The 212,500-nt window shown below is 44.5% G+C and overlaps 9 protein-coding genes across 22 annotated transcripts in view; 4 read left to right on the top strand and 5 right to left on the bottom strand.

Moving 5' to 3' along the window:
* Positions 1–13,702: 13,702 nt before the first annotated feature.
* On the top strand, positions 13,703–17,675 carry fzd7a (frizzled class receptor 7a). Its single transcript, XM_027011861.2, has one exon. The coding sequence runs from the start codon at positions 15,196–15,198 to the stop codon at positions 16,873–16,875; it is 1,680 nt and encodes a 559-aa protein (XP_026867662.2). The 5' UTR covers positions 13,703–15,195; the 3' UTR covers positions 16,876–17,675.
* A 1,990-nt stretch (positions 17,676–19,665) lies between these two features.
* LOC113578550 lies at positions 19,666–38,918 on the top strand. The gene is made up of 24 exons (XM_027011878.2): positions 19,666–19,742; positions 19,956–20,155; positions 21,560–21,832; positions 23,950–24,085; positions 24,283–24,462; positions 24,982–25,148; positions 25,707–25,899; positions 26,162–26,289; positions 26,437–26,608; positions 26,907–27,083; positions 28,503–28,646; positions 29,056–29,187; positions 29,508–29,588; positions 33,573–33,685; positions 33,903–33,986; positions 34,077–34,143; positions 34,338–34,536; positions 35,411–35,639; positions 35,739–35,853; positions 35,931–36,337; positions 36,777–36,982; positions 37,099–37,271; positions 37,448–37,667; positions 37,917–38,918. Exons 2-24 carry the CDS (start codon positions 20,051–20,053, stop codon positions 38,095–38,097), a joined length of 3,882 nt encoding a protein of 1,293 aa, XP_026867679.2. The 5' UTR covers positions 19,666–19,742; positions 19,956–20,050; the 3' UTR covers positions 38,098–38,918.
* Positions 35,646–46,495, bottom strand: carf (calcium responsive transcription factor). 4 transcript variants are annotated; one of them, XM_027011873.2, is made up of 17 exons: positions 45,481–46,495; positions 44,619–44,749; positions 44,269–44,406; positions 43,805–43,916; positions 43,421–43,550; positions 43,145–43,247; positions 42,752–42,941; positions 42,288–42,408; positions 42,028–42,171; positions 41,661–41,939; positions 41,314–41,470; positions 41,152–41,221; positions 40,666–40,778; positions 39,904–40,081; positions 39,114–39,721; positions 38,974–39,034; positions 35,646–35,732 (listed from the first exon to the last, which is right to left on the bottom strand). In XM_027011873.2, the coding sequence occupies exons 2-15, from the start codon at positions 44,736–44,738 to the stop codon at positions 39,627–39,629; spliced, it is 1,950 nt and encodes a 649-aa protein (XP_026867674.2). In that variant the 5' UTR covers positions 44,739–44,749; positions 45,481–46,495; the 3' UTR covers positions 35,646–35,732; positions 38,974–39,034; positions 39,114–39,626. The 4 variants fall into 4 exon arrangements, with proteins under 4 accessions (XP_026867674.2, XP_026867676.2, XP_035379530.1 ...); XM_027011875.2 differs by having other exon boundaries at positions 43,166–43,247; positions 45,481–46,494; XM_035523637.1 differs by lacking the exon at positions 45,481–46,495 and adding an exon at positions 44,855–45,470.
* Positions 46,496–49,885: 3,390 nt separating this feature from the next.
* On the bottom strand, positions 49,886–73,674 carry fam117bb (family with sequence similarity 117 member Bb). Of its 2 annotated transcripts, none has more exons than XM_035523489.1 (8): positions 72,236–73,674; positions 67,814–67,983; positions 58,960–59,052; positions 57,512–57,625; positions 51,862–52,005; positions 51,531–51,744; positions 51,301–51,424; positions 49,886–51,103 (listed from the first exon to the last, which is right to left on the bottom strand). In XM_035523489.1, exons 1-8 carry the CDS (start codon positions 73,032–73,034, stop codon positions 50,821–50,823), a joined length of 1,941 nt encoding a protein of 646 aa, XP_035379382.1. In that variant the 5' UTR covers positions 73,035–73,674; the 3' UTR covers positions 49,886–50,820. The 2 variants fall into 2 exon arrangements, with proteins under 2 accessions (XP_035379382.1, XP_035379383.1); XM_035523490.1 differs by having other exon boundaries at positions 51,531–51,738.
* Positions 73,675–73,813: 139 nt separating this feature from the next.
* Positions 73,814–123,133, bottom strand: bmpr2b (bone morphogenetic protein receptor, type II b (serine/threonine kinase)). Of its 2 annotated transcripts, none has more exons than XM_035519829.1 (13): positions 121,813–123,133; positions 100,190–100,372; positions 99,449–99,619; positions 87,554–87,661; positions 87,311–87,402; positions 86,959–87,189; positions 84,144–84,258; positions 82,425–82,585; positions 82,050–82,197; positions 81,375–81,511; positions 80,914–81,086; positions 79,451–80,736; positions 73,814–78,088 (listed from the first exon to the last, which is right to left on the bottom strand). In XM_035519829.1, the coding sequence occupies exons 1-13, from the start codon at positions 122,021–122,023 to the stop codon at positions 77,814–77,816; spliced, it is 3,291 nt and encodes a 1,096-aa protein (XP_035375722.1). In that variant the 5' UTR covers positions 122,024–123,133; the 3' UTR covers positions 73,814–77,813. The 2 variants fall into 2 exon arrangements, with proteins under 2 accessions (XP_035375722.1, XP_035375717.1); XM_035519824.1 differs by having other exon boundaries at positions 87,554–87,664; positions 121,813–123,132.
* Positions 123,134–124,175: 1,042 nt separating this feature from the next.
* Positions 124,176–127,295, bottom strand: gpr39 (G protein-coupled receptor 39). The gene is made up of 3 exons (XM_035523590.1): positions 127,128–127,295; positions 126,108–127,008; positions 124,176–125,074 (listed from the first exon to the last, which is right to left on the bottom strand). Exons 2-3 carry the CDS (start codon positions 126,883–126,885, stop codon positions 124,617–124,619), a joined length of 1,236 nt encoding a protein of 411 aa, XP_035379483.1. The 5' UTR covers positions 126,886–127,008; positions 127,128–127,295; the 3' UTR covers positions 124,176–124,616.
* Positions 127,296–131,149: 3,854 nt separating this feature from the next.
* LOC113578560 (solute carrier family 35 member F5) lies at positions 131,150–142,247 on the bottom strand. Of its 8 annotated transcripts, XM_027011890.2 has the most exons (16): positions 142,003–142,247; positions 141,106–141,203; positions 140,861–140,966; positions 140,392–140,541; positions 139,369–139,431; positions 137,802–137,874; positions 137,142–137,317; positions 136,972–137,053; positions 136,570–136,657; positions 136,339–136,403; positions 135,787–135,891; positions 135,434–135,593; positions 135,097–135,187; positions 134,623–134,777; positions 133,002–133,098; positions 132,127–132,214 (listed from the first exon to the last, which is right to left on the bottom strand). In XM_027011890.2, exons 2-15 carry the CDS (start codon positions 141,117–141,119, stop codon positions 133,017–133,019), a joined length of 1,410 nt encoding a protein of 469 aa, XP_026867691.2. In that variant the 5' UTR covers positions 141,120–141,203; positions 142,003–142,247; the 3' UTR covers positions 132,127–132,214; positions 133,002–133,016. The 8 variants fall into 8 exon arrangements, 7 of the variants coding, with proteins under 7 accessions (XP_026867687.2, XP_026867690.2, XP_026867689.2 ...); XM_027011886.2 differs by lacking the exon at positions 135,097–135,187 and having other exon boundaries at positions 131,150–132,214; XM_027011889.2 differs by lacking the exon at positions 135,097–135,187 and having other exon boundaries at positions 131,150–132,214; positions 137,142–137,218.
* A 691-nt stretch (positions 142,248–142,938) lies between these two features.
* On the top strand, positions 142,939–151,427 carry actr3 (actin related protein 3). Its single transcript, XM_027011885.2, has 12 exons — positions 142,939–142,982; positions 146,687–146,742; positions 147,020–147,144; positions 147,315–147,425; positions 147,620–147,715; positions 147,847–147,954; positions 148,377–148,520; positions 149,114–149,287; positions 149,435–149,527; positions 150,001–150,126; positions 150,214–150,297; positions 150,424–151,427. Exons 1-12 carry the CDS (start codon positions 142,939–142,941, stop codon positions 150,517–150,519), a joined length of 1,257 nt encoding a protein of 418 aa, XP_026867686.1. The 3' UTR covers positions 150,520–151,427.
* A 9,837-nt stretch (positions 151,428–161,264) lies between these two features.
* LOC113578553 (inactive dipeptidyl peptidase 10) overlaps positions 161,265–212,500 on the top strand; it is a 64,330-nt gene continuing 13,094 nt past the window's right edge. Inside the window, exons 1-8 of one of the 2 annotated variants that reach the window (XM_035522483.1) lie at positions 161,265–161,885; positions 198,011–198,125; positions 198,943–199,038; positions 205,385–205,479; positions 205,731–205,805; positions 210,928–210,980; positions 211,127–211,208; positions 211,917–212,037. In XM_035522483.1, coding sequence (XP_035378376.1) covers positions 161,829–161,885; positions 198,011–198,125; positions 198,943–199,038; positions 205,385–205,479; positions 205,731–205,805; positions 210,928–210,980; positions 211,127–211,208; positions 211,917–212,037 — 694 coding nt within the window. In that variant the 5' untranslated portion in view covers positions 161,265–161,828. Of the gene's footprint in view, positions 161,886–183,721; positions 184,082–198,010; positions 198,126–198,942; positions 199,039–205,384; positions 205,480–205,730; positions 205,806–210,927; positions 210,981–211,126; positions 211,209–211,916; positions 212,038–212,500 lie in introns of those variants that run through there. The other variant, XM_035522484.1, reaches the window with a different exon arrangement.

Raw genomic sequence — 212,500 nt, 5'->3', positions numbered from 1 at the left:
TTTCTACAATATAGTGGAAATAAAACTCAGGTGTTTGATAAAAACCTTCAGTGCGGTCTAAAGTTTGCAACAACCCATCCTCATCCAGGAACTGTCATCAGACATAAGAACAGACATCAATCTTAAGAACAAACAGATGCTCTGGACTTCCTGCGTTCAAACTCCCTTTTCGTTCTTTTCATTTTTCCCTTACTACCTTTATCTTTCTCTCTCTCTTTCTCTCTCTCTCTGTCTCTCTCTCTCTCTCTCTCTCTCTCTCGCTCTCTATGTGCAGGAGGAGAACTATTGTTCTCCTAGTGTTGCCCGGGGGCCTGCCACATGGCTTGTCATGCTAATGGCTTTGAATGATGTGGTAATGGGATGTAAATACCACTATACTCTTTAACATACCACCAACAGCACACACATTCAAAACTTTGCTCCCTCTCCTGCTTTCTTCCTTAATTTTCCTCTTTCTCTCTTCCTCTCCCTATAGGCGAGGCTAAAGAGAAAAGAATTAAGGGAACTTTCCATAGTACATACAGGTCACTGAGCATAGTGGAGGTTGGGGAGACAGGACAATGAATTCTGGGAAACGAAGAGCACTATTCTCTGGTTCTCTGGTCTGGGAACACTGAATGTAATGGAGGGTGAAGGTTTTAGTTGGTTTCACCACAGACAGCAGCCATTTCAGACACCGTTACACAGCTCGTAAAGCCATTACACAACGCTGTCTCCTCTGTCATTAAGAGATTAGAGACTGAGACATACGCCTGCCAGCCTTTTATCATAATATAGAAAAAAACAAAAGATACTGAGAACACAAAATTAGGCAGCAGGTAAATTAGTGGAGTCCTATGTGCTGAATGTCCCATATATCCCATCACCCCATGTTTCCTTTCACCTGTCTTGTTCTAGACTCTTCTGTCAATTCGAAAAAACTTTCAAGATATCCCAAAAAAAATCACAACTCATACAAATGTGTGGCACCTCTTTTCAAATGCCCAGAGTTCGCGCACGAGCCAGCCAGCCTTCTTCCTGCACGCACTCCTCTACACCTCACGGCCGGCAAAGCTCCCGTGACGGCTCACACGCAGGGGACGGCGTGGTGTGACCCCCCCCGCCCCCACCGACTGTGGTGTGTCCCTCCCGACGGGTGCCACCGAACCAGCCATTCCTGCGGCCAGCTGAAGCAGGACGTGATGGAGGAGGGAGACGTAAGATGGAGTGATAGGTAGCAGGAACAGAGATATGGACGCATGGCAGATGAAAGGAAGGGGCAGAGGGCCGCGCTCCCGCCAGAGACGTCCTGGACGAGGAGGGCCTTTATCTGTCCCCTCTTCCTTAATTCCCTTTATCTCTTCCTCTCTGATCACCCCCCCCCCCGCTCCTCCAAGACACACACCCCCTCACCACCACCACCCCCTTCTCCCAGAGAGGAAGCTCAACTTAGGGAGACTTCATCGCATCCCCTTTGTAGTGTCTCAAATGGTGAACGGAGATGTATATGGAAGAGGGGAAAATGGCTCCTCCTGGCTGATTGACATGCAGTGATTCCATCTCAGAAACAAACAAGCTCTGTCCCTCCATCCTTACAGCTTTCAGGCAGTTGCATCAGGCTTCAAGGTTAAAGGAAAATTCCAAGGTTTTTCTAAAATAAAAAAAAAACAAAACAACCCCCGTTTTCCCTGCACACTTCACATTGTTATAAAGGATATTGGTACCTTTTTTTTGGGGGGGGGGGGGGGGGGGGGAGATATTGTCAGGTAAAATCATATTGGTGAGCACCCTTGGTGAGTACGATACGTGCTCTTTGATTTAAAATATCTTTTACAACCGCAAGCCTAAAACAGCTCAATGCCATTGTGTCCTCGTCATTTGAATTATAAAGGAGCAATTTTAGCATGAAATTGTTATCTACCTATATTATCTTGATCATTACCATTGTATCATAATAGCTACTGTTACCAGGCTCCTATGATTGGGAGGGAGATGACATCATTTCCATTTCATTTAATGGCCAATGGGAGCCTACCGGAAGTAATTTTATTGCTTTACAATTTTACTTATGTATACGTATATATTTAAAAAGACAAAGAAAAAAAAAACACACACACTGTGGACTTTCACTGAAACATCCAACAAAGCTGATGTTAGCAAAAACATGCTGATTAGTACTTTTATCATTTACGAACTATTATAAAAATTCTGCTCAATTCCTCATAAATGTCTGATGCTTTTACTCTGATTTGTAAAACACATGAAATAAGTAAAAAAAAAAAAAAAGTTTAACCATGACCTCTGGATTTCACTTAATAACAGAGATGCTTATGATGTTAGCACTGATCACTTTACCAGCTGAAAAAGTCCATGATTAGGCTCTCCTGATCCACCTGAACAGCATTCAGCAGATGGTCACATACTACGCGAGAGAAAGACAAGACTGGAGATTAAAGTTTCAACTCAAATGACCGTTACATTAAACAGCTTCATTAGATGACTTTAAAACTCAATTTAGATACAGATCTGCACACAAAAGGGAAGGAATTTGACATTAGTGGCATGCCGCAGCTGGTCATGTGACCCTGACTCTAACTATGCGGGATCTCATGCCCTTGTTTCCTTCCTCTCTCTCTCCCTCTCTCTCTTCCTCTCTCTCTTCTGCTCTCTTCCTCTCTCTCTCTCTCTCCCTTTTCCCTCCGTTTGGTTCAATATCATCTCTCATACAGCCGAGCCCTCAACTCTTGTGTCTTGGATGATAATGTATTCCAGCCACAAAGCCAGCCTAACAATGCTCGGCATAGAAGGGCTCTCTCTGCCTTCCCGAGGAGGACCCGGTTTCGAACCCTGTGTTTCCAGTTCCCCCCTTCTTTAAATGACAAAGTAAATCCTCCGGGCAGCTCCCTCTGAGAGCCCTACCCCTAACCCCGGAGCCCCAAGGCAGGGCAACAAAAGGGCCCATTTGCACGGTGGGAGAGCATAATGCAGTTATTAGTGTGAGGAGCTCCAGAGGGTCAGAGGGGGAGAGCCACCCTCCTGCCCCAGGACAATGCAGGCCAGTGGGCTGAGCCAGGGGGGCTGAGGGTGCTGGCTGGCCCTCCTTTCTTCAACCACTTTCTTTCATGAAAGAGTCACTTGATTCACAGCTTTATAATGAAACGTCTCTGTTTTTCAGGAAAAAACAAAAAAACAAAAATCACAGATAAATCCAGCCATTACCTGAGGTGATTCTTCTATCAAAATAAACGTGTTTTTTTGAAAAACGGTTGTAGTCTAGCAACATGATATGTACATCACTGGCTCTCTAATCGTTCGAAGCAGTCCTGTTAGGTTCCCACAGGCAACTTGGCGGAAGTTGCTGAATCATGGTTTGAAGGGGTTCCTTTAATTAAGAACCGCCACAAAATGAAAGCTTGCCTTTGAGCCTGTTGCTAGCTTGTGGCCCGTCGAGTGAAACCGTGGCTTCAGCGTGCTGTGGCCACATCAGAGCGGCCGGAGCTGAGCAGGACTCATCAGACTCCTGGCCGCATGTGCCGCTGAGGTTTCAGTGACAGGGGCCTTCTGACCCAGTCGAGGCTTCCATCCACTGCCGAGTGCCCAGTCCCCTGTTATTAACCCTCTCCTCATCTTTCTCCTCATCCCTCTCCCCATTCCCAGCTCATCCTCATGGACTGCCTGGCTTTGATCCCAAATCTCCTCGCTCCGATTTTAGTTTGCCATTCTCTTAAGGTTAAAGCAGCCCACACGGGGAGAGATAAAGGCTGAATCCTGCTCGTCCAACACCTCATCAGTCTGACTGCGGCTCAGGTGACCGGGGGGTTGGGAAGGGAGGCAGCACAGAGCATTCATCATTTAGCTGGTTTCCACGTGCATATACAAGCTCGCACATATTCACACGTGCACGCGCACACACGTGCACGCTTGTGCGTGCATGGTGAAATTTAAGTGTTTAGCAACAAATACAAATATAATTTTTAGATTAATATATACATCTGCAGACCAAGATAATAATACACTCAATAACAGTATTGATACAATAGCATTAGGTAGACATCTTGTGTCTTCATATATATTAAATATTGTTAAGTGTAGTGTGTCACACAGTATATGATGTGATCCAGTTAAAATATTGTGTTTTATGGTCAATAATGCATTACATTTTTGTCTTGTACAGGTAGCGTAATGTAGGCCAAATACCACCAAAATGATTAGAGAAACAAGTCAACAACTGACCATGTAAAAACAGCAAATACTATAAACACGCTGCATGTATGACTGACCCTTTCTGCTCTTATCTTTGTCCAATCAGCAGAGAGGACACCGAGCCTGATAGGCTGGGTTCTGATAAAAGGGAGACCTGAGTCCTTGATGAGGATCACACATGCCAGACAGGCTGATCATCTGCCGTGTTGCGGAGCTCCAGTGGGGCAGGAGAAGGCTGGAGGAAGAGAGAACTGGCCAGCGTCTGCTAGCAGCTTTACAACATCCATCCTCCTATCGATCCTGGAATGCTTGGAATGTGCTTGGCTGACTCTCTAGGCTGACTGCTATCAGGACAGGAGTTCAGGATTCTGTCAGTTTATTGATAAACCAGACCAGTCCACATCTACACCACTCCCGAAGCTATCTCTCCTTCTCACTCTCTGGCTCTCCCCCTCGCTTTCTTCCTCTCCCTCTCTCTCTCTCTCTCTCTCTCTCTCTCTCTCTCTCTCTCTCTCTCGCTCGCTCATACGCTCTCTGTGCTTTCATCTCAGGTGTGCTCTTTCAGCACGCAAGCTGTCAGAAGTGTCCTGCCAGGCCCAAGACTTCTGGAATTGCCACAGCAACAGAAGGCAAAGCATTGGGAGGAAGTGCGGGGCGGGACTGTAAAGAAGGTGTTATGATAGCAATCCTTTAACACTCTGCTAACGTAGTGCTAACATCAAAGCATGTGACACGACACCAAAGAGCAAGAGATGGAGTCTTCAGAACACATAATGGTTGAATGCCATTTAAACAATCCAGTGATAATGAATAATCTGAATATGATTAAATTGGTGTCTGTGCCCGTCTGGGTAGTTTATTTAGGAATAATGTGTGTGTATTTTTTTTGGACCAATCTCTTTGGAAGTAGAAACAGGAGTGTTCAAAGCTGGAGACAGTCTGGAAGAGAAATAAGAGATTAGTGCAAAATTAGCATTAAGTAGGGATAGTGGCAGAGGAAAAATCATTCCATTTCTTCTAAAACTTTGACGGTCGTCATGGAAACTGGAGACCCGTGGTGCCAGGATGCATGTCTGAGATCAGACTGTGTCAGCAGACCAGAGGAGCCAGAGTCAACTTGCACGCACACACACACGCACAAACACACACACACACACACACACACACACACACACACACACACACACGCACAGACACACACACACATTCTCAGACTCACACACAAACACACACAGATAGGCCTCAGGGATCACAGTGGTGAGTATGATGAGAAAAAGAGATTCTACGTGCAGGCCAAAACACACACAAGTGCATATGGATGCACATCAACTATCTCTCTCTGCCTCTAACTCAGACACACACACACACATACACAGCGCAGGCCAGAGCATCAGTTGTGGAAAGATGGTAAAGAAAGGACAGAACTGAGCTTTTGGTCTGGTCCCATGGGCAATAAGAAGAAAACAGTAACAAATTCATTCATATGGTGCTATTCATGCAGGTCTTAAAGTAAATAACATTTACATATGAACTTTCGTGACAAAAAATGCAACTTGGATTTAAATCCAAAAGAAGAGGCTTACAAATGAGAAATCTATACACAAACTAACATAACCACAGGAATCAATAAATGCAACCAGGAATATATGTTTCTAAAGTGTCTGAAAAATCATTAAGAATGAGCCATTCATCCTACATACGCTTATCTACACATAGCTACATTCGTCCAAATTCCTAAATAACAAATATTTATAAATGTTTACATGCTCCACATTTGGGGCCTGACAGCATGTCACCCCAGAATTAACCTTAATAGCAGGGAGAGGCGCTGGTGTGTGAGCTGAGACACAGGAAGGGAGGCGGAAAGAGAGAGGGGAACACGTAAAATAAGATAACGAAGAAGAATTTGGACATCTTTCTCTGAATGTAGATATCATGTTTCCAGCTTTTTATCTCCCAGGGAGGGCAGAGAGTTCGCTCATCTCTCCGGGCTTTGACCTTGGCTGAAATAGATCGTCACCTCATCCCGTCATCCTTATGTCCACAAGCCCACCGTTTTTCGGAGATCACCATTCACTCGCTGATTTCAAGTGGCAGGAGGACGCTTGCTAGTGTGTGTTTGGGTGTGAGTGAGGAGATGAGTAGAGTAAACCTGGATTATGACGGGCGGCAAGGGGAGACTCTCTCTCTCTCTCTCTCTTTCTCACACAAACACAAACACACACACACACACACACACACACAGAGAGAGAGAGAGAGCAGGCACATGGCTCTCATAGGCTGAGCAGTGGTCTGACTCCTCAGGGACTGATTAACAGGTATGTCTCCCTCCTCCTCAAAGACAGCAACCACATGCACACATGCACATGCACACACTCACTCACAGTCACACTCACCCACAGTCACACACACACACATCACATGCAGGACACATAAAAAGTCCTCCTTGCAGGCTTAAGCAGTGTTAAACAGTTCCCATGTGGCGAGAGCCGAACACGTCGGTGCTGGCGTACGCCCTGTACTCCCTCCCTCGACACGGAGGCTTGCTTCCCTTTCATCCTCCCCCCTCACCACGTTCGCTTTTTTGTCTAGATGCACTGATATCTTGAACCCGGTGCCCCAAACCTCCCAAGCCCACAACGTGAGCGGGATTGATCCAGCCCTACCCTCCTCTTCCGGCTGATGGAAACGGCCCCGCTGCTTTTTCCAGTAAAGCATACATGCTGGTCCTAAAGCATGGCTCCTCTAAACGCTAGTCTTTCCTCTTAAAAGACAACGGTCTGAGACAGCATAGCAGCAGCGAGAGAGCCTGAGCAGCCCCTGCAGTCGTCCTGCTGTTCACACCCATTGATTTTCTGTCAGGCTAAAAGCCAGACCTGCCAATCGGGAACCGAGTGAGAGTTCTCCATCCAGTCAGGCCCAGTGAGATGCGCCATTAGAACAGCCAGATCAATAGCTCAAACATCTCTGGAGCGCAACCCAAGTCAGAGAAAGTGGATGTCTTTTTTTGTGTAAGGGTCCATTATCACCTTGCAGTGAACCTCACCTCCTTAGAAACTAGGAGTGAGATACTGCAGAAGCTCCAGGCTGCCCCTTCACAGCCATGTAGGAATAAATATTGTCACCGCTGGTTCTGTGCAGCTGTTTTCCCAAGACCCTTGATTCAACCCCGACTGTCCAGCTGTCAGACTGGATGAAATGAAATTCTCCCTCATTTTTCTATAGTGCAGGGGGTTCGCTGTGTTGTTCTACGTCCCACAGCACTTGTGAAGGACATTTGGCTAAGGTACTGGATCAGATGGAAGAAATTAATAAATACAACAACAAAAACAAAACAAGCTTTGCTCTGAAATGATTTCTGAGAGGTCTTCACACTAAAGAATCAACAAACACAGGCACAAACAAATGTGCACGGATGCACACGCACACCATCTTGCACACAGACACTTTTGAAAAAAAGTGCCATAAACAGAAGAAGTTTCTCTCTTCCTAGAAGGTAGCATATGCATGTGTGTGTGTGTGTGTGTGTGTGTGTGTGTGTGTGAGTGTATTTCCTACCATCCCAAGGTCACAATGTTTATTAATTCTACACCAAAATGCCACTCTCAGTGCACAGCTCCTGAAGGTGCCACGGATCTGCTTTTTTCTGCCGAGTAATAAACACGAGATGGCCGCCCCACCCTGGTTAGTTTATACAGGTCTGTTAAACATTCCCTGCCTCTTGCCCTCTGCATCAGCACCCCGTCCGTCTCCAGGACCTGGACAGAACAGCCAGAACAGCCTCCTCGCTCTTTCGCAGGCCGACTGTAAACGCAAGGTATTTGTGCTGCATAAATCATTCTTTCATCGCCCGCATACGCCCACCCCCCGCCCCCCAGCTGCGATGGGTTTTTCCAGGTTCGGGAAGGTAACGTACCGCTGGCCTGCACTGTAGCGGCTCTGTAAACCGTTGACGGATCCGAGCCAGCTGGCCCCGAGAACAGCCCTCTCCCCAGCATCGCAGCCCGGCTCGGGGGTGCAGGACGCAGGCCGGAGGCCTCGGGACCGCCCCCCGCCACCTCCACGGCCGCACGCAGCAGCGAGCGGGAGAAGCACAAACAGCCGCCTTATTCATCCGTGCCCTCTTTTTCACTGGTTTAGTCAGCAGAAATGCTGAGGACATTAGTGCAGGCCCAATCACAGTGCGTAAGTCATAAAGCAAAACGTAAAAAAAAAAAAATTAAATAAAAGGAAATTAAATATTTTTGCCGGGAAAATAGGAGTCATAAAGCTTTTTCATTACATAATTGGTATTTTCCTGGATTGGTAAAAGCTTTTTTTTCAATTAAACTGGAACATCTTGTGTAACTGCACATCAATGTGTCTGTCTGTGTGTGTGTTTGAGAGAGAGAGAGTGTGTGTGTGAAGAGGAAGGCATGCACACGGCTCCTTTAAATCCAGCCTTTGATGATCCCACGTTTCTCTAAACTGTTTCACCTAAAGCATACGTTGGCAGGCGGCTATGTTTAGGTTAGCTGTATGGCGTGTTTATACTGCTAGGGCTCCTTCCACTGTGGAAAAAGGTGTCGGCTGAATTAGGGGATTATCAGAATGATGCATGCTCTCCAACAGCTGGCCACTTGAGTTTGACAAATGGCACATGAACGTCTTCCATCAGGGGAAGGTTTTAGAGGCAGAACCGGAGCTCTGTGTGGTGTCAGACATGCAAGCGAGCACTGGAGGAAGAGGAGGAAATTGTGAATAAAATTCTTACACCCTGCTGAATTATAACAAGGAAAAAAAAAAACCTTGGCTCCATGCACAGTTGCTCCCCCAGCTAGTCTGTGCGAGGGTGTGCTGCGCCGTACAGTCTGACACACTGCTTGTTATTTCTAGCAGCTGCAGTAGGTTGATTTCAGGTGGGTTGTGTGTGCTGGATGATCAGGGAGCTGGAGGGAAGCTCCAGGCCCTGCTGTCAGCTCTACATACACACACAACGCCCTGCAAACGTTGGGAAATCAACATTTGCTGGTATAACCCTGCTTTCATGCGTCTTTGCATGCTCTCCACCAGTCTTTCACACTGCTTGTTAACTAAGGTTTGATACAGGCGATCACCTAATGAATACCTCTGATTTGTCCTGTGCAAACGTATACTTGTAATGGACGTGGATAAAATAATCTCGAACAATAGCAATCCATTACTTTAAATACAAACAAACAAACAAAAACAACAACTCTGCACTTGTAACAATCAAATGTTTTCACTTGAAAAAGTGGGCATGTCCAGAAGAAAACAACAAGTAGATAAATGAAAATGTGCCCATTAATGACAGGAGCTCTACTTAGCAGGTTTCCATTAGGTAATAGTACTGTAAAGATTTTGTGCAATACTCAGCAGAAGTAATGACAAGTGATCAGATTAAAAAGCAGAGACTGCATAACCATTTAGACTGGATTCAGATTTCAATTTGATAATTGAGAGTCTGTAATGGAACATATTAGTAGTGGAGTCCAGGAATGTCAAAGCACTGCAAGTAGCACTCCACATAAGAGTATAGTTTGACACAATAATGGTCCAGGGTGTCATGTAGGGTCATTCTTCTTGATCTCTGTCAACCCCGTCTCTATTACGCCATATCCCATTACCAGAAGTGAATGAGTTTCCAGTCCGTTATGATTCTCGCTAATGCGTCCCCTGCGGTCTGTCCTCGAGCACTTCCATGGAGCCTTGAGAATCCCGCGTTTCCCATCGCTCACCCCTCTCGGTTAGCATCATTCATTCCCTGCAGTGCCTACCCCCATTGCACTGTCGCTCGGGCTGACACCCCCACCTAACTCATGAGATCCCGCCCCGCTGCCTGCTGGGACGCAGGCAGAGATATACAGCTAGGGGTACATGGACAAGGCTCCATGGAGAGGCTTCTGTGGACAGCAACATTGGTGTGGTTATGTTTAGGGATCACCATGGGCTGTGAAATTCACACACCTGTAAGAGGTTTACAGGAGCACAGCTGTTTTCTGCCGGTCTAGACAGACAGATACATATATGCTAGCCAAGAAGCAAACACACACTCACCCTCACCCACGAACACCCGACTTCATCAATCACTCAAAAGCACGCTCATGCCCCCGCGCTCCCTCACGCAAAACGCTCGCCCTCAACGGGAAGCAGATAAGAGCCAACTATGTCTTGCCAACACAAACGTGTGGGGGGGACGGGTCCATGTGCCAGCACCACCCAGGCGGCTGCAAGCCTGCTGGGAAGCACAGCAGGCTGGTCTCTGCCCCCCCCCCCCACCCCCCGGGGAAGGTGCAGGCCTCTTAGAGAGCCCGCGCTAAAACTTCGCATGCCAGCACCGCAGCTCACTGACTGCAGCGACGCACACTCGGCCCGCGGCGCCGTCACTCGAAGCGCCTGCGGCCTGTGCTTGAAACATTTTTTGCGCAATCCATCCGTGTGCACTGCGTTATGGGTCAATGTTTCCCGCAGACCTACACCCCCGCGGCAGACTGGGAGTAACCGAGCAGCCAGCCAAGGCTAAACAGGCTCTCGACCCGCAAATTTACGGAGGTACTATTGGACTATGGGTTATTGGAGTTAAACGACTTCTTTAGGGTCTTACTACAAAGGTGGGGGGGGGGGGGGGAGGGTGAAAGAAACACAAAGAGACACAAAAAGACACAAAGTGCCTTCTGTTTTCATTCATGGGTGAACTGTATAATAATTTAATTGAATAAAAATTCAACAGGAGAGTGAAGAAAAGGATGACCCGACAGAGGGCATATGAGAGAAACATTATCGTGCAATGACAAATGTTACTGAGCCATTACTGGTGCATATCTACATTCCCTGGTAAAAGCTGTTGGGACAGCTTCAATGTCAAAAAAGCGCACAGAGATATGGATCTGCTTTAAAAAAAAACAAAAGGAGAGGAATGTGTGCAGTAAAACCGTATCTGGAAAAGTGAATGCTCAGTAGTATAATGCCATTTCCTCATGTCCAGAATACACCAAACAACCCAAGGGGACTGTTGGCTATAAGGGGGCTCTGTGGGAGATGTTGATGGGTCAGACATCAATTATTCTGTGGGGTGGATTCTTGAAATGAAATAAATGAAATAAAAGCATGATCTGTCAATTTTGTGAATATTAATCCTTCTGTCATATCTTAAAACATGCACCAAAAGGGAAGGAAGAAAACCTAAAATGTCCCAAAGTTATCTGCAAGTTTTTCTATAGGACATTTAAGCCTTGAACATTCTTAGTTGAGTCTCCCGAAAGATAACCATCAATGTCTAATACATAAAGAGACTGCATTCTTATAGTCTGTAATCTTAAACCCTATCTTATTCCACTCGTCAGACGTGGGTGATATCCCTGGGAGTCACAGGATTAATGGTAGGCACATCAGAGCTGCTCACTGGGGAAATCAGAAAAGGCTTACCACAGCAACATCCAATGCCCCCTTCTATAAAGAGGACTAGCAGTGAAAACAATACATAACTTCAATTATTGTACTGACCCTAAACCGGTTTGAGGGATATGGTCTCATTACATTACTAGACATTATGAGTCCCTAGTGTGCTATAAGTTCATTCACATCCTGCTTTCTTTCAGGCATTACGAATGTGAAAATGAGTGAGATATTCAAAGCTAATCCAATCTTAACCATTAAAACATTTTGTCCTATAACCTCAACTAAATATGCTATCTTTGCCAGGATGTAGCACAGCTGTGCCATGTCAGGACTGCTTGCCATATCCACTGAACTCATATGTTCTTCATTCATCTATCGCTGCATTAGTGAAAACAGTGACATGCACAGTTCTAATTAGGATTTTTGGGACAGGGACAGTAAATATTGACATTACTCATTCCAGTTTACACCACTTCTGGGTTTTTCCAGTAGGTAATTAATAGTCACAATCAATTATGCCAAAAAGAAAAAAAAAGTGTCTGATTGAACTACTGAGCGAGTGACTTATGTGTGACATACAGCAACCAGTGTCTCTGAACATCCATGACCAAACAGTTTCTTTAACCAGTTTATCTTTATATTTATTTGACCACACGCCAAACTTTCTCTCCTTTATTTTTTCCTCCATTCCTTTTCTTTTCATCTCTTCCTTTAGCAGTGGACTGGTGAAGACATAAGTTGAAGGCAAGAGTGAACGCGAATAGGGTCCAGTGGGAGACTGCACATATTAATGAACTCGAGCACAACTCATCTGCTCCACTGCTGTGAATCGCCCGACTCTCAGCCACAGTGCATGAGGGTATTCACTTCATCTCTTCATTTAATGTATCTAAAAGTCTTTAAATGGAACTCCTACCGTGGTGCATCTCAACATTAAACACATGACATCACTTTAAATAACCTAAGCATTGCTCATGTACGGCATTAAAAAAAAAACTCTGCAGGTTTGTTGGCATCATTATCATGGACAGAAACAACACTTCTGTGCAATCTGCTCTTATATAAAGGCTTCCAATCCAGACTGAACAAGTGATTTAAAAACACATGCAATTCGATCTGTTTATCTACAAAAAATCAGGAAAAAATAATTCATAAAAGAGCCTGCCATTTACATGGCACTTTTCTCCAAAGCAACTTACAATTATAACTGAGTACACTGACCTATTAAGGGTTAAGGGCCTTGCTCAGGGGCCCAACAGTAGCAGGGCTTGAACCAGCAACCTCCCAATTACAAGTCAGGTACCTTACTTACTGAGCTAGAATAGAGCATGTCTGATATGTAATCTGCTGGAGAAAATATTCACAGTAAACAAAAGTCTCTGATGAGGAGACCGTGAGTGTGGGTGAGGCAGCCATCAAATGTGGGGCAGCAGATCCATGGCAAGAGGGTGAAGAAGAGGATGATGAGGAGGGCGATGAAGAGAGTGATGAGGAGGGTGATGAGGAGAGTGATGAGGAGGGTGATGAAGAGAGTGATGAGGAGGGTGATGAGGAGAGTGATGAGGTGGGTGATGAAGAGGGTGATGAAGAGGGTGATGAGGAGAGTGATGAGGTGGGTGATGAAGAGGGTGATGATGAGGAGGGTGATGAGGAGAGTGATGAGGAGATCATACGGCGCTGTCCCTGGGTGAGGCAGCAGCGCCCTCTTGTCTGTGATTGATGTTGAAGTCCAGAGCAGCTTATCTCTCTCAGCCCTCACATTTACATACTGAGGGGCACTAAGCTCGCCTCTCCACCTCAGATCTATTTTTAAAACTCGCTTCAGAGAAGAGTGGGGGATTTTTTATTCATGATCAGGAGAAACGTATTCAGTAAAAAAGCCAATCATTTGGGCATATCCGGTATCCACACACTTATTAATTGATCCTTTGATAATTGTAAAAAGTTGTAATTTATATATATTAGAAATATATTTCATCAGATAACAGTAACTGTATTTTATTTAAATCATTTGCGCTCAGACGAAAAGGTGAGTTGCTTAACCACACATCTGCATATGAGGGAAAGTTTAATAATAACTCCAAAGATTTGTTTTTAAGAATCAGTTTTTATTAGTTTTTAAGAATCAGTTGGAGTCCACTGTCTTGCTTACAACCTATTTGACAACAACTTATTTCTTATTCAAATAATAAGAAAGCAAGAATTTACTTCTTGACTGGTCATACAAATTGAGAATGGAGAGGTGCATAGTGAGTGTGAGCTGTGTGAATGGGTGTGGCTTTACACTCCAACACTGAAACTTCCTCTGACATTCAGGTAAGAGCTCCTGGGGACAATTTGTCACGCCACTGCTGGATAACATTGGATTCATGCTTGAAACTAAATAAATAATAAAAAGATAATACTAGGACAAGAAAGGTAATGTCAGATGTAAATGTCCTAAGGCAGGAACACGTGTGAATTGGAAATTGATTTTTTTTTTTTTCAAAAAGGAAAGTCTGCATAGTATTATGAAGTGCCTAATTTATTGTACACCTGCATCTTTTCGGCTTGTGAAAATGCTCTACCGCAACGTGAATTGTATTATTACTGTCTTATCCAGACATAATTAATGTCGATTAGCTTAATAATTAATAGTCTAATTTGTAGGGTTTTTTGTGACCATCCACCGAATGCTCCACAAGGTAAAATAGCAATCCACGTTCGAGTTCATGTCCATAAAAGCCAAAGCATTTGCTTCGCATGTAAATCCGTTTTGAACCGACTACAAGGTTATGGGTACACCCAGGACACAAGCTACAACGTTTCACTCCAGAAAATGCAGAGGGGAAACTTTCTGATAGTTGAGACCCTCTGCAATTACTTTCTTCGGCCAATCAGGAGCAAGAAGCAAAGGAAAACAAAGTATGTGATTGGACTAAAAGTCTCGGTTTCAAGGCGCCCCATAAGAGGGGCAGTGAGTCTGAATGAGGGGTACCTGGAAACCGCCGGCGCACATTACAGTCTGTACGCTGAGCTCGTGCGCAAAAGCTTCCAGGGAGAGGTACGCGTGCGCGACCCCGAACAGACGCGCGGTAGAGAGACGCTGCTGCACGGAGAAAGACCCGCGTCCTGCAAAAGCGTGTGTCTCCTGCTCCGAAATCGACGGAGAAGCCCTGGAGGAGAAGTATGTGTCTGGCGCCCAGAAACATGCAGGGGTCTTTGTGAACGCTGTGACCAATGGAAAAGTTAACCTCGAGAAGAGCTTAGTGGACTTACACTCTTAAATGCAGTTTTCTGGATTCCACGAAAACGCAACTTTCTGACCACGATAAGCAGTTTGCACACAGGGACTGTAACGTCCTGCCCGAGAGATTGGGCTCCGTGTTTGTTCCGACTGAGAAGGGATTCGTCCTAACTTCTGCTGAACATGCTTGCTTGGACGCCACGAGTAACTTGGTGTTGAGAAGACGACGCAGGCGAAGACTTAGGACTTGGAAGGCATTTTCTTTACCTGCAATCGTGAGAAGTCGTTTTCTCGCTAATATTTTTGCGCTGTCGAATCGCAGTACCACAGTGAGGGCGAAGTGAAAACAATTTGATCGATCCGTTATTTTTCCTTTGATTTATTTTAGAATGATGGCTTGTGCCAAAATACCGGTCTTTGCGGGGACTGTTGGATATTTCTTTCTGACTTTGTGTCTGTGTTTCCAGCCAAGTAGCGCTCAATATCACGGAGAGAAGGGGATCTCCATTCCCGAGCACGGCTTCTGCCAGCCTATTTCTATACCGCTTTGCACGGACATCGCATACAACCAGACTATCATGCCGAACCTTTTGGGTCACACCAACCAGGAGGATGCCGGGTTGGAAGTGCACCAGTTTTATCCCCTGGTGAAGGTGCAGTGCTCGATGGACTTGAAGTTTTTCCTGTGCTCGATGTACGCGCCGGTGTGCACGGTTCTGGAGCAAGCCATCCCCCCGTGCCGCTCCTTGTGCGAGCGCGCGAGGCAAGGCTGCGAAGCGCTCATGAACAAGTTCGGTTTCCAGTGGCCCGAGAGACTGCGCTGCGAGAACTTCCCCGTCCATGGCGCCGGTGAGATATGCGTTGGTCAGAACACGTCGGAGACCGGAGGCCCCACGTCTGACCCGACGCCTTACGTGCCCGAACTGATCACACTGCCGCCCAACATAGGCAAACCCAGTCAGCAATTCACGTGCCCGTTGCAACTGAAAGTCCCCAGTTATCTGAACTACTACTTCATGGGGGAAAAAGACTGCGGCGCTCCATGCGAACCCACCAAGCCCAACGGCTTGATGTATTTCCGAGAAGAGGAGGTAAAGTTTGGTCGGCTTTGGGTGGGCATTTGGTCGATTTTGTGTTGCGTGAGCACTTTGTTCACTGTACTTACATACTTGGTGGACATGAGACGGTTCCGGTACCCAGAGAGACCCATCATCTTTCTCTCTGGCTGCTACTTCATGGTGGCTGTTGCCTATGCAGCAGGTTTCTTCCTGGAAGACAAAGTCGTTTGCATCGACAAATTCAACGATGACGGCTACAAGACTGTAGCACAGGGAACGAAGAAAGAAGGGTGCACCATTCTTTTCATGATCCTTTATTTCTTCGGTATGGCGAGCTCCATTTGGTGGGTCATTCTCTCCCTTACGTGGTTCCTCTCTGCGGGAATGAAGTGGGGGCACGAGGCCATTGAGGCCAACTCTCAGTACTTCCACCTCGCCGCCTGGGCCGTCCCCGCGGTCAAGACCATCACGATCCTGGCCATGGGGCAGGTGGACGGCGACCTCCTCACCGGGGTGTGCTACGTCGGCATTTACAATGTGGACTCGCTGCGCGGGTTTGTCTTGGCGCCCCTTTTCGTCTACCTCTTCATCGGCACCTCCTTTCTCCTGGCGGGGTTTGTGTCCCTGTTCCGGATCAGGACCATCATGAAGCACGACGGCACGAAGACGGAGAAGCTGGAGAAGCTGATGGTGCGCATCGGGGTGTTCAGCGTACTTTACACCGTCCCTGCAACTATAGTAATCGCCTGCTATTTCTACGAGCAGGCATTCCGCGAGCACTGGGAGAAAACCTGGCACATGCAGACCTGTAAGCGCTTTGCTGTACCCTGTCCTGTCAATAATTTTGCTCCCATGTCCCCAGACTTCACTGTTTTTATGATTAAGTATCTGATGACCATGATTGTGGGCATAACATCTGGGTTTTGGATATGGTCTGGCAAAACACTGCAGTCTTGGCGCAGGTTTTATAAAAGACTCAGTAATAGTAACCAGGGTGAGACAACAGTATGAAACGAGAGAACCTGTGAGTCACACACACATACACACACACACGCGTTGAGATTTTAAGGTTTGAGAGGCCTGGATGACCCTTTTTTCCTGAGACATTTTCTCCATAACAGAGCGCAAGCATAGAACTGAACTCAAGATCAAGCCAAACTAATATGCTTAAGCTATGTGAACAGTCATTTGCTTTGTACATTTTTTTTTGGGGGGGGGGGGTGAAAATAGAATTGTGTGGACACTTATGTGCGCCAAGATGCTCCCAAAATTACAGACAGCTGTTTGACCATGCCGTCTCCCCCCCCGTCTGTGAGAAAGATATTTGACTATATCTCTATGTAACAGTATAATTTACACATGTGATCTCTTCAGATTAAGACATATAGGCCTACATTTTGAAACAGTGCTCTATTTGGCACAACATGCCTAATTCTCATTACTGTGGAATCCTGATTCTATAATTGAAAGTTGAACATGTTTTGCCTTACAAATGTATCCTCTCTAGTTTTATATGGACTTGTATCACTTTCACAGCCTCTCGCTGACAATCATGCATAGTTCTGTGGCACAAATGGACTGACAAATGCGCATTGGGGTTGTGGGCTATATGCATGTGTACAGCTGTGAAATTATGCAAGCTCCTTTTTAAACTACGTAACATGTAAATAATCACCTTTTCCTAAAGAGTATATGTATTTATGAAGATAATCTTGCAATCTTGCTGTTTTTTACTTGATTTTTAAAACAAAATTGGTAAGAGGTCATTTGTATATGTACAGTTTCACTGAATAAAATGATTAGATTTTTAACTATCTGCTTCATAAATATTGATTTCTCCAGTGCTACTGATTTATATTTTCTAGAATTATAAATGTATTTAATAATTAATTACTATTTATCCTAAAAGGCTATGGCAAAATTTTCTTGTGCATGTTGATTTAAATCTTAATATTGTAAAAGGCATCCAAAGGCTGTTTCCAATACCTCATTACTGATGCGGGATGTCAAATGTATTGACAACCAATATTGTGACAAAGGGTCTAAAATTTGCCAACATTTAAAACTTAACTAAAATAAAAAATCATACATCATGAGATATCGTAATGAGTCCTCACAAAGTATCTTTGCAATAAGTGGGGATTGGTCTTAAACGTCATAAAACTAGAGTATTATGAAGTAGAACTGTAATTTCCTCATTAGAAATGCATACTTTTCTTCATCAGTGCCGTACTTTGGAGAAAGGCACTCACAGGCTGTTATTTCGACGAGAGGAACTATCGATAAACCGATAATTTGGCGCCACCTATAGGTAGACAGTTCTTGATGTTAAAGGAAGCTTCTTTTGTTGTTAACCAAAGCCTCCGGTTAAATCATTGCCACCTTACTGAAATGGTATGCTTTTTGTGAATTACTCACAACTGCCATTGTGCCTGCAATAGGCTTCATTCTGTAATGAATTTGGCAAGAAACTAGAGGTCAATAAAGAATTCATGTGAAGTCCTAACCATTCTCCCAAATACATTTCCTCTACCCAACCTTCATCCGGTTACACATAAAAGAAACTAGTGTGGTCACTGTATGTACCAATTTGTTACAATTTTACAACACCCTTATTTATGCCAGAACAATCATTTCTGTCATTTCTGCGTGGTCAGCAGGAAGTGCCTCCACAGTAAAGGTGCGGTCAAACTGAGGTGACCATTTGCTAACCCCAAACATCTCGGCCACGTCCCTTTGTCACCTCAGCAGGAATTTTCGTATAGCTACGTGTGTGATGCCATGCAACTCTGCAATGATTCACTGTGGTTATACAAGCTAGAGAAGTGTGCGGCGATGACAGCAGTGTGGTGGCCCACAGGCATCTATAGCAGGGAGGAGAGATCCTCTTTCTGCGGCCAACTGTGAGAAGCTTGTTCACTTCACCAGCATCTTGTGACAAACAATGCAGTAATAAGCTTTGACGGTGTTGTGAAATAATCACTTGCTATTTAATCGTCCCCTGTGGTTTCATTTGAAAAAGGTCAGCTCAGGGCCTTTAGTAAATAAATGGGTGAGAAAGGTGAGTAACATGTATTGCCTCCACATTGTCCATACTAGACGAGTCATAACTCGTATTTATGTTCTGTTTCTCTGCAAACTGTGTACTATACTACAATTTTGAATATCTTTACATCTCTTACTACAGTGCAGTTACTCACCTAGAAATGTCTTTGGATATATATATATATATATATATATATATATATATATATATATATATATATATATATATATATATATAAAAGTTTTATTAGAAACATCTATAAATAACAATAGACAACAAGAGATCACCATATAAGAATTAAAGTCTTTTTAAAATGGCCCATAAGACCACTTAAATTACACTGAGGGAAGGGCAGACTGAGGAGGAAGAAAGTGATCCCAAAAAAGTGACAAAACTACAACCAAAAACCTTAATTAGAGGTTGTGTCATCCTGCCCGCCATCTGACAGGAAGTGAAGGAGAGCTGTGGGTAACCCAGCCAATAACACTGAAACCCATTACGGACTGCTCTCTCGAGTTAGTGCGACTTCTCCCTCCTTTTGTGTACCTTTTTAGGATTGGTAGCCAGATTAGCCTGGGAATGGTAGGATTGGTAACTAAGGTAGCCAGAGTAGACCAGGAGGGTTGCATCCAAGGCAACACGAAAACAGTCCTGCTCTGAGGAACTGTGGAGAGCCTAGCAACAGTGAGGCTCGCAAACACAGTAATTCGCAGCGGGGTCGGACATGTCTGCACCGAAGTATGAAAGCGACGATTCTCACTCAGTGCTTGTTAACTGTTCTAAAACGCTGAAGAGACGGTGGCAGGAGTAGAGGGCAGCAAAATAAACTCAGGTAAGAACAAAACAGTGAGAAGGAGAAAAAGCGTTTTGGCTCCATTTCAAAAACGTGTTTGGAAATAAATATTCTCATTAGAAATTTCTTAATCTGTTTCTTATTCGGAGGTTTCTTTTCCATGAACACAAAACGTGGGCCTGGCCTTTGCCATTACTGCTGTCTCCCAGTCGGTGCCAATAATCTACTGAAAAAATCAATAACTATCTACAGGAAATACCGTTACAAAAGTCTTCATTGCCAGTTCATGTATCATTTTGGAGGAACTCTGAATTTAGTCAGCCGAAAGGAGCTCCATCACTACCAACATGAAGGAGTTGGTGCTGTCACTCCTGAGTCGAGGATATAGCCAAGTGGTCCCGACTGATGGCAGTGGTCAACACAGAAGACTGGAAGTCCGTTTCGAACCTGAGGTGGTTAATGTATTGTGTGCAGTGATAAAACAATACCATTTGTCAAAGTGCCTCAATCTGAATTGAATCCCTGTTGACACACTGAGTGCATTCTAGAAATAACTGGAGAGTGATAGAATTGGTATTGTATTCCAGTATATTCAATTTGTACTGAAACAATGACTATAAGATCAAAGGGCACAATGTTTGTTAAGTGTATTTATATTTAAAGAAATCACAGTCCTTTTATTTATAATCATCCCCATTTCAATATGTACGAGACAATATGTAACACTTAGCTACTCAGTTGTGTCTTGGCCTACTGTTTGCCACAGCGTTGATAGCGTATTCACAAGAGAGGTAATTAAAGATCTAAAGTTGAGTCTGGATGTAACACATACATCTTCAGTCTGTTGCTGTTGTTTCTCCAAGTGAATTACAAAGAAACATCGGTAAAGCAGATGTGAAGATTTAAAATAAGAAGAGATGAAGCCAAAAAAGGGGACGTTAAAGTGAACTGTTGTATACCCTCCGTAAGCAAGAGCCGACAGGCGAGGTTAGCAAATAACCTGGCAGACCACCGAATACCACAGTACTGATTGACCAAAGAATGTTTCTAGACATGAAGGAAAACAAGAACACAAACCAGGATGTAGGCATAGATGCGTCAAAGATTACCATAAAGAGAAAAATATACCGGCAGGGCCTCGGAGGGTTTACCACAACATCATAACCACTGGCAAGCCTCAAGAAGAAAACAGCTAGGTTACACTTGGCTAAAGAAGGTCTGGAATCTTTAAACAGATAAGACAGAGAGCAGTCTCTGCCAGAGAGAGGTGGCGTGCTTTCGACTGACCTACTCCTTCATTCAACCCCACATCCCCACATACACTTCACTTAGGACAGAGAGAACCGAAATCGCAAAACCCCCAAAACAAGCAGGAACTGGAAGTCGCTGTGTTATAGTGCTTGCAGAGCTCCAACCAGCAAGACACCTGTCAGCTTAGGGTTGTCTGTCTGTCACAACCTTCAGGCACTTACAGTTACTGACTGCAAGGGATTTACAACCAAGCACTAATAACAAAAAAATTCTAAGGGTGTTAAATCATCCAGTTACATATGAACCTCTGAAATGTGGGGACTTGGTATAAAAGTGCTGTGATTCCTATGTGGTTTATCCAGTATCATTGGAAATTTACACCGTGCAGTTTAACCTTATAGTCACTGTGTCATTTCAAATCAATGATTAAGAGCCAAACAACAATCAATTGCTTCAATTACTTACCCTGCAAGTACACTGCAAGTACTGCATATTTCAGATAAGGGATTAACAATTTCAGATTAAGACACTATTTCACAAATTTGACCCTCTCCTTGCTGGAACCAGTGGATGTTTTCCTCCTCACATAATCTTATCTCCACCAGGACTACTTTAACTGGAGATCCCAGCCTCCTCTGTTACACTTAAGCAGCAGTGATCGGCTGCTTAGTGTAGCGGAGCCCACACCCCCTAAAACCTACAGCACGAGGAGAGGCCCACTTATTCTCTACTCCGAGGACCTCGCCCTGACATGCTGCCAACAGGTCAACATCAACAGGAAGGGGAGGGCTTTAAGAGCCTCAAGAGAGGAAGCAGAGATTCGGCTACACACTCTTCAAGATCTGACCGCAGCCGTTTTGGCGTATGGTAAAAAACAGGTAGAGTTTAAGCCACCAATGTATAGGATAAACCATAAAGCAAAAAGCACTGAAATGGTGAGTACAGTATAGTGAAGGTAGCAGAGTAGCTTTGTGGATTTCACCTAATGTGAAAAGAAAAGATGGTGATATAGAACGCTTGTGAAAATGAGTTTCTCTCTCAGAACTTTTAATGGCCCATATAAAAATTCTTTGCCTGAACTTTCAGTGGGGGGGGGGGGGGGTATACAAAACATCAAAACCCAGATTAGTAAAAAAAAAAAAAAGAAAAAAGGAAAGAGGAAGGCTGACACTTGCACGATGCTTAGTCCAATGTTAAAAACAGGTCCCTCTCTGTCAGATTTCTCCAGTTAAGAGGTCCAGGTCTGCCACAAGCGAGCCTTTGTGCAGGCCCAGCGGAGGTGGGCTCCCTGCGGCTGGCTGAAGGAGAAGTGTGGCGTAAACTAAAGAGAGAGGGCAAGCGGCTGGAAACCTCCCAGCCGGGCTGAAACGTAGGCTCAGGTCAGGAGGAGGACCTTCATGGCAGTACCGGTTTGCCGGGTCAGGTAGCGGAGCTCTATTCTAGTCCCAAGAGTTAACCCCGTCCTTAAGGCAGAGTGACGGTGTACTGTATATTAACGTTCTGTCTGATTCCATAATCTCACAGTAGGATAGTGCAGGGAGCTGCAGCAGCACCTGTACTGCACTGATAAGCTTGCAGGCCACAGGCTCTCTGCATACTCTCCGCTCAAGGTGTCTCCAATTTCCTCACATTCCCAGCCAATCAAAGTGCCAGTTTAAGTGCATTATCCCAAATCGCCTGAGGTGGACATGAGCTGAACATCTTAATGAAGTTGTCCTAAGGGCTTTTATATATATGCAGAGAGTCCAAAGTCTGTCTGCTCACTTTCCTGTTTGAACATATGGTGCAGGCTGTTGGCAGTTGCCTAATTATATGCAGATTAATGGTTCTCTCCTTGAATGTGTAGAGGCAGAATTAGACAAGTGCATCACAGAGTCAAGCAAAATGCACACACATGCAAATTTAACAGCGTCCTTCTATGCAACATCCTTTTGCCACACAGACAGGATGAAGATCAATTTATGATCAGAACAGTAAAATTCATTCTGAGCATGTTTCAACATGTAGTCTCATACTGTTTTTTGGTTTTTTTTAATCTAAAGATAATAATTGTCAGACAAACTGCGAAACTGGCCTCAGATTAGTAGTGCAGGGAAACTGCTAGAAGCACCTAAAACAGCTGCGGTGGGTGATCCAAACAGACTTCCAGGCCATAATGGGGAATGGTGCAGGTGGCGATAGGCTGAATGTGGTAATCAGAGTGTTTAGGGAAAGGGATCCGCCCCAGACAGGAGGCGGGGCCCTCAGTGTGGGTGGCCTGTGCGCATGGCTTCCCCATCTGTCACAATCACACTACAGCTGAATGTAAACAGAACAGGTGTGTCCCGGGCAGACGGGATATCGGGACGGCCGGATTCGCACTGCTTATCGCTGTGTATTGGAGCTCACGTCAAGCATGGTCATTCTTCCACCGGCAGATGATGAGACGCAGACAAAGGAAGGAATAATCACTACATCATCAGAGATAATCTAGACCAAACTCTGCGTGCAAGTAAAACAAAACTAAACAGGAATGTTATATAAACAGAGGACAGCCTCTGTGGGTCAGTGCCAGTCCTCCCTCTGCTTTTTGTCTCTGTGGGTTTCTTAAGGTAAAAGCTTTCAGAACACCGAGGCCTCCGCCTGCCGAACCCTTTAACACGATAGCACCTGGTTCCACTTTAATGCTGTAAATTTTCAACTCTGGGGATCAAAACCTTTTAGGACCCTTCATTTCAAAATATTTCAGGGGAGTGAATCCAAAGAGCTCCATTACGCACCAGGGCAGCGGCTTCCACTTGCTGCATTTTCTCCACATACACGGATAACAAAAACGGTGGAGCATTCGGGGGGAAAACATACCATATCTACAAAGACAGATCAGACAGACTGTAAATAATAGAAAAGAATATTTCCTTGCGTCAGAAGAAGCGAGATGTTTTGGGAAACATGTTCAGTTGCAGGATTCAAGTGAACATCAAAGCGTAAAAGTTTTCATTTGGCTTTCTCTTGTCAGTCCGAGGCCAAGAGGAGATGCAATTCCAATCTCGCTCAACCCCTCTTGCCAGCTGGTAAATGTGCCACTCATCCTTCGCAGTCATACCGGAGGCCCGGAGAGGAGCGTGGTCATGTGACTCAGCTTACAGGTGAAGGTCAGTCCAACCTGGCAAACAGATGCCGACCTAGTTATTTGTAGAGTGCCAGATGCGGCCATTAATGTTTTAAGCAGATGCTGCATTCAGGCTGAATACCGAACGAACGTTGATATCGTAATTTACAGTGTCTCTCATACTAGTTCTAGTCGTTTTATTCTACAGGCTTTATGTGGAATCCCCCTTTTTTTTTGCAGGTAGGGAGGAATGCACTTCCTTCCGAGGTCAGGTAGACGCTGCGTGCCCCAAAGGAGGACAGGTGAGATACCAGCCACGCTTCTTCTGTTCGCCATGGCGGCCTCCCCTGGGGCCTCTCCCGCCCATCACCCCAGGCCTGGCAGCCAGATGGCGCAGACACAGGCCTCGCCAGGCACTAGGTACGTTGTGTTTACCAACCCGGGGTGCACAAACAGCCCCATGGCTCAGATAAAGACAGACCGGTCATAAAGACGGACTTTGTTTAGGTGAGATTCGCCGGACCGCAATACCAGCAAACACGACGAGCAAGCCGGTTCATCAGGAATTATTTGGTTCAGTCCATCATTTTATTACAGTGGCTCCCATTCAGTCGGGAGATAATTACATCTTCAGGATACGTATACCAAACGCTTGCCTATGAATGCCGGCCATTCATGGCCAGAGGAAAAGGAGCGTGGCCAGATTGCTGCTTTCTCCGTGGCCTCTGAGCTACAGGAGCATGCCTGAGGAAAAGCAAAAACTCACAGGTCTGCACGTTACTAGCTTCACAAGGGAGAATGTTTGCCAATCAACTCGAGTTTGTTTCAAATCTGCGCGATAAAGATTTGAGCATGGTTTTTCGTTCCACCTCTGCCTTGTGTTTTCTCCAGCAAAGAGACGGCATTTTCCACTGAATTTGTCTTTAATATCCTTTGCAGGTGAGACTGTGACTTTTATGCCAAGTGAACCAGAGGAGCATTCGATAACCGGAGACACAGGGACCTTCAAAACCACAGTGGAGCTTCGCCGTGTTCAGATGAATGCAATCCCCGAATCGGAGTCTGGCGCTGAGGAAGAGTGGGCGGGACAACCTGAGGGGCACATGGTCCGTGTCGTAGCTCTGCATCCTTAACCAGTGGCTAGAGAACCATCCATTTCCTTTACTGAATTTAGATTAATTTAAGACAAAGGATAAAAATGGCAAATAGAAGTAATTTGGTGTCAATGCATCCAATAGAAATGACCTAACTGAAACGGATACCACCTTTAACCTTTTTTGCATCTGGTTCTGTATGGCATTCCTTGACCATTATTCCGCTTCCCTTTATTTGATATCATCAGCTGAAGTACCTGGAAAGGTCAATCTATAACTTACCACCCGACCTTAAGCCACATTCGGTTCCACCTCACACTATTGTTCAGGAAGGCGCCTGGCCTCTGAACGTAGAAATAAACAGAATGAATAGAAATGGCATCGCCTCTGTTTGGCAGAGCACCGGTTTGAGGCTGATCATTCGTAACTTTTTCAAACAGTATCACACAGTGTCACTGGCCGCTGTCAATTTTTTTTTCTTTCTTTGTACACAATTTGACTTTGACTTCAAAGGCCCTAACCTTTTCCTCAATAGCTTTTATCTCCCTCGCTTTGGCACACACTCACCAGGTCGCCGAGCGTTTGGCTGCCTATCCAAAGGACATAAATGCTCAGCGGAAAGACAGCGCAGCAGAGCCAGGTGGCGAGGGGAAGGGCCGCTCTCCAAGTCCCGCCTATGCGGCCCTCCGTTTTGGAAGCAGTCACCTTTTAGGACTTAGTAATGACCAGCGACACACGGAGGAGGAATACCTGCAAGGCCCTGGTCAGCACCACCTCCCCCATCATCATAAACAACAACAGTCTCCATCTAAAATTCACTTTTTCGCCGACATCCCTGAAAATGATGGTTTTATGATTTGTGATTTTATGCTGCATAAAAGACTCTACCATCTGACATATAAAGAGCAGCAAATTCTTTTTCGGATTTACAGTTAATTACATGCTGCACTTCATGCAGCTCCACTATCAGTCACATCATGTAGCCAGTGAATAAATGACTAATTTTTGTTCTGCTCCTGCTTTAGTAAAGCAGTGCGATACAAACACGCACACCCGGAGAGGGAACGTGTGTCCAGATTCCAGCTACGGCCTCTTCCATCTACCTCCCATTAGCCAAGAGCTTCCAGCAGGCTCCAGCAGCAAGGACCGTGGAGTAAGTCGTGTGAGGCTGCTATTCCTGTTTGGCACAGTGAACAGACTGAGCAGATATTTCTCGTCTTTTCCTGCAATCTGTCTTAGTGTTCGTACTTTCTGGCTGTTAAACAGAGTTTCATGACTATTGGATCTTCATGTTTGTAAGGTCTGGATGCTTAAGGCTGGGGGCGCAGCCGAGGAAAGCCATGAGGATCCGGTGCCGCAGTTGCCAGATATACATTTCCCTGATGTCAGCACAGAGGCCCCAGGTCCCAAGCCCTCAGAGAGGACTGTACTCAGGAAAGTCCTTGTACTGCTTCCTTCTCTAACAGAACTAGGTGAGACCCATGTGCCATATAGTACACTACACTTTAGTCTCCATTGCTCCCAAAAACAAAACAGTGTTGGCGTCCAGTCCCAGTCCTGAGACGCCACACATTTGTGTTTGCTCTCTTAGTGCACACACGACTCCACTGATCTGTGAATTTCCAAGTGACTTTGTGAAACTGAATCCAGAATATAACAGGAAAAGAAAATAAAAAATTTGTGCAAAAGGGGGCTGAGACAGGGAGCCATTTCTCCACAGCAAGCTGCGGGACACTGCTTTAAGAGTTGTCTCTTCTGCCTTTGTCACAGATGAGCCTCGTGGTCTTCCTGAGGACAAGTCAACGAGAGACGATGTCCTATGTAGTGATGTGGAGCAGAGAGCAGATCAAATCAGACGGGGACAGGGCGTATCCCTTGAACATGACTGTAGGTTTAAAGCAAGTGATCAAGACCCCCTCATTTGCTTTGAACCTGAGGAAGACAAAGGTACTAAGAATAATTCACACACACAATCCTTCTAATTATACACCTGTCTGTATTCTAGGTCTTATGATATTATCTAGTAGGCCACAAAAGCTAGAATAAAGAAAAACATCAGTTGCTATTTTTTATTCTTCACCATTTTAATAACTTTTATTTTTAGTTATGCCGTACAGCTCAGTGGGGGAACATGATATGTTTGAACTGTTTAAAAAAATCATAGACACAGTATTGTGTTTCTATGTGATGACAGGATTGCAAACTGGTCAACCAAAACATAAATGAGAATGCTGCCAAGAAAAGAGATTTAGACTCGCTCTGCCAGCGTGAGGGGGAGGTTAATACATCTCCAAACATCACTCCAGGATTTTACATAATACCACAGGATGCTTTGAGGTGTATTCAGTTGGCTAAGCCTCAAAAATCACAATCACAGTGGAAACCCGTTGAGGAAGGGCGAATGCCTTTACTGGCTGATTGTGTCCAAATTAGCGCCATCTCTGAAAAGGGATGAAAAGATAGGCAAAGGCAAATAAATCATACCCTTTTTCACAAGCTATTTAACATCGGGTCTTGCATCTCCTCATTCTTCATCCAGATGTGGTGACAACCCCTCCTCTCCTTATTAGCCCACGTAGGACATCAGTGCACCGAATCAAAACAAGCATAACGCTGCAGGCCCGAAGTGGCCGCCTGCGTCGAGATGCAGCGTTACAACAGCGGCAGTGAAAGGAGAGCGTGGCCTCCCTCCAAGGAGCCATCACAGCCTCCGCAAGCATGGCTCGCACGGGCCACGCTGTGCCTAAATAGAGGCCCGGCGACGGGTGAGCGGCAGGGCGAGCTGACGGAAGGGGGTGGGGGGAAGATCTCTGGGGCTGATATGATAAATCACAGCACACCAGTTGAAGGTTAGCCATCCCTCGTTAAGTCCTGATGGTAGACCACCAAGGCCAAAACACTCCACACAAGTGTAGAGAGTGTTACACTGGCACAGAGACCAAAGGAGGAAGGAAAAACAGACGGGGCAGCCATGGGATATTCACTGGGGTTACATTCTGAATGACATGTAGCAAGGTCTAAGCTGGTGTTCAAACCTGTGTTCCTTTAGTACTCACCCCGACTCCTCAGAGTTTATGGAACATCTGTGTCATTTTGCATCCCCAAAAAAGCAAAGAGGAGGAAGAGCTGAAGACAACCAAGCTGGAAACATTTTGGGGAGAGGGAGTATTTTACCAAAAACTGCATGAAATTACTGCAGAGGTGGGATTCGCGTAATTCCACTGTGAAAGTATATTTGATTAGAAAACATTTTAATCACTATAGAACTCCAGACTTAAAAAAAGAGAAGGAGACCATGGTAAATCATGGTAACGCAGTGAATTATTCTGGAGCTGAATGAGTGTTATTCCTTTACTTCCGTTTCAGAGCATCAGACCGCTCCAGGTCTGCTGCCTCCCATCGCAGGGCTCAGGGGTCCGGGAAAGCAGAGTTCTATGGCTCTCTACAGACAAGACCAGACAGAGCCTCAGTCTGGCATCACCCGAGGCAGCCTCCCTCTGGAGCTGAGAGGTGATACACGTGACATTCTTCTAAACCTGATCAAGCCAGATCTCTGCCTTCTGCCTCTGGCAGAAGGGGTCTGAGCAAGCTCGTTCCCCATATTGCCCTGTGCTCGTTGGTGACTCACCGTTTGCACCATAGACTGGATGAACAGCTTGTAATATAGCAGTGCTTGCACCTCTGATCAGTCAAAAGATGAATTTACAAAGAAAACTAAGCAGCCAAGAGATGCAAACTTCATTAGAACATCAGTGCACACTCCACCCAGTCTACTTAATATGAAGCAATTTAACATCAACAGCTGATTCCATGCATTACAGCACAGGCAACGGGGAGAGCCACAGAAATGAACGGAATCATTTCCTCAATGTTATCTCATTCTCGATTCTGATGCTCACTCCTTTGCATGTGTTTTCAGAGTGTCAGGAGGGCAGGGCACTGGGCACCTTAATAATGGGTCCTGCTGGGGAAATCATACGCTTGTCTCTCTGGGATCCCCTAACTGACACAGAGGACCACCCGGCTCCGGATGACGGCGCTAGAGAAGATGGTAATCAAGTCTCTACCGGGCTTTTCGCCACGTGTTCAGATACCAAGGAAACGTCACCACTGCTGCTTACACTGTGCAGAATTAAAAGAAGGTAGAAACATGAAACAGAAAATGATTACAGAAAGTAGTTTGTTTAAAAGTATGTTACAGAAAGTTCGGTCACAGTCACTCGGTGCAACGTTTAGGTCAAGTACAGTCAATGTGAGGGTGAAGAGGTCATCTAGACAAAAGGATGAAACAGTATAGCCAGACAGGAAAGGAAAAAAAAAACAAAAAAAAACGCGAAGTAACTTGCGTAACACATGTGTCGCTATCTGAAGTTCTCAGGATTATGAGAACTTCTGAAGGAGTTCTGGAGCAGCCTTGGACTATATTCCTGGAGGAGAAGATCCCACCCACAGGTTAGTATCTGCCCAAACAGGACAACACAATCACGTATTAGTGCTAATTTCAATGGACATGTTGAATATGCTGGAATAGGATAGTACACCTTGGATACAATGATACATCTAGCTGTAGTCTCTGTAGTCAGAACTGAAGTCTGCCTTCAGCCGCATTCTGTGCGAACAAATTGCAGGCAAGCTGTTTGTTTTTACTGCCATCTCACAGTATTGCCACAGAATGGATTTTTACAGGCTTCACACTTTTAGGCAGCCACTGCTCCACACACTATTCTGGTACACTCCATCCCACATAAATACATACAGGTAAAACTATTAGAATGCTATGCACACACACACACACACACACACACACGGTCCCCCTCCCCCTCAACCACTCCACATCTGGTAGTGTTTTGCAGCAGTGAGGTATCCCGGCCGGAGAAACCCGATCCCCCCCCAGGCCAGGGCCTAATCCCAGCCTCGGAGTCTGTGTGACTGACAGAGGCTGTGTTTTCTCAAGCCGACCTCTGGAGCTGCTCTGTTTCCTTTATCCTGTCACTGGTCAGAAACCCAAACCCCCACTCGACCTACTCTCCCAAACCCCCACCCAACCCCCTCTCCCCTGTCTGCTCTATCTACCCATGCTGTATCCTTCAACACCCCCCACAGCACCACCACCACCAACCACCCCCCCAGAGCTGGGCCTCCTTAGAAACCTACATGTTCTAAATAAAGATTCTTTTAGCAAATGTCGAACATTGGTTGTACACTGCACCGCAAAGCGTCACAACATAAGAACTTATGTGGAAGACATTTGCTGAAACACTGCTTAAGAAGACCATGTGGCGTGGGCTAGCCTGAAGATACTGAATAACCCCCCAATGTCAAATGCATTCTAGATTTAATGAGTAGGAATTAAAATTGGAATAAAAGCTCCAGAGAAGTTTGTTCATACCAAGTAGATATTTGCCATAAAACTAGTTTCATAATTCAACAGTTCAAACACAAGTGAACGTTCAAATGTTCTGAATTTTACCCCGAGTTCTAAAACCAAAATATGCGGTCTAATTTGATTCGAATGAATAAAAACTATAATACAAGCAACAGTGAAGCTGCTACATATCAAGCTCTTCTTTGCCATAAAACTGGTTTCACAATTGAACCAGTTCAAACACTAATTTATCATTTCACAAAGACAATTATAAATGCTACCCAGAACTCTGAAGCCAACTCTCCTTGGGATTACCAGGAGATGCCTTTGGCTGTCTGCACATTTCGACAATGTGCTAACAAGTTCATAACCAAAAATAGCCAGTGGTGCAGCAGAGTCAAGGCATTGCGATGTGGGGTATATGACGTGTAGGGTGGCATACATTATAGATAGCTTGCTCGGAAAGTTGAGTTGGAAAGAGTAAGCACCAGAAGAAAGCAGTCATGTTCTCTAGTCTGGCTTGTTTATTTGAAGTTGAGATAAGCATGGACTGCAGATCTAAGACACGATCATCCAGGATGCAAAAAGCTTTATGAATGGATGGAAATGAATTACTGAGATGTGTCCGTTCACAAGTGTTCCACTGATTTAAAGATTGATTGATGTTAAATCATTAATTGATTCAGGTTAATTTAGAAACTATTTTACTAGGTAACTGGTGTTTTTAAGTATTGAACAGTTGGGTCACCTAGCATGCCAAAAGCATCTACTGGCCTCTAGTGGACATGAGTTATTGAGCCCTCAAACTGTAATAGGCAATTCAGAAAAAAAATATCTTTAGAGTAAGACTGAGCAATTAAACAGAAGTATAATAGTCAGAAATGCCCCGGTTTAAAATTTGACATCAAACATACTAGTACACGATTTTTCCATGGTTTTTTCCAAGAGGCTTGCATGACTATGAACAATAGCCTACTTAAAAGAATGCCTATGGCGTGATGAAGTGCATTCACTGAGTTTTTTTAAGTTTTTTTTTTTTTTTAGTTTCCCATATTACAGTTCTTAACTGGCTTGGGGGGTTTAAATCACTCCATAAGGACAATGGTAAACGGACTAACATTTACACAAGCTAACGGTACTCCTTTCTTGAGGTTGATTGAGGAGAAAAGGTGTGAAATAAAAGTGCCACTTTGCATTAGCGCGATATGTGTTGGCCTAGATTCCATTTCCCGTGGCTGGATAGAAAGGGGTCCAGCAGGGGTGGAGGGGTTTGTAGTGAGAAAGGTGGGGGGGATGAAAGAGAGAGAGAGAGAGAGAGAGAGAGAGAGAGAGAGAGAGAGAGAGAAAGAGAGAAAGAGATAGAAAGAGAAACATCAAGTGAAAGTGTGAGATCAAGAAAGAAAAAGGCAAATCAAGCCAAAGTGAGAGACCAGGAAAAAAAGAGTATGAGTGAGCAAAACAAGATAGGAGAGAGCAAGAACAAGAGAGAGTGAAACAGAATGAGACAGTAGAGAGAAAAAAAGTGAGAGTGAGTGAAACCGAATGAAATAGTAGAGAGAGAAAAAGTGGAAGAGAAAGGCATTTTTCCTGCTATGACATGGGATTTGAGTCATGCTGGATGAATAATGGGAGACGATGAGTGTGTGAGTGTGTGGGATCAGAGGGGCTGAGGAGATGAGTGGAGCATGGAGAGAAACAGCCGACGCTTCACTCACTGCAAACGCGTTTCCCCGAAAATGTGGAACAAAGTGCAGCATGGCTCTCTGGAGGATGGGGTCACTGCTCCTCTCAGCAGAGCCTGAACAGGCCTGCTCGCCCCCCACCCCCTTCAGTCTATCTGCTTAACACACCCTTTTCCCCTCCTCCCTGACTTCAAAGTGGTCCTGGAACCCATTAAAACAGACAGACTCGTTGAAAAATAAACGGTGCGGCGGTGCGGGGCGAGCTGGCCCCTGTGCGTCTGTTTGTGTCTGAATGTGCAGGCTGCAGGCTGCTGGGTCTCTGCTGGGTCTGATCTACTACCCACAGGCGTAAAGCAAATACCACAGGCCCTATAGGCAAACACCGAGCATGCTCACTTTGTCTCTCAGGGCCCGAGGCACAGAGTAAATAAAACAAACATCTGACATTTTAACGTGTGTGTGCGTGCATGCGCGCGCACGGGCGAGGCCGTGCGTGGATAAATACACTTAAAAAAAAGGAGTCAGTCCTGGTGTTAACTGTGCTGTATGTCAGGTTTACTACTATCTGTGTCACTGATGAGGCTGAATTTAGTGGAGGCTTAAAGTGTTATGGGAATAAACAGTTTAAAGACAGTACAGCTGCTGTTACAAAGATTCTCCTTTGTAGACCTTGCAGTTCCCCCTAGTGGACTAAAATTACACTGCTAAAAGGATGCAACCAAGTTTAGTGTGAAATATGCATAGATGAGATTACTGTTTGATAGCATTCCTTGGATGGCATTCCAGCTCTGTCCTCTGAATATGGCAGTAAAGTGCTAAAAATATTCTATCCGAATCATCATCAATCAAACGCGCTGCTCAATGTGTAACAGGTGTAAACTGATGATTTCGAAGCCCATGAGGAACATCTCTTGCATGAGACTGGCTTCTTCAGCAGTACTGTAAGAATTGTGTTCTGTAGTATGTGACATCACAGGTCACGTGGGAGACATGAAAAGCCATATTTATGTTTTTAGGTTAGAAACTAGTGTTTTCAGGGGAGCAATATGGCTTTCTCTTTGAACCATGTAAACTGGGATCAGAAAGGCACTGCAACAGGGGGATAAAAAGGTATTTTGTTCAAATTAACTTCCAAAAGGATATGGAAAATGTTACCAGCTCACTCTGTGATACATGCTTTATGAAAAAATACAAAGACAACTTCTGTATATTTCATGCCTTTTATAATATAGGCTAAATTATGAACTCCTACTTGGTGCAGACGACTGGTGGCACCTAATGCACGATCACTGACCTGCCTGCTAAAACCCACTTCTCCGAACTAAACAACCGAGAGCAATCAATCAATCAATCAATCAATCAATCCTGTCTGCTTTCCTCTTCTTCCAGGAGCAGCGAGTGCCAGTGAAGCAGAGGCTGGACCAGGTCACCAGAGACGAGCTGCTCCTATGAAAGGCCTGAATGAGGATCTTCGTCATGATTGCACGCAACACGCTCAAACGGTGACGTCCTAGGAGGAGGACTGAGACATAAAGACAGATGGAGTGTAGTCCCCAAGCCCATGCAGGGTTCCTCACCAACAGAATCAGCTGCACTGGTACCAGGCAGCTCTATGAAACGGATTGGGAAGAAATATGTGCTGACCAAACTAAGAATAACGGGTTGTGGTTTGGTGAACGCATTATGATGATCACGCTGTATGTCTGTGTGGTTTCCAAGGCTAGAGCTCCTCCCGACTACACCGAAGCATCGGAGAAGGCGAAAACCTCGGACACCGACGGGAATGGAGTCACAGAGGCGCCAGTGAGTCTGTGTGTCCCATCTCACTTAAATGTTCTCAGCACCTGGTCTGGTCTAATATGGTTTTATCTGATCCATCTCTTAATTTCCAAGGCCTGTGCACCAGAGATAGGCTCAGGGAGGGTGAAACGTTCTCCAGAACGCCAGCCCTACAGCAAAGGTAAATGGCGCCCGGTTCTGTATTCGCCTAGTAATACTGGCTATCGATATCGATATACAATCCCTACCCATTAACATTACATATGGTTTTATTTTCTGGGACCTGATCCGAGGTCAGCAGAGAAGCCTTATACATTTGGCCATAGTTTCTAGAATACTCACATATGACAAAAAGGTCTGCGGTTCTTTCCTCAGGGGCCAATACCAAGACACAGAGCAGAGGAAGGACACAGGGTCTACACCCGGAGGGTGGAGGGATACCAGGGTCACCACAGTCCAAATCGACGTCTGCTAGCAGCCTTCAAAGAACAGCTCTTCCCAAGCCCACAGCTGCAGAGGAACTTTCTCATAAAGTAAAGGCCAAACCCCAGATGGAGTCATTCAAACCTTCTGTGTAAGTAAAGCTGTTGCGCATTTTATACTGTTCCATAATGCGCTTAACAATATTGTTTATCTTGTTGTGTCCGTTTTGACTCACATAAAATGTGGTAAATCATATTTAGTACAATAACAACAGAACTTTTTATAAGATTGGTGAAACAATGGTGGTTTTTCTATTGGAATAATTAATACTTTTTTTTCAGAAAAAAATTATTTGTGGGGAATAAATAAATAAATAAATAAATAAATCTATTTTGCAGACCATTTCAAAGACATAAATACAAGCACAGCCTGAATGCACATATTTTAGACATACTGGTTAAACAATATTACAGCAAGAAGACCTTGAAACAGTTTAAAATAACCCAACTTTATCCCAGTCTGGACCAGTATATCCATCCCAGCTTTAGCTTGTCCCCTCTGTATTCTCTCCACATTTCTTTCTCTTCCTTTTCATTCACGTTCTACTTTACACCACTGTGTTATCAGCCCCCACCCCATGCCTTTGTTATGGGCACACACACTGGGTCGTGACATATGGTCAAAGGTCAGGCTAAGGTCAAGCAACCTGGCTCTGCCAGGTTTCACTCATTAATATCCTGTCTAATTACTGCTTGCATTCCTTTCTCGCCCATCCCCTCCTGCTCAGTCTCTATCCCTCTTTGACTGCGTCTCGGGTTTCGGACACGGTCTCTCTCGTTGCCGGGGAACGAAGGAGCCCAGATTAGACCGCCTCTCCCCGTCAGAGTGCTTTATCAGTAAATCTCTCCCACCACCAACCTCCCTCCCTCGCCCTTGCTGCACCATATTTCACTTTAAACTTTCATCGCTGTCCACCATATGACTGCAGCTAAGTATTTTATGGCTCTCCCTTCTGATTCCCACAGTCCCGGTCTAGGAAACATTCGGGCCATGAAAGCAGGTGGAGGAAAGGAAGACATCCAAAAGAGGAAAAGGAAGACAAAGAGAGACCAAGCAACCGGTCAGCATGATCAGCACCCGGGAAGATTTACAGAGGACAAGCATTCGGAGGAGAAGACTCCGCAGATGAACGCAGACACAGAGTCACTTGATTCTGATGTCACTGCAGACCCAATTCCTGATAGTCTGATGAGAGTGAGTTGCGCTTTCAATTACTGAATCGGCAGTGATTAATCACCTCTGCGTTCTCAGTCCTGGTTTCCTCGTTCCTTTTGTTATTGTGGGTGTCTGCAGGAGAGAAAGAAAACAAAGGTGGAGGATGAGAAACCAAAGAGAGAGCCCTCAAAGTTACAGACCAAAGCAAAAACAGTGAAAAAGAAAGTCAAAGGTCAAGCAGCATTTGTTGTGGGTAAGTTCTGCTATTGGTTTACATGACATCATCAACGCCCAGAGCGTTGGGTCGTTCTTAATTCTCTTGTGTTTTAGGTAAACCGAGGGCATCACAGGAAGTACAGCAGACCAAAAAGGAAGCAGGCAGTCCAGAGAGAGCCGTGAAAACAGCCTCCGACACGGAAGTAAAAGAGCCAGAGGAAAACCTGGCCGATGACCGCGACCACTGCTGTGGGGATTCCGGGCGAGGTCCGGACGATGAGCAGCTCTCTGCTTGCCGAGGGGACCGCCTGACTACAGGCTCCTCCAGGTCACTCAGCTCTGCTGACTGGCAGTTCTCTGCAGGGACAGAGAGCTCTCAGAGGACCAGTACAGCAGCAGAGGCCGGGCCCTGTAGCCCGGCTCCGCCCTCACTCAGTCAGCCCACACCCCGCCGGTCGGCTATGGTGCTCCGAGTGCACCATCCTGTATCGAAGCCTTCCGAGTCTCTATCAAGTTCTGATGTGAGTCTTTTTTTTAAAAAAGGTTTTAGGTGTTGTGATGCGCTGTAATGTTTCGCAGTCCTGAAAGCAGCAGTCCTGAAAGAGAGTGGTACCTATCTGACAAAGCATGTCGCCACTCGATCAGTCACCGGTTATTGTCGTTTCTTCAAAGCATCTGTGAGGGTCAGGGTGTTCATTACTGACACACGCAAGAGTGAAGAGAAACAGCACTGTGCAAGGCATTCACAGCCTGTTCACTGCCTTTAGCCTGAGTGGTGCTAATCTTTGGTCCTTAAAACAAAAACCCAGACTCCGATTTTGTAATATCTGGTAATAACCAGTTGACCAACTAGATATATCAAATGTTCAATTTACTACTGGTTATTACAAAATGCAGGAGTGGATTTGATTCGGGGGCAGAGCTTAGTATCTCTGATTTAAACTGATTACATCTCCTCAGGCTAAAGGCAACGATGAGGCCATGAACGTGAGGGAGAGCAAGACTGCAGTGGTGACTCAGAAGGCAGAACAGCGCCGCCTAGAGGTGGAGAGAAAAAGGAAGGAGAAAGAAGAGGAGAGGAGAAGGCAGGAAGAGCGGGAGGAGAGAGAGGAGAGAATGCAGCTGGAGCTAGAGGAGGAGCAGAGACAGAGAGCAGAGCAGGCCAGGTATGTCACTCATGAGCCATTCGAAAAGATTCCCATCAAAAAGGCAATACCAAACCATGAGTTGGTTGATGATAACACTAATTAACCACATCCCAATTCAATGGTTGATTTTAAAGGTTGAGAAAGCTCAGAGAAGTAGAGGAGAGACAGAGAGAGGAGGAGAGAGCGAGAGAACGCCTGAGAAGGGAGAAGGCCGTGCTGGAGCGAGAGAGGAGGCGGCAGGAGGAAAAGAGGAGGCTTCTGGAGCGTCTGCAGAGGGAGAGGCAGGAAGAGGAGCAGCGAAGGGCAGGTACACAGCGTTTCTGAAACACCCACGATCATCCACTACTGCCTACCTGCATATACGCCATCCAACGCAGACACCGCCTCCATATTAGACACCTCTTCACACAAGCATGAATATCCTGTCAGCATGACACCTAGATTAGAGTGTTATGGCTAACTGAGGGTCTATGGGGTGTGTAGCCCAGATAAAGCGTCAGCTGCAAGAGGAGGAGACACGCAGGCAGGAGGAGTGGAATAGACTGCAGGAAATGGAGGAGAGCGAGAGACTAGAGTACTTGCGCAGACGGTGGGAAGAAGAGGAGTTGAGGAGGAAGGCCAAGGAGGAGAGGCAGCAAGCAGAGGACGAGGTGGCCAGGCGGGAGGAAGAGGAGGCTAGAGCACTGGCTGAACTGCTCAACAGGTATTCTCACTTCTCCTCTAAACTCCAGTCTAGTGCCGGGGCCAGTTCTCTCTTTGCAGTCTTAGTCTGAAGACACAACCCTGTCACTACAGTTCTTTAACGCGCTTCCGTTTCAAGCGATGGCCTACAGTGACAGGGCAGATGAGTCATTAGTTACTCTACGGCCGAGGAGAGGACTTCAGACATGGTTCGTTGGAACCAGCGCCAAAAGGGAGACCCCAATTAATATGCTACACTATTCCCTTTCAGGGAGAGGTCTGCTCTGGAACAGCAACTCAGGTTCCACAGGGGGCTATTCCTAGAGGCCGGGGGTCTGGAGCAAACACAGGGTGTCTCTCGCCCATGGGTTTTCTCCTACTTCACCATACTGAAGCTGTTGGACTTTGCGGAAGGGTACGACAGCACACAGAACACACAGTCCGGGTGTTAAGAGACTGCATAGTTCAGATTCTTCTGTTTTCAGGCTGTGGACCCAGTCTCTCTAGTGCCGGACAGTTTGGGTTGACTCGAGTTGCAAAAAAGTTGATTGTTATACTAACAATATAGCAGATTAGAATAAAACTACAATGAGAAAATGCCATAAAAAATTGTCTAGATTTTTCAAACCTTTTTACAAATGTACCAATATTTCTCCATTTCCTACATAATACTTAATGTTTGGGAAAATATGAAAGCACTTAAAACAAAGAACACAAATGGTACAAAGTACTGAACATAAAAAGAAAAGAAAATACACAAATTACACAAGCTTCCAGTAACACGGGGAAATGAGGCTAGGGTTTCTTCAGAAAACCACTCGATTACATAACCGTGCAGGGCAATGAAGAATTCTTCTTAGAGAACTTCTGTACTCTACAAGTCCACACACATTTCTATGTACAAACAACAAATCAAAGGACATGGAGAGTCTACAGATAAGATGGAGTGATGGAGCTGAATGAGGGTAGGCCTCATCAGTGGTTCAGTGTAATGACAGAGGGCATGTTGATGACAGAATGATGACAGAGTAGGTTGTGGCTAGAAAAAAAAAAAAATCTGAACAATCTCACCAAATAAAGAAAACAATTCACATTATGACTTTTTTGTCTTATGTCTATGAGAACACTTTGCATGCATTTAAGGCCTTGGGTCTCCACAAACCCACCAGACCCTATGCCAACTGAAATCGAACATCAGCAATGTGTGGTAAGTGGTAAATCCATCTAATCTGAGCAAATGGTAAAATGTTATTAGGTTATTGAAATTATTCCACTGTTGAGTAACTGTCAAACCGTTAGCTTCCATACACACTAACAAGATGTCTTACCTATTCTGCAGCTGATAATAAATGTCATCTCCACTGAAATCTCAGGGACTTGGCATTCACCCTGGTAAAAGAGAGAGAGACCATGTAATAAGCAAGGATAAGTCACATGCTGAAGTAGATTTAAAAGGAGAATGTCTTACCTTTCTGTCTGGAAGAATTGGTTTATCCCTTTGGAACCGTGTTCTCGTCTTCATCTTAAAAATTTCAGCCCTTCAATGAAGTGAAAATGTGCAGACTAATAGTAAACTGAAGACAGACTTCAACTGACGTAGACATTAGACCTAGCATATTGACTTAGTAATCAACTACAGGCTCGAGACACTTGACGCGATCACTTCGGATCGTGTGCTGAATCGGAAAAGCGCTACCATTGTAAGTAAATCTGCACAGTCATTTCAGATAGAGATCAAGAAGGAAAGGATGAAGGATGTGCGTCATATGTGCCTCATTCATCCATTTCAGCATTTAATGCACAACTGCTTCTTCCACCACATTACTCAATAAATTAATAAAGCATTCAAATGTAACAGGAAAATAAAAACATACAGAAATATTGCATAGAGTGCCATGTTCAGTCAGTAACACACTCAGTGATTCAGTCCTCAGTGTCATTGTAAAGAACAGCGGGCCCTGGCCCGTGACTCGGGGCCACGCTAGCCTTGGTCTCTGAGTGGCTCTGGTGAAATGTCCATGGGCTTCGTCTCGCTGCTCTCTCTCATCAGAACTTCCTCTGCCGAGGCTCTCAGCGCTGAGGAAGAAGAGAGCAGTTCTGTTTTGACAAGAGTCAAACCTGCCATGAAATCAAAACTATCACTTCATTACTGTTGATACATTATGGATAGCCACAAAACCTCCCCTGAGTCTTAACTATGACTGGGCCTCTAAAGAAGGAAAGGATGAAGGACGTGCTTTGCTTGCTTTGTGTCTCACCTATGCCTGATGGGTCCACAATCTGCACTGGAATTGCCTGTCCGTCTTCCAGTAGGATCTGTGTCACACCAGCCTCGGTGGTCCCAGGCTCCATGGTGGAGATGCTCACCAGTTGTCCTATCCCAACCAGGGCAGGGGGCTCAGGCAGGGACACAGCCTCCCCTACTGTGGGGGTAGACTGCAGGAAAGACGCAGGACTCAGAAATACAGCCTGAGAATATAAGGGATTGGAGGGATCCAAGGGCTCTGTTGCTGAAATAGGCTGTGGTGCAAGAGAGCCCTCTGCTGGACATGTGGCACACTGCAGCTGGATACCCTGCCATACAAGAATAAACTCAAGTTTATCTAAAATAATATTATTGAACATTTCTGAATAGGACTGATAGTGCAAATACCTTGGTGTTTTTAATTCTAACGTTCAACACGTTTTAGGTAATTGCGTCAATGAAGTCCAAACAGAGAATGCATGTTCCAGGTAACTATGTCAAGGAAGTCCAGACATATTGAATTCCTCTCTGAAAAGAACCTTCATAAAATGATTGAATGGCTTCTAAAAATTCCATATTTTGTCTTTAACCTTAATCTATTCCAATAAACTAGTACACAGTGTTGGCAACAAATACCTATAGGATTACCCAAACTCCTGCACCAAAGATGAATAGTGCAGTTTTGTAACTCTATCCTGTACATGGGTGACCTCTATTGCGCGCGCGCGTGCGTGTGTGTGTGTAATTCTGAGTAGAGGTGTCAGGATGATCTTACCTGCAAATGTGCAAATATCTTGGGCTGAAGGGACGTGAGAGAGCTGAAGAAGTGAACAGCTTCAGGAGAGAGAGTGTGGCTTCCTTCTAAGAGCCCTTCCTTCTGAGAGCTCACTAAGAAGAGAAGCCTGATATTATGATGGAGACTAGAAGAGGAGGTTTTTCTAATACTGCGCAACAGAAAAACAATATTTATCTTAGTGTGTGAAAATGTCCTATATATAGGCAATATATATAAAATATTTCTCTAGCCACAAATTATTTAGCCTACTTCTACACATTTCAAAGAACAAAACTGTCTGATTGCACTGACAGACAATTCTGTTTCCACCAAGTAATGAAATTAAATAAGTAAAATGATCTGCCCCACAAAAGCTATCTTCGCTTGGTAAGACACTTATAATTTGTAAATAAATCTTTAGGAAAAGGTTGAATGATAAAATATTTAAATATATTAGTTATGTTAACAATCCAACAGACATACTACCATTAATAGAAGCTGGCGTGAGTGTCAGGGTCACAGTCTCTGTAAGGAGGTGCTCACTCTCTGTCTTCCACTGTAAGTGTTGAACAGAGACATCAAAATCAGTCCAAAACCTTCAGAGCCATTTCTAGACTAGAGAGGCATGTTGGGGCTTCATGTCTGCACCTCAGCGTCCGGAGAGGCAGGCACACCATCTGTCAGCTGCAGGGACTTCTGGGCCTCGTGGATATGATTCTTGATGTCATTGACAGTGGGGAAGTAGCACAAATTGTGTCTCTCTGGTACCACATTCGACTTGAACATCTCACGCTCCACAAACCTCCTGATGCAATGCAAGTAAGAGTTTATTGTTGGTGGCTATAAATCAGGAGGTGTCAGAACATCTCCCCACCTGTAAGTTTCCCTCCAAATTCAGTGTGTGACACCAGTCCATTAAACACTGAGTAGCCTGTAGTCCTGACCACTTAAAACTAGGTACTGAAAGCAGCCAAAAGGAATGACACGCTGCATACCTCAGCTGCTTGCGGACAGCATAGACCTGGCTGCACCCTTGTGCAACCAGCACACGGATCTTCTCTGCCACTAGAGGGTGCAGGCGAGATGGAACAGGACCACCACCCTGTGCCTCTCCATCTTCCTCCTCTTCCGCACCCTCACTTCCAATCATCTCCTGTTCTTCCTCCTCAGTCTCCTCCTTCATAAGATCAGGCTGCTCAGGGAGTGGGGGTAGGATAATTGTGTCTACATCATGGTACAGGTGGGCTTTTTGGGTAGGGAGCTGAATGTAATACCTGTGGTAAAAGAATAAAACATTTGATTGTGCTAAGGACAGTGAATCCCAAGTTAGGTAACGGGCGTAGATCTCAGATATCAGTATACCGTATGACACCTCCAGTGTTCCACAGTTTCTTCTTTAGGTTGAAGAAGGCTTTCTCCTGCTCTTGCCGTACAACCTTCTTGTCCACTTTGGGGTCAACTGGAACCTTGTACTCAGGGAATTTCCGTACTTTCTTAATATAGATTCTGAAGGAGGAAATGTTTAGTACTAAAGGTTTAGTCCTGTCATTTTTAAGCCAACATTTATTTTCAAGAGCAAAACAGCAACATATCTTCAGTCTGACCGAGCTAATTTAAAATACCTGGCAGGACAGGTCGCTTTGTAATCAATATTTGTACAGGTTTCTTGTAAGTTGCCTTTCTTGGGCTGGAGCCCTTTTCTCCGTGGTCCAAACTGACACTCCATCACAATGGCTCTACTTCCTAAAAATCAAAAGTGAGTTGCTTAAGAAAACACACACAGTAATTACACAATTCCATGATTACACAGTGAGCACACAAAAGCAGGGGCTCCCAACTCTGTTCCTGGAGATTTACTTTTCCTGCAAAGTTCAGCTCTAACCCAAATCCAGTTGATCAATGCCTTCAGTAGCACCTGAATATTAGAACCATGGAGGGGGACTAAACCCTGCAGGGCAATAGATATCCAAGACCGCGACTGGACCAAAGCATGGCATAATACATTTACTGGCAGAATGTTCGGTGACTGAGCGATGGAGCAGTCACCCAAATGTGACAAGGGGCTGGTGACAAGCAGCTCACCCACCGGCGTTAACGAAGGGGATGCCATCGTAGGGCACATACTGAGACTTCCACATGAGACGAGTGGCAGGCTTGGCAGGTGAGGGCGACTGACGAGTGCCAAACACAGAGTGAGTCTGCTGCTTGTGCAGGAGCAGCACCGCCTCCAGCTCCGTCTCTGTGTTACAGTAACCTCGGTACGAGTCGCCAAGTTTCTGTTCAAGTTTCACAAGGTCCACAAGTTAGTTTTGAAATGAAGAATTAAGCAAGATGTGGACATGGTAAGCACTCAGGAGTTACTGCTGTAACAACTTCACATCCTGACTTATATCACACTGCTTCTGACTCCTCACGTTTGTACTTTGTGTAAAAAAAAAAAAAAGGTTTTTGAAAATATTTTTGTGCATGTAGATTTAACCTTTTGTTCTGCTGTACAGACCTCACAGCTGCGAAGTCTGTTTGCCCAGTTCGGTGCAGCTGCAGTCAGAGGCTTTGGTGACGGCACATATTCTTCTGGAGAACTAATAGGAAAGATGAAAGATGCGTGCATAACCTAAGTCTCTTATCATAAAACTAATATTACAAATTAGAGGAAAGAAGGGAAACGTTTTAATGTTAGTAGGCAGAAACGTGGTACGACTCCTAAAGTAAACCTAAAAGCAGGAACAATACATGATATGAACACCAAGCCCACCTTTTTGCATGAACCTTAGCATCTGTGAAGCCAGGAGCTGCTTCTGTGCATAAAGCGTTTGTTCCACTGTCAAGGGCTGTTTCAGCAGGGGTTAGCGGGTCCTCTTGATTAGGTTTCCCTATGCAAGTGGCTGTAAAGGTGTGGAAGGATAGTGCAACAATGTGTAAAAATAGTTCCAACTTCTGGTACTGAAACTGAAGAGAGAATCCTAACTGTCCATGCACTTTTTTTCTGAAGAACTAAGTGCAATATGTGACAGCTAAACTATCCAGAGGGCACACAAGCAAATGTAAGGCTACAGTAAACCGTTCAATGAACAGTTCAGTAATCAGTTCTATACTGTATACTATGCTGAAAACTGTATACTATGCTGAAATTAGATACCAGTTGGGTCTGCAGCATCTAGCAGTTGATCATTATGCAGCAACACTTGCGTTCCTCCAAGTGAGTTGGACCGAATAACATACAGCTCTCCATTCTCACACTGGCCAATGACCTGAGGAGAAAATCTGTGTATAAGAACATGCCATGCAGTTCATACACAAAACTTTGCATCAAATCATCTGTATAAAAGTAGTCTTGTAAATAACATTGGAACAGAAATATGAAGAGGAAAAATCCAATCTGACATAACTGTGTTTAAACAGACCTAACAAACTTCATTTCTTATGTTGATAGATACACTACAACCTAAAGAATGATATATTGCAATTCTGCACACTAGTAGCGCTCTATAACCATTGGCAAACTATCATTAAATTAGTGATTTTTTTTACATGATACTTTTCCACATATTTTTGGGAAGATACATTTTACTTCATCTTGAGTTTTTATTGGATGATTCTCACCATGTCTTCGCACCGAAGAGGTTGTCCATTAGGATCAAAAATGACAACACTCTGTGTGCGCAGTGAACCTGTGGATGAATTCTGAACAGATGCAGGATTCTCTTCTGTAAGGTGTGTATCTATGTTTGTAGCCAGCTCCTATAACAGAGCACAATGTGTGGGGGGAATGTAACAAACTGGTACATGGCTATTTCGGTAAAGATACAATTACCCAAACATCATTTGGTCCAGGTTAAATGATAGCCTTTAGTCTGAAAAGCTTCACTATTTCACCTAAAGCACTATGCAAGTGTTTCAGAGTTCTTTAAATCTAATATCATAATGGTACTGCACTGACTGACTAGCCTCACCAATTCCGTCCCACTCTCAGAGGGTTTTGTGCCTTTGTCCAAACTGCTATTTTCAGCTGCTCTGAAGTCAGGCTGTTGAAGTTCATATGCTTTTGTCAAATCTCTCTCTTGCTCCTCCATGTCTTACGTGCCTAGAAAACATAAACAACAATCTAAATCCGGTAATTGTTATTACGTTAGTGTATGAAAGACGTTTTATACGTGGGACAAAATAAAGAGTAGGATATGGGCGTAACTATAATTCTTCCCTGTTTGGACAGAGAGGGATGGTTTGATGAAAGGTCTGTAGTTTATTTACCTACCAGGGGTACCAACCACAGGCAGCAAAGCGGTCTATCCAGCAAACGGTTATAGCGAATACATGTAATGGCTAATATGTTACGTTGTTTTAACATTTCAGCTAGCCAATATACAGCAATGTCTAACAGACGCGTCATATTGGCAGCTATGTGTTTGGCAACTACTGCATGGATAGAATACCGTCATACTTGGACAGTTAACTACTCATCTCGGTTATCGTTAACTAGTCAAATGTCATTGTTGCTGTTAGCTGGTTGTCAATTGATGAACTTCGCCAGCTAACTAGCTTAGCAAGCTATCGATTTTGTGGCCATTTCGCTACCAAATGCATGGAGGCGCACCGCTACCTGATGTTACAATGTACACAAAACAGCTCCAACGTTAGCTAGTCAGCAACTTTATTAATAAAAGAAGCCAGCAAGAAACAAATTGACAGTAAGCCCTCGAGCTTTCTCAGTCTTATCGCCATGTCGCTGTCCATAATGCTAACTCGCTGCTACGAGTTTAAAACATACTTCAAACGCGAGCACGAGCGAGCGCGAGTAACAAACGAACCCCCGACCGTTAAACCGAAGCTCAGCTCCAGAGCGAGGCTGCGGGACGCGTGGACCTCAAACTCAGAACGAGTCTCCTCAACCTCGTCTTCGTCCAGTTCCCTCCAACAAGTAGTAAGGAAACGCGGAATCGGCGGTGGGGTAGAGGAGCTTTTTGACCCTTTGAGGCTGCCGTGGTTTGTCTTGTGTTTGCAACTTCCTGAAGCTCGTAATTGTTGAAATTAATACGTTTTAAGGATTCATTCCCCATAGAGCTTCGCTCTGTATGGTCTCTGTGTATATAAAACAGAATGCAGAAGTTTAAATAACTAAGTGTACCTTAATTTAAGCAGCATTTCGAGCTCCCTTTTCTACTAGAAATTAAGCAAACCGCTCGGGCGTAGGAATGTTATCTGCCAACATGGTTTTGGGCCCAAAGGATTAACCTTGCCAAGCGAGCAGTAGATATGTGGTAAAAGTCTGTCTGTGTCAACAAGTCCATTGTAGCAGCGAGAAAAGATTGTTATAATCGCTGGACTTGCAAAAGGAGAGGAAACAGCATGTGATTCCAGGCTGGTAGTTCCTCCACAGGAGGAACATTTAGAGAAACGAGTGCTCTGGAAGTCTAGCAGGCTCACATAAGCTCGTCCAAACCTCTATGCAAAATAACATTGGGGCACTGGGGCATCTATGAAGATGGAATGAGTGTGTTGGACTTGTGAACTTTGTCTACAATGACCCACGGTAGCCCACAAAACACAAAATGTACCTGGGCTTCAAATCAGTGGTGTAGACAGGAATTAATTTCAGTGGGGGATGAACAAATATGCTAAAAAAAAACTGAAAAAAGCCCAGTGCTTGACAGAATCTATCCCAATGAATATCCATGTAGTATATTTTATAAGCATGTGAATGTTCTGCCTTTGAAGACCTAGGACAGGCATAGTAACTGCACTGTTAATTTTTATTAACTGAGTTTTATTAATGTCTTTCCTGAATGATGTACAAAAAATGAGAGGCTTCTTCATCCGTTCGGTCCAGCCCCTTGCTGTGCTGAGTACATGTCGGGTCTAATTATGTGACCTGGCTTTAAACGGGCTCGCATCCTCCCCCTCCCACTACATTTCATATAGGCAGACCAAACAGGCCAAGTCTGGGATGAATGCACGAATGGGGTCTGGTCAACGTGCCCTGTGAGTTCAGTCCATCTGTTCAGTCCCCTCGTGCCAAGAGATCCATTTTAAGCTAAAGTTTACGTTATCCGATTATAAATGCTTGTAATGTACTGAGCGGCAGAAGAGCGAGTCGAATGTCTGCCTGCCAACTCTGCTGACCTCTCTGCTGCCGTCGTAGTCCTGGCCCTGTAGTAGGGCTGTGTAATGTAACGGCCCGTCCTGTACAGGGCTGCAGCAGGCGAGGCCACGAGGCGAGGGAGTCCGCGAGCAAAAAAACCCTGTTTGGACAAGGCTTCTGCACTGTCCCCCGTGTGAACATTTTCATTCCTATGTTCACAAAAGCCTTCACAAAAGGCTGCCGGGTGGGGTGGGGTTGGGGGGGGGGGGGTCGTCGTTTCGGCTATAGTGCACATTGACTAGAAAGCTTGCGTGACTGATTTTAAGCACCTTTTGCCCATACGGGTTTAACAACATCACGCATGCACTCAAGCCCGTTCGGCAACAGCGCCAGCGACCTCACTTCTCATATGAACGCTGTACCGCTGTAGATGGCGTTCAAGCAACGCAAGCAAATCAGATTAATCATGCTTAAATCTTAGCTGAGTCAGCAGCTGTCCTGGCAAGACATTATAGTGTCCGCGACTCGTTTTACTGCTGGGCTTGAACCTATGAAATAGAAAAATGGTGTGAAATTTGCTTATGTTCTTTATTGATTTATAAGTTGTCCCAGGGGCACAAATGTGTTTAGCAGTAGTTAGACGCCTATTATTACCACTAAAGTAGAAAAAATATTTTTTGCTACACTAATATTTAGTATATACGTACATAATTTTTTCATTGTTAATTTATTTTTACAATTAGTACATATTTTATTGCTTCTAGTTGTTACGTTATCTTAATTTTTTTTCAATAAGATCAATATTAACTTGTTCTAATTTTTTATGTTTTCTGACCTGTCTTTCCTCTGCACAAATTCTTTAAACTACATTTAAATGTATGAAGTTACAGGTTTTTTATGTTTAAATAAACATATCAGTATTTCCCAAGAGTTTTATGCAGATTCCTATTTACACAGCAGGAATGCTCACTTGGAGGCGCGCCGCCAAGAACGAGGAGAACCTTTAAGCTGATATAAATAGGCTTCACCTTAAAACTGGCATTCATTGTGTACATTCCAAACAGGACTGTGCCTTGTCATGTGGAGACCTGTTCTGCAAGTTCTTCCACTAGGTGGCACATATGAGCCCTTCTTGGAGGCACGCTGGAAGTTTTATGTTTATGAATATGAGCCCCAGAGTACCAAGAGAAAAATGTTTTCTTTGCTTCGATTTCTGCTCTCAGCAGGGGAAGAACTACATCTCTTATGATGCTTTGGGTTAAAAGGTTGTGTTCAACATTCTTAGATTTTCTTTGGACTTTCATATTAGCACTTCTGACACTAGCTGTTTCATATACCATAAAAGCCTCCATTAGTTCGAAAAACATTGGAGTCAGATCCTCCCAAATGGACCCAAAATAACCAGTCTGATTTGGAGCACCTGCGACTTTTATTTTTTCAGTTACATACAGCCATAGAAACGCTGAAGAGTACATAAACTCGTGTGGGGGAAAAAATAAAAGGAAAGCAATGACAGAGTAAAAGATCAAAGGCCTAACAGTGTTTAAGATGGGTCTTAACATATCTAAATGTTCAATGCAAGGGTGACTCTACAAATCGTGTCTCAACGGCGCTTTGACCCTGGCGTCGTGAACCGGACTGCTGTGTCCACTACTCCCGAATGTCCACTGGCATTTAAATGTGGCCCGGCCACGCATGATAGCCATGCTGCTCGTCTCACACTAACACTCAGTCTCATCCTTACAAACTAGGTAGCGCACTAATTAGAAAGATAAAATTAAGGCCACCGCCCTTATCAAAATGTATTAAATTTGCCCCTACACTGAAAAAAAAGTACACTCTACTTAAATATAGATACATGTACTAAAAGAAACGACACTATCTGTTTTCAGAAGAGAGCAATGGTAAGTTCCTTTTGTAACAGTCGTGGAGAGCTTAATGTTCGTTCATTCCTGAGTACAAACCCACAACGGTAATTTTTAACAGCGTGAGAACGTGGATTTGTTGTTTAAGAGCTTCTTTTCCGTTAGGAATGGTAGTAAAACAGACTCCACAGGGCATAACGGATCTGCAACACTGGGAAAAAGTGCACATTATTATTTACTTAAAGCAGAAAATAATGCCTTAATAGCAACAATATTAGCAGGAAGCCAGCAGACGCTTTCCAGTAAAAGCCCACAATGAGCGAGGGGTAGCAGCTGGGTGTGGCTCAACCCCGGCCTGGACACAGGTGCTCCCTTGCTTTGGTCTTTACGTGACTTCTGAACTCAGGTTTGAACCTGAATAGTATTCAAATGATCATGAATTTGAGGGAACTGAAGAAGATTCAGCTGGTTTCTGTTTTGCATAATGTCTCAATCTGTTTTTGTTTTTCACTGTCCTCCCGGCGTCCGAGTCTCACTGACTGAGTGTACGCTACGGCAGCCATTTTCTCTGGACAGACCCCTGGATAGGGTCTTCACAATGGCCTCTCATTATTGTCTTTAGGTCAACAGGATTATTACAAGAAAAGAAGGGAAAGAAAAATAATCACCACATATAATACAAAAATAAACTAGAGTGTATAAGAGAACAATAATCTAAAACTTCAACCACTTGACGAGGAACGTTTATTATTCCTGTCAGCTTTTGATGCTGAGGAAGAGATTGGGAATGAACACAATTCTCCACCCTACCATCTCTATTTAGTTGCATCATATGATAAATAAAACATTTTCAAAATAAAAAAAACCCCTTATAACTGAATTTCTTCCAAGGCTTGCTCCATGACCGATGTTTGTCTCGATGACAATAGCGTACTCTAAAATGGTAGTTTTAGTTTTATTTATCCATGTAAATAGAATTTTTAAATGTAAATGCTGGTTTCCCAAAGACAATTTAGGATCAGTGTCTGACCAAATTATTATTCTGCACTGAAAATTCTTTTCTCTCCAGGATAAATCTTAATTATATTAAGTACAGTAGAGTTTAAAATTAACTCATGCTTCATTAATCATTTGCTGGCTGACATTTCAGAATTGTGTTTTCTCTTTCAGTGTCACAGTGTCCTCCATTCAAACAACCCCAGCCAGTAAAAGCACACACACACACACACACACACACACACACACACACACACACACACACACACACACACACACACACACACACACACATATACACACACACATATACACACACTTTCTTTCACTCACTCTTTGTTCCCTGATGTGTTTGAAGTTCAGAATTTTGACCGTAATGCATTCGAAATGCATTTTACGGCCACGCAAAAACAAAAGCACCTCGTTCATGGAGCACTCGCCTGGCAGTCAACTCCTCAGTGTGGAATTGGAGAGCATCACATATTAAGTAAAGAACACATGCTCTCTCTCGCTCTCTCTCTCGGGGGTGGGGGGGTGGGGGGTTGGGTACAGTCTGTCGGCAGTGGACCAGGGCTTGTTCCTCACACGGAAGGAAGGATGCCATGAGCCCAGTCGCTAAGACAGAAACTTTCATCCAATCAGCTTCTGCACACCAGGTTTCATGGCCTTGTCAGAAAATCCCGAAATATTCAGATTACTTCATTTATATTCAACGATTCACTGTTTGAACTTTGAAGAAAAATCCAGTTCTCCAAGATACACTGCAAGCTATTAGAACACAGTAGAGCCAATCACAGTCCCTTACAAGCCTGACTCTCAAGAATGTACAAAGCTAAGCATGAGCACATGTTTTGTGTGCGTGTGGATGTGTGTCCATGCTCAGCAGTGGCATGCCAGAGATTCATCCACGAATCTCCACTCGCGCTAATTTCTATCAAAAGGTAGAGAAACAGTAAAAATATATCTATGCTTATCACAAACCCTCAGAAGAGATGGCCTCCTGGCACTGGTACAAACCTAAAAAGCTGCATAGCAATTAACGTTTTCTTAATCTCATCAAATACAAGATGCCATTACCAAAATAAAACCCTACATGTTCTTCTGTGTGGGTGTGTGTGTGCCTGACTAATTCCCATGTTCGACATACAACTTGTGCTGTGCTTATTTCGCACGCCGTGACTACGGTTGCCGGGAGACTCGTTCACGTCCGCCATTCTAGCTTTCCGGGTTCTCGAGGTGCGGGGGCAGGCACGTGGAGGAAGGCTGTAAGGAGAGTGTGCAGGTCCCACGCGACACCCTCTGCTCGGGCTCCGCGGCAACGGGAAGCAGTCCGTGCTGGGCTACCCCACCGCCCGGGCTCTTCAGGCTGAGCTCAGGGCTGTGGAGCAGGGGCCGGAGGATGCTGACCAGACAGAAGGCGGAGCCGCTCTTGGGGATAAAGTTGACCTTATTCCTGTCTGGGCACAGGAACTGTGGGACCTCGTGCGGCAGCCTGGCCCTGAGAGGCACACGGGGTGAGGACAGAGTGAGAGGCAGCCGAAAGCACAGAGTCAGCGCTGGAGCCGACGGCGTGATCACGTCAAGGCCCAAGACTGAAACAACCAAAACAACTGTGGGACAGAGAGAGAGAGAGAGAGAGAGAGAGAGAGTGAGAGCGCAGATAAAGGAGTTATCAGGAGAGGCCGCGGTACTGACTGTGTTTCCTCGGTGAAGACCTTGACTCGCTCGCAGCCCTCCGGTGGCTCTCGCTTGAACATGTAGCTGTTGTTGGGCTTGGGGGAGGAGGCATACTTAGGGACAGGAGAGGCAGCAGCTGGATCTGTCAGCAGAGCGTAGCTTATTGTCAGCTTCCATGCCAAAAGAGTGCCTAGTGCAGAAACCAGACTGTGCGTGAGTGAGCACACCAGCGGGTGCCTGCGCCGTACCTCTGTCACGCCCGTCGCAGAGTGGGTCCTCACTGGAGGAGGGGCTCTCGCTGCAGGGGTCGGCGGGGACGCTCAGGAAAGCGGGCGAGACGGAGTGTGAGCGGCTGTGGGCGGGCGTGGCGCCCGAGGGCGTCTGCGTGTCGACGCTGCGGGAGCTGGCGCTGCGCGGGCAGAGCGGCAGGGGCGCACGGTGACCGTCGGGGGCATCCTGAGGCTGCACAGACAGGGCAAAATAGCCGCGATGCGGCAGTTAGCCACTAGGGGCAGCGCTATGCAGAACAGCATGAGGCGTGCCGGAAGCATCAGCAGCGTCAGGAACGCCGGGACTCACGGTGAACTGCTCGTCTTTCTCGGCCGAGTCGCGGATGATGATGCGCTCGATCTCCTGGTTGAGGCCCTCCACACTGCTGCGGAAGCGCGAGACGCAGGACTTGGATACAGGGATGGGGACCAACATGCTCTTCGGAATTGGGGCCTGCGGACACAGAGCAGAGCCATGGAGCTTCGGAGAGGGCACAGGAGCCGCACGCTAAAAGGCATCGCGCTTCTCCGACTGGGAACTGTGTGTGTGTAGCCTGGTTGATAATCTCTAAGAAACGACATCCTCTATTAGCAGCATGAGGAGGTAATGCGAACGCTTTGGGAGCATGGAGGCACACAGCAGAGGCAGACAGCACTACAGTATAGCAAGCAGACGGGCGTATGCTAGCACTAACATATGCCTCAGCCCACCACCTCGCTCATACACACATGCGCGCGGCAGGGCTAGTGGTGTTGTCTCCGCAGATCTGCGCGTTATGCAACACAGTCTCCCCGGTAGATTAGGATCCGCAGAGCCACAGGTCGAGCGATCGTACCGAGGCACGCATAAAAGACGACGGCACAGAAAACGCGCGCGCGCACAAGCACCGCACAATCCAGCACCTCGACTTCCGCGACGGGAGCCCAGGTGGGGTGAAGAGTGCGGGACAGAGAGAGCAGCTTCACCTTTCCTGAGAGCCCACTGCCCGTCATGCTGTGAGCAGGACCCGGTTTGCCTCCTCTTCCTCTGCCTGTCCTTCCTCTGCTCTGCCCCGACGCACCGTCTGTCTTCCTCATGCTCTTATCACCCCTCCCTCTCCCCTCCTTCCTTCTACCTCTCTCTCTCTCTCTCTCTCCTCTCTCTCTCTCTCCCTGGTCCCACATTCCACACCCTTTCACTTTTAAGCCCCCCCGCCCTAAAATCACCCACCTTTCTCCCTGTTCTCCCTTCCCCCACTACCATGTCTCTGGCTGACAGGAGTAGGGAACAATGTGAGGAGGAGGAGGATGTAGTGCAGCGGTGTGGGCCAGGCCGTGATGGTCTCTTTAAGGACCAGCTCAGCCAGGGCCTGGTCACCCTCATTAACATCTCTATACAGCTGGCCCTCGTTAAGCCCCTCACACCGGACCCTGCACAACACAGCACAGCACAGCATGCTGCACCTCTCTGGGTCCTCTGAGTTAGCAAGGCATGCATGCGCGCACGCACAAGTAGACTGCCAGTCAGCATATATCATTAGAATATCATCATAATGACCTGTTGTAAATTTGATGAAAAAAAGACAAAACAGACAAACTGAGGTAACCTGAAAATAATAAGCTGATTATGTGATGTCTACTCCCTAGCAACTGGTCACCAGGAGACAAATATCTGTTCACACATCAGATTTCCATTGGTGTGCTGGGCCACAGGCCCTAGCGTTGCCCTGCCCGACAAGGGTCATGACAAAACGACGTTCACACACCATCAACGGCACCATTGGGGGGGCCGACTGCGTGCGCCCCGGAGCCAGCAGGGTCACACCGGCCCTGGAAAAGTGCGGGGGGGGGGGGGGGGGGGACAGGCCGCGGTGCCGTCCCGGACAGTGCCAGCCCGTTCCGTCGAGGTGCCCTCCCGAAGCATGTTGGGGAGGAGCCCTCTTTCCTGCCTCGGGTTCGTATCCTGAGGGGGGGGTCAGAAGGCGGAACTGGGGATAATAGGCCTTTTCTTGCTCGTGCAAATGGCTGTTCCGCATCTGTGCCCACCGGTGTGCTGAGGCTGGGAGGGCGAAGGAGGGGGAGGAGCCGACTTCTGAAACGAGGGCGGGGCTTCATCTCTCCTGCTCCGAGTTGACCCGACACGTCTCCTTGGCTGCTGTTGCGTGGAGACCGCAGGAAGAGGGAACTTCAAAGTAACTGTAACTGCCCTAACTGCATGCGAGTTAGCAGACACAGGAAGCAGCATGAATGGTTCCGCACTCATGCCAGCCTGTAGATGACTCTTACTGGCACCGAGCAAGTGGCCTTGCATTCTGGGATTTGTCCTGGTTACTACCCGTTTTTTTCAAAGCGGAGGTCAGACAGAAGAATCCCTTTGACTCGTCCTCCGGCCTCTGATAGAGGGGGCACATTCCCACCCACCCTCACACCTACCACCGTGGCATTTAGAGAGGCAAACATTCACGAGGGCAGGACTGTTGACCAGTGCTGAACCAAACATCTGCAGACAGCCTCGAAAATACAAAGGCACGGCACGACACCACACATGCACACAGACACACACACACACTTCCTCCCTCATTCTCTAGAGACTAGGAACGCATTTAGAAAACGGACTGCTAACCCATCCCTGCTTTCTCAGTAACTCTTTAGCATAGGTTAAACTAAATACAAGTCCGATTTCTCTCGTGGTCTGCCAGCTGAGCAAAATGTGGAAACAAATCACCATCCATCAAAACACACGAAAAACACATGTGAAACCACGCGCTGACCACGGAGAGGGGTACTAGTGGAGTGGAATTCATTCCATGCTATGAAATCTGATCAGACCAGAGCGGAACGTTTCATCACTTCCCCTGAGCAAGCCAAGAGCAGCATGACCACAGCCCGATGCCTTCTCATTTCATACACTAGTGGGCGCTGTTGAGACTGTTGCATCCATACAGGAAATAACTTGAGTTACTCTGAGATACACTTTACACACACACACACACAGTTTTACATGTCAGTGATGTCTAAGATTGGGCTACAATGGTCAATCATTGATTTTTTGACACAGCAGCTGACGAAGCAACACAAGGCTTGCAGGAGAGTAAAAGCATGAGAAACACGGCACCAGGGTGCTGTGTGTGTGGGTGTTTGCGCGTGTGTGTACACGCCTTGGACCTGTTCACAAACACAATACGTCTCTGGGCCTCAAACAATAAAAAGAATGTTCGTGGACTTTTAACAACCCTGAAATGAATACTGCGTACAAACACACACACATATTTTGCTTTGCTTGCTGTGCTGGGCTGCCATTTGTCCCGGAGGTGAGATGTGGAGGCCCCTCCCACAGGGCTGGAAGCCACTCCGGGAGCCCCAACCTCTAGCTCCCAACAGTTGAGGGCAAGCAGCACTTCCATTACAGGCATTCACACTCCCACCCCCCACATCAGTCTGAGGCTGCTGGATCAGTACTAAAGCACTCGGACCGTGTGACGTCCTGTCTGCCTCTCCTCCTACACACTCCTTTCGGGCCACTGAAAACATGCCGACTTGTATGAATGCCACTTTTTTTTTGCCAGCCCATGGCAGATATGGCGCAAGCACCACCTCCTACACCCAACCCAGTCCCGCACACACGCACATCCACGCACAACCTCGCACATCCCTGGGGGTCACACTGTGCTTTCTTACAGGCTGTTCGCCTACATGAGGGTGTGTGACAACATCTCCAGAAAGAAACGTATTAGGGATAGAGAATGAAGGAGGGGAGAGAGAAAGGATTGGTTAAACTATGGCAGGTGTAGCAGTCAGTCTGTGCCACCAGCTAAGTAGAACACAGAGAGCCCACACAGACAATTAAAACAGGCCCAACTACTTAGGTGTTGCCAAAGTGAGCCAGTAAAAACACTCCACATCCCCTCGCTTTTTAAACCGACTGCCTAAGCACGCACGCACAGGCACAAATGCATGCACGTACGCACGCAAACACACACCCACCCACACACCCTCTGAGAGCTCAGCCATAACCCAGAACTGCGACCCCTGCGCTCCTGGACTGGAAACAAACGCAGGCTATGTCCAGGGCTGGTCTGGCTCACAGGTCCAGGCATACAGGCATACCTGCTGTTTGCTTTCCCTCTTCGTCTCCAACACCTGCTTCCTATTAGTCCTAATATGAAGCAGAGAAAAGCCTTAAATAGGAACACCACCCCCCCAAAACAAATAAACTCCCCCAGACAAAAAAGTCCATGCAGGAAAACTCCCACCACTCCAGCTATGAGAGGAACTAGAGGAATCTGGAGGCTGAGTGCAATGACAAACAAAAATGATTCACTATACAATCGATGAACTGCAAATCTGCAGTTGAAGGTAATAATTAAAATGAGTGTGTGTGCGCGTGCGCGCATGTGCATGCGAGCATGTGTGCACATGCATGCGAACGTATGTGTGCACGTGTGTGTGCACACGTGTGTGTGTGTGTGTGTGTGTGTGTGTATATGTGTGTGCGTGTGTGTGTGTACTCCATGGTTCCGTCAGCCATGGTTCTTTGAACTGCACACCACTTTCCCCATATGCTTTCTCACACTCAGGCAGCACTGAGGTGAACTCTGACCCACACACGGCAGTGAGCACTGAGCAGTGAGCTTTTGTCCAACAGCCCTGTTTTTCCAGCCCTCAGGCCAGAGGAACTCACCCACTACACAGCCAGGACTGGCCTAGGGACCGTGTCCGCTTCCCACGAGGGACATCCCCGAGCGGGAGGTCAGAGGGACCCACTCCGGCTATGGCCAAAACGCTCCGGCAGGGCTGGCTCAGGGTGGCAGGGCAACAGACGGCACTTGAGCGTGCCACAGGCGGGCGGATAAAACAGGGCGTCACCCAGCGAGGCCCTCCCTCGCCCGCGGCCACAGCGAGGGGTGGCCGGACGGAGTGTGGCCTTTCACTGATGGCCTGGCAGCCCCTTACAGTATAGAGCAGGCGTGCTGCAGGGGGCTCGACACATACAGGATTAATTCATGAGCAAATACAAAACAGACACGGGGGAGGAAAGAGAGAGAGAGAGAGAGAGAGAGAGAGGGGAGAGGGAGAGAGACTCAAATGCGGTCACAGTAATTTATTCACTAATTCGCTCCTCATGAAGAGAAGCCATTCACACTCAAAGAGCCTTCATGCCTGCACCTGGCCTTGCCGATTAAGCCTCAACACACACTCACACACACACACACACACATACACGCTTTCAGACCAAACCTCACACACTGTCACACACTCACATTCACCCTCACCAATACTGTCTCTTTGTCATTGTATTTCTGTGTGTGTGTGTGTGTGTGTGTGTGTGTGTGTGTGTGTGTGTGTGAAGCCTATTACAACAAGCTGTGGAGTAATTAACGTGGCCATTATGCATTCTGGCAGCTCATTAAAGATACAGCTTTTCAACAATCCTGCCAGGTAAGGAGCCCCAACCTTATCTAAGCTCCAGTTTTATCAACAGTGTCACTGTATCCCATGGTGCATCATCCATCAAGGCCTCCCAGAGTCACGCTGGGGTCTAGTTGTGCTTATGAGGTACTTTCAGAAACTTTCATAACACTGGAGTGATTTATGATGCATCTGCTAAATACGTGGAGGCTTGCAGTCGCTTTGCCTCCGTGTTATAAGCAGCACTCGAGGGGCAGGCTGGGTAGGAAGCAACACGAGACAGAGAGAGACAGACAGACAGAAAGAAACACCAAAAAAAGGAAGAAGAAGCCAAAAAAGAAAGAAGGAAAAAGAAAATGGAAAAGACAGAAGAGAAAGGGAAGAACAAAAAAGAAAAAACAGACTGCAAAAGACACCCACACAGAAACAACGGTGCTTCCTGCGTCACCGTAGCAACTGCCAACACAGCAAAGCTGTACTACTCACCCCTCCCAACTCTAGGAGTCCACAAGGTGCGCGCGCGTCAGTGTGAAGGAGACAGAGAGAGAGAGAGAGAGAGCAAGAAAGATCACCTGTGATTGGTTGATGGCGGCATGGTTCCCGTTGAAGGGGGATTTGCGTTCCTTGTCGCGATGGTGCCGACTGATGTGTTTACTGCGCTGGAGCTGCTGCCTCAGCTTAGCGATCTGAGAGAGAGAGAGAGAGAGAGAGAGAGAGACAGACACAGAGATTATTTGCATGCTCCCCATTGGCCTCTTTATGAAACTGGCTTTAGTACCCAGCGGTGTTTGGCATCACTCAGACATGTACATGTTGGTTAAGGCGGAGGCAGAGGTGGAGTGAATGGCCCCCAGTGTGGGTTCACTGCAGGAACAGCTGTGCACAGGCCCACGAGCAGAAAGACAGAGGACACAGAGAGGAGAACGAGACCCCACACAGTCTGTCAGTACTCCTCGCCACACACAGCCACACTGGGCTTCCCACACACACACACGCACGCACGCACACGCTCAGTAGCCAGGGACAGGGCATGGTGGGATCGGATGTCGAGGCAAAACGAAGCCTCATTTAATCAATAAATGAGTAATGGCCACGACTGGGGGAGCTAATGGCACGTTAGCATAATCTCTCTCAGTCCAGCACAAAGACGTGCAGCCTGTCCTGAACCGCCAACTCCCACAGACACACCGCCAGACCAGCAGGCCTTAATGGGGCTGTGTGTGTGTGTGTGTGTGTGTGTTTGGAGCAGTGAAGGATGGGCCAACTCTGGGTCAGCAACGGAGCTCAGAGAGACATGCAGTGTAGTTTGCCTTCCATCTGATTTTGCTAGAGTGTGTGTGTATGTGTGTGTGTGTGTGTGTGTGTGTGTGTGTGTGTGTGTGTGTGTGTGTGTGTCAGCACATCTGACCTAGTGACTGGAACGAAAAATAACTCTTTAATTATTAGAACGGACACACACAGGATACACAAAAACCAGTCTAATGATTATATGCTAAGGAAGCAAAGTTAGACAGAGATGATGATGATGATGATGATGATGATGACAACGACGACAAAGAAGAACAAGGCCATAATAATAAAGAAATTTAACTAGTGTGAAATTACACAGGAATGCAGATAATCAGCACTGAGATAAAGAGGAAGGAGGTTATCTGGGTGGAGAGAGAGAGAGAGAGAGAGAGAGAGAGAGAGAGATTGGCTGAATAGAGAGCTAGTTCATAAATCTGTTAGAGCATGTAAGAAGGGAAGAGCACACATACGCAAGTACAGACATACACACAGACACAGACTGTCACATGATCAGACACAGGAAGCCGAGGGTTATAATATAAGCTGGTGGCGGTTTACTGAAGAGTCCCAGTATTCTAACGCCTGGGCTCCATTCATCACGTGTGCAGTGTATGTAGCTGCAGAAGGCTGGGGGAGAATACCCCCAAAAAACACCATCAACCCGAACCCCAGCACTAAGCACCAGTCCCAGCTCAGCGAGGAGAACAGAAGAGTAGAACACAGTCGTCACCTCTTTAAGCTGATCAGTGCTGCCCCACGATGCCGAGCGCTGGTGAGAGCTCCGCCTGTTCTCCTCACATTCATCCACCCAGGCACTGGGGGTCTGTGAGAGAGAGCGAGAGGGGGGGGGGGGGGGGATTATTGCACATGGAACTGAAATTCAAGTTTCAATATAGCAAACACTGACTTTCTCCAAGTTTGGCAGGGTTTGGTATGATCCAGGATCTCTCAGCATGTATATAGGTCCTGGCAGTGATACGTGACCTACTTTACTAAAACTGCACACAACTTGTACCACTTAAATCAACACAAACAGACTCTCGGGAAGCGCTCTCCCATTCACACATGCACGTGCACACACACACACACACACACACTTCCCTATTCACACTCTTCAGTTTCATGTCTGAAGTCTTTCTTAAAGCGCTCGGGCCTGCTGGTAGCCCCACGCCTTGCCGTAGCTTTAACACCATATCAATGGGCTGTCCAGCTCGTCCTGGGCTCTCAGTCACAGGGGAGCAACACAAAGAGACGCTCTCGCCAGGAGGCTCCTAGAAGCCAGAGACCCCCACCACCCACACGCGGCTACCACCGAAAAACTGAAGGCCTTTTGGGGGATGGGGTGCTCAATCTCTCTCTCTCACACTCACACACACACACACACACACACACACACACATGCCCTGTGACCCCTGAGCCAATCTGCAATTTGGCTCACTTGATTGTTGGCTGCACACAGAGAATTTAACATTGTCTACAGGCTGCTGTCTCTACACTACATCATCATCATCTCCCTGTGATACTGTGTACAGAGCAACAGCACAAAGAGACTCTGGGACCTGTGAGCAATAGCACACATACACACACACACTCACATAGACACACACCAGCTTGTCACTTAGTATATCGTTTACAGTCTGGGAGCTGAACGGTACTGAACTGTAGGAGGGAGGCGTGACTTTTTCACCTCAAACAATAAAAAACACAGGAACATAGAAAACAAGTCTGAGCTTGCAGAACTAAGGCCACAAACACACACACACACACGATCCCAGTATATCAGCTAAAAGCACACACAATCCCAATATATCAGCTAAACACACACAAAATCGAAACCCAATACATCAGCTAAACACGCCACATACTCCCACGTCACACTATGAAACCACATTCCTGCAGAACATAATAATGTGTAGAAGAGGCACACAAACAGCTGCAATTCAGCACTGAGAAGGAGGGGCAGCCAGAGAGAAATGTGTCTGAGACAGAGAAATGTGTGCGTCTGTTTCCAAGCACCTCGGGAGAAGGCCCGAGAAGAAAACAAACCACTTTTACAGCATTCCAGCAGCCAGTCCCGGCTAGGTTTATGGGAACCACTCAGGTATACTTAACACAGAGAAGTATGCAATCACAAACAATGATTCATGAACACACACACACACACACACACACACACACCTGCACGCACACACACGCATGCACAGAGTTGTAGCAGGGAACAACTCATACTGTAACACTAAACCACGCATGCCTGGCTGAAGTAAGGAATTTATATTTATGTAAAACCCAACATCCTTCATGAATAACACCCGTGCATCACTGCACAATAATGGCAGCCAAACAGCCTTTTCGTCCTATAAAGGCATAATTACTGTTACTCCCTCTCACCCAGCTTCCCACACACCCACAAACACACAAACTTTGGAAAATACCTTTGTTCTGCTCTCACCCCTCCCCAAACTTACAGTAGTGAGCTTGGCACGGCCCCCGAGAGCAGTGGTTAACAGTAGCTTACCTGAGCTGTAGTGCCCCCCTGGATCCCCCCCACGGCCCCCCATGAACCCGGTGCACCCTGCAGTGTGCTGTGAAAAGCGCCAAGCCAGACATGCCCATGCAGAGGACACCACGGGACACTCGAGCCGACATTCCTCTCATATCTGCTCCGAAACTATGAAGCGAATCAGGAGATGCGCAGAGGCTGGCGAGAACGCCGGCCAGCTGTTGCTCCCTGCAAAAGCGCGCTAACCTGCGGACACCCACCCAGTCTCTCCGCGCCACTCTGCCTATTCGGGTGCCGCCTGCGTCACTCGAACCTCCTAAAGCGATCGGTGCAGGTGCCGAGCACATCAAGCTCCCCGGGCGAGGGGACGAGCTACTGCAAGTGAGGCAAGAACTCAGAAGGTCCTCTCTCTGCTTCCGTCTCACCCTCTCATAACGAGACGTAAACGTTAGTACCCATGCATAACTCGATTTCTCACTCTGTCTCTCTCTCTCTCACCCCTGCACGTCCACCAACACGGAGGTGCAAACAAGTGCCTGCAAAAACAGTGTGAGAGCAATAGCTGCAACCACACAGGAAGCTGCACGGGCCATCCCGGGCCAAACACACCCTGGACTCTTCTCCAAGCCCTGCACGCCCAGAGGGAGGCACTGCCACCAATATACCGTCCCACCCATTTTTGCCCAGCGGGTATGTGATGAATTAACAGCGTTTTTGATGATCTGCGCGAGAGAACTGTGTGTTAACGCCGAACCCCACGTGATCCGCGTCACATTTTCCCCCTCGGCCCGGATCTTACACGCATCGTCTGCCACACAAGCCTAACCGATTGCCCAACTCATCCATCAGCACGTGTTGCCACGCTGTCCCTTGGCCTCAGCCGTTACAGGTCCGGACGAGCCCCATCCCTCAACGATGAGGTCCGGCGAAAGTGTGTGTCGTGGCCATCAGACCCACTGACGACTTACCATCTTCCAAAGTGACACGAGTCAGCCCTTTATGTATAATAAGGCATAATAACGTCTCTTGAACAATCAAATCGTCCTTGCGGGCTTGATTTTTGGCAGGGCTGTCCTAAGGAAACAGCACGTTCGCTCATAGGGCCCTTCCCGAGACCCTGATGAACGCAAACTGATTCATTTGACTTTAAACGTACTCGAGAGTATACTCCAAGTACTCAAATAAACGTTACTACAGGACAATTAGCTACCTTTAGTAGATATCCGTCCCCTGAAGTGGGAAAAGTTTTCTTGGGATTTTTTAAAAGGCCAATCGAAATGTAATGAACTATAATGGAAAAATACGATATTACAGCAAGATGGAAAAGTTAGCTGTGCAAGAAGCCCTAGAAACGCGTTGGCCTGCGCGTTGGCCTGCGCGGCAGGCTTTTCACTCACGGTGGGTGTGCCTTTTTGTAATGCGTTTTGCTGCGTTTCTCATCCCAGATCAGATCTCGGCTCATGTTGCGTTGGTGTGGCTGTTCCTAAATTACTAATGTGTGTTGATTCTTCTCTCACAGCTGCGGTTGTGAGACGGGATTGTTTTACCCCCCCACAGTGCCAGAATTAAGAACGACACGTAGAGAGCCGCAGTGCGATCGCTGCACGTTTCCTGTTGTGGCGTTAGGATGCCCCATCGCCTCTCTGCTTGCGTTTCCAGTCCCGCCTACCTTCAGACACATTTCGGGCCCAGTGACCTTGTGCACCCACTCCACCCACCCCAGCTAGCTTCTCCGTCTCCTCTTTTCCCCTCGGCCTGCTTCTGTTTTTTCCACACCCCTCTCTTCACCGCACCATCATCGTCTTGTTCCCCGCAGACTTCCTGCAAGAGCTATTTCGCCTTCTTCCTGTGCACGCGCACGCTCGTGTGTGTGTGTCTGTGTGTGTGTAGTTCTCTTTGTGGGGACCGAGTGTTTGTACTGTGACAGGAAAACAGAGAAAAAAAATAGTTGGTAGATATATTTTACAGTTTCTATGAGGAACAATACGAGTGAAAAAATACCCTTGAAAACCCCATAAAGCCTAAAATATTTCCTTATGGTTACTGAGGTTAAGGTTAGTGTCTTGTCTAACAGTGTTTAGCTACAATAACACACTGTTCAATAGAAAAGCCCAGTAATGTTTGTAATATAAGTGTGGGGGGGAGGGTTGTGACCCAGAGCAATCTATTGCACATGTTGGCTCCGTTCCAGCCCAAAGAAAGCAGAGCCTGCACTCACTTCCCCTACTCGGCGGCATGAGACAAATCCATGATGTGGAGCTAAACAAACTTCAGTATCAGGCTGCATCCGTTTTGAGGGTCAGGTCGCTACCCAGTTTAAAAAGGCACTTTTTAAGACTTATGGATAAACAGGCCCAGAATTAGCCGACGGCGCAGGTGAAGGGGCCTCGCTGTGCTGAGCTGGGATGGGGCCCCTTCTAGCACAGTTCTTCTCACAGTGACTAAGCCATAACCGCCGGAGTCCAGATCCATTCCACCCTCTCACTTCGCTTTTCATCCAGTGAGGGTTCGAATGCAGCCCGTGACATGCCTGTCTGCCCACACAGCGGACTGCCGATGATAAATAATGAACGTCCTTTCTCTTTCGCAGTGACTCCTGCTGTGGCGATCGCATGTGCGCGAGTTTGTGTCGGCTCCTCTTTCAGTGGCCTTACTCCACGCCGGCGAGGGCCCATGACTGGCCCCGTTGTGTGCGGCGCAGCGCAGGCCCGGGTGCGTTCCCGGCCTGTTCGCAGGGCTCTCCCCGCCTGGGCCCCGTGCCAGGGATCGCTTCCTCCTTCCCACCAGTTTAAGATTTCCAGCGCGGCCGCCTGGCCCCGTGCACAAGCGCCGCTCTGTTCGCCAGCTGTGGGGGCATGAGCAGAAGTGCTCGCCGCGCAGGGCGGGGGCCCAGGGTGGAGGTGTGGGGTAGCGGGGTAGTGGGCGGTTAGGAGCATCTGGCTGCTGGGCCTGCCAGGACCACAACTGACGAGGGACCGGGTTACAGAGTTACATATAGGTCCTGCGTGCACACACATACCCACATACCCACTCACACACACACACACACACACACACACACATACACACACACACACACACACACACCGAAATCACTGTCACTTGTTTTTTGCAGCTGTGCCATGCTTTGCAGTAAAGGGCTCCATCACTGCTTTATGCCCTCAATGGTGCACCCAGTGCCAAGCTACTGACCAAATTTCAGCCACTGAGAGAGCATGTGCACTCATCCGTGACCTGAAATGATTTAAAACGGCCGATGGCTTTATAGCAGATCATATTTCTGCACCCTGCAGAAGTGTGTGCGCGTACGAGCGCGCGCTTGCGTACGAGTCGGGTGGAGTTACAGTTGGGTTGTGCTCAGCAGATTAATGGGGAGACAAAGGGCTCTTTATGTGCAGGGGTGCTGGGTTTAGGCTTTGAAGCCCGGGTCACGGGGAGAGGCCTAGGCCCTGTGACGGCCCACCTGTCTACGTCTGGATATTTAGAGGAAAGTCAGGAACATTTAGCAGATAATATTAAAAGAACAAGCCATGGGAGAATTAAGTGAAAGAAAGAGAGGGATAAAGAGGGGAAAAAAAAGAGAGAGAGAGAGAGACTGAAAGTCAACACTCTTGTGACCATATTGCAAAAGAAGAAACAACAAAACTCAGCAACCTGAGTGTGGGGCACACACAAATGAAGATAGGAAAGTCCTTCATTCCAGTATGAAAATATAACTATTTGCATTTCCTGGTCATTTGATGCTCTATACATTGACCCATGAGAACAGAAGGGTGGCCAAGCGGTTATGAAAACACAAAGGGACATCTGCAAGACTGCTTTGGCGAACTCCCAACGTACATGTCTGTAACCTCGCATGACATGCAAAATGCTCCAGTTCAGCGTGAGGGAGCCATGATTAAACAGTCCCGAGCAAAGGCTCCACACCACCTAGCCTGATCATGGGCTGAGCTAAAAGCTGAGGTAAGAAGGTTGCACCGTAGAGTGGTCCGTCTGGCCTGCAGTTCCGTCTCTAGTGCCAGCACGGATCACAGTCCGCATAGCACACCCGAACGAACAGGGTCCCCATAACACACCCGAGTGACGGCACCGTCCCTCTTAACAGAGCGTATGTGCGCGCAAAGGGGCTGAATTCGCCGCAGGCTCTTTGGAACGTACCGGCAGCAGAAAACAGCTGCGATTTACAGACCACAGGGCGGGGGTGGGGGGATTAACATGACAAAACATTCTTTCTTGTTAAAGAGCCACATAACTGGAAGCGAGACAGACAGGTACAGGGAGCAGACACCATGCAGATAGACTAGTCAAAGGGCATTCTGTTTATCCCCTTCAGGTATCTGGTAACTTTGTCGTTGATCAGTAGCGGACAATAAGAGGAAAGATGATCCGGGTTTTCTGTGTGCTAAGGAGCAGAAGATCCCAGTCCGCTGAGCACATATCTGACCTCACATGGTCATGTACTAGCATGAGGTCAGACTAGCTGACAAGCTTCTGAATGGGGCTTTAACTTGCGGGAGCGTCGCAGCCCCGTCAGCCAAACTGGTCAGAATCTGGTCTGAAATGAGCAGCTCACCCCAAACATGCGCGACTTTCCCCTGTAGGTCACCAGGTCACAGCGATTAGGGCTTTATTCTCATAATCTTTCTTTGTCTGTTAGTAGTGTTCAGACAGACACACAGAAACGCACATACGCGTGTGCACACACATGCACACACATGGTCGGTGTACTACTCTGACAATGTCTTTTGTGACATGTGAAGATTTTATCAATGAAAACACCTCCTGCCCCTTAAAAAACCTGGTTCGAGAGATGTGGGCTCTTCCCCAAGGGGAAAAACTGATGTAATTTCAGCGCATTCATTTCTCCTAAATGAGTAAGTTTTCAACTTCGTTTTCCAAAGCCTTTTCTTAACAGTTGTCAGCGCACAAGTCTGATCAGGTTTCCGTATTAGTGTAATTATGGTTCTCCGTGGCAAAGGGACTCATGCAAAGCTCATCTCAACTTCCCTGTTGCTACACTTTCTCAGGGCGCTAGACAAAAAGCGTGAAACGTACCCATCAACTCAGGATACAGTAACCGAGTCATCTGCTACACGGTCCTAATCAAACGCCTTGCAGAGTGCCATGACACACATCCTGAAATGAGCAACGTGTGTGTGGCCGGCTACATTCCCTTCATATAAATCAACTGGCACTGGACATATTGATAGCGGCTGCCTGCATATTTCTCTCCCCGGTGCAGGAGGCAGGGAGTGTGGAAATGGCTCCGGTGTTGTTGTTTGGTCACTAGGTGTGAGGCCAGCTCCATGGCAACAGGCACTGCCATACCGATTCCAAGATCTGGCCATTTTGCCATGATGGAGCAGTGAACGAGAGAGGATTCCTTCCAAATTCCACCCCACCCCTTCCCTCTCCATAGCCTGCCCAGTTCCTGTGTTCTTCTGCGAGACAGGCTGCAGACAGAGTGCTGGGTGGAGGTCTGGAATCGCCAGAGGAAGCAGCGCTCACACGCGCAAATACTTTGGACAACACAGGAGGACACCAGCCCATAAACAGCACTGCTTGCAAAAAAATGTGCTACAATTTGTGGTTAAAGTGATCAGGGAGATTAAAAACACGACTTTCACTTCCTGTTCAATCCCCGTGCGCAACAGATGTTACGACAGCCACATGCTTCATAAGGAAGAGAATGGGTGTGCATCTGAGCTTTAAGCAGAGCTAACCTACGCTGATGGAAGCCGCACTGCAAACACGGGTGCGGCATGGTAGTGAGCTGATAGAAACAGATGAGGCCTCGGGAAAGAATGAAGCCGTGATGGCAGCCAGCTTCTGCCTTCACCAGAAATATGCTTTAGTTTCCCCTCATCTTTCAGTAAACCAGGGAGAGGCTTCCTCTCTTCTCTGAACACACACACACACAGACATACGCACACACACACACCCACACACACACACACACACACACACATTCTACATATATCTGTCAAACTGGTCAATACTCTGTCACATACTCTACATGATTTATAAAATATTACATTCAAAAATGGTAAAACTATATTTCTGAAGATATTAAAGCTAAAAGCTTCATGAAATAAACCTACAAAACATAGGTTACATAATGTAGCTTTTCTTGACGCAAGCTTATCTCATGTAAAAACGTGTGAGGTTACATCACTGCCATAATCAGAGTAATACAGCAGTATGAGCATGAGCGCACACACACACACACACACACACACACACACACACACACACACACACACACACACACACACACACACACACACACACACACACACACACACACACACACACACACAACCTGTGTAGGAAAACCAAATTAAAAGACCATGATAATCGTTGGTTAGAACAGCACACGATTACACCAACCACAACTGTAAGCAGTTTGACCTTTGGGTTGAGAATTATGGAGAATCAGCTTGAGTACTGGACTAGTGTGAGGAGGCTGGGGTCAAACCCCATCTCTACTAGCCATTGGGGGAGACTCCCAACACTACATTTGCATTCTTCTGCAACATCAATGAAATTATAAGTCTGCCTAATGTGGAATGAAATGAAACTTGCCAAATGTATGTGAGAATGTGTGTGCAAAGGTGAGAACAAGCTACTAGTTTCACAAGCAGGCAGGTTTTAGACACAGTGTTTGAACAGTGAGGCCTGTGAGCAGTGGAGCTGTGATGTCAGACTGTTGTATAATGTACAGTATGCTAAGCAACAATACCCTGTACATGATACAACCTTGCACGTTATATTCTGCTGTTTTGTATAGTGGACAACTGAGAGGCCAGAGTGGACTTACTTTTGAGCTAATGCAAATTAAGTGGCGAATTCAAGTGGTTTTAAAGGTTTGTCAGAGGAATCCTGGGCAGGTTGATATGAGGCAGAGAGCGAGAGAGAGAGAGCGAGAGCGAGAGAGAGAGAGAGAGAGAGAGAGAGAGAGAGCGAGAGCGAGAAGAGAGAGAGAGAGCGAGAGAGAGAGAGAGAGAGAGAGAGAGAGAGAGAGAGAGAGAGCGAGAGGAGAGAGAGAGAGCGAGAGAGAGAGAGAAATGGCTGTAGGGCTCACCTGTGTGCCTTTATCCCTCATGCAGGGTGCACAGGGGGCGTGGGGTGTGTCGCGGGGCCAGTGGCCTGACAAGTAGGGTCCAGTGAGGGCGTCCAGAGAGGATGTGCGGCGGATGCTCCCGCTGCTGCTAGTGCCAGACGGCGGGCCTGCCAGTGGAAGTCTGGGCCTCTCTGTATAGAGGCCGGCAGGAGAGGAGGGACAGGACGGAGCCATCCAGCAGAGACAGAAGGGGTGGGAGTCAGTTTGGGGGTGGCAGGGGGAGTAACATGGGAGACACAGAGAGCAGATGGAAGGGGGCAGGTGGGGGTGGGGGGGGAGAAAATCAGATATTTAGGAGCTTTACATGAGATATGGTGCGAGTTTGTTAGTCGATCAGTATTGTTTGCTTACTGACCGTGTGCTGCAAGAAAAGTGAATGTGCAAGTGTGAGTGTGTGTGTGGGCTTTTCAGCAGAAGTGGTGTGGAGTGTGAATATCTGGCACTCATGGCTGGTGATAAGCGGTAAACACTGGGCGGACTGAGACGGCCTCAGCCTAGCGCCCAACCGCCCTGTTAAATGAAGACAAAGCTGATTAACTGTTGCCTCGCTGAGGCAGGCCGACTCCCGAGGACGAGGCCCTCACGTCCTGACCTACATTCACGGCGACTCCACAAGTGATCCCCCCCCCTTCTCCTCCTCTCTCTCTCTCCCCCCCCTCCCTCCCTCGCTCATTCTTTCCGCCACACAATCGGCAGGCTCCCTCTCTCTCAGGCGGACACAATCTCCCTCTATCCCTCCGTCTCTCGTTCCTTTTTCTCGGCCCATTCTTTCATGGAAATCTGCTCCATTGAGAGCGGTGGAGAAAGGCTAGGCATACAGTAGGACCGGGGCGCAGCACCTGCCGGCTTTGTGGCATACTGAAGGAGCCCGTGGCGGAGCTGACGCAGGAAGCACAGCATATGGCCCTTTCAGAGGAGCTCTGGAACACAACGCTGCCACACTCTCTCCTCACAAAGTCTTCACGGCCACACTTTTACAAACCACACACACACACACACACACAGAAGGACTGACATAATGTATGCTCCTGGGTCTTATCCTCCTCCGATTTTCTCTGCCACTCCCAGAAAAACAAAATCACAGGGGAATCATTAAACTTGTTTGCCTCCATGACTCTAATGGGAACTTACATACACATACATACAGAAGCTAGCTCTCTCTCTCTCTCTCCTTACAGTTACAACACAGAGCTGAACAATATTTGTGTCTGTTCCACAAGAACTCTTATACTTTGCTTTAAGGTGATATCAGACACCCGGTTCCTACCCAACAAAAGCAGAACTAAAATTCTGTGCTACATTTCAAAATGGAGCACGGACTGGCTGGGTGGAGGGGGTTAGAATAGCAGAAATGTTCTTAAGAGGAGGAACCTGTCAGGAGCTCAGAGGAAGTCATGCTCTGTAACAGCTGTGTGTCATTGTGTGAGAAGCTACCATCTCATGCTGCAGGCTCTGCTCTCAGAGTCTGGTTTTGTCAGAGTGCTCACACTGGAAGTTAAGCATGCCTGCAAGGCCTTCTCTGTGTTGCAATAGTCAATTTGCCCACTATACGGCAGACAGGTGTGATAATGTTTCGGTAGGTGCGTGCGCGCATGGTGTCTGCTAGAATTTCCATGGGAGGAGAGTAGCTAGCATAAACTCTCACCTCTGAACACTTCACATCGCTGTCCACAATAACGTGCCCCCCCTCCCCCGTGCGCTTCATCAGTCAGCGATTCCACACGCTTACGCTCACACACATGCAGAAGCAGGCGGGCTGAGTGGCAGAGTGGTTGTGGCAAGGCCAAGTCTGGTGTTCGTTCTGTGAGACACGAGCTCATGTGAGAGATGCAGAGATGCATTATGGAGCTTTAGCACCTCGGAGTGCACCTCCCACTCCGAACCCACTCACGCAGCGTCCATCATCCCCTCCTCCCAGTCAACTCTGGTCACTCTCTCCCAATTAAGGACAAACCAAACATTTATACAACATTCCCACGGACGCCATGCCTTGTTCTGCAGAACGGATACTGAATGCATACTGAACTGAGCAAACACTCGCCTGACTAATACTACAAAAATGAGGGAAGTACTCTTCAGTGCAGCAGTTCCAACACTCACAGATTATTTTAATAAATATAGGCAGAAGCTAATTTAGAAAGAGAAGTTAGTCAGAACAACTTTAATACACACAAATCCTGCACATGAGTAACTCTAGAACACGGGAGAAAATCTCTCTGGTCTCGTGTTGCTTCTCGATAGATGCTGTAGATGCTTCTAGATCAACATATTACCTCGATATTACCCTTTCATCACAGTGCAGGCATTAATCCACCTCACTACTGTGTGAAGAATGCAGTGTTTGTTTGGGCTGCGGAGGACAATTAACCAGCAAAGCTCTGTCAGCACACTCTGTTCCCCAGAGATCAAACAGCCCGGAGGCCCAAGGAGAAGGCGAGAGAGGAGACGGAAGAGGGTGCAGTGGTGGTTCCACTCCCAGCCGGGCTCGCTCGTGAAGGATCGAGCGTGATCTAGTCGTGACCTGCCCTCACCCAGCGGACCGCCCCCTCGCCCTCCCCACAGCAGCAGTAGAACGAGGCCTCGCACGGCCCGAGTGGCTCCGCCGAAGCATCGTACGGAAGGCGGTTTGGAGGGAGGGCCGATACGACTTGTTGAACGCTTAGCAAACGTCCTCGTGGAGTTGCTGCAGTTTTAGGTAACTTTGCCGGATTCGTTCGGGGAACACGGAGGATTTGTGCATGGGAACTCTTAATCAGGCCTGTCCTCCAGGCCTGTCCTTGCTCTGGTCTGGCTCACATCTTTAACCCTTCGTCCTTCGGTTGCTTGTCCTCTGCCCTGACATTCTAACGCTTATAGAGGGGCCTGGGCAAGCCTGTTGGTCTGGAAAATGTCTAGAATTTTAAACATCTAGAATTTCCAGGGAGAAGAGTAATTCAGATGAGAACAATGGAAAAGGTGAGACCGGGGTGGGGGGGGGGGGGGGGCTCAGAAGAACACAGGAGCCAGCAGAGCATTGCCATGGGTGGAGGCACTACACCCTAATGCTGCAATGGAGTGTCATCACCTGCTTCTGCTGAGACTAGCCACTACACTGAAAAACAGAGAGGGAGAGAGATATTCCTCGCCTGGTTGTGGCCCTGGGGAGTTGGGAGTCAGCCATGCTTCTGCAGCTATAACAACCTCATGATCAGTTGTGTCTGCTTACAGTTCAGGGCCCAGTTACCCAAATCTCCAAACGCTGGCATTAAAATAACCTCAGCTTGTTTACAGACCAGCTCGCAGACATCGGCTCCTCCGTGCTCTTATTTTCTTAGACTGTTGGAATAATGCTTCACTGGCAGACCAACATCCCATAATATATGATTCTCTCACAGAGAAGATATAAAGATATTTCTAAAGGATGTGGTCATTTTGGGGGAAGGATCACAGGAAGTCAGCCTCCATGGCTTGGCCTGGAAGCAAACATTACACACCTAATGAACTTTTAGCCCCGGTCACACGAGGAAACCTACACATGGTTACTGCTGAGACAGAACTTCTTTCTCTACACCACACGACCAGAACAGTCATGATACGTGAGGGCCAAAGAGGGCATCCTGCTCTCTCTCCATGCAGCCAGCTGCCAAAGCTCATGGCTCTCCACCGACTGCCCACCGCGGCGTTTTATGAATGCGCTGTCTGGCTGAGAAAGCTCCACGTAAACGTCAAGTATTTGCAGAGAAAACACGGTGGCGTAGAGGGCAACATTAGCAGACTCCTGCATTCGCCGCCTGAATTCAGGAGCTTGCACGTCCCCATCCCCCCAAGCCCCCCACAGTGCCTGAGAGCAGACGGGGTGTGTGTGTGTGTGTGTGGGGGGGGGGGGGTCAGGCCTAATCGCTTTGTGCTCCAAGCAGCCCCGTTGAAGAGAATATGAGTTATAAAGGTGACACAGGGCACAGTGGCAGGGGGGGGTTAATCCTCGGAGCTTTAGGGGGTTTGGGCCGCATCTCCAGAGATGAGGATGACAATGACACTGTGCGTTAAACGGACGTCCTGATGGTAATATCAGCGCCTTTGCATTTAGTTCTTTTGCGTGACAATAAAGGGCAAGAGCGCAAACCTCTTGCTATACAGAGAAGCCATTACTGAATGTTCATAGGTAATGTACCAAACTCAAAGTGACCACAGTAAGCATCAAAACTAGGGGGACTAGACTCTTTACATCAGTTAGCAAATCAGTCACCCCCATTATACCTCTAAAACCAACCCCTAGTAGTGATTTATTATTATTATTATTATTATTATTATTATTATTATTATTATTATTATTATTAACAACAACAACAACAACAAATTATTGAAACTCGTTTTTATGAAACATCTTATAGGCAGACAGGTTACCTTTGCAAAGAGGCGGGCTGGGGCTTATTCTCTCGGGGGACAGTCTGTCATTTTCCGGGGACCACCGCTGCGGAGGTGGCAGGGCTTTACTCTTGTGGACAAAAGACGACAAGGAGGAACAGCAGGACGACGGGGAGGCCGAAAATGCCGGTGCGTGCAGGCTGGGTGTCAGCCCGGAGTTGTCCGTACACCAGGTTAACTGCTGGGAAGGAGACGCAGGCACGCCGAGAGCACAGTTAAGGCTGGGGTGCACGCTGGGGTAAACCGATGTGACAGTTACCTGTGCGCATGATGGTTGGGGAGACTGTGCTTGTGCAGTTCGGATCTGCGCAGCGCTCGAATTTGAAGCGGACACGCAGGGACCAAGAGTAGGGCTTCGCAGCGTGGATGAAGATGAGGAGGAGGAAGAGGAGGAAGAGGAGGACGCTGCCACGGCGCCGAGGAGCACTGCGCACGTAGGAGACACGGAAGGGCTCAACACCGCCGAGATGTTCGCGGCGCAGGAGCTGCGCGCAGCTGACGAGCGCGTCCCGGGTGCGTCGCATCCGCTATTGTGGAATTTGCCGTTACCGGGGACGTGCGTGGGGCTGTTTCCTCCGCCAGCGGCGGAGAGGACTGTCCTCGCCTGTAGGGGGGGCTGTGTCTGTGCTTTGAGCTGGAACGGCACGGTGGCTTTCATTGGCAGGAGGCGACTTAGTGCGTTGACTCCAGCAGCGATACCCGAGGCTCCAGGCGAACTTCCACCACCAGCTCCACAGCTCGACGTCGGAGACCCGTTTTTGCGAATTCTTTGGGACATGGTTTTCGCTGTCAAAGCACACTATCAAACTGAATTAAAAAAGAAAGCGTATAAACATACGTTAAGGTATATTTCAGGAGGTAAACGCTCTCCGATCCTCGCTGGTCACTCCATGGAGCGGATCCCCTCGCCACCGACCCCTGCGCGACTTTAGCTAAACTAGAAAAAAGTCGGAGCCACTCACCGTCCACTCGGCTAACACCCCACCCCCTGCCTCTGATTGGCCAATCTCTCACCGTCTGCGAGCCAAGGCAACTTCTCATTGGCCGGGAAGTGCATCCTTTTCATTCCTTAAAGTTGCACAGACCCGTGGTGTCTTTTACATAAACAGAATATAAATATGATTTTGCGTGGCAGAGCACATGTTTCACTCTCCGTATATACCTACAAGTGTAGTGTACGCTGAAGATTTGAAACAAGAACAAATGATATACAACAGGAACAAAACTCACTGACGCGTCATTTTATTGGAAATCAAATTATAATCTGAATTTGTATCATTTTAAGATCGTTTTTAGTATGATTTTACCTAATCTTGTTTATTTTACTCGTCGATCACCAATTTAGCCATTACGGGGCAACTGTCTTTGTTGTGATTAACACGTGTTTTTAGCATTGATACTGTGGCTTCAACACCCTCATGTGGTCAATCAATAAATTGAGAATTAACCCACTTCACAGGAAATTCGGTCTGTACTGAATAACATTACCGAGTAATTATGCATTCTGGTTTTTCAATCGTCTCAAACACTGCAATTACAAGAAGGAACCAAGATAGATGATTTCATTAATATAATCTTTAATCAACTTGAGTAATGCAGGGTTGTACAGCAAGCTTCATTTCTAAGTGGTATTTAAACATATATCTTTCTGAGTAGACTAAATTGAGTAGTTAGCATTTGTTCTTTTATCATAGCGCTTACTTTACAAGCTGTAATAGAAAACATTTCAGTGGCTTTTTTGAGCAACAATCTATGCAAGGTCTGAATGGACTCTTCAGCATCAGTGTGAATTCAGTGTGGCCTGAAAAGAAAACAAATAGCAGCCCATCTTCATGAACAAATACGCTTCATTCGCTTTCATTCTCTCCCTCTGTTGCTCTCTCTCTCACTCTCTCTCTCTCAACACACACACACACACACACACACACACACACACACACACACACACACACACACACACACACACACACACACACAAACAGCTTGCCCTGTTAAATTCAACTTTGGCATTTGTGTTTGGATTTGAAGAGGGCTGCAGAGACTGTGGAATCTACTTGTTTCATTTGCTTTCAGTTGATCTGGCAATTCTGGGACTGAAAATGCATATTTTTGAAATGCATAATTAGATTTATATTACTAAATTGCATATCAAGATTCATATTTATATGACTCAGTATAATTAAAAAAAGACTACATGGGTTCGTTACAGAACTAGCAACGTGGACTACTTTCACATCAATCTTTATAACTGATTATAGAGGTCAAGCTGTGACAGCCTCGTAACTGAGAGCTGCCTTTTTAATCTAGAGTACAGCAGAGTTTGAGAGCTGTCATAATAGGACTCTGAGCATTAAACGTATATAAGGACGTTGTTAAAGACACAGACCTTAGCCTAGCTGTGGACTCAATAACTCTGTTAAGGGTGATTCTCCACTGAAAGTACCCCAAAGCAATACATTTGATCTGTATCCAGAAAAAACTGCTCAAGAGGGTTTGAGCCTAATCAGCATTGTAGAGGGTTAACTGGAAATGTTAAGTGTTCAGCAGTATGTTGTAAGAGAGGTGGATTCTGGTGTAAACATTGACATGATTTAATATTGGAGGCCAGAAGGTCAGTTCACTCAAAAAAACAAAACAAAACAAAAAACAAAAAAACAAACAAACAGACAAAACAAAACACCCCCCCCCAAAAAACCCCAACCAAAAACAAAAACAAAAAAACAAACAAACAAAAAAACAAAACAATTCCACATTCCTTTACTATTCAGCCAAAAAATCTTTTCCCCAAAATCATCAAATCAGTCAACTCCAAAACACTGGAAGCTACATCACTGGGAGTTAGTAACTTGTCTTTTTTAGGGGTAATATTTAAGTTGCTTCAAAGGTTTTGCTTCTGTGTGGCTCCAGAGATGAACAGAGTGTACATAATGTACGTAACTCAGATCTGCCTGGCATGTCTAGATATAGATATCACAGTGTTCGAGCATTGTTCTTGGTCCCACAGCAACAGTTGAGCCTTCTGTATATGTGCACAGTCGCACTCTATACAGATAGATTTATACTGCATTGTTGAGCCTATATTACATACATACAAGAGTAAGATTTCAGCATCAACAATTTGGATAGGAGGAAATAACAGGATTCTTTTCTTGAAATCAGTAAGCTAAAAATTCAGAATTTTTCTCCATAATTTCCAGAGCATAGAGCATGACTACTACTCTTAATAGTCAAAAGTGGCATTTGACAAGTGACTTCATTTTTTTCTAACAACATAACTGAAACTCACAAAGCATACAGTGTGCTTGATGGATGTATTTTAAGTAAGTAAGTCTCTATTAGGGAAAGCTTCGCCCTGCAGTACCGCATCTTGCAGGGATTCCATCATGGAGCATCAGTATATAGTTATTTGAATGGCTCTGGTCAGGAGTTTACAGTGATGGAAGCTTCAGCTAAATGCATTCATCCCTGAATGCAGTCATTGTATAATGGAAGGAAATTCAGCTGGCAGGCGCTTCATCGGCCCTCTAACTACACAGTCCATTCAGAATGTAGAGGTTATTTAAAAAATGAGAAACAGTGACTGTGAATAAGCCCGACTCTAGTGGCATTAAGAGGTTTTGTTTCGTTTATAGGCATGATATAGCAGCATTTGTTCAAACTGCTCTTAGACATGAATGACACTGAAGGCCAGACGCACCATAGTGAGTGAAGAAAACCCGCTGATGAATGAGTGCATCCCTTTAACTGCTAATAAACTTAAAAGGGACAGGAGGGTGACCGTATTACATAGTTATAAACATATTACTGATTGATTTCATTATAATAATAATAAAAACAGCTTCAGAAATTATTCAGCGAAACACACTCTGCCAGAAACATAATCTGGCTCTTGGCACTATGTAAAAAAGAGGGAGATTAAAAAAAGAAAATAAAAAAAGAAATATTTAAATTTAGCAGTCCAGGTGTAACAGGTAAGAGAGAATGCAGGTGCATAGACCCATAATATTAAGAGTGCTGATCTGGAGCCGGGTTCCCTTTGTCATTATGATTGTGCTCATAAGTAAATCTAAAGAACTCTCTGACCCTAAAACAGCACCGTTACTTTGATGTCTGATGCATTCAACTAAAATCACAAATTATCATTTTACATTACTTTTTTGTTATAATTTTCATAAAACAGAGGCCGAAAGAGAACAGGAGTAGCTGGAGTATTATATATAAATTACATTAGAAGTTCATATGTGGGGTTCACGGTGCTGTTTTTGACGATGGAATGCAGACAGCAACACTTGACCTAAGCCACTTAGACGTCCACTCTCACATATCTATGCTCAGTGAAGCAGAGAGCCTTCTGCACAAGTGTAAAGTTGCACTCTCACTTACCCTTCTGCAGATACACACAGAGCATTGCATTAGACAGTTACTGTGGACACGCGCTCACTCCCCACAGACACATGCAGATCAACACTGCGTACGTAACACAATAGTCCCCCTGCCGAGAGTGGAGGGAACGAGTCGGCTGTGTTCTAGTGTCTGTGAAGAGAGACTGTTATTCCAGAGATCAGTCTGAGGTGGAACTCGATTCAGACCGTTACAGAACTAAGTCTCCTCTGTCCTTAAAGCTTGCAGGCTGTGACCCATCCTTTGTTCATGTGCCTCTCCAGCACTCGAAAGTAAAAATAAAAAACAAACAAACAAACCAAAACAGCTCAAAATGATTTTTCCTTCTCAGGTCTTTGAAAAGGTACAGGATTGTCCTCCATGACAATACCAGTGGGGTGGGGCTGTGGACACATGGTTGCTGGTAAGTGCACCATTTAGTGTACAATATTATATTTTAAAAAAGCTGCAAAAATATAGAACATAAAAAATGTCTTAAGCACCTCAAAGCTAAAGCCTATTGCACATGTCAAAATGTAATACAAAAAAGGGGGATACACAGTTGTATTACATACAACAGAAACATAACATATGAATGTACTATGCATAAACATGGATAACAGATGCGATTGCAGTCAAATGTGTCTTAGAGACCACTGCTTTTCTCACTGGACTTTTTTATATGGACTAGATTTCATTCATGTCCATAAGAGCAGTCTAGCATGATTGTTAAATCAACACATTGTCATTTTCTTTTTCTTTTTTTCGATTTTAAGACCAGCCATAAACATGGTCAAAGAAAACAAACTAACTGTGTGACTAAAATTACTAAAAAAGTGCAAGAGATAAAAGAAAATAATGATCAGACAACCATACATACAATCATACTTTGATTTAAAATGGAACAACAAAAATGATGGAAGCATTGTAAGCCAATGTTGCTGCATAGCTGGGTTCCGTTTAAAGCAATTTCTTCAAAGAAAGTCAGAAGTTCAAGAAATATCATGACGTTAAGTGCTTGTAAATTACGTCTCGAAAACCTTTTTTTTTCCCCCCCTCTCAACTTTCTCTCGCTTGATTTCGGATGGGATCCTAGGAAACGATAACATGCTGGCAAACCCTCCAGTATCGACGAGCTGATCGTGGCCCTTTGTCAGCAGAGTTCAAAGGTCAAAGTTTACAGGCAGGCCATGCCAGGTGGGCCAGAGGAAAGAGTGGCGGTGGCAGTCCCCCCTCCGACGAGGAACACGGCAGTGCTGGACTTGGAGCGGGTGGCACCCGAGGGCCCATGCCCTCCTCCACCTGACCCGTTGTTGTTGACCTCTCCGTGCAGTGTTTCTGTGGAGATGACCCATGTAGAGGGGCGCCACTGCTTCAACGAGTAAGGTGTCTTTACGCGTCTCTTTATCTTCTCACCTGATGCGGCTTTGCCCTCCTGACATGAGCCTTCACCTGCCAGGGAAAGACATGAAAGGTTAAAGCCAGGAGCACAGAGCTGCTGCTCATCACCTGTTATCTATTAAGATTCTAATATATGCTGACCCCTGGTGGCTGAGGAACATAACTGCATATTATTCAACCGTGATTGAGCAAAAACGTAACTACCGTAATTGGAAAAACTTACATGAAGTCTAAAATAACACAGCTTTTGTCATATAATATTTCAGCAGCGCAAGATTTCCGTGTGACCTTGCACTGGCCTGGACCAATATTCCTACTGCTCTGGTCCTTAGCACAGGCCTGGGTGCGCCCTGTAAATCCTGCCATCCAGTATGACAGTTATTTCCTGTTAGGATTTTGTTCAGTAGCCACTCCCTCACATCTCCCTACCCACATCGCTCTTCATCGCTGTCTCCAACCGAGGCACAACCGTCTCCGGATCCTTATCGGCCTGGAGGAATTTCCTTCCCTGTCCATATCCAAACACTCGGAATGAACGAGAGAAAGAACAGAGGGCTAGACCCCCACCGCCAAGGCCTCCTGCCCACATCCCCTAATCTCCATGTCTCTCCTTACATAACATGGCAGCATGAAGTGGCAGCATGGAGAAGGAGGAGTCTCGGGGCATACGTGCTCAGGCGGGGGTCCACCTGCACCCGGACAGGCTGCTCTGCTGCTGTCCGTGAGGGACGAGCCCTCCACCCTGCGCCAGGGCATTGGCATCGCCAGGGTGACCGAGACTGCAACCGCAGAGCTAAAAGCCCGTGCGAGGTCCGGATTTGGCGGAACGCTGGGGAATGCGCATACTTGCTAGGGGTGAGAGACAGGGAGGCGAGAAGCCTGAGGGGGGAGAAGAAAGCGTTGTAGAGTGTGAAAAGTGGGAGGGGGGAGGAAAGTGCAAAGGAAAAGAGAGCGAGAGGGAAATACGTCTACTGCATGCTTCCTAAGAAATGACTCTCCAGTATGTGGCCCACTGGTCTGAGCATTCTGGGATTTGGAGGATGTGCTAGTTTTAAGTACATTTCTTTCACTGGTTCACAAAAGTGTTATGTTCTATTTTACTTTGTACTATGCTAACAATAAAGAATTTGCATACATTTTTAGAGTCAATTTATTTCACACACTTAGAATATGGGGAAGTGCTAATAATTTCTATTATTTAATGAACTGTACAATGAACCCAAACCTGCTGTGTGATCAGTGCTGGTCTGATGAACATCTGTACATGGATGATGTACTGGCTGGATTAAAAGGCGTGTGCCTTGCTGTGTTTATTACCATGTCAGCGTGTGCACGGCAACGGAGAAGCTGAGGAGGTGAGACGGATCCAAAACAAGGGAAGACACAGAGACGTGCTGAGCAGATGAGTCTTACCTGACAGAGCCGAGTCCTGCGAGGTGCTCGACAGGTCCAGTGAGTTGGGCCGCTCCGGTCTCTTGGACCTAGGCTGTCTCAGGGGAGCATCCCCATTCACAGGCGGCGCTGTGGGCTGGGCAGGAGGCTCTGCTGGGGGTGGCTCGGTCACAGCGGGCGGAGAGGCAGGTGGGGCTGGGATGCCGGCGCGGACGTTGCTGTTGTTGTTGTTAGTGTTGGTGCGGCCAGCGTGGTCGCGGGCGGCGGGCTGCTCCCGCCGCAGCAGGGGCTCGTGTTCGTCCGGGCTGGAGTTGATGTTGATGCGGCTGTCCTCGCCGCTCAGCTGGCTCTGGAGCAGCGGCGCCCCGCCCTCGCCCTGCGGCCCAGCCGGGTTCGTGTTCCCGAACGGCCCCGAGGAGCCGGAGCCGTTCACCATTACCGCGGCTGCCCCGCTCCGCACGACCGGCCCGTTTGTGAGCGTGACCAGGTGGGGCTCCCCGGCCACCACTGTGTTCATCTTGGCGACGCCCGTCTCCACCTGCTTCAGGTTAGACTTGTGCTTGCCGAACTTCAGCCGGGAGGAGGGGGGCTCTTTGCTGGGGTTTTTGGTGTTTAGGGGAAGGCTGGTCGGTCTCTTGGGCAGATTCTGCTGCTTGGGGAGGGGGAACATGGCCGGTGGGGTGTCACTCATCCCCCCACTGCCCTGCCCGAACTCTGCCTGAGGTCCTGGCCCCGCCCCTCCGGTCACCTCTGCTGCCAGCTTTATGAAGGGGTAGAGCAGACTGGAGCTGCCTGAGCTCAGTGGGTCTGGGGCACTGAATTGCTTCTGCGAGTGCTCCATCAGGTTCTCGTCCGAGCTCTCCTTCAGATTCTTGTCCACCTCCTTGGGGTCCAGCTTCGTGGTCTCCAGGTCCTCCTCAGTGAGCTGCAGACAGACTGGGACGCCACCCCCACCTGTGGCCTCCTCAGAGTGGCCCGACTCGGAGATGGTGGTCATGACTGTGCTGGGGGTGAGTCCTGCGGTGGTGGCGGCAGTCGAGAGACTCGCTCCACTGGTCTCAGGGCTGGGGAGGCGGGCCTGGGCCTGTTGCCTCTCATAGTTGATGGAGTTCCTGTTCTTCTCTCCAGCGCCCCCTGTGGCCGTGCCCACCCCACTCCCGGCCATGCCGCTCACCGAGGACGTGCCTGACGTGGACATGTCTCCAGGAAGGTTCTTAACCATGCCCTCGTGGTCCTCAATGTAAGAGGAGGAGGAGTAGTCTGGGTAAGGCCCCATCTTTGGAACCCTGCGACTGTGGGTGAGGTTCCTACCATGGGACAAGAAGAAATCCGGTTAACACCGATGAGAAGTAACATACAGGCACATACAGGAGTTAATACACCTGCCATATTCAGACCTAGATGTTTTAGCAACCGACTGGTTTAAACACTGTGCGGACTAAACCACTGTGCGTGGAGGAGGGGAGACGCTGATGCTCGCGGACCTCTCATTCTGAAGGGCTGTGCTCATGGGGTTGACCGTGGGGCTGACAGGCTTGCTCCTGTCCCAGATGAGGAGCAGCTCGGCCATGCGCTCCTCCGCACACTGCGCCGTCAGACGTGCCTCGGCGTCCTGGTCCCAACAGTCCTCCATCGTCTCCTTCAGAGAGCGCACCGCCTGGCAAAAACATAGAAGGTGGGTGGGTGGGGGTGTTATTGGGGGGGTGGAGGAGATGGGCGCGGGACAGGAGTGTTATAGAACTATGTCTACGAACTATCAGATATTATTATTATAGATTACATCATTATAGATATGATATTAGATATTACCAGATACAAAATCCACATATGCAGCAATAACATTAACTCCATAGAGCAAGAGTTAAGACTGCGTTTGGGGGTTCTAATGACAAACGTCTGTGACACAGCGGTGTGCCGGGGGTGTGGTTAGCACGGCAAGCCTCACCAGGCTGTTCTCCTTCCAGGCTTCGGGGAACTTGGGTCTCTGCTTCTCCCGGGACACCAGCACCTGCATATCCTCGAAGGACGGGTGGTTCCCAACCTCCGCCTGGAACGCCATCTGGTAGTCAGGAACCGTCTCGCCTGCAAGCACATATGCGCATCGTTACGGCGCTCTGAGCAGGACACCGGCCTCCCCTGGTCTTCTGGTAGTGGAACGGTCCAACAGACGGCGTGCTCCGCAGTAGCATACAGCTGCATGTGTGAAGTGGTGCAGAGAGGGACCAACCCCTGTGCATTTCCCTCATTTCGTATTTGCTCTGCACTCGCGATGCAGCTCAGGGGAGAAAAGGATTAAGGAGCCGATGAGTGAGTGGCTGGATAGCTCAAGGAACGCATCCCACCGCAGAGCAACAGAAAATGAAAATTCTAAACTCCTGACATACAGAGAGTTACTGGGGTGATGCCTTAGTCACTAAGTAATAGCAAAATAGCAGTAAAAGACTAATAGTAAAAATAGTAAAACCCTTAAGGGAAGGAAGAGAAGAGCTCCGAAACTGGGTCATCTGATGCGCCACAGCTGTTCTGCTTAGCCAGCAGAACTCTGGGGCCATGGATGCATATGTGTAAAACCTGGAGTCCTACTTACATTCCTTCATTCATTTACAGTACTAGTTCTCACCTGGGAAGAGGTCTGTGCAGCGCATGAAGGTCTCCCAGTAGATCAGGCCAATGGCATACATGTCCACCTGCTTCAGGGCAGACTCGCAGTCGCGCAGGTTCACCGCACCCTCCAGCACCTCCGGGGCCATGTAGCGGATGGTGCCCACCTGCGCAGGACCAAAGCACAGGGGTGAGGGGGTGGGGTCCCAAGGTTGAGATGTTCGGACCCCACGCCTCGCCTTCTGAGCCAGGACTGAGAATCCCGCCTGATTTGTAAAACTGTGGCGCGTTGAGTTTGGCTTTGAGGCCCCAGAACGTTACAATCACTAGGGGTAACAACAGAGTTTGGTACATGATACCGCACAGTGAGCAACAGGGGTTTAGAGTGGAATACCTCACTGATGGCCGCATTCTCCTCCTCTCCGGGCCGGACAAGGCGGTTCCCCGTCAGTTTCATGGACAAGCCGAAATCGCTGATCACGCACGTGCCGTCGTTCTTAACCAGAACGTTTCTGCTGTTTAGGTCCCGGTGTGACACTGCTGCCTTATAAGAATCTGATACAAGAAAGGGAAGGTTTTTATTAGTCTGATTTTGTAAGATATTGGACCAAAGCATTACGCCTCTATACAGAGATGCATGCTTTCAACACAAAAGCCTGTGCATATCCAGTCAGGAGACGTTTCCCCAAAGGCAGCACCTATATGTGAAGTATAGCGCATATAACAAATGTAGGCTGTAAGACAGTAATGTGTGACAGTAGCTCTACACAGACAATAGAAAAATCACAGCAGGAGATGCTTTAAAGATGCTTTTATCTCTGAGGGGACAGATAAAGGGGACAGGCATTACTGAGCAAACCAGAGCTGCTGAGAATAGTGCGAAACACAATCACCCTCCAGTGCTGCAAAACGACTGCCTGGAATTTTTCAGACGTTTGTTCTGCATAACACTGCAATGTACTGAACAAACCACATCAGCCGCAGGAGTTGCACGTTACACAGGCAGCCACCAGGTGGCAGTGCAGCAGAGTCGTGACGTCAGCACAGAGGCTGTGGGACGACTGCTCACTCTGCCACCCCTCCCGATCTCCAGGCTGTGGTGAGGCCAGGGCTGTGAGGGAGAGAAGTGGGGCAGAGCAGCAGCAAAGTGCTCCTCCGGCTGCAGCCCTCTGGCTCTGTGCCGGTGCCCGAGAAACGAGGGAAAAAAAACCCACCCAAATTAGCTGCGTTTCGTCTGCTCCCACCGCCTGCCCTGGAGACACGAGGAGACAGAGGAGGGGCTCGGTTAGCCCCGAGCCTTCGTCTCATGCTTCTCAAAGACACAACAGACGTTGCCGTCTCCAGACGCTCTGCTCTGCTCCCTCTGCCTGCCACTTTGCGACTCTCATCTCCAGCAGCGAAATTCAATATGTTTTGCCTTCACGCTTTCCGCACGGCTCCTGCCTGGATCGAACTTTCCCGTTTGTCCTGAGGCTCGGCTAAATGTGGCACGCCATGTTCAGTTAAGGGGACCGTCGGAGCCAGACGTGTGTACTAGTGCGAGCCCCGCTGGGCGGCCACGTTGGTCGGCGAGTGGCCCATGGGCTGATTCCTGCTGCTTTTTTTAAACCTGGTGTGACCAGGACCGCATAGCAGCTGGACCACAGACACGGCGTCCTCTGTATTTACACACTGCAGTTGTTCCAGAGAGAGCCAGCTACAGACGGGGGGGGGGTACAGAGTGCTGCAGAGTCCTGGTGGAAACAAATCTAGTCCAGAGAAGAACGTTCTCAGCATGAAAGCGTAGTATGAATGTGCACTACAGATTAAAATAATTTGTTACCAAATGATAAGATTGATTTTATAGACCAATGTATCAATATTAATGCCATTAACTGGTGGAAAACACCTACAAATCCTACAAAAAAGTAATATAGATGTACAGCATACACAGTAATTCCATAAGTCGTGTCTCCAGGTAGATAGTCCTTTGTATCTCTAAATGTTGCAAAATGAAACGTCAGTGTGTGTCGCATGTTTCTCGGCAGTGCTATGCCCCAGTGGGGTGTATGGCTGAGCATGTGCAAGTGTAGGTCGGTCTCCGTACACAAGAAGGTATGAAGGTGACCCTCACCTCCTCTCAGGAGCTCCGTGTGCAGGTAGGCCAGTCCTCTAGTGACAGAGTGAGCAAGACGGCAACAGCTGACCCAGTCTAGAGCATGCAGACTCAGGTACCGGCACAGGGAGCCCTAAACACACACACACACACACAAATGTTAGGCTGAGAGAGAACAATGCACTACACTGTTCTACAACATGAAAGTGGTGACTCTTAAAGGGGAAGAGATGATAAATATTAAGCATGGATAATAATGTAAATTTAGACAAACAATGACTGGCTCCAGAATTACGGCACTAAACGATATTGTCGTGTTCCAAGCATGACCCTTTCCTTGTAGCCGCTACATAGTCTAAACTGATTTGAAGCATCTCGGTCGTAGAGCGATTAAAAGATAGTGATCTTAATTCTGGAAAAAAAAAAACAACGCTGTGGAAAATTGTTTGGATTCATGTATAGTTCCCCAGAAGTTACCAATTTAAAAGTTTTTTAACAACACAGACTGGTTTGTGAAAATAATTATCTTCAGCTATACGTGCTAATGAGCATTTATTCTATACTAACAACTATCCTACTGTAAATTAAATTCAGTGGCTAATGGAGTGAGGGTTTTTATCATTTATTTTTGTTTTATTCAACACTGTAAACATCTAAATAGGTTCTCCATATTCAATTGGTTGGAAATCAAAATATTGCACTATTCTTCCATTTTAAAATATATATTTTTGTTGTTAATTAGTAATGTCTTTGTGTGGACTATATTTAAATACAGACTTTTCTATTTTTAACCTGTTTATCTAAGCATATATAAGCATCCTTGTACAAAATAAATAGTTAAATAAAGGAGAAACCATGTGACAGAAAGCAAGTATCATAGCAAGTCATATAAAAAAAATAATATATAAATAATATATATAAAAATAATTTGCTATATGTATTATTATTCCGTGTCCATTTCTAGTAGAATAATCAGTATGGTCATACCTGTGAGGGTATTCACACAAATGCATATATGGACATACTGCTTGTAAAGTGATCCTGGGTACTTGACACTCTTCTGAACTGAGGCTGGTGCAGAGGAATTGCAGTTCAGTTCAGAGCTGAATGAGCTCTATGCTAAAAACCTCTCTTCCACACACACTCCCGGGCCCTCGTCACCCCATCACCAATTCTGCCAAACACACAACTTCCTCTTTTACGCTACAGTCTGGAGACTAAACAGCAGAACTGACATAGCCGTGACGATTTGTCAGACTAATTCTCAACTGATCACAATACAAGAGCACTACAGATGCCACAAGAACTGGTAAAGTATGTAGTTACATTTCGGGACTGGCTTGTCTGTTGTCGTTCTTACTCTAAATATAGATGCAGATATGGAAACAAAAATTTGTTGTACTATTAAGTATTATATTTCATACTATTCTTGTAGTGTTAAAAAGCCACATGCAACACTATGTATCTTCTGAGCTTTAATGTGATGCACTACAGGCCCTGACAGATTTGTGATGGCAGAGACAAAGAACCGCATGGGGCTCTGGCGCAGAACGTGGTTATTCACCTGTAAACGTGCTCCCAAGTCCCAAAGTCCCAGGCATGCTCAAAACTGCCTGTTGCCATAGTGACTGGCATGACGACAGTTCCCAACAGCCTACTCTAAAGTACCAGAATGGTGTATCAGAAAAAGAGAGCACACCAAACCATGAGGCACCTGAACCCCACATGGAAAGAGCTCAAAGCAAGTAGGAGTCTGGAACTTTCTCAGTTGGCCTAAGGGCAGCCGTTATTGTCTCTAAGAGGAAATGCAAACATTTGCCTCAACTCTCACCCCTCCCCCGACTCCCTGGGCTGAAAGCGGCTAATGTATTTCCACACAGGGTAAGTAATTAGCGGTGTAGCAGAACAAGAACAAACGAAGCTGTGTGCAAGCAGGGTAAAGCCTGTCTGTTTGCAGACACAACAGTTCCTTCCTTCGTGTCACACGTCACACTCGTGTGTACAGGCTAGACAGGTGTGCCTGCTGTAACACGCTACGCTAAAAGTATGTGGCATGCTTCCGGAGCCGAGGAGGCGGGCGACAGACGGGCGTTACTGTCTGCGCACGGGATCACTTTTCTAATGTGCCATGACACTGAGACTATGGAGATGGGTGGTTACTCTGACAAACACACAAACTGACCAGACAGGCAGCTCAGGGGGAAAAAATTTTCAGACAGACGGTTAGGTATACTGGAAAAAAGCTATAAAGAGACAGAGATACAGAAAAAAAAAGAGGGAGAGAGAGAGAGACAGAGAGAGAGAGAGAAAGAGAATGAGTGAGAGAGAGAGAGAGAGAGAGAGAGAAAGAGATAAATGCAGATATTCAAATGTAGTTGACCTTTGTTATCTTAGCAACAGAGCGAGAAGGAAAAGGAAAGAAGAGAAATGAGAAAAGGTGAGGGAGAGAGAGAGAGAGAGAGAGAGAGAGAGAGAGAGAGAGAGAGAGAGAGAATGAGCACAACAGACTGATATCCAACCCACCCTTCTCCTACTGCCTGCTGCAAAACCATCTGAATCATCGATAAAAATATCTGGCCAGATAGCTCGGTACCGTCAGGCCATCTGATTCCTCTGCCTCCTTCCACAAAAATAGTATGAGAGGCCGATAGAAAGGAAAGAGGAGAGATAAGGGCAGTTGAAGGTAAGCTGGGAAACTCTACACTGCTCAGAGTGGTGCAGGCACATTTGGGTTCTGGGTGGAAGTCGACCTTAACGCTGACCTGAGACCAGTTAGTACAGCGGCTGTGTTCGGGATCGGGCTGTTCGGGATCAGGTCCTGCGGGACACTCACGTGTGGGTAGTACTCCATCACCAGCAGGTACTCCATGCGCCCGTCCGGAGTCAGCCGTTCGTCGCCCACGATGAAGCGCGCTATGTTGTCGTGCTCCAGCAGGGGGATTCGGTAAATGGCTCGTTCGTTGACGAAGTTCTGCCGGTTTGTGTAGCTGAAGACCTTCACTGCCACCGGACGCTCGTCCAGGGAGCCCTTGTACACTGAACCGTAGCGCCCTCGACCAATCAGCTGTGGGATGAGGACGAGCAAACAGGGAGTCAGGTGCTGCAAACGCTACATTTCCTGTGTGATGCATCAGGAGGCCGTGAGCGGCGGACATCTGCGGGGTCGGCCACTGGAGGGAGCGCACCTCGAGCAGCTTCAGGCTGTCCAAATCCAGAGAGGGCTCGGACACTGCCGCCTCCATCATGTCCATATTGTGCAGGCCCTGCTTGCGGTCTCCTGCAATGCCACACACACACCCACACACACATATTCCACATCTATCTGTCCAGCTGGTCAATACTCCGTCACATTCTCCACACATTTTACAAATCTCAGTGATCCCAGTATCGATACCATCAGTCCCCACCTCAGAGATTATCTAGCTCACCTGTCAGCATGCGGTAGCCGAAGAAGAGCGCCACGAAGAGCACGGCTACTATGGAGACGGACGCCAAGGTGATGAAGATGGCCTCCTGCCAGGAGAGAGTCTGCGGGTCTACTGAGTGGACAGAGAGAGAGAGGCGGAGAAAGGTCAATGTCTGCGTCCATCTACACTCACACGCACACCTACTGAAGCGCTGGAGGAAAGGAGTCGCTCACATTGTTTATAGCAGGTCGTTTACTGGCTGTTTCTTTCTTTTTAGCTTTTAAGGTGCCATCATAAGCCTGTGCATTCTAATTAATGATGATAATTTCTCCACAGCTTAAAGCATTAAAGCATCGGCCACTCTCACTGTTTAGTTTTTCAGGCTTGGCATGAAGGGGGCGCCGATAATCTCAAAGTGTGTCGACAAGAAAACAATGGACAAACATAAGACCCTTCTCTTGCCGCTTACTGGAAATCAGAGTCGTGGAGCAGAGCGGGAGCAGCTGAAGCGACGGGGGCCGAGCGTTTGCTGGGAGTCGTGCGGACACGAGTTGAGGTTCACGGGGCACGTGCGGCCATCCGAGACGCTCGTGTGACTCCAGACCTGAGCTTGCAGAGCAGCCAAACCACACGATGCTCACGCCTAAGCTTCCCAATGCAGACACGATGGGCTTTCAGACACAGCTTCTGCATGCTAGCATGCAGCAGGACACATTCAGGAGGAAAATCCTGGCGCTCCCGCCCCCCCACACGTTTGTCCAAGTGTAGTTGTTTTTTGTGCACTCTCTCTCTCCCTCACACACACACACACACACATTTAAAAAAACAGAACAAAATGAAAACAAACCCCCACATCCCGCGCACAGACGTGCACGTACTGTTTACATGTGCTGGAGCCGGCGGTGTTTGGCCTGGAGGCTTAATGTCTACGTCCCGTGCCTCCTGCTTACGCATTCACTCCACTCTCACTTCCTCCACCCCTCCCTTCATCACTCCATCCATTATGTGCTTCTCCTCCCTGCTTACTTAAACTCACTCAATCAGGCCTTCCTGTCCCCCTCATTGCACTGCCTGTTTCCATCACTGTCCTGGAGTCCTGCTCTCTCTTCTTTTCTCTCTCTCTCTCTCTCTCTCTCTCCCTCTCTCTCTCTCTCCCACAGTGCTGTGATGCAGCGTGAGAGAGGTAGGCCGTGGTCTGGTGCAGAAGGGGTTGCTGGGATAGATTTGCTCCACAGGTTGGTTCTCTTGTGCAGCCCTTTCTAGAGTTCCAGCGTCTCATCTGACGGTTCCTGTCGGTCTTCATTCACTCCATCTTCCCATCAACCATCAGTTTTCATCTTCCTTAGATGCATTTACTGAGATCCTCATCAGATGTCTTTTTTTTTTGTTGTTTCTTCTGCCCTGTTTACTAGTAGGGTATAAAAATTCTGGGTCGACCAACAACTGATCAATACTTCAGTGTCTGCACCTGACAGTGGTGACACTGTAGATTTATTGTACGCCCAGCTCTTCCCTCAGTTTTACCATGCATTTCCTTGTTCTGAACAAGCACCAATTAATGCTTCACATCAGGTCTGAACATCGATCCAATCCTAATATCGAACCGATGCTAACACTTCAGGGATGACCGCTGATTGCAAGCTATCGGCATTCCCCCTACACTGACACACTTTTCTTCATCCCCCCATTCTTACCCTCCTCCTCGTTTTCTGGTTTTCTGTGTATTCTGCTTTCCTCTGCTCCTCTGGCAGTGGCTACAGGGGGACAGCCAGCAGTCACAGTCTCCCTGGGTTACCAGCGCTGTACACTGCTACATCACACTCCCACTCAGCCCGCATAGCAACAGAGGGCGGCAGCCGCTGGGGCCGTCGGTCCCACCCCTTCCACCTCCCGCCAGGAGCAAGTGCTCGGGGGGGCTTTCAGCGCAAACCCCTCACTTATGTGGACCACCATTCCGTAAGCCCGTCAGCATGGCCTGGCCTGTGGTCTGAGGGGAAGCCACAGATAGGCAGATAAGCATCAGCATTTTTCCCCAGAAAAGAACTTGAGCAGTGAGCCAGACGCCCCATCACGCGCGAAAGTGCTGCTTTTTATCACTCGGGTTTTTCATTAAATACAACCATACTCGAGCAGCAGGCAAGGATCTTAGGCGAGGCACGGTGTCTCACCAACACGCTGGGGGCGAGGCAAGGCAGAGAGCTCTGGTCCTTGCACAGACACCAGAATGTCCCCAACAGGCACGAGTCAGCTGGATGCGGAGCCTTTGCTGCCACAGGTATTGAGGTATTGCATTACCTCCATAACTCACAGCGCTGCTCACCTACAGAAGAGCCCAGTCGATGGGAATTTCTTGGCCTACATTCCCCTCCTTTGATGAGGCGGGGGAGGGACAGGGGACTAGTTAACTGCTTGTACTCTCTCAAAAGGCACAAAAACACATCTGCTATTGGAGCTGAACTGTGGCCGATCTTAAGCGTTCTCTCTTCTCTCTTAATGTGGCGTGCATGTAGCTCTCTAACACGTCGTTTAAAACATAATTAGAGAAACACTTTTGAATTCCATCTGCCACTACTCATTTAGCAAAAAATGTTTTCAGTTTCTTCAAGATAATTGTGTGGTTATTAATCAGAAGCTACCTCTCTCTCTCTTTCTCTCTCTCTCTCTCTCTGTGTGTGTGTGTGTGTGTGTGTGTGTGTGTGTGTGTGTGTGTGTGTGTGTGAACATAAAGTCTAAGAGACTAAGCTAATGAATAAATCAGCACTGCAGCACACTCATGTAATAAAGTGATAACATGGCAGGCAGGCAGGCAGAAGCAGCACAACCACCATGATAGTCTTTGACCCAGATAACAGTGCCATCTCACACACTCTCGCGCTCTCACACATGCATACACACGCACACATGCACACACACAATGTTGGTCTACTCAGTGACAGACACAACAGAACATACAAAAGGATCCACTCAAGGTGTGTGTGAGAGTCTGTGTGTGATAGAGCAAGAACAGCAAAGGGGGACTATCAGCAGCTGCACACCATGTGCAGAACAGAGGAGCAGAGCAAACACTTCTCAGAGCACTAGGAAGCCACAGAGGGTGCTGGAGGCGGGGAAGGCAAATAAGTACAATTTATGGCATACAAACCCAAACATTACATACCTCTGATGCCAAGGAGGGCTGGGCAATATATTGTTAGTTCGTTATTATCACAATACTGGCAAACCACAACAAGAATATCGCACAACGCACTCTGCTAAGAGCCTTCTGACCATAGTCAGCCATTCCAATTAAGTGTTCTGTGGGTGTTTTGAGGAATCATGACATTTCACACGATCAGCAGGCCGATGTTTAACCGTGTCACCTCAAAGCTTTACCATTTTGTTTTAACATATGGTAAAACTCATCACAACCTCAATATGTAGAGACATAATAGCCATATAATCTTTGTGGTCCACATCACGCAGTCCTAAAGCCTAGTCACATTTGGCCATGTGCTGTCTGCACCCTCCACTCCGACCGATTCACCCACACACAGATGACAGTTAAGCGAAGCCGCACTCAGTAATGACTCTCACAAACCTAATATTCACCAACAGAGCCAGTACAACAAGCAGCAGCACTTCCTACCACTAACATGGTTTGGCAAACAAGATTGGCCTAATTGCTTTGCAGGAACAACATGCTTGTTTGCCTCACAGCTCAACACACAGATGAGAAATTGGGTTATTACCGGTGTATTAATAACTAATAAGGCCCTTTTATTCGATTATCAGCCCAGAACCGAGGGACTAACCTCCCCATCTATAATACAGAAGCTCAAACCAAGCTGGATAACCTTTATCAAACCTCCTGAGGAACAGGGGGGAGGGGTGCGGGGGCGTGGCTGTGAACACCAGACCGCCCAATTACAGTTCACATGAGGCTTCCTGCACGGGCTGCTGCGCTCGCCAAAGCCCCTCAAGTGACTTGATGAATGGCAGCTGTGGCAAGGCTATCTGGTCTAGTACTGCTGGTGTGGCTGGAGGCCTCCTCCACAGGTCGCTGACACACCCTCTCTTCCTGCCGCTGCGTTTATGACCGTCACTGCTGGTTATGAAGCTCAGGCCCATGAGAGGCAGATCCCTATCAGAGCCTATCAGAAAGCTTCCAGTAACAGATTGTGAAGCTCGAGGAATTTCTTCTTGGATAACACCCTCCCCCCGCCCACACACACAGTTCCAGGAATAACCACATCATGAACGCTTATTTAAAACTTTTTCCTATTCATCCTGATGAATTCAGAATTCCGGTTTGGCTGTCTGGGCCCTAATTGAATTTTATCACTGCGAGACATCACAGTTATAGTGGTGAATGCGAGTGCTTTAGCCTTCAGCCAATGCTACTGTGCTGGCTTGTACACCATCTGCACTTCTGTACAGGCAGAGCTGGTCCCAGAAAAAGCTCCCCTGACATGAAACTCATAAGAAAGTTGAGACCCACATCATGAATCAGATTAAAAGGCTGGCAGCTCATGGAATAACACAGACAGAATCCAAGAAACAAAGTGTAGGGTGAGAGAGGGAGAGAAAGCTTAAGAGAGAGAGATAGAGAAAGAAATACAGGGAGAACTATAAAGACAGAAAAGAGACAGAGATAAAGAAAAAGGATGAGAGCAAAAGCCCATTACAAACATGAAAAACATGGTGAAGACAGCGAGTGAAGATGAGAGACTGAAGTAGAGGAACCTGTGAGGTTGAAGTGTGTGTGTGTGTGTGTAAAGGGCGTTAACATTTCAATTTCGCAGCCCTGTGTTGTCCATACAGTGATGTGACTCGGTAACCGGGTTGATGACAAACGCAGGACACAGAGCAGACTGGCCTATCAGGGTGAGCAGCTCCAAACACCCTGCACCTGAACACACTCAGCCCTCACCCCCCCGGCCCAACCAGAAAGGCCTCCCCTGAATAAATCTGACTGTAGCTGAGCGTCTAGACGTCTACAGGCGGCCAGGCTGGATATGTGAGTTCGGGTTTCACCTAGCATGACGGGTGCCCGTGACTGTGACCCCAAAGCACTTGACCCTGCTGAGCCCTGATGAGTGCTGACACAGCCATGAATCAGAGTCACGCCTGGCCCTATTCTGCCCAGCGCCACGGCAACTGCACCATCAATCACGCAAACCACCACGTTCCAGGCTCAACCTGAGTGTGTGGCGGAGAGAATGAGAGAATAACGAACCCCTACCCAGGAGGCCACCCGCAATACACCTTTTATGAATCCTATTATCCACATTTTACAAAAGGCTGAAAACGAGCATTCGACATGCGAGAACCAGTCGGAGGTGCGGATGGAGGCGGGGTCTCGCAGACTCCACCAGAAGTAAAGGCTGAGGTTTTGGTTGCGAGCTGTTCTCTGCTCGGCACCTGCCTGTCACGCCTCGCCTCTGCCATGTCTGCAGGCTGCCCACGTATCTACCGCGCGGCTGACTTCAAATGGCACCGTTGGTCACACGCGGAATCCCGTGAGCCGTTACCCCACACTAGTCCCTTATAACACACCTTGCAGGAATCCCAGCGTGCTTTAATTACCTCCTCTTCACATGTGAGGAAAGAGGGGGCCTCTATTCAGCCCTAAAGGCTTTAATTGGGAAATCAATGGAGGGAAGGAGGGAGGAGGACCATAAATTAGCAGGCCTCGGCGAAAAATGGCCGTCTATTTATGGCCTCGGGAGAAAGGAGGTGAAAGAGAGAGAGAGAGTGTAGAAGAATGGTGAAGAGAGAGACAAAAAAGAGGAGGTGAGGAACGAAGAGGAGAGAAAGAGGGAGAGAGGACAAGAGGAAAGGGAGAAGAAAGGAGAGAAGAAGCAAAGGCAGCAGAAAAGAAGCAGAGCAGAGGTGAGGTGAGGAGAGAAGGGGGTGAAGCAAGGGACAGATTGGTGAAGACGCGGTGTCAGCGGGGGAGCTCATTTTTCAGCTCCTTCTCTGCAATTAAATCAGCTGCCAAGGTTAATCTATGCCTGATCGATCGGTTCACTGTGGCCTTCACGCCTGCTTTCCCACTCACGCCCACAGCCTTACCGGCACCACATGCTCCCCATCTAATGCAACAAAATGGAACTGGCTGATTCTGTTTCACTAGAGGGGCAGACTATTTTATTTCCTGTGTAGGTCAGAAGACATTATGTGGTACACAACATTACTAACGAGGGATCGGCTAAACAAACACACTTTCCTTCAGTTTCATATTATACACACACACACGCACACACACACACACACACACTGTTATACGGGGTGGTAGCTTTGGGAGAATACAGCCCATTAATCATCAGTACCAACACTGCAGACATAATCTCACCCCTCCACCCAACCCCGTCTGACTCTGTGCACTGATGACCAAACACACAGGAAACGCACTAACCATAGCAACACATAGAATTTGTCCTTTAGCTTTGAGCTCGGACTAGCAGCCCCTCTGGGTTAAACCTAACCTTTAACCTTTAACCTCACGGTCCCCACTGCTGAGATGAACTATGACATGAGAGACTCCAGGAGCAGTAAGGAATGAAGCACACAGCCATAGCCAGGGCCATCCCAGCAGGGGCACACGGGATGGACTGAGTGTTGACGGAAGCCGCGACGGCTGCTTGCAACTGATGTGATGTGCATTTCACGCACGATGTGCTTCTACTGCCGTGATGTATATGAATCACACTGCATGTGGTCATGGTTTCCTGCCACTGTGTGTGTTTTCACTTGGCCAGTGCATCACCCTTGTATCCCTGAGGACAACATCCTTTCAAAATGTTTCCTTTGTGCCTCATAAGTGAGAGAAAAAAAACCAAAACAACTTTCTAAACAGGTCGTGGAGCAGCGTGCTCCACGGCTGCCCTCCTAGCCGGGCTTTAGGGAGTTTTACTTAACCCCCAACCCTGTTCTAGGGGGAGCTTGTGCTGAGGCTGCTGCGTGCACGTGTAGTGGTGAGCACTGCCGTTTTGGCCGAGCCGTTCGGGGGCAGGAGGACGGCGGCGACGACAACGACGTGCCCAGAACAAACAATCGAGCGGCAGAGCTGCTCTCAGCCTCAAAGTGTGTGGAGCGGCAGAGTACGCAGAGCATAGCCAAGCCCAGCTTCCATAAATACACTCCACCCACTACCATCACGCACACATGTAGAAACTCTATGAATCCAGCAAATAAAAGAATTAAACAATAACAATAAAAAAGGCACACCTCTAATCTCTCTGCTCCCCTACCCCACATATCACCTTTGATCTCTGGGTCATAAAAAGCTCTGCAGCACCATGGAGCTTACAAGGCCAGCTTGTGCTTGGAGAGCTCATCAGGTATTGTGGCCTTACACTGGGGAGACAGACCACCACTCTGATTAATCTGTTGTCCCCTATCCCAGTTCACCCTCCTCACGGTCCTAAGCGTAGGCACTGGGCCAAAATAGAGACTACAATTCCCCTGTGACACACACACACGCGCACACACACACACACACACACACACACACACACACACACACACACACAGAGACACATACACACCTCATCAAAATTAATCTTAGTGTTGTGTACTTGATTGCTTCCCCAGAAAGACTTGAAAGATTTATTTTACTATATTTTCATTAGGCATGTGTCACGCTTGTTTCACTTCAGTAAATGGCTTTTTTTTTCATTATTAATCCATAAATCAACACTCGGATCAACACCTTTCACCAGCCAAACAGATGGGGGTGGGGGGGGTTGTGGTTAGGGGGTGTGAAGAAAAGCAAAAGGATCAAAAGATTTCAACTGCTGGGTGAACCAAAGCAGGCTGTGAACGAATAACTCACAACGACAGAATCTGACAGCCATTGATTTTTTTTTTTTATTTCTTCCATTTTTCACTGCATTGTTCGGCTGCGTTTGTGCTGTGACTCAATCCTATTCCTACTCCAGGGCCACTTCTATAGAGGCACTCTGAAAGCCAAAAGGACAAAAAGAGAAAAGAGAGAAAGAGAGAGAGAGAGATGATAAATATGATGGCCGTTGGAAGGAGCGCAGCGAGCAATGGCAGATGAGGGTCATGGCCTGGGGCAAGGCTTGCTCACAGCTCCAGGCAGGAGAATGAGTGAGAGCTGGATGGGTGGAGCTGCACGGTACCGCAACGCATTGAACAGTTCTCTCTACACACAGGCCTCTCAGCCTGGACTGTGGAGCTGAAGTACACCCCAGGCACCACTTGGTATGGGGCAGGGCTTTTCCTGCTGGACTTCCCATTGCAAAACCATGGGCATTAATACAGAATTGCTCCCCTCCTTTACAGCTATAGCAGTCTCCACTCTTCTGGGAAGGCTTTCCACAAGATTTTGGGTGATTCTGCAAGAAGGCTTGGCTCAAAAATGGACCTTCCGATTCATAACAAAAGTGTTCAGTGGGGTTAAGGTCAGAGCTCTGCATGCAGCACTGTAGGTCGTCCACACCAATCTCAACAAACTCTGCCTTTATGGACTTCACCTGGTGCACAGGTAACCAGCCATGTTGGAACCTGAAAGAGCCTTCCCCAAACTGTGGCTATAAAGTCAGACAAACACAAATGTCCGGAATATCTTTGTATGCTGTAATATTACCTTTCACTTGAACTGTGGGGCCCATACCCTGAAAAACAGACTCATCTCTCCTCCACCAAACTTTACTGTTGGCACCGTGCATTCAAATAGGTAGGGCTGTCCTGGCAGGCTCTCATCCATCAGACTGCCAGATAGTGAAGCATGAGTCATCACCCCAGGGAACACAATTCCACAGCACCGGTCTCCAGTGGCGACATGCTTCACACTATTCCAGCTGACACTTGGCACTGCAAATAGTGATCCTGCTTGCTTCACTTCACGAAGCTCCTGATGCACCGTTCTTGCGCTGATGTTGCTTCCAGAGGCAGTTTGGTACTATGTAGTGCATGATGCAACCCCGCCTCGTGTCTGAGCTGGCGCTGCACTTGGATGTTTCCATATCTTAATAATGACTTGTGGCAAAGGTGGCATCCTATGACAAAGCCAAGTTTAAAATCACTCAGCTCTTGAGTACGACCCATTCTGATGCCAGTGCTTGTCTATGGTGCCTGCATACACAGATATGTAAAAACCTCTTTCTGGAGAGCTTACATCCTTAAGAGTTAAGTTCAGACTTACACTTACATTCTTAGCTCTATGATGCAGGGTTCTTGATGCAAAGAACATGCATGCTGGATTGGTGAGCACTGTCTGGGGGATACCGCTGAGGACGGGTAAAACAGCTCAGTTCTGCACTGTCTGACATACCGATTCTGAGTGAGGAGCTTCCGGGAGCACCCAGCTCTGCTAAAGGTTTAATGACTGTAGAATTGGGTGCCTCCAAAAGTCGAGGCTGTAGCGACGATTGGCCAGTTTAGTAAGATCTTCCTCAGTAATAAGTATTATACAAACCAAGATGTTAAATAAGGCAAATTAGCATTGAAAAGCCCTCCATCCAGCCACCTACCTAAACACACATGCACACACGCATATGCACACACACTAGGCAGGTATGTGTGAAGAAAATGGGGACTTGCTATAGAGTTGCTGACTTGTTTCATTAAAATATGAATAGCTGGTTATAAACTCTACATATAATACAATTAATAACCTGCTATTTTTATGCAGTGTTACAATTTGGCAATATACATTTACATTACATTAAGAAAGGTATATATGATTTTAGTGTAAATTCACAGTAAGTTATTTTTAAGCAGAATCTCTGCCAACATTGTACACGCGCAACATTGTACATGGGGACTGTGGGTGACGACTGACGGCTAGGAAGGACACGCCGTTTGTGCCCTCAAAAATCCTAGAAGAAAGTAGGCTACATTTCCAGGCCATGTTCAACAGAACTTTGCAAATGGAACAGCATTTGCTGAGATGGTGGGGAGCAGCGCTGGACTCTGGCCAGCAGTGTTTGCGCTCTATTAAGGGTGCATGGAGGCCAGAGATGATAAAAACGTGCTGGCAATGCAGTGCCTGGGTGACCTTAAAGGGAAACTTGTAAACCCTGAAAAATCCCACAGTAGACCAATACAGTCACTTAATTCAGACAGATTTTTGACACATCTAGATTGTATCCAGATTGATTTTTGATAGTCTGGAGAGAGAGAAAAAAAAAAAAAACATCCCACATGAAATCCAATTTTTGCAAATTGGCTCCAAACCACATTTGGAGGTGGCTGCAAATCTGATTCTAATTGGATTTTTACAGATGTGTCTCAGTATGGACTTCAGACATGTAAATTGGACTTCAAAGTGTCTTCTGAGTCACTCGCAATGCAAAAATGACGACAAATGTCAAATCCAGTGTGACAGAAGTGCTGGGATTCAAGAAAAGTGCCAAGATTAATGCCAAAGAATTTGTAAGCACTACGGAAGACAACAACAGATGCAGAAATAACTTGTCTGCTTGCACTTTGTGGGGAGGCATCTGTGTTTGAAACGCCAGCACAGCTACGTAGTTACTGACGCCTACGTTGTTACCACAGCAACCCATACAGCTAGGTCGGTGTTGTCTGGACACACAAATCCCATCTTATCACTAGCAAATAACAGTGCGGACAGCCTTCTGAAAAGATCTGATTTGAGAAGCAAATTCGATTTAGCAGCAGTCTAAACATAGCTTGAGACATGTTCAGTGCTGGAATTTGAACAAGCCACGGTGAAACACACCTCTCCTTTCTTTCGATAAAAAAAAACAAGGGTGAGCCTCTAGTGCGCAAATGACAAAAGCAAAGTTGCCTTCTGCACAATGGGCAAACAGAAGCTGAAATTACCTATGAAGCGTCACTTCAAGCTGCACTAAAGTCGACACTGCTATTAATGTTATCAGGACATACATGGAACAGCTAACTGGAGCAGTCTCCTTCAGTGCATGATCACGAGAAGGAACAAGTCAAGGGGGTCCAGACAATCATTTTCATCAGGCTCTCTTCAAATCCCCAGCTCTCTCCCCCAACGACGGGAAAAAAACATCAGTTCCATTAGTGGGGCAAACCCAGACCTCTCATGCAGTTAGTCCTGCTACACCTACTTTCATCTGTAATAATACTAACAATGGGAGCATCCACAAAAACAGGACTGGAACCGACATGCATATTCCAGAGAAACAGGGCATTTCAGACATAGGTTCTTCTTCAGCCGTGTAAGCAGAGTGCCTCTGTATTTCTGTGGGAGATGTATACTGTTATTATTTGTATTACTCTGGAGACAAGAGAAAGCTTGTTGAACACGTCCGGACCATCAGAATGAAAGATGTAATTTCCAGTGCCAAGGCATTTTAATGCTAATGGCCAACGAATTAATGACATGCATTTGTTTGCAGTGCCAGTTGTTGCTATAGCAGCAATAAAGTTAGGAAATACAAAGAAAAAACCCAGATCTGTAGGAAAAATGAATGCTATAATTTAAATATCTATTTTTTTCTGATATAACCTGATTTGACCTCCTAGATACACTGTCTCCTAGATACCTGTCTGGGCAGCATGTTTTATAAGAGAGTTTTAATTTAAAATTAGTCAGTCCTTCATCTGGCGAGGGGTCTAAATGATCAGTATACTTATAAACACCTCCGGTAATTAGAAAGGCATTTGAATCTTAAAAAAACAGCAGTGTGCTTTCAGAGAGGAAAAGGAATCACTGGTGAATAGTGACACAGAGAGTCAGAGGACAGCACGCTTACAAGAGCCCATCCAATGTATATGGGAGCCAGTCAGAGATCGATGCATAGCGTGATTTCACAGTCAGAAATATGAAGAATCACAAACTGGGGCAGGTTAGCGATTAGAGACCGATCGGGAGAGAACTGGCGAGACAGAATTTGCGGCCAGGCCCAACCCGACCAGTGGCTTGCGTGGAAGCTAGGGTGGCCATAGGAGCTGCGAGCAGGGACTCACGGATGGTGGCACTGGTGGGACTGGGCACCCAGTTCTCTGTGAAGTTGACGTTGCACATGTTGGTGCTGCAGCAACAGAAGCGGTAGGTGCCATTCTGGATGTGTGACTGAGCGGTGGTCTCGCAACGGTCATCAGGGCACTCCTGCTGGTCACTAGTGTAAGTCCAGCAGCCTGTGGTCAAAATGTTGAAGGATGGTTAGTGACCCTGTGTGTTTGTGTGTTTGCACACATGACTATAATACAAGGGTTATCAGCAAATAAGACTGTCTGGCAGTAAGTGAATGCTTTTGTGCATGCCTGTGTGCATGTACACATGTGCATGAAGTTATGTACGTCGTTATGTCTTTCAAGGGTGATCACTGTCAGTTCTTTAATAAAAAATCAGACTGGACTGTCTGCATATGTGTGTGTGTATATATATATATGTATATATGTATGTAAGCACACATGAATAACATACAAAGATGATCATTGTCACATCTTGAATAAAATCAGTCTGTGCATGTGCATGTCTATGTATGTATGTATGTATGTATGTATGCACAGAGGCCTACAACACAAGGGTGATCATTGTCACGTCATGAATAAAATCAGACTGTCTGGACATGCATGTGAGTCTATGAATGTATGTATGTATGTATGCACAGAAACTCATAATACAAGGGTAATTTTTGTCGGTTCTTGAATGAAAGCAGACTTGACTGTGTGTGCATGTGCGCATGTAGTGTGTGTGTGTGTAACCTTGTTTGACGAGGCGAATGTCCCCGTCGTGGGTTTTCTCCCAGAGGCCATAGCAGCGGCTGCTCTTACTGCATAGGATGGTGTTGTTCTCCCGTGTCACCCGCCGATCACCTGCCACGCTATGATCGTCCGTCTGCTGGTCCTGGTCAGTGAACGCACACTCTATCTCCTCACCCTGAGCAGCTAAAGAGCAGGAGAGGAACACAGAGGAAAAATATGCTAAGGCAAAAAACATCCTGAGGCAGAAAAAAATCTGATAACAAGCTTCATAAATACCAAACTGCTCAAAATAATTGAATACAGCCCATTTTTCCTGTAATGAGAGGCTGGTTAGGCGCAGCTAAGCAACAGCAGTTCATTATGTCAAGGATAATCCCAGTAAAACAGCAGAGCGGTGGAAGCCAGTCCAGATCAACAGTATTAAATCTTAATTAATCAGATGCAAAAATTGGGGCTCAGCTTGTAGGTGGTCTGAACGCTCTCACTGGGAGCCAAACAAGAGAACACCTGGGTCCTGCTCTGCACCTGCTAGTCCCCAATACACACACACACACACACACACACACACACACACACACACACACACACACACACACACACATTCTCTCTCTCACCCGCACCAAATGCACTATTGCCACAAAACCCTTGTACAATGCTTCCTGCACCACGGAGTAGGGAGGGGGCAGTTGAAAGGCAATTGCACTCCTTCCTTAAGTCATGTGTGTCGCGCACAACATCACTGCACGGACGTGCAGGCCTGCACAACTCCTATCCCTCATGGTTACAGCTCATCACCGCATGGAACCTTCTACAGCCTCATTCTGTTAGCGGAGGAATAAAGCGGGGCTTCTGGACACATCCACATAATTTAAAAGCCAGCGAGACGTGCTGAGCGATGTAGATGCAGTGAAAAGGTCCTGTCCTCATTTCCATAAGCAGAGGCAGGCAGCAGCAGGACGCCTGTCTCTGCTGATAGCCATCTCTGCTGCAGGTGGACTACACAAACCCCGACTGTACCCAGCAAATTAATCCTATCTCTCCCTCTCTTGCTCCCTCGCTCCCTCCCTGTCATGCAAATACCCAGATCAGGTCTTTGCGTTACAGAGGGAAAATCAGCCTGGCAGTCGTTTGTCAACCCAGGAGCAGTCATGGAGCTGTGCTATTGTATCACCAACATTCAGCAGTAGAGGTGTGTATGTGTGTGGGTGTGTGTGTATGTTGGTGGGGTGTGGGGACACCATCTGAAGGAGAGACAAGAGGAGACTCGATGCTGAGGAGTGAGAGGGTACGAGAGAGAGAGTGAGAGCGTGTGCGTGAGAGAGAGAGAGAGAGAGAGAGAGAGAGAGAGAGCGCGCGAGAGCTGCTGCATGGCCTCGAGGGAAGGCTTTGTCATTCCCCTCGACAGGAGAGATGCCTGAAACGGCTGCACCAGCTCCTCCTTAGCAGTCAGACTACATCTGCAACAACCCCTTCACACACACCCTGACCCCCCCAAAGTCTCACATGTTCTTTCACACTTGCACAGAAACACACACAGTTATGAGCAAATGAATGTGCCTTTTTGCACGGTGATGGCAGACCGATTCCACAGGGCTCCTCATTACACACACTAAGGAGAAGACGGAGTTGGCTTTGCTGCTGCTTTACTTGCGACTGGTGGGTTTTCGGAACACCTGTTAAATCAACAAGTAGCCTTAAAATAAATAAATAAATAAATTGTGTGTATATATATATATATAAAAAAAAAACAAACATTAAATTTTTTCCTGTAACTTTTTGAATATATTCATGACATTATTCTTGTGGACATCACACAGTATGTATTTACTAATTTGTGTTACTTTTAGTGTTATAGCTTGTAAAGCTTGTCTTACTTTTCCATTAAGCACGTTCTGTTGTCAAGACTTCAGCAACTATCCCTAACCACCCCCCAGGCCCCCAAAAAATCTAAAAAATGTGCTTCGGCTAATCCTTGCGTGTGCGTGCGTGCGCGCGTGTGAGTGTTGCCGGGAGCCGTGGGCCGTGGCTTTGTTATGGAAGCAGGGAGGGAGGCCATTAGGCGCGACAGTTTCCTGTAATTTGGGTGAAAAGGCGTCTGCCTGTTCCAGAGCTGCAGGGTGGGGCGAGGCAAGGCGCGGCAGTTGAAGCGCACACACACCGCTGCCCAGGACGACGATACGAGGCGGCCCGGAACATGGCAAACAGCGCAAGGCCGTCCCAACTGCAGGAAAGCAGGCTCCAAGCATCCGAGAGAGAGAGAGAGAGAGAGAGAGAGAGAGAGAGAGAGAGAGAGTGGGAGAGAGAGAGAGCAAGAGACAGGGAGGAGGGGGGAGGAAGAAAGACAGAGAGAGAACTCCACATGCAAAACACATAAGCTACCTAAAGCTCTGCTTGAACAGTTGTTTCTATAAATCAGTCCCACAAACCACATTTGGCCTCTGCAAAATGCAATTCTGAGAATTTGCTATTCCTAGTTCCAAAAGAGTAAACAGTAAGTAATATTTCAATAACGTCAAACACACACAAAAAGAGGCAAATAGCCCATTCCCACCTCTCCATGCTCCCACGCCAACAGACTGAGGCAGAAGGGAAGCTAATGAGCTGAGGCCTGGTGTGGTGGTGGGGGGAGGGGGGCTCACTTCGTTCGGGGGTGGTGGAGTTCGGCTGTACCAGCCCAGCGCTGCCCCGCTACTGTTTACGTTCCTGCTCAAGGCTGTGGCCCAGCCCCCGCTCAGAGGCACGGCAGCCTTTACAGAGATAACGCTCAACTCTACCTTACTGAGGAGCTACAGGCCAGCCCCTCCTCTGCCTCCTGCACCCTCTCCTCCACCTCCCCCAAACACCACGTGTGAGGCTGCCCACACCGTGCGTACACGCTCGGCCACAGAAAGCGGTGAGTCATTTTCAATAGCTTTTGAAGAAAAAGGGAGGGAAAACACACACACACACACACACACACACACACACACACACACATCTGTGCTTTTTTGCAAAGAATGAAAGGAAATAAAAGAGCGCTTTAACCTAAGCCGGGTACAAATCGTGATTAATTTATTGTGCGTCTGCCCGGGCCAGAAGCTGAGGCAGGGCCTGCCAAAGGGCCCGAGGGCCCATGGCTCGTCACTTTAGGAGGGCTGGTCTTGGGTACTGGCGCGGTCCCCAACTCTCCGGGCCGCAGGGCTGCCAGGCTGGCTCTCAGATGGCCGAAGCCAGGAGGGAGCACCGTTACGTGGGGACAGGGCTGCGAGACCTCTGGCCCCCGCCCCCCATCCTCCAGGCCTGGAGCAAGGGGGTAGGAGTGGGGGGGAACGTCGCCCCGCTCCTCGGCCATCTGCTACAGCAGCGGCACCAGAGACCATCCCAGCAGTCAGGCGCAGTGCTGGGTGAAGCCAACTGCTGGTTTGGAAACGGTTCTGCGTGCAATGGTTAAAGCTTAGGACTCACACGGGAGAAGCTGGGGCAGGTGCCCTTTCACCTCACTCAGCTCGGCTTTGATTCCGCCAATTCAGCCAATGCGCTGACACGCGGCTCAAAGCCTCGTTAACAGTTGCCGACACGTTTTTAAGCAGATTTTCTAGGCAATTAAATCAACTCTCGAATTGAATTTGCCTCCTGAACTGACCCTGAACAGATGGAACTGACTCCGCCTGGTCCATAGATAATAGAGAAAAAGGTCCCAGGCTCGTGCAGGAGGCGCTTTTGGAAGCCATCCTCTCAGTGCACTCTGGCCTAACTGCAGTGGTCATGGGGGTTGTTTAGCGGCAGTGCGCACGGCTTATCCCACAGAGACCTGGAGCTGCCACTTCGCACAGATCCCGTCTACACTGGGAGCCAACAGGCAGCTCAGGTCACTGGCAACAGCCAGTTCTCCCACAAGCAAACGCTGATGAAGGGCAATGGAGCTGAAATTGCACGTCTTCGTTCAAAGCCGCCACTTCCCTCTGCGCTTCATGTTTGCTGCGTTCATACAGCATAGCCTACACATGTCCCCTTATTCAAGTCTATGGGAAAGCGTGTAAAATAATGCAAATGTACAGCCTTTGGCAGATATTCCTATCCAGCACAACTTACATATTTATCAGCATGACAGTAGTGTGTGTTCCCCTGGGAATCCAACCCATGACCTTAGTGTTACTAGTACCATACTCTACCTGTGAGAGAAGAAGACAGGAATTATATGGAATTAATCTTTTGTCCTTTTTATGTCTTAGACTCTATGGTTTTCCTGGGGGAAAGCCATTTCTGGGGGGGAAATTAATTAATTAATTAAATCGTGCTTAATTAACACTAGTCCAAGCACATCTATCAACCTTTCAAACTTTTCATATAGAAGAGACCAGTGTATTTATCATACTTCATTAAGGGCCTGGGAAGATGTGTACGTCAGACTAAAATGGGCTTGGGTATTGCTGCTTAGGTGAACCAGAAAAACAGAAATCAACCCCAAATATTGGTCTGCTCATATTTGTTAAGCCATTGAACCCAACTCTGCAAGGCCAGCATGAGCTTCCACAGGCATTCGTGTAGCATTTATATCCCGGGCAGAGGGGAGGCCGTCTGTGTGGCAGCAGGAGTTGAGCATCTGGGCCCACGCATGCCTGCCTCCCAGGACGCAGCAGGAGGGTGCTGGCCACTGCACTCTGGGTTCTGTAGGTCCCACAAGGTCTGCTGTGCTGGCTACTGTGTGTGTGTGTGTTTGTGTGAGCGTTCATTCTTCCCCAGAAAGTTGCCTTCCCAGAACGAACCTTAACCCCTTTGCTCAGGTGAAGGCCAAAACTGAACAACAGTTCACAGAGATTTTCCGTCACTGGGCAGCCTGCGTAACACAGATAAACCTCCAGGTTAGGCTGCCGTTTGAAGAGCCAGGCTCACTGAAGAACATGGGGATGTTTATGAAGGGCTTCCTGACTCACTCATTAATCATCCTGAAATGTCACAGAATCCTACAAGCCCATTTGCCAAATGAGTGGCAAGAGAGAGAGAGAGAAGAGAGAAGGCCAAATCAAACCCAGCTTGGCAACGTATCTTATGTAAAAGACAGTTTAAAACGCACTGCAAAGCAGAATTGGCCTTTCGTCAGGTCAGCATTCTTGGTTGATTAAGATGTTAACGCCATTTATTTATAAATTTACTTTTTTTTTTTTCTTTTTTTTTTATAAAACAAGTGAACTACATTAATGTCTGGTTCTACAGGCCAAGGTTAAGCACCACTCCATCTTCATACACTGGCTAAGCTGACTGAATAGAAAAAATAAAACGTACTGTAATATGTCAACAATGAGCATGACACATCAGAAAATAAACCGCTTAAATAACCTTTTACTTTAGTTGCAGTGCATTTTTAAAAACGCGAGTGTGGAATGTGTGTGTCCTGGCCAACTGTAGGTAGCCATGCTTTGTTTTCCTCCTAATTAACAGAGGGCCTGAACTGTACCACAAGACCACATTTTTAATCATTCCTGTTACACTATACCTAAGGGAAAGTCTGTAATGCACAGGCTTGCTGTGCAAAACCCCATGTAACCAGAATAACACAACTGGAGGTTAACAAGAATCCAGCGGACACTCTCGCGACTAATTTATGTCACCCAGTTTCAAAGCAGTCACACTGAACACTAATGGCCCACGTCATGGAGGGCTAGGGGAACAGGAACATGACGGAGACTCATATGTCTCCGGCTCTAACCGCATGGGGCACAGCGAGACAGATCGCTCTGCGGCTTTCCCGGGCGTTTCAAAGAATCGCTCCCGAGCTGCCGAGGTGGGAGAAGGATGGGTAGCAGTGAAGTGTCTGGTGTTTCCCGGCGTGCTATGGCTGTGAATTAAGTGCAGAGCCCAGACAGGACTGCACTGGACTCAGCGCTCATTTCAAAGAATGGCACAGTGCGTAAGGAGCAGAGCGAGCTGCAAAACTGCACACAGCTGACTCAAGACATGCCCTCTCAGCAGAGCTCCATATAGACTTGCCCTAAAACATGAGATGCAGTACATTCCTATGCCCTCATCCAGAGAGCCTTACAGCACTGGGAAGGTATATACATGTTTACCGGAACGTGCGCTTGCTGGAAATCAAACCCACAGCACTTTGCTCTACTCACAGTAGTGCCTTCAGACTTTACCGAGAAAAATCAATGCACTCTGGCCTTGACAACCACAAAATAGAATACAGCTGAGGATATAGTAGATATTCTAAAGCCAACGGACTTCAGGCAAAAGAAGGTAGTATGTTGTGATTATATGTTCCATATGTATGCCAACTGGAAACAGCATTACCAAATGAAGACTCTTTCACTACCAGAGCTACTCCTTGAAAAGAACAGTGGAGAAGACTGATCAGACAGAGCTACTCCCTGAAAAGAACAGTGGAGAAGACTGATCAGACAGAGCTACTCCCTGAAATATGTCCTCAGTGCAATATTTGCATCCAAGCTGCTCTCATCGATCCTCATGTGGAACAGCTGCCATTACTCACTGATGAAATGTGATATGACACATACATAAGGGTGGTGGCCAGAGCTGATCGTGTAGAGCCCAGACGACAATAAGCCTCGTCACAGATGTCCTTTAGCAAAAAAACAAACAAAAAACAACAACCCCCAAACTAAAACAACAACAACAACAACAAATAACAACCAGGATGTGGCAATGGAACTGCAATATGTTAAAAATCCATGTAGATTTATTTTTTAAAAAGTGATAAAAGAAAAGGATCAGTATTGATGAAATTAAGAACAGTAAAAAGGAAAAAAATTAAGCGAGGCACTCCAAACTCCAAAAAAAAAAAAAAAAGAAAAAAAAGAAAACCCCAAGATTACATTCATTCCAGCGAGTCCGCCCTTTGTAAAGGGGGCATATTGCTAACAGGTCCAGTGGCCTTCACCCCAGAGAGGAAGTCAGGAGATCAGTCCAGAGCTCTATGCTCACCGTGAAAAGAGCAGTGCAGAATTAGCTGCTAAAGTAAAGCCTTGGTCTGGAATGAGTATGACGAAGTAGGCTGAATACATTTAGTTACCATAAGCTTTTTGTTATCAATTGCTTATAGTACAGAGCTGATAATAGAAATATCAGCCTATGTTATTTTATAGCAAACCATTCAGACTGGTAGAGGAGACTGGTAGACTGGTACAACTAAAGGTGTTGATATAGCTGTTTATAACGCAATACTGTCTAGTACTGATAATGCTGATATTACTTTATAGCCTACAACTTATTTTGACAGAATCATTTTTGTTATAATCACATAAGTTATTCCACAGCAGAAACTATTCTTTGTTAACAGTAGACATAGCCTTCCTGTAAAAAAAAAAAAAATCGAAGAATGTTAGCGTTAAGAAGCACATCACCATTGTCATGGCAGTTAGTACCCATGGTGTTAAGTTTTATGCTATAGCTGGAAAACTTACAAAAGAACACACACACTGACTGCAATATTCACCCTGTGATCTCCACAACTAACATAATGACACCCTCTCGTCCACTCCTCCTCCCTAAATGCCAGACTGCTAGTGTACGTATACGTGTGTGTGTGTTTGTGCGTGTGTGTAGCTGGAACTGGAGTTGGAAGAGGCCTTTGGGGGGGGGTAGACAGCTCCGCCTGTCTGGACTCCTCCCTCTGATCTGACGCTTATCTCCCCTCCAGCCCTGAGGGCTACTAAAGCTGTTTTGGCCTGTAGACTTCTAGAAGCTCTGTCTTGCTCTTTCTGTCACCGTCTGTCTGTCTATCCCTCTCTAAGAGAAAGCTACAGGAGCTGTGGGGCTCTGGACGAGTGTTTGAGTTCAGTGGGAGAAAGAACAAACGGAACAGAAGGTATTTACAGGACATTAAGGGGACGAGAGCACTCCCACTAGCCACAAAATACGAACCGAGACCCTGGAAATGTCACGGGGCTGAGAAGCAGTTCCAAATGTATTAACTGCTCTCATACAGAAGGGAGGCAGTAAAGACTGGAGCATTAATATGTCATGAATCGACAAAAAAAATGGTCTTACTTTGTATAGCTACATAAATTCAAAATCAGATTAACTGAACTGACAATTGACATTAACTGAATTGACAGATCCTGTTTAAGAACAGTGCATCCCAAACAGACCAGACTGGGCCTATGCTATGTATGCTAGACAGTGTAACAACGGAATGTGAACTGAATCTAATGCTTTCGAACACGTCATCACAGCTACTCTCTCTTTTTTAAGCAGAGAATGCTATTATTGCCATTCTTGCTGCTACGCACAGCAGGGAGGAGGGAATGAAAGCCTGTGTCTAGAGTGCTTAACTATCCCATCATTCATTATGTCACCTAGGCAACAGACATCACCAGCTTATTCTCTAGCTCTAGGTGGAAATGGACGTTTGTCACAGCCCTGCACTAGTGAGTACGGTGTGAGCTTCCGTGCACGCGCTCGTCCACTCATGAAAATGGAAGAAATAAAAAACTCTACATTGGACACCTGAAGGCCAGGGAAGGAAGCCAGGGTGAACATGACAGCAAGCAGCCAGAGGAGAGCACGAGACAGAGCAGAATTAGGTACATTAATCGTCACTATACATCCTGCTCAGAACACTCTTCCTGTTCTTCCTGACGGGCCTTATACATATACTCAGCTTCCCACCCAATTCTAGTCTCAGACACGGCCTCTATTCACTGAAAAACAAGACATTTAATTGGCGCCAAAACCATAAGGTATTGACTCAAGCCGGCTTTTGAAGTTTTACACCTCCCCACACCACCCACCCCAACCCCACCCTCTCCAGGACTGGCACTGAGCCAGCGCACGGTTGCCGAGGGACGATGAATCAGAGAGGCAGACGGGATTAGAGCCGTCTGTCGGCAGCGCGTCTGTGACATCAGTGAGAGTATCACGAAATGCTTCCTCCGTCAATCTACCTGTTGGCTCACCCCAGGCAGCTGCGGCAGGTGTGGACTTGCCCCGCTCTGCTGCTGCCTGCCTCTGTCTCCGCTGACCACACACTTCTCAGCCAGCGGGAGCTTCTGCTAGGCTTACGTTTACATGATGTGGCTGATGCCTACAAACGCCAGCACTGTGGGGAACCACCACATCCTCAACGAGACTGCGATGTCAAATGCAAATCAATGTATGTCTGCGAGTAATCCACATTCAGTGGATGTAATGACAATAAACAACTATGGTGTTGTAACAGGCCAACCCTCAGCATATACAGGCTAAACTGGACAAGGAGCTGTTAATAAGGAGAATGCACCAGCATCATATCAGGTAGGAGGAGGATTATTGCTTTTGCTAAGAGATGATGTGCTTTCTCAAAATTGTGAGGGAAAAAGTATCGTGGGCCATAAAAAAAAGTAGTAACTTAATTGAGTTGCTAGCTGCCTCTTATGGGCAGTCTTCTTATTAAAAACGGTGATTTACCAAAGTGAACATGCTTGAGCATGCTAATTTCACAATATCCACTTCAGCCTAATTTCCTGCCCCTAAGTAAATTACTATGCTGCAGAAATGCGTCTGGCTCTGTAATAAGGCACAGCAGAATCTCTGGCCTATTTGCATGGTGACGGACAGCTGTCAATCAGTTGCCGATTCCCCATGCCATGCTGAGCAGCCTGGGCTGGGCTCTGGAGCTCGGCAGGAGGCTATCAGGTGTGCCAGAGGAAAACATGGTCTGCATGACCACGACCCAGAAAGACACAGAGGGCAGCACCTGCTCTCTCAGTCAGCCGTACTGCTCCATCTGGAGATAGCCTGCTATCCCTCCATCTCTCCATACGTTCATCCATCTGTCTGTCCTGCTCTGCTAAGAAGCCGGACCATGTACCTGACTTAATTTACCTTGGTGCGACTGAGGGCTTTTAGATTAGCAATTCATGCCTGCATCTTTTGAATTTATTCAACTGTGAAAACCAAGCATTCTTCTAAAAAGCACTTGTTTATGAACGACAAAATTTGAAACTTTGCCAAAAACTCTTGTTTGCCACATGAGAGCTCTCTGCGCCAGAGAATTCAATAAAAACCTCATGATAATTCCAAGGTTGACTACACAGATTTTCTACAAGTGGATCATGTGATTGTTTTTTTTAAAAACAGCAATTCCACATACCATAATAATACAATAAAACAGTAATACCAGAGGAATAAAGCAACAATATCAGAGCAGAAAAGATAATGACAACCTCATCAGTGCACACTACGTATTTTGTTAAATGCTGAACATATTCCTCTGCATGGTCTTCATTAATCTGCTCATTTCATTTCTTCAATAAGCTTTATGTGAAATAGGTAAAAAGGGTGAAATGATCAGCAGTCTTGGTTAACTCCCAACACATACCATTCCCTGTACAAAAAAGAAGCCAGTTTTCATATGCAATTCATCTTCCCTAAGGCTTTGAGTACAGCTTCAGTTGATTTTGTGAAATAGTTAATTTACCAATCCATTCATGCTCATTCCTACTAATGTTTCAGCAGGTTATATGAAGCCTGGTAGTTATTGGATACTACACATAGGAAGCTACACACAGGAATGGAAACTGAAATTCTCTATGACACTGACCGGGGCAGGTGCACTGTAGAAACAGAAGACTCTTTTAAAAGCGAGTGGTAAATGTTGCAGGCTGAGGGACAGGCTCTGAGTCCACAAATCTTCACTGATTTCACAGCTTCCTGCTACTCAGGGACATCCGTTTAGTCGGTTAGGTTACAGGGAACTTTAAGGACTAAAGCAAGGAGAAAAACTAAAGGCTTGACTAGCAACGCGTGGCTGCAGATCAATTTAATATTCCTATATGCACATCCATTTTTGTCCTGGTGTTAAAAACAGTCAGTTGTTTATGGATGTACCCAGGTTATCTGTGCTGCTGGACAGCTTTGAGATTAGCCAGAACCAATACAGCCCCCAGCTGGCCTAGAACTTCCTGAATTTCATTGATGGCTCTGTGTCTCAAGGCCACTCTGAAAAGCACATTAAAACAGCAGTCAGCAGAGCTCCCACTGACCACTCACAAAACTCACAGACACACAAAGCATAAAAAAAAAAAGACTCCATCAGAAAAATGCAATGGACACATGTTCAGTGTTTACGCACCACAGCTCAAGGTGCCCGTTTCTGTTCAACACAGCAATCTGGCTTCCTTTCCTTTCCCCCATTCTTCATTCTCTCTCTCTCTCTCTCTCTCTCTCTCTCTCTCTCTCTCCTCATAAAGCAATGCTCAGCTATGGAAAGTCACGAGCATGAATGCAAACCATCTCAAAGTCCTTCACTTTCCAACCGCAGCTACACACTGTACCCTTACCAAAAGCATATGTGTGTGAGACAGATAGCAGGAATAAAATACCTGTATTAATAACAGCAGAAGTGACCTGGGATCATATTATCCCCCCCCACCCATGATGAGCTTTGGCACAGACGTTCCTGGTCTGCCCACTGGAGCACTTGAGAGGTGGAGAACAGACAGGGAGATCTTAGACAGCGGCAAGAGCAGAGGAGCTCACTACCTTTGTAAAAGGAGCTTCAGCTTGATGGTAGCATATGCGGGCTTGCAAAACACAGCCACGATGAAACACGTAATTATGTTACAATGGAAGCACACACATCTCAGGCCGATGTGATTTACACCAGTGTGACGACGACTCTGTCGAGGAGCCTTTCATCCTGTATTGCTGCTAGAATGAAGAGCCTCTGTATTCCTCGCTGAACTGAGGGCAAGAAAATTACACATGCACCCAGGGTGACCATCCCATTAAATGTCTAAAAGCTTCATTTTTAGGCAGCTTTAGGGTTACTTAAAGTAAAGCGAATGTCGCCTCTACTTAATAGATTCAGTTTATCTATTGTTCCTGTTATTATTTGATTCAGAAAAAGACAAGATTGATGAAAAGCAGAACCAGGCCTGTATGGCACCATCCCCTGAAGGAAGCAACTTGCATCCAAACAACTTGTAACTTTCATGTTACCGTAGTTACAGAGTGCCACAGTTACAGATGTTACAGTTTCTGCTGAAGACCATGGTCTGCTGCTACAGCCCAGTTATATTCTAGACTTCAAGGTGCTTTGAGGTCTATTGTCCATTTCCCAGAGCTATAAATGACCATTGGCTTTGAGTTAACATAAAGAAAAGGCCTCTTTCCCCATAGCAGCCAAAAGACTCAGTGAAAGGCAGGGGAGTGGGTGGGCAGAGGGGAGGGAGGACTCGGTGGGCTGAGCTGCGCTGGGTTGGGCCCAGCACAGAGAGGCCACCCTCTGGCTTATGGACCAAAACATGAGTTTACAGCAAGGGGCTGCTCTTCTCTCTGTGATTTACGATGCATAATCTGATTACGTGCCAGACATTCAGCACAATGGTAACTATGTCGCCTCACAACACGCACGGGCACGTACATGCAGCCTCACAACACGTGCCACACACACAGACACACAACATGTGTACATACACAATCACAGTATCCCTACATAAACACAGCCTCACAACATGCACAGGCACACACAGCACCTCACAAGAAGCAGGTACATACACACACACACAGCCTCACAATACAAATGATTGTACTTGATAAAACTTTCACATCAAATGTATAAGGAGATTAGAAGAAAAATGTATCAGAAAAAACAAAGGGTTTCCACACAGAATTTGATTTCCTTTATGGAATTAAAGGTCTGCACAGCGACACTCCCTGAAGAGGATTTACATCTACACAACCTTAAATCCCAAATGTGAACAACAGAGAAGAGAAAACATTTTTCTGCTTATTTCCTCCCACCCTGTGAAACTCCACCTCCTTGCTTCATCCTGCTCCACCCCTCTCCTTCCAGCTCCAAGTTCCCAAGGAAGGCTGCATGAACTTGCTGGCAGGGCTCCAGATTTCAGTAACACACTAATGAGTATTTGGAGACTCCCATCAGTACTGTAGTAGCCATTTGGGATGTGAAAAAGGACAGAAAGGACAGAGAAAATCAAAACAAAACAAAAACAAAACAAAAACAATTGGCTGGGTTGCCTGCTTAGCAGACAGGAACTCTCTTACTGTCACCCAGTTCACTAAAGGCTGTAAATAACGCACACGGCGCTCACAAAGATATGCAAACAAACTGCACGAACAGAACAAAGGCATGGAGATGGGCAAACAGACTCCAGACAGCACACAGAGACATGCTCTCTCATGACCATACCACGCACATGCATACACACTCGCCTGAGTCACCAAAGCACTTTACGGTGATGACGGCCCATTTATTAAGTGAGCCAGGGAGAGTGATCAAAACAGACAGAAATACACAAAGAAGGAGGACAAACAGCCAGTCACGCTGAGCTGGCATGAGGGACCCTTTCTTTTTCTTTATCTCACTCTTTTTGATTGCGTCATCGTCGACTCCTCACTTGACTTTCTGGTCCACGAGTGCTGAAAACTGCAGAAATGTGTTCAATCAAAATGACGATTTTACTAAGCTAAATCTAGACCATTGCTTTGAGATAACACTATTCTAAGGCTAATGAAAAAATGCCATGATGCAAAAAACAAGAAAGAACCTACATATACAGAAATCTGTATATTGCGGGGAATTCCCAAGCACATCAATAAGGGGGTTTAATCAGACTAAGGCATTATCCATGCAGCACATAGTTTGTTTTATACTTCTAAGAAGCAGGTCTGTCATTAAACGAGGGCAATGTCAAATCTCTCAAGATGGAATGAAACTATACTTCATAAATTTGGATGCCTTGTAGGTTAGAGATCTACGAAGATAATAAGTAGTGCTGATGGGAGACGATTTATGGAAACATGCTCAAGCTATAGGGCAAACTGGTCATTCATGGTAAATATTTCCATCAAACCCTCAGTCAAATGCCAACCTTTCACTTGCTGTTTCTCACCTCATCGAGAAATCCATTGCTAAACCTTAATACAGCGTCACAAAGATGGCAAAAAAAGGTTTAAGTAGGAATATTCGTACAGACCCTGCCCAGAGGGCATATGGGAAATTGGAGCAGCAGCCTGTAGGAGTATGAGCTGGGCGGGGGAGGTGGGGAGAGCAGAAGGTAGGAGGGGGCGTGGCTTAGCATGCCTCAGACGGCGGGCCGTTCTGCATGAGGGGGCTGTGTGCCGGAGCCTGTCAGATCGGCCCTGCATAGAGGAGGAGGGAGCCGACCAGATCCAGGGCTCGCTGCTACTGCCCAGCAACAAAGCCAGTGCCGACACCGAGACTCTGTACCATCCTTTCCACGGAACAAAGAACAAGAAAGGCTTTTTTTGGGGTTTCTTGCACGAGAGAATAATGTGAACTAACAGCTTCATAGAATGAAGGTGTTAAGACCAGCCAAGCAATGTTCTCCTCTGTGAGGAAGGCAAAAAAGAACCCCTCTATAAAATCATGTTTCCAAGCACCTGAGTTGCATGTTAATACCAGTAAATGTTGTCCAAGAGCCAATTAATGTGATTACCCAACATTTATAACGTCATGGCTCTAAGCACGCAAATGTTAGTGTCTTTTTAAACTGAGTAATGACCCCTTTGCCTTACTCAAATCCCAGCGTGACCTGTTACAAAAGAAACTCCATAAAGCTCCAAGACTGGTGGGTGTGTGAAACCACTAGGCAGGCATTGCAGGAAAAAACATTTGTCCTGAAGACATCCTACTCTTTGCTTATCCCACTACCGGATCAGTGAAGAACACTGGCTGAAATTAACTGTGCGCATCAGAGCTTGGCTGGGCCAGATGGCGTCTCTGCCTCCGTCTCCATCCATCAGAGCTAGTTACAGCGCTCAGATTAGCCATCCCCAGACCTGTTTACCTACTAGCAGCTAGAGGGAAAGTCTACAATTATCCACACAAAGGGTCAAGGGATTTGTAAATGTGTATTAGCATGTTAAAAACTCTTGGAACGTGTCGTAACAGGTTTCCCAAGCCAATGTGTAAACATTTCAGTGTGCAAAAGGGTTCTGTATGGAGAAGGGAAAGACAACACTAATACCATCAACCTCTCTCTATCTTGTGGAAACCAACCCCACCCATTTTCAGCTACCAAGTTGTCACTATGGGAACCTGCTCAGAGAAGCTTCCATTACATAAAATACTACGACTGGCAGGATTGGAAAGGCTGTAACTAGGCGACTGGTTTTCCTTCCAACAGATTCTGGGAGAGAGACTAATCAAGAGGGTACTCGTGCCTGACCTCCAGCTAATTATCACACTGAAGAGCCTTGATATACGAGGACTCCCACATGTCATGAGATACATGGCTGACAAGATGGAAATGCACAGGAGATAAGCGACAACATTAATGTTGCAAGTATATGGGAAAACAGGTCAAATTTAAAATAGGAAGATTATTAGATAAGGAAAAAACAAACACAGCATTCAAAAAATATTTAGAGCATTACTATAACATATGCTACATGCAAACAGTTCCTCTTACTCAATATAGGCTACATCCTGTTTTGCATGTACAATAAGTACACAAAATAGATTTTCTACACACAAAACAGATTTTCCAAACAATGGGAGCTCAGCATACCCAACAACCAATCTTGTTAGGTTTAATGTGACATTCTTGGTAAGCAAATAATTTTGTTAGTGAGTTTTTACAAAATTATATGCAATACTTGACTAAAAACAACAATCTCTTTTACAAGAGTGTCTGAATGACTGCTCTATTCACACCAGATAAACGAAATGCCATACATTTATGAACAGAACGAACACTGAAAATGTCAAAATCTATCAGCAGCTCTGTAACTGAGGGACGTTAAATTTGTAAATGATGCAAATTAACCATTTATGGCACACTGTCCTCACAAAACAGCAATTTGGTAAAAGAGTACTATATTGTTCTTGAATAAACAACACACCAATTATGAATGTTGTTGTGGATACATTTTTCACCTTGCTAATGGTGAAAATCACTGCAGTCCTAATGGCATCTTTAACATTCAGCCAAAAAAGATGATTGAGTGACGGGCTTATTCTCAATTTAAATTACAACACATTTTAACACAGGCCTCTGTTTAGAGGTCAGAGTGTACCTAGTGGTAAACTGAGTTAATGATAAGTTAATGATGACATTAACCGTGTCAAAAGTAATAGCTTTCCCTGAAACTAGGTGAGTACCAAAAACCTTACTGAATGACTACACAAACAGCTGGCTCATTACCTATTTTTTGAAGTGCTAAATCTGGGGTTATTTTTACCTGTGTAATATATTCCCCCCATGCACTATAGTACAAACACCCTTCAAGACAAATCTTGTTTCTAAGAGAAACACAGTCCAAAGAAAAGAAAGTTATATATAGTACTTTCCGTGCACTAAAACATGATCGTGCCACACGATGTAGAGACTACAAGTTGCCCTGTTCGTCAGTCGTTCCACTGGCACGGGGCCGTTCGGTGGGTGTGTGACTGTAGCTGTGACACGAAAACGGAGCTTTAAAAGCCTCAGTGCTGTGCCTCTGACCACAGAGAGCGGTGCCAAGGTTTTGAAACACTCCTTTACAACAACCCCCTGCCACCCCCCAGCTGCCCCAGCCCCGCCCCCAGCCCAGCTCCCCGCTCGGCACTTGCCTCTCGCCACCCAGACATGTAGGCGCAGCTGGCAAAAGAATGGCTCCCCCCCACCCGTGAGCTGTGCAGCTATGGGAGCCTATGCCAAGCTTTCCTAATGCAGCTCCAGTTCAGACTATGCGCCCAGCTCTTCTGTGAGGCGAAAGGTAGCCAAATCTCTATCTCTTGTCTACAGGAGGGCTATTTTGAAATGTCAACTTCCCCAATGGTATCTCTGCGTCGGGCAGGCTTGAGTGTCTTCTTCCGCAGATTAGGAAACCAACTAATCAAAATAATGTCAAAGGCGCTGCGTTAAGGCGGGTTTTTTTTTCTTCTCTGCTCTGTGGAAAAAAAGGAAACATAGTGTAGCGTGTAGCCTTGAGCGGAGCAGAGCCAGTTTATCAAATATTTCAAATGTCAGCCTATGCAACATGAAATCCCATCACTTCTCGACACCGACGAAGAGTCTTTAATGCAACTCAAGAGATCAACCTGGCATCTGTTTTTTCTCCCTGTGACAGTGAGCGTAAAGTGATCCAAGCCTCTGAAACACAGCACAAAAGCAGCCGGGGTGGGGGGCAGCTGGGGAGGAGAGGAGGAACGGAGTCTCTGTGGCTGACAGCCAAAACCAGAGAGACACCATTTCATGGTGGGCAGCGTGTGTGCGTTTACAGAAGTGTGTGTGTGTGTGTGTGTGTGTGTGTGTGTGTGTGTGTGTGTGTGTGTGTGTGTGTGTGTGTGTTTATAGGACTTACTCTGTAGAAGCAATACCGCTTGTGTTAGTTGATTTATATGCAAGTGGAGGTTTATAAAAAAATGTTTATAAAGTAATGGGGAATGCAGAAAAAAAGAGAAAAACAGAAAAGCAAAACAAAAAGAGAAAAAAAGAGGGAGGGGGAGAGAGAGCAAGAGAGAGAGGGTAGATAACCCTTCAAAGCAGTGCGCAGGACTTCAAGAGGGCCATGTTACATTCCCCCAGTGAAATGATTTTTCAATTAGTGTGTGAAATGTGTTTGCAACGGGGGATGACGGGTGCCTATCACTCAAAGAATAAGAAAAAAAACCAAGAATCTTATATTTAATCTGTTGAGCTGATGCCAAAGTGGTGCATGTGCGTGTATGCATGTTGGGGGAGTCGGCGTCACCGCAAGGGAATGTCTCTCCCCTCCCCCTCCAAAGACACAATCCCTCCCCTCGCCAGCCCATGGAGCCACGGAGAGACACATTGTTTAGTCTAAATCCTGCTGCCACAGAGCACCACACTGTACACTGCAGACACCCCCCCACAAACACACACACACTGCTGATTATAGTACCTATTGAGCTCTAACTCACCACTGCTCCTCAGAAATGAGCTGCTCAGCAGACATGAAATAACATGATCTTGTGCAATCCCAATTTTAGAATGTCTCACAAATCTTCCAATGTGTATATATTTGTGGATGCACGTACTTGACAGCGACACCATGCACATCTCACAGCAGTGTCACAGCAGCTCAGACACCAAGCTGACACTGTAGGCCAACAGACAATACCATCCAGGAACAGTGGTGCACATACGATACACTTACTTCACTCGTCCCCGCACTCCACACACACAAACACACACACACTTTCAAACGAAAAGGACCACACAGTTCAGTGAACCAACAACCCACACATACTTCTCTACAATCAGAGTAAAATATAACACAGCATAACTTGACATAGTAACATTGTGCAGCCAATACTCACCTCCTACTTCCTGGCATACCCCACAGAGGGGCGAATTCCTTCAGGCTGCCTGAGGACTCCCTCTCTCTCTCCCTCCCTCTCTCTCCCTCTCTCTCCCTCTCTCTCACACACACACACGCCGGATGGGAGAACAGAGATGACAACACACAAAGTAGCTCTGGGACTAGATCTTCAGTCGATATTGCGTTTTTTTGAGAGAAAAAATAAATAAATCAAAGGGAGATTTTACTTTAAGACTAATATGAATTCACATTAATATTCTGCTGAGTTCATTTTCTTTCTGTCATCAAACACATTTGAGAGACAGTACAACTCAAAGGGAAATAATAATAAGAATTTCTCCCAGATGAAATATGTAGCGCATTATGGTAATTACAGAGCAGGACAGGAATCCAAGGCAAAAGCTCCACCCACATGATTTGCATTTAACTCTATGTCCTCATAGTGGCATGGAAACAGGACGGGCCTGTGTTAGGCTACAGCAAAGTAGCAAAGAATTTAGGTTTTTAAAGACAATTAAACACCTTGACAAAGAACTGTGTTTTCCCATTGTTTATAAGTATACACAACACCTTGCTCCTCTGCAGTTTCTTACATGGCTTATACACTGTATAATAGGGTGAGCCATTTGCCTAAGCTTTTATATAACCTGATAATTCTCTGTTTCAAAAAAAACTAAATTAACAGTATAGTCACAGGTGCCTGTAGATGGTCTACCAAAACAAAAACCACCAAAAACAACCTTACTTTCCATCTTGCTGTTAAACCATGCTTTTATGGACTTTGTGCAGAAGTTTACAAAAGGTTGCAGTTAGCCCAAACACTTCCAAAAACCAAACATGACATTAATGCTTACTGTTATTAAAAACATGTTCTGAATACATAGACTCCCTGAAGGTATGTCCCACCTTTGTAGGAGAAAAAAAAAACATTTTCAGGGGTTACCCCATTAAAATGAGCTTGAGAGAATAGTTTCTTATTTATCAGAGGCTATCCGAGGGACCGTGATTATGTTCAATAAGGTATGGGTCAAAATGTAGCAATTCTGTCCACTTTGTAATACTTACCAATATCATTAGTATAAAGTATTATTCGTAATACTGCATATTAGGTATAATAGGTACTCTAGACCAATATGGATGAAGTTGTATGAGGTCGCTCTCCTAAGGCTTCTCTCAGTGCAAGCCAGTATGGTACTAAATGATGGTGGTCAGCGGGTAGCAGGTACAGAACCAGGCTATGACATATCCTGATTATTTGTACTGCACGGTACATGTACCCATGTCCAGATGTATTCAAATCCAAGAGGTTGTCCCTCGCCAAGAGCAAACTGTGTACATGTGAACTCTGACCCGACTGGCACACCGTAACATGGAAGCCAATGTAATTCACAAGAGCATTCATTCCCCGTATACAAATACCCAAACACTTATCACCCACATAGATTTTTGGATTTTCCTATGGTACATGCCTCCCCAAATGGAAAAAACACACAAGAATAATGTTTTAATGGCATTCCCAGGGCTGTCTTTTCTGCCCACTGCAGACAGCACTTAACACTGCTGGGCACAGTACACTGCAACAGGGGACATGGCTTCATGCTTCAACTGACAGTGAGGGACAGGGTAATCACGCGTGGGCTTCTCTCTCTCTCTCTCTCTAATTCTCAAAAAGGTGAGGGTTTGCTCATACCCTCACCCTCTTTTACATACACAACTTTCTACTTGATCTTTATCTGTGCCATGCATGACAGCCTGACCCTCTCATGCTCTCCTCTCTACACTGGGCTCTGTCTAACTCTCAGTCACTCTGTTCATTTATCTCAGTCTCCTACTGACACAGACACAGGTCTCAGTTTTGGAATGAATAATCACAGCAGAGGCAAATCAGTACTGGGCTTCCTAATGGACCGTCAACCAGCAGCAGGGGGAGGCATCTGGCTGAGCCACCAGTGCTCCACACAACTGGAAGCATTCTAAACCAAGAGCTGGTTTATCAGCAAACAGTGCTGGTCTGTCAGCACAAGGAGGTCAGGTTTCTGACCGTATGACGGTTCATTTCCTAAAAGAGCTGAGAGACAACAGAAACCCTCATTCTCTGGATTGCATGTCGAGCATATTCTAAAACAAAACCTTTATAAAAGAGTGGATATTACAGTATGTGATTTGGGCTACTGTTTGACAATAAAGAGACATCATTTTCTCGCTACATTTCTTGCTACAACATTTCTCGACTGATTTCTTTAACATGTGCAAATTCCTTGTTTGAATTCCTTGAGGACTGTTCTCTTTCTAACAGCCCTACTTACAGTTGCCCTTCATCTGAAGGAACCGAGTCAATCTAACTCTATCAACATGTCCTTTCTCTATAGTCTTCCAGTGCCACTGTACCAGCGGAGAGAGGGGCAGTTATCTTATCAAAGCCAAGGCTGAACTCTAACTGCTTTGCAGAGACTGTGACTGAAGGCTCAAGCAAGAGTGTATGAGGATGCTGTTCATTCGTGCCCTTCTGTTCTTGATGCCTGGCAAATTAAACACTGGGATGTGATAGGACTCTCAGCTAGCTTATCTGACTACATATTTGTTATTACACGTGAGAAGACATAGCTGTATCACATAGCAGACCAGTTCAGTACCAGTTCACCTTTTCAATCCCTCTTTTTACCGGTTCACCTTTTCATCTCTCTCAGTCATATTTTACCCAGGGCGACTGGTAAAGACTGGTAAACAAGGTAATGGCTTTTTTAAATTAGCAGCTAAAGGTGTAACTTCATGCAGTGACTGACTCTAAGCATAAATATAGGCCTCTGACAGTAACTTGATTAATTACAATGATGTTTCGGTTATTAAGCTACAATCACTCAGTTGATGACAGTGGGCTTTTCTTGTGTTTGGCCAAGATAACCCCCACAGAACTGAGACAATAGTTAAAAACACAAATCATTCTATGCCTGAATAAAGCGTTACAGTCCATTGGACCCCACTGGTGGTGGGGTCCCAACTCTCATTCCTCAAACTTGTATCTACACACCTTCCATACTAGTTTCAGCGTAGTTACTGAATAATCCATAGTAGTTACAGAACAGTTTATTTTGAGATAAATAACTTAACTATAAACCCTACATAAAATACAAAATACTACAAATATATTCTATAAACCCTTTAAAATATGTACTGAAATTCAGTTTACAAAACTAGAAAATTATAGAACTAGAATTATTAACGCAGTAGTTAACATGAGAAAGGCAATGGGGAGCGAACTGACGTTACAATAAGCTTGTCTCTTATTTTTATTATAAGCAGGACGTGTCAAGAAACGCATTTCGTCCCGTATAGTCAGTACGAGACATATCAAATTTACACGATGCCGTACGCATGAAAACACTTACCAGCAACCGGGCTGAGAAGCAGCTGGGCGAACAGCCCTAACGCCAGGACCGACACACGGCCCGAGACGGCCATACCCTTAACGTTTATCGCCCAAAGTAGAACCGGGCCACTTGCTCCAAGTTTCGTAGATGTGCGTTTTCCTCTTCTCTCCAGCCAAGTGTCCGCGTTCATTCGCCCGATCGGAACAGTCCAATGGCAGGATTTTTGCATACGATCGTGAACAGAGAGTACATGATTTCCAGCTTTTACAAACAGCTTTGCTCCATGTTGACTTTGATTCTCCGAAGTGCAGCGCAACTTAGCTTCGGGCAACCGATCAAGCAGCTAGCTCACTGGCTAGCACTACGATTCCGCACTGACGCCGTATTATTAGAGACTTCACCACCGAGTCTACCTTGCATTTCATCCGGATTTATTTCGTCAACCTACACAGCTAACTCTCGAAACGTTAAATCTCGCCGTCCTGACATCGCTTGGTCACAAAAACATGGCACTGAAACAGTCTGTCTCTAAGTGAGCTACTGAATCTAGCAGGCTGACTAAGCTTTGTTGGCTAATTTTAGCTATAAGCGATTCCCTCGATGTGGGTCAGTTCTGTGGTGACCGTCGTGACAGTCCATTTCGCTTGGTTAGCTAAGCTAGCTACGATAGCTAGCTATCTCTGGGAGCTATTAACCGCTCAAACATTTGGCAGCTTACCTAGCTCTTTATTACTAACGGTCGAGTAGTTTATGGAAAACTAAACGATATATAAAAACGCGACGAGTTTACCTGACCAAAAAATCCAACAACAACGTCGACCCTTCGGGCAAAATCTTTCTAAACAAGAGCGACATGAAAGATCGGTCTGAATCGCTCGGGTTTGACTCTAAGCCAAAAATGGCCCTTTAAGAGCCAGATACGATTCTTAAATACTGTCACTGTCAGTAAAAAACTGGACACTGTTTATATTTACGGCTCGAATCACTTATCTACCCAACTATATATCGCGCGTTTCCAGGTATGAGTTTTTTCACCCTCGTATCCAGCCGTACTCGTACGGCCGTTCCGTAACTTCACCTCTTCACACGAACGCTGAAGGACAGGCAGTCTTCACCCCCGTCTCTGCTCAGCCTCCTGAAGGGCAGTCTTTACCCCCGTCTCTGCTCAGCCTCCTGAAGGGCAGTCTTCAACCCCGCGTCCCTGCTCAGCCTCCTGAAGGGCAGTCTTTACCCCCGTCTCTGCTCAGCCTCCTGAAGGGCAGTCTTCAACCCCGCGTCTCTGCTCAGCTTCCTGAAGGGCAGTCTTCACCCAGCCTCCTGAAGGGCAGTCCTTACACCCGTCTCTGCTCAGCCTCCTGAAGGGCAGTCCTTACACCCGTCTCTGCTCAGCCTCCTGAAGGGCAGTCCTTACCTCCGTCTCTGCTCAGCCTCCTGAATCCCCAGCAATCTAGTTACAGTGAATTCTTCTCTGAACACATTCTCCTTTAGAAAGGTGCATGAATGAAGCAAAGGCAGATAAACAAAACTGACGTCCGACCCAGGCTGCTACTATTTACAAGTTTGACATCCACACAATCTCGGTAATTCACTAGTCATTCCAATTTGACAAACTTTAAAGTTGCTTGATGAAAGATTGTTCTTTACGATAATTTCCATTTTTAACCATAATTAAATAGTTATGTAGATTCCTTCAAAGAAGAAATTACAATGAGAATTACAATGGGCTTGAAAATATAGCTACATTATTCTGCAACTAATTTGCCAGCATTAGTGAATGTAACTAGGAGTATGCAGTGGACAAAAGCTTGTACAAATTTATTTTAGTGGACATAGCGCCCTCTGTTGTCCCATACTCACTAAACTGCGGCTACATCCATAATCTTTCTATAATGAATCTCAACAGTAATTCAGGTCAGTGGTCTACTGGTTGGCTAGATAAAAGGAGAAATTGTGATAAGGAATGGATAAATGACTTAGTGCCTGTGTTACGAAGGCTGAAGGCAGTTCAAACCCAGGCCTGACAGGAGGTAAGCATAAACTCTGACCACAGGACCGTTTACATAGCAGCCAGAGCATCCATTTAACCTTCCTAAATGACAGTCTCCATCAACCTCCCATTCAGAGTTACGGTCTCCATCATTTACATTTACGGCATTTCGCTGACGCTTTTATCCAAAGCAATCCAAAGCAATTATGAGTGAGTACAAGTTGAGCAATTGAGGGTTAAGGGCATTGCTCAGGGGCCCAACAGTGGCACCCTGGCAGTGGTGGGGCTTGAACCAGCAACCTTCCAATTATAAGTCAAGTACTTTAACCACTGAGCTACCACAAAGAGTGCCCAAGAGTATTGATGCAGTCATGAAGTACCGGGAAGAAACCAATCCAGATTAGGTCTTTAATGTTTTTTCAGCAGTGACGGTGCACGCACCGAACCATGCAGTAGGGATGTTATCAAAGCTCTATTGATGAGACTGTCTGCTGCTGAGACAGGCATGAGATCAGGCAACCAAGGCAAGTAACAAAACAGCTATGGCAGCCTTTCAAAAATGCCAAATTACAGCTATAATTGGGAGAAAGCCAAGAGTGAGGAAAGTGTTAAAAAACCATGATGCCAGGAAGAGGAATGATGACATTAGCAAGGTACTCAGACTACATGTCTTATATCTGTCAAAGCTGACAGTCTCTCATGCAAGCAAACAACAGGTTATGAAATAGTAGTATTTACAGGATTGGAGTTGTACAAGAAAGGAATGAGGGCTGCATGTCTTATAGTGCTTTAAAAATTGGAGAGGCAGTTTGGGTAGGAGGAGCCCCAGCCTGATCTACTGGCACTCTGATGTTTCCGTCTCCGAGGTGACAGATGGAGGCGGAGTTAAGACCTGGACCACGGGGCCACCCCCTGCACTCTGGCTCACAGAATGGGCTGTCCGGACGGAGGGCAGTGCGCTTCGGCGCAAGGACATGCGCAACAGGGGGCGCCGGAGGTGGCTGGAGGCGAGCGAGGCATTGTGCTCATCCAGCCTGCGTTTGTTGACGTGCTGGACGGCGAGGCGGCAGCGCAGGGTCTGTAGGAAGGCGGCACGGAACTGCCGCGAGGAGAGGTTGTACAGCAGCGGGTTGAGCACCGAGCTCAGGTAGAAGAAGGTGTCAGCCACAGACTGCAGCACGGCATACACTGTCAGGTAGTCCCTCGTCCACATCGACTTGGGAACAGCTGCTGTCATCAGACGGCGTGCCTGGTTGGGCATCCAGCACACAAACAGCATGCAGACGATCAACACTGGGCAGGCAGACACACACACAACGCAAACACACACACAGATATTCCTGAGAACATATAAACATGCATATGTAGGCAAGCAGAGGCTGATGTGGTTGGGTTGGGTGCACAGTTTCTTGAATTGTTGCTTTTCAATCTTAAAAAAACTATTTACAACTCCCTTAAACACTGGGGTATGGCCAAGGTTGCTTTTATCTCTGTGAGAAAGGAGGGAACCACTGGATTTGAATTTTGGCATTGCTGAGAGAGTTACAGCTCCATAACCCAGAATTAAAACTGATATTATCCTGCCATACTTAGTCTTGATTTGCAGCACGTTTTAAATTGATTAATGTGGTGTTTGGGGTTGCATGCTAATAATATGATGTTTTGGGGGTCACTTAGGTTCATCTGAAAAAGTCTCCAGATCATTGCACTACAGTGATCTGGGAACTTGTGTGCAAATTTCTCTGATCAGAGGTGACATATCTCAAGTACATCTGTTTAGGTGCTTTGCTTAATTTAATTACTACATAGTGCCAAATGGTTATCCCCAAATTCTACTCATCTGATTTATTGCTTGAATTAGTACTAGGATTCTAATTCTAATTTCTTAAAACGTTAAAATTCGCATAAACCACTTTTTTTTTAAATGACTGAAAACAATCCCTTCTTCACTATTGTGATTAACATGTAATGAACAAAAGATGAACAAATGAACAAAAATGAACAAAGATGCCCTTATGTTAATGGTTCTGTGGGTGCACCTCTGTGTACACAATGCATTCCTCACTCTATCTCTGCTTGGGCCCTTGAGATAGTGAGAGGAAGCATATTTAAAGACATAGAACATTTTAAATGATGCAAGTTGGAAATACCTAACACAGCCTGTCTTCTTCTGTTCTTAAAAATGGTGACGATATGAGCTAATGCTCCATGGCATTTCACATACTATAATGGACATATTGGAAAAATTAAATGTCTTAAAATGTCTTAAACTCCATCTTCTATCAGTACAGATACTAGCCTTCACACATTACAACACTGTCATTACCTAGGAAAAGGATGGTCTGTTTGCGGGATGCTTTGAGCCTTGCACTTTCGTGCTTGGGTACTCGTACTTCCCCTCCACCTGCCGAAGTGTCTGCTGTCACCATGGGAGCCCTCAGCACAGCGACCATGCTCCTGCACATGAAGGCCACGCCTCCCAGGATGAGCAGGTAGAGGAGAAAGGCCCCGAAGACGCTGGAGCGGTACATCCTCCAGTGGTCCATCAGGTTAGTGCAAAACGTCAGATTCTGTGCTGGAGCCCCTCCAGGCTCCACAACGTGACCCTCCGTCCCTGTGGTGACCAGCAGCGGCACAGCAACGAGCACCGACGTGAGCCACGCAGCCAGGATGAGGTGGGCAGTCCGGGTGTGTGCCAGCGACTTGTAGCGAAACGGGTGGCAGATGGCCATGTAGCGCTCGAAGCTCAGTGTGGCCACGTTCAGGATGGTCGCGTAGCTGCACGCCTCAAACAGGAAATTGTAGATCTTGCAGGACACGTTCCCAGAGGCGGAGGTGAAAGGGAACCAGATAGCACTGTAGAGCTCTACGGGCATGCCAATCAACAGGACCAGCAAATCAGAGCAGGCGAGGCTCACCATATGATCTGTAACGTTCTTCTGTAGGTAGCCATTTCTCTGGAGCACTTGAGCCACATGAATGGTGATGCTGTTTCCCACGATGCCCAGTACGAGGATGAGGCTATAGAGCACTGTGAGGAAGACCTTCACCTCAAAGTGTGTCTCCAGCTTTCGCCAGTCCTTCTCTCCCTCCAGCTCACCCATACTCTCACACTCAGCCTCTCCACTGCGATCCACCCTGTCGACTTCGGTCCACGTAGCCTTATCTTTCCAGGAATGCTCCGATATCAGCACTATTAATCATCAAACAGCTCTAGGGAGCCACAGCTGATTTAAAAAAAAAAAAAAAAAGACCCATTTCAGGCCATTTCAGGTTTATCTGTGTTTGAATGTGGGGTGCATGTGTCAAATTTTCCCCTGGTAAACACAGAGTACTGGAAACTGACCTGAAGAGTCCAGATCTTCCCACTTGGCTACTCCAACTTATGCTGCCGAAAGTGGCAGTGTTTCAGCCTCTAGCTGGATGCTAAATCTTCTGCCTGGACATTCGTACGTAGTTTTACTGCAGATTTTGGATTTGGTTCGGCGCCTCTCTTTCTCTCTCTGAGAGTGCACAAGTTAATGATTACAGCTGGACTTGTGGGGCGAGGTTGGCTGTACATGTATATGTATGTGGCAATCAGTGTGAGCTGATAGGACTAGCTTGCATTTACAATCACAGCACCTCTGTTGGAGGCGGAGCCGTGAGTCACATGCCTTCTTTCTAACGCAGAGATGTGTCACCCTTGTGTCCACGTAGACAAATGTGTGAATTTATGAAATTCTGTTATAATACCGTAACATTTTCTACAGAATTCAGTAGAATGGGATACTGAATTTTCATGTAGCCTTTTTAGATAAACTGAAATCTCAAATGATGAAGCTCTCATTAGTCATTAAGTTGTCCAAATATGTCTAAAGGGTATAAATGATTCAGTCTCAGCAGAACCACCCACCTTCTGGGGAAACTACCTGTGTTCAGCTATGCACTGACTCAGACCAACAGTAAACAGGATAAGAGAAATGATCTGAACATAACCAGTTTGAAGGAAATGTTCAACCAGATGGAAACGACGACTCACTCTGTTGTCTATATTCCTCTGTGGTTCCTTTTTATACTGATCATTTCTGAAGTATGAGGAGGGTGAAAATAGGTTAGCAAAGCATAGTGTGATTCACTTCCAGTGTTAGATTTATGTCCTGAAAGACTCCTGACTCAAGAGTTTCTGATATTAAAGCTTTAAAACCCGTATAAATCAAGTGCACGATGACATCTTTTACGAACACACCACGGAAATCGTAGCACGCAGCATCCTGGCCACCGCAATCTGTAGCCCAAGTAGAAACATACTGTATATCTAGAAATAAAAAATGACATTTGGTATTTCTGATTCAAAACCATGTTGTTATTTTTAACCCTTGGCAGCGTTGTGTGAAGTGCACAAAGCCTTCACACAAAATAAAAGTCAGAGTTAATGTGAATGGATTCACGATAAAGAGAGACTGGGCTTCATCTAAAGGTCACTGGAGCAGAATGTCAGCTCAGACGAACACTATACCAAGAAACCGTAGAGAAAAAGTGGGGAAAAGCACGTCAATGAGTGCGATCTGGCCACAATGCAAGGACCGAACTCTCTTCCCATCGTGCCCATTCAGATCTGGGGAGCTAGAGACCATGTCGTGTTGTTCACTGGTTGCACATATGCGCTCATCCAGGAGAGCTTGCGGAGACAGACCTCCAGGGAGTATGAAAGCCCACAGCAATGTGGAAACTGGGCCTTCATCATGGCAGATGGACAAGACAGCAAGGCTGAAGGGGAACTTCTGCTTGTTCTCGAGCTTCACGAGGTGTCCTACAAAACCGATGTGCTGAAGGATGACAACTTCTGCATGTCAGTTCTACTAAGTGTGGACTTTTTACTCCTCAGCAAAATGTCCCTTCAGCCATACTTGGGTTACTACATGATGCCTAATGGGAAGACACACCAGTTCCTTACAAAGCCAAGAACTGCACTGAACTGGGTTAACATGAAGGGAAGGATTTATTTTTATGTGGTCATGGTAAAGAAGAAACTTCAGGAGAATAATCACCTCATAGGATAATAATCATAGCAGAATCACCTCACAACCAGCCTTATGGTTCCGTCCATTTTTCTGTGATACATGAATGTTACATGAAGCTTACCCTATGCCCTTAGCACATGAGGCCCTGGAATCCGTGAAGGGTTCTGTCTATTTAAGCACAATGGATCTACGGAAGGGCTACTGGCAGGCGGACGAAGACAGCCATGGACGAAGACAGCAAGCTGAAAACGGCTGTCATCACTCTGTTGGGGTTATACTATTTCAAGGTTATGCCCTTTGCTCTCAGAAATGCCAGCACCACCCTTCTAGCAGTTGATGGAACAGGTGTTGGGAGAGCCGAAGGGGATAGTGTTCTTGTTTATTTTACAGACCCCGGAACAGCATCTCCAATATTTGGAAGCAGTCTTTAGCAGGTTACATCAAGCCCAGTTGACTCTCAACATAAGGAAATGCCATCTGTTTCAAATGCAGCATACCTTCCAAGGTGTGGAAGTAGACCCCGACAAGGTTGCGGCCATCTGCAAATACCAGACTCCACTACATCCGAAGAACCTACAGAGCTTCTTGGGTTTAGTGAGGTGATATCATGAGTTCATCCACAAGCTGGCTGTCCTGTCCTCTCCACTGAACCATCTAAAAAAGAAAGGAGTACACTGGGAATGGTCTGAGGAGTGTCAAAACACCTTCATGAAACTGAAGGAGGCTCTTCAAATGTCCTCGGTGCTGACGTAACCAAGGCAAAACGAAACATTCCATGTCCAGACTGATGCTAGCAATGTAGGGGTGGGTTCCGCCCTTACTCAGCAAATCGAAGGTGCAGAGAAAGTGGTAGCTCCTGCCTCCCGGGCATTGCATGGACCTGATCTGGGATATTCTACCACAGAGAAAGAATGTCTAGTTGCGGTGTGGGCCTTAAACAATATTTACATATGTTTACATTAATGTGAGCTTGTCACAACATTAAAATATATGCACTACACTTGACTTAACTGTAACTCATGTATAACCTAAAGGATGAATGCAGTGTTTCCTTTGGTTGGTGGATAAATTTGCATGCGAGAGCCAGTGAAATCTATGTGAAATGGTTTTCTTCCCAAACAATTGCACTTGACATGATTATCAAAATTAAGAAAATCTTTAGCGACCAAACTGGAAGCCTGAAGGTTAACATGGAATTCCTGTTGATTGCATACTTATTTGAGGGGTAATATTGGATGCTTTGCAATAAAAGACTAGCTGGACTTGGAGGGAAAGATTGTGTACAGATGTATGTGGTACTCGGTGTGAGCTGATTGGACTAGCTAGCATTCACAGTCACAGCACTTGCTTTTAGGTTCATCACCATGAACTTTAAGCATATGTAAATTAATCAAATTTCAAAAGCCACATCAACTGAGCAGAGCAGCGTGCCATCCGCAGTCCTGTAATAAACAACAACTCAATGAGTAAACGGCTTGTAAAGCCTTCTACATTATGTCTGTTATTTTAAGAACCCCGTGTTGAACACTGACACACACAATCAATGTCAAGGGCTGTAAAAACAGAGATAAGCTTCTGTGCAATATGTACTGGTGGCATTCAGGATCCAAATGGATGAGACCCAGCCCATGTCTGACAGGATCTTTGTGGACAAAGGGGCAGAGCTATCTGTTAGGGGCAGTTTGTCTTCATGGTAGGACAAGTCAAGGGCTGCATGACATTCTCCCTCTGTGTCAGTGGAAGTGTTCACTGTTTCTGTTTTTTTTACCCACAAAAGCACCTGGTCAAAAGAATCAGGACTAATTCATTCTATTGACAAGGCACATATTCTGGGTATATATAGAGGTCTAGTGCAAAAGATGTTCACTAAAGTGGCAGGAAGGTTTAGTGAAGGATTCTACTGGAAGGTTCTTGTATGCCCCTCATATAAAAGTACTCAGGCTGTGCATTAGAGAGAACAGAGGTTCTCCAGCCAGGGTAAACAGGAATGACTTTGTTCTGTGCTCATCTGCCCAGAACAGTTCCTGAAAGTTGCTGAACTTTTTAATTTCCATGAGGTTAACCTCAGTTATTGTTAATATAGAGGTTCACATCCTTCTTGTTTGTATTAAGCCATTTGTTCAATAATGGTACTGTAAAAGGTCCTATGGGTTAAACAAGATGGACTCTGTTACATCACATTTTAGTAGGTGTGAAAATGCACAGAAACCTCTCTAATCAATATTGTTTGGTTCAATATATACTGTAATTTTAAAGTATCATGGCCAAAGTGTAATTGTTGTTACTTTTAGCTGATCTACTACTAAGAAAATAACAATCATTAAAAAACAACAACAACAACCAAAAAAAATGTGCTTAGACACACTTGAAACTGCAAATTAAAGTGCTTTTATTAGGCACATTGTTTCTTAAAAACTGACTTTCTCTCAGTTTTGTGACTCATTATGCTTAGGAATCATGATGGCCCCACCAACCTGATTTATGTGCAATCCATACACAAATCAAAGTATCTGTGAAGGGTTCACCATTTTCCCAGAAACTATCCAAAGACAGAAAATGATGAACAGAACAGGATTTACGTGCTGGAGAAGAAAAAAAAAAAGAGGTGATGAGGGGACACACGAGGACACTGCAAAGAACGAGTAGTGTTTACAGGGATTTGCACAGTTTTTGCTAACACAGCTCAGCACACTTAATACACAGCGCAGCTTACTGTGACATGCTTGTTTCACTGGACAACTATTAGTTTCACATTTTTCTCGTGTTTTGGTTAAATAACACTTTGATTTCCTTTAACAATCACTTGAATCATAAACATGTGTCGTCATCCCAGGGTGCATCACACAGGCTTTATCAACGTTCTGAGATCTACACCCAGTTACAATAGAATGATTATAAGGATTACAGGCTATTTGCAATGGATTGCAGAAATGGTGATTTGAAGATGAAGAAAAAAAAATAAAAAATACATACGTGTATCTGTCAACAATCTGCTTAACAAAAGCACACCCTGACCTCTAATCTCCGTACAGCCCCAAGGATCTTAATAATGAACTGACAGTCGGTACTGTCTTTCAGTCTTGTAGTGACAGACTGAAGTGCACAGATGGCATGTCTGTTCAAACGCTCCCGATGCTAGCCCCCTCACACTGGCACACCTTAACGCCCCCTTTTAAAGGCACACTCGGTGTGCTAGAGGTGGACTGGACTGTCACTCTGTCACTCTGGGAGGGCGCCGCTGGAGGATGCTGGTTGCTAGGCCCCGTTTTCTTGCCCTGAGAGATGTGCAGGTTCGCTCGGCGGTCGGGAAGGGCGGCACAGGATGGTCGGCGTACGTGAAGGAGAGGACGAGGAAGTGAGGCGATTGCTCTGGACCCAGTGGCTGTTGGCAGTGATGGGTTGCTTTCGCTTTGTGTGTCGCTGCTTTTTCCTACGCGTGTGAAGATGAGTTTGTGCAGATTTTACAGAGCATGCGCCACAGTCATGGAGAAACAACAACGGTGTAGTTTGGAAATTCAGGTTGCTAGTTTTGCACTTACTCAGAATACTAGACTTTGTGTGTGTGTGTGTGTGTGTGTGTGTGTGTGTGTGTGGCTGGGAGCTTGGGTGGTCATTCAAGCTGAGGCATGTTCTTTATAACTTTTCTGACAGTTCAGCACACACGCACGCACACACACACGATAAAAGGTCTATGAGCCTGCTAAGGAAAAGAGGAACTGTGTATTTATAGGCCTGTTCAACTTGATTCATGTTCAAAGTCAACACTCGGTCAATTCACTAAGGTAAACGTATGGAAACAGACCTGCTGTATTGCCAAGATCAGATGACCTGCTCTGTAATTAAACACGGCCAAACGAAACATCATCCAAACCACCAACATCTGTGTCCAAAGACAGACTTCCCATTGCTGTTTCTTATGTCTGACTTAGGACACAGAGCAGATGTCAAAGGAAAACAAAAATCTCTCCAAACCAAAGGCTGACTCTGCTAGTAGTGCTTCACAGGCTCAGACGCTCAGCTGCACACTTTCCACAAACTTACATTTTAGCTGTCTTAGCTAAAATGATATAAAACATTTTTTAAAATATGTTTAGTTCGCATTACCTCTAATTTTGACTTGGTCTTTTGGAATCTAGGGAAAATACACCCAAAAAAGGCAAAACACACAATTCACTGGTTGGGCTAATCAGTACAAAGTGAAAATGTTTAGAGGTTACCTCTTGACATGTTGGTCAGGAACAAAAGCCTTTTTTGTCAGGGGCGGAGCTCTGCATGGAGATAAGACTTTCACACTGCTCGCTGTCCTCGGTGAGTCTACAAAAAAACCCCACCCACACACAAAGCATTACATATGTCTGAACTTTATTAAACACTCGACATATACCTCTGAATGCACCAAATACTCCAAGGTCCGGCATAGTGCTCTAGATAGCATTAGGATACACTAAGAGTTTAATAAATCTTCGTGATATTGCAGGCTCATATTACAGAGTTTCATTCAAAAGATTACAAAGGGTGTTCCAACTAAAAACACTGCATTTTATGAAATAATTAATAATTCAATAAAATGTATTTATTTCTTTAACAAATATTAACAAATCAAAGATTATATAAAATGTTTACTATTAAAACAATCCTGAGAGTAAGATTGATCAGACCTTTCCTGCTTCACTAATGTTTTTCACTGATATAGTTTAACACCGCACAGGTGTGCGCACCGTCCAGTCTTAGCCCACTCTGTGCTTCTCTCACTGCTTTATACAACAAAATGTTCATCTAGCAGGACTTGCACACGCAAGTTTTTCTGACCTTAAATTCTTCTCAGCACAGATAAGTAAAGAGAAATAGAGTAGGTAGGCATTTTAGAATAATCGAGTAAAATAGAGTAGGTAGGCATTTTAGAATAATCAGAGAGCTCCGATCAGCACGCTTAATCTTTTGGGCCTTCCTTACCTAGCCAAATCTAATTTCATTTCATTTAAAATATAGAAAAATGACATACCCGTCTGTCTGACTTAAAAGTTTTAACATTGTCAAAAGCATTTTATTGAAGTTAACCACATTTTCTTCATGCCACACCATCATATAAATGCTAAGATCTTATGACATCCACAAAGGAAATGTGTCAGATGTGATCGCAGAACCAAGAGCCCAGCAACACAGGCAATGAATCACTACTCGCCATCTCCACAGTATTAGTGGATGGGAGGAGTGTGCTGCTCCATGACAACATTTATTGTTTAATACAATGTGTGAGATTACACTCCTCCCAGCTTCTCTGAGCTTTGAAGGCGCTCGCGTTGCACTCCTATGTCCCAGCCTCAGGCGATATTTTAACTCTTAATAGGTAGGTGTCACAATCAGTGTCGCAGTACACGTTATAATATATGACCATGCAGCCTTTTAACATGAGAAGATCATCCTTCATGCCAAACAACATGATAGGCATCACACACACGCACAACTTGTGTCTGAAACGAGGCATCAGACAGATGCTGCTGGATACAGCATTTACAGAGTCGCCGTATTTCACAACAGGCACGATTTAAACAATCTGAAGTTTGGGCCTGTTGAAAAACTTTAAATGGCAACTGTACAAAACCTTCAGCACTTGTCAACAAAATCTAAACTAAACCTGGCTCGATGTAATGAACACCACAAGATCAACCAATGTAGCTTACATTTAAGGAAAGTATGCATGCTATCCTCTGAGGACGGGAGTGTTCTTAGAGGACATATGGGATACACTGAAATCAAATACAGCTCAAGTATACTTTAAATCACTTACTGAGAATCTGAGCGTCAGCTGGAGTTGTGGTTGCTGTGGGAGGCAGTCACCTGTGAGTCCTGTGCTTGCGGCAGAAGAAGGAGAAGACTCTGCGCAGGGCCACCATGGCGGGGTCCCAGTTATTGTAGTGGCACAGGAGGGCCGCCAGGAAGAAGGAGAGGAAGACAGGAACCGCTCCCGCAAAAAACAACCAGGAGAAACTGGCCTGGGTGCACGCACACGTACGCACACATATACACACGTACGCACACACATACACAGATATATACACATACACACCCCAGTTGGACAGTGGCTTTTTTTGGGACTCCAGTACATTATATTTTAAATTAAACAATGACTATGATGTTACAGAGCAAAATCTCATAAATCAAGAGTATTTATATTTATAGTAAGTGAACTATAAAATAACTACATAAATGGAATAATTTAAAGCGTTTTACTCAGCATGCACAGCACACACACACACATATATATGCCTGCCTACACTTTAGATATCACTTGTGCATACACAACAACCCCACCTTCTTCATGCATATATCAGTTATGATGGAGAGTGGGATCGTCAGACTTAGAGCCAATGTGCCCATCAGAGATGAAGTGAGAAAACAGCCCCTGTTAAAACACGCACACTTGCTCATTATAAGTCTAAACCTAACTGGAAGCAAAAGCCTAACCATATGTTCACTAGGGCAATGGTGCTGTATTTCCCTACACACAAAGTTAAAACTATCACACCTTACACACAACTAATAAACACACATATTTAATGTATTCACCTCAACATGCACTGCTAAAGCAAATGCTAATCTGCTTACTTCTACTACACACACACACACACACACACACACACACACGTACCACAGCCAGAGAAACTCAGACAGCACAGTTCCGATGAGGCCATTGATGACAATGTAGCTGATCACCAGCCAGCTGGGCATCTCAAACGCCTCCAGCCCAGAGTAGTGCAGCAACACGAAGCCAGGCCACAGCAACAGCAGGTTAAACAATCCCACAAAGCCTACGCGTGCGCGCACACACACACACACACACACACACACACACACACACACACACACACACACACACACACACACACACACACACACACACACACACACACACACACACACACACACACACACACACAGAGTCAGTATGAATACTTAAAACAGAGAGTCCAGGGTCTGTGTATGCTTACAGAGTCTACTCACCGAAGAACATGGGGATATCAAGCCTCTCCTCTCGATCGACTTTCCTCTTCAGCATAACGATGTAGACGGCATAGAGTAAAGCCCCCAGCAGGGACCACAGAGAGCCTGAAGAAAGTCCAACTCACACCTCTCTTACACCTCATAAGGGGTAGCCGTACACACCAATGCAAGATGCTTGCATCCTTCACTTAAACAAACTTCAGGGTCATTTTAGCACTGAATGACAATTTTGACTTTAAACAAAGTTATCCTACCACTACATTTAATAAGACACATTATACAAGTAGAAAAACCTAAAATAACCAAAAGAATAAATGTTGGGTAATTGTATTGAACATTTTTTTACATATATAAACAAAATAATTACATATTTTATATATGCATAAATTCTGTATATTTTACTCATTAAAGGGACAGAAAATGCCCTCAGATATTGAAATGACCCTAAAATGTTCTTAAACATTTGCTATAAAACATTAACTTTCAAACACCACATTTATTCCTTCACCAAGTTTTTTATAAACAAATAATTGAAGCTGTTTGCATGGTTACCAATAGTGCCTTTTCCACCAGGGCTGTCCATCCCAGAGATACTGACCACTGCTACTCCCACGATACTATCAATTTTAAAAGAAGAAGAGAAATGACTCTGCCCTTAAGAATATAACTATACCTACTCCAAGCAGTTGATATATTGACTAAGAACAGATTTTATCCAGTAATCCTCTCATTTCATATGCATGTACATAAATAAGGATATGGGAAAATTAACGCTGACTTCACCTGAGTATAACAGCAAGCAGTTTGGAAAGTGTGAAGCGATCACTGCTGTTACTGGGAAAGATGGCAGCCAAGATCAAAGTGAAGAGACCTGAAACCAGCATCCCGACGCCCCCCCCAAACAAAGACGTTTTGGAAGCTCAGCTGTAGCACTTGTTATTTTAACAGTGGGTGAAAGGCTTGATGGAGGTCTGTGGGAAATACATTAGCTCTCCAGTGAACAATGCAGAACAATGTAGTGAACTGTTGAAAAGCCTCTGGGCAAAATGACAGAATGTCTCAAACGTGTGTAAAAATAGGTGCCGTTTGAACCGCAGCCACTAGGTCTCTCCCAACATGCTTAGATTGCTCATCATATCATTGAAATTAAATTAAATAGAACACTTGGATTTTAACAGGATTTACCTGAGGTGGAGGACAGTATGTTTACGATGGCCACCTGTGTGTCTGTCAGAGCCTCCTGGTAGGCTAGATTAGCCAGGAACCACTGAGAGAGAGCACACAGATTTAACATGTGCACTCAGAGAGTGTGTGTGTGTTTACATTTGTGCATCTTTGTGTTTTCTAACTCTCACCACAAAGCAAAAGAAGAAGCTGATTTTGGCCACCGAGCTGACACCAAGCTTTCCCATGATCCTGAGTGAGGTGGTAGCTGGAGACATGCGAGACAATTTGGCCTCTAGAGCCTGGGAGTGAGGTAGCTCACGAACCTCCATTACATTACTGAACCTGACACGGTGCTTTCTCACAGCTATGTAGAGACAGACACACACAAAAAAAACCCCCCACCCAAATAGGGAAATGTAGAACAAGAGAGTAAGACAGAGATAATAGTGCCGGAGGACCCAATACAGTGGCAGCTCAGTGGTTAAGGTGCTTGACTTGTAATTGGAAGGTTGCTGGTTCAAGCCCCACCACTGTCAAGTTGCCACTGTTGGGCCTCTGTAACAGGCAGAGTGTGCCTGTAATTGAGCAAACCCTCAATTGCTCAAGTTGTAGTCAGTCATAATTATAAGTTGCTTTGGATAAAAGCGTCAACTAAATGCCATAAAAATGTAATACCACTCACTCTTATTTCAGAAAACATGAATATAAAGCATGAGTATAGGACATTTACACAGTGCAAATGTTTTCATTTTAATATAAACTACTAATGTAGTGAAAACAGCAAAAAAAGAGACTTCACTGTATGTACAATACGACACATATATAAAGTTTTTTGCAGAAACACTTACGAGTCTTAGATTCTCTAGCAGCACTGCTCTCAGGAACATCCTGAAACTTCACCGGTACATACAAAGGCTCACTCTACAGGACACAGACACATTGCCATTAGACATGGGCACACACACACACACACACACACACACACACACACACACACACACACACACACACACACACACACACACACACACACACACACACACACACACACACACACACACACACACACACACACACACACACACACCACAAATGTGAACAAATGAACACACAGTACACCCCCCCCACACACACACACACACTCAGATACACACTACAACACATCCACACACAAATGTGCACATGCTGGCAAGAAGTCAATCTGCACAAGTATCTTTGGGGAGTCTTCCGCTCACCAAACAATCATTTTTAGTAAAATTGTCTTCTTTGCTTCCTTTCCTTTTGAATGCAACACTAATCAGGGTTTATGATCCAATGTAATTCTGAATGTAAAATGAAAATTGATGCCAGTCTAAATGCCTAAGAATGACAGAAACCTGTGATTGGATACCAAGCACCATACTTTGTTGTTTTGGTAATACTTTGATTCCACTACCTGTTTTCATTTTAAAAATGCATATAGATACATATCTGTATTTCTTCCTTTATTCCTTTTTTGTGTGTGATGGTGTGTGTGTGCGTAATTATTTGAGGACACTTGCTGTTAATTTAGATTTGTAAAAGGTGAATCTGGGGACCTTTTCTTGCCCTTGTGGCTGGATGGGCGCAGTAGTTCCAGAGCTCAGTGGACAGTGTATGAACCCAAAGGGCCTGAGGACATATTACACTTCCTTTTAAATTAACTGATTTACTGATTTGTGCATAATCTAGGGCTCTAGTTTCTTGCACATCTAATACATATAGGTTTACAATAAAGTCTATTATTGTCTATGTAAATGCTGCTTTTTCAGAAGCAATTATGACGGGCTAGGACACACATGATCTCACGTTTCGATATTTATGGTGAGCATATTTAACAGGCTTAAGCCACATCAATAATCATTGTCACAACCACAAATCAACAAATGTTTCCATCCCATATATTCAGAGTCAAATCCTGAAAGAGAGGCTGTTTGAGAACCACTGAACTGCTTTTTTGATATCGGAACCTCCTCGAAGAGGCTCAACAAGATGCTTTATATGTTGAGTTCCAACAGAGAAAGATATTAGTTCTGTAGAGTCCCAACAGTCCTGCATTATCTCTGAACAGCTATCTTCCCAAAAGATTTACTGTTCGTACAGTATTGTTTCATTTCAGAAATGATAAGTAAAATATTCTTCCCTTGGGCTTTATATCGAATAGGGCCTAGTTTGGTCAACTCTGAGAACTGTGACCGTACGCATTCACAATGGAATCGGAGATAAGGACATGTTTCATTTCCCCTTGGTTGCATCATAAATCAGAACCATTGCTATTGAACACACACCTACACTACTGTGATCATACATAACACACTGTACATAGTAAACGGCATGTTCACGTCACAAAATGAACATTTATGTATGTGTGCATGTGTTCTGAGGGCACATACTTACAAGGGAGATATTAAAGCTGCTTTCAGCATTGCTGGCAGTCACATTTGAATCAAAATTAGAAGTCTGCAAAATTATATCATGCTTCGTCAATACAATACGAGCACTCAGACATTAATACAACATCCTGACAATGCCATAACAAGACCAGCTGCCAGTTATAACCACACAGAGAAGGATGGACATGCAGTTATACAAGAAACAACTCATGAGTAATATCTACACTGATAATAGCAGGTGAATAGCTGTATAGCCTACACACCTTCATATAGCTATATCAGTTTTTTAAAAATGTGTTCCAGGAGTCATATAAGGTTATTTATACACTGTATATGCTGTAGTATTGCAACTTAACACCACTAGATGGCACTATACACAGGGTGACTGGTCAAATGACAGGGGGGTGGGGCGGGGGTGGGTGTTAGGATCTGGTGGCTAGAGCATCCAGATCTTAGTGCCTCTTTAAAAGCTAAAGACTGGTGAACAGAGCTACGTTTTGGAATTACACACTCTGGATTATAATGTGACAATTTTTTTGTTAGGAAATAATAATACATTGGGACTTATACTACAATGTATGTGGTAATCATTTGCATGTATATAATGGTTATAAATTTTCACACATGCTAGAAAAATAAATATAAACCACTTCCCACAACTTGCATGACCTGCATGAGCCTGAAAGACATTTCAATCCACCTGTATATGTTACTACAACACATTGGCTTGTTAGCAGAGATAACCACTTCAGCAAGAGATGCTGTGCAGTGCCAAACATAAAAACCCCATAAACATCAGTAGCTCATTAATGACTCATTACTGATTTTTTGTTATCCACTCTATAAGGATTTTTTGTTGTGAACAGTCTGTTTATGCTCAGCTATTTCTGACCTTATGCTGTGCTGAACCTGCATGAAATAGGAGGGTAATAGATGGTATGAAAAAGCATGCATGTTACTGCCAGACTACCTCTGAGTGGCACCACTATATAAAGTGCAGTATGAGCACAATCATGGCTGAACTCACGAGGATGCTGTGCTGCTGGTGGTGATTGGCCGAACACTGCTTTCTCCATGGTTTCCAAAACAGGAAGCCAAACAGATACAACATGAACATGGAGGTCTTCACAAATGTGCTGAAGAAGGGCTTACTGTACTGCTGCTGCACAAAGACATACTGACACACACACACACACACACACACACACCTCTCAGTAGAGCATATTTCCTACAGTGCATTCATGCACAAAACAAATGTGAACAAAATTAAACTTTTATAAATACCTACAGCTCCAAACCTACATAAATGTCATTCACTTATACCATTTGTAATGCAGCACTGTAATGCACAAGTTTTGGATCAATCCATATCACACTGTGAGTGTGTGTATGTGTTTGTAAATCTGTACTGTAATCTGACTGTGTGTGCGTGTGAGAGAGAGAAGGGGAAGAGACTGAAATAATATTATAAGTTTTGATGTGTGTGTAGATCTTACTGCAGTAAGCTCAGAGGAAGCAACCCAGATTATGTCGACAAACAGCAGGATGACAATACCCAGCACCAGTCTCCTCTTCTGGGTACCACACACCCCCCAACTCATCCTACACACACACACACACACACACACACACACACACACACATATACACACAATGCATTACTTGCATTTGGATTAGCTGTGTGCGTGTGTACAAGTGATTTTGATGATGATCAAGAGGGAATTCAAATGGCCAGGCTTACCGTGTGGTGCGCATTAGAAATGGACACGCCTGTCTAGGCCAGCTCGCTCCACGGCACAGCACCGAGAACACATCACACAGCCGCTACAAGAAGAGCAACTTTCACACAAAACAAGAAAGCAAAATAGGCAAACTTTAGGTACTACCAATTACTAAACATTAGACTTTACCCAAATAACAACTTGTGTTACTAACCCACAAAATATTACACTTAAAAATAGGCCTCTCATTTAAAACTACAGCATAAAGTGTAAGCATCCATGCAAAAACTGAGATTCTGTTCTTGAGAGGTTTGCCTTAAAAAGAATTTAACAAAAGTGATATGGGTCAGCATAAAATGTATATAAAATGTACTTATTAATTTTAGGCAATTGTTTCTCTGGTGATATTGACAGGTTTTTAAGAATTCAAGCATCATTTTATCTCAAAACCCATAAATTCTGTAGACGCATACAGGATTCTGGCTACTACAGAACCCAGCAATGTCCTGCCAGTGTTTCTGCATTGCTGTGTGTACTGCTACTGGGCCATTTCCATCCTGAGCAAGAGACTAGTTTCCATAGTCCATCAAGTAGCTCAGCTAAGAAAGGTCAGCGACTAGTAAACACTTTTCACGTTGTAACTACAAATTTAAGACGGTGCATATACCAATATAACGCCCAACTAAAATGCTTCATATTTATCTCAAAGACGGTCCTAAAAATAGGTGTTGTTATTATATATATGGAGCTAGCTTGCTGATGCGTTATAACTTTACTGTGATGGCGATACTCGGAGATTCGGGGGATTTTCTCAATGCACTACTGAGCCAATACATTTACCAATATAACGCTGGTTTTAACGAGCAAATCAGAGGTCAAGATAGCATGGATTACCGACTGTAAAGTTTGACACTTACCTATCTAAAACAGCTAAGGTAGATCCCTTAGCAAGGTAGCTACCTAAACCAAGACAAATACGTAAGCTTTTACCAGGTGGTTAAATCGCTAGATACATTAACTATATGCCTTCTTCGGTCATGCGGTTCTGGAAATCCATTGCTTTTGGGTGCCAAAAAGCAAAATTAACTGAGAATGCTGTCTGTAGTAAAGGATGACAACTGGCTGGTGCTGTAACTATTTACATTACTTTTATGTGGGCTCATGTTCATTACCACACTTGGCTCTTACCGAGCAACTTTAAACATCTGGAACTTGTAGTTTAAAGCCGCATTGGTTTGCACTTTAGGGTATACGTGGAAAACACATTCTCCCAAAATGCATCTGAAGACGATCGCTTTTCAGCGTTGTCAATTTAGTGTGACACATTTGAGTCTATTTTACATTTCCTCTGACAGATTGATTCATCGAATTTGAATGTAACGTGATACAATTTTATAAATGTTCTTGCTCCTAAACTCTAGCAACCAAAATCTTTGATCTCAAAAATCAGTGTTTCCGGGATATTGTTTATCTACATGAGGTGCACATAATAAATCTTGCAACAAAAAAGTCTACATTAAACGAATGTCTGATTTCTAATATGCTTGTTGCAGTCTCCCAAAAAGCTGCTCCAGTATAATACATCTTGCAGATCCCGTGCGTACTGCAGCATTTCCGAAAATTTGTGCAAACCTGTGCAATAATCGTAGATCTGTAAGTTATGACTCGGCAGAGTTGTGCACGTATATAGTGTGTAGATCACACGCATGTGCCGCCCTCACACCGGCCATTTTATCACCGCTGTGTGCAAGCCAAGTGCGGAAGTGGCTCCAAACTTCATAGTGCGGGTCCGGGGTTCCGCCTTGTACTCATTCCCGTCGCTAGGAAGCTTCTTCGGCAGTTAAAGACGAGAAATGGCTGGGCGGTTGCCGGCGTGCGTCGTGGATTGCGGTACGGGGTACGTGTTTCCATCGCGATTCCTCCAGTGTTTTAAACGTTTGCTGCCAGCAGGCACTTCTTGCCCACTCACTGTCAGCTTTGGGGTGTGTGGGCTAACTAGCTAACCTAACCTAGGCTAGGCTAACTAGCGACCATATTCAACTCAGAGGTCGGTAAAATATACCTATTACGGATGCATGTTTTCACTCGGCATGTAGTCTTTGAATTTATTTTCAGGAAGGATCAAGTAATAGTCTATTTTGGGAATAAACATGGCATGGATGGTGGCTGTATGGGTTGTTAACTAGCTAGATTATCTTAGCTAGCAGGCAGTATTTTGGTATCCTTGGCTAGGTAGCTACATTTCAAAATATCCAGCTTTGACGACGCACATACGTTTGAACGTTGATCTTTGAATGATGCGACACATTTGGTGTGCTACATGTTCAGATTTATAGTAGGTTAGTGTTTAAAATTATAAAGGGTGCTAAATTCCTGCAAAACTCCATTCTTGTGAACGATTGTCTGCGCATGCGCCTCGTGACTTCCTAATTTCATTGACAGCAGCAGTCGCTTCCTGCTTCTGGTTTTTAGTCCATATATGGTGGTGTTCGCCATTGAAAACGTCTTTAGTAACATTGTCTTATTTAGTCCTGTAATGTTGCGCCCTGTTTGAGCAATGGCTGTAAATTCGACGCTAGATTGTGTTCATAGCTAGCTGGCTAACTTGTAGTGTTATTTATGAATCTGCAGCTGGGAATCAGACTTCCTTTATCTTGAGCGAACAAACCGGGATTATATGAAGCCTCAAACAACCCTACATATGCAGCCATGGCGGGGCTCACTGTCGCCCACAGCGCTGTGTATGAAATCACATGGACCTGGACTTTCTCTTTCTCTCAAGCATTTTATTTGCGCTGTCTATTCTTTAGGGTTTTTGAAACATACATACATGTACATGCACACAGCACGTTAAGGAGATCAAGCATCATCAAATCACTGCAGGTTAAAATCCTCAGATATTACTGTATGCTGGTAGAGTGCTTTTGGTTGAGTTGACAGTGTATTTACCTCGTCAGTGTTTGCATGTAGAGACTTGAACATTCCGCAGTGCATACCTTCCCCTGCCCCCTTCTCTCTGAACTATTACAAGCAAAGAAGCATCTGTTCTGAGCATGGATGGAAAAGATTGGGCTATTTTGTGTGTGCACGCATGTGTCATTCAGGCTGAAATGTGTGAAAGCATCACATCCTCTTTGACCTGCATTTCTCTGTCTAGTTTGCAGAACTGTTTTAACATGGGCCATAAAGAAGGAAAAAAAAAAGGAACTATTATGCTACGTTGCCTCTGCACTCCTGTTCTGATGCCCACTCAGCCTCAAAGCTACAGAAAACAAAAAAGTTTGCTTGTGTAGGCTGTACACGGTTTTTGGTTTTTGTTGTTTTTTTTTAAAAAATGTGCAGGTGAATGTTTATAAATGGGCATTATAACACAAACCTTCTCTTAAATAATAAAAAAGAAAGTCGCTTAAAGCTGATTTATGTTTTTAAAAGTAATATTTCATACCCTTTCAGACCACAACTGGTGCTTTTGAGCCTGACCCTGCTTGATGTCTCACCAAACCTGTGCCGCTTTCACGTTATTCCTTATATTCTGAAGTATTTGGATAAATGGCGGGAAAAGTCCTTGTGTTATGTCTGAGGACATTTTATATGTTCTCAAAGATGAACCTTCACATCAGCGGGGTGTGTGCCAGCATGGCGGGAGTCATCAGTCATTTTACACTGCAAAGGCTGCTCTGGTATCAGAGCTCAAGCATGTCTAGAAAAAAACACACACACCAAGTTTGGTTTATTTGTCACATACATAGTCATACACAGTATAACTCGCAGTGAAATGGTTGTTTACAGCATCACTCTCAAAAGGCTTGAGCAATCTGTAGAAAATACCTTTCTTAACAAATGTCCTCAGAACCCACTTGGGATATCGTTGGTTACCATGGTTTAGTTTCTCTCCATCTCCTTTGTTATTTATATATTTTTAGTCACAAAATAATGAGGTTTGTTTGTGTGGCTGTTGATGAAATGCCATTATAATTCTCTTGCCACTGGAAAAGTGAACAGAGCTTAGAAAGTTGACCTTTAAACTAGACTTGATTTGCACTGGTCACTAGTGGCATACATCTGGGCTAGACATTGGCTAACTAGCACAGATTTCACATCAGTATCTCACTGTGGCTCTTGATCATTGTGATATTGTAGCCAAGCAAGTAGGCTTTAGGAGCTTCCACTTTGGTTGTACTCCATAAAGCCTGTATATATGGTCCTGTAGGTTCACTGGATAACAGTACAAGTGGGCAGTATGACTGTCATTTGTTATTAATCCCAGTATGCTTAACTTGTGGGTCTTGGCAGCACATCTAGAAACATTTACTAACTGCATTAATCATTTAAAATCAGTAATAGAAAGCTTATAAACATACTATATAATTCAAATCCTTACAGTAGATAATTGGTTAGCCAGTTTTGTCTATTATGTAGAAATATTGTGATGCTGTTATGAAAGTATGATATATTTTTGACATTTTACATAATCCCCAGGTCACATGAACCTATGGCTAAAATCTCGACAACTGCTTGCCGAGTGTCCTGTTGTGGGGCCTAGCTGATCGTAATGGTTGGGCACGTCTAAGTCCGATGGCATGATGCGGGTAGAACATGGCATTAGGGGGTAGTACAGGGAATACAGAGCCCTGTGTGTTGTCAGCATAATGCTAGCTTTGGACTGGAAAGCCTATCATATAGGATCGGCTATGTATACCCTCAGCTGCTTAACAGCAGTATTGCTATCAGGAACTTCTATATAAAAAATCGTGTTGCTGATCACTCATCTGTAGTAAATGGTCATTAAAAGGTTCAGCTAAACTGGCACAGGCTCTCACTGTTTGAATGAGAAAGTTCTTGTTTCTCACAGTAATCAAGAAATACTTGCATGTCTTTCATTTACCACTAGTATAGATAATATTGTATGGAACAGTGTATTGTTAGCAGTACCGTTTATATGCCATAAAACTTAAGTATAGACTTCACTGATGTACTTGACAGTTTTGCACACTAATATATTTTCTAAACAAAAGGTCAAAAAGGAAGAATGTGCAAAAGCGCACAAATGAAATATACAAGCTAAAATGATTGTATGTTGTTTATGTTGCATTTATGGCACAACAAATATTTATCTTTCAAAGAACATTTGCTAAGATGATTACATTTTTTTATTCCAACTAGGGCCTATAACTATTAATGATTTATTCTACTTTTGTTCTGGCAATCTTTGTCAGCACTGTCCAAATCTTAGTTCATCATTCCAACCTTGACTGACACAAATGCATTCTGGACCTCATGTTTGGAGTAATGGCAGGTGAACTGGTGGAAATAATGATGAACATGTAAGAGAGTGCAGTGACCTTAGAAAGCAAAGGACCATGAAGGATTGAAGTAACCAGCCAATAGTCTGAATGGAAGGTTCACTCTATAGTCTGAGTGTGTATAGGGTACTATAGCTCTCTATATAGTCATTAACTGATAATCAGTTTATAACTATATGCATTGTGTTTGTAATTTGGTGGTCTTCTGCTCACAGGTCTTTTAAGTGTGTGGGTGTGTGTGTGTTTGAATTGATGTAAGAATTGTTCAGCTCAAAACATTGTCTGTTCTGTCTTTTAGATACACTAAACTTGGATATGCAGGAAACACAGAGCCCCAGTTCATCGTTCCATCATGTGAGTTGTTTTAACTGAAACACTCCCCACTATCCCGCCCTAAAGATGATATCTAAAGCATTTGTAAAGTCTGTTCTCTTCAAGGAGTTATGTTAAATAGGGGGAAATGCTGGTATATACAGGTTTGAAGTAAAAGTTGTCTGTCTTAGCCTGAGGGGGAATAGATGAGAGTTTCAGAGGTCATCGTTCTGCTGTGCCTGGCCTAGTTTGGTGTGTTCTTTTATACTGAAGTATGTCTCATGTATGTTCCATCCCATCATTCTCTGCTGTTGCTTAGGTATTGCCATCAAAGAGTCAGCAAAGGTGGGTGATCAAGCCCAGAGGAGAATGATGAAGGGTGTTGACGACCTGGACTTCTTCATAGGAGATGAGGCTATCGACAAGCCCACCTACGCCACCAAGGTGTGTGATTCCACACAAATCCACATTATGCCTCCCTGCGGGTATTGTAGCAGAACCCCATGCAGAAGACCTGTTCTTCACACTGAGTTTTAACCGCAGACACTAACAGGAAAATAAATGTGGCTTGGCTATTTCATAACCTCTCTCCCTTACTGTGTGTGTCTGTGCAGTGGCCAATCAGGCATGGTATTGTGGAGGATTGGGACCTAATGGAGAGGTTTATGGAGCAGGTCATCTTTAAGTACCTGAGGGCAGAGCCTGAGGACCACTATTTCTTGCTGGTGAGTAATGCACCATTGGGTTTTGTTGTAGGGGTTAATACTTCATGCAGTGCAGCGCAAATTTGTGGGACTCTGTGGGGCAACTTGTAAAATGACGTTGCGTGTTAAACTTTTTAAACTGTGGCAATTTGTGTACATGCACCTCTGGGTGTGAGTGTGTGAGACAGTGATGATTGTGGCTGTTTTTGCTGCAGACCGAGCCACCCTTAAACACACCCGAGAACCGAGAATACACAGCAGAGATTATGTTCGAGTCCTTCAATGTGCCAGGACTGTACATTGCCGTGCAGGTGCGCGCACACGATTCAGTTTGATTGGAAACTGTAGCTCTTTATTGTAGTCCTGGTGTGCTCACGTCAGATTTGTGCATCTGCTTGCATGCGTGCCTGCATGTGTGCGTGCCCATGTGTGTGTGTTTCAGGCAGTCTTGGCTCTTGCAGCATCCTGGACCTCTCGGCAGGTTGGAGAGAGGACTCTCACCGGTACAGTCATCGACAGCGGGGACGGAGTCACTCATGTCATCCCTGTGGTCAGTCTTGCACTCTCAGAATAGACCTGCGCATATGTTCATCTATAATGCCATTACGCAACATTTTAAAACGGACATACAGGGCTTTCCAGTAACTTTTGTTGGAAGGAAAAATGTTTTTATTTTATTAATGATATTTTTTATTTAATTTTATTATGCTATTTTTAAATAATGTAAATTTATGTGAAATGATCAAATGGGAATGGCAATCATGGTAGAATGAATTTCTGGATGTAACTTGTGGGTTCAGCTGTTGACTTTTTTATTGTTTGGATCATCTTTCTGAGGATGGATCTCGGAATATAATGGCCTTAATTTTTAAATTCTCTCATTTCCTTCGTTGCTTGTTTGTGCGAAGCCCTTTGTATGCACTTTGCTAGCGCTATACAAATGAAGCTGCCCTTCCATGTGTTGTCTCATAGGCGGAGGGCTATGTGATCGGCAGCTGTATAAAGCACATCCCCATCGCAGGGCGAGACATCACCTACTTCACACAGCAGCTGCTGAGGGAGAGAGAGGTGGGCATTCCACCCGAGCAGTCCCTCGAGACCGCAAAAGCCGTCAAGGTAAGCGCGTGTGTGTGTGCGTGTGCATGCAGTAGCGATGTTTGAATCACCATACTTTAAATTCAAGCAGGGTCTTGCACAGCATAACCTCATGACTCATTCTTGCTCAGATTCTATTTGAGGTCTCTGGGCTGCTAAGAAATGTTATTGTTTAAAAATAGCAGCTTTGCTAACTAATGAGACTTATACTAGTTTCTATCATGAAATAAATATCAAAAAGGAATTGGTAATTACATATCTGGTTATAATACAGTAGGTCTTAAGTATAAAATGTTGAAAGCATGCTCTATTCTGGTATTATGAAGCCAGAATGACACAGCAGCTCTTGTGTGTCTGTCCTGACATGGTAAATGGATGTTTTATTTCCCTTTTTAGTATGCAGTTTAAAGGCTGTGTCAGAGCTTGACTTGGCCAAGCTGAGCTCACTACACCAAACTATAATGAGGTTGTTTCTGAGGCTAGCACTGATCAGGCCTTCAATCTGTCCCAGGCCTTCAGAGACGGAGAGGAGGCAAATGTGAAAAAAACGATTTAACACTGCCCCCCCCCCGAATGTAACAAATGGGTGTGTGCATTTGCGCCCCCTTCTGTAGGAACGTTTCAGTTACGTGTGTCCTGACCTCGTGAAGGAGTTTAATAAGTACGACACAGATGGTTCTAAATGGATAAAGCAGTACACGGGCATCAACGCCATCAGCAAGAAAGAGTTCACCATCGACGTGGGATACGAGCGCTTCCTCGGCCCGGAGATCTTCTTCCACCCTGAGGTGTGTCTGCTCAGGAAAACTCAGGCAGATGGGTTGGAGCATGACGGGTTTAGAACAGTGTGGTACAAATCTATCTATCTATCTCTATCTCTCTCTCTCTCTCTTTCGTTCCCTTATTCCATCTTCCTGCACCCCCCTGACCGACAGTTTGCCAATCCAGACTTCACTCAGCCAATCTCAGAAGTGGTTGATGAGGTGATTCAGAACTGTCCCATTGATGTGCGTCGTCCTCTCTATAAGGTAAGATTAAATATGTTCAACACGCATGCCAACGTTTATTGCTCGCTGCGTGGCTTTCTTATGTGGTATATTGGTAGATTTATCATCGTTTTTTTTGCTGAGGCTTTATTGAGTGGTTTTGTTTTGATTGAAGAGAATCACAAAGAGGGGGGGCAAAGATCATTTAGGGTACTGAAAACTGCGACCCTGTTTGTTTGTTTATTGGGATCCATACACTATGCCCTCAGGCAGGCAGTACAACCTTTTAGCTGTCTGTGAATAATGGCGGTTAATGATTTTAGAAGTGATTTTTGTGATATCTGCGTAACATAAGGTGTGGTGTTCATCAAAAGGTCTCAAAAGGTTTCACTGACATCAGTAAATACCTCCCCTCCCAACCCCCATGCTTGCTTCAGACAAAACGATACAAACGGGGACCAGCCTGCACAGGATTAACTGTGCTGCGTCTCTGTGTCTGTCCGTGCCTCCTGTAGAACATAGTTCTATCAGGCGGGTCTACCATGTTCCGTGACTTTGGCCGGCGTCTGCAGAGGGATCTGAAGAGGACCGTGGATGCACGACTCAAGCTTAGCGAGGAGCTTAGCGGCGGGAAGCTCAAGGTCTGTGGAAGAGCTTGGAGCATGACAACGTTTCCAGGGCCCAGGTGATGAGTGCTTACCTTACTCATGTGTGTATCTGCTCCACAGCCCAAGCCCATTGACGTGCAGGTCATCACTCACCACATGCAGCGCTATGCTGTGTGGTTCGGCGGATCCATGCTGGCATCAACAGTGAGTCTCGCGCACCTCTCAACCAAACACCTCTGCAATGGTATTCTCTTTGGTAGTATGTCTGCTTACGTGTGTGTGTGTGTGTGTGTGTGTGTGTGTGTGTGTGTGTGTCCCCTGCCACCCTAGCCTGAGTTCTACCAGGTGTGTCACACCAAGAAGGATTACGAGGAGATCGGCCCTAGCATTTGTCGCCATAACCCCGTGTTTGGCGTCATGTCCTAAGAGAGCACAGAACATGCGTTTTATCTCTCTCTCGCTCACACACACATGCATACAAGGACACGGGTGGGGGTGGGCTTGTGGAATGGGTGGGGCAATGAAGTGGGCGACTAGAGAGAGGGGGAGGGGGAGAGAGCTCATTTCGGTTAACACCAAACCTGTCTGCTGGATCCAGATGATGAATGAATGTTTTTGTTTGTTTGTTTTTGTTGTTTTTTTTTTTCTTGTTCCCCCTAGAAGGGAAATGCAGTTACTAGACCAAAATGACTCTAGCTCTTCTCTGCCTTCGCTCAGTAATTAATATGCAGGCATCTTAAAAAAAACAAAACAAAACCTGCAGTCTTCTGCTGAATAGAATAATGACTATGGAAACGGTAATATTGACATTCATGATGATGCAGAAGACTCCGTTGGCGTGACTCGTGTCAAGTGTGGGTGCAGATAACTCAAACACCTCAAGCAGTATGACTCTTTAGAGTTCCACCATGCCAGTCCTCTCCCGCGTCCAGAGGCATTACAGCCTTTAACAGGCCAAGCAGGGTTTGAGGCCCAAACTGGAAAAAGCAAACTTATTCCACAGCATAGGGTTCCTTTTGTGCTCTTTAGACGTAGAAAAAAAAAAAGAAATCTATTTCCTTATGTTACATTTTCTTGCCTTTTCATCAAATTAGTTTTAAATATGTGACTGCTTTTACCTGCAATCGTATCATATTTTCATTTTCCACTTCAAAGGAAAAGCTTCTATCAATAATAGGACTCTGATGAGCTTGAACAGGAATGACTATCGGACCAGTATTGGTTGTTGTTTTTGTTTTGTTTTTTTAATTAAACACCAAATGACAGCAGGTTTGGGTTTATAAATACAATGCCTAAAACATTCCAATAAAGGCTCAAAATTGTTTCTACAAAAATTGCTCGTGTTTTCTTTCTTGTTGTTCCTGACATTTTTTAGGTAGGAAAAACTGGCAAGAGCAATTTGGCACTCACTTTTTGTTAATTAACCTTTGGAACAATTTGGTAAACTGATTTGTTTTAGGTGTTGTCGTAGGTCAGATGTGGTTATTTCTGAATTTTGTGCCGTTCTTTGGTCCTTCTCGCTGGACTTCGTTGAGCTAAATAATTTATTCATCAGTAAGTGTAGCTAAACAAAGGATTTCTTTCTCATTTAAAAAAAAAAAAGACGAAGCACAAAAATATGCAATATCTGTTGAGGTTTGCTAGCTTCCTTGACAATGTATGATGACAGTTTTGAAGGCAAGTATTCCAGAAAATTAGCAACAGAGATGGTAGATACATGGCTTTTTTTCTGAACATTTGAATATATAAAACTAAGCATTGTAGTTTGTGTGTGTGTGTGTGTGTGTGTGTGAATCTTTCAAACCAGAAGATAACAGTAGATCTGTTTTAATAAAGAACTTGCTAGCTGCCAGGCAAACATTCATACACTGCCCTTTTTGGTCACAAGAGGTCACTCATTCTATACATATGGCATGGTTCAGTTTCAGGGTTTATTCATGTGGGTGATTCCTTTAAAATAACAATACAGGCATTACTCATTGTATGAAAATCGTTAGAATCGCAATGCCTGTCATTCACCATAAAGCATGCATGTTTCTCTTCACTATGTGTCTTGAGCCCAACCTCTGAACTGAGAGTGTAAGTGAACCATATTCTAGTCCAACAACAGCAATGAGAATTCTGACAAATATTTGCTCATTGGATGACAGCAAATAATTCAAGCTTTAGTTTAAAAATCCCAAACTGCCTCTCTTCTCTTTCAAAAATATTAGTGGCTCTCAAGGAATCTTCAAAACTGTAGCCCTGCTTTAAGAAATGGGTCTGCTTTAGGCACACTGGATAGATTGGACCAATGAAGAGTAACAGTGCCTGTTTACTGCTTGGGTGCTTCTCAAAACTAAAACTGCCAAAGCACCAATTAGAACATTTCTGTGCATTCATAAATGCAGTATCTGTGACAATATGGACACATCGCGCTGTATAGTATAAAACTGGGAACCATAACACAAATTGACTCACTGAGCAGAAGAACTTGCATCGCATCATAACATACAACTGTTAGAAATGGTGTGCAATTTCACTCCTGGTGTCTGACCTATTGGATTAGTATCTTATAGACTACAGTATAGATACAACAAATGTTCAGATCAAGTGGTGTCTAGCAGAAGCATAAAACAAATGTTGCATCTGTGGATATTTGCAGAAGCATCAACCTGATATTTCTTGGAGATCTTCTATAGCCATAGAATTGTTTGTTATTGTAGTTATTATGGATAGTGTCACTGAACACATTATATAAGAATTAATACAATAATGGTGAATCAGTGATACCTTTAACATTTCTTTGAATTGTAGAGAAAAGGCAAGTCATGGTGCTCTACTTGGAACGTGTTTTGCTGTCACGCCTTCTTAACTGCTTATTTTCAGTAAAACACCAGCACAGTCATCCCAGGAGGGAATTTCACAAAGATTTTATCGTGAACTGGGGAGTGTCTGTTGCACCCAGACTTTGTGCGATGCCATCATCAATCTTTTCGTGCCAGCAATTCTAACTGGCTAATTGAATCCATCGGTCAGTGAGCTGCTCCATGCCTTTAAGTGACAGACAGTTCAAGGGCTCCCCTGATGTGCTTTTACAACAGGTTATTTTATGAATGTTAATGTCACCGCCACAAAGCCAGAACAAAACAGAAAAGTTGTGGAACATACACAGACAGAAACAACAACAAGCAAAAGGCCACTGAATTCAGAAAGTTCATATTCAGTGTAACTGGACAGTGGCTTATGTTGATTTGTCTCTGCAGTCTAGCACGTTTTTAAAATGAACCAAAGACTATGCGATTAAAGTGTGCAGTATGAGTTTTATTTGATAGTATTTATTGGAGATCACATTAGGTGAAACATATAGGAATTCTTTGGACAAATAAACAGCTTCAACCAAAACTGTCATAGAACTCGGCTGAAAGACCTTTACATCCTCACATTAGCAACCCACAGTTGCTTGGGGTAGTGATGTATTCTTAATTATCCATTAAAATGATTCTGTAACCTAATCCAAAATATTGTTATACTGTAATCTGACTATTTTCTGTTACTTTCAGTTTAGGCCTACTTTTACCCATTAACTGCTGGAGTTTCAGAATACTGGTGTCCCACTGCACCAAGCAGCCTGCCCGCCAACAAGCTCCCATAAAGCCCTGCACTCTTTAACAGCTCATAAAATGCGGGAAAGTCGTCCACATAAAAAGCTTGTCCCTTCCACAGAAGTCCAGCGGTGGTGAGAAGACCCTTTGCTACCGCTGTCAAACTGGCGCCACCTCCAGATAGGTATGCAATGTTTAGGCATTAGGTGAGAACAAAGTTCTTTATACCGAACCTGTGAATATATCTTGCTGGAATATAGCAGACAGCAGATTATCATCGTTATTGTAACATTTTGTCGTCCACAGTACATCTCTCGGTATCTATAAAAGCGCCCGTTCTCGTTCGCGAGAACAGGAGTTTCTTGTCTCGTATAAGAAGAACGGGGAGGCGGTGACTGGCTTCCCTTACGTTCACTAATCATAAGAGAATTTATTTAAACAGGATAACGTTTATTTAACACGTCGTATGAAACACATACCGTATTCACGAAAACAAATCTAATGTTTCCCTTGGGGGGGAAAAAAATCCCGTGTTCACGATCAACGAAGCAAGGCAAGACAGAAAGCAAGGTATGACTCGCGCCAGAGATTTCAGACAAAAGCACGTCTGATTCCAGCCACATGCTGCAGCCATCAACAGCACGCAGGCTCCACATTTTAAACGCAGACTACGGTCGGTGCTGGTGCTGTTGCAGTGCGACAACAGTGATGGGAGCCGTTTACTCCATTAGAACCATTAAAAAGGAGGGGGTTTCTCCTTGTTAAATTGTGTGGGGGTTTTTAAACCAGTAATCTAATTGCCGCCTTTTTTTGTAAACAATATAATTTGCGAATCGTATTTACGCAATTACCTGTATTCCGTTATTACCCGTCCCTGTCCATGCTTATAGGTGCCAGGACTCGAGTACAGTCAGTTTTCAGTTCCTGTTAGTTTTAGGCACTTTTGCTTTTAATTTTGTTTTCAGTAAGTGAAATGCGTGCTTGCTGGAATTCAGGTCTGGTGACTGACTTGGTGAGTCAGGAACTTTCAACTGAAAAAGTGCCTCTATGTCATTGTCCTGCTGTGAAGTGAAGTGCTGTCTAGTGAGTCTGAGGCTTTTGGTTGGATGTGAGCAGTTAAGATGCCTCTGTGTGCTTCAGACTTCATCCTGATACTGTTGTTGATAGTCACATCATCAATAAAGACTAGACAGCCAGTTCCCCTGCTGGTCTGAACCCCACTGAGCATGCATTTCACTTAATGTTTAATTGATGAGGTGGTGTGCTGTAGATCATGGAGAGTTACGTTTTTTGTGTTTTTTTCCTTTGCACATTCCTATTCCCGTCTTTCTGGTATGCGGTATATTCTTCATCTCACCTGTCCTTAAGACTTTCTCAGAACTCTACCGACTCTATTCTTTATGTTCTTTTTACTCGAACTGTAACCCAACCTTTCTGTTCTTGTGGCTTACGAGTGGTTTGTGTATGGGGTGAACCCTCTGAGGCTATGCTGCTATATTCTTTCTTTTATGGCCTGTTCAGTTGTTTTTCTTCATGCATTAAAATATTTTCGAGTAACCACTGTGGCCTGTCAGGTTGTTTGGCATCACTCAACTCACATGTGTGCTTCCTTCTGAACAATCTACCGAACAGATGATTTTGAAAATTGTTATGGCTATTTTTTATATGATTCTATGATTATGGCTGTATATCTGTAAGACGATAACTATGATCAACACAAGAACAACATGGCAGAACCCAGGTGAGACTCAGGGTGAGACGAGGCAGAACAGGTGCCTGCAACTGACCTAGCCTCTCCCGCAGGTCAACCACTTTTGGCTGCATCTAACACTGCCTTCATTAGTCTACACTGCCTACTGTATTCTCCTATTTATTTGTGTGTTTCTTCTTGTTTGTTTGCTTTAGCCTCGTGATAACATGTTTGAAAGGCACTGTATTAAGAAACTATAGCAACGAGATCTTAGATGCAAATTCATATATAGAATCATTGTTAGACCTTTGGTTAGTTCTCTTATGTATGAACTAATGACATGATACACTACTGGACAAGATAAAACTCAGTTGTCAACTGCATTGGGTGGCCTAAAATGAGTGAATTGTGTTTAAAAAAAGGATCTAATTCCCTTAATAGGATGCTCATACCCTGAAATTAAAGCTGACAGTCTGCACTTTAACTCTATAGTCACTGTGTCATTTCAAATCCAATGCAGTGGAGTACTGAGAAACAAAAACCATGACACTGTATAATTACTTACAGACTGCAGCATACTTTAAAGCAAAATTCCAAAGGATGAATAGCTCATTGCAGTTCCACATGAAGTGTTCACTGCCATACATTAACCAAAAATGTGTATTCTAGTGCAATATTATTTTCATTGGGCTTCAAGCATTTTATTTTTTTGGTTCAGTACCAAAAAGTATCCTGCCGGGTGCTGTGATTCCTGATCAGAGGTTCAACCTGTTTGTGACGTTTAGCTGGGCTCTGATGGCTGCACGCTGACAGCTAAGCCTGAGCAGTGGTGTAGGGAGAAAGTCCTTCACGGTGACTTTTCTACCAAACCGCTAGCAAAACCCGATCCCTGCGCAGCACCTGAGCTGTGCGGCCAAAAAAGCAGCAGACGCAACTGGACAAGCGGCAGCGGGAAGGTTCTTCTGAAAGGTGCCCGCAAACTGTTTGAGAGGTGGAGGTTGAGATGGGATGGAGATAGCGGGAAGGATAAAGGTGTGGTATAATGGAAGGAGACAGGTTCCTGTCTCAGGGGAGTTATCAGACAGTCAGAGATAAAGGGGTGGACAGAGAAAGAGAGTGAGAGAGACAGAGGGGTGATAGGGAGGCAGAAATAGAAAAGGAAGTGATTGGGAAGTGTCTCTACAGCGCCAGGTTTGATGTTTTGGGTCTCTCTTGGACTCTCCATTCCTAAGATCAGTTCCTTTCTATCATGTGTGTGAGACTGTGTGCTCAAGAAACTTAATGCATTTTTCTCATTTCTTTTCCATTTCAGCACACAGTGCACAGCACTTTTATACTTCAGCACTTCATGCAAAATTCAGTGAAACATGCACATATCCGCCCACTCGTTGTACAGTACACACACGCAAGCATGCACAGATACATGCACAACACAATAATTTCTAAATGCTATTGTCTTTCTTCTCATCTGTCTCAATGACTGCCACACACACATGCACTCACACTCAATGAGTCTTTCCTTTAGTTTTTCTCCTCCACACATACTTACAGAATGATGCTGTCTCCCTCTTTCTCTGCATTATCTTTCCTGCAGGCTTGTGTGAACAAGTGAACAGGAGCAGAGGACAAAGAGCCTATTATCAAAGCTTCAGTGGTGGTCAGAACTGTTGGATTGGAAGGGTGCTATCTGGACTCTCGCACAGCTTTTTACCTGGAACCAAGACAAATGTTTTTTTCCTAGAAGGCACAAATGTGTGGAAAAAAATAGCTCAATATCTTATCTGGATAAATATTATAAGTACTACCTTAATAAATACTGGTGAACCCAAATTTGTTTGTTATATTTATGTGTACTTTGTATCCTGGCAACCATCTGGTTTCAGGTTGTGATTCTTTACCATCTTTGTACAGAGACAAATCACCTCATTTGGAATTGTTTCCTTCTAGCTTCCGACTTAAAATGTTTTTGAAGCCACTTTTTAATTTGTTTTTCTACACTTTCTTCTGAGTCATAATCTGCTGGCCTCTCAGCTGTTGCACAACAGCAGCATAAGCCTGCGGGGGTAAAGGCTGGCAAATGCCAACCCTGTGCGAACATCTGACTGGCTCTCGTATCGTGTAGCGAAGGGGGCGCTTGTGTGATGAATCCTGCCAGCTCCCTCTCCCAGTGAGATCGCAGAGCCCAAGCCGATATGACACACAGCAATGCTGAGGTTCAAACCTTAATCATAGCCGAGGGGTACATCTTGGCGCTGTTAAGCCATGCTTTTACTGGGGCGCGCCCACGGGGAGATGCAGAGCTGTTCTTGATGTCAAAGTGGAGCACAAGCATAGGTTTTGCTGGCTGGCTGACGGATTCTTTTTTTCCTTCTCCCGAACATAGCTTTCACGTAAGCGGCCATGGAACGAAGCAGTGCGTGGGAGCCCGTAGGAGGGTGCGTCTGGATCTGTGTGCACAACGACTGCGTTCGGCTCCAGGCTCGTTGCATTAGCCATGCCAAGGCTTTAGGCGCACTGGAATTGCACTAATGGAGGAGCAGCATATTAGCACACGCGCATGGGGGTGGGGTGGGGCTTGTGATGCCTCTGAAGTGTAGAGCAGAAATGGGTTTTCATGTGTTACCAAATCAGACAGATCATCATTATTCCATATTCTTATTCATATTCACAGTGTGTGTCCTATTACAGGCAATCGAGCAGATGAAAAGAAAAAAGGAGGAGCTGGAGGAGAGGGGGAGAGGCGCGAGGGCTATGGGTGAGACAGAGAATCCTGTAGGATGAGATAGGAGTGTCAGAGAGACGACGTGCGCATTCGTTAGAGCACGCACCTGTGATCCACTGCTAAGGCAGCAGGTGAAAACACGCCGACGTTGCTTTATGGCAGATAAGTGTGCTGTCTGTTTGGAGCTGGTACAAAGTGGCACAGCAGTCTGTGGACAGTGGGTGAAGTCAGTCTGTCCAGGGAAAAGCTGCTGTAAGCCGCCAGGCAAGCCACTACGGAAAACGGCTACTGTCATTGTAATAATGGCATTCGCGTCACGGCAAGCCTTTAAAGGTGGCGAGGAGAATTTATTGTCTGTCTCAATATCTGTCACTATGTGTTTGTGTATGTGAATGTGTGTATGTGTAAGGGTGTGTGGTGTGCACGGGCATGTGTTGTGCCTGTCTTGCTATTTGCAGACTGCTAACAAACTGATTGCACTCATTCATCAGACTGACTCTGAGCTATCATCAGTGCACACCTGCATCCCTAATAGAACAGCTCTGTGTTGTGGTGGTTACATGCAATTATTAGAAATACTTAACATCAATATACAAATAAGGGAAAATGTAAAGTGTTTTTTATATATATAAATATATATATATAAATATATATATATATAGTGTGTGTGTTTCCATGCATATGTGCACCACGCTTATGAATAATGTAGTCTTGGCAGCTGAAGAGTGCTAGATGAGAAGCTTCAGCTGAGACATTCTCTCTTTCTCTCTCTCTCTCTCTCTCTCTCTCTCTCTCTCTCTCTCATTCACTCACTCACTAACTCTGTCCTTCTGTAGTGATGCCCCATGGCAAGTGTTGCTAATAAGACGCTGAGGATGTCTGCTCGTTAGCTTTTAGAAAGTAGGAGTGCATAATATACACTGCCCGACTCTCCCCTGCTGGTTCTGCACTGAAGGAGGCGTTTTGTAATCATCCTCCATCACCGCATCATTGGAATCTTTGCTATGTCGGTGTAAAATGGCACATGACGAACCTCTTGGAGAAAGGTCAGGTGGGATCACGTTGCTTGACCACCCATGGCAACTCAAACAAAGACCTGTGGATTGTAATGACGTGAGCAGTTGCCATATTTAAACATTTCTGCCTCTGAGAAAATAACCCTGTCGGAGAGCCAAACGCAGTATTCATCATCTTTACGATCACTGGCTGAATCGCTGGTTCCTTCTTCAACATACAGTGTGCTAGAGTGTAGAAGTGATTATTTCATGTCATATGTAATGCAGTTATATTGGTCGGAAGGATTTCAGATTTAGCTGCTATCTGTATCCTCTCCTCCGGGAATAGGGAGAGGTTGTACAGGGCTGGATTTGGGCATCAGGCTCACGTTCACTTTAAGGTGACACTGAATTGAATTGAACAAGGTTGCCCATGGGATCAGCTAAGACTACCTTCAATTAAGGTAGTTATCTGTTTAGCTAATGAATCCAATAGTGTGGGAAAGCCCTGTAGGCTTTGAAGAGAATGTTTATTGGTTTGGATGCATTAAATGTTTTCCCAGCAGCGCGGGGAGGTGGTATGACTCACATTATCACACATTTCTACTTGCAGCAGATGATGTCTGGGCTAGTGTGACTCTTTTAAACTGTACCCCCATGTGCACAGTGGGGGGACAGAAGTAAATATCTCATTACGCACTTACGGTCCAGAGTTGTGCGTATTTGTGTGTGCCTCTGTGCTGGATGCTGGTAGGGGGTTATCTCATGCCGAGTGGCCTGATTATCTCGTGAGACATTTAAATATTAAGGGCTCCTGTTGATAGCCCAGTTTTATCAGAGGGGAGCAGACAGTTGCCTCAAGGAGAGGCACGCACAGAGATACAGGTGATATGATAACCAGACATCAGGATCAGAGTAGTGGTGTTAATGCGGGGATACTGTGACACTGAAATCAAATTTACATTCCTGAAAAGACATGAGAGCCCATTTTAGTACCTCTAATCTGCCTTGTTCACATTCTACGAGAGCATGAGATGGTGATCCTCCTGCTGCTACTCCACATTAGTAATAGGTAATAGGACTTTGTGGAGGTTTTCAGACAGCCAAAGACATTCATGGATATGGCGATTCATGCTTGATACATTTAGTTACATTACAATTAACCAGCATAAAGAAACAATTAACCAAGATAAAGCAACTTAGTGTTCAAGCTAACAAACGTGTGTGATTTGGAATGTGCAACTATGTCCTGAAACTGGGTGTTATCTTTATTGTGAAACATAAATGTATTCCACAGTATTTTTGCATCTGCTGCAGAAAGACATGCAGAGGGATACCTTTATATATGAGAGCGTACTAAAGCAGGACCGAGAGAGTTACAGGTAAAATAAGTTTTTCCTGACGATCAGGAATTGCACCCTGCACACACGGGCAGGCAGAATACAGCAGATAGCATCTCACAAGTCCCGTCCCTGACATGTACAGGACACCGGCACAGGAGGGCAAAGAGCCTATGGAGTACAGAGGTAATATGACAGGATGAAACGGGGCAGACATGCGTTTCACCCAGCGGCCCAGGCAGGCAGGCAGGCAGAGACACGGGCTGCAGGGTGAAATGAGGACAGGAAGATTCAAAGGTAGAGTCCTTCTGACAGTTGGAACTGAAGTAGGAGTAAGAACTGGGGGAGGTCAGAGGAGCGGGCGGGTTGGGGAAGAAGCCGACAGGCAAGGAAGAGAAAATATACTGAGGTGTTTGTCATCCTGTGGCAGGGTTTGAGGGCCAGCTCAAAACTTTTTTAAAAGTTAAAGGAAGAGGATCACAGGATTATATTTGTGAAGGGAGTAGGATTTGAGGAATTCAGTAATGCCTGGTACGTAAAAGCGCTTAAGAATGGACTATAGAGATAATTTCTTAATTTTTTTCTTCTTCAATGACCTTGCGTACACGCTGTGCTGCGGTTAAACAAACGCTTTCGCTCTATTTATTGCCACCTCACTCCCCCACCGCTGAGTGTCCAGAGTCAGTGCATTTATCCGGCTGTGAGTGTTCCGCGCTGAAACAGATCAGCCGCGCGCCGCCCACCGCCTCGTGCCGCAGATGCGGGGGTGCTTTGTGTTACTGGGTTGGCTCGCGTTGGTCACACTGGTGTTGCAACACAGCGCTTCATGTGAACGGCAATACATTTCTTATGCTTAAATGATCCCATCGCGTGGACATTCAGCATCGGTCAAATCGGTCGGTCGTTATCAGGCGAATAGTTTATCACGCACAGTTCTCAGAAAGACTTAAAGAGTGAGCGCAGTTGTCGGTCGTGTGAACCGTAATCGATAAATCGATTTGCGTTTACACCTTTTATGAATTCAGTTGTAAACAAGTTATAAATAATTGCCACATATGGTGTGTGGTTCTGATTAATATGATAGTAAAAAAAAAAACTTGTAGCTAAAGAAGCCTAAGTTCATCTTTTGTTCAGCCTGACTGGTACCCCCAGCGGGGACAGTAGCGCAAATATCAGAGAGGGGAGAGCGAGGGAAGGAGAGACAGGCGACCACTGGTGGACTCAGCTGAGCATATTGCGCATCACATTCACGACTCACGCCTTGTTCACTGTTGAACATAAGGCTTGAAGAGAGGTTGTGTAGGCTCTCTGCTGCTGTTCTTAGTGTCTGGAGTGGATTATAGCTGCTTTAGGTACGACAATTTCCATATTTCAATCAGGCTGTGACTGCGTTTCAATTTAAAGATGAACCAAACCGCCACGGTCTCTCAAGTGAAGTGTCAGCCCTCCAAAACCATAAAGGTAAGGCTATTGTTTTCTTTTGCTTGACTGCTCTCCAGCCTGAAGATTTCACCGCCGCGTTGCTCAGTATCCTGCAATGTTCTGGTCGGGAAGATTAAGTTTGGCGCTCGCGCCTCACTGCTCCAAAGTTGGAAAATAATGATGGATAGTTTTGCGCAGAGGGTCCCGACACTCTGCATGTTCCACGTGCCTAACCATGCTACCATGATTCTTATTTATGTAACGGATTGCCACTTGACTCGAACCAGATTTATTACAACGTTATGCTGTATTCAAGACGTTCGACATAGCCTTTTGGTAATGGCTGTACTGGTAGGTGCTGGTGGTGTAAAATAAACGGGCTAAAAGAGTTCGTATGGAAAATATTTAAAACACATGCATGCAGTTTGAGCAATTAGAACAATGTTAAACAAAATTACCCGTGCACAATGCATCAAGGCGTTGTAATTCCAAGCACGTCGAATGCAGCGGTGACGAGCGCGTGTGCGCATATCATCCCAGTGCAAAGCGTAGCCTTGTGCGATAATAGAAACAAATCTTTCAAGGCACAAAATGTAACCTCCTGCTCTGTCATATATTGATGTGCTAGTTAACTGCATTACCGCTGCAGAGAGCCACTGCTGATATATTGCGAGTTTGCAACTTGCTGACATCTCCAGGGAATTTCGCATAATCAACTCCCGTTTCAACAGTTGAAAATGAACTATCAGTATTTCAACGCCCACTCAGTACGCTGTGCTTTCCGTGCAGAACATATTAGTGGCGCGGAGTATGTAAAATATGGCAATATGGACAGAGGTGTGATACTTGCTGCTTTCATCTGCCCCATATTACACTGAAAGAAGAGACCCGATATGACCGCTTAATCGCATGTCACCCAGGACTCAGAGGGGTCGGGAGTTCACTCCTAATAGCCTTTTGAACTGCAGGCTATTATTAATTTGTTTTGATATCTACAACGAGAGCCAGCGGAACCGGAGCCGATTGGATATGTGTATGTGAACAATTACATAGCAGGTCCGCGTTCTCGGTGATTCAGAGGCGATATTGATTTGAAGCGTGTGCTGTTGAGAGAAATATCGCTGGAGGCGCGCTGATGAGTACTGACTTCTTTCGGGTAGTTTAAAAGCAAAAGTTCTCACTTCTTTATTCTGTATTCTATGTGCGATAATTAATGACTATCTGCCTATTAGAACCTTGCAGAACGAAAAGACTGATAAGTGGTAAGTAGGTGGCCTCTTCATCTGATAAACTCCTGAATGCATAAGTCATACAGCGATGGCGATGTCAGCTTTATTAGCTTTGTTAGGCCTTCTACCTGCTGATCTGAGTACAGCGGTTGGGTGAACATAAAGGTCAGCTGTGACAGAAGGTCAATCAATGAAGCGTTCAGTCCAATTAAAGTGAGCAAAGGATCTATCATCAGCCTGCCACTAAGCGTTCTCTCTCTCTCTCTCTCTCTCTCTCTCTCTCTCTCTCTCTCTCTCTCTCTCTCTCTCTCTCCCCTCACACATGCAACTAGAATTTCCAAGCCTAACTCTAAACATAATCCTAACCTTTATAAAAATAAGTCTTTTAGCCCTTTCAATTTTGTTAAATGAAAGAGCTTTTATTAAAAGCACTTCACCTTTGTCATGCCAACTTTTGTCCTGAAAACACACAGATACATTCTCTCTCTCTCTCTCTCTCTCTCTCTCTCTCTCTCTCTCTCTCTCTCTCTCTCTCTCTCTCTCTCTCTCTCTCTCACACACACACACACACACACAAATACAAACAACTTGTTTTTATACCCTGACTGGGTGTAGGGGTGTAGGGTTATGTTTATATCACACATGAATTATATATATTTCACTACATATACCTACAATTCAAATTTTCTTAGCCCAAACCTAGAACTAATATCAATGCTTTGCATTTTTTATGTTTTAAAAATTATTCAGCTTTCACAAAATGTATACAACTTGGCTCCACTTTGCTTATGAGATTCACATTATCTTTACACAAGTATAACTGGCATTTGGGGATCATGTGTTTTAAAGGAAAAAGGTCTCATGGGCTCTTTAACCATGGACTGGGGACATGTATGGAGATGTGCTCACTGCGCCTGAGATACGCCACACATCACTGTGCCTGAGATATGCCAAACATTAATTTTGCTAAGATATTTCAAAGAAAAAGACCTAAATGGATGAGATGTATTTTAGGACTTACATACATTTCACCTGAAAAATTGTAATATTTCACGATGCTTCTTTTGGTATGTTTTGCTCATGGATGGGCAGATTTTTTTTGGACAACTTTATTAAACACCAAAGCATAACAAGTTCTACATCAAGTCCTTTCACACGTTCCTCCCCACAGATTACACAGTTATTAGTATCTGTGCTTTCTGGTTTCTATCCAGCTTTTTCTTCACACCATTCCACAATTTGCTACTGCCTTCTGGTAATAACATTTAATCTTGGCTGGCTCAAGATATACTCTGTGATTTTAAAACTAGAAAGTGGTGATCCTGCTTGAAGATCATTTGTCTCGTCCAAGTCATTACCAGATCTTTATACCGTTTCTTTATTTATCTTCATTACCAGCAAGTAGAAATGCCTGTAGCAGCATCAGGCTGTATTGGTTTATATGCAAACACCTTCATATGGGCCTCTTTCACTGTTTCTGTGTGCTGTTGAGGTATCTGAAAGGAATGCAAAATAAAATCGATGCAAATAAAATGCCTTTAAAATCACAGACTAACTCTTAAAAACATTAAAAAGGTTTTTGGCAATCTTTATCTGCCTGCCTCTGAATGCTGAAATTACCCAGTCATAGTTGTTTCTGTTCCCATTTTTTTGTGCACACTGCACAATGGGCTTTGCCTTCATAGACACTTGTGCCATCAACACCGCATTTCAAACTGCTCTACCTTGCAGTTGATGATGCCGAGTTAGAATGTATAATCATTTGTGCAATTTTTTATCTTCCTCTTTATCGTCCTTTTAATTGCCAGTGTTAGTATGCTTGACTAGACAACCGATCACCTTCTTGACATTGGGTAACCATGAGTTAAATTCAAAAGATCCAGACGGTTAATTCAAGAAATGCTGCACAATAGCCCTCTTGCCTACTAGAGCAATCAAATCACTGTCAAATCACTGTCCTCCAGTGGTTAAATGTAATCCTGCATGAAATTATTGCAATCTGTAGTGCTCCAATAGAGAGCAAATTTCATTGCTCTACAACGAGGGTTAATGTAAGTACTGTATGTCAAAAACAGACCATGAGGGTTTGGGTAACACACCCTGGGTATGATGTGTGTTAGTGAGATGGAGTCACTGCGAGTGAAGCGCTCTCTCTGGGAAAGGCAGCAAAAGTCCTCATAAATGAAGTATTCGATTCAGTTGTGGTGAATTAAGCAGCCTGTTTGGGACTGACTGTCACGTCGAACATTGAAAGCTCACTGTGGGGCGAACCTTTGCTGGGAGTTCAGAAAAGAAAAAAGGAGAGAAGAATCTGGAAAGAAAAGCTGCTCTTCTCTTCTCCATAATATTGCATCTTTCCTGGAGCAGGGTGTAAAGTTCATGTTACTCTTTTTAGATTAGGTGAATACAGCTTTTCTTTTTTGTATAGAACCAGGTCAAGAATCATCCTTTTTCTTCTCTTAGTGTATGTGCAGGCTAGTAATTTAGTGCTTTTCATCCAAGACTTCAGTGCTAGAGACTGAAAAGAACTGGACCTTGTATGCAAACAAGAGCTTGTGCGATTTGCTTTTTTTCTGAGAAAAAATGAGAAAGTGCTCTCTGCATCTCTCTCTTTTTTTTTTTTTAAATCTTGATACACTAAAAGCTTAGTAATAGTGGCAATGTGCCAAATTTGTGTTCCAAACTGGAGCTGTGACTCAATCTCCAGAGGTAACTCAAACTGCACAATTTTCTTGCTCTTCCATGACACACACAGAAATTTCCTGAGAGCAAAGATAAAGATGTTATCTGTGTATGGAGAGGTTGAAACCACCGAAAGTAGAGGGGGCCAGAGTTCCACGTCCACCAGTCAAAAGCTAAAACTAAATGGGTGAGCAAGGGGGAAAGAAATGAAAGAAGAACCATGTCAGCCATAAAAGAAAGTGAGACCTGATTAAAGATTGTTTTGAGGTGATTAAAAGTAGCAGACAGATGTCACACACACATTGCAGATATTAAAGACATCCATCCAACCCTCCAGAGCCTTGCACAAACAGGACTAGACCTACTAAGCATTGTGATAAAATGTTTTGCACTTGCAGTTTCTGTAATATGTTCACCAACTGGAACGTGACAGATTCCTCACCCAGCATGTTGTCGTCTTCTCACAAGCTAGGAAATTTGTATGTGCTAATTACTTTAGGAAATTAGGGCCATAGATCAGTCATAGCATTACTTAAGCTTAGTGAGCTTAGTGGGCGCACGGCTCGTGAGTCCACCCACCTGTTTAATTCTGACCAGTAACACCTCAGGCTGTTTCCTTCCCCTCGTAGTGCACTCCACAATAGAAATTTCATCACAGCACTAATTTGCTAGCAGCACAGCTGAATGCCCGCTTCTGCTGCAGCAGGCACTGTTCTAAATGAAATGTCGTAATTTTTGCCTTTTATGGTTATATAATTATAGAAGCCAAAATCATGACTGCGGTTAATATAAGATTGATTGTGCTTGCAATCTTTCTCTTCCTCCATCAGTTCACCCTTTTAACCCATCACTAAGATATACACAGAGGTGAGTACACAGCATAGTTCATGTAGTCTGTGTGTTGAATAGTCACACAGGTCTGTATTGTTTTGGCTTGGCATTCCAGCATAACTCTGCAGCGAACACTACAGAGAGCTCCACAGTGCACACTATAGACTGGCCTTTTGGAGTTGTTCTTTTAGGCTGCGTCTCATCTAGCCTCAAGGCCAGATTCGTCCTGCTGCCGCTGTCAGCTGTCACCTTGCCCATAAAAACAAGCGAGGCAGTTCCACTGACTGGCGGTTGTACCTGCTCAAGCCATGACACTACCTTCAACACGGATCAAACATTATTGTGATTTGGACTACGAGTCCTTCCTGTGGACCATATTTGGGGTGACGAGCAGTTCCTTTTTTAATATCTTCCCAGATTTTCCTCTGGCACAACCTAGTCTTCATCAGATCTGTTCATAAGACTTTGCTTCAGAACTCTCTAGACGTTTTTTGCAGTTCACTAATGGTTTTTGTCTTACAGTGACCACTCTGACAGTATGTTGGAATATTCTTGTTTTTGTTATGTCATATCTTAGCCAAGGGTAGCGTCTATTCGACAAGCTTTTGCTGGCATGCTTCAGACTTTGCATCGTTTTGTGAAAACTGTACAAACTGTACATTTCAATCTTACAACTGCACAACCTTAATCCCAAATTGAAAATAAATTGAACATAAACTGGATTAGTGAATGCAAATTTATGGTGGCAAGTAAGCAACTGAAAAAAAAAAAAATTACCCTTGTTAAGGAGAATAGAAAATGTTACATTAGAAAATCATATGTACAATACAGCATTCTTTTGGAGAACCAGTCAGACATCACTGCAGCTTGCTCTTCAAGGACACAGTAACGCCGTTGCTGGAACGTAGCACGTCAACACTGCTCCTAGAAGGGCATTCACCACCTCTCCATCCTCAGCAGCCTCTGTCTGCTCCCTCCTGGCCAGCTGGCCACGAATCAACGCCGCATTTGCTTTGTATGGTGATCTGTTTCTTTCCTGATTGTGTTTTCTCTCTTAGCAGAATAAATGAACACAGCCTGTATGGATGCTGTTACCTCTATACCAGGCAGTGAGTATTAAAAATTGAGAAAAACTACAATAGAAACTTTACATTAAAAAAAAACTACATTAGGATGTAAAGCGTGACTCCGGAGTTAGGTTTAACTAACCTAAATATCACTAACTGCAGTTCAAATTATAGCCTAATTAATCCATATAGCGGAAGTGTTCACAATGAGATCTAACTCGTGTTCGGGAATGAAAGGAACAGAGGAACACAGGGAATTCACACCACATCCGTGGCCTCTCTCCTGTGATTCTCTTACTCCCATCTAATTCTCCCTCTCTCTGCGTGAGAGAGTTTCACACAGTCAACTAGAAGCAGGAAGTCATGCTGTGCTCTGCTGTTAGCTGTGACACGTGGCAGGCGGCGATTTCATTTGGTGGGCTTAGAGCGGAAAAGCCTGGTCCTCTAAGAGCCTGCAAGCCTGGTGTGACTGATGAAGTATTTGTACACTGCCAGCACAAACACTCACAAACGCAACCTCCCCCAATTACCAATGCAATTATGCACAAGAGAGCCCTCTGGTTGGCTGTAGCCAAGTTACTGTTGCCATGGAGTGCAAACAGAGGTGAGAGCTGGGCGAAAGTGAAAGGTTGCAGTATGTGAGAGGGAGAGAGGAAAGCTCTGGCACTGTGTTGCCATGGGGGAGTGCCCTGTGAGGGAGCAGGGACAGGGCAGGGCTTAATGTTGGAGGAGTCTTGACCTTCTTCCTTTTCAGCCCCAGCTAACTAAACATGATAATAAAACTCAGTGGAAAGGTCAGTGGAAAGAAGTGACTAAAGTTGGAATATCTCATTCTATAAATTCTATAAAAAACGCATGGCCCAGGGCACTAGTGTCCATTAACAACCCCTACCCATTGTCCGTTTGTTTCATTAGTTCTCTGCCTCCTAAGGAGTTCCTCATTCGTAATTTGTAGCACAGTCAATGTATATGTTAAAGACAAAATATTGAAAGGTGCTGACAGTTTTAGACTATTGCTGCTGTTTGTAGATCAGTTTGGGATAGAATCATTGCAGAGGGGTCCGATGCGTTCAAGGGTTAAAATCCTAATCGATATCAGCAAAAAAGCTGCTCCGAAGAGAGAGCATAGTGTTATTCTTTTTTCTATTGCTCTATTATTGATCTCTTTATATATCACTTTTCTCAAAAGTCAAGGTCACTTCAAAAAAGATGACAATGATGGGGAAAAAATCGTGTAGACTATGAGGTAAAGCAAAGAGAGCAGTGAGGAAGGTCTTCAGCTGAGCTTTGATAGATGAAGGGCAGCCACCAAGAAATTGGGGTAGTGATTTCCAGTTTGTGGGTCAGAGTACTGAGTGACGTCCCACGTGGTGAGGGGACCGTGGGGCGTGGTACACCACGGCTTCAGCAGCCCCGTGTTTGCTCCATGAAAGCCACTATAGTTGTAGTGATAAAATGTTCTATAGGTGATATCACAAACGTGAAGCAGTTGAGGTATTTTGATAACCATGGACTGGTTCCGAATACTAAAGGAACCAACATTTCTATTGAGGTTTGCGCTAATACTGTAAAGCAGCTGCTGCTACACTCTCACCACTGCGGAGGGGTCTGAGTCCAAATTTATATTCAGTTTATTTTCCTCTAAGACAGCTGTAGCCTTCACTGCTGAATGGTGTTTTTTTTTGTTTTGTTTTTTTTTGTTTTTTCCCAGTTATCTGTTTTACTAAGCAACACCCATAAGCTAAGGTCAGCAGTTAATGCTCCAGTTCAGGAAAAACCAATAATAGATGTGATAGCCTCAGGAGTATGTTTTAGTTCCATGTAAATGTTTAAAAAAACAAACAAACTCTGTGTGTGTGTGTGTGTGTGTGTGTGTGTGTGTGTGTGAGAGAGAGAGAGAGAGAGAGAGAGAGAGAGAGAGAGAGAGAGAGAGAGAGAGAGAGAGAGAGAGAGAGATGCCTGTGAACTGATGGTGTTCACTGCTTTTCATTACAATTTACTTTTTTTCATCAAAATACATGGAATGGAAGTCACATCATACAGGTCATGCTCTTGTACAAACTAGCACAAATACTGCTTTAACTGTCATGCTGATATTTCAGTAACATACTGACAGTAGTGTTACAGAAATTCAGTAGTATATTCATTGCCATCACACAAACATTGCTATGGAATTGCTGTGCAAATGCTACAATGCCAACACTAAATCTGACACATGTATGTAATGCACGTTGCATGTGTCTGTAGACTTCGAAATAGCATTAATGCCAGGGTGAATGTTTTTTAACATACCAGGGCTCTCAAGATATATGTGCCCCCATGTGGGTAAAAGCAGAACTACAGATTTCCACTCTGTACACTGACATGACAATTTAGTTACTTTAGGGTGTAGACACATTTAAAGCAAAAAAAAAAAGAAAAAGAATATCCTGCAAGTATAGTGTGCAAACGTATAGAACAAGGGCAGCATCTATGCTGCAACAAGCTACATTCAAAAGTGTGAATATATCAGTGCATAGATTTAAAGAAGCAATAAGTTATTTTTCCATTATTTTTCATAATGTTCTGAAACAGACATTATACTGACACCTATTGGCCTGGATCTTTCAGAGGTTCAGAGAAATCTATTTTAAACATGGCAACCTCCACATGGGGAGCCTGCTCTATGGAGCATAAACTGCTTTATTTGAGGACTACAAAGCAATTTGATTCTTCAGCTCATGTGAGTTGCACTTTATAGAAAAGTTAAATAAATAATGAATAATCAATTTCATAAATATTATTTCCTACTTTTTGGTGTTAAACATGACTTATTGCTCCTTTAAGTACTCTTCGAAAATACGAGACCATAGGTGCATATAGTATATGCCAGAAACAATCCAGGAGAAAGACCACTAATTGAACATAAAACACACACACACACTCACACACACACACACACACACACACACACACACACACACACACACACACACACACACACACACACACACACACACAAAGGCTTATAACTGATAGTCAGCACTCTGGCCATAATGAGTGTAGTGAAAGATTGAGAGGCTAGCAGTGTGCTGTGCACAGGAGCTGTCAGCTTGGGCAGGCTTGATAGGTTGATGTTTGAATGAGTTAATGACCTTCTGCTCAAAGCATGTCATGAAATGATCTACCGTAGAAGTGGAAGTCAGCAGCAGGGTGGGTCCCGGGGGGTGGGGGAACTTAACAGGGCGAAAAAAAAAAATCAAGAGACTATTGCTCTGGTTAGAGATATATGCACTGACCTTAGGATGAAATAATAGTTCTGTGGCTGTGATGTCGGCAAAAGGATGTTGCCTGTGATCAATATCTTTTCCAGACTGATTATTTTGCAAGAGAAAGTCTCCAGTTTTCCTGCTTGCATGGTGTCACATACATTAAAGACAGTTTGATTAGCGAGTTTGAAATTAGAGCAATCTAAATGAGCATTTGAAAGAGCCTTAGTTCCCGAGTAGCACACACATTTTTAATATGTGAAGGAGAGCATTGTCAGAAAAGGGCACGTCGAAAAGAAATTAAACATAGAGCATGGTTTACACTCACAGCAAAAACCACATGATTTGAGGTTCAAAAAACTGATATTTGAGATAAGGCAACCATTTAAAAATTGCTTTGAACCAAAAATATTGTGCAAAACCTGCACACACAAATGACAGATAGGAATAAAACTCAATATCCATATCCTGATCATTTGGGAATAAAACTTAAAGTGTAGTTGTAATAGCCTAATGATGTGAACACTATAGAACAATTTTTAGAACTACCATATTAGTATAAAACTAACATAGTAGTTTAGAACTTCCATAGTAGTTGCACTTTATTGAGCATGAAAGTATCCAAGAGCATTTAAGGTATGTATTCAATAGCACTGTTAAACTCATGGTATATTTCACTACTAAACTCATGGTATATTTTACTGTTAAACACATGGTATATTTCACTGTTAAACTCATGGTATATTTCACTGTTAAACTCATGGTATATTTCGAAGCTTTTCTGCTTGTTTGGCAGTTGCACTTCCTGATTAATCTCATTGTCTCTGTTCATTTAAGCACAAAGGAAGATCTGGGGCTGCTTCTGTAGTAAAGATGGGCTCGGCAGAGAGTTTAGTACATACTGACTGACTTTAGTACATACAACTGACTGCGGGAAAAACGGTCACATCTTGCTGTATTACAGACAATTGGACATGAAGCCATATAGCATTTAAAGCCACACTGTTTGAATATGAGCACAGGCAGATGGCTGTGGACAGCTTGATGACAGAGCAGCAGGCCTTATGCTGCTGGCTCTGTGGTCACATTTCTCACTGTAAGCTGGCACTCGCAGTAGCAATGATAGTTTTGGCAGGCCCACTCAAGCTGTTAGGAAGAACTTGCAAAAATCAATAACCACGTCAATAGCTGGATCAATTTTCCCTTTGCCCTACCGTCCAAACTGAAGGGAAATGTTATATGTTAAATGTCTGTTGAAACACACACTATTGCCCATAGAAACACACACACACACACACACACACACACACACACACACACACACACACACACTGAGAGTGTTCCAAGCCAAGCGTTCCAACATTTTAAATTTGTTTATAATTTAAGTATATAATTTAATTTAAGTTTGTTTATAATCTTAATTTTAGTATATCCTAATAATGCTTTTAGACGTAATGTTCAAGATTAGAGGTAGCTAGTTGCCTTAACCAGCTGCTGCAGCTCATTGATACGTTTGCGCTACACTAAGCCACCTGTGCTGTTCATCTCTTAACCACTAGAGAGCGCAAGTGCGCCGCTACTGATAGTCTGAGTTACGTTATTGCTGTAATCAATTGAAGCCAAAATGCACTATATCGTAGACACACTTATTCATTGTTTCTACACTTTGTGGAGCCATCTGACTGCATTTATCACCCCGCTATTCCAGATGTGTGATCATTAATAACTGAATGATTATTTTTTAGTTAGTAGGCTTTTCTAATCAAATAACCTAACTTGTTCACTCAGTCAACTGAGTTTTTTGATCAACACAAAACCTTTTCTCTGTATGCAGTGAAACATGCAAAGAGAAGGAATGAAGTAAATGACCTTATGGATGAAACTGTTATAATTCATATGTTAAGAAAAAAAGTAATAATGTGATTCATAGGTTTTCATATGAGTAATTTATTTCATACAAGTCATTTATTTATGTATTCATTTAAATTTGGCCAAATGCAAGGTATATTGTAAGGTAGATTGTAAATGTAAGGCAAATACTTATTTATTGCAGTTTGTATAAAATTGGTCAATACAAGTTGTTTTTAAAATGATTTATATATGTAAAATAATGCTAAAATGCTTTATAAATAAAATGTACTTATTACTACTATGTATTTATGTATGAAGGAATTTATTTATTTATTACCACTGGGAGGTGCATATGGCATACTGTAAACAAGGGTCTTAATAAACAGCTGTAGCTGCTGCGTTGCTACAATCTTACTGAGTGCAGTGGTCCCCCCATCCTCTCCGAGCTAGAATGTGAAGAGTTAGAAAATGACAACACATCCTCTGCACAGTTTGACCATTTCACCGAATAGCAGAGGCTGGAATATATAAATTGGCTAAACTTGATGATTTATCAGAGCCGTCTGGATGCAGAAAATTGAAAATAGGCTGATAGAGTTGTAAACTTCATTCTGATTGAAGACTTTCATAACAGTTTGGAAAATTGCCTTATTATTAAATGTCCTAAATTTTATGAATGGAAGAAATATTAAGTACAGTGGACCAAGAGTGTGTGAAAAGTGTTCTAACATTCAGTTTCACAGCCTTCACTATTTAATAGTGTTTTACAAGGTAATTCATGTGAATCTTATGGAGTGTCAAGTACAACAAATGCATGTTTTTGAAGTGCTTATCTTTTGTTCAATTTCCATCTAATCTCATTATCATGAAGTCTGACATACCAGAAATTCACCAAGATAAAAATTCAGCTGTAATAACATACTGTCATTTTAACCTAGAAAGAATCATAACATCATGTCAACAAAATGCTGTTTCACTTGACATAGGTATTAATAGTTATGTTAATTTCTATAACAGTTATAAAAGCAGAGTTTATGAAAGCTTACTCATGTTGGAATAAGCATTTATAACTACATATGTCAATTTTTTGTTGTTTTGAATTGCTTATATAACTATTTTGCCAATTAGGACACTGTAGAGTTTAGCTATTCAGAACACTGATATTAAGCAGAGTTACTAAAATTGTCATTTTAAAGATGGCTCAGTACAATCATTTGTATGACTTGAGAGAAAATCAAATGTGCTTGATAGGAACAAATCATTGTGCCTACTATCAGAGAGGGTATCACACAAGCAGTGAAGGGTCTGCTAAGTGAAGGTTGAGCTAATCTAGAGCTAAGGATTAAAATGAGATGGTGAAGGGCAGATGCAGTCAGCTAGGAGAGGAGATTGGAGACCTGTTTTTTATTGGGCAGTCTTGGCTTTGTGATTAAATAACACAGCTAACTGGAAAAAAAACTTCCATGCATTGAGCCCAGGAGAAAAACAAGTGTGGTGTTATGACACCAGAGCGGATATATCAAAGGCACTGTAGGAAATGGCTCCTCACTCCCAGCACACCAGCCAACATCCACAAATTAATCAATTAAATCATAATTTAAAACCTGATGTTATTGGCTTGGGTATTTGACATCTGTGAAGGCTTTACGTTTGATAAAAGTGATTGCAAAAGTGATTTTGGATGAGACAGTTAATATGAATATCACACCATGAATATTCCCTGATCCAGATCTCAGTGGTCAGTGTAGTGGAGAGAGAATCTGGCCCTGTAGGGTGTGGTATGGTGTGGGATGTTTGGGGGGTGGGGGGGCTTGTATTATCTACAGCCTCTACTCACATTCACGCTCATTAAAATTCATGGTGTATTGGCTTCTGGTTTTGACTGCCAAGGCTTTCTGAGACAGAATGAGAGGAGAGAGACAGAGACAAGCAGACAGAAAGATTCTCACGCACCCTCTGAGGTAGAAAACAGAACAGAGAGGAGAGATCACAGCCTTTGTGCCATTTCAACATTTACATGAGGCTTTATATTTTGAAGTGATCATTTTCCAGCTTAACTTCATGATTCCTTTGGAAGAATGATGTTGATTTGATGTTGGCTGGATATAGCCTACCTATCAGTGTCCCTTACAATAAACCAAATTTGTGCATATCTATAAATGCAATTTGGGGCCTTTTCAGAGTACAAGAAAGTAAAATTATTACTTTTCATAACATTTTAGAGTGATATGCAAATTATATGCAGGTGACATAGCAAGTAGCAATTAAAAATGAGTCTAAGGTGTCTGTACGGATCACTATTTCGTAAGTATCAGTTATTAAATTATTTTATTTATTAAATAACTTTCATTTCAGATATGGACTCTGTGACTCTACAAGCAATACTGCAGTCACTTGCAAGGGTGTGACTAAGGATGTATTTTCTCCTGATTTTTGTTACATTAATAATTGTACAATTTTCAGTATTACTAAATAGATCAGGTCACTTTTGTTCTTTAAAAATAACACAGGTTTTTATGGCTTGTAACATCTTATTTACATTGACCTGACACTTTTATTCCAAAGCAACTCACAATTACGAGTGAGCACAACTCAAGCAATTGAGGGTTAAGGGCCTTGTTTAGGGGCCCAATGGTTGCAACTTGGTAGTGGTGAGGCTTGAACCAACAACCTTCTGATTACAAGTCAACCACTGCCTGTCTTATGCATATCTGTATTTCCTTGCTTGTAGCTCCACTCAAGTTTTCTTTTCTTACAGTGTCCTTGGTATTAGAAACTAATCATGTAACAGGGCCACGCAGAGAGGACAATAAATGTGACACTGCCTCACAGGATCAGCCTGCTGGTTACCTACCTGGGCCTTATTAAAATGTTTTCTTGTGTTCCCTGCGTATAATGCAGAAACATCTTCTCCCCCCACAGCTCCAGTGGATTTGAGCATGGTTCCCAAAGTCTTCAAAAATCCCAACAAAAACGGGAAACTTACAGTAAACCAATTAACTTGTCTTGGTGTAAGCCATGTTTATTTGGAACATGTTTTCAATAAGAGGAATATCACATTAACACAAGCTTCTTTTTTATGGTTATCGTAGCCAGGACAGAACACAGTCGAGTATTCTCTTCTCTTTTACCTCTATGATCACTCATCCCTGGATTAAAAAAAAATAGGTTTGAAATTTCAAAGGTAAGCTGATGAAGTTTCGCACAGTATGATAACACATAAAACCCCACATTACTGTCCTCCTGGAGCCAAACCTAATCTCTTCCAGAGTAAAGATTTTTGCCCAGAGTTTCTTTGAACGCTCTGAAAAGGTCCATGGTCATTTCAACTGCATCACATGCCTGGGAGGGAGGGGGGGGGGGATGTTCTAATGAATTTTAGGGAGGATTTTACTGGCTAAGGACATTGATCGTCTTATGCCAGAATTTTTCAAACCTGCCCCCCAATTAACAGAGAGAAAGTGCAGGCAGAAGGTGGTGAAAGGTGACACGATTTAAATAACTTCATTAATGGTGTGGAATCCAGTGGGTGCTTTAGCAATTATTACTGTGACCCAGAGCAATTAGCTGACGGCCCCACAGGACTCGATCCAATCTGACGTTAACGAGAACAGGACTGGAGTTCTGCTGGCCACCCGTACCCTCAGCACAGGTACAGACTGAATACACACTGAATCTGTGGTGGGGGAAAGAACAGACACACTGTAGGTTTGATATGAAAATGGTGCCATCCAGCCCAGACAAATTCGAACTCACAGGGGTGATATTTTGAACGAATTCAAAAAAGAGAAGTAGAGGGAAAGAGAGCAAGCGCTCTGCTCTGTTGACAAAAGGTGTCATATATTTTGTGTACTGTATGTGTAATTGTTGCCTCTGACTAGCATAAATAAAGGCACTCAGCAATAAGTAGCAGTGAGGAGCCCTGCATACCTCCCTCCCTCCCTCCATCTGTCTGTCTCTCTCTCTCTCTCTCTCTCTCTCTCTCTCTCTCTCTCTCTCTCTCTCGCTCTTGCTTTCTCTATGCACACAGTGTTGCCTTTCATTTCTCCTCTTGACTGGAGCGATGAGCAGTTATTCCTGGAGCCAGGTCAGCCAGAGAGAGAGAGAGAGAGAGAGAGAGAGAGAGAGAGAGAGAGAGAGAGAGAGAGAGAGAGAGAGAGAGAGAGAGAGAGAGAGAGAGAGAGAGAGAGAGAGAGAGAGAGAGTGTAACAGTGGAACTGTCAGACCCTGTAAGGGGAAGGCTAACAGAATAGGCATAAGGCATAATGTTTGGAATTCTCTAATACTGTAAACATTTTAGCTTGAAAAAACGGTAATCTCATTATACTGGGTAATTAAGCATAAAGCCTACAGCACAGGTGCAGGGGCATGTCAGTTATTTTTAACCTGCTGTCTGGGTGATTAAGGTTGAAAGCAACAGACTTTTTTATTTTTATTTTTATTTTTTTTATGAAACATTGAATTCATTTAAAATATCACCCCTACGAGTTCTAATTTGTCTAGGTTGGATGGCACTATTTTCAAATCCAACCTACTGTGTGTCTCATCTTTCAGTGCCAGTAATCATAACTGGCTAATTGTCTCTGTTGTTCAGCAAGCTGTGCTTGTTTTGGTTGCAGACCGAGGTCTCTCCCCATGCAGTTATATGCCAAGTGATCTCATAAATATTTGATGCAACAGTCCCCGAAAATTCAAAAGGAGCAGAATAAGCACAAAAGATGACTGTTGCATCAGAACTTTCAAATATTCTGACAGCAACCATACCGCAGTTTTTGAGTATATCTCTCTTTTATGTCTGTCAGTGCATCATTTTGAACATGAAATGTCACTGTAATTAGTTATTACATCCCAGTGCATTCTGTGATAGTTATCATATTCATGTGGAATTTTAGCATCTGACAGCAGAGGAGAAGTTTTGATTGTGTGTCTTGATGAGAGGAGTGAGCCCAGACTCTAGGGAAGCCCCACGGTACTCTCAAGCTGCATGCAGCACTTGACTAATTTCAGTCATTACTCTGGAGGACATATGCATCCAGCCCTCCATTACTCAGCTGTGTTTGTGCACTGTGAGACATTTCTCTTGGTAACAGGCAAAGCTAATCAGTAAAGAGAGACAAGAACCTCCACGCTGAGTGATGCCATGAGTCAATCGATTAGTTATAGATGATCATCCTTGCCGTGGCATGCCCAGGTTTGTAAATTCCCTTACTGACATGAGTCTGTGGTGGAGAACAGATTAGACAACTGACATTAAATCAATATTCGCCCAACCTCCTTTTGACTGGTGTATAAGAAACCCAAATGCTGTGTGCAGGGACATCTGGGAGAAAGGGCAGGTGAGGCACATGTACTCACAGCTTGTGAAAGATGGTGCCAGGTTAAGGAGTTAGTGTGAGGCTGGACTTTAATGATTGGTATCATTTTCTAAATGAGAGCTGAGTGTACAATATTAATACAATGATCTAATTGCCATGTATTTAGATTAGGAGTATTAATTTTAATGCATGAGCTAAGAAGTGTATTAATGGTTGAGCTTGAGTGGAGGTTCATTTCAGTGGAATGGTTGTAAAATTGTGAATTTCTAAAATGCCCATTATGCATGTAGTGGGGGGAAAATGTCTGAGAGCTCTAGTGAAATAAACTGACAAATCAACTATTCAGCCATCCAACAGTCCTAAACTAACAAGCCACAAACAGAATAGAGACCGGGGCACTTGTGACCTGCGAAACAGCACATTATCTGGGACTAGCTTTCAAAATCAAGGGCATTTAGGTGGAAACCAAAATGAGTGACAGTACTGTTGATAACAAAAGTTCAGCATTTGTAAAAGCTGAGTTCATACAAACATAACATTAAACAGTGATACTGAGGGAAAATGATGATGAGTTCAAATATCATTTCCATAATCTGGAATTGCCGAAACACTGGCACAACAGAGACTGTGATCATGTTCCATATAAAAACACGATCTGTGGCACTGATGGTAGTGATCCTGACTGACCCTTATATCCTCAAGCCTGAAATTGATGGACTGGACTTGTTATACGAGGGTTAATGCAAACTGCTCTTATAGGTTTACCCTAAACCAAGCCAACAGGCATTTAGCTATTGAACTAATGCCACCTTAAGTCAGATTTTTCTATCTGAGCCAAGCTGCTAACCTGCAGTTTGCTATCATGTTAAATCAGCCCTAACCTAACCTCCTTCATACCTCTCACTGAACATGCAGGGGACTCCTCAGACAGTCCCTGCCTACACCTATACACATGGCTGCAGATGCAACATCGTTACCTTAGCAGCATCCGCAGACAATCTAGGAAGCGGAAATGTGCCACAGGGAAAAACAGCAAAGGCACATTGAAAAAATTCATGAGACAAATTGTGAACTTGTGAATTTGCAGAATTTTCCTGGCAGAAATGCTGTACACTTCATTTCATGAGAGGACCACACGATCACTTCACAATGAGGCCGTGGGCTCTGTGGCTAAATCTGGAGCCCATGAGCGGAGGGACAGTAGATGAACGTGAGCCTCAGCAAAAGAAGCAGCTCGGGTCGCTCTAAGCTATGGAGCTCAGAGGTTATTCTGCCAACGCGTTCAATCACCCCTGCTCTGTATGCAATCTCTTGATGTCTGAGTGTATGTGAATGTGCGAATTTAGAACATGCATGTAAATGACTCTAATCTGTCCACCTTTGCGCTTTAAACACTCAATAAGTCAGTCTGGAGCCTGCAGTTTAGGTGACATTACAATAGGCAGAGACGAGGGGGGGTGTTACTGGTGGGTAGCAGTGGGTTGGCGGGATTGCTTTGTCAGATTGCTGTGTGTAAACCAGGGTGGCAGGGTTTGACATTTGGAGTTTTCCCACTTCAGTTCAGAAGCAGAAAAGTAGAACTCTGTCTACATGGCATGATTTAACCTTGATATGAGGATGTAGTCCCTACACATCCATCCCCACTCATTTCCTTTGTGTATTTTGAAATAGTGGCTGAAAAAAAAAAATCAACATTTAGGATATACTGTTATACCAGTTACAACTTAATCTGGATGCAATTAATAGATTCATTTTCTTATGTGCATTTTAACTGTAAAATATATTGTTTACTTGCAACTGAATGATTTTCCCATTTGTGACAAAGGGTAGAGGTAGAGACAGAAAACAGTTCATCGAGTGCTGTAAGGCTTGATGTTTCATTACCTGGACCTAAACTTGTGTGTATATGTCACGTGATGGCAGCACATTTTGGTGGGCTTATATTTCTCAGGGAAAGTCTGGTCAAACACTTTAGGCTTTCATTCTTCTGAAGCAGAAATGAGTTCAGTTATCAGCGACCCTACCTGATCCCATGGAGCCACACAGAAAACCACAGAGCTTTCTCTAATAAGGACAGGCTGAATAGACCTACACGCTCACACACACATGCGCACAAATTCTCAATATAATCTTTAATAGGAGACAACTGACTGCTTTTTCAGGACACAGATTTACACATCACATATTGTGACAGTGTGATTACTATCTAACTGGATGAGAGGAGATTGCTTTTTGGCTCCTTCCGGATTTGAGATTTCTATGTTTAAACACTGACAATTAATGCAAGAAAGAACACAATCTGGCTTAGAGTACCTTTGATGTTTTTGCTGCAATTACTATGGACCCTTAACCCTGTTATGTCACACAGAATCAGATGTGCTGTGGTCTGCTCATAAAGGGGGATAGATTTCATACATTCCAGAATATGCTTTGTCTTACCAACTTGTACTACCTCATCCTAATCTTTGTAGGTATGTTTGTCCTTGGTCAGCTCCTCCTTGGAAATGACGTTTTCCTAGCTCTGAAAAGCCTACAACCTTTCACTCTTCCAGCACTCTACCTGTCCTTGCCCTTTTTAAAAAGCAGGGCTTTTAAAAAAAGATCAAAAGAAAAAACAAAAACAAAAAACAGGGGCATTACTATGCATGAAAATGATGACTACAACACAGCTGTATTTGAATTTAGCCACCAATGTTGTATTTGAATAGTAGACACTATTCTTGATAATGGTGTGCTACTGACAGCATTCAGTAGGTATCTTAACCTTTAAAAAGTCTCTTTTCACGAACCGATCACCCACACCATAGTGGAAAAAGTTGATATTCTGCACAAAAATGATCTGTTCCTACAAGTGAAGACTTAATTAGGTAGCTAGCTAAGGTACCTCTGTAACCCTTTGTCATGCCAGCAGCAAAGCTTTATTAGCAAGTGTCTGTCATGCATGTAGGCAGAGGCTAAATACTTGCTCTTCATGAGTCACCATTTACTTATAGAAAATTATTATTCGAACATGATTATCTGAAAAAGTTATTTCCAGGGCTGTCAGTCATATGCCAATGCAATTCTTATGTTTAAGATCGCTGAAATATTTGTGCAGTGCTTGTGCAAATTTGATTTATTACTGTATTATAGAGCCATCAAAGGCATTAAGTACATTAGTCACAACAACTATAATTATATGACAAAAATTATTTTATTTTCAGTATTGAGTCGTACTTGCACAAAGCCCTTCACAAATATCCCAAAGGCCTTCAACTCAGTTGTGGTTGTTGAGGCACTAGACTGAGAGCCATGGAAATGACCTTTCACATAACTGACACATCATTCACTCTCTAAATGTTTCAATTACATCTTGGAGTTAAATGGTCAGGCTTGCTGTGCATGTTTTCCATTAAAGAGATGTCCCCAGCCATCCCCCGGATATCTCAAAGCATCTCATGCATGCCCCTGACACACACACACACACAGTCATTCTGGACCCAAAGAATGTAGGAAAAGTTGCAAAAGTTCAAAAAAGTTCCTTTCTGTTCTGTGAGATTTGTGATTTCACACCTCACATTCATTATTCAGTAATTTATTTTGATTCATGATCCTGATTTTTCATTACTTGCATCATTATTAAATGAGATAAATGGGTGGTGGTTGTCTGATAATGAGTGGGAGAAGAGCCCAAGTGCTTTTCTGGAGTTTGAGGGTGAATTAATTCCATCTGGGTGATTTTATTTTATTTTTTTTATCCAAACAACTGCAGCTGTTATAAGTGATTTTTAAGAACACTGACTAAACTGGTTTTTATCCTTTGGCAGCTAAGTCAACATTTACAACAAATTTAATGATCAAAAATCAATCACTGGTGTTTTTTTCTTTCAGTTCATGCAAACTTAAATATGCACACCCTATTAACTTACCATGTTGTTAGTTTTTAGACAAATGGAATTGTACAATTTATAATGGAATACCATTTTACTCTCCAAAATTGTAAACAGTCAAGTACAGTATAAATTCTCAAAAAGAGCTCAGTGCAGTATTGGAGTATTTCTTACTCTGTACTTCTGTGTAATAATTGTAATTTATCATACATTTGATGTATATATGACCACTTAGCAACATGTTATTTTAAAATTTCAAAAGCTCTGTTTTAGTTATTTCGATCCTAATTAGAATTTCTGGATTAACAAACACAGATAATATCCAGTGTGAGCACCCGTGTGAGTGTGCATGCATCTGTGTAAACCTAACTAGTTCGTGCAGGTGTTTGCATGAGAACATCAGGAGGATTTGGCCATTTCTCTTCAGGGAGACCACTCAGATACTTGGTCAAACTCATATGACCCTAGGACTCGTTAAATCCTGCATGAAACCTCATCCCTTTGAGCCACAAGCATGTCCTTGCCTGACCTGCTATCCTCAAGATACAAGGAAGACAAGCAATAAGACTCCTTGGTGCCCATGTGGTAAAATTAATATCTGCTGGTTGTTCAAATAGCTGAGTGCCTCGCTGTCCTCAAACACATACTGAAGCTCCAACTCTTCACAGGGCATTTAAGTGGTCATGAATACCGTATACGCTAAGATGTTTTTGTACTGTTGCTGTTAGGGAAATGACCAGGATTCCCTTTGTCTTGATTCAGTCCGTCAACCTCCTGGAATGCTGCAAGAGACACTTGAGCTCAAGAGGAGATGCTCACAGCTTTTAGGTCTTAGAATGATCTTTCAATGAGTTTATTTTCACATCTGCAAGGTTATATTGTGCTTGACAAGCAATGTGGTTACAAAAGTAAAAACTTGGGAGGTGCAAAGGTGTCAAAAACTGTTTAAAGGATGCAGACAAATCATGCTGTTTATGGTATTGTCTGTTTTTCCACAAACAAAAAACAGAAGTAAACTTGATCCAACTATGAATACAGAACATAAAAGCATGCTTGCTCTAACTGTAAACACAAGGGGAAGTGTTCCTAATGTTTCTAAAGTGATAGCCACATTACACTGATCTAACAGTGATCTAACTCCTGACTTTAGAAGTGGTTTAACTTGATGGTAGCTTTAGGCTTTGTCGTCTGCTTGCTTTCCAACTAGATAACAAAGCACTTCTGTGAGTCACTCTAGATAAGAGCACCTGCTAAATCTCTCTCTTGCTCTGTGTGTGTGTGTGTGTGTGTGTGTGTGTGTGTGTGTGTGTGTGTGTGTGTGTGTGTGTGTGTGTGTACGGGCAAGAAAAGAAGGCAATGATCATGATTAAATAGATTTTAGTGGACTGAATACTAGCAGCAACCTCAGGCGGCTTCTGTGATATACATACACCGTCGAAGGTGTACCCTCACGGAGCTCCCCACATGCAGCCCAAGTATGAATGTGCTGCGCTGAGAACAAGCGCGCTTGTTTAGTTACACCACAGAAAGCACAGCAACGACAGAAACAAAAATAATATGTAACTTTTAGGGAACTTTTTTTTTTGTTTTCCCAGGAAACATGACTGATTATCGAGTATTCTCTGTTTTTGCACCGATTTGGTGTTCGAATATGTGGAGAGTCCGTTCTCTTTAAGGAGATACTCGTCGCCACGGTGCTATTATATTGGATAGAGAGAGGGTCAAACTCCCGCCCCTAAAAGCAACATCAGACCATTCACTGCTGCTTTCCTGGTCACGTACAAATTCTCCCCCGTGTCTCCGTTCAGACTACGGGGAGATAGGGATACACGATCGTTTACGTTTAGCTGTGGCGGTGCGCTCCTCCAGCAGCTGCGCTCCTACTGCTGGTTTCATTACGGGCTGCTGTGGCATGCCAAGCACACTCCGAAGACCGCGCGGAGTCGCGATAACCACGTCCGTCGCTTTCAAAACGTGAAATCTTCGATTTATTAGTCGCGTTATTCTTACACATTTTAAGTCGCGATCGGTCTCCCGAAACCTGACGGGCAATTGCCTGAGACTGTAACACCGGCGACGGGATTTAACGATGACGGCCACCAAGGAGCAACAGACCAAGAGACCCAATCCGCAGCAGGACGAGGTAACTGGAGCGAGAACGATGCCTCTGTCCGAACTATCCGTGCTTTCTTACTCACGCTTTTAGACATTGTTAAGCGGTCTTTTTAGCTGTCGTGCAAGATTTGGAAGCAGCCTAGCGGTCGGATTTCACGGTCTTTCCAAAAGAACGGCTGTGCCGCAGTCGTCGCAAAACATTTTAAAATAATTGCAAAAAGTGAATGTAGCCTAGAGATGCCAGCGTACGCGGTTGTTTATGTGCACTTAGTGGCCAGTGCGTGGAGACAGCCAAATGGACGGTGGTGTTTCTTTTTGTCCTCCGTTGCTGTAGTGACTCTTCCCCCGGTGTTAGCTTTCAGTTCACGCGCTGCCTATTGTGAGAGCAAATTATGAGACGGGGTCCAGCTCTCGCGACGCGCGTGTCACCACCGAAACAATTAGCGGCTTCGGAAAGCGCCTTGCAAGCTGTGAGCCGTTTCAACCGCAGAGTTCTGGTGGAAATGTGTCGACTTCGAAGTATCCAGAGACGCATACGTGCTGGAGCTGTTGGAATTCAGCATAGAGTGGCCAGACCTCCGGCTTTAGGCCGGACGGTCCGTTGTTCCAGCTCCCTGTCGTCCGTCCGGCGGATGGACACCTACTTGTCATCCTTCTGGAGTGAATTAGTAGTTGCTTTTAATCAGTATTATTTTAGCGTATCCACTGGGTCACACGGCCGCATACATGCCAAACATATACCTTGTCTTTCGTGGGTGTAACAGAGCTCCACGTACCTAATTCTGGCTAAACGCGGAAAGTCTAGGATGTTGGCAACAGTGTGATAGTACCCCAAAGAAAAACCACTTCAGTTCTAAATGGTCAGCACACCCTTTTCTTTCGAAGGACACGAACAGATTAATTTCATGCCTGCTGTTCTCTAAGCCAGACTTAAATACTGCATGCAGTACTGCAGTACTCTTTAGGACTGTTTGGTAAGTAAAACCTTTATTTATAGTGCAGATTACTAGATCAGCCTGCTAAATATCCGGCTAGATAGGTTATACTTTTAATTTTGTGTTATAGTGTCATATCCCGTCTGTTCTCCTTTTGGGTGTGTGATGTTCTTCATTTATTAAAGTGAACTCAGCAGTCTCCTCTCGCCCAGCCTGACAGGTGTCCGCACCTGAAGTCCAGCCTGGCCCGAGTTTCTCGCGAGCACCCCATCATACCTGAAACACTTATTAACACGGACCACGTCGACGACACGTGCGGGCCGACCCCCCCCCCCCCCCCCACCACCCAGTCTGAGCGTGCAGCCGTTTGGAGGCTCGGCGGGGGAATGGCATCACCTTCCGACTTGCAAGAGGGCCTTTCAACGTGACTTAAATTCCGCGTGTAACTGCTATATTTTTGGGACCCTCGGTGTTACGGCTGTCAATAATTGATGGCGCACCCTTGTAAATGTTTCAGCGTACGGGATCATACGCCGCTCGCAGTGTCGCGCTACTGGTGCCGCAGGAGTAACATCAAAGGTTTGATAAATGTTTGATGGGGTCGGATGGAGGCATAACGGCATACCAGAACACCGCGTGCCTCTTCCCTGCTCGGATAGAGAACCCAGCGTTCGATATCTCAGTGCTTCAATATGCGCCCCGTGAAGCAGGGTGAGGGCGCTCGCCTCTTTATTGGCATGCGCACGCCAACACGCATGGGACTGGTCCCTAAAAGGTTTTAGCTGTTGCCACTCTCAGTCTAAGATCTGGACATTTTAAAAACTCATTTTAAAGATGAGTGCAGGATGATGCAAGTAAAACGGCTCGCATTCGAGTTACAGTAGTAGCCAGCTACTTCGGAAATCTGCACTCTAGGGCTCGGCAGTACTCTATAGGGTAATAGAAATACAGTGATACTGCTATAGAATGCTGCACATTGAAAAGTTTAACAAGCCACCTGGTGCTTAGTTTGGCACCTCATATGATGGACCCATGAATAAACAATGAACTCTGTGCTGTAAATAAAATGGCTAAAGGTGCAATTGGTGGATGTATTTCTCAGAATTATGATGTTGACTGATTTTTCCCAGTGGTCTATGGGTAGTGCTGTTAGAGCCTTGATAATATGCCAAGGAGCTGTGTGTTGGATAAGGTATTCAGGAGAACATGTTGACTGGGATTGGGAAAACACTCCCAAAAGTACTCATATCAGTGTCAAATTCAAACACTTTCTCTGGAGTGTAGATGGCAACCATGGAAATACAAGTATAAGATATATAATATTATATAATTATTTATTATATTTAAGTGCATTTGAGTAATAGATATAAATGGAAATAATGAGTGTTTGTTGACAATGCAATGTGGGAGTTCAGGCATGGATGTCAGACTGATTCAGCCTGCATCACAAGTCCCAGGTCAGCAGCTGGAAAGGAACTGAGACTTGTTTGTGATTGCACTGAGAACAGAGGGTAAGCCTCCACTTCTCCCACTCCTGCATGTTGACAGCTTGGACAACACTTGGGTTGAAATGAAGCTTCAGGTCCATTTAGGTCTCAGAGAAGACTTTTTCATGTGGTTGGTTTAGAAGCTAGATTTATGTTTTGGTATATCTCTACCCATATAGAAATAAATAGCTAAATTGAGGTGTAGTGTTCCATCTCCAGCCTGTATAAGATTGCTTCATGGCACATCACTGAAAAAGCAATGTAGACTGGCCCCGTTTGAAAAAAACAACCACTGAAAATGGTGCAGGCATCTGCTGTTCAGTGATCCCCTGACCTAGATGCAATTCCATTTAACAGCAGAGAAACATGACTTTATTTGCCAATTGGTGAAATTTCCTGATATTGCCATGGGTGGCAATACAGTGAGACTGTATGAAATTGATTCAACATTTACCATGTAGCTTGCTTAAAATTACAGTGGCCACAGTGGCTCAGTAGCTTGTTCAGCAAAGGGTTAAAGAAGGATCCTGAGTAGGTAGCTGCCCGGACCCAGGGTTTGCCTCTCCATTTACAGTATAAAACTACTCCACTTCCTGCTCCTCACCAGTGGAACAATACTAATTATTAATTTATTAAGTTTAAAACATACACATCTGAAAGACAAGAAGTTATTTAACTTCAATCTGAGGTAAACGAGGATGATTTTACTGATTTAACAGGTGTTGTGTGATCATGTACAGTGTCGATAGACATGACACTGTTTTGTGTTCTTTAATGATGTGAAAGGCAAGTATGTTGTGCCAGCCGTAAGTAATCACATGATGACAAAGTATTCGCTGTTTTGGTTGTGAACTCCAGTACACTGGATTTACAATGAAACCATGACTGGGAAGTTAAAATGCAGCCTATCAGCCTATCGTCAATGATTGTATTTTGTGCACAGATCTCCCATTTTAAGGGACCAAAAGAGGTTGGTCAGTTGGCTGTTAAGTTTGGTCTTGTCCTCCTGTGTGACGTTGCATCATTAGTTATTGGACAAGGGGGCTGTTAAAAGATCTAGAGATGATTATGAATGTGCTATGTCATCAATGAACATGTCAATGCCTGTAACCAAGGGCATCATGAGGGTGACAAATCACAATACATCAACAGACAAAGCATTCGTGTCCACGTCTGCTGTCCGCTACATTGTTAAGAAGCAGTCATACCCAGAGCAGCTTAGCGATAGGCCGAGATACAGATACAATGGTTAGATGACACAAAGACTAACCTGTACCAGAGTGATGGAATGTGTGGCACAAAAGTGACATGATCTAAGTCATACCACGGTGGAGACATAGTGGCATGGGAATGACTGCCAGTAGAACTGACTGACGTGTCTTTAGTTATGATGGGACTGCAGACAGCAGCAGTCTGAATAAGTAGTGAAGTACAGACACCTTAAAGAGGAGGCCTTAAAACTTTAGCTTGCAGCATTACCTTGAACAATCTGCTAAAGCAACTATGTGTTTTCCGGGCCGAAAGATAAAGTATTCTTGAAGCCAGTCGCCTCAGGCATCAGCAGGATTATAGCCGTCATCTGATGATGATTCTGGATCAAAGACATCAGGCACTGATCACACTGGACCGTGATTTTACCTAATTCTACTTTAGTGACTTTCAACCAACATTGCAAATATGACAGTTTTATTTAAGAATATGTAAATTTGTTTAGTTAGCTATGGTTCTCTGAAATAGGGTGGGGGGCTGTGATAAAAAGGGCTTGGTTCCTGGATGGCAATACCCTCAAACTACATCAGATATTCTGCATTTTAACCTCATAGTTATCCTTTCATTTTAAATCCCATGTCCTGGTATATAGCTGGCATACAGAAACAAAGAAACAAGAACTGTGTAAATGACTAGCTATTTACAGACATGCTGTGTGTGTGTGTGTGTGTGTGTGTGTGTGTGTGTGTGTGTGTGTGTGGGTGTGTGTGTGTGTGTGTGTGTGTGTGTGTGTGTGTGTGTGTGTGTGTGTGCCAAATAAGTATGAGACAGGAGATATTGCACTGCCCAGAGGCTTTTTGCTTGGGCTCTGGATTAATGCTGAATAACATAATGCCAATGCTGTAATTATGAACTTGTACTTTCTCAGCAGTGACAAGGAATTAAACCTCAGTGATCCTGAAAATACACAACAGCAAAACACACAGGCAAATCCAAGTGTTATCCCTCACTGAAGCCCACCACTATCTTGAACACTCACTCATAGACGGAGTGCATGCATGTATTTGTCCAGGCATATGCACACATTTGCATAGGATAAGACATCGATCTATTGATGAAAGCAAACACATTATGTAGAATGACAGAAATAATTGGTCAAGGTTCATTTAAAATCATGTAGCTTGTGCTGCGTGCTTCATTGTCAATGAGTAAAGTGGCATTCACACTTCAAAGTCTGGTCTATGAAGGTTGCTGCTATAACAAAACAATGTAAGTATAGCTTTTTAGAAAGGCTTTGAATGTTGACCGGGATAGTTTGGTACTAACTTCACATGCTGTTCCCTAACTGTGACTTGGGTATCTGGCTTGACTGTCTGTAAATGTGCTGCTTAAGCGTGTGTGGGAGAAGGGAGTATGGTCCCGCACAGACTGCTCGTGTCCTGCATTGCGAGATATGACAGTCTAGGAAGATCGTACAGGCTGTGCTTACGGCAGTGCTTCACCAAGCTCCAAGGATTTTGGGCCTCAGACTGTTGGAGTCTGAGTTCTGACCCTGTAATTCGCTCTCACTCTGTAGCCTTCTGTAGTGCTGCCCCTAATGTAGTGCACACTCCTGTTCCTCTTGAGCTCTGCTGTACTCCACAGCTTAGGAACTGCAGTTCTCAGGGATGACAGCTGAAAATTAGCCAGGTGGCTAACACTGGCACATTTACATTTCAGTTGATTAATGTGACTTGTCCCTGATGTATAAACAGACAAACACAGCCTGATACACTTGTCCGCCTTCCAAGAAGCACTTATAGCCCTCTTGCACTGTTTTTACCCACACCGCTGAGCAGTACTCTCACACACCCTGATACACCTTCCAGATATGCTCGTGCAGGATTTGACAAAGCAATTATACCACCAACTAAGAAGTTCTATTCTTGAAAATTAGAGATGGCATGATACCAATTTTTCTGTGCCGATCCGATACTGATGCCTTGCATTTGAATGTCACCCGATACTGATACTGAGCCAATATGTTTTCATTAAAAACCACTGTGGAGATGTGGTTCAGTTGTTTTGGTGAAGCTTAGATTGTTAGGGATTTTTTTTGTGTGAAATGTATTATATATGCTGTATTCTTTACAGATGTCATGCATAGATATGACAGAAATATAAATAAAACTCTAAAAAAACAGGAAAACTTTGTTTATAAGATTAAAGCATTTTTTCCTTCAATTTCCATACAGTGTCTTTCTTAGTGAGATGATATTTATGGCCTTGGTCATCATCTGCTTGGTTCTCAGCTGTAGTGTACTCACCTACTGCGCACACACACACACACATTCTTGTGAATTTAATCACTAAATGAGTGTTGTACCCCATTCTACACACACCAGGCACCAAGTGAGCAGACAGAGAAAGGTTTCCTGTACTCCTGTACTTCCTGTCTTTCTTCACTCAACGTCTGCTTAAAACCAATAGAAATGTAGCGATTGATGACAATTAAAAGATGGTGATTCTTTCTAGACAAAAAAAAAAATATCTATAGACAGAGTTAGCTGATTCTCCAGCCTCCTGTAAAACTCAGCAGGCTAATGGCAAACTCAGCAGCGCTTCCTCTTTCTCATGGTGTTTGATTATATTAAAGCCACAGAGTCATTAAATGGCTTTACTTGATCGTTTAACTTTCTGGTGCTGTTTCTGTCGGGTTTCCGCTTCTCTTTCTCCTTTCCCCGAGCCTGAAATTGCTTTACTTTACAGCCAAATTGGAAACATCCTTCGTTTTTTTAAAGAATGGATTAATAAACAAATCACTGATGGTTTTGGAGCCATAGCCGTGAGTGGTGCTAAAACGCTATGTTGTCTCATTTAAATGCTCTCACTAGAAGGCGGCTCACCCGTTGCCTCACATAGGGTTATCAGAATGATAGCAATTAAAATCATCGTGTGTGTGAGCGCATAGAGGTAGGGTTAGGGTTAACCCTAACCCTAACCCTTGCTTTGAACATAATTTAAATCGTTAATATGAAGAAACCAGTTAAATTCATTCAAATACAGCTGCGTATAAACTGTGGTCAAACTAACCTGGCTGTTATCACGTGACCTGCTCCAGCTAACCTGGCTGTTATCACGTGATTTACTCAGTCTAACCTGAACTGGGGTGCACTGCTGCTAAGCACTGTTCAGGTAAATGGAAAGGAATATGTATTTATTTATAGACGCGTGTGTTTTACAAGGCAAGCACCTCACTGTTCATTGACAGTAGAAGAAAATTAATAGGCCAAGTGTAACAAGAGGCCAATATGGTGGTCATTAAAACATGACATATTGGGAAGGGCAAAAATAGGTGTTTCAAAGAAACAGCATTTTAAAATCATGCTGATGTCAGTGACATGCAGGATTAATCAGGTGAATGTGGGAGGTATCATTTTAAGCACTGATGTAAGGCATTGAGAGGTTTTTTGTTGTTTTGTTTGTTGTTAAATGTTTGGGTATTATGTAAAATTTCAGGAATGAAGAGTCAAAAATGCTGGAAAGGATAGAAAAAGATATACGCCTGTAACACTAAAACTGCATCAATTTGTATCTGTGTGTGGAGTGACACCTGGGCATTGTGTTGGTAGCAAGTATGTGGCATTATTCATGACATTTGGTGTTGCTGAAGTTTCATAAAAAGAGGTTTAGTTATACAAAGATGGGAATCCTTGTGGCTTAAGGGATAAATAGAATTAAATTAGTTAATGGGATTAGACTTGTAAAATGTGATGTATTAGAAATGTTTAGATTATATTGCCAGTGTAAAATTACCATTACATTTGGCCAAAGCGCAATACAAAATGCAAGCAATATATAATTAAATGCATAATTGCATTTTGACATTAGTCATATTTTGCCATATTAAGCACATTAAACATGTTAAACATCTAAGCTCGCCATGATTGCAGTAGTGTCTCGTCCCCTAAGCGTTTGTGTCTGTCCTTGGACATGTGAGAGGCGAGAAAGTGGTGTTGGCACAGTGGAGGAGGGCTCTCCATTATGTGGTTGAAAGTGGAGGAGCCTCAGCAGGGAATGCCAGCCTGGCCCGGCAGCGAGGGTTGCCTTTCATCTGCATGCAGAGGCGGCTGAGGGATGCCCTCCTACCCCTGGTGCGGAGGTCACCACTCTACTTACAGCCCTGTGAGGACTTACGAAAGAAGCTTGATATCTTCAGTATGATTTTAAAGTTGCTTGCTATGTGAGTGTAAAACAATGGCTGGGCTGAGTAGAAGCCAAGTTTCAGTCCAGCTGGGCTTTGCTGTAATAGTCCTGTGCTTGGCATTTAACCCCGCACGGCTGCCATGGAAGTGCGGCTCGTCACCGAAGGCTCTGCCCACCTACCACCTCATGTAGCCTTTCTGCTCTGTGTGCACATAGTCACAGTCTCTAGTGCAAACAGAGTTCAGTCCAGTAATTCAGATATCCTAAGGCAAGAGCCTGTGAGCTGCTCGGTGCTTCACGGAGGCAAAGTATGCTTTATATTTCCGGCATGCCTTGGGCAGAGTAGTCTGTGTCTCAGTTCGTAAGGATAAAAATCCTAACTGGTCTGGCTGCAAACAGAACTCAAAACGGTCTTTTCTTTAGGCTCTTAAGACTTAGATGTTTTGCTGATAGTAAACTTAGTAAAGAATGCTACACAAAGTTTAGGAATGATCTTTTTAAGTTGTCTGCTTTAGAAATGGTAGTGGGGAAGATTTTTGCATGCACGCACGCACGCACGCAAGCGCGCGCGCACACACACACACACACACACACACACACACACTTAAATATTCCAGGCTCCTTGACTGATGTGTACCTGTTATGCACTGCTGAGAGCAGCAGGAGGTAGCTCACAGTTTCTTTGATGCTGAGAATAAACACACTCAAAGCTCGGCCTGGCAGACTGACATGTGCTGCTGTCATGGAATCTCCTGCTGACTGCTGCTAAGATAAATTAGCAGTTTACTAAGCATCAGCTTCTTCCCCAGTATTTGTGTTCATAAAGGCTGAATAATTAGCCCTACGGATTAACATTTGATGAAATAGTAAGAATGGCTTTGGCACTAACAAGGGCTGGAGCAGAAGAGATTAATCCTGTGTTTGGCAGTAATCTGTTCATCCATCCTGGCTGTCCGACTGTGTGCTCAGCAAGGGCAAAAAAGCGGACACTGAAAATCTCACCCAGCTAAAAATAGGGTCCTTATTAAGCGCACACACACACACACACACACACACACACACACACACACACACACACACATGCACACACAACCACACGCACGCACGCGCACACACACACACAACCACACGCGCGCATGCACACACACACACACACGCGCACTCCCGCGCTCTCAAATATATATGTGTGTAGGCTCTGTCTCAGGGACAAATACAAAAGACAGAGGTTGGATTTCTCCAGCTGTAAGATGTAAAGCCAGTCCTCATTAATTCAACACTATATACAATTAAAGAGGAGCGTCAGTGCTATAGCAATCCTGTGCTCATTTACAGATATGTTGGTAGAACATGCATACATTATCAGCAATGCCTAGTGCAATTACATTTTTGAACAGCATTATTAAATCACAGAATTAAATAGTAATACTGTGCAGTCTTTTCATACTGCTCATGAGCAAACTAGCCAAAGTTTGTAGCAGTTCACACAATTATTATTACTTTTTGTCAAAACCACTAATTGTTAAACCTTCAGTCTCTGAAAACTAAGTGAACAGTACTGCACACCAATTAAATTGTTTCAAAACTTACTTGTTTATTTTATTTTGAATTTTTGACTGTGTGGGATAGATAAAATAATTTACCTTTTGTAAAAGTTGTTGAGTAAAGCGTTACAGCAATGCTGTGTTGTGGTAAAGAGCCACTATTTAGTTAGAGTGCTGTTCCTGTTCCATTTATATCACTTTATCCTGTGGATGCCACTCACATATTTGTGGTTTTACACACACACACACACACACACACATAGCCACACGGTGTTCTGGGTCTGTCCTCCAGCATGTTGGACTTGACAAAGTATTCAGTGGGTAGTTACATTTGTAATGTGGGAGCCATACAGGAATCATGGTCTTATTTATATACAGCTTAACACCCCATTTAATTAATAACACAAATCAATGGCACAAATGAACACAACCTGTAAAATGGTCACGCTAATATAATTGCTTAAAAATCATGTATAGTCAGGGATTGCCCTGAGGTCTTTGACCCAAATGATAGATATTGCCCCCTGCTGTGCTGTCAAGTTTGTATGGCAGTGGTGTTACTCTCCTGCTTGGAACATCACAACATCTGGGTCCCAATCTGTTACTAAGCTCACCAATTCCATCTTAACTGTGTGCCAGGCAGTTAATTTCACATACATAATGTTTTGCTTTATTTATTTATCTGTTTATTTATTTATTATCATTAACTGCATCATAATGGTGTGTTTTACCGGTATTGGCACTTCTTTGTTCGTCATGAAAACAGCAGCAGATTCCAGATGTAAATGCGCTACCTGGAATCAGCCCCGGAGCAGCCACTGTTCTTACAGTTGGAGGGCTATGTGTTAAAGGGACTGTAATTCCTGCCCAGTCCACCTGATACTGAAGAACATTAAAATTAAACCTTAAAGCCTTAAACTTGAACATGATGCCCTGTACTTCAACGTCATAGTCATTGTGTGTGAAAAAGTTCAAAACAGTATAAAAACAAATTAGACTGATGCTCCTTTCAGTTTTCAGTCATACATTATGTGAGATTTTACCTGAGGCTGTTTGTATTGTGTTTTATGTTTTATAAGGGCACTTTTTTTTTTTTTTGCATAAGGACATGCTACATGCAGTATTTTCATGAAAATAAAGGTTTTTGTTTTTGTCCAAATGAATCCAGTTAGCATAATTGGAGCTCTGTAGAACTGGTACATAATTTTCACTCATAAAATACACAAACTTGAATTGAACATTGACCTCAGAATCCAACATTTATTTACTTGTACTGAAAATGTGAGTATTGTTAGACCATTGTTTCATTTGGTTTTGGTGTTTAGAGGCAAAAACAGAAACAGTTCTCTTACTGACTACTTAAAGACAGCCCCATACACTGAAATAAGGCAGTAAGGTATTAGGAAATACATAAGATCAGGTCAGATGAGTTTAGTGTAATAAATAAATTAAATGACACAAATGTGGAGGGTCCTGTTAATGCTAAGGTATGTGTATTGAATTTGATGTGGCAGAATCTAATTTACAGACATGGGAAATGTTTATATTGAATGTATAATCTGCGGTTGATGAGTTTGTTACATTAATTTAAACCTTCGAGTCTTAGTTTTGAGCTTGTTAGATAGTAATTATTAATTATTTATTTTTCCATAACGTTGTATGGTGAAGGGAGCAGCCAATTGTTCATTGTTGTTTGGTAATATTCAGTTTTTTTCTGATTTTAGAGACTGAACTTTAGGTTTCAGGGAATGTCTGCCAGTACATATGCGTGTATGCATATAATCATTCAAAAACAAGTTTACACTTCACAGACCACACTCACACACACACACACACACACACACACACACACACACACACACACACACACACAGTGTCTACCTACCACTGATGAAGTGACTCTCTATTTCTTTTGCTACCAGGTGTGTATTTATGATTCTTTCACCAACAAAGAGAGAAAGAGAGAAAGCACATTTTAAAGATGTAGTGCACCACTGACAGAAAATCAAACTAGAGAGAGAGAGAGAGAGAGAGAGAGAGAGAGTGTGTGTGTGTACATGTGTGTGTTTTGTGAGTGACCTCAGTTTTATAGCTGTACTGTTTGTTTGGATTGTAAATTATGAAGGAGTCCTGATGTTTGGTATGAGTGAGGAAGACACCCTGTAAAGAGCTGCCGTGTATGCACAGTAATTATATGTGTCTTAGTGTGTTGGTCTCCAGTTCTCCTGTCTTTCTCTGCTCATAATTCACATTGTAGAGGAACTTTCATCAGCTTTTGCAGGTGAGCTGGAAGGAGAAGACAGAGCATCATGCATGACAGCCATTTGGAATCAGTGTCATTCTACAAGGACCCAGTCTCCTCCACATACATGCACACACTTGCTCACACACACACATGCACAAACACACACAATTTTACCCTCTTTGCCAGTCAGCGAAGTCTGACAAAGTGGGAAGAGGACAGATTTGAAAGCAGTCAAATCTGGGAGAGATCAAAAGAGAATTACCAGGCACCATGGTCCTATATAGAGATACAACACATGGGTCTGACACAAAAATTCACAGCAGTGTGTGCACATGTGTGTGCATGCAGGTGCTTGTATGGGTATGTCTGTCATGAAATAAGAAGCTTCTGGAATCATTAGTTCATACCATCCTGTAAAATTCACGTCTGGATTCTCTGAGCTGAATAAAGTATTGCTTGTTGGTGCTGCACAAACAGCAGCATGATGGTTGGGTTCACCTATGTTCTGTGCCTCATGAAACCCACAGAAATCACATGCACCTTACAACAGCTTGAAACACTGCCCTGCAAAAGCAAATCCTCCAGTCAACTGCTTACTGCAACAAACCGCACTGAGGTTATCTGTGTTCATTGTGCATCGGGTTATGTGTACCTGTGTTTGTGTGTGTCTGTATACATGCCCATGTCAGTGTATAGTCATGGCCAAAAGTTTGGTTTTAACAAAGTTTACTGCCTCACTTTTTTTTTTTTATCATTTTGTCAGATGTTTATATGATCTAGTGAAGTACAATTATAAGCATTGCATGTTTTTAAAAACCTTATTGGAAAATACATCCAGTTTATGTAAAGACTTAATATTTACAGTGTTGACCCTTTGTTAAGACTTCTGCAATTCACCTCAGCATGCTGGATATCAGCTTCTGGGCAAAAAAAACCTAACCCCAACCCTACCACAGGTTCTCAATGGGATTGAGATCTGGGGAGTTTCCTGGCCATGGACCCAAAGTTTCAATGTTTTGTTCATTGAGCCACTTCGTTATTGCTTTTGCCTTGTGACATGGTACTCCATCATGCTGGAAAAAGCATTGTCCATCACCAAATTGCTCCTGGAGAAGTTGCTCTTGGAGGATGTTTTGATACCATTCTTTATTCATGGCAGTGTTCCTAGGCAAAATTTTGAGCAAACCTACTCCCTCGGGTGAAAAGCAACCCCACACATTAATGGTCTCAGGATGCCTCACTGTTGGCATGACACAGGACTCGTGGTAGCACAACTTTTCTTCTCTGGATAATTGTTTATCCAGATGTCCCAAACAGTCTGAAGGGGGCTTCATCAGATAAAAACATAGGACATTTAGGACTTTACCCCAGTCCTATGCAGTCCAGTCCCTATACTTCCTGTACAATGTCAGTCTGTCCTTGATGTTTTTCTTGGCGAGAAGTGGCTTCCTTGCTGCCTTTCTTGACACCAAGCCGTCCTCCAAAAGCCTTCATCTCACTGTGTGTGCAGATGCACTCACACCTGCCTTCTGCAATTCCCGAGCAAGCGCTGAACTGGTGGTGACCCGATCCCATAGCTGCATCCTCTTTAGAAGACGGTCCTGGCGCTTGCTTGACTTTCTTAGGCACCCTGAAGCCTTCTTCACTGCAATTGAACCTCTCTCCTTTAAGCTTTTGATAAATGGCTTGATAAATGGTTGAATTAGGTGCTATATTACAAGCAGCAATGTCCTTGCTTTTTGATGCAATGCAATGATGACTGCACATGTTTCCTTGAAGGTAACCATGGTTAACAGAAAAAACCTCAAGCATCACCACTCTTTTAAAGCAACCAGTCTGCTCTTCTAATCAGCATGACAGAGTGATATCAGCTGCCTTGTCCTCGTTAACGCTTCTCCTGTGCTAATGATAAGATCACTGAAATGATGTTAGCAGGCCATTTTATGGCAGGGCTGAAATGCAATGGTTGGAATGCAGTAATTTTTGTGATTAAGTAAATTTTCATGGCAAGGAATGACTTTGCAATTAATTGCATTTCATCTGATCACTCTTTACAATCTAGACTTAATGCAAATTGCCACCATAAAAACTGAAGCAGCAAACTTTGTGAAAACCAAAATTTGTGCTAGTCTCAAAACTTTTGGCCACGACTGTATGTGTATGCATATGTACATGCAACAGTATCGGAACTATTCGGTGGCTATTGTGACCTGAACAACAGAACACCAATGTGCTCTCTCTCTCTCTCTCTCTCTCTCTCTCTCTCTCTCTCTCTCTCTCTCTCTCTCTCTCTCTCTCTCTCTCTCTCTCTCTCTCTCTCTCTCTCTCTCTCTCTCTCTCTCTCTCTCTCTGCAGGATCTGGGTGGGGTGAGCCCTCCTCAGAGGAACTGGAAGGGGATCGCCATTGCTCTGCTGGTTATTCTGTTGGTCTGTTCACTAATCACCATGTCGGTCATCCTCCTAACACCAGGTACACACACACACACTTCTTCTTCTATCCTTTGTAACTCTTACCAAAGTTATTGCTAAAGATAGAGTTGCCAGTTGCCTGCTTAAGCAGCATTCTCTAAAAGAAGAGATATTGGAGCTTTAGCTCTGGGCTACTTGCTTAAGTGCAACTGGCTAGATATTCGCTTAAAATGGGGGGAAATTAAGCATATCTCCTAAATGATTTTTTCCTGTTTAGTTTTAAACAGATACTAGGGCAAACGCAAAACTTCTTGTGGTTTACATCAAGCTTATATAGGCATCCAATTACTTTTGGAACAAATGCTTACATAATGTAAAAAAATTGATGAATTCATGTATATAATTATGCTTCTGCCTACAATGGGAACTTTTTTGCTATTTCAGCTTCCAGTAGACTATGGTGTATATATAAATATTAATTGAACTAGAATTACTGTATTCACTGTATTTGTTACAATAATAGCAGTAAGCTGCTTTAATATAAAGACTAACCAAAGTAAGTCACCAGATCAGTAAGAAACCCAAAACCCTGACCATGTTTACTCTGATTAAGGTAAAAGCACTGCCTGTTAGGATGACATCATCAACCTTGAACTTTCAACCTGCCAGTTTAGTGTTAAGAGTATCCTTTAACTTGGGATGAACACATCATGGACACGTGTTTTTGTTTGTGTTGTGTATGTGTGTGGGGTCCCTGTCTGAGTGCTCTTCTGTGCAGACTTTTTTTTGATAGATGTAACCTTATGACAGGGTTTGTGTCAGGTTTCTCATGGTGTGTGTGTGTGTGTGTGTGTGTGTGTGTGTGTGGGTGGTGACAGTGGACACTCTGGCTGGCAGTGATACTAAGCTGACAGTGGAGGATCTGTTTGGTCCACATTTCTACGTACACGATCCTGAGGCTCGCTGGATTAATGGTAAGATGATCTACTGGAGAAAGGATTCCTCCATTAATGCTGATGTATCCTGGTTGATGTTGTCCTCATCAGTCCCTCTCTGCTTTGCCCTGGTCTACTTCACACCATATGTGCAGACACTGAAAGAGTACACGCCTTAACGCTGACCGCCAGACTCAAGGTAGCGTCACCGAGCACACGTGAACTCACTCATGTCTTAAACTACGTGTGAGCCAGTGCCTCACAGCAAGGCCAGTGGTGAGCATTACCACGTGGTTATGTTGGTGTCACTCTCTCACCCAGGGTCTAATAATCACCGCCGAGAGCTTAGGGTTTTATCCACGCTGAAGGTGCTTTTCTGTTATAATGTGATTAGTGTGATGGGTGCGTGGTGGTGCTCCAATATCACTGCCTTCTGGTTTTCTGAGCTTAGGCTGCTGTGTGTATTTTAGAGCTTGGTTATGGTGTTCTTAGCTGCATGTGTGTATGTTGGAGCTCTGTGCTTAGATGGGTGGGTGTATTTTGGATGGTCTGTAATGATGTCTTTGTGGATGTATGGATGTATGTATATTTGTATACATCTTGGATGATGTCAGCCACTGAAGTGCTTGCTCTTGCCCAAACTTTTCTTGTGCATACGTTAACTGTCTACACGCTTGAACTTCAAAGCTGTGTGCCTGAATCAGGAAGAAAGTGCTCTGTTGTATGTGATCACCTCATTTACATCTGTAAAGCAGAGATGGGTGTGGCAGAGCCGTCCATCAATATCTCCCACTTTCATGGATTTCAGGACGTAGCATTACACATGTTGCACCTGTGTCTTGTATTATACTGTGTTAGAGCACAGCACAAACACACACACACACACACACACACACACATACATACATACATATATTCACACACTGTACCTGTCTTGTACTGATGCTCTGTTTTACAGCAGTGCACACACACACACACATTCATGCAGCACTATTCTTTCAAACACAACCTTTTCAAAGTGGATGATTCAATATGTTAATGTACAGGGAATTCCGCTATTTAGTCTTAGTCAATAACTGGTCGATTATAGTAGGAAAATCCAGATCCCAGGCTGTTACTGACCAAAGCGTGCGTGTCAGTGTCGGTGTCAAACCACCATTTTCTCTGATTCACTACAACTCCCAGAATTCTGACTACAGCCTGGAGGAACAGCCAACAAATCATCACTGGGCTATTAACTTCAGCTGTCACTCATTCCCATTGCCTATTTAAACCTGTCTGTTAATCATACTTGTTGTGAAGTGTTGCCTTTGAATGTCATAGTGTGTACTGAGTGTTAATCCTGTTGCCTGTTTTTTTTTTTTTTTAAATGCTCACTCTTCTGTTCTCTACACTTGTTTTTGCCTAACTCTAAACTAACCCTAACCCTTTTGGATTTGTCGGTCTGGATATATGATGTTCTTTGGTTTGTTCCTCTCAAAATAAAACTGGGCCCTTTTTGGTGTTTGTGTGTGTGTGTGTGTGTGTGTGTGTGTGTGTGTGTGTGTGTGTGTGTGTGTGTGTGTGTGTGTGTGTGTGTGTGAGAAAGAGAGGGTGAAATGAAGAGGCTATAGAGAGAAGCAGAGAGAGTGTAAAACGTCATACCAGAACTCCATCCCTAACTCTGTCTAGCAGTGTCATTGTTCAGATTAATGTGCATCATAATTTACAATATCTTACTGTCTGACCTGAATGGCACTGTAGCATTCTGTAGACAAATGGTAGACAGAATAGTAGATTCTGTCTAGTATAGAATAGTAGAATGGCACTGTAGCATTCTGTAGACAAATAGTAGCTTTCCCCTCTAAAGACCTGGTATCTCCTTTAGCTTTCTAAAGAGCTAAATACCTGCTATCTCACTTGGGGCCAATAAATGGGAGAGACCAGGAGTGGCTGGCCAATGGGAATAGAATCAATGTCCAATAAGAGCAATAGCGTGTGCGCATGCGCATACATAAATGTGCGTTTGCCCGCACGTGTGTGTGTACGAGGGGCATGGCGTTGGGGAGGATACAGAGAGCAAATGTTGATTTCTAGGAAGAGGTTCTGTCTCCTCAACAACCCAACACATTGCCCCAGTGTTCAGTGTGTTTATGTTGGTTTGACTAAATATGTATATGCTTGATTGTGCAGCCATTGTGTATGAAACTGTGTGTGTGTGTATGTTAGAGAGAAAATGAAAGAGAGGGAGAGACGGAATGTGTTTGAGAAAGAGGAGGGCACTAGCTGGGTGAGAAATGTGCAGTCATTCGTTGTTATGGTAACAGGATAGAAGGATGAGGCATGTGGGGCACTCGGGTCTTTTTTTGGATGCAGTACCATGAATATTTCAGTTGGTCATTTCTCCTCTAAGTGTGTGTGTGAGAGAGAGCGAGAGAGAGAGAGAGAGAGAAATTTTGTTTTTGTATTTGTATGTGTGGTAGAATTGGCTTTTGTGCGTGTGTGTGAAAGGTTGAATGCAAGGCTTTATCTCAGCTCTCAGCTCAGCACCTGGTCACATCAAAGCCACTGACCCATTACAAGGGTTTATACTCCACACACACATGCACATAGAGACACACACGTAACTATGTATACAAAAGAAGAATAAACCTAGTACTAAATCTAAACCTATATTTAACATCAGAAAGAAAAAATATGGTGTTTTAGTTTAAAGAAATTAAACATATAGCTTTGGTAAAAAGCACTTTACCAAAAAAAATTGTGACAAGTTTGGTTACTTCTGATTTTCTCTGGTTTTCTAACATATGGAGGTTTTCCTTAAAATCTACAAAAACCCAAACGCACATACCTACACACACACACCCCGATGCACCAAGCCCACATGTTCTCACATGCCATTGTAGTATCCTGTAGTATTCTATTCAGACTTTTCACACATTCTGTCTCAGGGTTCGGTTCTTTTGGATAAATCCGAAGTCAATTCATTGAATTTTGTGTGTATGTGTGACAGAACGAGATAACATTTCCTGTAGCATAAGTGTGATGAAAGACAGAGCAGATGAGATTCTGGTTTATGTCAGCATGGAATGTGAATACATCTCACTGGTGGCTAAACATTCCAGACTAGACTGACTCAGGAAGTGAAAGAAAATGGAGAAAATTAAGGAAAATGGGAAAGAGGAAAGAAAGAATGAAATGAGCACATTTCTGTTTATATTACGCATCAGTACGCGCACACACACTGCCCTGAGGAGTGACTCTGAGAGCAAAGAAGCATTTAGGATATGTGTCCTCCCGTGAGTCTCAACAACCCTGATTTACTGTAATTGTTTAAATTGGATACTGACATCAGATTTAGTGCTCATACTGTGTTAACAGAGAGCATGATTTTTAATTCCTCCACAGATCTGATTATGGAATAATTTCCCTTTATTGCAATGTATCTGAAACATAGAAAGGTACATTTTTTAAAAAAACCTTCCAGATGTGTTTGTCTTTCTTTTTTTTCCTTTTTTTTCTTCTGATACACGAAGTAAAAGAGCAGCTGTCATATGGGCCATTTGTAGGTAGAGATCTTGGCCAGTTTTCACAACGCTGAGATTCCACATGAACTGTCAGTGTGTGGGAGTGCTACCACAGGCTTCCACCATGGCACGTGAACCCAGTCCATGCATCTTTCTGAGTGGCTGCCTACCCAGAAGACAGATGCCAGCACTTGCAAGAGAGCGCTAATTATTCATATCTGTTTACATGACATATCAGGCTCCCTTCACTGGATGTCATCACTGTGGCCTGGGGGAGAGCAACCGCATCATCCTTTCCATGCAGTGCGAGCAGCTGCTCTGTCCTGAACTGCGTAGAGGGCATTGGCACTGGTTCGACTTGTACCTGGGGTAGATTGCACTCTGCCCTGCCCTCTATTCAGAGTTTTTTCCAGACCCAGGACCGCTTGATCCCAGAAGCATTTCAGATAACCAATGTCTTGAGCTTCTGAAATCAGTGATCTGGAGTTTTATTTAAGCAAACTCTGTGTGCATGGACACTATGCGCGCCAGGCAACATGCGTGGGGTTGTGCCATTGGTTCATTTTGTAACTAGACTGCTTATCATGTCACTTCCCTTTTCAGGTTTGGTGAAACACTGCAGTATATTCCATGTGTTAATCTCATGTTACTGTTATACATATTATGTATCAATAGATTCTGCAAGCTATGTATAATATGTGTGTGTACATATGCATATGGAGATGGTTGCTAAGGTATGATACTGAAGTCTCATTCTGCTACAATAAGTAATAATAAAGCAACTGTTTACTCTATCTGATTCTTACTGAGACAGTTTATTGATCTGCTGTATTAACACCAGCATTAATTAGGCGCATTACCAAAAGCTAAGATGAAGAGCGCTTATATTACATTATTTGTTAATTTGTTATTTATTAATAGAACAACATTAATTGTACATGCATTAGTTATTTCCTGCTATATTGTAGGTACTTGTATTCCTTATGTAGTCATGTAACCGTATGAAACTTCTTTCTCTCTAACAGCCATTACTGTTGTATATCTATCTACTGGGCAGCATAGGAATGAGCTTCTTTAGAATGACTGTGTAGTGGCTGTTACCCATACAGTTACAAGTTTAATGTATCCTACTTACTGAAGTTGTTTGTAACTAGATTAGCAATTGTAGTACATTTTTCCATTTCATTTCAGATACCACAAACATTGTACTGTACTGCCATTTTTCCATTTTTATAATTTAATAACTTCAATCAGCTCCATTTGCCAACAGATTTCATCTGTACCTCTTCTGCAATGATTAATAATTTAAAAGGGACACATGTCTCTGAATTGCTGCATTCTTACTGATAGAAGAATTAGGCCAGATTGTGTGCACCAGAATTCCGCAAAGTACAAAACTGTCAGAATATGCCAAACCCCAACACACACACACACACACACACACACACACACACACACACACACACACACACACACACACACACACACACACACACTTTCATAGGACTGCAGCAAAGATACTGTAATACGTTCACCTTTTTGGAATGAGTATGTGTGCTGAGAGCATCAAGAAAAATGTTGGCCTGCATGGCTAAAAACTTTCTCATAGAAGAACAGCTCATTTGCATGTGCTTCTGCATGGTGAAATGTCATTTATACAAAAAAGGGCTGTTCATTGCCACTTTAGTGCTTTTTTAAAAGGAAAATAACAAAAAGCATTAAACACATAAACGTGGTGCTTAAATTTTGCAAACTTGCACACAGAATAATGACGTAATCAAATTCCTCTGTGATAACGCAAACCAGCAATAATGAGCCTCTTCCAGAATCAGTCCTGGGTACAGACACATGAGTAATACTCTCAGAGGATAGCACTGTCTGCCCCCATCTGATGCATGAGCTCACAGACACCCATGATTGGCCAGGAGAGAAAGTGTTCCACTCTTCTCTACCTGAGAGCATGGCTAATTTTGCTCTTTCAAGCTCCCAGCCACATATGGCTGTGGTATCATCAAGCTCACAATCTCCAGATGATAGGGTGAACGCTTATCTGTTGCACCACTTGGGAGTCCATCACTGGTGTGTTTTGCTGGAAAAATCGCATTGTGCAAGTCTCTACTTCTGAAAGTCTGTTGTCCGGGAGCACTCACCATGAACCGTCACCGGCAAGCTTGGGGAAGCTGCTGATGTCTAACGGTATGAGTGTCAGCTGCACCCTGATGGATGTGTGAGTGGGGCATTAGACTGACTGCAGCATGTCGGCCATGCCCTCACGCTGCTCACCGTCCTTGAACACCTGATCAAGCACAGCAACGTGCGCCAGGATGAAATTTATCGACTGCAGCTCTGCCTTCAATAGAGTTGCTCCAAATGGAGGTTGTGCCCAAACTCAGGAGGATGTGCATTTGCTCATAGACATACACACACATGCACAGAGCACACTCTCAGTCACACAGCAAACATGTATACACACATGCAGACATGCAGCACACATGCACAATCCTGATTGGACCTGCACAGGAGAGGTCAAGTTGTAGGTTTCTGTGGAGTATTACACTATTACATTTTATGTAGAATAGAATGTCTAAGCAGAGGACCTCCACAACCATTCCAGAACTCCACTCTAGTGCTCAGTCAACAGCAGGGCTAAATGTTTTCACTTACACTGAAAACAACTGTCCAGAGTTCTGTTCAAATGGACCTTTGCAACTGTTTAAAACAGCAAAAGAGCACACATGGAAGATACACACATGATCAATGCGGTGCCATGCTGTTGCATGGCATTAGATATCCTGTACTGTAGAGCAGGAAATCTGCTGTTTCTGTTAAAAAAAATCCTGTTTATTTACTGTCGTTACCCTTCTCCCGAATGCTTTCAGAATCGGACGTCATGTACAGGAACCGTAATGGCCATGTGATTAGGTTCAGCATCCTCACCAATGAAACAGAGATCATTCTGAAGAACAGCACATTTGTAAGTGAAACTGATTTTAATCTTCAGCGTGCTATAAGCCAGCAGTACATTGATTCAGCCAACAGCAATTTGGTTCAGGGACACAGAGTTTCGTTTTATTGGCGCATTGTTCTCTGCAATCTGTGAAATCGTATGATTCAAACACGAGCAAATTATGTAAATAACATGTTCCTTGGAAAGGATTGTGCTTGGACCATCACTCAAATGAATCCTGAATAACTTAATATCTTCTTTTATTGTTTGTCCCGCAGACTGATTTTAAAGCCACTAAGTACTCAATCAGCCCTGATTTGAAGTATGTGCTTTTTGCATATGATGTTAAACAGGTATGTATATTTTTTTCTATACTGTGGTGGGATTGATAAAATATGAAATATCCTCAGTGAGGCTCTGTTGCATTAATTATGAATAAATTTGTTCCCCTTTGAAATTATATTTGATATCCAAAACCATTTTTCAGCTCAGAAGTACTTGCCATGGCTGTTTCGAAATCCATCTATCCATTCCAGTGTTGTGTTGTATCCCCTCTGTTCACAAACACAGTGCATCTAATGGAATAACTTTCCAACAAAATCTTCAGTCTAAATAGTATACCCCATTAATATTTTAAAATACATAAATAGTCTTGCAGATGTAGAGATGCTTTCAGGATTTGAACCATTACGCTGCAAACATCTCACATGGTGATCTATACTTGCACTTAGCATCACTGGATGTCATGTTTAGTAAAAAACAAGGATGATCGCCAACAGAAAAGAAGGGCTGTCCTTTGTTATATTAGGTACTCCATATTTACCTTGGGCTCATAAAGAGGAAATGCGGGACAGAGACAGAGGAAGCACAAGCTCAACTCCTCCAGGATTACACACTTTAATCTTGTTATTGTAGTGATTCATCTGATAAACAACTCTATTTGGAGAATCCAGTCAGCTCAACCCACTAATCATTCTCTAACACTCTCGATGATGCGTGTGTGTGTGTGTACATACACATTTATTTGTTATAACTTATTTTGCTGATTTTTATATTCTTTTGTCTGAAGTCCTGCAGAAAGCAGTCAAATGTGTGGTCTTTTATTGGTGTAGTGATAAGAATCAGAACAATGGTAGAAGTTAGTGCTTGACAAAAAATTACTCAGTATATGAACAAAAAAACCAAAAAAGCTAGACATATCAAGGCTTCACTGGAAAGCAGAACAAAAGGCAAGACATGGCCAAGACAAGACATGGAAAAGATGGAATATAACGTCTTTTGACATTGGACTGTCCATACCTCATCACAACCACATCAGAAGCCCATACCTAAGAAGCTAATTCCTTATCACAAGAACATCAGAAGACCATACCTCATCATACCTTGAAGCAGTCATTGAGGAACCTCCTCTCTACCAGGCACCATGGAAAGTGGACAAGTTGGTAACTGAGGTAGCACTGAATAAGGGTGAGTCTGGAGCTCATCTGAACAAGGGAGTCCTGTGCATACTTGGTTCAGGGATGAAACCAAGACCAGCCCCACAGGCAGCCACAGAACCAGTGGAGGTATCAGTCAATATGTCAGTCTCACCATCTGCTTGTTGTCTTCTAAGTGATGGCCGGATGTTAGGCAGATGTTAATGCCCAGATGATCCTAACGCCCTTAGAACCATAATGGAACCGGCTACCTTTGTCCATGATAATGTTCATCTGGCTGTGTAAACCATTGTAACACTTGATAGAAACCAGTGTCTGCCATGTGGCCCACAGTGGGTATATCTGGGAGAGGAACAAGCAGGACTTAGAGAAATGATCAAACACAACTAGAATACAGGTGTTAAACCTGCGATAAAATCCACTGAGCTGGGCAACCAGGGTCATTGTGGCACTGCCAGACAGTCCAGAATGCTTGCAGGAAGCTGGCGAGAAGTCTGACTCTGGACACACATGGAACAGGAGGAGGCGTGTTGCTGCACATAAGCTTGGTCACCAATAATGTCCTGTCAACAGCTGTAGGGTGTGTACCATGCCCACATGTCTGGTGATGAGGGATGTATGTGCTTAAATGGCCTGACAGCCCTACAATGGCCCTCAATGGTATATACACTCTCTTAGCTGCACAGTCAGACAGTCTGTCATCCCTGGCTGCAGTCTCTGAGATCTCCTTATCATTTACATTTATGGAATTTAGCAGACTTTTTTATCCGGAGTGACTTACTAAAGTGCTTTATCATTTTCTCGTAGAATGTATCTTAGCTGATAAAGTAGGTTAGAGTCAAATTGAGCCACGTATATGAGCAAGACCCTTATCGCTCAGTTGCCCTTAAACCTCTATTGCCTAAGTTGTATTCAAGTTCAAGTTCAAGTTCAAGTTTGGTTTATTCGTCACATACATAGTCATACACAGTATAATTCGCAGTGAAATGGTGGAGAGTGCTCAGTGATTATTCAGTGATAATTGTAAGTTGCTTTGGTTAAACGCATCAGCTAAATGCCATACATGCAAATGAACCACTTAACTAGTATACAGCTAGATACAGGAGTCAGTGCTGATACCTAGAACGAAATGCAAAATTAAATGTACAATGCTGAACAACTATAAGTGCAATACCAAACATGAGAGGATGAGAGCAACCAGACAAGTGGCTGGTAGGGGATGGTATTTATATATTCTCAAGTCTCCGGCTCAAGGGCTTAGTACAGGGTGCTAACTTTGGTATTTGTGCATCTCAGTACAAGATGATGAACTGGAACTTCATGGAGAAGTCCTACCTGGTCTGGCGAAGAATGAGACATTGAGCAAGGCAGATGTACTCCAGATTACGATGATCTTTCAAGATGACTTCAGGGTGGAGCACACCCTCCAGTCCTGAGTTCCTGATTCCCAACGCTGTATTTGTACTCAGCCAAAGTGAGCTTCTTCAAGAAAAACACAACCAGAAAGAGGTTCTCTGATTCTCCCAGCCATTAAGAGAGTGTGGCCCCCACTCTCAGGTCAGAGGCATCCACTTCATCCACAAAGGATCTCTCAGAGTCTGGATGGGTGAGAATGGGAGCGGTTGTGAAGCAATGTTTGAAACAACCAGTGCTCCAAGAGCCTCTCCATCACTGCACTGACTTGAAGAACATGCTCCTCCAGGTTCACTGAGTAGGTCAATATGTTTTTGATATAGGCCACATCCAACCAATGGAGTATGTCCTGTAGCACTTCGCTGACGAGCAACGGAACACTGATGGTATGTTCAACATAGGACCATAGTGCATGTCCATGTTCTTGTAGTGGTCGGTTGTGGTAGAGAAGGCAGTTTTCCACCCGTCCCTCTCCCAGATGTATATGAGGTTGTAGGTGCTCCTCAGATCCAGGGTAGTGTACACACATGCATTGCACAGTTGCTCCGGTGCAGATGGAAGCAACGGCATGGGGAACTGATTCTTGACAGTCCCCTCTTTAAGCCTGAGGTAGTCAATACAGAGATACAGGTCCCCATCCTATTCATCAAATAAAAACACAGATGACACAGCTGAAGTGGAGGAATGGATAAAACCCTGCTTGAGAGACACATTGATGTATTCCTCCAGTAGTTTCCTTCACCAACAGGCGGTAGACTCATCAGCGCAGAGGGTGTGGCAGGAGATCGATGACATTGTCCCACTGCTGGTGAGAGGAGAATTCAATAGCTTACTGCTGGCTGAACATTTCCACGAGGTCTCGATATGGGGGTGCAGCTGTGTCAAAAGACACAGCCAACACAGGAAGGTAGTGTTTGGACTAGGGAACAATGACAGGGAAAAGATGGAATATAAGGTGTTGTGTTGGTGAAGCTTGAACACGCATCATGCCTTAGTATTCAGGGGCGGTGGAGCTCTGAGGATGTGCCAGAGCAGTGGGACCAATGACAAGTGGCTACTTGTCAAAATCATGGTTGTTGGCAATTATTGCTCAAGTCAAATCAGTAACTAGACACCCAAATCCCCAGCGTTGAATTAACACACAGTGTTCATTTGAGCACAGATGGTATGTGGTTGAAGAAGCACAAGCCAGGATCCATTATATTTGCATTCTGAAGCACCACGTCTTATCCTCATGTGAAGTGTGATTAGTAAAGGCCATCAGCAGCCACTGTGACTACTCACCTTTACTTGGGACTCCTATTTCTGCTTCTTCCTTCTCTGTTTATCTCCAATCAGCTTTTCCTCAGCCAGCCTCATTTGGACAACAGAACATAGAAATTGCTTTGGATTTATTGCCACTTAGCAAACCACACAAAAACCTTTTTCTTTCTTTTATCTGCTCAGTCAGACTCCGTGTTTGATCTCAGTGTGTAGTGCTACTGGCCCTTGCAGCGGTTGGGCAGTACTCTGAGCCTGTGTAGGTGTGGATAAATGTGGAAGTCCTGCTTCCCCACTATGATCAGACCTCATGAAGAAAGTTGTAGCCAGCCAGAACTCTGTTCTGAAGCCCATAGCCAATCTGGTCTCTGATCTGAGCTTATCCCAGAGCTAGTAGCCAGTCAGTTCTCATTTGCTCATCCTACGAGCAAGTGATTAGTCAGCCTGTTGTAGTCTTTCATAATAGATCATGGTTTTCTGTATCACTTTTGTTTCTGAATGACAGTCTACCTGTGTGTGTGTGTGTGTGTGTGTGTGTGTATATGTGTGTGAGTGTGTGTGTGTGTGTGTGTATGTGTGTATATGTGTGTGTGTGTGTGTGTGTATATGTGTGTGTGTGTGTATATGTGTGTGTGTGTGTGTGTGTGTGGTGTGTGTGTGTATATGTGTGTGTGTGTATATGTGTGTGTGTGTATATGTGTGTGTGTGTGTGTGTGTGTGTGTGTGTATATGTGTGTGTGTGTGTGTGTGTGTGTGTGTGTGTGTGCGTGTGTGACAGATTAAGCTATTTGCTGCCTGCGGTGTGCTGCCTGTAATTCATCTTTTACTGCAGTGTGAAGCTAGTTGATACCATTCAAGCTGTTCTGTTTGATCCTTTACCACAATGCTTTTCAAGCCTGCTCCTCCTCCTGTGCTACATAGTTTAGCCATTTACCTCGTGCCAACACATCTGGACACATCAGATTCAGTTCATTAGCTAATTATGTAATTAAAAAAGAAGCATTTAAATACCTGAATTAAGTGTCTTAGAACAGAGTGAACCCACATGATAAACTGTGTGAAAGGCCATGGGAATTTGAACACTTCCATATTTCAAACAAGAAAATGCACATTAAACTTAAAACGGTCCAACTTCCAAAACATTTCTCATCTTAATTTTCATTCTTATTCTTTGTAAGTGGATGAAATCATTTAATATTCAGATTTACAATGAATTACAAAAAATTGTGCAATTTTGTCCTGTAGATTTTGCATCCAAAATGCAAATCTATAGGAGGAACAAATCTACAGAAATTTGTATTTGAAATCCAGTGCAAAATCGTTTCAGTTGTCAAGCCAATATTTGCTGGTTTTTTTTATGTTCCAGGTTTACCGGCACTCTTTCACAGCTTCCTACATAATCTACAACATTCACACCAGGTAAACGACATGTTGTTGTGAAAACTTAATAGTGTCCACAGCAGGAACAGTAGTTGGCGATTTGTGTCTCTGTGGGGTTGTGTACTGTAAGCATGTTATGTGTGTGTGTGTGTGTGTGTGTGTGTGTGTGTGTGTGTGTGTTGCAGGGAGGTGTGGGAGTTGAATCCTCCAGAGGTGTCTAACGCCAGACTGCAGCATGCTGCGTGGGGGGTGCAAGGTCAGCAGCTGGTAAGGGGCAAAAAAAGTGTGATTTTGTCTTGTTAAGTGCACTGCTATCTGTTATTCATTTTCATATGCATTTAAAGCAGTTGTTAATTTTGTCTCTGAACATTGAGAAGTGTAATGAGCATAAGTTAATGCCCCTGCAAATCCATAAAATGCAGTCAAATTGCAAAAAAAAAAATTTTTTTTTTGTTTTGTTTGGATATTACATTTTACCCAGTCATGTTTCTGACGACATCGGAAAGAATGCTGTATATATAATATATACGGAGACATATATATTAATTACAACAGCAAAGACTATATAACACCAGACTATAGAGTGTTCATTTGCGACAATCTGTGCACACTGCAGGAAGCCAGTACCCCGTGCTATCACATATCACAGCTAAGCATGACCTTCAGATGGAGCTTTACGATACAGTCCGGCAACCCAGTAGCACTTTTCTCAGCTGCAGTCCTGGGTTCCACCGCCCTGCACAGCTTTGTGCTAACACTCCTCCACCGTCTCTGATTTGGCTCATGAAGTGCCGACTAATGAGCCCGTGAGCTGAATCAGGTGTGTGAGGTCAGGGGAGCTGGGATGCCCTACTGAGCAATGGGTTGCAATAAGAGGAGCTGATCCAGGACCCCTTATTCCCACCCCCCACCGCGTGGTGATTCTAACTGTCTACCCTGTGGACTGATCCGCTGTGATCCCTTCCCTGTGTGCAGGTGTATATCTTTGAGAATAATATATTTTACCGGTCGGAAGTGAGGAGTGACTCGCTTAGACTAACTTCGTCCGGGAAAGAGGGTGTTGTGTACAACGGCATCACTGACTGGCTATATGAAGGTAAGAAAACTTTTTTGTTCTCTTATATATATTTATAATTAGTTCCTATTTGTTATTTTCTTTTAGAGGTGGACTTTAATGCAAACCACAATGAAAGAAATGAAGAAATTGTTTTACAATTCAAAGAGCTGAACTGTATCTTCCATCTGGCAGCAATAAATCTGAATAAAATATTAAATTAGACAGATCGCTAGTTTATCTCAAACATTCATTAAAATGAATTTGATCAGGATGAGGGATCTGGAACTATGTGGTATGTGTGTCTGTGTGTGTGTGTGTGTGTGTGTGTGTGTGTGTGTGTGTGTGTGTGTGTGTGTGTGTGTGTGTGTGTGCGCGCGCATGTGTGTGTTTGTGTGTATGTGTATCTGCTGCGAGTGTGAGTTAGTGGCTGCAGATGTGCAAATGAATGTTTGTGCATTGCTGTTTGGTAATTAAATTGTGGAAACAAGTCTTCAGTCTGTTC

Source organism: Electrophorus electricus, chromosome 2, assembly GCF_013358815.1.
Source record: "Electrophorus electricus isolate fEleEle1 chromosome 2, fEleEle1.pri, whole genome shotgun sequence".
Taxonomy (NCBI): domain Eukaryota; kingdom Metazoa; phylum Chordata; class Actinopteri; order Gymnotiformes; family Gymnotidae; genus Electrophorus; species Electrophorus electricus.
The sequence above is the reverse complement of the archived record's forward strand: the minus strand, read 5'-3'. Positions and strand labels throughout refer to the sequence as shown.

What these genes read in the sequence shown, in the direction of transcription:
- fzd7a (XM_027011861.2), top strand. Translation starts at nt 15,196, where the DNA reads ATGATGGCTTGTGCCAAAATACCGGTCTTTGCGGGGACTGTTGGATAT.
- LOC113578550 (XM_027011878.2), top strand. Translation starts at nt 20,051, where the DNA reads ATGAAGGAGTTGGTGCTGTCACTCCTGAGTCGAGGATATAGCCAAGTG. An exon ending in GACAACCTGAGGGGCACATG is followed by an intron (nt 25,149 to 25,706) that starts GTCCGTGTCGTA and finishes CACACTCACCAG; the next exon opens with GTCGCCGAGCGTTTGGCTGC. An exon ending in ACGCCAGCCCTACAGCAAAG is followed by an intron (nt 34,144 to 34,337) that starts GTAAATGGCGCC and finishes TTCTTTCCTCAG; the next exon opens with GGGCCAATACCAAGACACAG.
- carf (XM_027011873.2), bottom strand. Translation starts at nt 44,738, where the DNA reads ATGGAGGAGCAAGAGAGAGATTTGACAAAAGCATATGAACTTCAACAG. An exon ending in GCTAAGGTTCATGCAAAAAG is followed by an intron (nt 43,248 to 43,420) that starts GTGGGCTTGGTG and finishes CTTTCCTATTAG; the next exon opens with TTCTCCAGAAGAATATGTGC. An exon ending in CATCCCCTTCGTTAACGCCG is followed by an intron (nt 42,409 to 42,751) that starts GTGGGTGAGCTG and finishes TTTGATTTTTAG; the next exon opens with GAAGTAGAGCCATTGTGATG.
- fam117bb (XM_035523489.1), bottom strand. Translation starts at nt 73,034, where the DNA reads ATGTCCCAAAGAATTCGCAAAAACGGGTCTCCGACGTCGAGCTGTGGA. An exon ending in TGAGGGATAAAGGCACACAG is followed by an intron (nt 59,053 to 67,813) that starts GTGAGCCCTACA and finishes TCTCTCTCACAG; the next exon opens with ACCCCCAGTGCCTGGGTGGA. An exon ending in CTGCGACGGGCGTGACAGAG is followed by an intron (nt 51,425 to 51,530) that starts GTACGGCGCAGG and finishes CTCTGCTGACAG; the next exon opens with ATCCAGCTGCTGCCTCTCCT.
- bmpr2b (XM_035519824.1), bottom strand. Translation starts at nt 122,023, where the DNA reads ATGCAAAAATCCTGCCATTGGACTGTTCCGATCGGGCGAATGAACGCG. An exon ending in TCCCACCAGTGCCACCATCC is followed by an intron (nt 87,665 to 99,448) that starts GTGAGTCCCTGC and finishes CTGTCCACTCAG; the next exon opens with TAGACCCGCAGACTCTCTCC. An exon ending in TGATGGAGTACTACCCACAC is followed by an intron (nt 84,259 to 86,958) that starts GTGAGTGTCCCG and finishes GTGTGTGTTTAG; the next exon opens with GGCTCCCTGTGCCGGTACCT.
- gpr39 (XM_035523590.1), bottom strand. Translation starts at nt 126,885, where the DNA reads ATGGGTGAGCTGGAGGGAGAGAAGGACTGGCGAAAGCTGGAGACACAC. An exon ending in ACAGACCATCCTTTTCCTAG is followed by an intron (nt 125,075 to 126,107) that starts GTAATGACAGTG and finishes CTGCCTGCCCAG; the next exon opens with TGTTGATCGTCTGCATGCTG.
- LOC113578560 (XM_027011886.2), bottom strand. An exon ending in CTTCCTCTGAGCTTACTGCA is followed by an intron (nt 140,542 to 140,860) that starts GTAAGATCTACA and finishes TGTGTGTGTCAG; the next exon opens with TATGTCTTTGTGCAGCAGCA. An exon ending in TGCTAGAGAATCTAAGACTC is followed by an intron (nt 137,318 to 137,801) that starts GTAAGTGTTTCT and finishes GTCTCTACATAG; the next exon opens with CTGTGAGAAAGCACCGTGTC.
- actr3 (XM_027011885.2), top strand. Translation starts at nt 142,939, where the DNA reads ATGGCTGGGCGGTTGCCGGCGTGCGTCGTGGATTGCGGTACGGG. An exon ending in GACTGTACATTGCCGTGCAG is followed by an intron (nt 147,716 to 147,846) that starts GTGCGCGCACAC and finishes TGTGTGTTTCAG; the next exon opens with GCAGTCTTGGCTCTTGCAGC. An exon ending in TCACTCATGTCATCCCTGTG is followed by an intron (nt 147,955 to 148,376) that starts GTCAGTCTTGCA and finishes GTTGTCTCATAG; the next exon opens with GCGGAGGGCTATGTGATCGG.